Source organism: Camelus dromedarius, chromosome 27, assembly GCF_036321535.1.
Source record: "Camelus dromedarius isolate mCamDro1 chromosome 27, mCamDro1.pat, whole genome shotgun sequence".
Taxonomy (NCBI): Eukaryota; Metazoa; Chordata; class Mammalia; order Artiodactyla; family Camelidae; genus Camelus; species Camelus dromedarius.
The window spans coordinates 5,272,285-5,553,912 of record NC_087462.1 but is presented as its reverse complement, the minus strand read 5'-3'; the positions used below and the strand labels follow the sequence as shown (position 1 = coordinate 5,553,912).

Genomic DNA, 281,628 nt, shown 5'->3' with positions numbered 1-281,628 from the left:
GGCCTGAGGCCAGTGACTCCAAAAAAAAAAAAAAAAAGCCCCCCTTGAGTCCACGATGGGGGTTTTCTTTGGCCTGGATGTTTTTACATGTTTATGTTTGAGTTTTGCATCCATGATATAGGTGTACTCAGAGTGTAATCTATGTATTGAAAAAGTCTGTGTTCAGGAGTTCTGTGTCGTGGAGAAAGGGTTTATGAATTTGGGAGTTCGAGTCAGAATCTTAAACTGCATCTGCCTGAGAGCTTCCTCACTGTGAGAATGTGAGTTTGTTCCATGACTGTTTAGGGTCTACCCCCTTCACCAGGGACGGGCCCGCCTTAGGGGTTATATCTCAGCCTGGGGTATCCAGACCCCAGGCCTGGAATTGTTTTTAACTTTCTAAATGTGGGTTTTCCTTGTTAACTGTGGGCAAGCGGGCTGAGCTGATTTGAATATTTGTGTTTCTCTTCTTTAGGTACCTTTATCTATTGAATATTTCAGTCCTTTAAGTCTAGTTTCCCTTAGCAGTTTGCAATTTTATTTGCTTGGTAAGTGTATAAGATTTTTGATTTCTTAGGCTTTGAAAAGTAAGTTGATTGAAAAATGTGTGTAAGGCAAGGAAATCCTGGAACCACACAGAATTTTTGTTCCTTTTAGGCATCAGAATCTCAAGCTGTGAGATGGGTGTGCTTAAGTTCTCAGGCACATTTTGCATTTTTAGATCAGTTTTTGTGTGTGACCATAGAGAACTTTGATATTTAAAAGGCTGTACAATTCTTAAGGCAAATGAATTTCTACTTGGATTGATGAGTAGAAAAAACTATTGAATTTCTGTTTTAATTGATATGCAAAAAACTACTCAAACTTGGGGAAATCTTTGAAAATCCTAGCAGGTTTCTTCGTGGATTAAATCCAACCCCCTAAGGCATTATAATATGCTATTCATTCCTGACAATATCCCCAGTGTGAAATATAGTAGAGGGACACACTCTGATGTCACTTGTCCTTTTAGCTAGACATTTGAAATTTTTCCCTTATTATAGTTTGCAGTTTTATACCCATTAGTGTTTAAAGAATTAAATCTTAGAATGATTTCCTCTGTAGAAAAGTTTAAATTAAATTTAAAGTAGCAAAAGTTAATTAAAACAGACTTTTAAAAAATTGTATCATTTAATTATTTTATTTTGGCAGAGGGGGAGGTAATTAGGTTTATTTATTTTTGGAGGAGGTACTGGGGATCGAACCCAGGACCTTGTGCATGCTAAGCATGCACTCTTATCACTTGAGCTATACCCTCCCCCCAAAACATACTATTAAACAGTAAAGTATGTATATAAATTTCTCTGTTAGTTTTAAATAATGCTTGTAAAGGATTTAAAAAGTCATAAGAAACTACTAGACTTCCAAAAAGTTGTAAGATATGAAATGATGAGATTTCAGGTTTTTTAGAATATTTTAGGTTTACAGAAAAAGAAAGTACAGAGAGTTCCCACTTGACCGCTCTGCATCCACATAGTTTGTGTTATTTTTTTACATCTCATATTATGGTGGCATATTTGTTACAATTGATGGATCAATACTGATGCATAAAAGTCCATTGTTTTATATTAGCATTGACTCCTTGTGTTACACAATCTATGGTTTTTGCCAGGTGTATAATGACATGTGTCCATCATATCTATATCATATAGAATAGTTTCACTTCCCTAAAAATACCTTGTGCTCCACGTATCCATTCATCCCATCCTCAAACCCCCAAATCCTTCACAAGCAAAGATCTTTTTACTGGCTCATAGTTTTGTCTCTTCCAGAATGTCATATACTTGGAATCATGAAGTGTAGCCTTGTTAGAGCGTCTTCTTTCGCTTAACAATATGCTGTTAAGTTTCCTGTTTTGTTTGCTCAAATCATGCTCAGAGACTGAGGTTGCCTTTGCCAGTAATTTATTTAACACAGATTCACTACAGGAATTATGATTTCTAATATTTCATAAGCCAATAGCAAACAGGGAAATGTCTCTTTATAAGCCAGTAAAGAAATAACATACCTCAAACCAGTGATAGATTAATTACATTATTGTTCCAGTTAAAGGGAAGATGAAAGAAATAAAGTCCAAATGTAGTTGAATTGTACCTTTATATGAATTCTTGGTAGAGTCAGTCCTTCCAACTAAAAGCTGGGTATCAGATGCCAGTTTAGGTCCGTCCCTGGTGGGAGATGTAGCTACTGGGTGAAGGCACTAGTGTTGGCAGGCTGCTCCTAATGAGGTTATTCCAGGGACTGTTACATGGCTTGCCCCACTGCCTATGAGGAGTAGGCCCACCAAGGCAGGAACAAATGCCCCTTCTCTTCCTGAGAGTGCCTCGCTGGAAGGTTTAACACCAGTGCTGTCCAAGAGTAGCCTGGCCACAGCCAGAGCAAGTGTCTCATGATCGTCCTAGAGCTGTTTAGATCAACAGAGAGTGGCCTTGCCCAGACCAAATGCTCTCAGTAAGTTCTCACAGATTCTTGGTATTTAAAGTTTAAATGTCCATCACATGAGTGTTGCTCCTCCATATGTTCGTATTAATGATAAGCACAATTTCATCATCATCAAGATGTCATCATCTTGACATGGCCTCCCCAGTGTAAACAAATTCACATTAAAAAAAAATTGAAGTATGTTAGTTACAATGTGTCGATTTCTGGTGTACAGCACAGTGTCCCAGTAATGTATATACATACATATATTTGTTTTCATATTCTTTTTTATTAACGGTTATTACAAGATATTGAATGTAGTTCCCTGTGCTATACAGAAGAAAAGTTTTAAATCTATTTTTTAACATCTGCAAATCTCAAACTCCCAAATTTATCCCTTCCCATCCCCTTTCCCCTGGTGACCATAAGTTTGTCTACTGTGCCTGTGAGTCTGTTTCTGTTTTGTAGATGAGTTCATTAGTGTCCTCTTTTTTTCTTTTTTTAGATTCTGTATATGTGTGATATATGGCATTTTTCTTTCTCTTTTGGCTTACTTAGAATGATGATCTCTAGGTCCATCCATGTTGCTGCAAATGGCATTACTCTATTCTTTTTATTTTTACGGCTGAGTAATATTCCATTGTATAAATATACCACAACTTCTTTATCCAGTCATCTGTTGATGGACATTTAGGTTGCTTCCATGTCTTGGCATTGTAATTAATGCTGCTACGTACATTGGGGTGCATGTGCAAATTCACTCTTAGACCAAAACATTTTTACTTGAAACATAAACAAGTAGATCAAAACAACTTCACTTAAGCCATAAATAGTAAATTTGCAATAGTAAGAACCAATACACAACAGTTACCTCCTTGTCTGTTCATGGCCTGCCTGATAGCTCATCTCGTTTTATCACTGAACAGTATTTCATCACATAGATAAACCACAGGTTGTTCATTCTACCACTGAAGGATATCTTGCTTAATGCTGGTAAGTCTTGGCAATTATACATAAAATACCTATAGACATTCATTTGCATGTTCCTGTCTGAAGACAAGTTTTCAGCTCATTTGAGTAAATAGCAAGGAGTATAATCTAGGAGGTAGATTTTATGGTAGGGGTATGTTTAGTTTTATAAGAAACTGCCTGTCTTCCAAAGCAGGTGTACCATCTTTCATTCCCAGCAATAAATAAGGATTCCTGTAGATTCACATCTTTATCAATATTTGGTGTTGAGTGTTTTGAATTTTACCCATTCTGATAAGTGTCTAGTGATAATCTATTTGTTTTCTTGGCAATTTCCTCATGACATTTAATGTTGAGCTTCTTTTCATATGCTTCTTTAACATCCATATATGTTCTTTGGCTTAGGAAAATGTGGTACGTATATACAACAGAATATTACTCAGCCATGCAAAGAAATGAAATAGTGCCATTTGCAGCAACATGATGGACCTAGAGAATATTATACTTAGTGAAGTAAATCAGACAAAGAAAAACAAATACTATATGATATCACTTATATGTGGAACCTAAAAAATACAGGTGAATCTATATATACATAATGGAAACAGACTCACAGACATAGAAAACTAACTTAGGGTTACCAAAGGGGAGAGGGAAGAGGGAGGGACAAATTAGGAGTGGGATTAACAGGTATAGACTACTGGATATAAAATAGATAAGCAACAGGCATTTACTGTATAGCACAGGGAATTATATTCAATATCTTATAGTAACCTATAACAGACTATAATCTGAATCACTATGCTGTATACCTGAAACTAACACACTATTGTAAATCAACCATAATTTCAATTTAAAAAATTGAAATATGCAAGAATTACCAAAGTGTGACACAGACATGAAGTGAGCAAATGCTGTAGGGAAGGTGGCACTGACAGACTTGCTCGGTGCTGTGTTACTACAAAAACCTTCAATTTATTTAAAAAAAAAAACAGTATCTGCAAAGCACAATAAAGTGGAGCACAATAAAATGAGATTGCGCACGTAGGTCTTTGCTTTGTGATACCAAAGGCTTACATAGAATATCTTATAACAGTCTGTTTTAAGTTGATAACAGTTTAAGTTTGAAAACATTCTAAAACTCTATACTATTGCTGCCCCCTCCCATGTTTCTGATGTCACAATTTATATCTTTTTATCTTATATACCCATTTACAAATTACTGTAGCTATAATTATTTTTCCTATTTTTTGTCTTTCAACCTTCATACTTGATTTGTAAGTGATTTACCCACCAAATTTACATTAGATTGTTCCAAATTTTTCCTACAGATTTACCATTAATAGATTTATCCTTTAATACGTTTTTCTGTTACCTTTTGTTTTGCTGAAAGTCCCTTCAGTGTTTTTTGCAAGGCAGGTCTAGTAGTGATGAACTTCTTTAGCTTTTGCATGTCTGGAAAACTCTTTTTCTCCAATTTTGATGGATAGCTTTGCTGTATAGACTATTCTTGGTTGGCAGGGTTTTTTGTTTGTTTGTTTTTATTCAGCACTTTGGATAAATCATGCTACTCCCTCTAGCCTGCAGAGTTTCTGCTGAGAGTCTTATCAGGGTTCCCTTGTATGGAACAGGTTGTTTTCTCTTCCTTTCTTTAAGATTCTCTCCTTGTCTTTAACTTTTAACACTTTATAATGTGCCTTGGTGTGGGGACTTGTTGGGTTTATCTCTTTTGGTACTCTCTGGGCTTCCTAAATCTAGATTTTGGTGGTGTTCCCCCACGTTAGGGAAGTTTGTAGCCATTATTCCTTCAGATAAGTTTTCTGCCATTTTCTCTCCCTCTTCTTCTTTTGGGACTCCTATAATACAAATGTTGTTGGTCTCCTTGATGTCATCCTGTAAGTTTCTTAAGCTGTCTTCATGCTTTTTTTTCTTTCTTTTTGTTTCTCTGATTGGATGAGTTCTACTGCGCTGTCCTTATGTTCACTAATCTTTTTTTCTCTTCATCTAGTCTGCTTTTGAGCCCCTCTTTTGTATTGTCCAGTGCAGTTACTGCACTGTTCAGCTCTGTGACTTCTGTTTGTTATTTCATTATGTTTCCTCTCTCTTTGTTGAAATTCTCACTTTGTTCATCCATTTTTCTCCAGAGCTAGGTAAGCATCTTTATGATCAGTGTTCCCTGTCATCTCCTTTTTGATTGATTTCTTCTTTTTCTGAGGTTTTTATCTTGTTCGTTTGGAACATATTGCTCTGTTTCTTTGTTTTGTGTGACTCTCCTGTGTTGGGTCCTATGCATTAGATGGAACAGCCACCTCTCCCAGTTTTGAAGGATTGACTCATGTAACCTTATCATTCAACCCTGCCCTAGCTCTTGGTTGTCTCAGACTCTTGCAATTATCCAAGATTATTTTATTTTTAGTGATTTCCAGTATTTGAGGGTGTGCCAGGACCTGTTAGTGCCCCAAAGGGGAGGATCTCAGCCAGCACCTAGATTCAGGCTGATTGGAGGCCAGACCCTCAGGCAGCAGCTTTTGAAGTATTCAGTACACCTTTTTAAGAAAGACCGGGAAATAGGTGTTTCTGTCTGCTCCTTTGTGCTGAGCCCTGGGGTGATAGCCAGTTAAGAACTGTTTCATTCTTTGCTATTGTCCCTTTGAACCTGTGAACACAACCCTGCTGGCCACCATAGCCAGGCTGTCAAGGAACGTGTCCTTTGGGCAGCAGAGACAAAGCCGGGGCACCAGACATAAATACACTCCTTTCTCAGAAACGCCAGTGTCCTGAAGTGGGGCAAAGGGGGGGGGTGTGAAGATAGCGCCCATCATCCTCCCCAGTTTCCGGAGAGGATGCAGTTGGGCCCTAGATGTGAGCTTGATCAGAAGCCTACCTCTCAGGCACAACTGTGAGGATAAGCTAGTAGGCCTCTTTCACAGATACTGGTGACCTGGAACAAAGCCAAGGGAGGGCACAGAGATGGTGCTCTCCAGCTTTCATTCCTGGAGAGTGTCTCAGTAGGCCTCTAGGTGTGTGTCAAACAGACGCCTGCCCCTCGGGCTGAAGCTTCCGGACAAGCAAATAGGCCTCTTTCACAGAAAGATTAGGGGTGCGTTTCAGTCTCATGACTGTTCTGTGCCTTGGGGGTGGTAGCCAGCCAAGACCTGTCTCTCAATTTGTTACAGCCCCTTGGGACCCATGAACAAAGGCCCCGCTGGTCACCAGAACCAGGTGATTCGGGTGGTGTCCCCTGGGCAGCAGCCACCAAAATTGGGGTCTGGACTGGTGTAGATTAATGCCACTGTGGTCTAAGAGCATATTTTGTATGATTTCTGTTCTTTCAAACTTGTCAAGATGTGTTTTATGTCCCGGAAGGTAGTTTGTCTTGTTGAGAGTCCCATGTGAACTTCAGAATGTTTACTCTGCTATTGGTGGATGCAGTGGTCTGTGGCTTTCAGTAGGGCCAATTGTTTGATGGTTCTATTCAGTTCAGTTCTGTCCTTCCTGATATTTTGCCTCCTAGAACTCTTGTACTACTGACATTCACCGGACGGGAGATGCTGATGAGCAGAAATGGATTGATCTATTTCTCATTGTATTTTTATCAGTTTTTGCCTCATGTATTTTGTCACTCTGTTATTAATGCACATATGAAGAATTGCTGTATTTTGGAGATTAGACTCCTATGTATAATTTCCTCTTTATCTCTGATCTTTCTTTGGTCTGAAGTCAGCTTTGTCTGAAATAAACATGCTCTTCCAGCTTTCTTTTGATTACTGTTGGAATGGTATGTCTTTCTCCATCCTTTTACTTTAAATTTGTGTCTTTATATTTACATCTTGTATTTTATGTCTTGTAGACAGCATATAATTAGGTTTTTAAAAAAATCTGTTGTTCTTCATCTATTTTATATATAGTAGTTAGTATCTGCAAATCTTGAACTCCCAGTTTATCCCTTCCCACCCCCTTTATCCCCTGGTAACCATAAGTTTGTTTTCTATGTCTGAGTCTGTTTCTGTTTTGTAGATAAGTTTGTTTGTGTCTTTTTTTTTTTTTTTTCAAGATTCCACGTTAGTGATATATGGTATTTTTCTTTCTCTTTCGGGCTTACTTCCTTAGAATGACAATCTCTGGGTCCATCCCTGTTGCTGCAAATAGCATTATTTCATTCTTTTTTTTATGGCTGAGTACTGTTCTACTGTATGAATATACCACATCTTTTTTATCCAATCATCCATTGATGGACATTTAGGGTGTTTCTATGTCTTGGCTATTGTACATAGTGCTGCTGTGAATATTGGGGTGCCTGTATCTTTTCAAATTAGAGTTCCCTCTGGATATACGCCCAGGAGTGGGATTGCTGGATTTTATGGTAAAATAGTCCTGTAAAGCTTGTGCAGCATTTATTGCAGACTCGGTTTCTCCATTCTCTGTGACCCATTTCATGGGGCTTGGAAGTTATTCAGAAGTTAGAGGTCAGACAACTTGGCCTTATGTGACAGGCTAAAGACACAACAACTTCAACCTCCACAAAAACCCTATACACAGTGAGCCTCAGGGCTGCTTCTCACCGGTTTTTAGCACATATAGGCAGACATGCTGAAATGATAAATGATGAAAGATCTCTTCAGTCAAACCCTGAGCGTGTACCCTGGCCCTTGCTAACCTTGAGGAACAGGTTGAGAGCTGCATATCTACTATATATAAAATAGATAAACAGATTTCTTCTGTACAGCACAGGGAACTATATTCAATATCTTGTAGTAACCTATAATGGAAAAATAGGAAAATGAAAAAAAATACATAAAGGTAAAAAAACTTACCAGAAAAAAAAGAGTATTTTAATGTAGCCAGGTGCATCTGGCTACTCCTGATCACCTGAGTACCTCAGGCCAGTATGGTGAGGTGACCCTTGTTACAAGGTGGATTTCCACAGGCCTCCTGGACTCTCATGTTTGGTGATGGGCATAGAAGAAAAAGCTTCCAGTTCTTCACTGTGCTTTATTTATTAAAAACTCAGGCAGACTTGACCCCATACATCATGGTGTGCTGCGTTAAATGGTAGGTAATAGGGAAGGAGATGAGTTTTTCTCACGAGAAATTGATGTGCTTAAAATGACATTTGTTTCATTTGTGTAGCATTTCTCTCATTTCTCCAAGGCGCTCTAGACCCTGCCATTAGAGAGCAATGACATTTCAAGTGACAGTAAAGATGCATAAATAATTTGCATGTGTTCATTTTGCTGTTAAATTTATGAGTAAGTTTCTGATGACCAAGACATTAATATAAATGTTTGAAGATGACAGAATCATACATGACCTTCCTGTAAATTGAGTATAAATCCCCTGTGCTGTCAGAATCACACATCTTACTTAAATCACAATTGGGATGTTTTAGGACTCAGTGACCTTTGAGGATGTGGCTGTGAACTTCTCCCTGGAGGAGTGGGCTTTACTGGATCTTTCGCAGAAGAAGCTTTACAGAGATGTGATGCAGGAAACCTTTAGGAACCTGGCCTCAGTAGGTAAGGATGACAGCATTCCTTCACTTCTTCAATTAGGGAACAAGTATTTCTTGCCCATCAACATTGTTCCATGATGTGGAATGTAGGAAAAGAGTCCCACAGTCCTCTCTTATCCATGGGGGATACGTTCCCAGACCACCAGTGGATGCTTGAAACTGCAGATAGTACTGATTTTTCCTATATCCACATAGCTACGATAAAATTTAATTTAGAAATTAGGTGCACAGTCAGAGATTAATAACAACTGAGAATAGAACAATTATAATACACATGCACTTAACTTGTATGATGTAACTTTTGCAGTTTGAGATGAGACAGCAAACTAAGATCAGTTTCTTTTTTTTCACCATTTCACAGAAGATTCATTGTTTACTGTAGATCTTAGCAACGTCAGCATATGAATTTTTTTTCTTCCCTTAAGCTGAGAACTTTGATCTTTTCACTTAAAGGAAGCATTTTTACAGATTCTCTTTAGTGTATCTTAGTTGCCAGCATCGCTGTTCTTGCACTTTGGGCCATTATTAAGTAAAACGAGGATTACCTGAACACAAGCACTGCGATACCACCACAGTGATCTGATTATCAAGATGGCTGCTAAGTGACTAACAGGCAGGTGGCATATACAGCACGGATACATTGGATGAAGGGATGATTCATATGCTGGGCAGGACATCGCAGGATTTCATCATGCTACTGAGAAGGGCACACAGTTTAAAACTATGAATTGTTCATTTCTGGAATTTTCCATTTAGTATTTCAGACTCCAGCTGAGCACAAGTAACTGAAACCATAGAAAATGAAACTGGATAAAGGGGGGCTGTTGTACGTTGTTAAATAAACTATGCGTGGTCACACCTCATCATGGACCTAGAATCGAATCATTTTTCTATAATTTCTAATAATTTGCATTATTTTTCTGGGCTTGTATTTTAGGAGAAAAATGGGACAGTCATAACATAGAAGATTGGAACAAAACCCAGGGGAGAAAACTAAGGTGAGTCACACTCACAGTAGATAGCAGTGTCCCACACGAGAATCCTAGATGTCATAAATTTTTAAAAACCAGCAAATAAAACAAATCTAACGCCAGCTTCAAATTTATTTATCCTTAAATTCCTTTCACCAAAAACATTTACTTAAATGTGACATAGACGTTCAGTGTTTACAACTTTATTCACTTTTGGAAACAATATTGAGAAATCCCATATGTTAATAACACTGTTTTCATTAAAGCTACGGGTCAAATTTTCTTAAGAGCTTTCAGTTTATTCACCCTCAAATAATTCAAAAAGGGCAGAAAACCTTCACTTTTGCTGTAAAATATAAAAATGCATTATACTATAATATTCTAGTAATGTGAAATTGTTAGAGAAATCGTTAACAATTTCTCATTTTTTACAGAAGTCATATGGTAGAAAAACTCTCTGAAAGCAAAGAAGGTGGTCAACACGGAGAAACCGTCAGCCAGATCCCAAATCTTAATCTGAACAAGAAAACTCCTTCTGAAGTAAAACCATGTGAATGTAATGTGTGTGGGAAAGTCTTCACGCGTCCTTCATTCCTTAATAGGCACATCAGATCTCACACTGGACACAAACCATATGAGTATCACGAATATGAGGAGAAGCCATATAAATGTAAGGAGTGTGGGAAAGCGTTCAGTCACCACAAATCTGTTCACAGACATGAAAGGACTCACACTGGAGAGAAACCGTATGAATGTAAGGAATGTGGGAAAGCCTTCACATGGCTCACAACCTTTCGAAGACACATGATAATGCACACCGGAGATGGACCCTATAAGTGTAAGGAATGTGGGAAAGCCTTTAGTTGTTCCACTTCGTTTCGAGCACATGAAAGAACTCACACTGGGGAGAAACCATATGTGTGTAAACAGTGTGGCAAATCCCTCAGGTCTCCTCTAGGTTTGCGAATACACGAAAGAAATCACACTGGAGAAAAGCCCTATGAATGTAAGCAGTGCGGTAAAGCCCTCAGTTGCCCCAGTTCCTTTCGAAGACACGAAAGGACTCATAGTGCAGAGAAACAATATGAATGTAAACAGTGTGAGAAAACCTTCAGTTCTCCTCTAGGTTTGCGAATACATGAAAGAATTCACACTGGAGAGAAACCCTATGAATGTAAGGAATGTGGGAAAGCCTTCATTTCTCATTCAAGCATTCGAACACACATGATAACTCACACTGGAGATGGACCTTATAAATGCAAGGAATGTGGGAAAGCATTCATCTGTCCCAGTTCATTTCGATCACATGAAAGGACTCACACTGGAGAGAAGCCATACGAATGTAAACAATGTGGCAAAACTTTCAGTTGGCCCAGTTCCTTTCGAATACATGAAAGAACTCATACTGGAGAGAAGCCCTATGAATGTACAGAATGTGGGAAGACATTCATTTATCGCACAACCTTTCAAGGACACATGCGAAAGCACACTGGAGAGAAACCCTATAAATGCAAAGAATGTGGGAAAGCTTTCATTTCTCCCTCAAGTGTTCGAACACACATGATAACGCACACTGGAGATGGACCCTATAAGTGTAAAGAGTGTGGGAAAGCCTTCAGCTTCCCCAGTTCGTTTCGGATACACGAAAGGACCCACACTGGAGAGAAGCCCTATGCGTGTAAACAGTGTGGTAGGGCCTTTAGTTGTTACACATCCTTTCGAACACATGAAAAAACTCACACTGGAGAGAAACCCTATGAGTGTAAGGAATGCGGGAAAGCCTTCATTTATCGCACTACCTTTCGAGGACACGTGAGAATGCACACTGGCGAGAAACCATACAAATGTAAAGAATGTGGGAAAGCCTTCAGTCGTCCCAATTCCTTTCGAAGGCATGTACGGTCTCATACTGAATAGAAACCTCTTGAACGTAAGCAGTGTGGGGAAACCAGTTGGCCTTCATTTTCACATATGGAAACTCCTACTGGAAAGAAATCTTATATAAGATATACGAGAACACTGTATAATGTTCTAGAAAACAATGGCGTGAAAGAATAATTGTAAAAGTTATAAACCTATTGTCATAAACTCAAAGAATAATTTTGAGTTATATTGTCTCATTATGAGTGCCTCATTCTTAAAGCAGATCTGTCAACTGTGGATATTTACTACTTACCTTCAAAAATGAACCTTGAGGTGAGATAATTCTGTAAGCACTCTAGGCAACACTGTGTAAGATTACAGGTATTGTTTTGTTCTTAAATCAGTTAACTTTTTTTTTTTTCCTGTTTAGGAGCTTGTTTGATCCAGGGTTGAATTGACATGTATTTCTAATATGCAAGTTGTTTAATTTTTACATTTTGATTGTCCTGTAAGTGTGGGGCTGTTGATACATGACGTTTTGGTATCTGTTGGGGTTTTCCTGTTGGCCTCCTGTAGTGCTGGGTACTGGCTATCCCTCACCCGTTGTATCTTCCATCTTTCTTATGAAAAAACCTACCATTGGCCAGAAGAGCCTCATTCTGTTTTCCTTGCTAGTAAAAGATGGCATAAAGTTGTAAATATGCAAAGTTTGTCATAGAGTATAGTCTCATGTGAATTATTACCATCTTTTGCCCTTTGCTCTTTGTCATTTCTTCTGGCTGGGATTTGAATGAGACTTTGCATTAAGACAGACCTGTCACTGGACAATAAAATGTAGAAGATGAAGATGGCTCTCCTAAATTGTTTTGTCACCTGGGTAGTGTGACATTTTCTAGAGTCTGTTTCTTTTATGGTTGCATGTGAGAATTCACCTGTAGCCTCACTCACATGAGATCTGGAATGCAGAGGTACAAGTGGCATTAGGCAGGTTTCGGAGTTTAGAGGATACTTGCTTGGTGATGGGCAGGGTGATGGGCAGGCGTAGGAGTTTAGAGGATACTTGCTTCCAGCCTGTTTTCCTGATACCTTGCCCTGCCAATCAAGAGCATCCTTGAAACCACAATCAACTGGTTGACATCCCATTTTCTCAGAGGCTTAGGTTTCCACACATATCTTCACAAGCTCCACATCAAAGATACATCATGTTTTAGATTTTCCTGCAGGCTTACATGTGAACACCAGGCAACTAATTCAAACTTTCACAGTTTGGAGTATCTCTGATGCTTGGACTGCAGTCTTCTCTAGATTGTATTCATGTAAGGTCTAATTTGTGCGGTAAACACCTCATTCTGGTAATGCTAGTAGCGACCACGTGTCCCAATTCCACTATGACAGCTACAGTTGAACAGTCCAAACAGTTGGAGTTCGTGCCTCTACTGCACCGTGCAGTGACTGCCCTGACCCGGTCCTTCCACGTGGGAATTGGCACCTTCCTCACATCAGGCCAGTTGTTGGATGTTTCCCATTGCTCACAGCTGCACAGAATTCCTCAGTACATTTTCAGTTATGTTTATGATGAAAAATTATATTTTTGTTGAGCAAAATCTGTGGTTGTTGCAGAAAATTTTCATTAACTGTTTCCATACAGTCTGCATACTAGCAAATACTGTTTCTAATTTCCCGAGCACATGTAGTAAAAAATGTCCTGCTGTAACTGTGGATTTTTCAGATCAGCTTTGTAATTTGGTCAAGTTAATCGTTATACATTCTCACTCAATATTAACTTTGTACATACATGACCAGGTATTTTTTTCTTGGGTAAATTTTATTTTTTTAATTCCTTTATAGTTAACAGTTTCTGTCTTGAAACGAATTTCTCATTTGTTTTGTCAGTGTCATGTTGCCAGAACCCACCAGGATCACACCAGCAGTCAGTGAGAGTGGTGCCATGCAAGGCAGTACTAAGAATGACCGCAAACCCTAAATGACTGGATTTATCAGCAAGAGGCTGCTCGAAAGGACTTGTATGATTTGGGCTTTTGCTGGATGAGCTGATTGCTATTCAGGGAAGCAAGATGTACTGATGCTGTGAGAAGGTGAAGTTAATTCTATCATAGGTAATCATAATTGTTGTTTTCTGAAAGACAAAATGCAGTGGAGGCTAAATCTGATTCATAAGAAGCTTCAGTCTGTGGCTATCAAGAGACGAGGAATCTTGGTCATTTTTACGATTTGGAATTATCTCTTTTACCGTTTTTAGAGATTATGGTTTCAAAACACCCTTATTTTTGTCTTGATCCATTATGATCACTGAATAGCTCTGTCTGATGATGGAAGTGTTTGATGTTTTCCTCTTCAGCATGATAAAAAAAAAAAACAACAACCAAAAACCCAAGGCCAGCACCCAGTGCCCTGGGATATCTTTTGCCTTTCCTACTCATTATCTAAACACTGATCTATTTCCTGTGGTGTACTGGATGGATGCTGCTTACACAGTGTCGCACGGAAAATATACAATTCACTTCTTATTAACATACATGGTACCTTTAATATCTCCTTTATGACTCAGCTGAGGGCTATAACTTTAGGTAAATTGTGAGAGAACACTAACCTAGCAGGAGAGAAAAATAGGACCACTGTTCTAATTAAGCATTTCTTGCTCAGTGACTATACTCTTGATGCCATTTCAATGTGCCAGGCACCGTAGATTCAGCACACACCCAACAAATAAGGTGCTCTAGGATTTGGACACAGAGGCATGAAACAAAGAAGTTGCTGCAGTCCTGGTGCTCATATTGTTGTGGGAAGAGAGAGATGGTTAACACATGTTAAAGCTTTGGTTTATAAGATGGAAATTAGAGCTTTGAGGGAAAGTAAGTAGTGACATGGGAGAGAAAGGGCTGGGAGTTGTGTGTATATCTTCCATGAGGGTAGGAGCCTCAGGGAGTGATGTCATTACTGATCCCTTGAATTTCCACCGCCTTGACACCATTACAGGAACTGTGTGGGTGTGGAAGTAAACAGAGGACAGCAATGTAGGCGCTCCTGCTTTCCCTGAGTCACAGTGTAGATTCCCCACAAAGGTAAAGACACAGACACGTATGGTGCATCTTCAGTTTTGCAGGTTTCTGTGTGCAGTATGTGATCATGAGTTTGGACGTGGGGTTTTGGGAATTCAGACTTCCCACTGATTTGGATCATGGATATTTGTGGCATCTTTTTGTGTTTAACCTGATTTAAAAGGATTTTCATTTTCCTTTAATTATTTCAACTTTTACAGTATTTGGCATTTTCATTTTGCTTGTATACTGACTGACACACTATATACCCCACTGAGCCCTGGCGTTCCCTCCAGTCTGAGAAGAGGTTGTGTGCCCCTGCACTGTTGTAGTCCATCCTGAGTTTATGAGTACAGTGATATTTATGCAGGTCTCCCGTGATTTCCTGGTGGAAACACCAAAAAGAGCTAGATGTGTAAAAGGCAATTATCCAAGGAATAATTGAGGTGAGCGTCAGAGAGTGACTATCATTTTGAGTAATATCCTAATTTAATGTAAAAGGAGATATGGGGACATTTTAATGCCTTTCTCTAAGAGGAGTAATTAGAAGCTTTTTTTTTTTAATGACACACAAAGCCACAGCCCACCTTATTGTTCACAGGTATCATTTCCATATGCTGAGTGGACTTCCAGCACATATTCCAGCCCAGGAGGATACAAAAGTATCTGAGTTTTATTAAAGAGCAAGAGAAAGCCAAATTCTGTCCATTTTTAGTGCTAACTTACATTTTCTTAGCGCTGTCAGCATTGTCATTTCATAATGATTAGTCTCCCCATGGATGCCCCGGCTGATCATTCCTTCCACCTTACAAACGAGAAGGTGAGCTGCGGTAGAACAGGCTGCTACCCAGACTCAGAGCTCACAGTAAAGGAATCTTTCAGATTTGAAGGCCTAACGTATGCCACCTACTTAACTGAGCACTGTCAAAATTTTAAATGCAGAAGAACACTGCAAGAAATGAGGCACTCTGAAACAAAATCATGGCATCAAATTTCATAAGTGACTCAAACGGCAATAAGTTCTATTTACAGTGCATTCTGGAAAGGCATGCGTAGCGACCTAGAACAGCTCGGCCGGTGGTGAAGGCGTTGGCAGGAAAGGGCATCACAGGAGTGTTCTTTTGAGGTGATGGACTGTCACCATCTTTTGGTGGTTAGAATAGTATGAATAGATACTCAAACTAATTGATAGAAAACAAACAACAAAAATGCTTTCTCGTCACTAAGAGAATGGTGAACTCTGCCGAACCTTGATTTTACACGTGCAGCGGTTACTTCCACCGCCCCGTGGCGCTGTTTAGGAAGAACTTAAGGACCAGGAAGAAGGACTCAGTCCTCACCAAGCCTTTCTTGAAATCCCGTCTTAATTTGGGAAATGCCCTCTAGGGCTGCACCTGCCCTCACCTCACAGCAGGAGTGGGGAGAGAGGGCTCCCAGGTCTGTCTTTTGAGTTTAAGTTAGGCTGCTGGGTCAGATCTCTGGAAGTAACATGGTTCTGAACCATAAAGGTATATCCCCCAGTCTCTCCAAGGGGGTCTGCCCGGGAACACCCTGATTCATGAGCATCGGCATCCTGTCTTTTCCAGGGTCACCTGGAGGCCATTTCCAGCTCTGCATTTCCTCTGCATTGCCTGCCTCCTGGCAAACGTCTTCAGCAATCCACATCTGTGCCCCTCTGGAAAAGTCCTCTGTGGCAACACCAGGGGGCCATGAGCTGAGAGGGTGGAAGAAGCAGTGGTCGAACCCATGCCGTGGGTACGTGGCCCTCAGCTGCAGCAATCCCAGCTGTCCCATACTCATCTCTACTTGCTTACTTACAAAATACATAAAAATCTACCAACTTCGGGGAATCAAAAAGATCTAGACTCTGACCAGTAACAGGCACTCCGTTAGTGTCACCCTCCCCACACGCCTACACCACAGGGGCTCTAGCAGCTGCCTCATGCCTTCAGTCTCTAAACCTCTCATGATGGCCATAAGCCAGGGCATTCTGGTGCAAGAAACTTCCTCAGCCTGGTGCCAAACACAGTGAGAGCAGCCACTGCTGGCAACAGATACTGTCTTTCTGGAAACCGAGGTTCTCACAGACCCTGGGCTGAGCCAATGTAGCCTTGGCTCCTCCTTTCCATTTTGCCTTGGATCATGATGTCCAGACCCTTCAGGCTTTTTTTTTTCTTTCATCACACAGGCCCCCTTATTGAAAGATAATGGTACCTACAGAATAGAGCCAAAAATGGGACCTCTGGCATATCCCAGCTAGGGGGAAGTGTGTTCCCCTGCCTTCTGAGTAATACAATTGTTCTGGAGGAGGTCACCCTTTTCTAGACTTGCTGTCCTTTTGGGGGAGTCCCTTGGGAGCACACGAAGGGAGAGTCCATATACTTTATAGACCATGTGCTGCTGCCACCACAGCTGATGCGAATCTGTTGGAGAGATGCCAAGTTCTGTCCCCAGATCAAACAGGACATCCCTGTCCCTGATCAAAGGCTGCACCCAAGCATCAGCTCAGTCAGTCAAATTCCAGCAAGCGTGCCAGCACTACAGGATGCCCTGGCCAAGAGTCAGAGTCACCTGTGCACCTTCACGGGTCCCCTGGCCATTGCCAGTGATCTTGCTGTCCAGTCCCACCAACAGAGACAAGAACTCTTTATCTAGCACCTTAGCACCCCCTTTGGAATAAGGAGCTCTGCGGATATCTTGCCTCACAATTACCCAGTCAAGTTCAACTCTGCACGTGTGAAACCTCAAACTGCAGAGGCATATTTCAGTATGCTCAAGGTGATTAATAAACTCATTTCTGAGACAACGCAGACCTGATGGTAATAACCTTGGCCCTGTCGGCCCATGAAATATGAAACCCTTGAGAGACCTCTACCCTAAAACTCTAGGCAGAATGCAGGGGATGCCGCTCCTCTGCCATGGCTAACTTAGTGACCGACTAGTTTACCTGGTAAGGGAAAAAGTGCCACCGGCAGTACAACCGATGGACAGAATTCCCAGGCTGAGTAAGGGGTCCCTGCAGCTGATGGCAAACAGTCCTACAGGGTCCCTTGGCCCCTCGGCAGGGCTACTTGCTATGCTCTGACCAGGGTGTATACTCACATAGACTTGTTACTCACTTGTATTAGACACGCCGCTGATGGCCAAAACCCGAGGGCTCACCAAGACACTGATGTGACCTATACTCAATTTCTCAAAAAACCCCTCGACACTGGGCTCTAGAAAAAGAGGACCCAGTGGGACTTCTACCCTTTATGACCCCAGGCTATACCCTTCATGGAGGCCAACTCTGGCTTCCTTAGACAAACTGTGCTAACTTCTAAATAAGTCTTCCTGCTGTTTGAGGCAGTCATTAGACCCTCAGCCTCAGTGTATGGGACCCCTTACGTTGTCCTGGTCCTCAGGCTTCCTGGCACCTTATAAATAAATACTTTTCTATACCAGACATTTCTGTCGAATGGTCATTCTCATGGGCCGTCTGTTTATTGTAAGAGTGTCCAGGGAGCAAACACTCTAATAGCCCACCCCGAGGCATTCCTCCTGCCACCACCTAGACTGTACCCTGGATGTCAGTATGTCATCCTGGGCACTGTCCTTCCAAACACCCCCTGGCCCTTCCCAACACAAATGGGCTGGTTCCCTCCAGCTGGACTCCTTGTCATGGGAGTCACTGGCACTGCCCAGGGCACACGTGATGCCATTCAACAAACTCACACCACCGATTCCAATCAAGAAATGGCCGAAACATTCTGAATACACGCAGCAGGCAGGTAACGTTTTAGTGGCTTTCCAGGAAGGGGAACTCCCCGGCAGCCATGGCGGCTGATGATGGCTTGGCTTTAGACTATTTACTGGCCAGCCCGGGAGAATTCTGTTCCCTTAAAGGATTGCTTGGTACACGTGGGGGTAGACAGAATGGCAAAGTGCCACCAGTAACACAACAAATGAGACAACAGATGAAAATAACCAATAACATTACTAAAGTAACTGAACTGAGTTCTGGAACTCCACTGACGTATCTTCCCCGATCACTCCAACAGCCTAGGATGACTAGATCTGAATGCTTTTTCGCGGCTTCCTCATCTTAATTACAACATGTTGCTTGTGCTTTTCACATGGCTACTCAAATTCTTGTAAGATGTGGCATAATTCAGTCAACAATTATCAGGAGTGAATTTCAATGAAGACACTGACTCCATTTTTGATGTCTGACTGTTAACCTGGCTTTAGGCACCCATTCACTCTGCCCGGTCTGCAACTAAGTTATAAACATAGGCACAGGCCCCTTTTCCTTTTGTGCTAGTGGGTAGGAAGGGCAAACTTTGAAAACCTGAACTCTCAACCCCTTGACACATTTAAGGCCCAAACTGCTCGCTCTCCTCTTTGCTCCGGCCACCTGAACCCGCTTGCACTTACTCGCCTAAAACCTGCCTTTGTGTAACGAACCTGGAACAGAAGCCACTCGAACCAGTAAAATGTAAGAACACATAAGTTTTATAAATAAGTTGCTTGAGAATAAATAATCGTAATAGAAAGATGGCTGGAAAAAACCCCAAATCTTAAAGATTTAACCAAACACTTCTACATAAAAAATGCATCAAAGGATAAGTCTGAAGAGAAATTAAAAATACTTCAACAAAGATGAAATGATGACATCAAAATGTGTGGGATGCAGTGACAGCAGTGCTGAGGTAGAAGTGTGTAGTTATGAAGCTGCTGTACATCGAAGACTTAATAAAATAATTCTAAGGGAAAAACAGTTGTCCTCTTCCACTGACAACTTGTGGCACTTTTATTTTTTAATTTTGAAGTAAAGATTTTTCTAGTTTTATGAGATTATCAAGGTTTGAAGTGTGTATATTAATGATATGACTTAAATGTTATGAAATTTTGACCGCATTAACATTATTTAACATCCATCTCATATAGTTAGCAAGAAAAAAAGTGGTTTTTTTTTTCTTGTGATGAGAATTCTTAGGATTTATTCCCTTAACATCTTTCATTTATATCATCCAGCAGTGTTAATTATGGTCATCTGGTTTATATAATATCCAGTTTACAGAATAAACTATTCAAACACTAAAACTACTTTCTGAAAGTTTTAAAATCCATCTGCTAGCTACACTTATGCAAAATGTCATCTTTTGAGTGATCTCCTGTAATAAATTAGCAGTTACAGCTTAGGATTCCAAATCCTTTCTCCACATCATTCAATGACACGGTTTTAGTCACAATGATCCATTTCATACATAAATCTCGTAAGTTCGCCAGAACTTTTCATATATATCTGGAAGTTTATTATAGGTATTGGTTTATAGGGTTATGAGATGGAGAAATCCCGGTAACTGCCATCTCCAAGCTGGAGAACCAGAAAACCTGGTGGTGTAACTGAGTCCAATCTGATGGCCTGAAAACCAAGAGATCTGTTGTCCAAGAGCAGGAAAAGATAGATTTCCCAGCTCAGGAAGGAAGAGTGGATTCACCCTTCCTGACATAAAAGTTGTGAAACCATACAGGGTTGTTTTATATAGCCAGTATCCATTATACTTACTTACGATCTGTTTCTTGCTGATGATCATTCCTCAAGTTGTGTCTCACATGGAATCATTTTTCTTCAGCCTGACACTCGTTAGTGTTGCCTGAAGTATAGTTCTGCCACCGATTCATTCTTTCAGCTTTCATCTTATTAACCTACTGTTGGAACACATCTTTCATTTGTCTTCAGTTTCAAAGAATATTTTTCTTAGGTCACAGATTTTAGATTGGTGGGTTCCCTGCCCTCCATTCAACCCTTTAGATGTCAAATGTCATTCATGGCCTTCTCGCTTCCATAGTTTCTTCTGAGATATTATCAGTCTTACTGATGCTCTTTTGAAAGCAGTGTTCTTTTTGTTTGGTTGCCTTGAAGATCTGCAACTTTTCTTTCATTTTCTACAATTTGTCCATGTTTCCTCCATTTTCTTTAACCTATGATTCCTAGTTATTTTGGGTCCTTGTCTAGGCAACTCCCAATATCTGGATTGTCTCTGGGTCGGCTTCTATTGATTTATATACTTATAGTTGAGATTTTTTTCCTGCTGCTTTGCATGGCTGGTACTCGTTTCTTGTGTGCTGGGTCTTGTGAATAATCCTTTGTAGCAGCTCTTAATTACCTTCCTGTAGAGATTAGGTTTTTAAACAGTAATATTCACTCTTTGTGGAGGTTCTATTCTATAGGTTTGGCAAATGCTAGAGTTGTGTATCCATCAACACAGTCACGACTGGACGTGACACACACACGGACATCAACACAGTCAGGACAGAACAACATCATCACTCTCAGACTCCTTTGTTCTGCCCCTTTGCACTCATCGCCCTCTCTCACTCCCTGCCCCTGGGAACTACTGCTTTGTTGTCCTTCCCTAGAGTTTTGCCTTTTCCAGGACGCCATACAATAGAATTATACAATAAATGGCTTCTTGTCTCTGGCTTCTTTCACTTGGCAAAGCGAATCTGACTTAAATTTAGGTATGTTACACACAGTGCAACGTACAGATCTCGGGGTACAGTTCAGCACACTTCGAAAAAGGCAGATACCTATGTAACCTATACTCCTACCAGGATACAGAACATTCTCCTCACCCCATGAAGTTTCCTCCTGTCCCTTCAGTCAACCCCTGCTCTTCCCGCACCTCCTCCCTCACAGCCTGATGCTTAGATGCAACCACTGGTCTGATTATTTTCCTATCAGATTATTTTTGCTTGTTCTTGAAATTCATACAAATGCAATTGTACAGTATTTACTCTTTTGAGTGTGGCTTATTTTGCTCAGTATAATCCTATTATGAATTTCAATTAATTCATAATAAAAGATGAAACAAGTATACAATGCTTCCTGAATACCTGGGAGCTTCATAAGTGCTTTACATATGTTAATGAATTGAATCCTTAATACAGTTCTACAAAGTCGGCACTCTTATTGTTCCCATTTTACAGATGAAGAAACTCTGGCATGAAAAGTTTGTCACTTGCCTGAGATAACTAACTCTAAAGGAGAGAACCAAGATTAAGCACAATAAGAGACTGAGCTGTGGTAAGTTAAAAATGAAGACTACCCCTGATCCCAGCGGGAGTTCTGGAGCTGGGGTGGCCTTTCATGGGCGTCTCACGTTGAGGCCAAATAACTTCCATCCCCAACTCGTTCTACTCCATTCACACTGCGCTCTGTGCTGCAGACCTCTGCACGCCAAGACTGCTCCTGCCACACAGATTCACTTGACTCACTGTCCCAACCCACTAAGAGCTCTATTCAAGTGCGCCTTAACTAAGCGGCTTTTCCTTCCTATTCTGCACAAGACAGCAAGACCCCAGTCCCCTGTAACTATCTTATGCTGCTTTAGTGTTCTGCATTATGCTTGTAACAACACATTTTCTTGATTTTTCTATAGAAAAAGTCATAAGGATGTTAAGTGTGGCAAAACTTGAGTTTCACTCATTGCTATAGATGAGTATAGTGTCTCAAACAGAGCCTGACATACAGAATATACTCAATAAATAGGCTAGTAGTTAAGAGCATCGACTGTCTGGATTCAAATCCGGGCTCTACCATTTACTAGCCAGTGAACTCAGGCAAGTAATATACGTGTACCACACCAGTTTTCTCATCTGCAAAATGGGATAATAATAGTACACTTTTCTTAAATTTATATCAAGTACTCAATAAGTTAATATCCATAAGGCATTTAAGAGTGCCTGGTCTTTGGGAAGGGCTGTATAAATGTTTGACCATTTATTATTGTATTGAAATACTTTGCTATGAGAAAATACGGTCCCTAATTTAAAAAAAAAAAGAACAATTCACAAGATAATACCTAACCATGTGTGTATTTACATTATATCAAAACACATAAAGTATGACTGAAGCATTGTGCTGTACACCAGAAACTGACACAACACTGTAAACTGACTGTACTTCAATAAAAAAAGGTTAAAAAAAAACCCACAAAAAAAAACACATAAAGAAAAAATGACAGAATTACAAAAAAGAATTGGTTAATCCATAACCACGGTGGAAGACTTTAATACACATCTAAATTCAGTTTGAGAGGAAAAAGCCCTTAACGTACACACTGTATCTGAAAACACAATTAGCTTGAGTTAATGGGAATATACTCTATAACCAAAAATTAGAAAATACACATTGTTTTAAAAAAAAAACCTGGAGCATTCATAAAATCTGACCAACTAATAATATTACATTCAGCTGGACATTAACAGAACACCACCTCAAAAACAACCTCACTCCCCACAAAAAAGTCACTGGTGTTTCCACCAATTAAGAGGTTGCTTCTAATCATGGAAGAAGTCTAGGAATCAGCAGTCCACAGCTGACAGAGCCCATCTCTTAGAGAGCCCAGACCACTGTCATTTTTGCCACACTGGGGTTTTTGTCATCATGATCGAAATAAAGCTCTTCCAACTCTAGGCCTCGAGTTTATGTTCAAGAGAAGGAATAGGGAAGATGAACAGGAACTGGGTGAGGCTAACAAGCCAGACGATGTCTCCCCCAGTTACTTCTACCTGCTTCTCCTGCCAACAGAGTTGGACAAGGCCTCTCTGGGCTTCAGGGATGCCTCCAAGGCTGAGTATTTTCAATACTGCTCATCCACAACTTGGAAAAACTGTTTTTCTTTTTTAAGAAAATAAATAGGGGCGAATGGACATTGAGAAAGAAGCTAAAAGTAACCACCATACTAGGACAGAAAGATTAAAAAAAAAATTAGGTCCACTTACTTGATAGATATGCCATTAAATCAGAAAAAGGCAAATAGCAAATATAGTCTAATTTATACTATGATTAACTAAATCAGTCAGGAGATATTCAGAAATACCTTAATGAATATGCAATGTATCAGTATTTTTAGAGTAAATGATAATAAACATCTTACATACAAAACTATGGAACATAATTTAAGGTTTATTTTAGTGTAGGGCTATAGACACAAATCTTTATATGTAAGCAAAAGACTGAAAATTAATAAGCTAGTCCCCCACTCTAAGAATGAGATACTGATAAAGGTAACCCCACACTTGTAACATTTACACTTTTCATTCCCAGTTCAAATTACTCTGCGGCCACTCAGAGAAGAGCTGAGACCTCCTCCCCATGTTAAGGACAGTCCCAAGGTTCCCCTTCCATGGGACTTCTCACAGGTTAACCAAGACAGGACTCACCGAAAGCTTTTCCAAAATTAATCCCCTCACAGGTTTCACATCCAGGAATTTCATACTGTTCCTAAGGTAAGAGGTACAATGAAAGGCCTTCTCTCGTTCTTTATTCTGCAGTGAGTTCTCACAGTTTAAGGATTGTGGGGGAAATGGAAGGTGTGCCAATGCTGACGACATTCAGTGGGACTTTCTCACCAGAATAAATCCTCATTGTCTCTTACCAACTGAGAGAACACTGAAGGCTTTCCCAGCAACTGCACTCGGAGTCTCTTCACCTTCTGCTCAGTAATGTAAGTGCCGGTGCTACAGGGTTTTCCACGGTCCTCATATACGTGTTCCTCTGCAGAGATTCCTCATGTGTGTTCTAAGGGGTGAGTGCCCTGAAGGCGTTTACATTCTGATGATACTCACAGGATTTCCCCCTTAGTGTGAGCTGTCACACAGCTCCCTAGATATCATCACTGCTATTCCCCAATACGTAATCCTCTGTGCACATTATGGTGAGTCTGAGCTGAAAGCTTATCACCAAGATTGGACTCAAGAGATTTCTCTCAAGAGTGAATTAACACAGGAGTTACTGAATATTACTCCATATTCAAGAGACTGAAAGAATGGGGGGTCTCCTGAAGGCCTTTCTTCAGTGCTTTCATGGCAACCTTCTCAGACGGTTCCCAACAATCTGTCTCCTGGTACTCACACTATGCATGGCCTCATCCCGCAAGGTCTCAGGACTGGTCTGCGTGACCAACACCATAAGGAAGAAGTGACAGCATGTGCTTCTGAGGCTGGGTCATAAAAGACAATGTGGCTTCTGCATTAGCTCTTCTTTAAATCAGATGCTTTGGGAGGCGCCTGCTTCTACATCATGAAGATACTCAGCCCGGTGGAGAGTCCTAGACAGCGAGAAAATGAAGGTTCCCTGCCCACAACCAGCACTGACTTGCCAGGCATGTGCACGAGCCATCTTGGAAGTGGACCCTTCAGCAGTAAAGACACAGATGACTGTAGCTTCTTTTGACATCCTGACTACAACGTCATGAGATCCTGAGCCAGAAATGCACAGCTAAGCTGCTTCCGAATTCCTGACCTACAGCTAAGAAACGTTCGTTGTTTAAAGCCACTATGTTTTGAATGGAAATGTGCCACGCAGCCACACGTAACTCAGATAACAAGTTGTCTGAGAGCTAAGCGATCAGTGAACGCTTTCCAGTTACTGCAATCATATCCACCTATTGTGGATTCTCTTGTGCACAGAGAGGTACGAGTTAGTGGTGAAAGATTTTCCACAATGATTACACTCATAGGGCTTTTCTCCAGTGTGAGTTCTCACGTGTTTCTTAACAGCTGACAGATTATTAAATGCTTTCCCACAGTTACTGCATTCGTAGGGTTTCTCCCCGGTGTGAATTCGCTTGTGCACAGTAAGAGAAAAGCTACTGCTGAAGGATTTCCCACACTGGTTACACTCATAAGGTTTTTCTCCAGTATGAGTTCTCATGTGCTGCGTCAGATAGGAGCTCTTCCGAAAGGTTTTCCCACAATCGTTGCACTCGTAAGGTTTCTCCCCTGTATGGATACTATTGTGCCCAGTAAGGGAGGACCTCGTGCTGAAGGCCTTGCCACACTGATTACATTCATGGTGATTCTCCCTCGTATGAATTCTCTTGTGGCTTTTGAGGTTACAACTGGTGCGGAAAACATGAAAACATTGGTTACATTCATAGGGCTTTTCTCCAGTGTGAATTCTCACATGCAGTCTAAGGGATGAGGGGTCGTTGAAGGCCTTCCCACAGTCATTGCATTCATAGGGTTTCTCTCCATTATGTATTCTCTTATGAATAGTAAGGTAAGATCTACTGCTGAAGGATTTTCCACACTGATTACAGTCGTAGGGTTTTTCTCCAGTATGAATCCTTTTGTGCTGAGTAAGGTTAGATTTTGTGCTGAAGACTTTAAAACACTGATTACATTCATTGAGTTTCACTCCAAGATGACTTCTTTCCTGTTAAGAGATGAATGAAAGCTAAAATTTATAATATTTTAAAAATACACAATGCTGCTACACAAATTCTCTCTCCCAAGAGTTCTGTTATAATATTATAACTGATGTTTTGGCTGTCTATTTTAAATGCTTGTTATATGGCTTCTGCCCTCCTTGAGCTCTTAAAAGTTAAAGAAGATAGATGCACTGCCACAAGTCCTGATCACATTCACAGAACATTTTCTGATAAGTTTAAGAACATTTCATGTTTTGACAGTCACACTTTAAGAAATAATTACTTGTGGACACTCTCAGCAAAGAAACAAGTCTGGAGCTAACTTACAGTTTTCACCAAATGTACAACTGGTTTAGTTATCTCTCCTGAGACACCATTATCTCATGTGTATATGACATTTCCCTTTAATTACTTTCCTATTTATTTTGTGGCTTTTCTAACATACGGAATTCTCCTACTGTGAAAAACCAGAAATCACCCATGTTAGTCTTACCACTTTCACACCATTAGAATGTCCTTTTCTAAAAGCATGCTTCTTAGGAGTTAACCATTTGGCTTTAAGTACAGTCTCCAAATCTGAAACAAATTGAAAAGAAATTTAAGTTGATGGAGAAAATAAATACTCAAATGCACACACGAGGGATTAGGGTTTTTGAGGAGGTTTGCAATGAAAGAGGCATGCTTGGGCAATTATAGGTATTAAAAAAGGATTCTAAAAGGATTGAGATTGATCAGAAATTTACAAAAGGAAGAAGTATCAGGAAGGCAAAGTAGGAAGGAACTGGATAAATAACTTGTATGAGACTTATATTTAAAAAGGAAAAGAGACATGTCACTTTTTTTCTCCGAGTCCAAACGAAAGTATGAGATGTTAAACATAAACTTTAAAAGGAAAGAAAGAAGGTGCACGAGGAAGCTCACACCAAATGTTCTTGACTGTCTCTGTCAGAAAAAAGGACATTTTACAAAGTTCCCCGACTGGCATTTCCTGATGTAATACTCCCATGCCCTGAATCACTGGCCGGAGCTCTTCCTCAAAGACTACTCCCCATATCCACCTAGTGCTCACCTGGACTGGTGCCTGGGAGAATTCCTCTCTCCTCTGCCATCACCTTGTCTTCTTGCTCCAACTGGGAGATCAGACTGGGTTTATCAACATGATACCCTATTTATGGAGAAAAGACACGTAGTAGGGGACCGTGCAAGTAACAAGCAACTTCATGAAACTGAAGCCAACAATCCTGAAAATGTGCAAGTGTGGCTACTGAATTTAGTAAGTCTCAGGAAACAAAAATACAAGCAACCTGATTCAATACCAGGGAGATAGGTCAAATATAGTACCAGAGTCCATGGCCAAGTTTAAATACACACTTCAAAGCTATAAAGCTTTTAAAAGTCAGGGTAAGAAATAAATACGCAGTTCATTAGGGAAGGCATTAAAGAGAAAGCTCTATGGTGCTGGGACAATTGAATGCATGTAAAGGAATGAAGTTGATACCTTCTCTAAACCATATAAAAAATTAACTCAAAATAGATACAAGATTAAACTGAAGAGCTAAAACTAGAAAATTCCTGGAGGAAAACAGACGTAAATTTTCAAGACCTTGAATTTGGCAATAATTAGGTATGATACCAAAAGAACAAGAAAGAAAAGAAAGAAGTACATACATTGGACTTCATCAAAATTAAGACTTTGTGTATCAAAGTACAGTATCAAAAAAACAAAAATATACCATAGAATGGGAGACATCATTTGCAAATAGGGTCTAGTATTCAGAATATAATAAACCTCTACAATCCAAGAACACAAAAGATAAACTAATTAAAAAATGGGCAAAGAACCTGAAAAGACATTTCTCCAAAAACAATACACAAATAGCCAACAATTACATGAAAAAATGCTCAATGATTAGTAGTTAGGGAAATGCAAACCAAAACAGCAGTGAGAACAGGGAGATACCACTTCATACCCAAGGGGACGGCTATAATCAGAAAAACAAGTGTTGGAGAAGATACAGAGAAATTGGGACCGTTGTAAACTGAGGCTGCTGCTGAAAAAAGTTTGGCAGTTCCTCAAAAAGCTAAATATAGTAATATAAAACCCAGCATTCCATTCCTAGATATACACCCAAGAGAACTGAAAACAAGTGTGTAAAGAAAGACTTGTACCCAAATATTCAGAGCAGCATTATTTACAACAGCCAGTAAGTGGAAACCACCCAAATGTTTACCAACCAATGAATGGATAAACAAAATGTGGCATATCCATAAAATGGAATATTATTCAGTAATAAAAAGGAATGAACAATTTGCTATAACATAACTAAACCTTTAAACATTGAGTCGATGAAAGAAACATATAAAAGATCACACATTTTTTAACTCCAATGATACGAAATGTTTTGAATAGACAAATCCATAGAGATAGAAAGCAAATTAGTGGTTGCCCACAGTGGGGAGTGGGGAGGGTAATGGGTACTGACTATTTAATGGATACAAGTTTCTTTTAGAGGTGATGAGAATGTTTGAAATTAGACAGTGTTGATGGTTGCAAAAACCTGAATATATCAAAAGCCACTGAAATGTGTACTTTAAAATGATGAAAATGGTGGATTTCATGTTATATGAATGAGAGATACCTCAAATTTTAAAAAAGGCTTGTAACCTGAATCATTAAATAAATGTAGGAATGATGTCAGGCTTACCAAGCGACGCCAGGTTCCTGCAGTTCTCCAGCATCACATCCCTGTACAGTGTTCGTTGAGAAGGGTCCAGCAGGGCCCATTCCTCCTGGGTGAACTCCACAGTCACATCCTCGAAAGTCACCAAGTCCTGAACCATCACAAACATCGTGGTTTAGCCAAGGACCACCCCCAGCACAGCTGACAGGAAGAGAGCCAAGGATGACAGGCGAAGGAACGGTGAATCCAAAGCAGAAGATGTACTGGTAGGGTTTGAGCTCTGCTCTCAACTGCTCCTAGGCTCAGCCCCGAATGCCCATCTCCTGTCTACTTATGCTCACTCCCAAGGTACAGTGGCCTCTAACACACAGGTGATTTTCTTTTCCAGTGAGTTTGTGAAATTCTGCAATCGAATTCGCCTCAATCTCAAAGGTTGGGTACATGCCTAGGACACTGCAGAAATTAGAGAAATACTTGGTAAATGTATGAATGATGCCCCAATGGCCATCATCAACTGTTTAAGTTTAGGACACAGTCATGTCTTTCCTTAATTTCCCCTTAAAACTCCCAGAAGAACATGATGTAGACAGTGACCCTGGAGGAAGCCCTGCGTTGTAGGAAATGCTGATGTATGCTGACACTGTTTGGGCTGCCCTGAACTCTCCCTTGGATGCCTGAAGACATGATTTGGCTCTGAGACTCCAGGTCACTGAAGGATAACAAGTCCAACTTCCGGTCAAAGGAATAATGATTTGGAAAAAGGAGTATCTGGCTCACCTGTAACCAGCTTGTCAGGAAACCGTTAGCCAACCCATCCTGCTCCAGGTATCCTTTTGGAGGAGAAGCTGGGTACAGGGAAGACTGAGCTGGAGAAGAAGAAATGTCACAAGAATCCAGGCTCACCCCCTGTTCTCACACTCACAGATCTGGAGGGTTCCCCACCTACTTGTGATTGACTGTATCCCAACACACACACACACACACACAAACACACACGCCCCACCTACTTGTGATTGACTGTATCCCAACACACACACTCACATACACACGGCACGCCCAGCTTCCATAGGAAACCAGAATAGAGCACAGTCTCATGCAGGGCCAGAAAACAGGGCCAAGGATCTTACTGCACTGGAGGAAAAGATAACTATTTCCATTTTGCAGATGAAGAAACTGAAGTCCCAAAGGACACCACTGTTATTTTTGTGTATAGAAAGTGTATAGAAAGAATTCAAAGTATAATTCAAAAGCTCTCACACATTCAGCACACAGGTGACATCTCCTCAGATACTCAAACCAGCTAAGTCCCAAATCCCAAGAACCACAGAGCCAGGCACAGTGACCTTGGGGCTCCTGGGGTAACATGCCTGCCTCACCTGCTCAGCCCCTTCCCTCTACCCGCTCTGTGGTGCAGGGGCCTTTAATATCTGGACTCTGAGGGCTGGTCCCCAAACTCACCACAAGTAGAGGACAGAACCATGGCTGCCATCTTGTGACTCAGACAGTACGTTCCTCCTCTTATCCCCACAGTGCACTCAGGACAGGGCTCTGGAATACATGGGAAAGCACAAAGCATCTGCAATCAATCTCCCTCTCTAGGCTACTGAGGACGAATCTTTCTTAGCTTGCCCACCACGTCCTCCTTCAAAATGTAATGTATTTTAATAGTGGGCCTTTATTTTGCTTAGCAGGTGGTGAACTCAGGACCACATGATCATAAAACTTGTCCTCCTCTGCCCACAATGGTGGCTACTACTCCACCCGCCTTAAAACCTCCGCTTGGCTGAGCCTCAGGGCATATTCTTCCCATCCACGTGGTTGTCACAAGCACATTCCCAGTGACAATCCCTTATTCACTGCAGACTCTGGCCCCTGACTCCCATTATTCTTTCAACCTCCCGTCCCACCTCACTCGGATGGCGTTAGGGCGTATGGGGTGACCCTCACGAGTATTACACACCTGTCCCCACTACACCTTGGCCACACACTTCCCTGGGCACCACCCTAGACGTTGTCATCACCCAACGCAATTCTGCCATCCAGAACAACAGGTCAGAAATCCCCCTCTCTGGAGCCAACCTCCTAAACTTCGACCTTGTTCATTCATGGTTTTCTTTCACTGTATGTATTCTTCTCCCACACACAGGACTCAGCCCACCCAGTCCCCTACTCTCCTGCTAGAGCCACCTCCCCTCATTCCATACTTACCCCGCTTGGATCTCACTGTCCCTCATTTCAACAAATGTCCTTATCCCCACCTCCCCCTTTCTTCTGGCCCAGCAGAACTCCAACCAGGCATGACTCCAATCATCTGTCTGCTCCAGCAGCCTCACAGATAAATTTTACCAAACAGTCAAAGAAGAACTAATATCAATTCTTCTCAAACTCATGCAAAAAATAGAAGAGGGAATTCTTCCAAACACAGTTTACAAGGAAAGTATTATCCTGATATTGAAAACCAGGCAAGGATGCCACACACACACAAATTACGGGTTCACATCCCTAATGAACACAGATGTAAAAATCCTCAACAAAATTTTAGCAAACCAAATTCAATAAATTGAATAATAACAATATTATTAATTCAATAAATTAAATTAAATTTAATAAATTTAAAGGATCATATACCCTGATCAAGTGGGATTTAGTCCAGGGATGCAAGGATGGCTCACCATCTGCAAATCAGACAACATAATACACCACATAAACAAAATGAAGAATAAAAATCATATGATCATTTCAACAGATGTAGAAAAAGCACTTGACAAAATTCAACATCCATTTATGATAAAAACTCTCCACAAAGCAGGTATAGAGGAAACATACCTCAACATAATAAAGGGCATATACGACAAGCCCATAGCTAACATCACACTCAATGGTGACAAGCTCAAAGCTTTCCCCCTAAGATCAGGAACAAGACGAGGATGCCTACACTTTTGCCACTTTTATTCAATATAGTACTGGAAGTCTTAGCCAGAGCAACTAGGCAAGAAAAAGAAATGAAAGCCATTCAAATTGGAAAGCAAAAAATAAAGCCTTTTCCCTATTTACAGATGGCATGATTTAATATATAAAAAACTCTGAAGACTTCATTAAAAAAATTTTGAATTAATAAACAAATTTAGTAAAGTTGCAGGATACAAAATCATTACACAAAAATCTGTTGTTTCTTTACACTAATAATGACCTATCAGAAAGCAAAATTAAGAAAACAATCCCACTTGTAACTGCATCAAAAAGAATAAAATACCTAGGAGTAAATTTAACCAAGGGTGTGAAAGATTTATATATTGAAAACCATAAGACATTAATGGAAGAAACTGAAGAAGACACAAATAATAGAAAGATATTCTGTGCTCATGGCTTGGGAGAATTAATGTTATAATGTCCATACTACTCTAAGCAATATACACATTCAGGGTAATTCCTATCAAAATTCCAATGATATTTTTCACAGAAATAGAACAAACAATCCTAAAATTTCTATGAAACCATAAAAGCAATCTTGAGAAAGAACAAAGCTAGAGGCATCACACTTCCTGATTTCAAACTATATTACAAAGCTACAGTAATTAAAATAGCATGGTATTAGCATAAAAACAGACACATAGATCAAGGAAACAGAATAGAGAGCACTGAAATAAACCCACTCACATGTGGCCAATTAATTTATGACAGAGGAGCCAAGAATATACAATGAGGAAAGGACAGTCTCTTTAAAGAACACTGCTGGGAAAACAGGACAGCCGAATGCAAAAGAATGAAACTGTACCACTATCTCACACCACACACAAAAATTAACTCAAAATGGGTTAATTAAAGACTTGAACATAAATCCTGTAACCACAAAACTCCTAGAGGAAAATGTAAGCTCCTTCACATGGGCAATGATTTTTTGAATCTGACACCAAAAGCAAAAGTAACAAAAGCAAGAACAAACAAGTGAGACTACATAAAACTAAAAAGCTTCTGCACAGCACAGGAAACCATTAACAAAATGAAAAGGCAATCTACTACGTGGAAGCAAATAATTGCAAATCAGATATCTGATAAGGAGCTAATGATAAAAGTATACAAAAAAATCACACAACTCAATAGCAAAAAAAGAAAAAGTTAGATTAAAAAATGGGCAAAAGATCCCAATAGACATTTTCCAAAGATGACATACAGATGACATGAAAACACGCTCAGCAACAGATACAGGAAAAAATGCTCAACATCATTAATCATCAGGAAAATGTCAATCAAAACTATAAGATATCATCTCACACCTGTTAGAATGGCTACTATCAAAAAGACAAGAAATAGCAAGTATTGGTGAGGATGTGGAGAAAAGAGAACCACAGAGCACTGTTAGTAGGAATGCAAACTGGTGCAACCACTCTGGAAAGCAGTTTGGAGGTTCCTCAAAAAATTAAAATAGAACTACCATGTGATCCACCAGTTCTACTTCTGGGTATTTATCAGAAGAAAACAAAAAACACTATTTAAAAAGATACAGATAGGGAGGGTATAGCTCAATGGTAGAGTGCATGCCTAGCATGCATGGGGCCCTGGGTTCAATCCCCAGTATCTCCATTAAAAATAAATAAATAAGCCTAATTATTCCACCCCAAAAAAAGCTATAGATATATCTCCATGTTTATTGCAGCATTATTCACAATACCAAGATACAGAAACAACCTAAGGATTCATCAATGAATTAATGGATAAAGCAACTGTGGTATACATACAATGGAATATTATCCAGCCATAAAAAGAATGAAATCTTGTCATTTGCCACAACATGGATGGACCCCGAAGGCATTTTGCTAAGTGAGATAAGTCAGACAGAGAAAGACAAAAATAGAGTGATCTCTCTTATACACAAAATCTAAACAATAACAACCACAACAAAATCAAGCTCAGAGATATAAAGAACAGACTGGTGGTTGCAAGAGGTGGCGGATGGGTAGGTGGGAGAAATGGGTGAACTGTGGGTTTTTTAAAATTTTCAATTGAATTAAAAAAATTTTTTTAAAGAAAGAAATGTTCTATATGTCTCTGTCCAACATGGCAGGTACTAGTCACATGTGGCTCCTTGAAATGTGGCTAGAAGGACTGAGAAAATCAATTTTTTAATTGCGTTTTTCATTGGTTTAATTGAAATAGCTACATGTGGCTAATGGCTAATGCAGTAGACAGTCCAGCCCCAGACACACTCAGGTCTGACTTCTTCTGGCTTGTGGAGAAGGGGCCCTGTGAGAGGCAAAGTGGGGTGAAATGGGGCCCGGGTGCGGGGAAGGCTGCGGGTTCGCACAGACAGCAGCTGGGAGCACAGTTTAAGTGTCCTGTGCCATCTGACAAATGCACATGTGAATGGAAACGCCATTACACTCTCTCAGTTCTAAACTCCCAGGTATCTTCTTTCTACTTCTTTCCAACTCCACAGCCATCACGTAGGCTTAGGGAACAATCATCGTACTCCTAAACTTCTCCCTAACATTGCCCATCTTGCCTCTCAAGTCTTCATTCTTAATCCTGAAGTCCATTTTAACCCACGTGCATAGGTCAGTCAGCCTTCTGCTCACACCTCTTCGGTGTCTTCCCACTGGTCTCAGAACAGAGTTCAAAGTGATGCCTGATCTGGTCCTGCCTGCCCACCTCTTCAGTCTGGCTCACACCCCTTTCCCTTGGTTGGCTTGGCTCAGCCACCCCTGTCTTATCAGGTCAGGGAGCACACCAGGCTCTCTGCTGCAGAGGCTGTCCGCATACAGTTCCCTCTGCCTGAAATGCTCGGTTGAGCCCTACAACTAGTGAAATCCAGTCCCGACTTTAGCTCTTTCACACAAGCATCAGTTCTTCTCAGGAGGGCTTCCCTGTTCCCTCAGGTTGAGTCCTCTGTGCCAAGCTCTCCCATCACTCTCATCTTTAATTGTTTGAAATCCAAATTCCCTATTAGAATATAAGTTCCACAGAGGCAGGACAAAGTCTTTTTGGATCTCCAGGGTCCCTATGCATCTGGCCCAGGGCCTGGCTCATGGAGATGATGAACCATCCTGGTTTGCCTAGAGTCCTAGTCCTAGTTTTGTTAGAACAGGCAGATAGCTAGATATGAGCAGAGAAAGGGGGGCACGGCCCAAATGGCAGGAAACCATACATCTTGTAAACAACAGGGATCCTTGGGCAGACAAAGAAAAGCAGGAACTTCTGGACTGACAGGAAACCACATATTTTGGGGTGACAAGGATCCTAGAGACAGACAAAGAAAGGTGGGAAAGGGTAGAAATCTCTGGCATCTGAATGTAACCTTTTGCTCATTATGCCCTCGTTACAATAAAATTAACCTTGTAAATAAGAAGTACCCATTATGCATCAATGTCATGACACTTTCGATCAAGACTAAATGACAAAAAATCCCTCTTCCCCTGGGTAAGGTGGAGCTGGAATGAAAATCAGGAAATGTGACCCCAAAGCCCTTCCTCCCAATGAATATTTTGCCCATTCATTTTCACACTTCAAATAACCAACTTGCCAAAGAAACTCAGTGCCACTTCTCACCTGAGTCTGCCCGTTCTCCCCTTGAGAGTGTTCTATCTCTTAATAAATCCTTGCTGGGACCACTCTGTCTTGTCTCTGAATTCCTTCTGTGATGAGCCAAGAATCTGCTCTCTGGTAACAGTTTGGACCCTAAATGTCCTATGTCCTGGCAAACCCCTCAGTCCTAAATAAAAGAGGAAGGTTGGTTGTGCACTCAGAGAATATCTACTGCATGACAAGCAAACATTCCCCTTAAGAATGTTACAGGAAAGATAGAGTGAAAAAAGGCACACACATAAGCATATGCAATTAGTAAAACCCAACAATTAAATATAAAATTATTCAATATGATCCTCCACAAGATCAATCACCAGACTGTTATTTCAGAAAAGTTTACAGAAACAAAGTTAATTGTTATTAGAAGCCAAGGTGTAGAGCACAATCTTTGGAAACTACCGCCCTAGCCTTCAATCTGTTAGTTGTTGCTTAGTATTCCTCCAAGTGATTTTAAATCTCATTAAAGAGGAGAGGGTATAGCTCAGTAGTAGAGCACATGCCACGAGGTCATGGGTTCAATTTCCAGTACGTCCGTTAAATTTAAAAAAACAATAATAAAGAAACAAACAAACAAACCTAATCCCGCCCCCAAAGGAACACAAAAAATAAAAATTGAAAAAATCTCATTGAGAAAAAACAAGACCAAACAGAAAACACTTGCTCAAAATACATCTGGTTGCTGGTCAAGTCATTTTTAAACTTCTGCTACTAATATAAATAAGTTCAAATTATTTTTCGCCCATGTGCCCCTGTATTTTGAATCTTTGTGGAGGATTCACAGGGCTTTCAAAGTCAAACTGAGCGGGATCTGAGGAACGCTGCTGAGTGTTCCTGCTAGTCTTTAGTGGGGTGACTTATGATACCACATATACACGTAAAAAATTTATATATTTATACTTATATATAAAATCCTGAATTTTTTAGTAGTATGGAATACAAATAAATCTGTATTTCTGTTTTACTTATTTATATTTACATGTCTGTTTAATGTGTACTTATTGTACATAACTGTATTTACTTAATTATTTACACACGCATAACCACACACCTTACTATCTTTCCCTTGAATATAATCCATCAAACATAAATAATTTTTCTGAAGATATCCTCACTCTTAGCGACAAGCTGTGTTTACAATCCGAGCACAGGGAAGGCCTATTAAGCAGTTCTGCGCAGCAGAGGCTGCTGGAACCTGTTGTTTCACAGTACTCACCTGGTCACACAAACCCACGGATCAGTGAAGACAGGGGAACCTGGAGGCTTGTTTCAACTCAAACTTGAGCTCCAGAGATGATTTACTTGCCTGGGGTTAGGGGAGAAAAAGAAAAAGGGTATAAAGATTTCTTTTGAGGCCTTTTATAGGGCATACATAATACAGTTGCTGGATGGAAAAGCCACACTACTCCCTTTTTTGTATTAACTGTATTGATTTAACGTAATCGTTGGCCATGACTGGATTTTCCTGATTCCTGTCCAGCCATCTGCTCCCCAAGCGGGAGAAAGCAGCTTCATGCGGTGTGCGTTTGCCTTGCTCAACTTACTTGGCTGGACAGAGATTTGTTTGCTGACTCCCGACACTTTTAACACGACTTGTCACTCAGGGGCGCTAAAAGTGACTCCTCTAACCTTTAAGCTCCTTCAGGGCTTTGAAGATTTTAAGACCCTAGAGCAAGATTTCCAAACCTCGGCACTATTGATAATGCTTTGTCACGGGGACCCTTTAGTGCACAGGAGGATGTCCAGCAGGATCCCTGGCCTCCGCCCACTAGAAGCCACTAGCAGCCCCTCCCATTTGTAACAACCAAAACAATGCCTCCAGAAGTGACTAAAAGTCCACTAGGAAGCAAAATCACACCAGGGAAAGGTGATGGGGAGGGGCTTTCTGAGGAGTGAACGGCGGCGCCCAGAGCCAGGAGGAAACGGAGGCTATGGGCCGACCGCGGGAACAGCCTGAGGCCCCCAGGAGTGAAAACGGGGCTCACGGGGAAGGGGGAGGGACGCCGGAGCCCGTGACTGGGGTGCCCCAGGCCCATGCCCCTCCCTGGACTCCTACGGGAGCCCCGGGACTGCCCGCCGCTCACAGAGTCCTGTCCCTCGCTTTGAGGCCGAACGTACCACGTGAATCCCGACCCCCGCGGAGAAGACACCACACAGCGTAGGCAGCCACCTCGCAACTCCTTCCTCAGCACCACCCCGCACTTCCGCTTCCGGTCTCGGGCAGACAGCCCTGGGCTTCAATTTCCGGCGCCTGGCCGACGGGGACAGCAGGACGCCGTGGGGCTCCGGGTTGAGGCGGCTGTGGAGTCGGGCGGGACGGGAGGGCGGGTACCTTGCGCCCAAGTCTCGGACCAGGTGTTCTAGTTTGCTGAGTGCAAGGCTGGGCCGTCAGCTGCGTCAGCACCAAGGACTGAGACCACTTATAGGAGCGGGGCTGTGGGCAGGTACCAGCTTCTGGGCGGAACCATGCCTGGAGGGCAGGGCTGTGGGCGGACACCCGTTCCGGGACGCGGCTGAGGGCGGAGCTATGGCTGGGTGCTGGACCTGGGGGGCCGTGCTAGGGCCTGACGGTGGGCGGAGACCAATTCCGGGGCGGGGGGTAAGGCGGGGATGGGGCTGGAGTAGGCAGGGCGGGCAGGACGTTGATAAGAGAGTCAACTCCAGGGACAGGGGTGAAGGCGGGGCTTTCCATGGATTTCCCGGACTGTACAGGTAGAAGGATGCTAAACAAACAACTTTTTCCATGTTCGCAGGAACCCAATAAAACGACATACTCATATTTAGGAGTGTGCGTGTGTGTGTGTGTGTGTGTGTGTGTGTGTGTGCGCGTGCGCGCACAATTGCTGTTCTTAATTTTTTTTAATTGGATGATATATTCACATTTCTCGTTAACTTGCTGTCCCAAGCCAGTAGATAGGGATCTAAAGCTATTTCATTTTAACTTGGGGGGGGGGGTGCTAAGTCATAGATACACACATAGAAAATCTTCAAACAGTGGTGCAGTCAGTAGAATATTCTCACTCCCATAACCTTCCCCAGTCCTTTTGCCCAGAGATAAATATCGTTTTCTCTTCTAACCTTCCATATACAGCCCCTCCATATACAGTGTATATATGTATGTACAAGCCCAAGAGGGGTGTCCCCAAGCAAAAACTGAAGCTGATAAATTGTCTTATGCATCTGAATCTACTGAAAAGAGATTTAAATTTATGCTGGAGAGAGATGAACCAATGATTAACTACTGATAGGAATAAAACAAAGAAACCAGGGAATTTTACCATTTAAAAGATCCAAAGGAAAAAGTGAGAAAGAAAATATATTCATAATATCCTACCTGATCTGCCTCTGAATCAGATTCATGTCATGAAATGGTGAACATTTATGTAGTAAAACAGTAGACACTGACTTTTGATTTATCCTTATTTATTATATAATTATATTGGGCAATGGGAATTACGTTTTAAGATAGCACGAGAACTACATGCTAATTTTTTCAGAGACGAAAGTAATTAGAAAAAGAATCAAAAGCGGAAAAGTGAAAAATCTGTATAGGTAGCTAATTTAGAAATATAGAATTACAACCAGAAAAACAAAGAACTTGTTTGTGGGAGTCAGAGGAAAGACTGGGGGATGTAGTTTTTCATAAGGCTTGAAGTATTTACTTGAGATATATGTGTATAGACACACACAAACACCAAACACATTCCAAAGGGATCATCAAATTCTAGGAAGAATTTATTTTAAAAGGTTCACTTTGTGTCCATCAAGAGACAACTGGATAGAGAAGTTGTGGTATATTTATACAATGGAATACTACTCAGCCATAAAAAATAATAAAACCATTTGCAGCAACATGGATGGACCTAGAGATTGTCATTCTAAGTGATGTAAGGAGGAAAGAGAAAGAAAAATACCATATGGTATCACTCATATGTGGAATCTAAAAAAAAAAAAAAAACCCACAAACAAACTTACTTATAAAACAGAGACAGACTCATAGACATAGAAGGCAAACATATGATTACCAGGGGGGTGGGGGTGGGAAGGGACAGATTGGAAGTTTGAGATATGCAGATACTACTGTATATAAAATAGATAAACATGTTTATAGCACAGGGAACTATATTCAATATCTTGCAGTAACCTATAATGAAAAAGAATATGAAAAGGATTATATGTATGTATATGTATGACTGAAACATTACACTGTACACCAGAAATTGACACAACATTGTAAACTGACTATACACTCTAATTTAAAGAAAGTTTAATTATGGGAAAAAAGTATAAAAAAGAGAAATGTCTGAAATTAATATTCAAATCTCCCACCTCAACATAGTAAAAAAAAGTAGGAAAATAAACTTAGAGCAAACAAAAAGAAGATAATAATAAACATAATAAAAAATCAATGAATTTTAAAGAAGTGCAATGGAAAAAGTGATACAAAACATAAAGCAATATGAGAGGAAATAAAATCCTTAAATAAATATGTACCATGTTTATTAATGCTTATACTCTTGTAAAGAGTTCATTTTCACCCAAAGTACTTGAATCAAAGTAATAAAGTTACAAGCAGAATCTAATTTTAGACAGTAAAGACACTGATTCTCAAATTCACAGGGAAGGGAATGTTTCAAGAAAAAAGTACGAACTTTTCTGGAGGAAAAAAAGAACTATGAGGGAAAAAGTGAAAAGAGGAATATATCAGATACTCTCTAAACTTTGTTATTGAGGGGAAAAACCCAACAAACTGAAGAGGAAAAAAGGTAATCCAGGTTGTGTCAACCTCATGTATATATGAAAGTTTAGAATTTAATGAAGCTGCCATTTCATGTAAGTTGGAAAATGATGATTTAAAATGACTTAAGGAGAATGCATTACAACTTTTAAAAGTTGGCTAACTACTGCTTTCAGAAAAAAACTAAGCCAAAATAAAAAATTTTAACTCTAAAATATCTAAACTAAAACATGGGGAAATGAGATGTAACTTAGATATTTTACCCAATTAAGTTTTTGCACTCACTGCTAAGTTAATAAAACAAAACAGAGAAGATACAATAAAGAATAATTTGAAAAGTTCTTAGTTATAAGAAGTGGTGGGATAGAGGAGTGGCTGAAGCAATAAGGATGTGCTTACTGTATACTTAATGATGGAAGAAATGGCTAGATTCAAGTGTAAAAGCTTTGAGGACAGCCATTAAAATGAGACAGAATGCCTACCTGTAAGTCTTGATGACTGAGGGTAGTTGTACACAGAGACTCCTAAAACAAGAGGTGAGAATTTCTTGATAAATAGAGGTAAAGCAGTTTTAGAATGAATAAACATATACTATTATGTATCTGACTGGTTTATTGTTTAAAAGCCAAAAATGTGATAGAGACTTACGATATAAAACCTCAATGCCTATTTCTCTTAGAAACCATTTGCTTCCTTAAACCTTTCATAGAGTTCTTATCAGGTCTTATCAGAATAATGTAGCACTTTGGGGCAAAGATGCAGCCTAATAGCCCTTCACTGGAAGCCACGATGGAGGAGGGCCCCACGGCCACCATGACCGTGCCCTGGGTGCTGTGGGAGACGGGCAGGAAGGCGACCCAGACACTGCAGAACACCAGCATGCTGAAGGTCAGGAGCTTGGCTTCACTGAAGGTGTCAGGCAGGTTCCGGGCCAGGAAAGCCAAGGAGAATCTCCCCAGGGCTGAGGAGCCAAGGTATCCCAGGACACAGTAGAAGGCGGTGACCGAGCCCTTGTTGCACACGGTGATGAGGTTCTTGGGCTCAGAATGTGTGTCCATCTCAATGGAAGGGGGAGAGGTTTCCAACAGACCCCACAGATCATCACTTGGATCAGGGAGCAGATGGGAATGACATAGTTAGACGGCACCTGTCACCAGCAGTCGCCTCCTGGTTCTGCCTGGTTTCATGGACTTGAATGCCAGAATCACATTGAGGGTTTTGGCCAACACAGTGGCAACAGCCACAGTGAACACAGCTCCAAATGTGACTTGTTGGAGGATGCAGGTGGCTGTGTTGGGACGGCCAATGAAGAGTAAGGAGCAGAGGAAGCACAAGAGGGAGATGAGCAGGACGTAGCCGAGAGCCTGGGATGGAGTCGGCCGCACACCAAAGCTGTGGGCTCTGGTAGGCACTTGTCACTCAATTAAACCCAGAGTCTGTTGTCAGGGTGCCCAAAGCACAGCTGAGGACTCAACTCACGTTCTGCCCTTCTGTTTTCAGTCACTCTTTGGCCCTCTGTAATCACCCTTCCTTCTCCTCCGCTTATAAAACTGCTCCATCAAAAGTGTTCCAGAAAGTCCAGAAAATGCCAGATTTTTCCTAACCTACATCATTCCCTTTCCTTCCTGATCTAGTGAAACAGTCTTTCCCTCTGGCTTCTGTAACATGACACCTTTATTCCACCATTTATGTGTTTGGTACAAACAATTATGACATTATTGAACAAATGGTTTACAAATCAAATGAACTTTATTAACAAGCAATGTTGTGTTTATTGAATAATTACAAATTACGATGTACCCCACGTTGTGAGGTGGACAAGTTTTGGTGACTCAGGACCTATTTCAGGGCAAAGGCAGTAAGATTGCTGGCAAGTCATTTTCAGCACAAAACATTTCCAAAGAATATGTTCCTTCTTAAGAATCAAAGGTTAAATCTGTTTTTAAAAATCAAACAGGAAATTTTTAGGTAACAGATAAGGATGTAACACGTAGCATAAGTGCTAATTGAATTACATAAAAATGTCTTATGTCTGATTTAGAATTTGGCACAACAATGACCAAAAAAGGGGGGGGGGCTGTAACTCATGTCAGAATGAGAAGCAAAAGCAAGCTTAATAAAATAAGATTTTTCTTGAATTAATTTAATATTAAAAAATTATCTATTTAGAGTAGGTATCATTTCCTCCTTGAGTGTAATTAATGGACTTATATTATATTATAGCTGAAAACACTAAATAACCCCTCAGACTAGGTTACCTCCATAGGCTTCAATAAAGAAGTCATGATAAACAGAAACTGAGGTGCACAAGGACAGCAAAAATCTTTTTTCTTGTCTCATGAAACCCAATCTCTTAACACAAAACCCTTTACTCTTCCCATATTTGTCAAACAAAAGGGTTCAATAGAGTACAATTTAATATCACAGAGCATCTTGGTCCAGAGCAGGAAGCAGGGGTGACATCCAAAGAGGCAAGTAGGAGGGAGGGCTGTCCCACAGTGAACCCCTTCCCAGAGGCCACACCACTCGGCTTCTTCAGGACAACCTTCTACTTTTCACCTAGTTCTCAAGACATTCTTTTGGGCTCCTGGCTATCTCCATCTCCCTGGAAGCCTGTCTGCCCTCAGGGCCACAGCCAGTCTCTCCCTTGCTTTCTTCACTTTCCGAGACTGTTGGTGAATATCTGCATATGTGACTGGTTGTCTGCAGAGGGGATGCGGGAGGAAGAGATCCAATTCTGGGGCCGTCTCTGCCCCCGTCTGAAGACTGGACAGTGATGGGCTCAGGGCTGGTGTGCAGAGACCCTGCGCCAGCATCGCCCATGGATTCACCTGCCACACCTGCTGCGATTATTTCTAAGATACTTGAGGAGCTTTCCAAAGTGCTGAAAGGTTCTCCTTCAGGGCTGCAGGCCTGGAGTCCCTGCAGTCTCCTGTATGCACAGACTTGCTGGGGTTTCTCCAAGGTCTCCTCCCACTTCCTGCACTTGACCACATTGCCAGGATGGGAGGTAACCCTTGTGACCGGGCTCTTGAAAATGCAGCTGGTCAGCCTCATAGGAAATGCAGTTCTGTCCCGTTGTCTCTGCTTGGCCCTGGCTAAATGGACTTTTCTTTTCTTCTCCAACATCTGGGGCATCAGACTTCTTCTGAGCTTCCCCTTTGAAAACAAAGTGTAATGTAAAATTTGAATAAAATTGGGGGTGGAATGACTGCCAGTCAAGGAGAATGTTCTCAGCTCACTTGGATAACCACCCTTCTCTCTCCCTGGAGAATTGGGTCTTGAACTGATCTGTGCATCACAGTCATTTGGAGGGCTCTTAAAACTCAGATTTCTGGATCTCGACCCAAGTGAGTCCAGCGTGGGGACAACAATTTGCATTTCTGTGTTCCCAGCTGATGGTGACACTGCTGGTACAGGCATCACACGTTGAGAACTGGGGCATCGAGCAGATATGCGTCAAGGACAGAAAGCTCAAGGTCACTCCCCAGCACCAATTCCAGACTCTTGCCCCTCCACCAGCCTCCTCTAAGGATGTTCTCCTCTTCCCATCTCTGTCACTGTCAACCACACACATGCTGGTATCCCTTACCCACCATCATTTGGACAGAGGGATCACAGTATCATTTGTATCCCAAGATACTAAACTTTTCAGTATCTCCCTTTCACTTTGCTTTAAGACACACAATTACTTAGTTTTCATCATCCTTTAGTGCCTCATCTCCAGCAAAATCATGTACCTCTCAGCCCTTAGACTCACTTTCACACCTAAGTCCCACCTTCACTCAAATATTCTCCTGCTCCTAAAGCAACTTAGAAAATCCATATTCCCATTACACAGATCCATTTAAGCACAAAGAAATCCTCTGTAAACAGTCATTTTTACTCCTCTGACTCCCTTCCTTCCCTGCTCCTCCTCCTCCGTCAGTCTGGGCTCTACCATCTCGCTTAACACAACAACCAATGCTCCTTAGAAGTCGGTCCTGCTCACACATCTGTTCCAGATCTACACCTTCTTCTAGGCAATCCCATCCATCTCCCTGGTTCCAAATATCATCAGTGAACTAGAAACGCACACAAAATTGGCACCGACCTGGCTTAAACCCTAAGACCCTTAAGTATCCCTCTGCACACTCACCACATCAGTGATAAAACCAGTGGCTCAACTCACCAGTCAGCGACCAAGTCCCACGCTGAGCTGGGTGGTTCCCCAAAATCACACCTCAGTGTCCCCTAAACTCACTTGTTCGTACAATATCCCATCTGCCCCTGAATGGCATTCTGGACACCCTACCGCCCCACATTCTTTGCCAAGTAATCATCCATTTGCCTTCCTGAATCCACCTAAAGTTTCTCAAATTTTGAATAATTCTCGCACAACTTTCATCTGACCTAAAAAATACCATTTCCACAGAATGACCTTTCCTGATCCAGTATCAAAATTAACATTACATTTTCCCTGTGTTAACTTTTTTCAATATTTAATTTGATTTGTAATATTATCTATTTATTTTCTACGTCTTCCTCACTAAGTTGGGCACTCAAGCAGAGAGCACTAATGAGAACTTGAATGTTTACACGGATACAGTCACATCGCTTTCACAGTCGAAGGAGCTCAGATATCTTTTCTGAGAGAAGTTATTCAAACTCCAAAAAAAAAATACTTTCCAAATTTTTCAAATAAGTGCACACAACTGCAATTATTAAATGATTTCATTTATTTTCTGGTAGATGGCAAGAAATTATTCCTAAGATTTCAAATCCTTCCTCTCTGAAATCTACTCTAAGACTCTTCACAATAATCTATTTAAAATGTAAACCTAATCAGTGCGCCTTCCTTTTAAATCTCACATTTCTGTCTACAGAAGATATTTTATAAAATAGAAGAGCATAAATCTCATTTTATTCCTGTTGTCCTGCTGTTATTAATACTATCCCTTTTCTTACTCAAGATATTCTAGTTTGGAGGGAAAATTACTTGATCCTCCCATTTATAGATCACCTATTACTTGCCAAGTAGTGCACTAAAACTCCCCACTCAGAATTTAACTTAACAAAGTCATTGCCCCAGACTATTTTAACCTTCGTGAGAGAAAAGTGTTACAGACTAAGGAATGTCTAATAGTGTTGGGTATAGTTAAGTGCTATGATAAACAGTAAGGTCAACACAGAGACAGTGGCAGAGGGAGATACGGAGGAAGAGAAGGAAGAAGGGAGAATGAAATTAGCTACAATTATTGGTGATGAAGAGATTGGGGAAAGCTTAACTGATGACATATTTGAAGCAGAGAACAGAATTTTTATAAAAGAAGAAAAAAAAAGACCAAACACATTGTGGGTAAAGATTTACCATGAAAGAAAATAATTTTTTAAAATCTTTTTTTTGGGGGGAGCAGGTAATCAGGTTTGTTTGTTTGGTCGTTTATCTTTAATGGAGGTACTAGGGATTGAACCCAGGACCTCATGCATGCTAACCATGTTCTCTACTACTTGAGCTATACCACCCCCCCACTATGAAGGAAAATAATTTAAACACCCTAGACCAAATGCTACTTCCACCACCTAGTAATTTTGGTTTAAAAAATTTATCCACTATCCCAAGATAGCATCATATATAAAAATATACTAAATCTTGAATACTTCTTAACAAACATTAGCACCTAGGAAATAACTTTCAAGATAACTTCTTGTTTCAAGAGCCAAAGTCTGCTAACTTAGAGATTTTATGGAAGAGAAACAGGATACAAATGGACGCTGCTGTCATCAGTTTGGATTCCACACTCACCAGAAGAGGCCGGCTTGGAAAGGTTGATGCAGGTTCCCCCATCTTCCAAGAGTTGTCTTCTGACCCACTCCTGAGATGCAGTCTGTAGTTTGCTGGAAAGTGCATTGACTTCTGCCTCTGATTCCCCTTTTATAGAGGAAGAAGTTAGATAATCCAACTGGTGGATAATCTAGAGGAGACACCCTATCTCAGATCAAAGAGATTGGAGAGGTTCCTAAATCTTTATCCACAAACACAAATAGAAGGGACTGTTGACACTGGCATGCCGTCTGAGATGAAAAATTGTAATCCATTTGTGAATGGGGGTGCTATTTGCACTTTCTATCAACACTTTACTGTTTCCTTTTGTTTTGTTTTTTTTTGAAGTATAGTCAGTTACAATGTGTCAGTTTCTGGTGTACAGCACAATGTCCCAGTCATGCATATATTAATGTTTCCTTTTTCACTCAGTATAGATGCCATCCACAAAAGGTTATGAGAGTTTCTCTATACTAACACCAAAATACAACTTATATTTTAATAGAAACTGCCCCAGGCAGTGTCCATATCAGGCATAGATGAGTCCAGGAATGGGCCTGGGTCTCTCACAGCCGCTCTGCAGGAGATGCGTAACTTCTGGAGATATGAGGAGTCAGATGTGGGAAGTGAAGAGAGTGTGGGAGAGACTGACTTTGGCCTTGAGGGCAGATGGAATTTCCAGAAAGAATGAGGAGTTAAGAAAGACCCCCTGAAAACACAGGGAGAAAGGCTACATCAGCGCTGAAGAAGAGGAGAGTGGTGTGGTCCTTGAGAAATTTGCCAGGAGGTGGACTTGACTTTTACCAGCATCTCCTTGCAACGTCCATCAAGACCTTCACTTTTCATAGGAAACCTCAATTTGTATTTACCATGATTTTTCTTCTTTTTATATTAAGATCTATATGATAATTGGGCTCAAGAATTATGTAGTGTTTTGAACTTACATTTCTTCTAGTACTTACACTCAAGGAGTGTGACACCTATTTATCCCTTTTTCTCTCTATAACTTCATTGATCTATTGTTTATCTTTATGAAAATAGCATACTCTCTTTATTGCTCAAATTTTTCAGGTGGCTTGAAATCACTTAGGAATACTCCTCCAAATTTGTTCTTTTTCAGCAGTTTCCAATTCTAGGCCCTTTACATTCCTAAGTGAATTTTAGAATAGGTTGATCAATTTGCACCAAAAAAAAAAAAAAAAAGAAAAAGCCTCACCACTGTGATTATGATTATAATTGCATTGAATTAATAAATCTTCTTTGTGAAGAATTGGCATCTTAAAAATGTTGAATCTGCAAACACATGAACAAAATATATGCCTACATTTTTCAAGTCTTCTTTAATTGTGCTAGCATTATTTTGGACCCTTCCATGTGCCAGCCTTACCCATCTTTTATCAGTTTACCTGTAAGTAGATCACACTTTATTTCAATTTCAGAGAGAATAATTTATTTTCATTTAATAATTTAATAGATTAAATAATGAAGACCTAATATTGCAGTTGAATAATTGTGTGACTGAATAAATTAAATATATAATTAAATTATGATTCTAATAATGATTTCATAATTTAACTTTATTTTATTTTTCATTTATTTCACTACACTGATTATTTGCCAATATATAGAAATACAAGTGGTCACTTTATGTTGCCCATGGATCATACAACTTTGCTAAACTCACGTATTAGTTTAGCTGTGTGTGTGTGTGTGTGTGTTTTCCATCGGATTTTCCACATAGGTAATCTTGTCATCTGTAAATAAGCACAGTTTGCTTCTTTTATTCCAACCTGGATTATATTCAGTTATGTTTCCTATTTTATTCCAATTCATAAAACTTACAGCAAATGAGGAAGCAAAGTGCTGAGAACAGACACCCTTGTTTCGTTTGATCTTAGGGGGAAAGCATTCACTCCTTGCTGATGAAGTCTGGTGTAAACAGTAGGATTTTGTAGATGCTCTTTATCAAGTTGAGGAAATTCCCTTCTATCTTACTGTGCTAAGAGTTTTGATCAGTAAAGTATTTGGGGATTTCTGAAAAGCTTTTTAATACATTGAGATGAACATATGATTTTTCTTAGTTTGCTAATATGGTGAATTACACTGATTGTTATTCAAAGGTTACATGAAATTTCAGTTCCGGGGATTAAACTCCCACGGGGTGATAAGGTATGATCTTTCTTATACATCATGGGCTCTAACTTGCTAAAATGCCATTAAGAATTATTGTGTGTATGTTTATTAGGGATTTTGATGTGTGGTTTTCTTTTCTTACAGCATCTTTATTGGGTTTAGTGTCAGGTAATCATGCTAGCTTCACAGAATGAGATGAAAAGTGAGAGTTTTTTTAGAACTGATATGACCTCTAACTTAAATATTGGGGGAATTTACCCAAGAAGCAATCACTGAATTTCCACTCTTCTTCCAGCCTTTGGACCCAGGAATAAAATTTAACATTATTCTTAAAAAGTTCTTCTTTTTAATACCCAATTGGATTCCATCAGCTACCATGATACAAAGAATGATTGCGTCTAGATACGTAAGAGAAATGGACAAAAATCATCTCCCCATTGCTCCTATCCAAATTATCACTCAAGGTTATTCCAGCCTTGAGGAAATTGGTTAGAGTCCTCCATTTTGGGGGGTACGAATGTTATAAATTACCTTTGCACATATTATATATCTTTATTAAAGACCTTTTGAAAAGCAATCTATTTCTGGGGCTTGGAGTGGTATGTGGAAAAATCTAATTTCTTTGATGTTTATGATCACTTTAGGTTTTCTACTAAACCTCTGCTGGGTCAGGTAATTATCACCCAATGGGACTGAATTTGTGATAAAAAGAATTGAACAACTTTTGACATGTCACAAAGTGTTGTAAGTCTCAGAGGCAAATAAAAATTCCTCTTTGTAAAAGAAAACTAGTAAGAAACAAGGCAAATTTTAAAAGTAAATAAAGCTTTAATTCACTTTTCCCAGACTATACCAGTTCAAGTAGGTATGGTTGCCCCAAATGTCATTATTTGTGGTAATGGATCTATTTGACACATATTAAATATAACTTCTGTGTATACTGCATACATATTTTAGAGTTCATGACCTGTAACAAAATCCCATATATTTAGATACTGGAAGAAACACTGAAGTCCTATGAATAGAAATAATTCAAACAAAAATACCTGAGGACAATTAAATAATGTAAATTTTAATTAAGGATAAATCACCTCATATGGGAAACTTTAAAAATACCTCTTAGGACCTGAATAGACATTTCTCCAAATACATACAGATCTCCAACAGGTACATGAAAAAATGCTCAACATCGCTCATCAGGCAAATGCCAATCAAAACTACAATGAGCTATCACCTCACCCCTGTCAGAATGGCTAACATCAAAAAGACAACAAATAACATGCACTGGCAAGGATGTAAAGAAAAGGGAACCCTCGTGCACTGTGATGGGAATGTAAATTGGTGCAGCCACTATGGGAAACAAAATGGAAGTTCCTCAAAAACTTAATAATAGAACTGCCATACGATCCAGCAATTCCACCTTTGTGTATTTACCCAAAGAAAACAAAAACACTAATTCAAAAAGCTATATGTACCCCTATGTTTATTGCATTATTATATACAATACCTCAAGATATGGAAGCAATTTGAATATCCATCAATAGATGAACGAATAAAGAAGATGTGGTATGTACGTACAATGCAATAGTCATAAAAAAAGAAAAATCCTGACATTTGCAGCAACATGGATGGAGCTAGAAGGCATTATGCTAAGCAAAATAAGTCATAGAAAAACAAATACTGTATGATCTCACTTACATGTGGAATCTAAAAAGCAAAACAAATTAACAAACAAAACAAGACAGAAACAAACTTATAGGTACAGAGAGCCAACTGGTGGTTGCCAGAGGGAGGGGGTTGGAGTTGGGAAAAATAGGTAAAGGGGATTAAGAGATAAAAACTTCCACTTATAAAATACATAAATCATGGGGATGTAATATACAGCATAGTCAATAGCACTGTAATAATATTGCATGATGGCAGATGGTTACTGAACTTCTCATGATGATCACTTTGTAATGTATTTGATTGTTGGATCACTATGCTGTACACCTGAAACTAACATAATGTTGTACATCAACTATAATGGAAAAAACATTAATACAAGGGACCAATTTTCACATTAACATTTTTAATGCCTCTCAAATACTTTGTAAAAAAAATGGCCCAAAGAATACACAGAATTATCATATTGGAAACACTGAAAAATACATAATACACTGATTGAGTAGAAATATTTCATCTAAAATATTTTTAATTAATAAAAAGTATTTAACTTAACCTTGAGATTGGGTAAATTAGAAAAAGAACAGAAGAATCACAAGGAAAGCAGGAGAGAATAAAGAGAAAAGGAAATATTATATCTTTAGGAAATATATAGTTTAAAATCTCTTTTTTAAAGCCAAGCACTTATTTTTAGCTACCAAATCAGGTACAAAATAAAGAAAGTTCAAATATCTAATGAATATGGTGCAGACAAATAAATTATTTATGTTCAATGTTTATACGTTGGCTTTTTTTTTTGTTTTGATGCTCTTGTTTTAAACTGTTTTCAAGGCTGAGCAAACACAGAGAGTTTCTTTTTAACCTTCTAAATGAAGAATTCCATATTTGGTTAAAGAAAAAATGTGCAATGTTTTCCATCTTTATACACATACACACACACACACACACACACACACACACACACACACACACACACACCTATGACAGTTAACAGATCAGTGCTTAGCAAACAGCACAGTGGATTGGCATCAGAGCATCGTGGGTTTAAGTGCCAGCTCTCCCACTTTCTAGAGTGTGACCATTGGTGTGTTATTTTCCCTTTTTGAGTCTCCTTCTTTTCTTAAACAGAAAACATGATAGTCCCTACATCTCAAAAGCTGTCGTGAGGATGAAATAACATTCAATTAGCAGATCAATTGGTCAAAAATTTTCATTACTACTACTTTAATTATCAATTCAGTAACAAGGAGATCTCAGCTTAACAAAGTAAGGCCTCCCTTAGTGTAAATAGTACTAAAGAATAGGGAAAGAATACAGTGGAAGCATATTTCCTTTTAATATGGAACTGCTGCTGTTGCGTTCCACAAGTCCATGGGAGAAAACATGAGCCCAGCTAGTCAGAGAGTGGGAAGAAGCTGGGTAGACCCTTAGCCTTGGACATAAGGCCTGCGCAGCTGCACCGCGGATGGGTGCTTTGGAGAGATGGGTGGGATGGAGGACCACTGGGATCACGCCCGCAGCTCCCTCTGTGGTCATCACTTTGACCTGAGCCCAGCTCTGCTGAGCACTTTGACCAAAGCCATCCGCACTTCCCGGTTCCTCAGACTGTAAATGAGGGGGTTGAGCGTGGGAGAGACGAGGCTGTAAAACAGGGAAACCACGTTGTCATGGTAGGGGCTGTGGTAGGCGCCCGGAACCATGTACATGAACACGGCTGCTCCATAGAAGAGTCCCACTACTGTGATGTGTGAGCAGCAGGTGGTGAAAGTCTTGTTTCGGGCCTCCTCTGAGCTCATGCGTAGAACGGCCCCCAACACGTGGCCGTAGGAGCTGGCAATGAGGGAAAGCGGAAGGACCAGGATCAGCACTCCCGAGGTGGACAGCGCCTGCTCGTAGGCGGAGGTGTCCGCACAGGAAATCTTCAGCAGGGCTGGCACCTCGCAGAAGAAGTGGTCCACGGTGCGGGAGGCACAGTAGGGGAAATGCAGAGTGATGGAGGTCTGGACAGAGGCGTTCAGCACACCTGCCAGCCAGGAGGAACCCACCATGACCAGGCACACCTGGCGCCTCATGAGCACAGGATACTGCAGGGGGTGACACACAGCAACGTAACGGTCATAGGACATGAGGGCCAAGAGGATGCCCTCAGCCACACCCATCAGAGTCAGGAAGAATATTTGAGCCGCACAACCCCCAAAGGAGATGGAACCTTCTCCCTGCAGGAAGTCTGATGCCATCTTGGGGATGGTAACCAGGGGGAGGCCAACGTCAAACAAGGACAGCTGGCTGAGCAGAAAGTACATGGGTGTGTGCAGTCGGGAGTCCATGCGGATCACGAAGAGCAGGACAGTGTTGCCCAGAAGTCCCATGATAAACATGGCAGCCACCAGGGAGAAGAGTAGCTGATGTGAACCTGAATGACTGAAGAGGCCCACCAGAATGAAGTCAGAGGCCACTGATTGGTTCACATCCCCCATGTTTTACATAACATACCTTTGCTGCAGGAAGAACAGGAGACCTATGGCAAGAAGTCTTAATGGGGATGGCAAATAAGTTTCATCCCAGTTGCCAGTGGGCATGGGTTGGTAGTGGCTGTCTGGAGGACCATCTTGAGTTATGAGATCACAGCTAAAATTAGATGGGAAAGCCATAATCTTTTAGTGGTGTCTGACACAGGCATGGGATGGGAGAGCAGTCACTTGCATCACTGAATGAGATACCTGGCCACACCCCAGTCAAGAGATACCCACTGACTCTTGTAGCCCCAATTTCAGGGTCCAAGTCCAAATGCAGTAACATAGCCCCAGAATAACATTTCAATACTTGTTATCCCAAAGGTTCTGAGGCCAGAGTATAAGTGAGAGTCTAAAAAGACTTGGAGGTGAAATAGAGGATGATGGAGCTCAAGCCACAAACCAAGCAAGAAAAGAAAGAGAAGGGCCTGGGTCCAAATACCTGAATGAGAATCTGGAACAAAGAGAAATCTGTGATGGGCCAGCACTGTGGTCAATTTGAGGATCAGAATCGAGAGATTGTGAGCCAGAGAGACACTTGGATGACAGGAGGTTGGGAGTCAAACGGCCTGGGGGTTAGATTGGGGGAACAGCTATCAATGAGCTCAGCTATTACTGGTGGCTTCACTGCATTGGATGGAAGAGAAGTGACCTACAGGTAGTCTGACTCAATTTCAAGGACTGAGGTTAGACACCAGGCCTAGAAGAATGTGAATATCTAATAAATATTGCCTGAGTGAATGAGGTAGACAAGAAAGATGACCCCAGACCAGCAGGAGCTGCATACTTACATTAGGAATACTTAATTCCCTTGGCAATCTCCAAGTCCCCAGGCAAACCCAGATTTCCCTGGCTAAACATACATCACCCAAGACTCCAACCCTGAACAATTCAGGACCAAAAGAATGTGCATTCCCAACTGTAGCTAGTTAGAGAAGCAACAAGACTAGCCATTTAAGGGCAAATGGATTGTATTGAGGGTCTCACTGAAGTTCTTTGTCCTAAAGCTGCTATTCTTGCTCAGATGGCCTTCAAGATTGTCTTTAATTATCTACCATTCTGATTTTCCTATCATTCACCCCAAGCTACCATTCAGCCATATATTCAACAAAATTAGTCACACACTGAGTTGGGCATAAGGCATTCAATAGAGATAAATCACCCAAGCAGTCCTTGCTTCCCTGAACTTCACAGTCTCCTCAGGATATCAGTGGCAAACAAGGAGATAAACGGGCAAGATCTATGGGATAGGGGAAGTACATAGGACATTCTGTAGGAAATGGCTGGGATACCACTGGGCATGATTAGGGAAGCCTCTTGCAATAAGTGACCTAATATTTGAAGAGCTTCTATGAGAGGGATGCAGTAGAACCAATTGCTTCCCACTACCAGGAGGTAGATGTTAGTGAGGCTAGCTGTGGTTCACCCTAAGTAAGAGCTTTCTAACAGTGAAATCCAACACAAAATGGAATGGTCTACCTCCCTGGCAACGTTTTTCAAAGTCAGTCAGTGATGTAAGAAAGTAAGATAACTGAGTCCTACAGTTATGGAATTTAGAGTTTGAGCGGGAAAGCAAACATTTCAGAGTAGTCTGATTATCAGTGTAATAGACACACATGCATGATGCTTTGGGTACCCAAGGGATGAAACTCTGCCTGGGGTGGGCTCAGCGAAGGCTTCACAGAGGAGGCACTGGAGCTGAGTTTTGAAGATCAGGTAGGGGCTTTCCTGGCAGCTAGGCAAGGGAGTTTTTCCAGGCAGAAGGAATAGAGCACATCCATCCCTCTACTAATGTCTAATTTTTAAATCATGCCTGGATCCCCAAGACCACCACAAGGCTGGGTTCCAAGTTCACACCCCCTCTTACCAGGGTCCACATGTAGAGTGAGGGACCTTTCTCAACACCTCATTAGCATGTCAACATCTCTCGTTCCAGGATAGTCCCTGATAAAACCTCCCTGGGTTTCAGCATAATGGGCTTAACCAGGGCTTCCTCTGTTTATGCAGAGACAGAAGTCATCATCTAGAAATGGAGGCCCCAGGGAGAGCTGTTGCATCAGACACCCCTCGGGGTCTCCCTTTCCACTAGAGAGAAAATTAGTTGCAGTGGAAGCCGAGAGCCCTTGATATTTGGATTGTCCCTGAAGGATTATGGGAAAACGTTTACTCATCTCTTAACCACAGGAAGGATGGGCAGGAGTGATGTGGATAATTGGATAGAGACAGTCAAGTCTTTCTGTTTGGATCTAATTAGGAGGAGGAGATATGGGAATTCATTACTACAAACGCTCAAAAAAAAAATCAAATATCCTAGATATTTCTTCTGCATTAAATAGTGAGGCAGTGATGATAGTGGAACAGCTAGGAGGCAGCTTCCCTGGGTCAGGATACTTCTTCTAAACTCCATTTATGAAGGGCCTCAAAGACTCAGGAGATACAATGGTCTAGACACAGATGGTTCTAGTGTCATGAGTTTATTGCATGTTCATGGACAGAGCTAGGGTTAAAGGCGGAGATCAGAGAGCCAGCCTACTCTGAACAGGGATGCCCACTGCAAGAAGTCAAAGGCAAGGGCAAGGCAGAACTACCAAGACTGTTGTTCAAACCAAAGCTAAAAGGGGTCAAAAGGTACAATCTTCCTGTAATAAAATTAATGTCAGGTGACTGGAGTTAATAATACTGCATTGCATATTTGAAACTTGCTAAGAGAGTAAACCTTAAAAGTTCTCTCATTACAAGAAAAAAATTTTGTAAATATGAATGGTAACAGATGTGAACTAGATTTATTGTGGTGAGCATTTTGCAACACATACAAACATAGAACCATTATATTGAACACCTGAAACTAATATAATGATAGATGTCAATTATACCTCAATATAAATAAATAATTTTTTAAAAAATGAGTCAGACAGGTGGCAACAAGATGGAACCAGGGTAGATGCAGGAATAAGTGACCTATTTTAAGTGCTTGATATATAGTAGATTAACTATCACAAATTCCTTGTGCCGTGCCACCACTCTATTCCACGGCAGACATTAGTAATCGATCTCAGTGCTTTCTACCTGAGTCTGATAAAGTTTCTCCACTCAGCACACTGTACATCCAGACCTTACAAATTGGAGTTCACATTTATCATGAAATCATCTTCCCAGTATATATGTGTGTATGTGTATAATTGAATCGTTTTGCTGTACACCTGACATTAACATTGTAAATCAAATACACTTCAATAAAAAAATAAAATTTTAAAAATTGACACATTGTACATCTTAGACTTAGACACTGTTACATGTGGATTACATCTCAATAAACCTAGGAGGAAGTGCCCAAACTCTCAATAAACAAATAAGTAAATGGACATTTCCAAAAACATGTATTAGACCACAAACAAAATAATTAATTTAATGAAAACTCAACCTTGCTCTTTGGCCAGGATAGTAAATCAAGACACAATTAGGAAATGAAGCCTTTCTAGTCCCGGTAATTTCTAGCACTCCCCACAAAGACACACACACACATACACACAAACAAATTTTAATTCATTCATTCGTTTTAACTAAAAGGTCATACCTACCAGCACCAAAAACAGGTTTTGAAGCAACTCCCAATGTGTTCTGGAGCCCAAGGTCCTTGGTTGAGGCAATTTCTTCCTCTCAAATGCTCCTCCTTTTATCTACAATTACAGCCCCTTTTTGTATCCAATGGATACCCGCTTCCATCAAGAAGAAGTAGATGAAGTCCCTGGAGTGAAAGTAGACACCTCCTACCACCACCGTGTAGTGGAGAGAGGGAGGGGAAACCAGGGAAGACTTGCAGGAGGAGGTGGTATCCTGCTGAGATTTGAAGGGCAAAAGGAATGGGATGGGGAGACTGTTCCAGGAAGCAGGAAGAGCAGAAGAGTTTAAGGGTCAGTGCCTCTCCTTGCCCCATCCCCCACTGGGGCTGGCTTCTGTTTCCTCTTGGAAACCAGACAGCCACCCTAAAGCCAACTCCTTTCTGGTTAATATTCTAAGGAAGAATATTTTAATATTCTAAGGAGGCCTGTGACCACCTCTCAGGTACTACACTATAAATAGCTTCAAGACAAAGCACCAAGAGGATACCTGGGTCTCACTGAGTTCTGGATCAGGGAGCTGGATCAGAGGTTCCTCCTCAGAAACCCTCTACCCCCTCCTCCTCCAAAGCCGGCGGCACTGGGAGGGTCAGGGAGGGGAACCCACAAAAGTAAATACCCTGGGAGCTTTCTGGAGCAGGGAGGGGTCCACCTCTACCCCTCACCCTCACTCTGCATTGTGAGGTCTTCTGAAGTGGGCAGCGGGCAGAGTGATGTCATAGACCACCCGCCGGGCCCCCTCTCCCTCTCTCTGTTTATGCTGCCCCAGGCCCAGCCTCAACCTTTTCTCTCCGGGCCCCGCCCCACCCCCCACACCCCAGAGGAAAGCTGCCAGCCTTGCCAAGCGGCCCATCCAACCACTTGCAACCATGGATACAAATCAGCGCGACCCCCCGGAGCCCCAGCCCTCTCCAGAGGACCCCAAGCCTGGCCTGAACCCCAGCTCAATCCTGGTGAACAAGACCCTGCCGCTGGATCCCCCCACCATGGTGGGCGACAGGTTGCCCCCAAAGACCGGGGCGGTGGTCATCGACATGGGCACGGGCACCTGTAAGGTGGGCTTCGCAGGGCAGGCCCGGCCCACCTACACCGTGGCCACCATCGTGGGCTGCCAGCCCAAGAAGCCGGCCACCACGGGGCGGCCGGTGCTGGAGACATTCATCGGGGAGGCAGCCCGCACGCGCCCGGAACTGACGCTGATGCGGCCGGTGCGCAACGGCATCGTGGTGGACTGGGACGCGGCCGAGCTCATCTGGCGCCACATGCTGGAGCACGACCTCCGCGTGGCCACCCGGGACCACCCGCTGCTGTTCTCCGACCCACCCTTCAGCCCCATCACCAACCGCGAGAAGCTGGTGGAGGTGGCCTTCGAGTCGCTGAACTCCCCCGCCATGTACGTGGCTTCCCAGTCAGTGCTGTCGGTCTACGCGCACGGGCGGGTCAGCGGGCTGGTGGTGGACACGGGCCATGGGGTCACCTACACAGTGCCCGTCTTCCAGGGCTACAACCTGCCCCACGCCACAGAGCGCCTGGACCTGGCGGGCGCCCACCTGACCGCCTTCCTGGCGGAGATGCTGCTTGGTTCTGGCTTGCCGCTGGGGCAGCAGGACCTGGACACGGTGGAAAACATCAAGCACCGTTACTGCTACGTGGCCCCCGACTTGTTAAAGGAACAGACCCGGCCGGAACTGGAATGCCGCCAGACCCTGAAGCTGCCCGACGGGCGGACGGTCACGCTGGGCAAGGAGCTGTTCCAATGCCCGGAGCTGCTGTTCAGCCCCCCGGAGATCCCAGGCCTGTCGCCCGTGGGCATCCCCACCATGGCCAAGCTGAGTCTTCACAAGGTGCCCCTGGAGGTGCGGACCGACGTGGCCCAGAACGTGCTGCTCTGCGGCGGCTCCTCACTCTTCTCCGGGTTCGAGGGCCGCTTCCGCGCTGAGCTGCTGCGCAGTGTGCCCCCGGAGGCCCACGTGGTGGTGGCGGCCCAGCCCAGCAGGAACTTCTCCGTGTGGATCGGGGGCTCCATCCTGGCCTCGCTGCGTGCCTTCCAGTCCTGCTGGGTCCTGCGGGAGCAGTACGAGGAGCAGGGGCCCCACATCGTGTACCGCAAGTGCTACTGACGCGGGGCAGGGGTGGGTGTGGGTGGGAGTTACGCGCAGTAAAGCTTCTGCTGCCTAGCCGGCTCCGATGTCCTGCCTTTCCCCCCAACCCCCACCCCGACCTACCCCACCCCCACCCCCACGCCGGGCCAGGTCCACTCCTGGACCCACCCCGCCCACCTCCCTGATGGCTGGTTACCTTCCAAGACATCCCTCTTTCTGCCCTGCCTCAGCTCACTTCCCATGATCCACCCCCTGAGACACCTCAGTTGTGACTCCCTAACCCACCTCCCCCATGGCAAGTCCCCCCAGACACCTCCGTATCCTAACCCTGTCTCACCCTTCTCCCATGACCGCAAGGCACTCAGGTTGAGATTCCCCTCCCCAAGCCCACACCAAAGACATTCGTGATTCTGAGCACCCCAAATCCATCCCCTCACTGGTATCCCTGGTCCATTACCCAAAGTTCTCTGACACCCTGATATTCTGGACATCGCCCCATGAGTGCTGAATCTGTACACCCACCACCAAGATCCACCCTCTAAGCTCTGCCCTCCCCAGTGATTGCTTCCCCAGACTGCTTCCGTCCAGATACTCCCACAAACCATCCCCCTGTACCCCCACAGAACACCATGTTCTGATACCCAACCCCCAGGATGGCCCCTCTGCTCTCAGCCCACTCCCTTGCTCTGTATCTCCCCCAGAAATACTCCACATGGTCTCTTATTGCATCTCCTGACCCTGTTCCTCAGCCCCTGTAATCCTCCCAGGAAGGTTCTGGCCCCCAGGACCAACGTGTGATGACCCCACTAATGCCCTAGGCCAGCCCCTGTGTTCTGAACCCACCAACTCCCTCCCCAAAGACACTTTCCCCGGGCTGCCCCATGGTGAGCCCCAGGACACCCCACCCTGGGGTTTTCAGATTTCCCGGATGAAACCCATCCCCCAGGACCAATCCCCAGGTCCCATCTCATTAGTTGAGACACCCATAGCCAGTGACATTCACAAGGGCTGCCCAGCACAACGTGACCCAGAGGCAGATAGATACCCATGGTGGGGGTTCCACCTGGACACTGGCTCCCTCCTGATGCCCCCACACAAGTCCCCAGGAGCCAATTGTCCTGGGCTGTCCATCCCCATCTCCCTCCATTCTGCTAGTAGTTTGTTCTAAGTTCACTCCATCTCCCCAAACCTCTGTCAGCCTATTCCAATACACCATGCCCAGGGTTTTCTAACTGAGACCTGCCCTGAGGATGCCCTATGAGGCCTCTCTCAGAATTGAGGGCTGGGCATTCTTCCCACAGGGTGCCCTGGGTCCTCTCTCCTCCCTCTGCCTTCATCCTTGGCCACCCTGGCCCCTGCTGGAGGCAGGATGTTCTGCCTTTATGCCACCCACCCCAGCTCAATGAACATCAGGACCTCTGGCCAGCAGCCTGGAGACATCCTCCCAGTGTCTCAACAAAATAAGCTTGAACCACCCAAGCTTATCCATGTTCACTCTGGGCCCTCTTCTCCCCAAGTCCAAGGGATCATTCATGCATCCCTTCCGCCAGTCAGTATGTACTGAGCATCGCTCACAGGCTGCCTGTCTTTGTCTTTCCCTGAGCCTTTCTATGTGTCTCTGACTTTGTTTTGGGGTTTTATTTGCTCATTTGATGTTTTTCTCTCTCTGACTCACCTGCCAGCACTGGTTCTTATGCAGGAATTTCCAGAATGGAAAGTAGTATATTCCTGGAGCATTGAACCCACCCCATGCATCCCCAGTAACTGCCATTACACAATGGAGGGGAGTGGGGAGCAGTGAAGGCCCTGGCTATGCCCACCCACCCTGTCCCACTGCATCCTGGCAGTGGTTCTAGCCCCATCCCAGGGCCAATGGGTGATCCTTAGCTGAGGACAGTCTCAGATTTCCAGATCACAAACATGCAGTGTTGGACACCCCTCCCCCCCCCCACCCTTGCCTCCCCTCCTGCCTGCTGCAGGCATCCTCAACCTGTAGAATCAGCAAGAACTCCCAGGAGGTTCCAAGGTAGTGAAGGGAACTGCTCCTTCTTCCCACCAGGGGGCAGTACCTCCGAGCGCAAGGCCCCTGGCGGCAGGGCCAAATTTAGAACTACCGAGGCTACAGCAAACCAGGCATCCCAGACCTCCAGGGAGACTCGCCCTGCACCAGCGCGTCAGAGCCCTGCCAGCCACACACACAGAAGGAGTGCGGGACAGGCTGAGTCTCAGATGCTACCGGAAGCAAGGAGGATGCAGAAAGTCCCGCCACCCTTGGGCTGCTGGGAAACCCAAAGGACTCTCATTTAGACCAGACTAAATTTTCCCCAGCGCCAAACCTCCCTTGGGACAGAAATTTTCTCTACAACCCTCTGGAAACGTGCCCTTCCCATTTGCACACTCCCAGGGATGGGGAGCTCACTACCTCAAGTCTGTTGTTAGAAACCTCATCTCCTCCCAGGAGTCGTAGGTAAACCTTCTCACTCTGCTTGCCACCCCCATCTGAGCACTGAGAGCACGGGAGACCCTGAGCCCCACCCCCACCCGGGCCCACATACACACCTAGAGCCTGCTATCTCTCAAGTCCAATATCCCCAACTTCTTCCATCTCTGGCTTTAAAGTTATTCACACATCCCTCACACAAACATTCAATGGCCAGTCACTACATGCCTGGCACTGCACTGAAATCTAAGGAACCCAGTGAACAAGAAATTCTTGGGCACGAGGTTGTGGGTTCAATCCCCAGGGCCTCCACCAGAAAAAAGTTAAATCAAAAAGGGTTAAGATAATAAATTTTGTGTTATGTGCTTTACCACAATAAATCAAAATTAAATTTTTTAAATTAAAAAAAAATGGAGTCTCTGCCTACCAGACCCTCCTTGGAAGGTCTGACCAGGAAGAGTGGGCTGGTCACTTCTCTTTTCCAGACACACTATTTCCAACAACTTCCACCTGTTCCGCATACTGACCCACAAGTTTTTTCGTTCTTATGCCCCCAAATCCACCCACTCCCCTCCCTCCCACCTCAGCCCAGTTCCTTCGTTGCTCACCTGGAAGATCGTGGGAGCCTCGTCTCTGGTGTCCCAGTCACCCCTCTCACCCTCCGGAAGACCCTTGCAGAGAGATTTTTGCAAAATGTAGCCAGGGCACTCTGGCGGAAAACCAAACCCAAGTTCTTAGGCAACTCTGAACCCTCTACCGATCTCCCCATGCCTCTCTTTGGCTTTCCCTCCGTCCACCCTCACCCCCGTCTCACCTGTCACCTTTCTGTCCCTCCAACACACTGTTATGGATTGTACTGTGCCCCCCCCCCAAATTCATATGTTGGTATGGTGGTGCCCTAGACGCCAGTAGCCCAGAATGTGACTTTATTTGGAGACAGGCTCTTCGAAGTGGTGGTTAAGTTACAATGAAGACATTAGGGTGGGCCCCAAAGCAACTAGTCCTTATTGAAAAGGTGAAAGTATCACAGACAACACAGAGGGATGGCCCTGTGAGGACACAGGGAGAAGACGGCCATCCACAGAACAAGGAGAGAGGCCTCAGGAGAACCCAGCCCTGCCGACACCTGGATCTTGTACTTCTAGCCTCCAGAAATGTGAGAAAATGAACTTCTGTTGTTTAAGCCACATCGTCTGTTACAGATTTTGTGATGACAGCCCTAGCAAGCCAAGAGATATATGGGCACCCCAAGTGGGTTGAGAGGTAGTTATCAATACCAGCCACGACCACGTGACCAGTGAGGACTGTGATTTTCATGAGTATTTCTTTCTTGTTTTGTTATAAATATGTGTGTCTAGTACATAAATATACACATATATATATTACGTACGTATTAAGGAAATATATTTGCTTTCTTCCTCTCTTCCCTCCATATCATGTTAACATAAGATGTACTGACTTTATAGCAAAGTATTTAAGTATTAGTAACATTATGTCATAGTATTTCAATTACAGAATGGCAAAGAGAAGGGTAGATATCACTTAAGGACTTTATCTCCCTTTCTGGGGAAAGCGTTAGTGCATTTTCGGTTGTAGGATGTCAGGTGGAAGCACAATCTTCTTATTGCCTTTATTTGCAGATTAAGTATGGTTTAAGGAGATGTGTGTGGCAAGTTGACAACGTGTGGATTTGTGATGGTTAATTTTGTGTGTCAACTTGGTGAGACTATGGTGCCAAGATGTTTGTCAGAAACCAGTCCAGATGTTGCTAAGAAGATACATTTTAGATAAGATTAACATTTAAATCAGTGGACTTTGAGGAAAACAGATTACTCCTTGATAGTGTGGGTGGACCTCATCTAATCAGTTGAAGGTCTACAGGAAAAAAGATTGGCTTCCCCCAAGAAAGGAGGAATTCTTCCAGCAGACTCCCTTCAGACTCTTTTCCTGGGTCTCTAGCCTGCCGGTACACCCTTGAGATTTTGGATTTGTCAGCCTCCACAGTTATATGGGTCAATTCCTTAAAATAAATCTCTCTCTCTACATATCCATCCTATCAATTCTGTTTCTCTGAAGAACCCTGACTAATATACCTCAGGAATTTGCACCTGCTATTCCCTCTATTCAGAATGCTCCTTCCAACCTCCTGTCTTACCAAAGGTACCCCTCCTTGTCAGTATGACACAAAGCTCTGAGGCCATAAAAGGAAAAATAAAAACAGCTGATTTCATGTAAACATTGAAAAAAATCTACAAGGTAAAAGTCACCAAACAATATCAAGAGAAATGAAATAAAATTTTTAAAATAAATTTTTTAAAAATTTAATAAATTAAATAAAATTTAAGAGACAAATGACAAGTGGCATAAACTATAGCTCACAACACAAAGGGACAATGTCCATAATATATAAAGAGCTCAGAAACAATCAAGAAGGAAAATATTACAATTCAGTCCATGGAAAATTTAACAAAGGATATGAATCTTGAACTCACAGAGAAAGAAAAGCAAACAGTTATTAGTCACAGGAGATTTGCAACCTCATAAGAGAAATGAACATTATAACTATACTGTAATACTATTTTGAACCCATCAGATTGACAAAGATCGAAAGGTTTGATAACACCCCACGTTGGTGAGGCTCCGGGGAAACTGGCACTCTCTTACTCTGATGATAAGAAAGGAAACTGGTCCAACCGCTATGCAGAATAAGTAGTAATATCTACCTAAATGAGAAACATATACACTTTCTGACCCAGCTATCACACTTCTAGGAATTTCTCCTTCTGATACAATCACTCCTATGTGAATGACAGTAAATGCAGTTATCCATTGTACACTGCAGCACTTTATGGTGGCAAAATGTCCATGAGAACTGGTTACATTTCATGGAAACATAGGGAAATAGTATGCAGCTCTGAAAAAGGACCCAGAAAGGTGTGTTCACTGACATGGAGTGATCATGAGCCAAGATACACTTTAAGTGAAAAAAAGAAAAGAAAAGAAAGTCCCCCAGTAGTACGTTACCATTTATGTAAAAACAAGAAAAATGGAAATGTAGATATTTGCCTGAAAATGCCTAGAATATTTCTAGAAGATCTCACAAGAAATCTGAGTGGTGGCTGCTTCTAGGCCAGAGTTTCTCAAGCTGTACTTTATTATTATTCCCTAAGGTGCCATCATTTTTAGACATTTTTTACTTAATTAACAAAAGTTTAATACCACAGATCTACTGTGTATCTGTTTATAGACTCTTTTTTTATTTTATTTTTTATTGAAGTGTAGTTGATTGACAATTTTAGTTTCAGGTGTACAGCAAAGTGATTCAGCTATACATATACATACATATGTACACATACGTTTTCAGATTCTTTTCCATTATAGTTTATTATAAGAAGTTGAATATAGTTCCCTGTGCTATACAGTGGGTCCTTGTTGTTCATCTATTTTATATATAGTAGTGTGTATCTGTTAATCCCCAACTCCTAGTTTTGTTTATATATTCTATGTACATCTCTATACCTAAAAATAGATTTTTTTTTGCACACATTCCCCAAACCAATTTTCACTCCTTTGGGGATGCTATCACCTTCATGGAGGATTGATGATGCCTTTGGGGAGGTGACCAAGATGCCTGGGCATCAGGGGGAGAAGGAAACTTCTCACTGCTTGCCCTTATGAACTAGTAGAATTCTGAATCATGTGAATGTATATTTTTTTAATATGAGTATTTACTTTAGGTCCATCCAGGTAACTCTGTTTTCTTTTTTCTCTCCCTAGCTGTGATCATCTGATTTGTTTGATTCCTTGTCAATGGATGGTGTTCCCCACATCAGCCTTGAGTTTGGGGAGGGCGGAGACCCCATGGGTATCATTGACACAGTGTTCCAGCCAATAAATGTTTGTTAGATGACTGAATGATGGGTGAGCTAAGAGGAATCCTTCCACAGAGAGGCCCTCTCTCTCTCTTCCTCCTAGCATTAGAATCACAGAGATCTGGGTCCTAGTCACATCTCTTCACATGCTGTGTGACCTTGGACAAATGACCTGACCTCTCTGAGCCTCAGTCAACACACTTGTAAGATGAGGGTATATCAGTGCTCACTGCATGAAGAGGCTTTATAAGGATTAAGTTAGATCACACGTGTGCTCCAGGAGGTACAGAGAACACATCTCAAACTGCCGTTGTCTTTGGGGCTGGAGGGTGGGGCTGGGGTCCATTTGGCATTTACTCTGTATATTAATGCATTGTTTGAATGTTTTACAAGTTCTCTAGCCAGCCCACTAGCCACAGAATCTGGAGACCCTCCTCCACGGTTTTGAGCAGAGAGAGAATCCATCAGTCCGATTCCCTATTCTCAGGGGACCCACAAGAGAAAGAATTCAGAGAAGGTGGGGTCATCCCACCAGGCAAGTCACAGACCAGGTAGGGTCAAGGTGAGGCATGTGTTCCAGGGCCAAAAAGTGCAGCATCACTGGAAAGGGTGTGGAGAACATGGAACCCTCTTCCACTGTTGGAAGGAATGTAATTTGGTGCAGCCACTATGGAAAATAGTATGGACATTCTTTTAAAAACTGAAAATAGACTTACCAGATGATCCAGCAATCCCACTCCTGGGCACATATCCAGAGAAAACACTAATCCAAAAAGATATATGCACCCCAATGTTCACAGCAGCACTATTTACAATAGCCGAGACATGGAAACAAATTATGTCCATCAACAGATGACTGAATAACGAAGATGTGGTCTATATACACAATGGAATACTACTCAGCCATAAAAAGGAACAAAATAATGCTATTTGCAGCAACATGGATGGACATAGAGATGATCATACTAAATGAAGTAAGTCAGACAAAGATAAATATCATGTTATGTCACTTTTAAGCAGAATGTAAAAAAAATGACACAAATCAACTTATTTACAAAACAGAAACAGACTCACAGATGACAGAAAACAAGTTGATGGTTAGCAAATGGAAGAGTGGGGGAGGGATAAATTAGGAGTTTGGGATTTGAAGATACAAACTACTATATATAAAATAGATAAACAACAAGGTCCTACTGTATAGCACAGGGAACTACATTCAATATCTTACAATAACCTACAATAGAAAAATAATATAAAAAAGAATATATATATATGTATAACTGAATCACTATGCTGTACACCAGCAACTAACACAACATTGTAAATCAACTATATGTCAGTTTGTTAAAAAATTATAACATGGGACATGATAGAGGTGTTAAATATCACTACAGTGGCAATCACATAATATATAAATGTATCAAATTAGCATGTTGTACATCTTGAATTGACACAGTGTTACGTGAGAAATACATCTGAATTTTTTTTGAAAAGAAGTGTTATTTACTTTGATTGCTGAGATTCAGGGCGTCTCCTTAAATTTGCTCAGGGGAATGCTTTACTTACCTCATCCTACTCCTAGCCGAGTGGACAAAGACATCGGGAGGCTGGAAGATGCTGAGACAGTTTGCATGGCTGGCCCAGGAAGAAGAGACCAGAAGATCTCTCGAGACCTTGGCCACAGAGCCCGCTTCCCATGGAAACCAGGAAATCACCAACACCCCCATCGCCACCCACAGTGGGGCACCTATATTTGCTGCCCACTCTGCGCCCAGGTCATTGCCTCTGGGGTCACACACACACACAAACACACACTCCTATACCCTCATCCCCAGTTGTCACCTGGGGTCTCCTGAAACTTTGCGCTTATAGATGTGGCTGCCAGATTTGGGGAAAAAAGGCAGGGTGAGGGCTGCTGAACCAGGTGATAGGTTGATGATTAGGAGCTGATCAATTTTCCCAGAACCCCACTCACAGCTAACCAAGCCACTGGGTAGTGAGTGGAAAAGCTGCACCCAGCCCCCCTGGTTGGCGGTTGCCCCTCAGGTGGCAAGTCTTACCTCCTGCTCCTCAGTCCCCTTGTATCCCCTTCTCCCCAGTCCACACCTCCCCCAACCCAGCTTGCCACCCCCTTCCCCACCACGGGCACCCAGCATCCCCTCCCCTTTCCAGTCTGCGCCCACCACCACCACCTTGGAAACCCATAAGTCTCTTCTGCAAGAAGCAAATCTAATCACACTCCTCTCCTGCTCTATATCCTTCTATGGCTCCCCATGGCCCTGGGGCTAAACAGTTTTCCCAGAATCCCACTGAAGGCTGGACCAAAGCCCTGCTAACCCCCCATTCACAGTTCCCCTTTGTGATCAGCATTTCATTCCCACATACCTCTTTTGTTCCCTGGAACTCAACACTTTCCCTCCACCTCAGGATCTTTGTACCAGCTGTGCCCTCCACCCAGAACACTTTCTCCCTCCTGCTTTTCCCTAGTTAATGCCTATCCCTGCTTCAGATCTCGCCTCTGGGAAGCACTTTGTGATCGCCCAGGGAGGTCAGGCCCACGAGCACCAGGCTTCAGTTCAGCCTAACACGTATCAGGACTGAACCTTCTAGCATGGGCCGCTCGACCAACGTCAGCCTTCAGGAAGTATCTGGCCACTGTATCCAGGAACTAGCATGTCGTAGGTCCTCAACCAACACTTACAGGACAATTTGAGAACTTTCTACTCAGTGGAAGGAACAGACAGAAGAACTGAGATCAGAATGTCATGGAAAAAATAATTTCTGATAGTGAAAAATGCCCTGAAGAAAATTAAACAGGGCAATGTGATGGGTGATGGGAGGTGAGCTGAGAAGACGAGGGGAGCACATTCCAGGCAGAGGGAACCTCAAGGGTAAAGGCCTGGAGGCAGGACCAGCTTGACATGTTTAGAGGACACAGTCAAGTGAGTGAGGGAGAGAAAGGGAGGGGGTGGAGGTGGGTCGTGCAGGTGCTGCAGGGCAACGACAATATTCAACTTTACCCAAACTCTGTGATCCGGGAAAATAGTGAAGGGTAAGCATCCCCGCTGCCTCTTCACGTTCCTCTAAGGAACCGCCCTCCCACATGACTCTGATGCATCTCACAGATGCCTGCTGTGATGGTTAAACTGTCTGTGTCAACTTTACTGGGCCATAGGGTGCCCAGATATTTGGTCAAATGTTCTTCTGGGTATGTCTGTGAGGCTGTTGGTGGGTGCGTTAACATTTACTTCTGTAGACTGAGGGAAGCCAATGGTCTGCCGAGTGTGGGTGGGCCTCGTCCAATCAGTTGAAGGCAGGCTAGACCGAAAGACTGACGTTCCTCCTAGTAAAAGAGAATGCCCTCCGCCTGACAGCCCTTTGATGAGTTCATCTTTTGGCGGTGGGGGGAGCCCTTTGCACTTGAACTGAGACATCAGCTCTTCCTGGGTCTTCAGCCTGCTTGATTTATCCACTAGACCTTGTATCTTGTTGGCCTCCGTAATCACATAAGAAAACCCCTTATAATAAATATCTATGCCGAGCTTTAGATATGTATCTAGGTAAATAGATCTACAGTAGATATCTAGATCTATATCTAGATAGATAAATATAGACAGATATAGAAATGTAATATACACATACTATAGATATATGTAACATAGAGATCGCTATATATTAAGCTGTCTCTACATTAAGATATAGATGATTTATATAAGATATAGACATCTGTTTTAAGACATAGAAATTTCTATATATGTAGATCTATAGATACCTATATTATATAGATATTGTCTATATACCGATAACTATATAGATGGGTAAATATCTCTCTCCATAAAGAGCGCAGATACAGAGAGAGAGAGGACAGTAGATAGATATATAGATCCATCTTACTGGTTCTGTCCCTCTGAATAATCCTAATACAGATTTCCTTGTGTACCTATGACAAGACCAAGACACAGAACCAGCCCCCTCACAAATTCCCACTCATTGCCTCCTAAGCGATTAGCTAAACTGCCCATCCCCACTGATCGATTGGAACAAATACTTGCTAACCAAACTTTGGTGAAGTTTCTCTCCCTCCTTCAGTCCCCTGAACTTAGACTCTCGTCCTCTGATCCAGCAGACGGCTCCTCCCGAGAGCAGGCTGGTCCCAGGGTAAAGGGTGTCCCATCATGTGGCCCTTGCATCCACACCCCTACGCCTGGTCCTTTCTGGCCTGTTCATTCCTCTTTATAAAAAGAAAGCCCTCTCACCTCCCTCTTGGGTTCTCAGTCAGAGTGTCTCCCTGTGGAACAGTCCCTTCCCTCCTCCCTTACAATAATCCTTTAGAATAAAGGTTCTCCTTACTAAGTCCAGATTTATTTTTTATTGACAGCTGCAGGGAGGACTTTGGGTTTGTTTTTTTTTTCTCTAGGAGCAATAGGGAGCTATGGGGTGCTGAGAGCAAGGATGTGACAGGTGCGGGGCCACCCCATGGATCTGGAGAATCCATGAAGAGGCTCAAGCCACAGGCAGAGTTAGGAAGCAGGTGGATTTAAGCTGCATTTTGGAGGGCGAGTGGGCAGAAGCGTGAGAAACAGAGGCAAGGTCTCTGGAAGTCCCCAAATCTCTGGCATAATAAATTCCAAGAGTTTCACCATTTGTAGCAAGAATCGTGCAGGAAGGCGGCCCAGGATCAGGAGGGGAGAGTCAGCTTGGAGCAGGGGTAAAGGGTAACAGTCCCTGTGAGTGTCGTTCATCAGGAGGCTGAGAGCCACAGAGCATCAGAGCCTGACAGAGGAAACTGAGGCACAGAGCTGCCCTGTGACCTGAGTGCAGCCGTCCCACGTGCCCCTGGCAGAGCCAGGATCCGAACCCTGACTCCCTGCCTCCCCGATTCAGCTGGTCCCACTGCTCTCCCCTATTCCCTGAGGAACTGAAACGTGATTGATTACTGAGTTTAACCAGGGGGACAGGAGTGAGGGCATTCTGGGTAGGGGAACATCAAGTGGAGAGGTGTGGAGGCTGAGAGAGGGAAAGCCAGGTGCAGGACACGGATTATAATAGTTACTAGCAGGTGTCAGCCCTTCCTACTTGCGAAGTGCTGCGCTAACCACCCAGAGGCTGTTACCTCCTCTGCGTCTCCCCCTGAGGTCAGAACTATCATTATCTCCATTCTACACAAGGGGAAACTGAGGCCCAGGGGGGCCAGGTTAAGGACTCAGCAGTGCAGAGCCCTCTCCCCTCTGACTGGGGACATGGACTAGGAGGGGGTGGCTCCAAGTCTTTCTCCGCTGCTTCGCGCCCCCAACCCAGGCCCCAAGACAGGAAGACAGTGGCCAGGACAGCCCTGCTAGAGGGAGGGGGAGGGACCGGGCCAAACCGCGGACAGCATTTCTCAGAATTTACAGTATGGTGGGAGGAGGGGAGGCTGGGGCTGCCTCCACGTCCCCACAGCAGCAGGGAGAGATGGGGTGATGGGGGCAACCCCAGGCTCATGCCTTATGGGAGGGGACTCCACTCGCCTCCATCCTCCCCACCTCTTTGAGTTTCAAGGTGTGGGGGGCCGCACTTGGGGAGACTTGAGGGGGACCCCCTATACCCAGGCTCTAGGACACGGGTGCATGAGTGTTTCATGTCCCTACAGTTTCCAGCACAGGCTTGTACATGCATGTGTCATGGCACACATGCACACCCGGGCCAGAGTGTGTGTGTGTGTGTGTGTGCACGTGAGTCAACTCAGGCCAACCAGGCATTTCACCCCCAGTCACCAGGGCACACCACAGAGCCGGGGCTGGTGGGGCTCCCCTACTCCCATCCCCCCCTCAGGCAGTGTGTCCAGGCGGGGACCTGACAGGGGGCCAGGTCCTTCCACATCCCCTCAGCATTCTGTGCCCAGGTCCCTGATCAATCTCTTCCCTTCCATCTCTCAGATGCCCCTCTGTCCTCTGTGCCTGGCAGACTCAATGGCACTTAAAAATATTTAGGTGAAATTCACAAAACAGAAAATTAACATTTTAAAGCGAACAATTCAGAGGCATTTAGTGCGTTCACAAGGCTGTGCAATACCACCACTGCTATCTAGTTCCAAAATACTGTCATTCCCCCCAAAAGGAAACCCAGGGCCCATCAAGCAGTCACTCTGACTTCCCCTCCCCCCAGCCCCTGGCAACCACCAAACTGCTTTCTGTCTCTGTGGATTTGTCTGTTTTGAATATTTTGTATAAACGGAATCATACAACATGTGGCCTTTGGTGACTGGCTTCTTTCACTCATGTTTTCCAGGTTCAAATGTCACCTCCTCCAAGGGACCTTCCCTGACCTCCCCCGCTTCCCAATGCCCGAGCCCTCTTCATTTCATGTCACAGTCTTAAGCAGCATCTGACAGAGTCCTGATTGCCTATTTGTTCACTCAAAGGCTGCCCACCTTCTTCTCAAAGACACGGGCTCCAAAGGGCAAGGAAATGGTTTCATCCTCTCTGGAAAGTTGTCAGTGACTGAATATGTGACTCTCTCTTCCTTGTCTCTTGACATGTCTCCCTCCCTCCACCCCATAACATGGCCTTGGCTTCCTTGTCAAATTTCAGGTTCAATTTGACAGTATGTTTCACACAACTGCTGTTTGACAGGTCCCATCCCAGATACCAGGGTTCCTGCTGAGAACACATCAAACGGACTTTCCCCCACAGCACCTTCGTACTTCATCCAAGTTGGAGATACGCTGCCAAACCTGGTGACACGGGATTTAATGCCAGTTGAATTTGTTACCAGGAGGATTGTTCTGCCCACCCTCCCACACTTGTCCAAAATGGATTTTAGTGGAAGGCAGTTTTATAAAAAAGAAGAGAAAAACATGTGCATTTCCCTTCCATGAATCCACCTGAGGAAGCAGCTTTACCTGCTCTGCCCCTCGTATCTCAGAAAAGGTCAGGAATAGGGATGGGACGAGCACCTTGGCTGTGAGAGCAGGGGGTGCGTGGCTGCCCGTGGGAAGATGAGTCACAGCAACACTGTGGCCAGTCCCCCCCACCCCTCAGACAGTGAGCCAGCTCTCCTGTGCTTCAGTGGTGGCTTTATTTATTTTCACTCAGCCTCATACACCACAGGATGGAGTGGGGTGGGGAGAGAGGGACAGTTACAGCAGAAATATGCTCAGAAACTCCCTGGCAGCCCCGTCTCACTCGGAGAGGAAGCCAGAATCCTCACCTCAACCCACAGGCCCTACGTGACCTGTCCCTATCACCTCCCTCTCCCCACCTCCTCCCACTGTCCCCCTTGATCACTCAGCCTCAGCCACATGCACTTCCTTCATGTGTCTCCATCTCACCAGGCATGGTCCTGCCTCAGGATCTTTGCACAGACTGTTCTCATTGCCTATATCTCATTGCTCTTCCTCCTCTCCCCCATACATGCATAGCTCCCCCAAGTCTCTGCTCAGATGTCATCTTCTCAGCAAGGTCCTTCCTGATTTCTTTATTTCAATTCTTATAACCCACCCACCACTACCTCTCCCAAGCCCCCACCTCTTTTCCCCCTATGATACTTATCGTCATTGATCCTACTGAACATTTTCCTTGTTTATTTTTTATCTATCTCCCCCACTAGGCTGCCAGCACCACAGAGGCAGGAACCACATCGGTTTTGTTCATTGCTCTTTCCCCAGAGCCTGGACGTGGTGTATAATCAATAAATAGCTGCTAAATGAGCAAGGGAATTTTTAAATGAAGGAATGTATGAACAGTTATTATAACTGAGCCGTAAGTGTAGCCTCAACCTCCCTGGTGGCCAAAGCAAAAAGGGAAATAGAGTTAGTTACATTCTCCATGAGGATAAAACAATCCAGTTCCCAGGAAAAGGCCCTGTGCCAAACCATTTATGTACTTCTTCTCAATTAATCTTCCCAAGAAGTCTCTGCAGGATGTGCATGTTTGGAATCCCTATTTACAGTTGAGCAAGGGAGACTCAGTGATGTGAGCAAGACCGCCCAGCTGGGATGAGATGCTGGTCTTGCCCAGCTCCCAAATCCATCAGCTAACCACTAACCACTAAGCCAGAATTTCCCAGTAGCCTGATTATAAGAATTACCTGGGTGCTAGGAAAAATTTCCAAGGCCTGTCTCCTGAAAAGCTTGGATTCAGGAGGTCTTAAATAAACAAGCACTTGTAAGTGATTCTTTTGATCAAAGAAGTTTGAGTGATTGTACTTCATGACACAGGGTGAGAGAGACAGAAAGACATGTGCTAAGCAAAACTCGAAAACATTTATAGGAACATTTAGGAGACTACCTTTATGACCTTGAGACATGAAAGAATTCTTGAACAGGACCAAAATTTGCAAACCATAAAAGAAAAGATTAATAGATTTGGCAATATCTGATTTTAAAACTGTTGTTCAGGTATGGAAATTCCTTTAAAAAAAAACCATAGAGTTACCTTATAACCCAGAAATCCCAATCCTGGGCATAAATATCTGGAGAAAGCTCTAATTCAAAAAGATATACACACCCTAATGTTCATAGCAGCACTAGTTACAATAGCCAGGACGTGGAAGCAACTGAAATGTTCATCAACAGATGACTGGATAAAGAAGATGTGGCATACACACACACACACACACACACACACACACACACACACACACACACACACACACACACACACACACAATGGAATACTACTCAGCCATAAAGAAGAATGAAATAATGCCATTTGCAGCAACATGGATGGACCCAGAGATTATCACACAAAGTGAAGTAAGCCAGACAAAGACAAATAGCACATGATTTCACTTATACGTGGAATCTAAAAAAATGACACAAATGAACTTATTTACAGAACAGAAAGAGACTCACAGACATAGAAAACAAACTTGTGGTTGCCAAAGGGGAAGGGGAAGGGATAAATTAGGAGTTTGGGATTAGCAGGTTCAAACTATTATATATAAACTACTATATATAAAATAGATAAACAACAAGGTCCTACTGTAGAGCACAGGGAACTACATTCAATATTTTGTAATAACCTATAATGAAAAAGAATATGAAAAAGAATATATGTATAACTGAGTCACTATACCATACACCAGAAACTAACAAAACATTATAAGCCAACTAAACTTCAGTTTAAAAAATAGATAAAAATGATCATTTCACAAAACACACCAGAAATAAAATGAAAAGACAAAATCAGAATCTCACAAATTCTGTGAAATGTTTGTATGCTTGTTTTAAGAAAACCTGAGTGAGAGACTGAGGAGAGAGGGGGCTTTGATTAGCTCTGGGGGTTCCAAGGTCCCTGGGAGACCCTCCCTGCAGAGTGGTCTTTTCTTCTGTCCAGCTGGGAGTGCGTGTGCTGTGGCTGAGAGGTCCTCAGGGGCACAAGCAGACAGGGAGAAAGAGAAAACTGAACCCCCTCCAGATATTGCTGACCTGTTCCACTGGCTCAAAGCTCTGACCCTACACACAGAGGAAGCCATCTGAACTGGGTTAAATCTGACCCCCAAACTGAGTGGTAAGCAGGGCCCCAAGGGGACCCTAAGAAATGAGGAGTCAGACGTCCTGAGACGTTGCCTCCTCCTTCAGAATGGCCCTCAGTGTGTCTGTTCCTAACCCTCTATTACCATCATCAGAACAGGAACCCCAAAGACCAGAAAGTGTCCTCATACTCGTTACCAAGCTGGGCACTGAGGGAGGGGCATGAAATTCATGAGTAGGTGGATGAGGGGACAAAAAATTATAAATAAATGAGTGAGAGAATGAATGAATGAACAAATGATGAGCAAATGAGCACATGAATGTATGAGTAAATAAAGGAATGAATAAAAGAATGGACCAATGGATGGACGTTTGGGAAGACAGATGAATGGATGGGTAGATAGGTGTATTGATGGGTGGGCAGGTATGCGGGTACATAGATAAGTGTTTGCGTGGATGGATCAATATATGGAAGGATGGATGGAAGAAAGGAAAGAGGGAAAGGACAGACAGAGGGGTGGATGAATGGGTGGGTGGGTGAGTTGATAGGCAGGTGAGTGTGTGGATAGATGGCTGAGTGGTTAGATGGATAAACAGATGGAAGGATGAATGGATGGATGGGTGGATAAATGGATGGGTGGATAGATGGATGGATAGATGGACGGATGGACAAATGAGTAGATGAGTGGATGGATAAAGGATTGGGTGGGTTAATGAGTGGATGGATGGATGGAAAAAGAAAGAAAAAGTGATTATCCAAAACAAATATTTTTGTCAGGATGGGGGCCATGGTATGATCCAAGGTACCCCAGCCTTTCTTCCTAAAGTTCTGGCCTGGACACTAAGACGTGGACCCAACCCTCAGCCAGGCCACCCCCTGCTTCCCATAAGCCTCACCCAGTCTTGGGAGCTGGGTCAAGGCCAAGTCACTCACATCTCCAGACAAACCCACGATCAATCCCAACTACACCCTTGCAGGCCTGGCTTTGCCCAGGGGAAGCCCTCAGATGAGGCCCTGGCCACCCTCCCAGCCTCGAGGTACTCTGCCAGAGGCTTGGGACTTGATACGCAATTTGTGGGGCAGAGAGGGCTGAGCCAGATCCTCTAGATGGTTCCCTGGGACAGGGCAGGCCACCCCAGGAGACAGCCCCATGGGATCAGCACTGGGTGTCAGCAACATATCTGAGGGCCCTGAGACCCGGCAGCCAGTGGGAATGGTGGACCACAGCCCCCAGCAGGGTCTCAGCTCTGGTCTGGGTCCCCCACGCTTATCCAGGAGATGACAGCTGAAGAAGGTGGCAGGGAGAGCAGCCTGCAAGGCCATGTCCATTCTCTTGGGGGTAGGGGGTGCAGGGTCCTGGAGGGACCTGGGGGAAGTGGCCAGGCCAGTCCACCTGTGGGCCACCAGGCAGCCCCAACATCCTGGAACCCCAGGGTCCAAGGAACACGATCTCAAGAAGCAGTCATGGGAGCTAGGTAGAGAGGGGAGTGGTTCAGCCCTAGGGCGGGGGTCTCCAGTCCAGGGGGACTCCCACAGCAGAGCGGGCAGGGTCCGGGTACCACCGATGGGGGGCAGGAGGCCAAAGCGATGCTTGAGCGCACGCAGCTCAGCCCTAAGCAGTGCGTTTTCCTCAAGCAGCGTGGCCAGCCTGCCCTCAAGGGCAGCATCATTGAGACGCCGCTTCTCGCGGGATCTCTTGGCTGCTTCGTTGTTCTTCCTCCGCTTCTCCCAGTAAACCATGTCCTTCTTCTCTTCCGGCATGAACTCCCGCTGCCGACGCACGGCCGAGCCCCTGCTCTGCCCTCCCCGCAGGGTCTTTCTGCAACCCTGAGGGACATCTGGCAGGGCCAAGAGACCCAGGTCCATGGCTGCCTGGTGGACCTGGGGAAGAGAAAATGGGTCTAGGACTGGGGCGGGAGGCTGAGCTGGAGGACTCCTCCCTCTAATTTATCCTGTGTGTCCACCATCCCCAATGGGACTGGGGGGCTGGTGGAGTGGGAATTGGGCTGAGGACCAGGGTAGAGGCAGAAAGCGGTGTAGCAGAGAGAATGGGGAGCGGGTGGGATGGTTAGACATGGGTGAGGCTGCCTGAGAGAGGCCGCTCAGCTGGGAGAAGGCTTAAGAGTAGACCACAGACATGATGGAGAGCTGGTTGTGCGCCACATCCTCACGTGGATGCGGGCTCCTTCCCGGGGATTCTTACCGCAGAGACGGTCAATGGAGAAGCCAAGGGCTTAGTTCAATCTGAGCTCCAGGGTAAGATTCTTAGAGACCCAGAGAGACAGAGGAGGAAAGCTGAACCTAGAAAGAGAATGTGTGTCCATGGAGTAAAACTGAACCAAGTTGGGGTCAGAGAATAAGCCACTCCTCATATGAAAATTGCCAGGATTGTACACTAAGATCTCCACTATCCGCAGCTAGAGTCTTGCACCTGCCCATCCATCCTACCTCTGTATTCATAAGGTCATCTATTCACCCATCCACTCACTCAACTATCCATCTGTCCACCCCTCTACCCACCTGACCAAACAGCTCACATTCCATCCATTCATCCATTCATCCACCCAATCATTTATCCATCCACTCATCTACTCATTTGTCCATCCATTCATCCGTCCACCCATCCATCCATCCACCCATCCATCCATCCACCCATCTATCCATCCATCCACCTATCCATCCATCCATCCATCCATCTATCAATCCATCCACCATCCATCCATTTATCCATCCACTCCTTCAAAAACCCATCCATCCCCATCCAATTGTACAGCCCTCTGTCCATCTACCACTCACTCATCCATCTAACTATCCATCTAACTAACTCACTGATAGCTTCATTTTAAAAATAATGGAGTGCCTACAGGTAAAAGAAAAAATAGAAAATTGGACTTCATGAAAATGTTTAAATTCTGTACCTCAAAAGACACTATTCACAGAGTAAAAAGACAACCCACAGAATGGGAGAAAATACTTGCAAATTATATATCTGATATAATATCCAGATTATATAGGGATTAACATTCAGAATATCTAGAAAACTCCCAAAACCCAACAATGACAAAACCAAACAACCTAATTTAAAAATAGACAAAGGACTTGAGACATTTCTCCAAAGAAGCTCTATAAATGGCCAAAAAGCCCATGAAAAGATGTTCAGTATCACTAATCATTAAGAAAATGCAAATCAAAACCACAATGAGATACCACCTCACATCTTCAGGTGGCTACTATCAAAACAACAGAAAGTAGCAAGGGTTGGCCAGGATGTGGAGAAACTGGAACCCTCATGAACGGCTGGTGAGAAGGTAAAGTGGTGTTGCCGAGTTGGAAGATAATACAATGCTTCCTCAACAAATTAAAAATAAAATGACCATATGATCCAGCAATTCCACTTCTGGGAACAGTCAAAAGAACTGAAAGCAGGGTCTCAAAGAAATATTTGTACAACCACGTTCATAGCAGCATTATTCACAATAGCCAAAGGGTAGAAGCAGCCCAAGGGCCCACTGACAGACGAACAGATGGGCAAATTATGGTCCAGCCATACAATAGAATACTATTCAGCATTAAAAAGGAAGGAAATGCTGGCACACGCTATGACGTGGATAAACCTTAAGGACATGATGCTCTATATAAGCCAGACACAGAAGGACAAATACTGTATGTTTCCACTTACAGGAGGTCCTTAGAGCAGTCAAAACCATAAAAACAGAAGGTATAATGGTGGGGCCAGGGGCTGAGGAGAGGGAATAATGGGGAGTTAGTGCTTAATGGATATAGAGCATTTCCGTTTGGGAAGATGAGAAGAGTTGTGAAGACGGATGGTGGTGATGGCTGCACAATACACGTTGTACGAATGTATTTAATATCACTGAAATGGACTTAAAATGCCCAAGCGGGTAAATTTTATGTTATGTGCATTTTATCACACTAAAATATTTTAACAGTAATAATAAAAATATTGTGCCTTTACTAAGTGGCAGGCATCTTTCCATCCATATATTCATTCACTGGTCCCACTCATCCATCTTTCATTCTTCCGTTCTCTCATTCATCCAACAAATCCCTCCTGCATGCCAGTCATCCTTCCACAAATCCATCCATTCTTCTATACATTCCTCCATCAATCCATCCATCCATTCCACAGGAAAACAACTGGCAAGAACTTCCCATGTGCCTGGTGTTCAACAACCAAAAATGCTAAGAATGGGGGCAGACAGAAGAATCAAAGTCACGCGAGTCTCAGCTCCTGGGGTGGGGCTCAGAAAAGATGCCCAGGGCCCCTAGCGATAACCCAAGGATGGGAGACCACCTCCTTTGCCCCAGCCCAGTTTTTCACATTGGTTTTCCTGAAAATTCTAACACAAAAGTCTGGGTTCTACCAACCACCTGGGTTCCCGGCACCTAGGAGGTCCTCATCTTCTGTGATTCTGATCCAAAACAGGTTAGCATTGTGCATAGGTAATAGTAAATAAATACTTGTTGAGGGAGCGAATAGACACTTAGATGAATGAAAACAGAACCTTACTGACACATAGAGAATGCTTCGCCCTTCCGCTGAACCTGTGCTAACAGCTCTTGGCCTTAGTGTCGGTGTCTGCGTAAGCTAATGAAGGTCATGTCTGAAAAAGGGCAGAGGCATCAGCGGTCAAATAACAACACTCTTAGGAATTCAGCCCATGATCCCAAGTCCACATTTCCCACTGTATGTTCTCAAGAAACCCGGTGGCAACAGTGGTCTGAGAAAAAAGTAAAAATAAAAATACATTTGAGAACTATTGCATACCTTATTCCTTATGTGACGATCACAGAGATATGAGAATCATTAAAGGCTCTGAGAAGTCCTGCAAAAAAAGTTTAACTTTGGTTTGACTTGGAAGTTCTCAAAAGCACTTGACCATGAAATACTGACTTCACCAAATACTGTGGGACCCATATTTATTTATTCATTCACTCATACAACCCTTGCCAGGTCCTAAGGTGGTTGGTTGCCACATCAACAGAAGAGAACCAGCCCCTCCGCCTTCACAAAGCCCCCAGTCTCATGGGAAAGGTGAGAGTGAGCAGAAGGAAATCAGCCCAGAGAGGGTCTGTTATCTGCCCAAGTCACACAGTAAGCCAGTTACAGGACTAGGATTCGAACACAATCTGTCTAATGTGTGGGTTTGTTCATACCATGTGGCCCGCTCACAGCTTGGAGGGGCTGCTGTGTCTGGCAATCTTAGCTGGGCGTGGAGAAGAAAAGCCTTGTGGGGTTCTCAATCTCTAAAGTCAGCAAGAATTCCTAGTCACCAGAGGGAATCTGGCACCTTGCCTGGGACCCCCTTTGAGAACTCCTAGTCACCGGGAGGACTCTGGCACTGAGGCCCAAGACCCCCCACTGAGGCCCACTGGGCATCTGGTACCTGCAGCCGCACATCCCACAGGCTGGAGAAGCATCTACAGTTGATGCAGCCCAGTCCCCAGGAGCCAGGTGAGGAGCCGTGGGTTTGCACCTGCCTGCTGCTCACATCCAGGCTCTGTTCCCAGCAGCTACACCAAGCTACATAGCTTTGCCCAGGTATCCAAGTTCACTGACCCCTTTCAGGCACCTGAGGCCACCACGCCCTCTGTCGGGAGAGTATTGTCCCAACTTGAGGGAAAGGAAACTGAGGCACAGGGGGAGAAGTGGCTGGCCCAAAGATACTCGGGGGTTCCAAAAGTAAACCGCCATTCCCTTCCCATCCTTTCCCACCACCTGGCCCCAGCCTAGACATCTCCTGTCCTACCTGGGCCCCTACCAGCCTCCATCCTGGTCCCCACAAATCCACAAGCACCTCAGAAGGGTCTTTATAAAACTCCATCCTCAGCTTTACAATCTCTGGGATGAGCTTATGAAAATATGAGAGTCTTAGATTCCTAGGAACAGTGCTCATGTGTGCCTCAATTCACCCTCGTCTCCACCCAGGGTCAGGGGATAAACCAGGGAGGAAGACACTGCATGAATACATTTTGGAATAAACCAATGAGTGCATGAACGGTTTATAGAATGAACCAAAGCGTGCACGAATGGTTTTTGGAGTGAACCAATGAATGTATGAGCATTTGAATAAATTAATGAATGAGTGAAATGTGAGTGAATGAAGGAATAAGCAGATGAAGTAATGCTCAAGGGACCGGGGCCCTGAGGGTGGGTCCTCTCTCCCCCGTAAAAGGCTGGGCTTGGGTCTCCCATCACACAGAGAGCTCATCGGAGCCTCAGCCAAGACAAACCCCAAGATGGGGTGTCAATCAGGGTCCCTTGTCCCACTAGCCACAGCATCCTCCTGCCGCCCACCTTGTCCTGTCCAGGAGGCCCTCAAATGGGGTCCTGACCACATCCCAACTACAAGGATGCTGACAAATGCCCAGGAGTTGATGTGCACCAGCGTGGGGTCAAAGTCACATCCCAGGGCCCTGGGGCCAGCATCCAGTAGGCACTACCCAGGCTCTGGGAGGATGGATGGGGGTGGAGGCAAACCCAGAGATAACTGAACTAGGGGCTAGCTGGGCTGGAAAGGGAGAGGTCACAGTCCAGGGGCCCTTTAAGGCCAAGTCAAAACCAGCAGATGCCTAGAGAAGAAGGCTGAGCGTGGGCTGGCGGTCAGTTAGAGGAGGGACAGACGACTCTCACGCCAAGCCAGTGAGGCAGACGAGAGCCTGCCTGAAGTCCCTCCTCTCTGTGGCTTGCCCTGAGCCCCCGCTAACCACCACCCCGACACCTCCACAGGAACCCAGAGGGAGATGGGGCAGTAGATAGCGCAGCTGCCCCGAGTTTATTTAGAGAAGACCCAGCGAGGGCTGGGCTGGGCCTTCCTGTGGTCATCAAGGAGGTGCTCATGGAGGGCGGGCGAGACAGGGGACACTCCTTGTGAAGCAGCCAGCAGGGGAAGAGGAAACAGGAAGAGGGTCTCCCTCAGAGATGGCCCAGCACAACTCCTCCCCAGCCCCATCAGCCTCCAAAGCCTCCATGACCAGCAGCCATCAAAATTCTGCTTGATTCCCTTGAGTGATGGGGAACTCACTCACATTCATGAAAGCCAGCTGCTGTGAGGCTGGGTGACCTGTCGTGGTCAAGAAGGTTTTCCTGGAATGGAGCTAAAAATCCACATTCATGGGACTTTTCCCTGTTGGAATGTGAAAGTTCTTTCTGTGTGTCCATGGAAAACTCCTCTCTCTGGCCCCTAAGATGCTCTGAGGATTTGACAGATTGATGCTTACATTCCTTCATTCCTATGCCTCTAAGGAAAGCAGTCATGTTTCTTGAGCCCCTACTGTGCACCAGGCCCTTGCAGCGTCTCACTTCACACTCATCACCACTCTGAGAGAAACATTCAGTCATTATCCTCATTTGACACATGGAAAAATAGACAAGAAGTCAGGTGACCTGGCTGCGTCGGCACAAACAGAATCCGGATGCAGCAGATGCTAGAGCCCATACCTTATCTGCCACATCACAGGGTAAACCTGGCTTTTCCCACTTCTTCCACTGAGGACCCAGTTTTGAGTTCATTGAGCACCTCTGAAGACTAGGGAGCAGTGTCTGCAGAGGATAAGGGGTCCAGAAACCAAACAGCTAGCCACACGGCAGGGCTGGGATCAACACAGGAGCCGCTAGTATGAGGCACTGGATGGGCAGGCTGGAGAGCTAAGGTCTGCTTTAAGTGGGCTCAAATCCTCCTTCCCAGCTGAATGTGTTTGGGCAAATCACTTCTGCCCTATGAGCTTCCAATGCCTCACCTAAAATGACAGCAATAGTAGTACCCACTTTGTTCATTTTATAAAGAATAAATGAGATCCTCTGTGTTAAGAGCTGGTATAACATAATGGTACAAAATGATCTACATGGCTTTTTATTTGGTGGTGGTGGGTTAGAGGGTTAGGACCCTCTCTCACTAGATTTCAGCTGCCAGACCCCAGTGGTTACCTGTGTTGTAAATACCTGTGAGAACCCTGGGGGACCACCCAACACAACAGTATTAGGTTACAGATGATGAACTTGGATTTCTGCTCAAGACGGTGGACTAAGCATACACCAAGACCATCCCATTCCTCCCCCAAAGACTTGGAAATGACAGGGAAGTGCCAACTTGAACTAGGGGCCAAAGCAGAGGTGCCAAGTATGTGACAAGGTTGATCCCTCCTGTGGAAGTGTAGGACCCCCTCCTATAGGAGGTCAAGGGCCCCTATTCTCAGAAGACTCGAAAGACAGGGGAAAATATCCTGAAGAGATGAGGGATTCACAACCACTTCATGAAGTTGCCACCAACTCCCCCAGTGGAAGAATTTACACCTGCAAAAGTAGAGATGATCAGTGTGATCTCCAGAGAGTTTGACAATGAAGAGATCAAATGATGCAAAAAGATAAAAGAGGGAATACTAGCCATAAAACAAGAACAGGAGATGATGAAACAAAAACAGATAGATAATTAAAAAAAGAACTAAGGGTTCAGATATGAAAAATATAGTTACTTACACTATATATAAAAATCAAATTTCTTCTGTATAGCACAGAAAACTATATTCAATATCTTGTAATAACTTTTAATGAAAAAGAATATGAATACGAATGTATATATATATATAGAGAGAGAGAGAGAGAAAGAGAGAGAGAGAGAGAGAGGGTGGTTTACTAAGCCCCAGGAAAGTGTTTCATGTTAATTCTCAAAACACCTGCATGTGATGGGGACTATAAATACACACACACACACACACACACACACACACACACACACACACACATACACATACACATGACTGGGACATTATGCTGTACACCAGAAATTGACACATTGTAACTGACTATACTTCAGCTAAATGAATGAGTGAATGAATGAGTAAGTAAGTAAGTAAGTAAATAAATAAATAAATAAAATATAGTTACTAAGAATAAACTCAAGAGATAGGTTGACTAGTAGAAGTCGAAACCAAAACCCAGGTTTGGGAAGAGAATTACCAAGGTCACAGGGAATTTTAGTGGCAGACATGGAATTAGTACTCTAAGCCCAGTTTTTTAAAGTCCAGGACTGAGGTCTCGCGCAGGACCTGAGACTTGAGGCCGTCTGCAGCTCCCCAAGGGTGTTCTGAGGCTTCCCCTTCTCACTTTCCTGTTTTCTTTCCTTTATTATAAGGTTGATGTTGAGCTGGACTCCAGCATCTCTCCCTAATAAGGAACAGGACTTCCATCCCCTGACTGCGCAGGGTGGGACAAAGGGTGTCAAGCAAATGGACAGCCCTCTCCCCCCAAGTTATAATTTAATTAAACAGAATCTTAAAGTCCGAAGAGGAACTGATTGAGTGTAACCTAGAGGAATAGCTAATAGTGGCCACGGGATGCTGGACTGGTGACATAATGTCACTGAGCTTTGGACTTCTCATCTGTAAAATGGGTTCAAGAGTCCCCATCACAAGCAGGTGTTTTGAGAATTAACATGAAACACCTTCCTGGGGCTTAGTAAACCTCTTCTTTGAGCCCAAGGATACCCCAGATGAGGACAAAGCTATAATTACTTGGAGTCTCAACCACCAACACAAGAGAGAAAAATTTTAAACCTTGAAAGGACAAAAAAAAAAAAAAAGAAAAAGGTTAGAACAAAATATGAATCAAAGAAGAGAGGGTGGGCGGCCTCACAAATTCCCCACCCTTGTGGCCAGAGGGCACCCACAAGCTTTCCCTTTGCTCCGTGTTAAGACCACAGATAGAAATAATCATAAATTCTCTGGTGGGTGTAAGACTTTGAACATCCCCAGGCAAGATATAGCATTTGAGTGGGCCATGCACACTTGGAAAAATTGTTCACCCCTATCCCTCATAAGAGAAAGGCTGATTTGTTTTCATTTACACAATGAGATACTGGGTTTTGCCAGCTAAAATGGACAAAGATTTTTAAAATGATAAAACCCAGTGCTAGCAAGGATGCGGTGAGATGGGCACTTCTGTAGCTAGAAGGTGGAGGTGTAAATTACTTCCTGGCAAAACAATTAGGCAATGTGAAACAAAGTTGGACTCACACCCTGTTTGAAGAATAAAGATGGCACTTCCCTCCCACCTAGATCACTGCTTCAGGCATCTCTCTATTCTGGTCACCAGCCCTGATATCCCTCCTCAAATACAGCACTTAGAACCTCCTTCACTTACTGACTTCTTACTGACACTTCACTCACCTCCACGTGCTGTTCCTTCTGCCTGATACACTCTTCCTCCTCCCTCACCGCTTAACTGGCCAAATCTTACTCATCCTTCAGAACTTAGCCTAGATGTTACCTCTTACAGGAAGCCTACAAGATTGACACCTCTTTGCTAGGCCAGGAGACCCTTTTGGGCTCCCAGTGCCCTGTGTCTTTTCACCATCACCACCACAGTGATCACTCTGGGTCTGCATCTCCCTGTCCACAGATCTCCAGAATAGGCACTCAGTGAATACAAGAGGAGTGAAATATTTCGAGAAGGGATGGGTTCTGTGTAGTCCCAGAGGGCAGAGCAAGGACCACGGAGAGGGGGTTGGAGGTGCAGTTGGGGGCCAGCATCTGACAGAATTTTCTATAAATTCCAGCTCATAAACCCAGCAGAGGCTGCCTTGAAAGGTGATGAGCTGCCAATCACAGGAGGTATGCAAGTAGGGGGATGGGAAATCACTAGTCTTAGTCCCTCTCTCTGACCTCTCCTGCTCAGACTTAGGGGGCCTGGGTTGAAGCAGATGCCTTCCTCCCCAAGCTGTTCCATGTGGCTCTCCACTGACTCAAAAGGTGGCGCAGGGAAGACAGGGGACCCACAGGGGCTGTTCCCATGGCCCTGGGGCAGCCCAGCCCATTCCACGGAAGGGCTTCGGAGTCCCAAGGGGCAACACTCTCACAGAGTTCAAGGCGCCCAATAGAGCCTCGGGGCCCTGCACTCTCACTCTGAGCGAACCCCCGCCTCATAAAAGCCCCAGCGAAACCGACCTCTAAAACCGAGAACCCTGTGTGGGAACTCAGATTTCAGGGGAGAAAATACAAGGCACTCTGGGGCTGCGGCCGGCCCTCCCCTTCCTGGGGCACGGGTAGAGGCCGGAAGCCGTTGATAACCTCTGTGCCCAGCCCACAAGCCCAGCTGGAGTCCCCCAAGCCAGGAACAGGCCTTGATAGACAGGAAGGAGGCAAGGGGGTGGGAGCGGGGGAGGGGTGCCGGGAGCCAGGCCAGGCATCCAATCCCAGCTGTACCAATGATGCACTACACGACCTTAGGCAAGTGTCTGGTATTCTCTGAGCCTCAATCTTTTCACCTGTCAAATGGGTACAAGGTTGGTGCCTAGACTGGTAAATAACACAAGTACATGCCTAGTCGCAAAATGTACGAGATGTCCTATTCTTCAACTCTGTGAACTTCAGGGAGGCCCCCAGGGCTCACAGGACCTGATCCAATGGCAGGCCCCTGTCCCTTCTCAGAGTATCAGCTCAATGGAAGCTCACGTAAAACTCACATGGGAAAAAATTCATCTTGGGGACCTTAAGTCCTCCATCCTTGGCCAGGCAAGTCCCTCAGACTCTACCTCCCCCTCTCTCCAGCCCAAACCAGAACAACCCTGCCAAATGAGAGGAGCCTCAGATTTTTGGTGCTGGCAGGCTGGGGTCCAGCTGCCTGGCAGAAACTTGAGGCTCCCTCCCCAACCCAGAGGTGGCGTCACCAGGGAGGGCTGACGGCACCTGGCACCAGTCACCACACAGACCCACTTGAAGGAAGCTCAGAGGTGTTTCATGTCCAGCCAAGGCCAGGACCCAGCCAGGAGGGTCTCTCTTCCATGTACCTGGGTCCCCAAACACCCCTACAGGTGGCCAGACCCCATCCAGGCCCAGCAGGCCCTACAGACACTTTAATCTTGCATGAAGCCAAGCAGCTGTGCCTCCTCTGGCTCCTGGAGATAGGCCTCCTCACTGTTCTTCCTCCACACCAGGCATGGTCCCACCTCAGGGCCTTTGCACAGGCTGTTCCTTCTGCCTGGAATGCTGTTCCCCCAGATACTCACATGGCCCCTTCCTCACCTCCTTTAGGCCTCACCTGCCTGCCTGACCCCTAGGCTAAATCATCACCCACAACCATAGGCCCATTGATTTTCTCTCCTTACCCTGCTTTGTGTTTATTCTGGGCACTTATCATTCCCTTACTTTTTAATTACTGGCTGACTATTTGGCTTAGTGTCTGTCTCTGTCACTAGAATGACAGTCCCTGAGGACAAGCACGGCAGCCCTCTGTGTCTCCAGGACCTACAACAGCACCTGGCACATGGTAGGTGCTTAGTAATTATTTGTATAGCGATTTGTCAAGTGAAAAATGAATGTGAACATTGTTTAATTCCCACAACTTCTCTGGAAGTCAGGTTTCCCCCTCTTGGCCAGAGAGGTTCAGAGAGGTTCCATGTCTTGCCCAGGGTCACACAGCAGATCCCAGGTGGGTTTGGAATCTGGACAGCTGGACCCCAGAGCTCACTCTCTCCAGCCATGAGATATGGCCAGAGGCGTGGCAAGTGCTGAAGGCCAGGATGCAGCTCTTGGCTCAGGACTCAGTACCAATGGAGCCTCTGGGCCTCAGTCTCCCTTCTGTGAGATGGGCCCAGGTGCACTGAGAAGCAGCTTCTGGCCCTGGAAGCTCTGCCCTCCACCGCAGAGGTGCTGCCCCTCCCCCATCTCAGCAACTGCGCTCAACTTGGGGGCATCCCACTTTCCCAGCCCCCACCCCGAGCCTGGGATATACTCTGGTTCCCAGAAACAGGCTGGAGCTATCCCTCAGCGGACCTCAGGGGACAGGGACATGGAGACTTCTCTGGGTCCCAAAACACCCACTGGCATCATCCGGGCCCTGTCTGGGTGCCCAGCTCTGCCTGCACTAAGCACTTTACAGACACTATCTGCTGGAAGATCTCTTCACCACACAAATCAGATTATGCCACTTTCCAGCTTAATACCCTCAACAGATCAAGACCACACTTCCTTGCCCCACCCATGGGACCATGCCCTGTCCACACAGAGCTGATCTGCTCCAAGCTCCAACCACTCTGGCCTTCTGACCACTTGGACTAACCACAGGGCCTTTGCACATGCAGTTCCTGCTGCCTGGAACACTCTTCCTTGGCTCCCCTAGTTTCCTCATTCTCATCCTTTGATAGTAACTTCTCCGAGAAGCCCTTCCTGATCCCCCAGGATGGATCAAGTGCCCCTACTCTGCACCTACTGAACAAAGGTGTTTCTGCTTCTCAACATTTATTATTGAAGTCATTTTACACTCATTCATATAATTAATTGACTAACATCTCTCTTTCTCCCAAGAGGCCAAGGCCTGTGTTTCTTCTCCCCAAGGTATCCCCAGAGCCTGGGGATAGTAGGTGCTTGATAAATACTTGAATGGATGAATGAGTGCCCTGAATCCTAGCATCTCCCCCAGGTTCCCATTTTACAGGTGAGGAGACTGAGATTTGCTCACCAGAGGGGACACCAGGGCTCCTGACTCCTCCTCTGCAAAGCCTGACCCCACCACTATCCCAGCCTGACTTATAAAGACCAGATCGACCTGGACCCAGGGGCTGCTTGCTCAGAAGAGATAATGGTTATAACCCTGGATCTCCAGAATAGAGCTCCCTGGACCTAGCTGCCACTGTTCAGCAGTAGGGGGAGAAATGGGTCCGGGGGAGGGACCATCAAAAGATACTACTATCCACAGAGTAAAAAGGCAACTCACAGGATAGGAGAAAATATGCAAATTTGCAAAATATATGCAAATCATATAGCTGATAAGATCCAGAACATACAGAGAATTCCTATGATTCGACCACCGCCACCACCATCACCACAACAGAAAGCCAAATGGCTCGATTCAGAAATGAGCAAAGGGCTTGAACAGACATTTCTCCAAAGAAGATCTGCAAATGGCCAATAAGCACAGGAAAAGATGCCCAACACCACTAATCACTGGGGAAAATGCAAATCAAAACCACCATGATGGGGATGGGGGTACAGCTCAGTGGTAGAGTGTGTGCTTAGCATGTATAGGGTCCTGGGTTCGATCCCTGGTAACTCCACAAAAAAAATAAATAAAGTAAATAAAGTGGACTTCTTAAAAAAAGAAAAAAAAAGAAAAGAAATGAAAAAGAAAAAAAACATGATATAATGAAAAAGAATTTGAAAACAAATATGTGTACATGTATGTCTACGTCTGACTGAAACATTATGCCATACGCCAGAAATTGACACAACGTTGTAAACTGATTATACTTCAACTTAAAAAATTTTTTTAATAATTAAAAAAAAAACCACGATGAAATACAATGTCACACTCATTAAGACGGCTACTCTCAAAAAACAGGAAACGACAAGCGTTGGCAAGGATGTGGAGACACTGGAAGTATCGGACACTGTTGGTGGGAAGGTATAAGGTACAGCCATAGTGGAAAACAATCTGGCAGTTCTGGAAAAATTGCAGTCTAGAATTACCATATGATCCAACAGTTCCACTGCCAGGTGTGTAACCAACAGAATTGAAAGAAGGATTTTGAAGAGATAGACTGTGTTTATAGGAACATTATTCATAAGAGCTAAAATGTGGAAGTAAGCCAAGTGTCTATCGTCAGGGGAATGAATAAATGAAATGCGGTCCAGCCATACAATGGACTATTACTCAGCCTTAAAAAGGGAGGAAATTCCAGCACCCGTGCCGAGGTGGATGAACCCTGAGGACGTGACGCTCAGTGAAAGAAACCAGTCAGAAGAGAACGAATGCTGTCTGACTCCACTTCTTGGAGGTCCCTAGAGGAGTCAGAGTCATAGACAGAAAGTAGAATGGTGGGGGCTGGGGGCTGGGGGAGGAGGTGTTTTTACAAGATGAAAAGAGTTCTGAAGACGGATGAAATGTAGGGAACAAGGCTTGACTGGGGCATGGGAAGGTCTCTGGGACACAAACCTCCTGCCCCCTTGGCTCCAAGTGAAGGAGCGACTCCCACCCTCAGTGCCAGCCATGGGTGGGGTGGGAGGCGTCCAACCTCTTCCTTCCAGCCGAGCAGGACCCAGAGCCCCCGGGCACCTGCTGCAGCCAGATGGTGGCCAAAGCGTCACTGCTCAATAAGAATGTGGATGATCGTGGACTAGGGAGGGAGAGAAGGAGAGAAGGACAGAGGAAGCAGGAAGGGCAGAGAGGGAAGGAGAGAGGCAGGCAGAGTGAGAGAGCGCACGCAGGGCCACCAACCCACCAACTACCACCCCGAGCTCGACAGACTCTAGCAAACAGCAGCGGGAAGTCTGTAACCATCCGTTGTCTGCAACCAGGCCCACTCCCATCCTCCAGGGCCGCTGGTCTCTCACCACCTTCACACTGGACCCTAGCGACCCCCAAATCCTTCCAATAACTGTGGATCCCCACAGTTATGATTGAGTCAGACTTCACAACAGACCGACCCTGAGCGCGGACACATGCAGATCTACACAGCAGCTGGAAGCTCCTCCCCACCAGTTGCCAGAACACGGCTGGACTCCAGAGAAATAAACCCGACCCTCCCCGACAGCCAGACTCCTGGAAAACCACCCGACAGCAGACCCTCCCGGGCCCCTTCCCTGAAGCAGCATCTTCTAAGACCTCAGCCCACCACCCTGACCCTCCCGCGCCCCACCCCCACATCCACAGAGGGCTGCAGCCTCCCAGAAGGACCGACACTCAGGGTGCATGGAACCTATTCTTTTTCATCCCATTAGTGACGACCAGGTGACAGCTAGCCAGACATCAGCCATCAACAGCTGCACCATGTATGGGGCCAGGGGCCAGGTGTGGGGGGTGACACCCGCAGAAGGAGCAGAGACACACAACAGGCGGTCTGGATCACAGAGATGGGAGGAAGGGCGAAGATGGAGGTGAGAGGAGAGGTGGGCTGCAGGGAGAAGGGGGCTGCAGGAGGGACCCCAAAACAGATGTCAGTACGGGGAACTGAAGCCTGATGCTCTCACACACGGCTCCATGGGGCCTGCTCCTGGATGCCTTCTCCGCTAGGCAGCCCTCCTTGCCCCTTCCCCAGGGCAATGCCCTCCTCCTTGCTCCCCCTCAGGGCCACATTATTGGGGGAGACTGAGATGAGGTGGAGGGGGCCCTCCAATGAGGGGAGAAGCCCGTTCTCCCTCGCCCCCACCAGCCAGAGAGCTGGGGCTTTGGATGGGGAGACAGAGTGGCAGAAGGAGACAGGCTCAGGTCATGGTCACACCCAGAGAAACGCCAAGAGCCACAGACCCCCAGAGCCAGGGACCCAGAGAGAGAGCAGAGACAGGGAGAGGGGCACAGAAAGAGCTGGAGCTGGGGCGGGGGAGTGGGGAAAGCTGGAAGAGCGGGCAAAGGCTCGGAGACAGTGCAGGAGAGGGAGACTGTCCAGAGAGATAGGGGCTGCGATGGGCAGGGGGAGGTGGTCCGGGTGCGGGGTTCCCAAGCCCCCTCCCCCTTCCCTGGACATCAGGCAGCCTAGCTGGGCCTCTCCCTGCCTGCGAGGCTCACCTCAGGGTGGCTGTCTCCCCGGCGAGTCCAGCGTGAGCCACATCAGCCGCGTGGGGCCTCACACTCCTCCGCGGTGGAGTCACCGGCGCTTCCGTAGAGGCGACACCCCGGCCCCCCCTGCAGTTCGTGGCTTTCCCCGCAGGACTGCGCCCCCCGCCCCCAACCTGGTGTCGGTCCAGGGAGCAGGTGCTGTGGGCTGGCTGGGGCCCAGGGTGGGCCACCAGGGAGCAAAGAGCCCCACCAGGAGGGCACACACAGAGAGGGACCGGCTACTCTAGCCACTAGGGGCCCAGGAAGGGACCAAAGCTACAGCCTCTCATTCCAACCCTTTAAAACCCTTCTGCATAGATCCAGAGTGCTTGCTTAGCATGCGTGAGGTCCTGGGTTCCATCTCCTGTACCTCCATTAAACAAACAAACAAACAAACCTAATTACATCCCCCTCCAAAAAATAAATAGATAGATAATAATTAAAAAAAAAAAAAAAAACAACTTCTGGATAGATCAACGGGGCAAAGGGAAGAGGATCCTTTCTCTCCTTACATGGGGGACACTCTCCTGCTCAAACACCTTCTGTGGCCCCCATTGCCTTTCAGATCTTCTAATTCCTTGCTCTGGACACACCCCTCTCTGTCCAGCCTACCCATTAGAGGAAACTGTGGCACAGAACACGTAAGTAAAGGGCCCTCAGGAGAAAGTGATCTAAATCTTTAACTACAGTATAAGTTACCTGAGTGCACATCAGTAAACCGGGATGGAAGGCATCCCAGGCAGATGGAACAGTCCATGCAAAGGCTCAGAGGAAAGGATCAACATTTATATGTTTGGGGAACTCTAGAAAGAGGTGGAGGGACTTGATCAGAGGTGCTTGTAGGAAAGGTCCCATACGTGGCCCCTGGGGCTGCTGAACAGACTGCAGGGGGCCTGGAGGTGGGGAAGAGCCTGAGGCACACTCCTGCAGGCTGTGGTGGGTCCCAGAGCCCGGCGGATTTCAGGAAGAATCACCACGCGGTGGGTTCCAGCGGGTCTTGACTTGGGAACAGCGGCACCTGGTGGTCCCGGCGTGGGACTGCACCCTCCTTCCTTTAATACATTTTTTGCGAGCCCCGCGGAGTTCCCGGTGTATTCAAATATTTTAAAACTCCTTCATCTATAAAATAAGTTCACTTCAAGCAATAGTCATGTAATGAACCAAATCATAATAATGGCTGTAAGAGAAATGCAGACGGTGAATATTTGACTAATATTTGATGTAAATAACTGTCCAGTAACTACATGAACTTTAATAAAACTGAACTAGCTGCAAACAGTACAGTTCGGGAAGCCACGAAGTCGGGGCACTCGTGTACCACTAAATTTTCCTTCTTTACTCTTTAGTGTTAAAACAAGGGACAACATAAGGTTTCATAGGCTTTAAATCTTACAATTTTATTTTTCGACTATTTCTCAATAAAGCTGGAAAAATCAGATGAAGTAAATAAAAAATAAGTTTCCATCTTAAAGACATTATTCAGGTTCAGCACTACAGTCCATGTATGAGCTACTATTTACACTTGCCAACAAAAAAAGATTATAACTCATAATTTGCAATGTTTTGCTGTTTTAATAAACACAATAAAATCTCCAAGCAGTCATAGAGAACACAGAAGAAGAATATAAAATAATAAAATTATTGTTATTATTTGCTACCTGAGTGACTACTAAGTGTCCAACTTTGTTCTAATCACTTTACACATAATAACCTCCTTTCATCCTCACCCCAACCTGTGAAGCAGACACCATTATTACCCCATTTTACAGATGAGGAAACTAAGACACAAGGATCAAGGTCATGGCTCAAGATTACACAGCAAGGAAGTGATAGAATTGGATTTGAACCCAGGCCAACTCCCTGTAGGGTGTGTGTTCTGGACATACTGACCTAGAATTGGTGTCAGGAGAAGGGTGATCAGGGACCACTTCCTTGAGAACATGGAAGTTTAAAAAGTAGAGGAAGGGCATTTTAGTCAGAGGGAACAGCAGCACAACTTCTATGTCCAGTCACAGACATAGAAAACTTATGGTTAGCAGAGGGGAAGGGGGTGGGAAAGGATAAATCAGGAGTTCGAGATTTGCAGATACTAACTACTATATATAAAACAAACAACAAGTTTATACTGATAGCACAGAGAACTATATTCAATATCTTGTAGTAACTTATAATGAAAAAGAATATGAAAACCAATATATGTATGTACATGTATGACTGAAACATTATTGTTATTATACCAGAAATTGACACATTGTAAACAGACTATGTGGCAATTTTAAAAATTATAATAATCCATCCTTTCAAAAAGCAGCAACATAGTGTCCAGCATAGGGTCATAAATTACTAGAAAAAAAATAAGTACATGGTAGGTGCTCAATAAATACTTCCTGAATTTAAAAAAATAAACATTGTATAATATCCTCCTGAAGGCCTCTTCCAGGAGTCAAGTTTCTATTCAAGCTGACCTTAAATGCTGCAGTTATGCAGAAACCAAGCCAGACTTACAGAGAGCAGTCTCAGGTACAATTCAGTGCATATCACGGTAGCACTGAACTGTGATCAAAGTTAAGCATGCCTGTGGTCTTAATTCCAGGCTCGGGTGGAACGCCTCTTTCTAACACACCCTGCACCCTTGTCTTGGAACTGGACCAGTTCTGGTTTGTCCCACGTGTCAACACCTGCCCAGGGTGGGTTGCTCTCACCCTGCCCGACTCGAGGTTCTATTGCTACAGCTTTGAACTATGAACCCTAAGTATCCACATCCAGAGAGAGCAGTTAGTGATTATTACAGGAATCACCAAAAGAGTCTACCGCCTTATGCTGTCTGAAGCAGCCCTTGTCTAATTTTCCAGGAGTCTGGCTCATTGGAAGTGTTTCTGGTCTCTTGATGTTTCCCCATAATGGGATGTTACCTCTTCCTCTCGGTCTATGCCAGCTCCTAGCTGCCCCTGCCAACGTTCCCTCCAGTCTTCATGCCAGCTTGACATCAGAAGTACCTAGAGCTGATCACAGCCACTGGCTTTGGGTGTCCTAAGGGAGATTCCTCTTTGCATGACAGGCCAGTTCACACTCTAAGCCAGTCACACATTTTGCTATGTGGTGCAAGAAGGGTGCAAACTTTTCCTCTGGGTTGTGGAATTTTTGTCAAACCGCGTCTTCAGGGAGCTCATCACAGAAGCTCCAACAATGTGAGAGCCATCTTTGGGATGGCAGAATCTCAGGGAAGGCATTGCATCTTGTGCAGGACCTGCAAGCAATCAGGTAAGGATGCAGAGATCACACACGGGTGGTCTGGGGGAAATTAAGAAAACTGAACTGCTTCCCAGCCAAGGGTTGGCCCCTGGGAAGGTGGGTAAAAGCGAGGGTTCAGCGGGCAGGAACTCGGGCCAAGAAGCAAGCATGAGAACGCAGGCCCTGGGAATTTGCAGGCATCTCAGGGAGGGCGCTGGGCTTCCCGCAGGTCGTGGGAGAGAGGCAAGCGCCAAATCTCCGAGGCCTGAGTAACCCTGGCTGACATCTGGATAACATCTCATACAAAAGAGCCTGTCCCTGCCAGAGAGCAGTAACCCCGGCAGGGCTTTCAAACACCCAGCAGGGTTTTTTAAAAGAGCTTTAGAGAGATTCTTTCACAACAACAAACTCACCAACAGCCACCCAGCTGGACACACCCCAAGACACACAGGTCCAGCATCCATAATAATAACCTGTTTCATGTGTGTGCAGTATGCACCAGGCACTGTTACCATCACTTTACACATAGTAATTCCTATAATTCTTATAAGTCCTTGGAGTCAATACTATTATCATCCCCAAGGCAGGTAGGGGGAACTGCTCCAACCCCTCCAACTCCCCTCACAGAGCGCCCCACGACCTGCCCGCATGCCCTCCCTGTGCTCCCCTCCGCCACTCTCTTGTGACACGCCCCCTCCTCACTGTTCTGCGAACTCACCAAGAAAATTACTGCCTCAGGGCCTTTGCACATGCTCTTCCAGAGAGGCTCTCCCGGCTGAAGCACTGGTCACCTCCTTCCATTCTTTATCCAAATGTCACCTTCAACGGGAGGCCTCTCAATCTAAAACAGCAACCCCTTCCCCGCGCACACATACCAAGCACTTGCCACCATTGCGCATACTGTATACTTTTATTTCTTCATCCATATTGTTGGCCTGCCCCACCAGAGCAGGGATTTGGGTCTGTTTTGTCCCCTGCTATGCCCCGAAGTGGCTGGAATTGTGCATAGCACACCGTGGGTACTCAGTGTCTGTGGAATGCATGAAACCACAATGCAAGAGGACATGCAGGCAGGAAGAAATTGGGCGACTCACCCAAAGCCCACAATCCTTAGGTGGCAGAAGCCAGATTCAAGAGCAGACAGTTGAACTCCCAGACGTCCCAGTCACTGTGCTCCTTTCCCCTGAACACATCCCTGTGCACAGCCACACACACACATAACGGCTGACACGGACATATTCATAAATGCACGCAACAGCTTCCAGCCAAGGGCATCTGCATGGCCTTGCCCACAGGCACATCCCATTACTCGGGCCCACCCTCGGGCCCACCCTCAGCCCCACCCTCAGCCCCCAGGCTTCTGGTCCCCAGTTCTCACCTCCTCAAGACCCCAGACTAGCCCTTGGTCTACACCCTGGAGAATGTGCGCTCAGCCTCCTAGTGCCCCAGACTGCTGTGGTACCAGAGCGTCCGCACGAGGACCGGCACTGGCCACCCACCTGGGATCCGAGCTGGTAGTGGCCAGGTCCGACGCCTCGCGCTGGGGAGGGAAGCCATGGGAGAGTTACTCGGGTGGCCAAGGACGCAGCCATATAAATCCCCTTCCCATCTCCTGGGCCTTCTTAATCGGCTGTGTCCCCATAGCACCCGCACCCCGGCGCAGTTAGGGTGCGTGATGCACCACTGTCTTTATGTCCCTTCCCCCATGAACTTAGGGCCTCATCCCAGCCCGGCTCCCCCTGATTCTCCAGCCTCCAGGACTGATGCAGGTAGCCACGCACCGTGGCACAGCCTCCTTTTACCCCCTGCTCCCTCGTTGCTTCCCATCCTGCCTTGGAGCCCGGATCCCTTCAGGCTCCACCCTCAACCCGAGACCCGCGCCCTCCCAGGTGCACCTTCACCTTCCAGGACGGGTGCACAGGGTTAGCACCATCACTGAAGCTTTAAAGGAAGAGCCCCGGACCTTGAGGACCGCGCCTCCTAGCCCTCCTCCCAGCCCTCCTCCCAGCCCCCCCCCAGAGCCCCGCCCTCCGGCCCCGCCCAGTCGTCTCCAGCTTTCTAGTGCGATGCACGTGGTCGAGCACCACCGCTTGGCGTCCTTCAGCCTCCAGGGCCTCTCCTGTTCTTCAGCCGCTCTCGGACCCTCCCAGGCCCCACTCCCGCCCGCCCCGCGTTCTGCCCCACAACTTCCACCCGTGGCACACGGATCGCACCCCACTTCCTGCACAGAGCGCAGGCATCCGTCCCTGTGGCGCAGGTAGAACTCCGCGGGTGCCGCTGCGCTGGTGCTGGACCGGGAAGGGGTTGGGAGCGCACGTGATGCGGCCTGAGAGCGCCTTGCCACCCCGCGAACGCAGGGCCTGGCGCAGCCGCAAGGGTCTTGCCCGCCGGGTGAAGTGCTCCCGGGCCTCTGCGCGCGATGCTGCCGAGGACCAGGGGCAGGTGCGGATCCCGCATCGCCGCCGCCTCCCCGCGCACGGTATGCACCCCTGAGCCTCGCTGGATCCTGCAGGGTCAGAGGGGACTTTGAAGCATGTCAAGACCTCGACACCCCCTTCCTGAACCCCATCCCTCTGGGCCGCAGTGGCGGCGTGCCTCGGAGCTGATTCAACGGCAGAGAACCTGATTTTAGCCAGAAGAGCCCCGGTCTGCTGGGCTCAGATCAGGGACCCCCCTCCTCTCCAAACCTACCTCTGACTTTTTAGAGACCTTATATGGAACTCCCAGAGGACTCCCACTGGTCCCCATGTCCCAGTCCGTGGAACCATACATGCCCTGAATAAACATGTGCTGATTTCTTACTGTGTTTTAGACCCGATGTTGGAGTTAACAGGATGAAGCAATCATAGTCTCTGCCCTCCTAAATCTAATACTCTAGGGGAGAGAGGGGAGTGCGATGGACAAGGAAGAGACGAAAATAATAATGACAGACTGAGGTAAGTGCCACCAAAGAAATGAACAGGCAATAGTAAAAGGCTGGTAGTTGTAGCAGAGGTGTCATCTTCTCTGAAAAGGTAGCATTTGAACTCAGCTCTGAAGGATGATGGACCTCACCGTTCAGAAAGCCAAGGGAGAACATAGCAGGGGAGGGGGGGGCCTGCATATCCAACGGTCCTGAGGCTGAAGCACATTTTGCCCCGTCCAGGGCCTTGCACCTCAGCCTTCCTTCCTTCCCCTCCACTGACTCTTCCTCCTCAGCCTTAGAGATTCTGCATCGTCCTGACAATCCCTTTCTTGCCCTGCCTCTTCCTCACCCCCTCCCCTCCATCATGGATAAATTTCTACAAAGCATGAGCTAATCTCCATCAACAGGAGATTGGAATGAGATGTGGGATTGAGCATTGGGAGGGAAGCAGGCCTCTATTTGTAGGAGGAAAACAGGAAGTTTGTAGGATCCTATCTGAGGGGTCAGTGACTAAAGGTACTTGAATATCAAAATAGGTATCTAGCAAGAAAGATAACTTAAAATTGTCTGCCTTCCAGTTTCTGGGGATGAGAGTGATGCTTTAGGTTTGATTACACAGATGTCTGCATTTCTTAAAATTCAAGGAATGTACACAAAAGACTTGTCTGTTTCTTGCACGGCAAGGTCACTCTCCTCCCCAGCAACAAAGAAACAAAATATTGAGCTCTAGGTACTGATGTCCATGCTGAAGTGTTTTGAGGGGACAGGTACTGATTGCTGCATCCAAAAAGTAACACAGGTTGATGGAGGGGTAGAGGGTGGGAGGGAGGGAGTGATATGTGATAAAGTAAATAGAACAACACGTTAATTGTCAAATCTAAGGCTGGGCAGATCGCCAGTGTACCATTCTCTCCATTTTTCTGTATGTTTTAAAGTTGGTAAAATGTTGAGAAAATGTGTCTTCCCACAGCAGCTGCCAGTCATTTTTCTGTTCAAGTGGGACCAGCAAGGCTTCCCTTAGTTGGGGAAGGGTTCTTAAGGGTCTTTCTTAGTCCTTCAAGTGTGAAGAGAGTATTAGGAAGCTTTAGTAGATTGAGATGGGCTGTTGGTCCCCTGGGTGCTGGAGGAAAGGTGGGAGGGAGGGAGGGAGTTGGGGCCACGGGGAAGATACAGGACTGGGAGTTAGATGAGGTCTGGGTCAGAGTGGCTAAAGGCAGAAGCAGCATCTTCTTTCTAACCACATCTGCCACTTAAAAAGTGGGCAAAGGATGCTGTACACCTGAAACTAACACAGCATTGTAAATCAACCGTACTTCAATTTTTTTTAAATTGGGTAAAAGCTCTGAATAGACATTTCTCCAAAGAACATATACAAACAGCCAACATGAAAAGATGTTCAACATTCCTAATCATTAAGGAAATGCAAATTAAAACCACAGTGATAAATCACTTCACACCCACTGGGGTGGCTAAAATCAAAAAGGTGGATAATTACAAGTGTCGGCAAGAAAGCAGAGAAATCATAACCCTCTTACACTGCCGCTGGAAATGTAAAATGGTGCAGCCACCTGAGAGGGAGTTTGGCAGTTCCTCAAAATGTTAAGCATAGAGTTTCCATATCTCCTGGAAATTCCACTCCTAGGTATATAACAAAAAGAATTGAACTTGGGTAGTAAAGATCATACTTGTACAGAAATGTTCATAGCAGCATTATTAACAAGAGCCAAAGGTAGAAATAACACAATGCCCATCAGTGGATGAATAGATAAAATGTGCTATATATCCAATGGAATATCAGCCACAAAAATAAATACAATACTAATAAATACCACACGTGGGTGACATCAAAAACATTATACTAAGTCAAAGAAGCCAGTCACAAAAGCTCATATATTGTATGATTCCATTTATAGGAAATATCTAGAATAGGCAGCTCTAAAGAGATGGAAAGTGTAGGGCTAGAGGATGGAGGGAAACAGGGAGTGATTACTAACCGGTACAGGCATTCTTATAAGGGTGATGAAAATGTTCAAAAATCAGAGAGTGGTGATGGTTGCCCGACTCCATGAATTGTACACTTTAAATGGGTGGATTGCATGGTATGTGAACTATATCCCAAAGCTGTTAAAAGAAAAAAAAAAAAAAAGAGAGAGAGAGATGTGAATGGCAAGACTCCTAGATAAACAACAAGGTCCTACTGTATAGCATGGGAAACTAGATTCAATATCTTAAAATAACCTATAATGAAAAAGTATGTATATGTATAACTGAATCACTATGCTGTACACCAGAAACGAACACATTGTAAATCAAATATACTTCCATTTAAAATAAATAATTTTTAATGGAGAATGTTTATACAATTAAGAAAGCAAAAAGGCAACCTATAGAATGTCAGAAAATATTGGTAAATCATAAATCTGATAAGAGATTAATACTTAGAATAATGAACTTCAACAATCCAACAACAACAGCAAAAAGCAATTTAACTGGTCAAAGAACTTGAACAAGTATTTCTCCAAAGAAGATCTGCAAATGACCAGTAAGCACACAAAAAGATGTATCACATCATTAGTGGTTAGGGAAATGCAAATCAAAACCACAGTGAGATACACTTCACACCTACTCAGATGGCTATTTGAAAAAAAGAAGAAGAAAATAACAAGCATTGGCAAGAATGTGGAGAAACTGGAACCCTCGTGTGTTGCTGGTGAGACTATAAAACACAGCAGCCGCTGTGAAAAATAGTTTAACGGTTCTTAAAAAAATTAAACTGAGAGTTACTATATGACCCAGCAATTCTACTCTTGGTAATATACCCAGAAGAATAGAAAGCAAGGACTTAAACAGATATTTGTACATGACTGTTCATAGCAGCATGATTCACAATAACCAAAAGGTGGAAATGACCCAAGTGTCCAACGATGGATAAGTGGGTAAATAAAGTGTGGTCCATCCATACAATGGATTACTAGTCAGCCTCTAACAAGAATGAACTTCTGACACACACTGCATCAAGTATAAAACTTGAAAACATGGAAAACAGATGTAAAAGGACACATATGGTATGATTCCACTTATATGAGGTCCCTAGAAGAGTCAGATTCACAAAAACAGAAAGTAGGACAGTGGGGGCCGGGGCGGGGGAGGGGTGGGGAGTGAGTGTTTCGTGGGGACAGAGTTCCTGCTTAGGATGATGAACAAGTTCTGGAGCTGGACGGTGGCGATGGTGGCATGACCTTGAGGATTTACATAACATCACCGAATTGTAAGCTGAAAAATGGTTCAAATGGTCAATTTTATGTTACGTAATTTTACAATTAAAAAAAAAATTTTAAGAGCCTACCGCCTACCATAGCTCCCTCCAGTCTACTTCATGGAATCTAAACTCCTCCAGCCCTCTGCTCCGGCCAGCCTGGGCTCCTTGCCTCTCACTGTCTCCCATCCTCCTCATATTCCCAAATCTGTCAGCCCTGCCTTGCAGACTCACAGACCTGCTTCCCCTTGAAAAGCTGGGGCAAGGTGGCGTGGTGGGGCTGTCCTGGGACCGGGGACAAGGCGGGCGTTGCTAAGCAAGCTGGTCTTGGGGCAGGAAACTGAGGCAGGAAACTATCCTTAGCAGTTAGACGCTCTTCCCAGAGGCAGCCACAGATGCAGCTGGAGAAGCCAGAGGTGGGGGAGGCAGAAGCGGAGGCGGGAGCAGGGGGCTGACCTTTGGAGTCTAGTCCAGGACCTGAGGTCAAGGTGTCCCAGAGGCGACGCATTTCCTCTGCGTTCTCAACTTCCGCTCAGCTTCCCGGTCACACTGGCAGTAACAATGACAGCAGCAGTAATTAAACAGCCCGGGGGCAGCCAGCCCTGCCTCTGCCTCTGCTCCCTTGTGCCTTTCTAGACTGCGCCCATGAGGACACACAGGGATGAGGCCTGCAGTGACTGAATCCCTGGGGCGCCCACAGCCGGATGCCAGAAGAGGCCAGAGCAGGTGCGCAGAATGTCGAAGGTGAAAGGCCAAAGGGCGGCCACGCTGGAGCGGCTGCAGGAGAGGGCTGGGCAGAGGCCTGGCAGCCGGACTGAGGGGCCAGGCCAGCAGTGCGTGTTTACGTTCGGAAGAGCAGGGCCAATCTGCTGCCTCCCACTGCGACCCTGGACTGGGGGAGGGGGGCCTCCACGTGGGGGATCAGATGTTTCTCTCCTGAGCTAATCTCTGGGCTTCATCCCAGGGGTACTCCGCAGCCTTCCCAGAAGACACGCCCACCTCTGAGAACCCCCCCACCCCCCCCACAAGACATCAAGAGACATTATTCAGGTCAAGAATCCTGCCTCTCCGCCCATCCCCCAGGAGCCCTGAGCATCCCCACAAGCCCCGCCCCCAGCCCTGCCTGGGCTGCCCCCATCCAGCCTCGCACTGAACTTCTAATTTGGCTGCCCAGAGTTTGCAACCCCACTGGGCCACCCCAGAGAGAGCCGTGGGACGCCAGCCTTGTTCTCAGTGCCCAGGTCCTGGGAAGAAGAGGAGGAGGAGGAAGAGGAGAAAAGCTTTGATGATTGGCCAGGAGTCTCTGCCTGAAATTCCACCATTCAAGTTTCCCCTTTGGGTGATGGCAGTGCATCCTTTATCTGTTCCAGAAACCTCCTTGGTCCCCCAAAAATGCTTCAGAGGGAAAAAAAATGCCAAGGGGGCACACAGGTTCCAGAGAGCTGTGCAAAGCACGTGAGCATAAAAGGCTCTGAGAAGATCTGCACCGAATGGCCCCACTCAGCTCCGCTTAATCCCCACGCTTGGCCCCAGTTCCATGCAAGTACTCTGGGCATCCAAGGCCCCAATTAAATGCCCACTGTGACAGCCCAGAGGCGCAAGGGGGGCCATCAGGCTGCAGAGGGAGTAAATCAATTAGGGTGGACCCGGAGGGAGGGTATGTGGGGGACACAAGTCTACACGTCACCCTCAGTCAGAGACCAGAAATGTCCCCAGAGCACTGGTAGAGGGCTCAGCCCTCTCTGCCACAGCTTTACTCCTCATTCTGGCTCCCAGCTGTCTGATCAAACCCCGAGTCTTCCATCCAAGACTTCAAATGCCCCCAGAGCTGTGTTTCCTGCTCCCCACCCCCAGCCATGGTGGGGGCCACCGTGCCCATCAACAGAGCTCTAACAGAGACACCACGGGCATTGTCACCAAATGACCACGTGCTTACATTATAAAGATCAGTGACCACAGTTAGACTTTCACAAACACGATGCTTCCCTGACAGTGATGGACACTTTCGTGTATTATTCCTGACACCAGGAGGACAGCGGGTGGGGATTGGAATCATGGATCCAACGTGATCCATCATGGGACAGTTAGCAGCTGTGTGATGCCAGAGCGGTGAATTAAACTAGCCAGATCTCATCTGGAAAATGCGACCAGTTCATCACTGCTGAGCATGGGAATTCTATGAGATACAGAACTCAGCGCCTAGCCTGGTCCTGGGCTATTCCAACCTTCCTTGGAGTCTTTTGTCCCACCCCTGCCCACAGCCCTACAGGGCTCCCACCTCCCTTAAGGTAAAGGCCCAAGTCCTTCCCAAGGCCCATAGGGCCCTGCACAGCCTGTCCCCTCCCTCCCCTCCCCTTCTCCCTCTCCCCCTCTCCCCCTCTCTCACTCAGCTCCAGCCACATGAGCCTCTTTATGATACTAAAACAAGTCAGGCACAGTCCAACCTCAGGGCCTTTGCACAGGAACACTCTTCCCCCAGATCTCCCGCACTTCCATCAGGTCCCGTTCAAATGTCATCTCCTCCAAAAAGCCACCCATGATAAAACAGACCCCCTGGACTGGGTTGCACAGGGTCCACCCAGAATTCACTTCCACCCAGAACTTGTGAATGTGACTTTGTTTGGAAATAAATTCTTTACAGATGTCATCAAGTTAACATGGGGACAGGCGGAGGGTGTGTATAGCTCAGTGGCAGAGCATGTGCTTAGCATGCACAAGGTCTTGGGTTCAATCCTCAGTATCTCCATTTTTAAAAAAAAGTTAACATGAGGCCATACGGGGCGCTAAATCCAATATGGCCAGCATCCTCATAAAAAGAAGGAAATTGGATACAGACACACAAGGAAGAAGGCCACGTGATGATGGAGGCAGCGATTGGAGCAATGTATCTATAAATCAAGGAACCGGCAGGATTGCAGGCAACCCCAGAAGCTAGGGAGAGGCAAGGGAAGGGTTTTTCCCTGGACCCTTCAGGAAGAGCATGGCCCTGCTGACACCTCGACTTTGGACTTCTGGCTCCCTGAGCTGTGAGAAAATAAATTTCCTTCAGCTAGGGCCGCCACAGGAAACTAACATATCCCCACCTTGTCTCTTCATTCCTCAACCCAGCACTTCCTTTTCTTCTCAGCACTCGTGTCCACCTGAAATAGCACACCGTCAGTCCTCACCACCCACGATCGCGTAACTACGAATTCACCTCCTCGCTAAAACGTACATGTAACCCCTGCGTTGTCACCAGTGGGACTCTCTCTCGGACACGCATGGACGGAATTGTGGCACCCAAGGGTGCATGGTCCCAGTGAAGGTCAAAGACAGGCAACCCTCTGTCTCTTTCTTCCAGATCCTGCACCGTGAACCAGGGTCCCTTTTGAGGTCTGTATTGCCACGCTTTTCATGCTTTTGTGCTTTTGGTTGGCGATTTTGCTGTTGAAAAGGACCCCCGAGTGTAGCGCTGAAGTCACCTGGCACTCCTAAGTCAAGGATGGGACTGAGGGAGAAAACACATGTTAGGTGAGCTTAGTTTAGATGGGAGTCACGGAGCTGCCAGCTGAGAGTTCGATGAGGAGTGAATCCACAGTGTACATGAATGAAGGGGTCTTTCAACGGAAATACACATCACGCAAGGTTATGTACTGATCAGTGGATGAAAATGCTGTGGCTTCTAATTCAGGCTTGGAGGAGACCAGACTCCCAGCAATGGCCAAGCCATGGGGTTTTCAAGGAGAAAAGGAGGTGGCAGGTGGCCAGCTTGGCTGGATGGGGGACACACAGGCCAGGGGACAGTCAAATACTTGGTTCTGGGAGGGGTCTGTCCAGCTCAAGCAAGAAGGCCAGCTGAGCCACTCAGGTCACACTGTTACATGCTATGTGTGAACTCTAGCAATATACTAGCCTGAGTCTCCGGGTCCCCGCCTGCCAATGGCTGGTGCTGGGAGAGCCCGTGGGGCAGGATTTAAAATGTGCATTGATGCTTGGCTGATGACGAGGTGTTTCGAATTATCAAGCCTCTTCTTTCATTCAAGCAACAGCCAATGTGTCAGCTTCCACTGTCTTAGAGAGAAGCTGTCTCAGTGAAAGATGAAAGAAAGAGAAAAGAAAGAAAGAAAGAAAGAAAGAAAGAAAGAAAGAAAGAAAGAAAGAAAGAAAGAAAGAAAGAAAGAAAGAAAGAAGGAAGGAAGGAAGGAAGGAAGGAAGGAAGGAAGGAAGGAAGGAAGGAAAGAAAGAAAGAAAGAAAGAAAGAAAGAAAGAAAGAAAGAAAGAAAGAAAGAAAGAAAGAAAGAAAGAAAGAAAGGAAGGAAGGAAGGAAGGAAGGAAGGAAGGAAGGAAGGAGGGAAGGAAGGAGGGAAGGAAGGAAGGAAGGAAGGAAGGAGAAAGAAAAAGGTTTTTGTGTGTCTAAAGTCAGGATACCAAAAGAATTAACAACCCCAGGCTGGGAGAGACACGGCTCCCCGTGGATGCAGTGTGGATAGAAGCCAGCTCAGGCTTGGACCAGTGGTTCTCACCCATCCAACTCTACCTCCCACCCCAGGGGACACTGGGCAGTGTCTGGAGATGATTTTGGTTGTCAGAATTGGGGGTGCTACCAGCATCTGGTGGGCAGAGGCCAGAGATGCCGTTAAATATGCTATGATGCATATGACACCCCCCCTGCCCTCACCAACCAAGAACTCTCCAGTTCAAAATGTCAGTAGTGCTAAGGGTGAGAAAGGCTAGATGCCAGCAGCACCTCCCCCAGGTGTGACAATAAAAATGTCCCCAGAGGTCACCTGGGAAGCAGAACTGCCCCTGCTTGAGGACCCCTGCCTTAAGCCTACACTTTAGGATGCAACCGGAAGTCATCAGCTTGGAGACGTCAGGCTGCTGCAGCCTCAGAATAATCTGAGCCTGAAATGTTGAATTAGTAATAATAATCAGTGTTATGACAACATGGCTCTGTAGCACCTACTATATGCCAGGCACCCTAGGTCTATTCCTTCACTTAATCCTCGCAAGGACCTTGTGATTAAACCCACTTGTAAATGCAGAATTAGAAGCACACGGAGGTGGCATGACTTGCCCAAGGTCACACAGTGGGCAAGTGGTAGAGCTAGGATATTAATCCCGATTGCCCAGCTCCAGAGTCTCCACTTTCTAAGCATCGTGTTTGCCTGATTGCGCAGTGGTGCTGCCAGGGTTGCAGGGGTGAGGCTGGGAGACAGGTAAGAAAAGGATAAAAGCTCTAGATATACAGGTGGCACCTAAGGACCCTCCATCCCAGGAGTCTCAGAGCCTAATGGCTCAGCAAGGTTTTATTAGGCACTTACTGTGTGCTCCATGCCCTGGCCATGAAGAGAGTAACAAAGCTGGTCTTGAGTTGTCAGAGACATCTTTCTCAGCCTCTCATCCAACAGCCAGGAGCTGAGCACCTATTAAGTGTCAATATTTGCATTTGCACTTAACAGATGCACAAACTAGGCTCAGAGAGGTCAAACAACTTACCAGGAACACAAGGCAGTTAAGCAGGATTTGGGAGGGTCCTCCCTCCACCTCCAGAGCCCCCCACACCACAGGCCCCTCCTGGGGATCATCAGTATTTTTTTTTTTCCCAATTCACAGCCCTGTTGAACCATCCTTGCCTTCCCAGGGTCTCAGGACCAGTGCATACACATACTTTCTGTAGAGGTTTCTCTGCTCCTGGGGCCAAGGACGCAGCCTCTGGGGCTGGCCATGGTGGCAGGAGGAGCAGAAGGCAGGAGGACGGCCACTCATCTGGATGAGCCAGGGGTAGCATGGAGGTCCAGACAGGGCAGGATAAGAAAGGCAGCCTCATTTGAATTTTAGGTCAAAGTCCCAAAATGCTGGGCTCGGGGAAAATTGGCAGCCACAGGCTCTGGGAGTGGCAAAGGGGGAAAGCTGAGACTTGCCTGTTTCAGCAGCAGAGGGGAAACTGAGGCCAGCCTTCAGAGTATCTCTTTGAGATCAGGAGTGATATTCCCAACAGGAGGACCTAAACCAGGGAAAGGAGGAGGGGACCTGTGTGTGCTGGGATGAGGGGGTTGGGGGAGGGGAGACTCTCCAGAGCTCATTGGAAACTGAGGGGGAAGGAGGGAAGATTGGGTTGCATTTGTCTGGCAGACTTTGGGGGTGTTGGGTTGCTAGGTTTCCCCCCCCCAGCTCTATTGAGATATAACTGACATATCACATTGTGTATGTTTTAGGCATACAACTGTAATAACATGATACAATTATGCATCATTAGTTAACACTTCCTCCATCACATCACATAATTACCATTTCTTTCTTGAGAACACTGAAGATCTACTCTTTCTTAGCAACTTTCAAGAACACAATACAGTATTGTTAACTATACTCACCATGCTGTACGTTGTTAGATCCCCAGAACGTATTCATCTTTTAACTGGAAGTTTGTCCCCTTTGAACAACATCACCACCTTTCCCCCAGCCCTTGGAAACCACCATTCTACTTCAGGTCCATATAGAAGTGAGATCATGCAGTATCTGCCTTTCTCTATCTGACTTGCAAGGAGGAGTCAGAATAAATACTTGCTCTAGACGCAGGAACGATCCCAGAGGAAACTGACCGAATGGTCTCCCCTCTCCAATCTCCAGGTCTCTGTCTCTGCTGTGTCCTCAGCCTGAAACTCTCTTCCTCACCTCTTCAACGGCCCAACTCACACTCATCCTGCAGATCCCCTAGTAAGTGTGGCTTCCTCCAGGAAGCCCTCCCTGATCCCCAACTAGGAGAGAAGGGCTTTTTTGTCAGTTTCACCTAACCATAAGCAGGTGAGATTTGTCTCAACATTTAAGGGGATAACAACCCCATGGCTGGGAAAAACATCTGGCAGGGGGGCTAGAGTTGGGGGCTCCAGCCCCTGAGAAAGGGGTCACTTGGCACAATGATCCCCGCACCCTTTGGGGATTCCCCCCCACTCTGGGAGGTCTTCTGCCTCAAATCTCACCTGCTTTCCGCCTGAGTGTTCAGATAACTGGTGACTTTTATCTTGGTTGTTCTATTCTGGTTCCACCATTCCTAGCTGAGCAAACTTGAGCAAGTTACACAGCCTGTTTTCTCACATGGAAAATAGACACGATAATGGTGCCCACTTCATAGGGCTGCTGTGAAGTTAGAACAGACCTCAAAGCAGGTGCTGCACCATTGTCTTCATCATCATTATCATCATCTCTTTTCCCAGTTCCTACAGTCCAAGGGCAACAATGAAATTCCATTGCACCCTCCCGTGGCAGCGCTGGGGTACTGCACCCCTCCAGGCACAACTCATTACATCACTCTGGATTCTAAAGGTTACAAATTTAAAAAAAACAAAACAAAAAACAAAAAAACTCTTTTAAATCAGTCCAAGCTGGTTTAAGTCAAAAGATAATGTACTGGCCATAACAGGCTTTGAACTTGCTGTGTCCTCCTCCTAGAATGCCCTCACTCCCCCACCCTTCCTCCTTCTTAACATTCAAACCAAATGTCAATGCCACCTCCACAGGGATCCTTTGGCTGGGTCCCTATTTTTTCAATATTGAGCACAACTGTGTGCCAGACCCTGTTCTAGGCACTTGGGATAGCGCTGTGGGCCACACAAATGAAGACCTTTCCCTCAAAGCTGTCATTCTGATGCGGGAGACAGAGAACCAGCAAATATAAGTACTCCACAGAGCATGTCGTCATGCGGTGACTCTTGCCAAGAGTAAAATAAGTCAGGAAATGGGAGAGGTGTGTGGGGGTGTAACCTCGAAGTGGTGGGGGGGAGGGTGGGCTAGGCAGGCCTCACTTAGGGGGCAATGTTTGAGACCAGACTTAAAGACCAAGATGCAGTTGGCCATGGGACTATCAGGAGGAAGAGCTTTTCAGGCATAAGGAACAGCAAGTGCAAAGGCCCTGAGGCAGCCCAGTGACTTCCAGGGGATGGAGATTGTTATTGTTCCTGGCTATGTCCCCAGGGCCCAGACCAGCACTCGGCACAAAATAGGGCTTAATAAAGATTGCATGAATGAAAGCCCAGCCACGGGCTTCAGGAATAGCTTGCTCAGGGTTGAAATGATGGCTGTGGGGCCATTACCCTCCTCCACCTGGTAGCTTCATTCTTATAAGAGGTCTCTCCCTGTTATCGAAGATGGTGATTCAGCTTCAAATGCTACTCAAGACCCAAAAGTCTGTTTCCCAGGATTCCCTGCGAAAGCCCTGACACAGCTCACTGACTGAGGGTTGGTGACGTGTCCATCCTCCAACCAGTCCATGAGGCCAGGAGATGGGATGTGGGTGTGGCTTGAGGCCAAGTCACATGCCCTACCCAGACCACACCTAGCGCAGAGACAGAGCTCCCAACGGACATCTGGGATTGTGGCATGCTGGGAAGGGGGAATGGACACAGAACCAGTTCCCCAAATAATAAGAGGTTTTACAGCTAGTAAGTGGTGGAGCCTGGTAGCTCCTGGTTCAAAGCAGCCCTGAAATTCTCAGTGCTGTCTGGTGGCCCCTTAACACCAGACTAAGGACCAGTGGTGGGACCAGCCACTGGGTTGAAAGGAGAGCTTTTAGCATTAGGGCAAGCCACCCCTTCCACCCCTGGGATTGGAAAAGAGGTAAACAGAAGGCAGGCTCCCAACCGGACCACGCAGGGAACAGAGGGACCACAGACCACAGGCAGAGAGTGCTTACTTAGATTTGTTCTTCCCTGGCAGGAATGGATAGCAAACCAGAGGATGGCTGCCCCTCTGGTCTGGCCTGGGATGAGGATGGGGTGGAGGTGGAACTGCAACCCAGTGGGAGCTCCACGAGGACCCTGATATTTATGAAGCACCCATTGTATGCCAGAGCCCAGAGGCTTCATTCCAAGTTCAAGGCAAAGAAAACAAATGTTTTTTGTTGAGTGAACCCCTCCTTCACCACTGCCCTGTAAAGGTTCCTACCCCCTCAACAAGGGATGAGGAAGCTGAGAAGGCCAAGGGCAAGGCCAGGACAGCCTCTGCCTAGCTCCCTGGGGGCCAGGCCAGGAAAATGCCTGGAATTGTGAGGTCTGAGGGTCATCTTCCTGCCCCTCCCAGGCTGCTGACCCCTGGACGGGCACCCAGAGGCCTGTGAAGCATCCCGCCACCTGGGGTTCGAACCCATCCCTTCCTGACTGTCCAGGTCACCAGTATTCATCACATCTACGGAGTCATGGCCCAGGGGTGACAAAAACCCACAGCACGCCCCCCTCCCCATTGAGCTTTCAGTCTCCTCCTCTCTGGCCTCAGTTTCCTCTTCAGCGAAATGGGATCAGCCAGGTCACACCCAGGCCCAGGGACTGGTCAAACTCCCAGAAGGGAGCGCTGGGAGGGCGGGGGCGGGTTGGGATTTATTCAGCAGCCCCGGGCACCGCGCCAGGCACACGGGGGGCGCCTAATAAATGCTTGTTCAAGTGAAGACTAGCCCTCAATAAATAACAGCTGTTGTCGACGCTGTGGATGCTGGCGAGGGAGTGGGCCCTCCCTTCCCCCATTCTGTTCCACCATCCCTCACCACCCCCCACCGCGGCCCCATTCCTTCCTCTCACCCCCCACCTGACAACCTCCTCGTCGCCCTCAGCTCCGCCTCTTTCAAATCAGTCTTCCCCCTTCCCCAGCCGCCTCCCCGTCTCCTCTTCCCCCCATTTCCCTTACCCCTACCCAATTCTTCCTCCCTCCCCACCCCCCCAAACTCGCCTTTCTCCCTTCCCCCACCGTTCCCCCTCCGTCTCCCCCCAGCCCCCGCCCATTGTCCCCGCCCCTGCCGTATTTCCCCCTCCCCCATCCTCTCCCCCATCCCGTCCCTCCCCCGCCCCCACGGCGGGGCGCCGACCCGGGCGGGGCCGCCCGGGCTCCCGGGTCCCTGGCTCGGGTCCAGCCCGCGGCCCAGGCCGGGCGGCGGCGGCGGCGGCGGCGGCGGCGGCGGGCGGGGTCTTGGCGGCGCGCGGTTCGGGGCTTTTTTATAACCCTGGCAGGCGGCTCAGGAAGTGCGGTCCCCGCGCCCCCTCCCCCGGCCACGCCGCCGCGCTCGCTCCCTCCCTCCCTCCCTTCCTGCGCGCGGGCCGGCGAGACGGCGGCGGGGACGGCAGGCGGAGGCCCGGGCGGGCGGCCGCGGGTAACGGCGCGGGGCGGGCGCGGGCGCGGGCGGCGGCCGGGGCCGGGGGCGGGGGTGCGGGCCTCCGGATGACTTTGTGTGTCCGCGTCGGACGGCGATGGCCGCGGGCCGCCGGACGGTGGTGCCGATGCGTGTGTCCCTAAGCGTGTGCGACACGCAGCGCGCCCCTGAGTCCCTGGGAGCGCCTGTCTGAGTTGGTTTGCTCCGTGTGTGTGTGTGTGTGTGTGTGTGTGTGTGTGTGTGGACATCCACGTCTGTATAAAGGCTGTGTGTCTGCGCCTGTGTCTCTCTGAAAATGTGAGTGTCTGACTGTTTGAATCTGTATGTGATGACACGGGGGTGTTGTGTGTCTGAGGAAGTGTCAGGGTAAACCAGTGTGGGCACGGAGTTAAGTGTCTGCTCTGTGTGAATGTCTAGATGAGTGTGTAACTCCAGACATCTGCCTGTTTGTCTCCGTATGTCTGAGGGTAACTAGTATGCACATTCCTGTGTGTACGTGCATCTGCTGGTTCTCAAGGTTTGTAGGACCTTGGCAAGTTTGTTCATGGTCTGGTGTGTGTGGAAAGGAGTGTGTACGTGTCTGTGCATGTAGGCCCGGGTGTGTGTTTGTGTGTCTGTCTCTGGGTTGTGTGTGTGTGTCAGTGAGTGTGTAAGTGTAGTTGTGTGTCTCGGGTGTTTGTCTCTGGGTGTGTGAGCGTGTACTGACTGTGAGGGAGGTCCTTTGTGGGCCTGCGGTGCCTGACTGTTGGTCCCCAACTGCGCAGCTGTGGTCACCCTCAAGTGTGAGTGTGCATCGCTGCCAGTGTGTGTTTGTGTGTCTGGGTGTGGGAGTGGCGCCGCCCACTTCCCCTGAGTTGGTCACCGAGGCCACAGCTGTCTGTCTCAGGGTGTCTCCAGCCCTGCGGCTCAGGGCCTTTAATTAGCGGCCGGGTTGTGTAGGGGAACCGCCGAGTGCCTGCCCCCTCCTCCTCCTGCCGCCGGCCGAGCCTTTGTCTGCGCTCCTGCCCTTCGGTCAGGGGCTGCCTCCCGCCTGCCCCGCCAGATGTGCAGTGCCTGGAGGAGGCCGGAGGCCCAGGCTGGTGGGGCCTCTGCCTGGGCAGCCTAGGCCTTGACCTCCGCAGGGAGGCTCCGCCGCCCTGTCCCCCAAGCCGGGCCCTGGAAGTCTGGGTGTAGAGCATCGGGTCCCTCCAGGATCCCTGGGATGGGATGGAGCCTTCGTTTCCAGAGGCCGTTTCCGCCGGCATTTCCTCCTCCAGCCTCCAGCAGGCTGGCACCCTCCCCCATGCTGGGCCACCTCCCTCCTGCCTTCTGGGAGGAGGCGCTAGGGGGAACGGCCAGGCCTGGGTACACACACACACACAGCCACACGCAGGGTCACATGGCCAGACACACAGTCACACACCATACACAGAGTTACATATACCCAGTTATATAGCCATCCACAGTCATGCACATGGAGTCACCCCCTGCACATCACAGTGTAGGTCGCCTGCTGACATCCTGTGAACCCCAGCCAGGCTCAGACCCTGGGATCCCCTACCTGCCCCCAAGCCCCCACAGCCACCAATTGGCTCGTGGTCCCCCTAGTGCCCTGGGCAGGTCACACCTCCCAGCCACCCCAGGAGCTGGACCACAGTTCCAGAGACTCTTCCTGGCCTCACCCTGCCAGACCCCTTGTGCCCTCCTCCTCCAGACTCCTCCCCTCCCATCCCTCACTTTGGTGACTCCCCACCCCCGGCCCCTCCCACCTATGCTGGGTCCTTCTGCCCTGCTCCCCCTTCCCCTCTGCCCCATATCTGCAAGCGCGGAGGGAATGGAAGGTTGTTGGGAGGAGGGGCCTGAGGAAGTTGGAGAGAGGGGCATGGGAGGAGAGGCCAGGACCAGGGCCACAGAGCCACTGGGAGCCACTGCAGGAGGCAGCTTGGCAGTGTAGTGAAGGGGACAGGGAGCTCCAGCCTCACTGGCGAGGAGAATACTGCTGCCTGGGCATGGGGGGTGGGGGTTAAGGCAGGAGGGGGCTTGAGGGACCCCACACAGGAAGGGCTTTGATCCTTGAGCTAGTCAAGGATGGGATAGGGAGGAGGGCCAAGAGACAGAGGTCAGGAGGAGGGAGCTTTGCGGGGTGGGGAAACAGGGAGGATGAAAGCCAAGAGGAGGTTTCCCCAGGGCCAGGGAGAAGGGCAGGGGGTCCTCAGTGACCCCTGAACTCCAGACCCAGCCAGCTCCTCCTCACTGCACTCTCCCGTCCTGTCCAGGCTCCGAAGAAGAGGCACTGAGGCCCAGAGAGGCTCCCGCACAGGGGTTCGACACTGCACCACCGATCAACGCCCCCAAAAGGTAAAAATAAAAGAGAGACAGAGAGAGAGAAACCCAAAGGATAAACATCGTCCCAGCTGAAAGGAGCAGCAGGGTCCCAGAGTGGGAGTGAGTTCCCCATCATTGGAGGGGTCCAATTACAAGCAGGGGATGTCAGCTTCTAAGTCTTGGAGAAACCTGGCTCTATCCCTCAGTTGCCGAACTGCCCTGTTTGGGGATCAACTCTCAGACTTGGCCAGGCTGCAAAGAAAACAAGACGCTGTGTGATTAAGGGGGAAATTGCACAGAGGAGGAGGGTAGAGACGGGAGGGAGGAGGAGGGTTTGGCACTGGGTGGTGGCCCAGGGGTGGTGTCTGCAGCAGGCTGGCCTGGGGCAGATGCTGGAGAAACTTAGACCTGCTGGGCAGGCCTGGAGCTTCAAGAAAGACTCTGAAATGAGAGAAAGCAGGACTGGCAGTGGAGGGTGGAGGAGAGGTCACAGGAACAGAGACTGTGAAGTAGGGGTTCACAGCCCCGCCAGCGGGGTAAGTGGTCCTGCTTGGACAGGGGTAGGGTAGGGTCCAGGTGAGGGATGGCTGGGGTTGGGGGAAGGCTAAGCACTGGCCTCAGGTTTAACCTGGGTTGAAAATTCGTGCTGACCAGCCTTCAAGTGTGTCCCATGCCAGCCTCCCCTAGCTGCCCTCCTGCTCTGGTCCTCGGGGTCCTAGGTCCTCACTAAGCTTCTCCCTCTGCCTCCGGGCCTTTGCCCCTGCTGTTCCTCTGCCTGGAGCACCATCTCCTGTCTCTTCACGTGATGGGTTTCTTCCCTTATGTCCTTCCCACCTCTGATTTGGTGCCTCCCTGTTTTTGTTTGTTGTTATTTTGTTTTGTTTTGTTTTGTTTAATGGAGGTACCGGGGATTGAACCCAGGACCTTGCACAGGCTAAGTACAAGCTCTACTACTGAACTATATCCCACTCCCTCCCTGTTATTTCTTATAAAAAAAAAAAACTTATCACAATCTGAGTTTCTCACGTTCGTTTGTCTCTTTACATGTCTCTTGTCTGCCACTCTCAGGAGACTAGCCCCACGGGGGTGGGGGGCACGGGGACTGTATTCTATACACAGTCGTTACCCTATGAAGGAATCCTCAGGGTTGCTGTGGAAATGAAATGAAATGAAATAATGTGAAGATGTTTGGCCATTAGCTGTCACATAGTAGGTGCTTGTGGAGTCAAGTTCCTAAGAACGTAGGGAGGAGGATTCAGGGGTTGGGGGGTCGCGTCAGACAGGTAGGCAATAGGTAAAGAAGTGTGTTCAGAGTCTTCAAACCGGGGGAGATGTGGCGAGCATCCCCAGTGCTGGCTGCAGGTGCCCTTGTCCGCCTGGCGAGGGGCCTTGGCACTGGCTCTGCTGGGCAGCAGGACCAGAGCCCCCTGACCCAGCTTCCCCCTCCCAGGAGCCCAGTGATGCTGCGCAGGCTGTGAACAGGGAAGGCGGTGCTGTGGGGGCTGCCGGCAGCCGGGGCTGGGGAGAGACATGTGGACACGTGGCCTCTATGGCTCCCGCCTGCCAAATCCTCCGCTGGGCCCTCGCCCTGGGGCTGGGCCTCGCGTTCGAGGTCACGCATGCCTTCCGGTCTCAAGGTAGGGGTGATTCAAGGCTGGTGGTGGTGATGGAGCAAGGAAGGGGAGGCAGAGGGGTCACTAGGGCTGGGATGGCAGTCATGGTAGGGGGGGCCCTGGGGCAGCCAGGCCAGGATCTTGTAGCAGGTCGCCTGGATTCAGGGGCCCCTGAGGACAGCATCACCTGCCCTGCAGCCAAGCAGCCGGGACCCGGGGATCCTTCCCAGGGCCCACCCCAGGCCTTTGACCCTCACCCGCAGATGAGTTCCTGTCCAGTCTGGAGAGCTATGAGATCGCCTTCCCCACCCGAGTGGACCACAACGGGGCTCTGCTGGCCTTCTCGCCCCCAACCCCCCGGAGGCAGCGTCGGGGCACGGGGCCCCTAACAGAGTCCCGCCTCTTCTACAAGGTGGCCGCCCCCAGCACCCACTTCCTGCTGAACCTGACCCGCAACCCCCGCCTCGTGGCAGGGCACGTCTCCGTGGAATACTGGACTCGAGAGGGCCTGGCCTGGCAGAGGGCTGCCCGGCCCCACTGCCTCTATGCCGGCCACCTGCAGGGCCAGCCCAGCACCTCCCACGTGGCCATCAGCACGTGTGGGGGCCTGGTGAGTGGAGCGTTCTGAGAGGCGGGGGGCATACCCACAAGTCTAGGAGTTAAGAAAACCACTTACAGTGAAGTAAGTCAGCCAAAGAAAGACAAATACCATATGATATAACTTATATGTGGAATTTTTTTTAAATGATACAAATGAACTTATTTACAAAACAGAAATAGACTCACAGGCATAGAAAACAAACTATGGTTACCAAAAGGGAAAGGGCAAGGTAGGGATAAATTAGGAGCTTGGGATTAACATATACACACTCCCATAAATAAAAGAGATAAATAACAGAGTCCTACTGTAGAGCACAGGGAACTATATTCAGTATCTTATAATAACCTATAATGGAAAAGAATCTGGAAAAGAATGAATGTGTGTGTGTGTGTGTGTGTGTGTGTGTGTGTGTGTGTGTAAAACTGAATCACTTTGTTGTACACCTGAAACTAACACAACATTGTAAATCAACTATACTTCAATTAGAAGAAAAAAGAAAAAAAACATATAGGTCAGAGAAGAAATCACAGTGGACAATTTTTGAACATTTTGAGCTAATCAAAAGGATTAGCTATTTTAGGATGCAGCTAAAATAGTTGGTGGAGGAAAATGTATAGCCTTACGGCAGGCTGAAAATTAATGAGCTGAGCATCCATCTCAAGAAATTGAAAAAGGCATTGCAGTGTAAACCCAGTAAGACAGGGGGATGAAATCATAAAGACAGAGGGACCCAGGGGTCCTGGGAACCAGAACCTGACCCAAGCCCTCTGTCCCTCTTCCCAACCCCCAGCATGGCCTGATTGTGGCAGATGAGGAAGAATACTTGATCGAGCCCCTGCAAGGTGGACCCAAGGGGCACCGTGCCCCAGAGGAGAGTGGCCCCCACGTGGTGTACAAGCGTTCCTCCCTGCGTCACCCCCACCTGGACACAGCCTGTGGAGTGAGAGGTACGTCTGTCTTTCTGGGGATGGGCCAAGGGACCACATAGCATCTTTGCCTTGAGGCAAAGGGAGGCAGCACCTCTCTCCATTCGGACGGCCAGCAGGCAGCTACGTGCAGGGAGCAGTGCAGACAGTCAGCAGAGTCGTAGGCAGTGGAACAGCCCATCCATCACTGCCGTAGTCCAGTGGCCCAGCAGTGAGTGAGACAGGCAGCTGGACAGCCAGATAGGTGCTCTGGTATAAAATGTCTTATCACCAGGATTACTGTCGGATCAGACAGTTAAGCAGCGGAGTGGGGCGGTGGTAGTAGACACTGGAGCAGTGACAAAGCAAAAATACCAGAAGCACTTAGCTACCATTGGGCAGATCAGATTAACAAGCAGACCTGCAGGAGGACAGTTGTAATGACAGACAGTTAGAGGATGGGAAGGAAGAAAAAGAGGCAGCAAAATATTTACCGGGGTAATCATACAACTAGAAGAATGATCTCTGTCCAGGGGAAATTCACAGCCACTGACACATTCAATTCATTGCATCATCTGAGAGTCCAGGAGGAGGACACCATGGCAGACACACAACCACACTGTTGTGCAAACAGAAAAGTGGATGGTGTCATAGTTGGCTGGGCAGTGGGACAGACAGGCCGGACTACGCTTAGGGTTTGGATTGTTCTGCAGCCAGACTGGCAGCCCTTTGAGTCAAAAGTTGAACACGGAGAAGGCCAAGGAGTTACAAGTACACTGTTCTAGCAGTGATTCCGGCTGCTACACACACAGCGTCAGGTGGTGGAATTGTTGGGGACTCGTACAGCCATGCTGATTGGGACAGATGCTGGGCAGCTGTTCAGCCAACCAGTTAGGCAGTGGGGCAGCCACATCATTGTAGAACCAGGCCTTCATTGTACAGCTCAAAGTAAAATAGCAAGGTTTTGACAGCCAGACAGCCCATCAGACAGGGAGGTAGATGGTAAAACAAACAGAATGACCAGAAATTGTCCATCCAGATGAGAAACCATGGAAGGGGCGGCCGTGGTGGTTGCGCACTCTGAAACCACCCCCTGCCCGGCCCCTCGGGAATGAAACGGAGCGTGGCCAGCCCGGCCTGAAGCGCTCGGTCAGCCGGGAGCGCTATGTGGAGACCCTGGTGGTGGCCGACAAGATGATGGTGGCCTACCACGGGCGCCGAGATGTGGAACAGTACGTGCTGGCCATCATGAACATTGTAAGTGCCTCCCCCTCCCTGGGCATGGAGCCCCAAGAAGCCCTCTGAAGCCAGAGGTCAGAGAAAGGGGTGTCCATCCCCCTACGGCCTCAGTCTCTAACCTGAGGCCTGAGAAACAAAATGGAGAGGGGACAGGATGAAAAAGGAGGGCTGTTTGTGGCAAGAAGTGAGAAGTAGCCTAGCACAGTGGCTGAGAGCACGGGCCTTAGAGCTAGCCAGCCTGGCCTGGAATCTCAGCTCTGCCACTTTTTAGCTGTGTGCCCTTGGACAAGTTACTGCCCCCTGTTTGCCTTGGTTTGCCTGTCTGTGAAATGGGTATAATAGTAGTACCTCCTTCGTAAGGCAAAAGTGGATGCAGTGCACTGATAAAGCACTTAAAGCAGCAGTTAGCACAGGGTAAGTGCCCTATCGTTACTTGCGCGATAGAAACAACTTGCGGGTACTTGTTAAGGTTAGCGCTACACACGTGGGTGTTCATCTGTCTGCAGTGCAGCACTCGCTCGAGCGCCTCTGTAAATTTGTACAGGCTGACCTCACTGACCCACGCTCAGTTAATGCCCATCCTAGATCTCCATCAAGACTCTGGACCTCTCTGAGCCTCAGTTTCTGCCTTTGTAAAATGGGAGTTGTCATAGTACCTATCACAGGCGGTAAGAGTTGGTGGGAAAGAAGCCAGCTAGAACACTTGGCACCTAGTAAGGGCTTGATGAGAGATGCTGTTGTTTTGCTGAAGTGAAAAGGAAAGAGAAAAAGTTCAGCACAGACAGATGGCCCAGTAGGTTGCCATAATGTCGTATCTGATGCCACTGCTTTCTGCCGCCCTCCCTGGGGCTTCCCAAGTTTCCTCAAACCTACCAGGGTTTCTGGGGGTTTCACACGGAACAGCGATGGTTCAGGGCTCCAAGATCGTTGCACAGAGTAACCTGGATCACCTGTGACCCCACACCCCTCAGCCACTTCCTCCTCCCCTCTGACCACTGTCTGCAGAGTTTCCTGCCCCTACACATCCAGCTTCCAGTGGTGATGCTCAAATTGATACCTTCAGGCAGCATGGAATGAGGCCAGATGTGCACACCCTTCTGGCCACCTCTGGACAGAGACAGCCAGTGGGTGGGCAGGGAAGGATGGAGGACAAGTAGACAGACTACCTGAGCGGAGCTGAGTCAGAAAGAAACAGCCTGGCAGGCAGGCTTAGCCAGACTTGAATCCCAGTTACGGTGCCGACCAGCTGTGCGTCCTAACCTGTCTGAGCATCAGTGTACTCGTCTATAAAATGGGCATGCTAATGATACCTCCTTGTGTGACAGCATATGCAATGGGCTTAGCCTGAGGCCCGACTGACACACAGTAGGCACTTGATTGAAGCAAGCTGTTGTCACCAGTTCACCTTTTGTTTTCTACTCTGGGCCCCTCTTAAGACTCGGTCTCTCTTGTTTCTTGGAGGTCAGGTTGCCAAACTTTTCCAGGACTCAAGTCTGGGAAACATCGTTAATATCCTGGTAACACGCCTCATCCTGCTCACGGAGGACCAGGTGCGGGGGCTCCACCGCCTTCCCCTCCACGCCAGTGCCGCCCGCCCCTCCCCACGTGGCCGGCACCCATATACCTCACTCTGTCCATTCTCAGCCCACCCTGGAGATCACCCACCACGCCGGGAAGTCCCTGGACAGCTTCTGTAAGTGGCAGAAATCCATCGTGAACCACAGTGGCCATGGCAACGCCATTCCTGAAAACGGCGTGGCCAACCATGACACAGCGGTGCTCATCACGCGGTGAGGGGAGGGGACAGCTCCAGGAGGACTTGGGCCAGGGGACCAGTGGTCCAGGTCCAAGCAGGGGTCACTTCTGCTGGGAGATGGAAGAGGCTGGGACCGTTCAGCTGCCCCCTTGGGGATCCAGGGATGGGGAGGGGCCGCTTGGAGCCTGAGAAAGTGGGGAGGTGGGTGTTGGGCCATTTAGGCCCTGATGCGTCCTTCACTCACTCTGTCATTCATTCAGTCGATCACCCATGCACCCCAGCCTCCCCAAGGCCAGCTGGGGGAAAAGCGTGACGCTTCGGGTCAGAGGCTGGTAGCACCTCCCAGACAGAACTCAACCCCCAGAGACGGGCAGGGTGGCATTAGCAGGTCTGAAGCAGCCCGGCCCCCTCATGGCCCCCCTCTCCTTCCACAGCTATGACATCTGCATCTACAAGAACAAACCCTGCGGCACACTAGGTACCCGGGCCCCCTAGGTTTCAGGCACCTGTGGAGGCAGTGGGCTGGGTGACACTGGCCCTGGTGGGGGTGGGGACCGGGACCTGGCAGAGCTGACCGGGCCAACAGACACAGCCCTGAGCCCCCAGCCCCACCCCACATGCCCGTTTCCCAGGCCTGGCTCCCGTGGGCGGGATGTGCGAGCGAGAGCGAAGTTGCAGCATCAACGAGGACATCGGCCTGGCCACGGCGTTCACCATTGCCCACGAGATCGGACACACGTGAGGCCAGGGCACAGAGAGGGGCTGGCGGGAGGAACTAGACAGGTCCCTTGGCACCCGGCAGAGCTGATGCTCCTCTCCCCAGGTTTGGCATGAACCATGATGGCGTGGGGAACAGCTGCGGGGCCCGTGGCCAGGACCCGGCGAAGCTCATGGCTGCTCACATCACCATGAAGACCAACCCGTTTGTGTGGTCCTCCTGCAGCCGTGACTACATCACCAGTTTTCTGGAGTGAGGACATACCCGCCCGTCCCGCCCAGAGGCTCACGCTCCTGTTGCAGGGCAGGGGGTTGCAGGGGGTGGGTGGTCACTGGAAATCGGGGTCATGTCACTCACAGGGCTGCTCCCCGGGACCCCCACCCAGCCTGGGTCCCTGAGCTCTTGGCCTGCAGTGCCCCCTATCCCTGCAGCATGACAGCTGCTTTCATCTCACCACAGCTCAGGCCTGGGGCTCTGCCTGAACAATCGGCCCCCCAGACAGGACTTCGTGTACCCAACGGTGGCCCCTGGCCAGGCCTACGACGCAGACGAACAGTGCCGCTTCCAGCATGGAGTCAAATCGCGTCAGTGTAAATACGGGGTAGAGAGAGCCTTCCTGCTTTCCTTCCTGGGAGGGGAGGGGGCTGCCGCCACCAGGGTTGGTGGGGGCACAGGGGTTGGGAAACTCCACGTGGGAACCCCCACACACAGGCAGTGGGCGAGCTGGGAGGGGAGTGAGCCCTGGTCGGGGATGGGAGGGACAGAGGGGAATGGGGTCATGACAATGTCACACGCAATCACAATTATGGGAGTAAGAATGGGATCTTCTGGTCCTCCAGACCCCTGTTTGGGGAGCTGAGCTGAGGAGACCCTGGGGGGTCCACCTTCTGCTGCAGCAGGACTGAAGTCCCAGGATCTCAAACTGGTCCATTTTTAACCAAACATCCAGACTTGGTGGAAATAGTTTCCCTAGGGATGAACCATCTTTCCCACTTGGCAAAGAAGTGGACAGAGCCTTCCAGGGACACCCTGTCTTCATTCCCTACATCCCCCACCGACTGGTTCACAAGATCTCTTGGCCTCAGTCCTTGGCTGAACACGCTCTGAGCCTCCTGACCATTCCCCGCTCTTTCCTGAGGTTTAGACTCAGCTCCCAAAGTCCTATCCACGTATCCATGCCTAAAAAGTGAGCTGGGGTGGAAGGCTCCTGGGAGGAGCTGGAGATTGCTAGCTTCCCTCTTCAGGCTCCTCTGGGGTCTGCCCCTCCACTGCCCACCTGCCCCAGTTCCCTGAACACACTCCCCAACTCCTCACAGCCTGAGCCCTAGAAGCCCAGCCCCAGCCCCAGTCCTCCATGGCCTTGAGACCCAAAAGATCAGTTTGAATGACTGTGTCCAAGCAAAGGCCATATTAACTGAAAACAAGGAGCAGGCAGCTGTTAGAATGTCCTCCCTTTATTTCAGTGCAAGACAAGGAGACAGACCCTGGATCAATTTATATTTAATCCATTCTCGCCACCCCACCCCCACCCCCAACTTGGCTGGTAACTGCAGCATCCTCTAATGAATTCAGAAACTACTCTTGAGCATCTGCTGTGTCCCGGGTATCCTAACAACAACGGTTGACATTTATTGACCACTCACTATATGCCAAGCGTGTGATATGTATCATCTCATTTAAACTCCTGACAATCCTATCCTCCCCACATTACAGGTGAAGGAACCGAGGCATAGAGGGGATGCCTTGCGCAAAGTCACAATTTGAGAATATAGGCAGAGCTGGGATTTGAATCCAGTTTCTCAGTGACTCCAAATTTTATAAAGGAGTGGGGGAGGGGAGCAAGTGCTAGCATATCAGGCACAGACCAGTGCTGGCTGTATGTTGAATTGATTCTTCTTTTATTTTTCCGAGGAACATCTTCCTGGCCCTCCTGGCAAAGGGAGAGATTATTGGCTACATGTAAATTGCTTAATCTGTATAAAGAGCTGGGCCTTTTGTCTGGTCCAGGGATAGTTGTGGTCATTATTACTCAATAACAGGGCATTTATGCAAGCCCTTGCATATCTAGTCTGTCACATGCCTCTCAGCCATATGTAGGCAAGGCCTATCTTATAGAAGAGGAAACAGGCCCGGAGAGGGGAAGTGTGTTGCAACTCAGTGGTGGAATTGAAGTCTGCCGAGAGTGGCCCAGGACCCATTCATACATACCGTGGCACCATGTGGAGAGGAGGGAAAGCAGGGCTGGAATAAGCAGTTCTCTTTAAGAGGTGTCAGAAGTGGGATCAGGCCAGTGATATTTTTACAAATGGCCAGGTGAACACAAGCCAAGCAAAGCCAGGAAACCAGACTGAGTTCTTAGCTGAGAAGCATCCTCTGAAGGGGCAGAAGGCAGGGACTCTGGAGGATGTTGGAGGGAGCAGGTTTGAGGACAACCCTCCAAACTTCTCATGTGTGTGCGAGTGTCTCTCAGAGACTGACACAGGTAAGGTCCCTTCCTACAGCAGTTGATTGGTCCACTCCCAAATCTTAAAAGCTTGGAAGGATCAGGTTCAAAGAAGAGATTACATGTGATTATAGAAAGGGGACAGGAGGATCTCCACTTCTCAGAGGAAATACTCTGGGAGGTAGGGCAGGGCGTAGGCTAGAGGGTCAGATATGGCCACACCTGAACCCAGTGGGATTTGTCCAGGGATATTAACCTGGACCTAAAGGGTCAGAGTGACTCCCTGGGACTGGGCCATCCCAAGCAGAATTCAGACAGGAAGAAGATGGGCTGATTTTTCACTGGGTGGAGTAGAGGACCGTCCCACACAGACCCAGCCTGGCCTTATCCCCTCTCAACCCTCCATAGATTAAAAGCTTTGGTAACTTCCCCAGTTTGGGGGGAGGCGAGGGGATGAGAATTACCAGCTGGGGGGGGAGGGGTGTTAATTAAGGATGCGGCCCTTGAACCATCATCCTGGCCTGATTTTTCAGAACCACTGCTCTTCCATGGGCCGCTTTGTCCATTCTAGAAAGGGAAGCCAGAATCCTTCCTCTTCACTCCTTGGCAGGTCCTAAGATTCCATCTGGAAATTCAGGAGGTGCCAGGGGCTGAACTGTAGAGGGATTAATTAGATCATAGACCGACCCCGCAATTAAAGTTCTGGGTTAGAATTCAGACTACCCGCTTAGTAGCTGTATCATCTCTAGCAAGTGACCTCACCTATCTGAGCCTTAGTTTTCTCACAATAATAGTACCTATGGGAGTTTGTGGCACTCCTGGGTGTTTGATAAATGCGGCTTATAAACAGAAGAGGTCCCAGCCCATGCCCCACAGGGGGATCCGAAAAGACTAGTTGAGACCCAGGAAAGGAACGCTGGGGCCGCACTGTCAGCAGGCAGTGAGCGGGTCACCGGGGTCCTCCCAAGGAAAGAGGGAGGGGGCGAGCCTGAGCGGGCGCCTTGGCCCGCAGGAGGTCTGCAGCGAGTTGTGGTGTCTGAGCAAGAGCAACCGGTGCATCACCAACAGCATCCCGGCCGCGGAGGGCACGCTGTGTCAGACACACACCATCGACAAGGGGGTGAGCGCCGGCCAAGGGCCTCTACACCACCTGCCGCCGGGCCCCACCATCGGCTCTGGCCACGCCTACTGCCCGCAGGTCCCACCCCTGGCCTGGGGCCACGCCCCGCACGCTTGTCCCAATGTTAGCTTCGCCCTGTTCTGGACCCAATGTTTAGGCCACGCCCCTTCCTTAACCAGCATCTCCCTGGTTATGCCATGCCCTCGTATTACCTGACTGTATCCTGGTCTTCAGACCCCACCTTTGTCCTCCTCCTTCCACCTCACCCCAGGGGGGCTGAGACCTTCGGCTGGGGGGCTGGGGAGGGGGTAGGAATGAGCGCCAAGCCCGCGAGTTTGCAGAGCCCACTCACCCCTCCCAACCCCATCCGCAGTGGTGCTACAAGCGTGTCTGCGTCCCCTTCGGATCGCGGCCGGAGGGCGTGGACGGGGCCTGGGGCCCGTGGACTCCGTGGGGCGACTGCAGCCGGACGTGCGGCGGCGGCGTGTCCTCCTCCAGCCGTCACTGCGACAGCCCCAGGTCAGCCCTCGGGCGCCGCATGGCAGGAGAGTGGGAACGGTCCCCGCCCCCTACCCCATTTCTTTCCTGTCCCCCTTCCCCACTTTCAGGCCGACGATCGGGGGCAAGTACTGCCTGGGCGAGAGACGGCGGCACCGCTCCTGCAACACCGACGTGAGTTCCCCCAGCACCCCAAGCCGGGGACCCTCGGTCCCTCTTACACGGGGAAATTAAAGGCATAGATCAGCTTCCAACGATCCGCCGCCGGCTGGCTACCGTCTCCCCAGGGACTTACAGCGGCCACGGGGCCCTCCTTTCCCTGCCCTCCCTGCACCTGCCCTGGGCCCTGGCTCCTTAAAAGTCTTCAAACTCTTGCAGTAGATGCGTCTCCCACCTAGAAATAGTTGCTTGGCCCTCAACCCCCTCGGGCTACAGCGCGCCCCTCCCTCCGCAGCCCAGCTTCCGCCCAAAGCCCCGCCCCTGCCCCAAAACTGTGGCCGAGCCCCCGTCACCAAATCCAGTGTCCTTGTTTTCCTCCTGAGCTCCTTTCTGACCAGGGACCATGGTCTCCTGTCCAAACCCCCTTCCATATGCCTTCACACTCGAGAAGAGCTTGCTTTGCTCTTTTCCGGGCCAGCTCTCAAGAAAAGTCCCTCGGTCTGAAATCTGAAACCCAGGTGTCATCCTCAGCTTGCCCACAAACTAATGAGTCACCTACTCCCATCTCAGATGCACCTGTTTCTCCAGCCTCTTCCCTGGCCTCCCTTCCTCCAGCCTCACTCCTTCCAACCCATCCCTGCTCTGAGCATTAGTTCTCCAATCCCAGGCATCTGCCCTAACTCCATTCCCCCAACACCTGGCCTCCCTCCCTCTGTCCCCAGGACTGTCCCCCAGGCTCCCAGGACTTCAGGGAAATGCAGTGCTCTGAATTTGACAGCGTTCCCTTCCGTGGGAAATTCTACACGTGGAAGACGTACCGAGGAGGTGTGTGGGGCACTCCCAAGTCCTTGGGGCAGTGGAGGGAGGCAGCAGGTGGAGACAGCATCACGGGGTCTGTCCTGAGCCCTTGCCTCACCCATGGAGTCAGAGTGCCCTGGATAAGCCTCAGCAGAGCCTGGACTGAACGCTTGGGGCTCCCCCACTCTCTCTGCCCAATCTGCCCCTCCTTGTTGGGTCTGGGGTCTGGCCCTCTTGGCCTCACCTCCCCCAGGGAGCCACCAGGGAGTCGCAGGATTACGGCATGGGATCTGATGGGGCCGTGCCCCCCCAGGGGGCGTGAAGGCCTGCTCGCTCACGTGCCTAGCCGAAGGCTTCAACTTCTACACGGAGAGGGCGGCGGCTGTGGTAGACGGAACGCCCTGCCGCCCAGACACAGTGGACATTTGTGTCAGCGGCGAGTGCAAGGTGGGAGGGACTCCCAGAGAGAGGGGAGGGGAGGGGCGACCGGAGGAAGTGGGAGGTTCCCTGACAACGCCCCACCACTGTCCTCCCCAGCACGTGGGCTGTGACCGCGTCCTGGGCTCTGATCTCCGGGAGGACAAGTGCCGAGTGTGCGGGGGTGACGGCAGCGCCTGTGAAACCATCGAGGGGGTCTTCAGCTCAGCCTTGCTTGGGGCTGGTGAGAGATTCCTGCTTCCCTCTCAGACTCCTCATTTAGTGGCTGAAAGCCAGGCTCACCCCAAGTAGCCAAGGGGCCTAGGGTTCGGGGACCCCAAAAGGTCCTCGGGGTACAGCAATGCCCCAGGTCAGGGTCAGGAACTGGCTTGGGCTCTGGTGCCTGAACCTTGGTGATCAATGTGTCCAAGGAGGTGGGGGTCTAAATCTCTCCCCTCCCGCATCCTGAGGGCCTCATGCCGGGCCTTGCAGGTAGAGGGGCGGGGGATCACTCTCCAAGGGGGCTGAGGGTCTATGCTCAAGCCAAAGCTTACTAGGGGTGAGTATATCTACAGGGTGTGGTGAATTTGAGTGCTTCCCAGCCTTGGGCTTTAGGCAAGAGACCCTAGGGAGTGGTGGCTGGGAAGGTGGGCTTAGGGGACCAAACACACCCTAGAGGCCAAGTGTGGAGTTCAGGGGACAGTGTGGGTGTCCAGACAGATAAACCAGTAGTCGTGGGGGGCACAGGTGGAAAGGGATAGAGAGTTCACAGGGGCCCAAGATCATACAGGTAGTAAGTGATGGAACCTACTGTATCCTTGACTCAGACTGCTAAACCACCACACCCATGTCAGTGCCCCATGGTACCCCCTTCTCTGCCCAAGCCCAGCCCAGTTGCTGGTTGGGGGCGTGGGGGTGGAATAGACCATTCTGGTGGTTATAGAGGTACAAAAATTTGGATTCAAATCCCAGCCTGGCTACTTCCTAGCCATAAAAGCTAGGTAAATTTCTTTGCCTCTCAGAGCCTCCATTTTGTCATCAGTAAAATGGGCACACTGACACATGTACCTCACAGCGCCAGCGCTCAGGATGCAGGGGGCTGTCCCTGTAAGTGCTTAGCATAGAAATGGTTAGCTACTATCATCAGGGACCAGGAATAAGGGAGGCAGGCAGGTGCAGGGGACAGACGGAGTGGGTGACATCTGAGCTCTGCTGTCCAGGATACGAGGAAGTCGTCTGGATCCCCAAAGGCTCTGTCCACATTTTCATCCAGGACCTGAACCTCTCCGTCAGTCACGTGGGTGAGCCAGAAGTGGGAGGGTGAGGACTGCGAGTTGGCAAGGGGGTCAGTGTGGCTGCGGTTCTGACCCCTGTGCTGTCCTCCAGCCCTGAAGGGGGACCAGGAGTCCTTGCTGCTGGAGGGGATGCCTGGGACCCCCCAGCCCCACCGCCTGCCTCTGGCTGGGACCACCTTTCAGCTGCGACAAGGGCCAGATCAGACACAGAGCCTCGAAGCCCTGGGACCCATTAACACATCTCTCATCATCATGGTAACAGCAGGGCTGGGAACAAGGTGCAGAAGGATATTAGCATCCTCGTGGGGACTCAAGCTTGACTTCCATTTGATGCCCACCCTCTACTCCAGGTGTTGGCCCGAACAGAGCTGCCTGCCCTCCGCTACCGTTTCAACGCGCCCATTGCCCGAGATGCCCTGCCCCCCTACTCCTGGCACTACGTGCCCTGGACGAAGTGCTCAGCCCAGTGTGCTGGCGGTGAGGCTGGCATGGGATGGTGGGGGGACGGGCACTGGTCGCCGGGCTGACCTTCTGGGCCAGGCAGGGCTGAGCGGGCCTCTCGCCCGCCCCCAGGCAGCCAGGTGCAGGCCGTGGAGTGCCGCAATCAGCTGGACAGCTCAGCCGTGGCCCCCCACCACTGCAGTGCCCACAGCAAGCTGCCCAAGAGGCAACGCGCCTGCAACACGGAGCCTTGCCCACCAGAGTGAGTGCCTGTCGGGGTGCGGGGTCGGGGTGACAAGCGCTGGGGTGATATGCTCCCTAAGGTAAGATCAGGGTTCTCCCAGATTCAGAACTACGGTCCTCCCTAGTCAAGTCTGGGTAATCATCTCCCCTTGGGGTGATGCACCTCCCCGCCCCCAATGTGGGTGCAAAATATTGCTGTTCAAGTTCTGGATGCGGAAGCAACAGGCATCCCGCTGCCAGTTTCCATAATGATGCTGGTTGTAAGGCAGGAGGACCTGCTAGTGCTCCAGGTTCAGCAGTCCCTGCCCTGCGTACTCTCAGACCCCCATCCCCCTCCCCACAGCTGGGTTGTAGGGAACTGGTCGCGCTGCAGCCGCAGCTGTGATGCGGGCGTGCGCAGTCGCTCTGTCGTGTGCCAGCGCCGCGTGTCGGCCGCCGAGGAGAAGGCGCTGGACGACAGCGCGTGTCCGCAGCCGCGCCCGCCGGTGCTGGAGGCCTGCCACGGCCCCGCCTGCCCGCCGGAGTGGGCCGCCCTCGACTGGTCGGAGGTCAGCCGCCCCTTCCCGCCGGCGCCCGACCCACTCCCCGCGCAGAGCCGGGCGGGGCCTGGGTGGCTCCCGTCGGGTGCCCACCAAGGCACCTCCCCACTCCCGCTAGCCCAAATGAGCCCCCCTTGACTGGTCCAAAGTCAGCTGCACCGTCTTCACCTCCCACTGTACCAGCATCCTCCCTACTCCTTGGGCGAGCGGGGACAGGGACGCCCACTGAGCCTGAACCCCACCCTCCGACTGCAGTGCACCCCCAGCTGCGGCCCAGGCCTCCGCCACCGTGTTGTCCTTTGTAAGAGCGCAGACCACCGCGCCACGCTGCCCCCCGCGCACTGCCCGCCCGCAGCCAAGCCGCCGGCCACCATGCGCTGCAACCTGCGCCGCTGCCCACCGGCCCGCTGGGTGGCTGGCGAGTGGGGCGAGGTAAGCGCGCGTGCCCCGAGGGCCTGGGAACCAGGGTGAGGACGGTGGGGCGTCCAGGTGGCAGCTCATCGCCCACTCCCCGCAGTGCTCTGCTCAGTGCGGCTTTGGGCAGCAACAGCGCCCCGTGCGCTGCTCCAGCCACACGGGCCAGCCATCACGCGAGTGCGCTGAGGCTCTGCGGCCACCCGCCACGCAGCAGTGCGAGGCCAAGTGCGACAGCGCGCCTCCTGGGGACGGCCTGGAAGGTATGTGGGGGCGGGAAGCCCAGAGGCACCAGCAGGGCCCTGTTCTAAGGCAGCCGTAGGAGAGAGTGGGGGTCCTGACCGGTCCTAGAACTTTTCCAGTCCCTGAAATGCCTTTCTCTGTCTTCTCCAGACCATCTTTCACCCTCCCCTGCCTGCAAACGTGTATTAGGTGCCGCCATGTGCCAAGCGTTTTAGGCACCTGATTTTTCTGGGGACCCAACCTCAGGTCCTTTCTCCAACCACTTCCATGACCTTCACCCTATTCTTTTCCATCTAGAACATTATTTGCCTAAGTTTTTTTTTTTTTTAATCTTTTCTTTAAACCAAAGTGTCTCAGCCTCAGGCACCATTGATGTTGTAGACCAGGTGTCCTTTGTTGTGGGAATGCCCTGTGCATTGTAGGCTGTTCAGCAGGCTTGATCTCTACCTGTTAGGTGCCATTAGTACCCCTCCTCCCAGTGGTGAAAACTGAAAATGTCTCCAGACATTGCCAAATATCCCCAGGGAGACAAAATTCATCCCCTTGACAACCACTGCTTTAAATATACCCCTCTTTTTTTTTTTTTTTCTTCCTAAGCAAATTTATTTTTCATAAAGAGCAATAGACTACTTACTCCAGGCATCGGAACCAAACTGCCTGTATTCACTTTCTACCTCTGTGCCTTCATTTTCTTATGGGGGGGGGGTAATATATTCACTCGGAGGAAGGGGGGTGCCACACTAGAGAGAGAGACTTAATCCACGTGAAGCCCTTTGTTAGCACCAGGCCCTGTCCTACTTCACTAACTGGTGGGTGGGTGGAAGCCTGCATCCATTGTCATGAACAGCCTGCCAATGATCCTGAACACGAAATACACAAATATTCTGAAAGGGGTGAGCGCACTGGAGCTCGAGGTCCTGTCTGTTACAAAGGGTAACGAACAAGAATTACAGCCCCAAAAGGATACTTGGAAAAGGAACACTTCTCTTATGATTTAATACGGTATCCAAATCCCAGACCTGCACTCTCTCTGAAAATCCTCTGAACAACCTAATGACGTAGTTACTATTGAAGCCCTCTTTGAGAGGTGAGGAAACCGAGGCCCGGAGAAGCTGGGAAGCGCGGTGAGGGCGGCGGTCGCTCCCTTGCGGAAGGGATACTCTGAGACATTTCCCTCCTACCCTTCTCCAGAGTGCAAGGATGTGAACAAGGTCGCCTACTGCCCCCTGGTGCTGAAATTTCAGTTCTGCAGCCGAGCCTACTTCCGCCAGATGTGCTGCAAAACCTGCCAGGGCCGCTAGGGGGCGCGCGGCCTTCGGAGCTACAGTTGAGCGCCAGCTGGGAGTAGGGGGACCAGGCCTGCAGCTGGCCAGCCCGAAGGAGCCCGAGGGGGCGGGAGCTGGGAGTGAAGGGTGAGATAGAGCCGGAGGTTATTTATTGGGAACCCCTGCAGGGCCCCCGGTGGGGGTTGGAGAGGGGCTGGCCATGCCCAGGGCCACTCCTCTGTCCCTCTCCCAGTTCATAGTGAGACCTCCCTCCTGGGTGGGTTTGAGGTGGGAACAACTGTTCGCCCTAGCGCCCTTTCCACCCACCCTTAGCGAGTCCCCAACACTACCCCCGCCTTTGATCGGAATACGTACTGTGAAGAGTGGGGGTGGGAAGGGGGTCAGCCATTGCCCTGGCCCCACCAGCACTGCCCTACCCCTCCACTTTGAGCGCGGGGGGGGGGGGGTCTCTGTCCGCTATGGGGGAGGGGATTAGCACCACCTCCCTGACTCCCTCCCCCTGACCAGACCAGCTACAGGGGTGACGAAGAGCTGGTTAGATCTGCCCCAGGGGGACCCCATCTTCCAGGCCCACCCCCATCATGGTGCTACAGGCCCTGCCCTGGGGCCCACACACCCCTCGCCCTACATCAATAAAGTTCTGTCTTGTGTAGATTTCCGTGCGAGGTTGTGTGCGTGTGCGTGTGTGTCTGTGGTCACATTCAGCTGTCCCTCAACCCTCACCCTATCCTGGAAGCGGCCACAGCCGCTCACAGGTGGCCCCCAGCAGCCCAAAGGGGGATTTTACCAACACAGGCCGGAGCCCGGTGATTTTAAGTCAAAAATACAGCTTCTCACGGAGGCTCTCAAAGCAGCCCAGTCTGTCGCCTGTCATCCCAGTGACCACACTCCTCGTCACTGTGCGTATTCCAGCCGCACTAGACTCCTGGAAGTTCCTCAATCTCCCACCACCGTCCCATCTTGAGGCCTCTGCTAGAGCTGTTTCCTCTGCCAGGGGTATCCTCCCCTTCCCTCTTCACCTGGTGAACCCCCACTCACCCTGCTGTCTCAGCACAAACGGTGCCTCCACCCAGAAGCCTACCCTGATGCCCCCAACAAGGTGAGGGTCTTCACTCCTAGTGCCTAGAGGCGGTGCTGAGTTTTGCGAGCGCCAAGCCAGTCGGTTCAGCAAACTAGCGCGGGCGATCCGGGGAGAAACATGCTCCTCCCCATGTGTGGCCACTACGGGGCGCCGCGGAGCGCCAACCTCCAGGCCGGATGCTGTGTGCCGCCGGGGGCTCAGGGATATCCCTAGCCGCCAGCTCTCCCCGGTAGGACTTCTGTCTCTGCCACCTCCTCGCTGGGTGGCACAAGGAGGTGACAGCCTCTCGGAACTGCCATTTCCTCAAATGCCTAGAGACCCGTACGTGGCCTGCTGGTCTCCCAAAGATCAGGAGATGGGCCAACGTTGGATGGATCCCTTGTGTGCCGGGCGCTGCTGGGAGGGCCCCCGCCTCCGTTTTATGATGAGGAAATGGGGGAGATCCCGGAACTAGCAGAGCTGGGAGGCTTGGAATTCCAGTTGACATCCAAATTCTGGGACCTTCAGGGTGTCCCTGGGTCTTGGCACCCTCCACTCCCGCTGCCCTCCCCCTGACACCAACACAGGTGGCTCCTGGGTCCCTTCTGGAAGAAGGACCAGCAGAGGTGGCTCTGGAAGTGGGAGCTGGCTCAGGGATGCCCAGAACGGACACACATCCAAAGTGATTTCCAAGAGATCTCAGCAGCTCAAATGCCTCCTGGGGGTGCCCCTGGAGAGAGCAGTCAGTCCTGCAGCTAGCTGATCTGCATGCTGTTTGCTGCAGCCGTGACCTGGCAAAGTTGGAGATGCAGCTTTCTGGGGTCTGACAGCCGCTGCCATCGATTCTGACCTCTCCCTTCAGGCTCAGAGCCCCAGACAACCAGCTCCCTCGGCCCCATCTAGGTTCTCTCCCCGCCCCCAGGGCCAAGCTTCCCTCCTCTGTAGCCGCGGGCCCCTCCCGTCAAAGGAAGTGAGAAGGGGGCTGTTGTAAGAGGAACCAGGGCTGGGAGCCCGCTGAAAGAGAGGAGCAGGGCCATGCCCAAGCCACCCCCAGGAGCCCCCTGAACCTGTACCCCCGCCACCGCCATTCAGGCTCCCCCCAGGGGCCCAGACACCGACCCCCACCATGGTAAGTCCCTCAGGGTGCGCCCTGAAATGCAGGGGTGGGGGGGCACCAACCAGGTGGAGGTACCTGGAGGCCACCATCAGAAAGTGGGGCAATGGGAAGGGATGCAGCAGAACTTGAGGGTCCCCCAGTGCAGCTCACATGCTCCCAGCATCCCCCACCAGGGACCAAACTCCCCTCTGACGGTGCACGGGATGCCAGGATGCAGACGGGGCACCAAGGATGGACTGGAGAACAGAAGGTGGCCTGGAGGGATCACCCGGCGTCCACCAGGACAGTGATAGACCACTTTCCTGGGGTTAGGGAAGCCAGTTCCCAGCTGAGTTTGGTGCCTCTTTTCCCTGTGTGGCCTTGGGCAAGTCACCTCCCCTCCGTGAGCCTCGGTTCCCATGCATGTCATATTTAGAAACCTGTCAAGATATGGGAGGCATGTGGAGGACCTCACCATTCAACCCTTCAGAGGGTCTTGGGTTCAGCCACTCTGAGTCTATGGCTGTGTCCTTTGGGTGGTGGGTAGCAGTGATGGTGTGGTGACAGTGCACCTGCATGGGTGACTGGGTGATCTGGCTATAGCGATCACAGAAACAGGAGGCGGTGAGACACAGCATGGCCACAATGGGAGGGCAGCAGGGAAGACACTGAAGCCAGGGGCGTCGCCTCCTGGTGAGGCTGAGTTCTGATGATGACGGTGGTGACAGGGCTGGGGAGACTGTCACTGTCATGGGTCTAGACCCAGTAGCATCATGTCACACACATTAAGAGGGAGTCCAGGCAGGCTATAAACTTCGCCCCCACAGCTCTATGCATCTGCAAGCCACTTCAGCTTTCATTTTTTGTCATTCTGTCAATGAGGGCGTGTGGCTGGCTAGTCACAGAGCCAGTGGTGTCAACGGCAGAGTGACTGCCAGTTGCACGCAGCAGGCGACTGACCAAGGTGGAGGCAGGGCTTGCGTTAGCCTGGGAAAGAACATCTTAGTGGAGAAAGCCAGTGATAAACTGGGCATCACTGGCTAAGGACCCCTCTGGTTAGCTCACGAACAAACCATCAACTAGAGCTCTGGGCTTCGGATGGAAATTCTTCCAATACAGAGACAAGCTGGGAAGACTCAGAAGCTCAGGTGGGCAGGCTTTGATCAAAGGAACACAGGGAACAATCTTCTGCTTGAGAGAAAAGCAACCCGTCCCAAGGAAGCTATGTGACATGCTTAGTCAAAGATTTGCTTGGCCACCCGGGTCTGGGAAGGGAGATACTCACCCAAGAGGACCACGGAGGAGAAACAAGAGTGGAACCCATCCATGAGGCCAATACCTCTGTCTAGGGGTGCTGACATCTTTCTGGAGGGGTGATGGACACCAAAGAGTCAATGAAGGGGAAGGGTGATGGCTCCGTGGTAGAGCTCATGCGTAGCACACATGAGGTCCTGTTCTATTCCCAGTACCTCCACAAAAAAAAACAAACAATGAAAGAGTCAATGAAACAATGTTCGTAACATGCTTTACAGAGCACATAATATGCGCTCTATACACAGAAACTGCCACAGTGGGTGACTCTACGGTGAGAGTCAGCCATGGTAACTCATTCTTGGTCGTTGTAGAGGGATTGCTGTTGCATACTGGTGGTGGGTTTGTTGGTGTTATTGGTCGTGATGGTAGTCGTTGCTGTTGGTTGTTGCAAGTTGGTGGTGACCATGGTTCTTATGGATGGGCTGGTGGTTGTGGTGATGATTGCTTCTGGTGCCAGCTGGCATTGGACGCTGGGGGTTGGGGGTGGGTTGGTTTCAGTGGGAAGGCTGATCTGTGCCAGGAAGGCAGTCATCACGCAAAGCCGGGTGGTGATGGTACTGTTCCATCACTGTTGGTCGCTCATTGCTGATTCGAGGTGAGGGCCCTGGGAATAGCGGTGGTGCCTTGTTGGCTGTAGAAAGGGGGGGGCAGTTTCCTGCTGCTTCAATGGCAGTGGGCCTGGTATGGCTGTTGGTGGCTAATGTTTTGATCGTGGTTGTTGTTGTTGAAGGTGGTTGGTTATTATGGGTTGCTGGTGCCAGTGCTGTTGAGTGTGGATGGTGGCAAGTGATGGTAGGGAAACTAGTTGTGGGATCCAACCCTCTTTTTCTGTTTGATGTTGGCTGGTGGTGCTGGCATTGACGTTATCAGCAGTTTCTGTTTGACTTTGGTTGGGGAGGGTGAAGGCAATAATTGGTTGTCCTTGGTTGATCATAATGTTTGATCATAATTGTGGTGACATGAGAGTCATGGTGGGGTTTTTTAAATTTGTTTTAATTTTATTTTTATTTTTCCCTGGAGATTGTACCCAGGACCTCATGCATGCCAAGCATGTGCTCTACCACTGAGCTATACCCCTACCCGCGATGGTCATTTTTGAAGTCCAGACATATAAAGCGAGGAGACCAGTGATGTGGCTGCTTGGTCCAGGGGTGGCAGCCACAGAGATGGACAGAAAAGGCCAGGGGCCAAGAGAGAGTTAGGAGGAAGGACTCTAGAAGGACAAGGGTCCCCACATGTTGGAAAATGAGCTCTGGTTATACCAAAAGAAAAGCAAGGGGAGACCTGGGAGCCTTTAGTGATGAGAAGATTGTTTGTATGGTGTAGGGACACAGGGTGTGGCCCCAGAACCCCACTGGGCAGGACCGAGGCTCCAGGGGCAAGCAAGGGGGGCCAGGGCGGGGCCGGGGATGGAGGGCACAGCTGCTTCACCTCGCCCCCCGCTGGCAACCACAGCTCGCAGGACCCCAGCGAGGAAGGAAGTGACTGTTTCGTTGTTCTCTCCAGGCTGGGGCTCTGCTCATCACCGCCCAGGAGCAGGGAGGCCCAAGCAGTTGGGGCAAATTGCAAAAGCTCCCTCATCCAGCCCTTCCTCCTGGCCCTGTGCCCCTCGCCTGTGGGATCAGCCAGCTTAAGGCTGCTGCCTGTGATGGCCAGGGAGGCTAGTGTCCCCTTTTGACGAGTTTTGCCTTGTTGAATCTGCACAGCTGCCCCTTGAGGTCTGGGGCCAAGATTCCTATTTGCCCGACAAGGAAACAGAGGCAGGGAGATTAGGCAAAAGGCCATACAATCTACAAGTGGCAAAGGATTTCAACTCAGTGCCCCTTGATCTCATGCTTTTAACAGCCACCTTGACCAGCAACCTCCTCCTCCTCCAAGGAGAGAGGCTACCTGGGGGGTTTGCTGACCCCCACACTCCCTCACTGCCCACTCCTGCCTCACTGGAACTGAACTCTCTGTCCCAGAGAACCTAGAATCCTGGAGTCCCACACACACCCAAGGCCTTCCTGGCCCATGGCTCCTGCTGCCACCACTCACACTGCCAGGGACATTCATGTTGCGAGGCCTGCCTCCTACAGGAAGGCCTCTTGGATTGCCTAACCTCTCCTTAGTGCTGTCTGATGAAGATCACTGTCTCCCTTAGGCAAGTTGCTTCTGAGCTTCTCAAGAGAAGAGTTCCCACCTTCCTACATGCACTGTAGGGGCTCAGAAAGTGTGTTCACCATCGAGCTCCAATGCCCCAGTCCTAACTTGACTTGCCCTCCTGTGGCATCAGAGAAGCCCCACCCCCCCCGTAGCCTCCACTGTGGGCTGTGGGGAGCCTCTCTGAAGAGCTGAAGGTAGAAGCTGCATTTCCCCCTCCCATCCCAGCCACCTCGCACCCCTGACTATCTTTCGCAAGAGCCCCAGAAGGTTGAGTCATACTTGGCTTGTGGTCAACTGTGACCACAACCTCTTTGTTGCACCCTAACCCCCAAGGAAGGGGCTTAGGAACAAACAGCTTCAACTTGACCCCTGGAGACTTGGGGGCCACAGAGAGGTGGATACCCCAGGACATAGGGCAGGGGGAAGTCTCATTGCAGTGAGACCTCATTCATTCATTCATTCATTTAACAAGTATATATTGATCAACTGCTGTATCCTCTGTCAAACACTGATCACTTCCACTAAATGCTCTTGGGGCCACTAGCTGCCATTTCCTGAGGCACCCAGTACATCTTCTTCTGCACTAGCTCAAGCAAGCCCACAGAGGAGATTTATTACAGAATCCATTTTACAGATGGGACAACTGAGGCTTTGAGAAATTAAGGAGACTCCCTGGGGTCACATCATCCACTCACAAGCCAGACCTCACACCCAAGCCGTCCCGTACCAGAATTCTGGACCATCTTCCCAAACACTCTACTCGCTCCAGCAAAACCTTCTCTCCCTCCACCTCAAACAACCATGGTTTCTGTGATCACGTGATGCTGAAAGTGGATCTGGGGGTTCCAGGTGCCGGGGGCGGGATTCAGAGGGAGAGACAGCAGGGGCTGCTAGAGGCAGAGGCCCCCTCAGCTGGGTGGGGGGAAGGAGGGAGGGGCAGGAAGAGGAACTGAGGCCTCACGGCTAGCAGAGTCAGCCAGACACGGCCGGCCTTGAGGCCTCTGACCTCAGAGAAAGGAAGTGGCCTTGAGTCCCAGCTGAGCCTGAGGGGTCCCAAGAGCATGGAGACCAGGATGACTCCCAAGGGGAAGCCCTGGACAGCACCAATCTTATCTCATCCTGGTCCTCATCTGAACTGAAACACCAATGCCGCTACCTCCAACCCAAACCTGCCTTCCCCTCCTGCTGTGTGACCTTGGGGAAGGCACCTAACCTCTCTGTGCCATAGTTTTCGCCTCCCCACAATGGACCTAATCGAAGTACTGACTCAGCGTGTCAAGAGGATGCAATGAGGTCATTCACGGAAAAACCTTCAACCAGAGTCTGGCACAGAAAAAATGCCAGTGGGGTGTTAACTCTGGTTAAGTCTTGCTGTTCTCAGCTTCCAGAGTTACCACCCAAGGCCCCACCCCTGGAGGTCTTCAGAGACAGAATCCACTTCCTGTTCCCCCGATACACACCCTCCACCCACCGTCCCCACCCTGACTGCAGCTCAGGGACTCAGGGAAAGAGCAGCCCCACCACTGCCACTCCTGCCCCATCGGACCCACAAAGGACACCAAATTTCATCGTCTCTTCTCAACAACACATGGGTCTCCCCATCTTGAAAACAGGAAACACACTCCCCTGTCCCCTCCCCCTCACAGCCTCTTTCCCTCTTCCCCTTCTCAGCCAGACTGTCTCTCCCTGCCTACAACTCCTGACCTCCCAACCTGACTTCTGACCCCGAAGTCGTCAACGCTCTCTGTGGGATCCCTCTGAGTCTCCACTGAGCATGAAAGCTCTTCAGCTGCTGGGAGTCCGATCAGCAGCCCCCTGCTTCTCCCAACTGGCCCTCGTCACCTCCAGGCCACCCCCGCTTCCCAGCAGCCTCCAACCTCAGCCTCGGTGGTGGGCGCAACCCCTCCATGCTGCTGCCCCCACAACCTTGTCCTCCGTCATCCTGCTCTTCCCGCTGCGTCCAGTGCACCATCTTAGTGCCTCACACCTAGCACCCCCCTCTTGTAACAAACCCCGTGAAGTACTGACATGAAATCCACAGACAGTGAAACACACTGACTTCTATCTTTCCAAATATTTAACGTGATCCCCTGCAGTGCAAGGAGAAAGTCATTTAGAATAAAACGTGCACAGAAAGATGAAAAGTGCTCAGACACCCACTGGAGCAGCCAGATGTGAGCACCTGGACACAGGTGTGTCTCACTGAGCGTGATTGCCCCCCAACTGCCCCCTCGCAAGACATATTAATGCCAGGAGTAGGCTGAGCGTCTGAATGCTGAACAATTCTTAGTGAAATCTGAACCAAACTAAAACCTCCCTTGATACAGGATAGTCACATCCCTGTACATGCCATGGGTATCAACCAAGCAAAAAAAAAAAAAAAAAAAAAAAAAAAAAAAAACACCATAGATCTTCTATTTACATATAAAATAGGATTGGTTCCAATGATTATAAACAGGTTTGTTGCTTACAGGAACATCTGCTGGGACAGGCTGGGGGCTGCGGGCAGGACAACTATGTATTTGTAAAATATGTAATTATGTACAAATTGGGCACCTGTGGGGCTGCCTTAAAATGCCAACCATGTCCCCATCCCTGGAACCAAAAATGCCCCCATGATTCTTCAAGCACCCCCAGGAGCAGTGCAACCCAGCTGAGAACTCCCCAAGCCCACGACAATCAAGCCCAAATCCATTTGCTTGGCATTTCAAGGCCCTTTGGGACTCCATCCCTGGCTGATCTCGCCTCCAATTATTTATTTATTATTATTTTTAGTGGTGGTACTGGGGATTTAACGCAGGACCTCGTACACGCTAAGCATGCACTCTACCACTGAGCTATTCATTCAAATGAGCCCTGGTGCCTCGGGAGCTCACCCACCAGAAGATGCAGCTAATGCACGTGATGTCCAGAACATGGGCAGGGCCATGGCGAGGGAAGCCCAGGTGATCGTAGGGGTCCAGAGGGAGCACGAGGCCTGGCCTGGAGTCAGAGAGGTCTTCTCGGAGGAGGTGTCATCTGCGCTCGGTCTTAAGGCTTGGATTGGTGATAGCCAGGCAGGAAGGGCGTTCTGGGCAGAGGGTTCATCGTCTGCAAAGGCTGAGCGGCAACACAGTAAGGCATTGAAAGAGCTCTTCCCAGAGTCCTAAGTTACCGGCACACAGTAGGTGCTCAAGAATTCTTCGTGGAATGGATGCATAAGGCTGGAAGCACTGGGGAGCCACAGACAGGCTTTCAGCCACAGAGAGATGAGATCATCTTTGCCCCATGAAAAACTCTGACTACTCAGGCTGGGAGCAGTGTGAGGGGTCCGAGCCCTGATCCACCCCCAACGCTCCCTCCTCTGCCTTCTATTCCTGCTTCAGTCACACTGCTGCCCCTTTGCCCAGGCCGTTCACCCTGTCTGGTGCACCCTGTCTCCCTGTCCTTGATCAAAATCGTCCTCAGTTTTCACATCCCACTCCAAACACCCCTGGGTCCCAGCCACTCCTGGGTGTGGTTGCAAGAACCTGGCCTCTGCTGTCAAACGGACCCAGATTCGAATCCCACATCCTTGGAAACAGTTTAACTGCATCCTTAGTCAAGGGTCAAACACTTCTCAAGCCTCGGTTTCCCTCCGTGCCTCCACCACGCTGAGCTGCGGTGAGGGTTCCTGAGAACAGTGGTGGTACCCGTACCTGGTGAATGTTAATTCTGTCGAGTGCCCCTCTGCCCGGAGCCCATGCTCACACCTGCTCAGGCTGGGAAGGGGCACCGGCCCCTGCCACCCTGCCACTTCTTTTCCCAAAGCAGTTAATCCCTCCCAACCACCCTGGGAAGCAAGGCTGTTTCTCCCATCACAGATGAGGTCACTGAGGCTCAGAGCAGTGTGAGGTCAAGCAGCCAGAATTAGAATCCAGATCTACCTCCTACCAAAAACTAGACTCATTTAATATCTGTGGGTATTCTCCTTCGAATGCCTCCAAGGGCTGTCAGCTTGTCCAGAATCTGAGCAAGCACCTTCTCTGCTCTGGAACTTTCCGTGGCTCCCCAGTGCCCCCAGGAGGGACTGGCTTCACATCCATCCCTCCCTCCAGTTGCCCACACTGACACTCCAGCTTGGTCATTGCCTGAATCCCTTCCTGGGGGCCCAGCATGCCTATTTGCATTCCCTGGAATCTGCCTGGCAAACCCTGGTCATCTTTGAAGACTTGACTTTGGTCCTCAGCATCTTTGATCTTGTGGGTTTTCTCGGTAGCTGGGTTTTTTTCTTTGCCCTTGTCCTTTGTTCATTTGCTAGGTCCTCCCTGCTGGTGCTGAGAAAGGACACAATCCCAACCCTTGCCCTCCAGGAGCTCCAGGTCTAGGGTGGGTAAGGGGCTTCCCAGAGCAGGGACATTTTAACTGAACATGAGTTAATCCGATGGGAGAGCTCCAGGCCGCCGTCACTCCGAGCACTGGCCTCCTCTGTGACAGGAGTATATGGCCTGAGAGAGTCAGTGTGCTTAAGTGTTTAAGGCACTGGATGAGTTCAGTTGGGCTAAAAGGAGAACGTATTCCCAGCAGACTTCCTGGAGGAGGGGCTTTGCTGGGAGCCTGTGTCTGAGTCTCTTCTGTGGGGCCTAAGGAAGGTGGCATCTGCTGAAAACCTGAAGGAGGAAATGAGATGGGAAAGTGGGAGCCTGGGAAGGTGCTGGAGCTGGCAAGGGGCAGGGTGAGGTTCTCAGAGGATGGAGAAGACCAGGGCAGTGCCAGTAGGAAGGCTGTGGGGCCGAGGAGCAGGGTCACAGCCACATGGTGGCCAAGAGGATCTCAAGGGGACAGGCTAGGATGACCAGGAGTGCGAGGGAGGTGGGGGGGAAGGTGGCAGCGAGTCAGTGCCACAGAGAAGTCAAGGGCTTAGTCTGGGCTGAGGCAGGGAGAGTGGGGCTAGGGACATGAGAAGCATGGCAGATGGACCCCCGCATCAAGTCTTCCCTGGTGCCCTCCTCTCCTTCCACCGTGGGCCAGAGCCCCAAGCACGCTGTTCCCCACTGGGCCAGGCATCACTGTCTCCTCCGTGGTAGCAGGACACTAAGTGGAGGGACTACGGACAGAGGGACCAAAAGAGAGGGCTGAGGGCAGCATCAGAGCCATCACTCTGTCTGGCCTCCTCCTTTGGGGGCAGGGAGCCTGGGCTGGGAAGGGGGAAGGGAGGGAGCGGGGCAGCACCTGACTTTGGTGCTGGAGGTCACTCAGGCAGGGGCGCTGAGGCACCAGCTCCCCCACTGCCAGGACCCACCCTGCAGGGGCTCACCCTCACCCCGCCACCCCCAACCCCATGCCCAGGGCAGCAAGGAGCGCTTCCACTGGCAGAGCCACAACGTGAAGCAGAGCGGCGTGGACGACATGGTGCTGCTGCCCCAGATCACCGAGGATGCCATCGTGGGCAACCTCCGGAAGCGCTTCATGGACGACTACATCTTCGTACCCTGGGCCGCCGGCCGCGGTGGGGGTGGGGCGGACGAAGGACGGAGGGATGGAGGATGACTGGCCAAAGGATGCGGGGGTGATGGCAGAGGGACTGTAACACAGCAGGAGGGACACACAGTATCTGAGCACAGGAACAGAGCGAGGGATGGACAGTAAGAGCACTGGGTGGTAGGGCAGGGGACAGTGGGGTGACAGCAGGGCTCTGGGTGGACTTTTCCCCTATTCCAGATCCAGCTCAGTTTTTTCCTAAGGGACCCCAGGTGCGTCTGAGTATCTCCCTCTCTTCCTCTAAGCCATGGGCTGTAGGAGGCCACAAGGGAGCAGGATGAGGGAACAGGAACCCTTGGGGGTCAAAGTCTACCAGAAACTGCATGGCCCTTAACGGTCCCCAGACCTACATCGGCTCCGTGCTCATCTCCGTAAACCCCTTCAAGCAGATGCCCTACTTTACCGACCGCGAGGTTGACCTGTACCAGGGCGCGGTGAGGCTGGGCCCGGGGAGGGGGAGGCACAGCCCCAGGACCCCCGGCCGCCAGCCCCAGGCTGAGCCCTGCCCTCCGCCGCCAGGCCCAGTACGAGAACCCCCCGCACATCTATGCCCTCACGGACAACATGTACCGCAACATGCTCATCGACTGTGAGAACCAGTGTGTCATCATCAGGTTCGGAGTGGGGGGCCCCAGCCCTCCTGCCTGGGCCCCACCCAAAGAGCATCACCACCCCCAGGGAAGTTTACTTGGAATTCCTGATCCAAACAGAGCCTGCCATCCCTCTCTGCCCCGGCCCTGCTTCGCTTTCTTTGTCACCATCTAACCCATGATATATTTTTATTCATTCTGTTATTATCCCTCTGTCCCTTCTAAATGTTAGCTCCAGGAGGACAGAGATTTGGATCTGTCTTGTTCACTACTGTATCCTTTGTGCCTGGAATATTGCCTGGCACACAGTAGGTGTTCAATGAATGAATGAATGAATGAATGAATGATCAAGCTCTAGAAAGGAGACTTCCCCCCAACACCTGGTCACCCCAATTCCTTCCCTCACCCCCCCCCCCCAGTGGAGAGAGTGGAGCCGGGAAGACAGTGGCAGCCAAATACATCATGAGCTACATCTCCAAGGTGTCGGGTGGGGGCGAGAAAGTCCAGGTAAGACAAAATCAGCAAAAAGGCCTGGGTCTCCCCACACTGCTCGGTATTTCATCCGCCCGAACCCCCACGCCCCGCCTCAGTCTGACCTCTTCCCACCCCACTTGCCTCTTTCCCTAGCATGTGAAGGACATCATCCTGCAATCAAACCCACTGCTGGAAGCCTTCGGCAACGCCAAGACTGTGCGCAACAACAATTCCAGCCGCTTTGTGAGTCTTTGCAGTCCAGCTGCTCCCTCCGCACTGGGCCTCTCCCGTCTCTCTTTCCATCCCTCCCTCCCTCCCTCCCTTCCTCTCTCTCTCTCTCTCTCTCTCTCTCTCACACACACACACACACACACACCCCTTTATTCCCAAGACTACAGGAAGTACCTGCTCCTGGATGGGAGATTCACTTCCTGCTCACGGTCCTTCTGATAAAGAGTCCCCTGGCAGCAGAATTGTGGAAGCCATGACATGTCTGTACAGCATTCTTAAATACTCCTCCCCTGGCTGCAACCAGGCTACGTCTGTTCCGATTGACATTTCAGGTCTCATTCATTCCCTCATTCATTCTCTCTTTCAGCAAATAATTATTGGAGTCCTTCTTATACTTGCTTAATCGTACTTCTATCCATCCATTTTTTTGATACACCGCAAAGTAAGCTGCAGGCAGCATACCTTTTCCACCAAACACTTCGTCATGCAGATCATTCATTATAGCCCAATATAATTTTGCAGTTGTCTTATTTCTTTTAAAGTAAAATTTGCATACAGCAAAATACATAAATCTAAAGTGGACCATTTTCTGAGTTTGGACAAATGCACACACGTGTGCAACGCAACACAAGCCCCATCAACATACAGAACATCACTCTCTCTCCAGAAAATTCCCTCTTGTCTCTCTCTAGTTGATCTCTACGCCTACCTTACCCCAGACGCAACCACTCTGATTTTTTTTTTACCATGGATTATTTTTGGCTGTTCTAGAATTTCGTAGAAATGGGACCACACAGTCTGTGTTTTCAAACAACTAATACACACAAAAACGTGGATGAATCTCAAAAATATGTATTTCTATTTTATCTTAGATAGTTTTATTGCATGAGAGGATAAGGATTTGTCACATAAGTGTCAAAATGTGTAGTATGATGATGTCATTTGTATTGTCATGGGGGGGAGGGGGCAGGAAGGAGTAATAAGGGGGCTTGTCGGTCTTCCAGGCTCTGGCCAGAGTAGAACCCAGATGTTGCCAGAAACCAAAGAAGGGGCCTGTGGGGCCCTTTCTCGGGGCCCAAGGACAACATGTGGGAGACACCCAGGGTCATTGGAATCAGTCGCATCCCAAATAGACACGGAAGCTTCTGTGTTGTGGTGGAGGGAGTGGTGAGCTGTCAATAAAATGCGATACTTCTCTGTAGCCAGGCACAGGGCTAGATGCCCTGAGCGAGGACTTCAATCATCAGGGAGGGAGGAAAAGTCATTCGTGAGCTGATGTGTCTCTCTTGGGTTCAGGGCAAGTATTTTGAGATCCAGTTCAGCCGCGGCGGGGAGCCTGATGGGGGCAAGATCTCCAACTTCCTGCTGGAGAAATCCCGCGTGGTCATGCAGAATGAAAATGAGAGGAACTTCCACATCTACTACCAGGTGCAAGGAAAGGGGCCATGGGGCTAGGCCGAGGGAGCCCCACCTGGAGCCCAGGGGAAGACCATGGGAGGGTCAGTGTTCGGGAGCCCGTGATGGAGAGGACCAGGGGATGACGCGGGCTCTGCCAGTCCAGCACCACATCCATGAGTATCCTTCGCCCTCCAGCTGCTGGAAGGGGCCTCTCAGGAGCAGCGGCAAAACCTGGGGCTCATGACCCCCGACTACTATTACTACCTCAACCAATCAGACACCTACAAGGTGGACGGCACCGATGACCGGAGTGACTTCAGTGAGACCCTGGTGAGCACCCACTGCCCCTCCAGACTCCTGTGTTACAAATCAAGAAACCAGGACCAGAGAGGGGCAGGGACTTGCCCAAGGTCACACAGCGAGCCGAATGGATGAAAGAGACAGGATAGGGGCCCAGGGGCCCTGACTCCCTGGGTCTATGCTGGAGCCCCAGGAATCTAACCCAGAGGCGAGGGCGGTGGTTGGGACGGGGGGTACAGGCTCTGTCCCTGTTGTGCCCGCAGAGTGCCATGCAGGTCATCGGGATCCCACCCAATGTCCAGCAGCTGGTTCTGCAGCTTGTGGCAGGGATCTTGCACTTGGGGAACATCAGCTTCTGCGAAGATGGGAATTACGCCCGGGTGGAGAGTACAGACCGTGAGTGTGGGTGCTGCGGGGGGCAGGGTGGAGGCGTGTGTGTGAACAGCATCCTCCTAGGGTGGCTCCTGGAGGGTGAGGACCCATGAGGACAATATTGGTGTCACTGGGCAAGATCGGGAGAGACAGGAGTGCCCACACAGGGCCCAGGAACCCCACTGGCTAACCCTTTCCTCCCTCCCCGCCTCCCCCTGCCAGTCCTGGCCTTCCCTGCCTACCTCCTGGGCATCGACAGTGCGCGGCTGCAGGAGAAGCTGATCAGCCGCAAGATGGACAGCCGCTGGGGCGGGCGCAGCGAGTCCATTGATGTGACCCTAAACGTGGAGCAGGCAGCCTACACGAGGGATGCCCTGGCCAAGGGGCTCTATGCCCGTCTCTTTGACTTCCTCGTGGAGGCAAGTGGGGCTGGGGAGTGGGAGGGGGCTCTGGGGCAGTCTTGATTATCATGACCTCACCAATGCCCAGCGTGGGGGGCTTCAAGCAGGGCAGGAGGTGATCCGATGGGAGGTTTAGGGGCCTTCTGGGGCCCAGGAAGCAGGGGGCTGCTGGAGGCTCCAGGCCTGGACTGAGATGGGGGCTGTAGGGGTGGATATGTGTGGGAGCATCTGAGAGCCACGTGGGGAGGCTGTCAAGAGGACAAAGTGATGGACTAGGTGGGGGTGGAGGAGAACAGGACGTGTCAAGGTCGAGAAAGAAGCCGACAGTAACCAACATGCCACAGCACTTAGCGCATGCTGGCTATGGTTCTGTTTTACCTGTATCGATTTATATAATTCTTAGGGGAAAAAAAAAAGCTCTATAAGAGAGTTACTATTATGAACCTATTTTAAAGATGAGAAAAATAGAGGTGCAGCGTGGTTAAGGGGAAGAGACAGCTCCCAAAGCAGGAAGCCCGATGTCCTAACCCCTCAAATGATACACCAACTGACGGGGTTGGGGGACTGCATAGAGGCGCAGAAGGCAGGAGAGACACTGGTGGGAGGGGTCACAGCCTTAGAACGTGGCCAAGAGCATTTCAAGAGAGTGGCAGGCCACGCAGACCTGACCCAGTGCCCACTCACCTAGTGTCCTCACCGCATCGCAGGCCATCAACCGAGCCATGCAGAAGCCCCAGGAGGAGTACAGTATTGGCGTGCTTGACATCTACGGCTTTGAGATCTTCCAGGTACGACCCTGTGGCCGGCCCACACTCACACTGGGGTAGCCCGGTGGCCCCAGAGCCTCCAGCATCAGCCCCCTGAAGGCAGCCCTCTCTTTTCCTCCTTTGGCAGAAAAACGGCTTTGAGCAGTTCTGCATCAACTTCGTCAACGAGAAACTGCAGCAGATCTTTATTGAACTCACCCTGAAGGCTGAACAGGTGGGCAAGGGGCAGCCAAGTGGCCAGGGGCAGGGGACACGGGGGATGGGGCAGGACCATGAAGGTTGCCAAGCAACCAGGGGACACCCCAGCCCCACACGGGCGCCTCTCTGCTGACATGTCCAAGCTCCACCGTGAGATTTTCTTCAGAAGAGGTTTTCTGCCTCTAAAGCTTTGATGAGGGCTGGGAACTAGCCTCTTTGTTCACACTTTCAACGATTATTTATTGAGCACCTGCTGTGTACCGGGCACTGTTTGCAGTGCTGGGGAGACAAAAATCCCTGCTGTTTTCATTTGACCCATCCCTGCAGAAGCAGAGCCTGAGGCAAGGATTCAGGGCAAATACCAAGAGATGATTGAGGACATGAGAGAGTGATTCAAAAAAATATTTTTAAAAAGTACGATGTGTTCATGAGAAGGTTACACTTCAGGCAACCAGAGTTCAATTCTGAGGCCCCTGGGGGAAGCTTCCCACCTGCCCCAGGCAGGGCAGTGGGCCTTGTTACTGGAGGCAGTCCCAAGTGATGAGATGGGGGCGGAGGTACATGGGAGGACTCCTGTCGCATCTCCTTCACCCATCCTTGTGAAGCTCACATTCTAGAGACGCAGGCACCTTGGCCCAGACACCCACCCCCATCTCTGTCCCCTTTGCCACCCCCAGGAGGAGTATGTACAGGAGGGCATCCGCTGGACCCCTATCCAGTACTTCAACAATAAGATCGTCTGTGACCTCATCGAAAACAAGCTGGTGAGGGTCGGCCAGATTCGAGGGTTTTCTTTGGGCCCCCAGGTTGGGCCTGGGAGAGCTGGGAGAGCCAGGGGCAGTTCCGACGCCCACAGGCCCTGCTCACCCACCCTCCCCCTTGAACAGATGGGGCACGACTGACTCATCCCATCAGCCATCTCACCTCTTCTCTCTGCCCACCTGCTCACTTTCACTTTTCACTCAACAAACATTGATCCAGACAGGCTGCTAAGGGATGGAGGCGTCAAAGTTGCCAGGTCCCCCACCAGGCCATCCCAGTTTGGGGAGGGGAAGAGGCATGGATCCCTTATGGGGTCCCCACCCCATCCTGCACCAGCGAGCTCCCACAGCACCCTGCACACACCTGGTGACCCCCGCCAACACCTTTAGCCCTTCTATTTGGAAGCCCTGTCTCCTCCACGCCCGCCCACCCCGCTCAGTGAGCGGGACGGGGGCAGGGCCAGGCCAGGCTGAGCCCCGCCCCTCCTGCGCCCGCAGAACCCCCCGGGCATCATGAGCGTCCTGGACGACGTGTGCGCCACCATGCACGCCACGGGCGGCGGCGCCGACCAGACGCTGCTGCAGAAGCTGCAGGCGGCCGTGGGCACCCACGAGCACTTCAACGGCTGGAGCGGCGGCTTCGTCATCCACCACTACGCGGGCAAGGTGCGCCGCCGCGCTGGGGGCCCCCCCACCCCCGCCCGCGACGCCTCCTCCCAGACACTGGGGGAGGGGGGTCTCCAGCTGCAGCCTCCCAACCTCCCAATGGAGGGAGTTCGTGAGACCCCCAGCCAGGGCTACAGCCCTTCCCTGGCTGGCCAGAAACATGGATCCCCCCACAATGACCCCCAGGAGCTGGCCTCCCTCCTACCCGACACCGCGGTCCTTCAGCCAGGGCTGCAAAACCCACTGGACCCTGACCCTGTCCTGTTAGCAGGGACAGCGCCCCCTTTCAGAACACAAACTCCCTCCCTCGGATCCCCCAAACCCCGATGTGAGCTGGAAGCCCCACTATCCTCCTGATCCAGGACACAGCCCCATGCCTTCTGACCGCAGCTTGGGGCCCTGTGGCCCATGCTGTAAGCCGCTTGCTCCATAGTGGGCCAGGGCCCCCTACAGACAGACCCCTACCCAAGGCTTTAGAAATCCATGGGCCTCTGGCCATGGTCCTCCTCCCCAGTTTAGGACTGCAGACTCTCCCACTGACCTTCACGTGGGCAGCAAACAGCCCCAGGGGTCCCCTGGCTCTGCTGCAGCCCACCAGTCCCTCAAAGGGGCTGGCATTCCCATGCCCCCTGAGCCAGGGGGTAGCGCCGACCTAGACCATGCAGAGCCCCCACCTTGGATGACAGACGTGGCTGAAACCCCACCCCCCCACCGGTCCCCAAGCAGGGCTAGAACCCTCTAGACACAGCCCCACAATCCACCACAACACACAGATACTCAATGTGACCCTTGCTTCCAAATTAAGTAGCAGACCCCCGGGCCCCCCAATCTGGACTGTTACCCACCCCCCTTCCTTCACCTCCAACAGACTCCAACCTCAACTTGGATCCCCAGGCCCCTGCTGGACCCGACCCCCTTTTCTGAACCATAGACACCCGCAGCCCTCTCACCTCAGAGCAGGCCCCCACAGGCCACTCACCCCCAGCCTTAGCACCTCACACCCCCACGCCACCTTCCTCCAGGTCTCTTACGACGTCAGCGGCTTCTGCGAGAGGAACCGGGATGTTCTGTTCTCTGACCTCATTGAGCTGATGCAGACCAGTGAGCAGTGAGTGGTCCCGGGCCTGAGGGCCTCCGGGCAACACCCCATGGGGAGGGGGGAGGCCCAGGGACCACCCCCATCTTCCCCAGAGCTCCCATCACACCATGGACTTTGTGGGGACAGTGACTAGTTCTGATTAAACAGTAGCTGGACTTTGTAGGGGAGGTTTCTGGCCAGGACAGTGCTTCTAGTGACTCATTCTGATCCCGAGGTCCAAGGGGAGAAGCAAGAAAACCCCTCGGAACAGTTCCTGATGGCCCTTCCTGCGTCCCTCTCTGCAAATCCAAGCATCCATGTGGGCGTGGATAGCTGCCATTTTTGCTCAGTGAAAACACATCACACTGTGGATTATTCTGTATTAACATTCTTGACAGCCTACTTTGAAAAAAAATGGGACTTTGTTCTGCAGTCAATTCCCATTCCTACAAGCTGTTCAATTATAAATTTTCTCATAAGCACATTTAAAAAGTAAAAAGTTGTGGGGAGGGGAGAGGGTACAGCTCAGTGGTAGCATGCACATGCTTAGCATGCACAGTGGTCCTGGGTTCCACCCCCAGTACCTCCATTAAATAAAAAATAAATAAACCTAATTACTACCCCACTGCACACACACACAAACAAAGTGTGAAAAAAAAGTAAAGAGTTGAACAGGTGAAATTTTTCAAATATTTTCTTTAATTCCATATACCCGAAGTATCATTTCAACATGCAATCAGTATTTTAAAATTATTAATGAAATGCTTACATTCTTTTTTTCCATACTGCATCCTCTTTAAAATCCAGTGCATTTTAATGAGTGTATTTTAATGCTCACAGCACATCTCCATTCGGACAGGTCATGTGTCAAGGGCCTGGGGAACCATCCGTGACCCATGGCCACCATATCGGAAAGCACAGCCCTAGAGCTGTGTTTCTCAAAGTGGGGTCCCTGGACCAGCAGCAGCAGCATCACCTGGGGTTTTGTTAGAAATTATTGGGCCCCAGTCCAGACCTGTGAATGAGATCTCAAGGGGTGGGGCCCAGTCATCTGTGTTTCAACAAGCTCTCCTGGTGATTTTGGTTCCCACTAAAGGCTAAGAACCAGTTGGACAAGTATGAAGATAAACTAAGTTGGTAAGGGCTGGACAGTGGGGAAGGGCTCATTCATTCTTTCTCTTTTTTTTTTTTTTTTTTTTTTTTGCTTTCTTTTAATTGTGATAAAATACACATTAAAATTCTCCCTTTTTAACTACTTTAAAGTGTACAACTCAGTAGCATTAAGCACGTTCACAATGCTGTACAACAATCACCACGACCTGGTTTCAGCCCTTTTTCATCACCCCAAATGGATACTTCACACCTCTGAAGCAGTCCACTCATTCTGTGTTATGGGGGTCAGGGAAGATCTTGTTGAGGAGATGAGGCAGGGAGTCATCAAGGTACCAATGTTACCAAACTGAACTCAGGCCCACTCAACTGACACATAGCAAAGCCAATCCCCTGCCACTGGGTTTTGGTGAAGGCAAGTACAGCGTTTATTGCAGGTGCTAAGCAAGGAGAACAGACAGCTCGTGCTCAAAAGACCCAGACTCCCCAGTGGCTTTCAGGGAAGAGTTTTTAAAGACAGTGTGAGGGAGAGGGTCACAGGGTGTGTGATCAACTTGTGCACAAGTTTCTGATTGATTGACGGTGAGGTAACAGGGTGATGTTGCAGGAATCTCAGTGATCAACCTTCTGGTTCCAGCTAGTCTGGGGTCCACGTGCTGGTGCAAAGCACACAGTTAACTTGTTCTACCTGGTGGGGGTTTTAGTATCTGCAAAACACCTCAAGGATACGGCTCAGGATATTATCTGTAGCTCTTGAGGAGGAACTAAAGGTCCTTAACTTTGTTTTATGGCTGAACTATTATTATGTCTTTGCCTGACATATCAGTTTCACCAAAGTGTATTTAACCAGTTCCCTGTTGATGGACACTTGTGGACGCTTGGCATGTCCCCAGCTATGCTTATCACAGACAGGGCTGCAGCTAGCATCCTCCTCTGTATTTCTTTGAACCCACATGTGAGCCTGTGCATGAAGGCTCATCCCTTCAAGGGGACCTGCCCATATTGTCCAAGATGCTGCATCACTTAGTTTAAGTTCATTCTATTTTACTTGCTACCCAAGTCATGCAGGGCCATGGAGGAAGAAGTAACAACAGTATATGTAAATCAAGGAACCCAAAGGACAAGACCAACCCTCTGATTCTCAGCATCACACCCCCCAACATTCAGGGAGACCCATACTGTACAGCATGTCCTTTGGGCCCCAAGCACCTAGGCAGCCAACCTCTGAGAGAGGATACCCCAGACCCAGCTACATCTCTGACCCATCCTACCCCCTGCCCAGGGCTTTCCTCCGGATGCTCTTTCCTGAGAAGCTGGATGCAGACAAGAAAGGCCGCCCCAGTACCGCTGGCTCCAAGATCAAGGTGAACATGAGGCGGGGGGACCTGGGTCTGTTTCTCTCATTTTAAAGTCTGTCTCTCCCCAACCCCGGGTCCTCAGCCCCTCTCTCTGGTACCCTCTATCCAGCAGGGGGCTTCCTCCAGCTCTAGGGTGAGGGGGTTTGGACCAGCTTCCTTTTTTTTTTTCTTTTTTACTTTATGTATAGTCATTTTACAATGTTGTGTTAATTTCTGGTGTACAGCATAATAGTTCAGTCATACATGTACATACATAGATTCATTTTCATATTTGGACCAAATTCCTTGATGTCCTCCTAACGCTCGAAATCCAGAAGTGAACTATCATCCTAATTTTTTTTTTTTTTGGCCTTTTAGTCATTTGCCACTTCAAAAACAAGCTGTGGTAAAATATACATAATATAAAATTTACCACCTTATTCAGTTTTAAGTGGCATTAAGTTCAGTGGCATTAAGTACATTCAAATTTGTACAACCATCCGCACCCTCCATCTCCAGAACTTCCTCAACTTCCCAAACAGAAATTTTGTCCCCAAGAAACACTCACTCCCCATCCCCTCCCCCAGCCCCTGGTCCCTACCATCCTACTTTCTGTCTCTAGGAATCTGACTCCTTTAGGGACCTCAGAGGCATGGAATCAGACAGATTTGTCCTTTTGTGACTGGTTTATTTCTCTGAGCATCATGTCTTCAAAGTTCAAGCACATGTCAGAATTGCCTTCCTTTTTAAGGCTGAATCACATTCCATTGTGTGGATGGACCACATTTTGTTCATCCATCATGTTGATGGACCCTTGGGCTGCTTCCACCTTTTGGCTATTGTGAATAGTGCCACTATGAACATGAGTGTCCCATCTTAACAATATTTTAATAACCATCTATTGGGCACTCATCCATGCTGGCAACAAACATGAGACACTTGACGTATGTGGGACAAGGCCCACCTGGCAAATGGGAGGCCAAGGCTCAGAGAGGCGGTCATGGCCCAGATCACACAGCAGAGCCGCAATCCATGCCGGAGTCTCTCCTGCCGCTAAGACCAGCCCTCCCACCTGGGGTGATTTTCTTTCTAGTCTCCCCTGAGGGACTAAAATGCTCAACCCAAGGCTGGCCTCTCAGGCATACACACTTGACTCTCTATTTCCAAAGTCCGTGTGCCCCAGAGGACAGACAGAAATGCTCCTGGCTATGTGCACTCCTGTGTGCTCAGTTACTCCATCAACAAACGTTTGCTGAGCATTTACTATCTGCTCACTGCAGACCTGTGAGCTCCTGGTCTGGGGCTTGAGGGCCAGGCAGAAGCACAGCATCAACGCCATGTGTCTGTTATGTGCCAGCAGAGTCACATGTAGACCAGGACCACCTAAGCCAGTGGTCTAGCCGGTGCCGCCCCACCCCCACCCACCCAGTGTGTCTCTGTCTCTTGGGTCTGTATTCAGGGTGGGAGGAGGGCAGGGCCAGAGGGTCCCATCTGTGACCCCCAACCCCTGCCTTTTTCTGCCCTTCAGAAACAAGCTAATGATCTGGTGTCCACGCTTAAGAGGTGCACGCCCCACTACATCCGATGCATCAAACCCAACGAGACCAAGAGGCCCCGTGACTGGGAGGAGAGCAGGTGACCCCTCAACCCGGTCTCGCTACCCATGGGGCCAGTCCACACCATCCATCCTCCAGACTGACCCTCCCTCTGCAACCCTCCCAGGGCCATGTGACCCATGGAAAGGCTCACACAGGCTGACCCCACGACCAGTGTGAAGCCCCTCAGGGCCCCAGGGCTACACCTAGCACTGACCAAGACCTCCAGGGAGGACCCCAGACTCACTGTAGGATGCCCCAGGGACTATCACAGTCCCCCTCATTCCCCAGACCCCAGGAAACACCCATAGAAGCGACCCTGGAACTGACCATGGAACAAACACAGATGCCTCCCCCGAACCCAGGCCCCCACCACACAGAACTAACTCCCAAGTGGACTCCTGAGACCAGGACTGAACCCCCCTCCTTAGATCCCAGAACTTACCCCTAAACTGCTCCCAGCATGAATCCAGACCCCGCCCCCTAACTCTTGGGACCGGTGAGCCGCCCCCCACCGTGGGACTCAGGCTGCCCTCCCTCCAGGGTCAAGCACCAGGTGGAGTACCTGGGCCTGAAAGAGAACATCAGGGTGCGCCGGGCCGGCTTCGCCTACCGCCGCCAGTTCTCCAAGTTCCTGCAGAGGTGAGGCGCCCCCGCCGCACACCCCCCCACCCCAGCCACCCACCACCCCGGGAGCCGCGCAAACCCTCCCTCACCCTCCGCCTCCAGGTACGCCATTCTGACCCCGGAGACGTGGCCGCACTGGCGTGGGGACGAGCGCCAGGGGGTCCAGCACTTGCTGCGGGCGGTCAACATGGAGCCAGACCAGTACCAGATGGGGAGCACCAAGGTCTTCATCAAGAACCCTGAGTCGGTAAGTGTGTGGCAGAGAGAGACAGACACCCGCTGCATTCCCCTGCATGGTCCTGCCTTTCAGCCCCCTGTGCAATCATGGGCACATTTCCTCGCCCCTCCAAGCCTCAGTCTTCCCATCTGGAAAGTGGGGAGAGTCATGGCCACCCTGCAGGATCGAAGGGTGGATTAGACAAAACAGGAAGTCCGCAGCACAGTGCCTGGCGTGTAGTAGGTGCTCCAAAAAAACTAAATTAGAGGGGAGAGTAATAGCTCAGTAGTAGAGTGCATAGTTAGCATGCACAAGGTCCTGGGTTCAATCCCCAGTGCCACCATTAAAAAAAAAAAGAAACAAAGAAAAGAAAAAATAACTAAATTAGCTGGGCGGTCCTTGGTGGCCAGCAAGCAGGTGGAGAACCACCTGGCCACCTGCAGTGATGCCCAATGTCTTTTTGTTCCTTCCTGTCTTCTTTCTTTCCTCCATCCCTTTCATCTTTTTACCGTCTTCATTTCGTCCTTCGCCTTCCTCCTATCCTGTTTTCTCTCTCCCCTTTTCTTCTTTCAACCCTTCATTCATGAACACACTCAGTCCCTGAGCCCAAGACTCAGGTCAAAGTGGCAGTTTTCTTATTCCAAGACCTGCCTGGGGCCCTACATCAAAGACAAATCTCATTACACATCTTCCCAACACAGGGATAATCTCTCCGGCACTGTCATCAGCTCTCAGCCTTGTATCAAAAGGCTGGAGGTACCACCAACTTCATGCTGCCTCTGTGTTTAGAGGGAAAAGCAAACAAACAAAGAAACAATGACAAACAGGCTCTGGGGATCTAGCGTACAGCGGTGATTACAGTTAACAATACTGGGTTACGTACCTAACAGGTGCCAAGAGAGTAGATCTTCAGTGTTCGCAGCACGAGAAAGAAATGGTAATTATGTGATGGGATAGAGGGGTTAGCTAACCTACGGTGGTAATCATTTTGCAACATATATGTGGCAAAGTATAAGTGTATCCTGTACACTTGAAAGTTACACAATATAATATGTCAGTGATGTCAATAAAGCTGGGAGGTGGGGGACTTTTTTTAAAAGTAACAATGACAATAACAAAAAAAATAATAGTAAGGCAAGGAAATCCCCCCGCGGGACTGTCTGGCCACCTGCCTCTCTATGAGGACTGGAAAACAGACAGGACGTGGCCATTTCCACTAGCTGTGCTGCTTCAAGGGGATCTTAGGTTCCCCAGCCAGGACCAAGCTGGAGCACCGGGGAAAGGTGTGCTGGGGATGTGGGCCAGGCCCAGCCAGGTTCCCCACCACCTGCATAATCACAGCACCTGCTCTACAGCACCCCAGGGACTTTATGAAGACAACCAGGAGATTGTCACGATTCCCTTGATGTTACTGTAACTTACAGGTAATCGTCCTCTCGCCAAACAAACACGTAACACAGGTGGGTAGAGACTAGCAATTTCATAGCTATAGAAATAGTCTCTGTCTTGGGAGATCTGGATACTTCATCCCTCGAACTCACCTGCGTCTTTCTCCCAGAACTTTTCCCTACAGATGTGCTTTGCTCCAAGAAATCGAGACAGACTAGAATTGCCTTCAAAGTAGATACTGTTAGTGACAGAAACTCAGCACAAACCGAAATTGTCCCTGGCAAAAACTGCCCTGGAACAATTTAAGTGGCAACAGATTAAGAAAGAAAGGAGAAAGGGAGGGGAAGATGAAAATAAAAAAAGGAGAATGGGAGAGAGGGAGAGAAAGAAAGGGAATCCATCTTGCTGGTTACAGATTACAATATCTGACTCTGAAAGAAAGAGATAAAAGTTGACGTTAAAGAGAGGGGAAGGTATAGCTCAGTGGTAGAGTGCATGCTTAGCATGCACGAGGCCCTTAGCATGTATGAGGTCCTGGGTTCAATCCCCAGTATGTCCATTTAAAATAAATAAACCTAATTACCTCCCCCTGCAAAACAACAACAACAAATTTTTAAGTTGATGCTGAAAAAAAAAAAGACCAAAAAAAGCTATCAATGGCTAAGACTATCGAAGATAAAAGCAAATTTTGACCAAAATGGGAGTCTGCACATTTTGGGGTAGGGAAGGTGGGCGAGCTGGCAGTAATGAAATTCACAATGGTAAAAGCTTGGTGGGAAATTTTTGTAAGTGGGGGGAAAAAAAAAAAAGACTGAAAACTTGCACAGGAAAAAAAAAAGAATGCTGAGAATAGTTTTAGCAAAATGAATACAGGAAAAACATGGAGACAGTTTAACTGTGCACTATCAAAAATGAATCAAAAGAATGAAACCACCCTAAGGAGTTGGAGCCTCTCTCCATGAAAAATGCACTTATGTTAGCTGTGGATTGTGTTCCTTGTGGACTCAAAATACCTTGACGGTTTTACACACCAATTGGCCTTCACTGCCCACTGTCCCAGGTGTGTTAGATTCCCAGGGCTGCTGTGACAAAGTACCACAAGGTGGACGGCTTAACCCAACAGAAATTTATCTTCTCACATTTCTGGAGGCTGGAAATCCAAAGGTGTCAGCAGAGCTGTGCTCCCTCTGAAGATTCCAGGGAAGAATTCTTTGCCTCTCCCTAATTTCTGGTGGTTGCCAGCCATCCTTGGTGTTGCTTAGTGTAGAGATGTTACCACCTCTACACCCTTGGTGGATAGTCTCTGCCTTGTCATCACATGGCTTTCTCCTCTGTGTGTCTAGATCCAACTTTCCCTCTTCTTATCAGGACATCAGTCATATTGGATTTAGGGCTCACCCTACTCCGGTATAACCTCATGGACACCAGATCACATCTGCAAAGACTCTCTTTCCAGATAAGGTCACATTCCCAGGTTCCTGCTGTGTGGACATGACTTTTGAAAGAACAGTATTCAACCCAGCATACCAGGCCAGTCTCAAGATTTGGGGCAGGTGTCATCCACCGTGAGCACACCCAGCACCTGCCCTCTGAAGCAGGAGATGCATTTAAAACTCTGGAGACAGGAAGATTCACCTCCCAAATGGAAAAGAAATCCTTTTTACTGGGCAGAAGAAATAACAAGGTTGGCGGACACCTGCCTTGGTGGACTGGCTCACCCCCAGTTCTGCACGGCTGCTCTCCCTTGATCCACACCCGCTGTACCCTCAGCAAACCACATCAAGCACTTCCGTGCCCTCCAGACACCCTATTAGGCATTACTGGAACATACTCTGCACACAGACCCACCAACCCACAGAGTCTGAGAAACGGTCTGAGAAACAAAAGAATATGTAAATACCACTCAGTTCCCTGAAACCTGTGAACACTGCAATGTTGTTTTTTCTTCCTGGTGAGAAGACTCCCTACTTTTTATGAACAGTTATAAACACTGACAACTTTAAAAATCCTCCAACATATATATTTTTTAAAGTATGTTTGTACCAAGTGTCTGCAGGATTCCTCTAGTCCTTGCAAGGAAGCCTGGGGTTTCTGGGAGAAATCAGTCACCTCGGTGGGCAAAGCGGCAGCCAAGCTTTCAGCAGTGATGTGATATCTGGGTATTTGAGAAATCCCTCTGGGAGAAGTACTAATTATTTTTCTAAATAGAACCTGATTTTATTTGCAATAATTTTCCCATCTTCACTGATTGACAATGCTGTCCCTTTCATCACTAAACTTCTGCTTGAATTATGCTGTTTCCCTGCCATCTACCCTGGTCCAGCTGGTCGTTCTATTTTTTGACCATCACTCTATTGATTTTATTACAGTAGATTTGTAATATCTTCATACACCAATGAGTTCCTTTCCCTGATGTCATCACTTGTTATTATTCCAAATGACTTGCTCTAATATAGTTTATTCTCTAAGTCCCCTGTGGGTGGAGACTCTTAAATCTCAAAAGCCTTTACTCTGCTTTCTGCAAAAGCTTCCCTCCCTGAGCTGCCATGTATGGTTGTGCAGGTTGTGGACTGCACAACTGCACGATAGCTGGTCACATCACAGTCCTATACAAGAGATTTTCATATTACAGTCCCATGTTGGTTTTCCAAAAGGCACATTGGTTCCCATTTCTAACATCTGAAACTGAAGGGTACCCCACATGGATGGTAATGGCATTGCTTAATCAGTGGGAGAAACTGTGATGTTATACCATTTCTGACAAGACAACACAGCTAGTAAGTGGCAGAGTTGGGATCTGAACCCAGCAGGACAAACCCACAGTTATAATTTAATCCAGAAGCTTGTGCCCTGTATGGGGAGGGACCCCTGGGTCGAGTCATTTGGAGGAAGAAAAAGAAATTTTGACCATCGTGTAAGAGCACGTGTGCAGGCATCTGTCAGCAAGAGCACATGGGAGGGGTGGGCTCCGGAAAGACTGGAGACTGTGGCCCCTGGGGAAACACCTGGACCCACTGCCCCTCCTTCTCGCCCAGCTCTTCCTTCTGGAGGAGATGCGAGAGCGCAAGTTTGACGGCTTTGCCCGCACCATCCAGAAGGCCTGGCGGCGCCACGTGGCGGTCCGGAAGTACCAGGAGATGCGGGAGGAAGGTGAGAGGCTGCAGGTGGGAGGCTCGGGGTGAGGGTGGGTGGGCCTGGAGGAACCAGGCCATGACCTCTGGCCAACCCTCCCCACCACTGCCCTGTGTCCCCACAGCTTCCAACATCCTGCTGAACAAGAAGGAGCGGAGACGGAACAGCATCAATAGGAATTTCGTTGGCGACTACCTGGGGCTGGAGGAGCGGCCAGAGCTGCGTCAGTTCCTGGGCAAGAGGGAGCGCGTGGACTTTGCTGACTCGGTCAACAAGTACGACCGCCGCTTCAAGGTGAGGCGCTAGCAGGTGGCCACATCCGGGACCCTGGCCCCAGCCTGACACCCCCACCAGAGGTACACCCTCACCTGGCCCAGACACACCTGCCTATGGGTATACTCTCAACTAATGTAGATACAGCTGTCCATCACATAGGTCCTTACGTAGCCCAGATACACCTGTCCATCAGATACAGCATCACCTGGCTAGACACCTCTGTCCACAATTACATACTCAGCTTGTTCAGGAGCTCTGACCTCAGGGCCACCCTTATTTATCTGAGACACACCTATCCATTAAGGACATCCTCACCAAGTCTAGATAGACCTGTCCATTAGACACATAGTCAGCTGGCTCAGATACACCTGTGCACAGGTACACTCTCACCTGGCCTGAGTCCAGCAGGTATACCTTCGCCTATCCTGTATCTGTTCACTGCCCAAACACCCCCTTCTAGCCAGTATACCCTCATTTAACCTCCTGTTTCTTATATCAAGTAACCACTCATCTACCTTCACATGAAGGGACCCTCACCTGACCTGTCCTTCACCTGGCCTGCCAGCATCACCCCTCTGCCTGGGGTTGCTCTCCTGCAGACAGGCTGCCTATGCCCAGGGCTCCTGCCACCAGCCTCTCTGGTCTTGCATCCTCATAGCCCATCAAGAGGGACTTGATCCTGACGCCCAAGTGTGTGTATGTGATCGGGCGGGAGAAGGTGAAGAAGGGACCCGAGAAGGGCCAGGTGCGTGAGGTCCTGAAGAAGAAGCTGGAGATCCAGGCCCTGCGGGGAGTTTCCCTCAGGTGAGGGCCTCACTTGCCCCGCAGTCACCCCTCGGCAGCCCCCTTCATCCTCAGCTGCCCTCCTGTTCCCCCACCTATAACCCTGAACGTCCTACCTGCTGGTACGCCTGTAACCTTCTCTTGGCCCTAAGTGCCGCTTTCACCTGCCCCTGCACTCCTGATCCCTATTTGCCAACAGCACCTGTCCCCTCACCTGGCCCTTCTCTATTACCACCTTCCCCAGCTCCTTGCCATCTCTCCCGTTTTCCCCCACCTGTCACCCTTCACTTGCCCCTTACCTGACCCTCCCCTGTGGCATCTCACATGTCAGCCTTTCCGCCAGCCTCACCTGTCCCTCTCACCCACCTTTCCTCCGCCCCTCTCCCAGCACGCGGCAGGACGACTTCTTCATCCTCCAAGAAGACGCGGCCGATAGCTTCCTAGAAAGTGTCTTCAAGACCGAGTTCGTCAGCCTCCTGTGCAAGCGCTTTGAGGAGGTGGTGCGGAGGCCCCTGCCCCTCACCTTCAGCGACACGTAAGACCCCCAGCTCTCTTCCCATCCTCGGGCTGGGCATGGCACAGCACACCCTCTCCCACCTCACGGACCAGACGAAATACGCCTGTGCCCCGCCCCCTCCCATCCCTGCTCGGCAAGGATGGGATCCAGAGGTGACCCCCGATTGGGGGAGTGGGGACCCCCTCAGCCTCCTCCTCTCCTCACAGACTACAGTTCCGGGTGAAGAAGGAGGGCTGGGGCGGAGGTAGCACGCGCAGCGTCACTTTCTCCCGTGGCTCCGGCGACGCAGCGGTGCTCAAGGCTAGTGGCCGGGCCCTCGTGGTCAGCGTAGGTGATGGACTGCCCAAAAGCTCCAGTGAGTCTGCGCAGAACCGGGGGGGCAGAGCCAAACAGGCGGTGGGGAAAAGGCGGGCCCCGTAGAGGGCGGGGCCAGCGGTGGGGGCCAATCAAGGTTGTGGGGGCGGAGCCAGTGAGGCTGGCCTAGAGAGGGTGAGGGCCATGGAGGGGTGAATCTAGAGAGACAAAGTGCGGACGCACGATGAAGAGGGCTGGGCTAGCGAGGTGACCAATGAGGGGGCGAGAAATATCGAGGGGGTGGCCAGGGAGCCAACCTGTGAGCCTGTTAATGAATAGGGAGAGCTCTGGAGTGGGTGGGCCTAGGGAGCCACTGAGAGGTGGGTCCTGGGGGGGCGGGGCCAATCACTGGGCGGAACCAGTGTTCCAGTAACTAAGCGGGCGGTCTTGATGGGAGAGCCAGTGAGCCTGGGGGCGGCACCCGTGGTGGAGCCGCAGAGTGGACTGGACTTGTGAGCGGGGCGAAGAACCTAGTCTGGTCACCACTCAAATCCCTATATCCTTTCCCCCTTCCCTTTCAGAGCCTACACGGAAGGGAATGGCCCAGGGAAAACCTCGAAGGTCGACCCCTACGCGGGCAGCTCCCGGGCCTCCCCGAGGTGAAGAGACTCTCCCCACTAAATGTCTTCCTTGCCTCTTGTGGACTCCAAGGCCTAAGCCAGATCCTGTCATCGAGATCTAATAAGCAGAGCTGACCACTCTCTTATGTCCAGAATTCTCCATAGCTCCCCTTCTGCCACAGAATAAAGGCTAAGTTTAGTTGGTATTCAAAGCCCTCCAGAATCTGACCCCAGCTAACCACTGACCTCTTCTCTCCTCCCATCTTCCACTCCTGTCATGCAAGCTACATCTTCCTTTGCCAACTTAGCAAATCTGTTTTTATCTCCAGGGCTTTGCTTGGGCTGTTTGCTCTGCCTATCTCCCAAATTTCTACTCCACTTGAGCTCCTATTCATCCTCCAAGACCCACTCACAAAAGCCCACCTACGGAAGAGGGTGGGGGAAAATCTTACCCCTGCAGAGCTTCCCTCTAGGCCTCCTAACCCCGGGGTCTCTCCCTCCAGGCCAGTGCTTGCCATCCTGGGTTGAGAGTAGCTGCCTCTCAGACAGGGAACTTGGAGCCAAGTCTTCCCCAAATCCTCCTAACATCACCCTGACAAATGCCCCTATTCTTGCTCTCATCGCAGGCCTGGACCGCAACGGGGTGCCTCCCTCTGCCAGAGGGGGCCACCTGCCTCTAGAGATCACATCTGGAGGGGGCTCCCAGCGGCCACCACGGGGCCCTCCATCCTCAGCCCTGGGGGCCAGCAGACGCCCACGGGCACGGCCCCCCTCGGAGCACAACACAGAATTCCTCAATGTGCCTGACCAGGGCGTGGCTGGGTAGGTGGTGTGAGAGGACAGCCCCAGGAGCTGGGGGAGTGTCTGGGGCTGTGACGAGTGCCCCCTTGTGCCCACAGCATGCAGAGGAAGCGCAGCGTGGGGCAGCGACCTGTTCCCGGCGTGGGCCGACCCAAGCCCCAGCCACGGACACATGGCCCGAGGTGCCGGGCACTGTACCAGTACGTGGGGCAAGATGTGGACGAGCTGAGCTTCAACGTGAATGAGGTCATCGAGATCCTCATGGAAGGTATGTGTGCCAGGGCAGAAATGGGAAGAGTCAGAACCCTGACACAGCCAGGGAGCCCTCCATTACCACACGCCCTTCCCAAGAAGAGGGGTGACCGGCTAGCTCCCAGCCACTGCCAGAGATATCCTCTTCTGGGCCAGTAGCTGCACAGGCAAAAGGCCTTGGGTCTGGAGGTCACCTCCTAAGCCGCTCTGGGAGCCGGGCCTCACTGCCTCACCCAGTACCCCAGCCTCCTTTTTCTCATCTGTCAAGCACAGGACTGAGAGCAGAACATACCTTGTGAGTAGGAAGTGGGCCGTGTCTGGATGGCCCAGTTTACTTCCTGTCTTAGCCCCTGGGTGGCCCGGAGAGGGGCCTGGGACTCAACAGTGCCCTCTGCAGGTGGGCGGGGGAGCCCCGTAGGGGTCATTCCTGGGCCCACCACAGGCATTATGGGAAGGGACCTCTAGGAAGAGATGGATGAGGGAGGAGCATCAGTGAATAGTCTAGAAAATGACAGAGAGTGAGCCAGGAGCAATGCAAACCCACATGTTGCTCCCTCCCTTCCTGCCATCTCTCTTCAGCCTCTGCTTTAGGCCAGGCCAGTGGAGACACAGAGCCAGCATGAAAGCTTTCTCCAGGGCAGGCTGGGTGCTGTCTCACTCTGTTTTCTCTCCCGCAGATTCCTCGGGCTGGTGGAAAGGCCGGCTGCACGGCCAGGAGGGCCTCTTCCCAGGAAACTATGTGGAGAAGATCTGAGCTGGATGGGGCTCAGATCTGCCTGCCCTCCCGCTATCTGCCAGGCCCTGCAATGGGGTCTCGCTTGCCTTGGCTATGCTGGCCAGAGGTCCAGTCCTGGGGCCTCCAGCGCAGCCTAGCCCACACCCTGGGTCTAGGGGTCACCACTGTAGCCACCCCCAGGGCCCTGGCCACCCAATCCTCTGTCATACCCATCTCCTCCTGTGCCAAACAGGGCTAAGAGCAGAACCTACCTCCCAGCTGCCTTGTGAACACAAAATGAGTTGTGTCCAGTAGGCAAATTACCGGGCACAGTCAGGGGGACCTTGACAAGTGTGACTTCCCTCCTTCTCTCATCACGGAGGCAATAAATATTTGCCGGGTGAAAACATGAATTAACTGAGTGCCAACAAGGACTACCTCCTCACAGCCCTGTGAGGTAGGAGCCATGAATGTCCCATTTTACAGATGAAAAAATGGACCCGGAGAGCTTTAGTCACTCACCTGAGATTCTACAGAGCCAAGCCTTAAGCTCATTTATCCTCCTGTCCCTCACAAAGCTTGAGTTTGTCTCACCTGCCAGGTTCCAGAAGCTGCATGCCAGCTTTCCTGCAGAAAATGTTCCAGTGGGTCCCATCAGCTTTGAATCTATACCCCCAAAACCCATCTGGGAACCAACTGGACCCCATGGAAGGAGGCAGGTCCCACATGGCCTCCCACAATCCATTTGGGCCACCCCTGGACCCTGTCCCTCACCCTCTGTTTGTATGGAGCCAGATTGGTGGGGTCAGAGAAGGGACAGGGGCTGGACCAGGGGAGGGGGAGGCAGAGAGATTGTGGGGTTTTCTGGAGGAGCCAAGAAGGATGCAAAGGGTCAGTCCCACCAGATCTTGATGGCAAATACCACCCACTGTGATGGGAGGACTTCAGGCAGGGGACTGGAGGATGGGAGATGCTGTATCAAAGAAAGACTGGTCTGCAGAATCTTCTGCAGGATCTACACCTTGTCTCTTCTGCACCTACTTTGGGAAGCTGAGTGTGGCTGGAAAAAAAATAAAATCCCGATTTTGCAACTGGGTCTCAGCAGCCTTTTAATTAGCCAGTCATTCTACAAAAGCATTTAACCAGTCCCTTGAATGTCCTTGGTTCCCTCCATCTCTGATTTTTGTCCCTCCACTGCCCAACCACCACTGAGCATTGCTCTCTGCAAGACTTAAGGTTCGAGGACAGACTGGGCAAGGACTGTGGGAGCCACAACCTCATCAGCTGGGCATTTCCTGGTGCTACAGGGGGATGAGGGCCTCTGTTTCCCTTCTCTACCCTAGAACTCACCATGCAGGCTGCCCCCCACTCCTGGTACTTTGGGGTACAGCTCTGTGGCCCCACCGGCATGGCTGCACCCTATTTGCAAGAAATAGGGCCTTCCCGGCAGGACAAATGGCTGAGGTTCGGGCGGGGCACTGGGGATGAAGAAGGGAGTGGGTTTGACATATTCTAACAGCATCTTCAGACTGCAAACCTCAGTCACCTTGGCCCCACCCACTAGGCAACATCCTGTTGACTCTTTTACAAAATTTCTTAAGTCCAGGCCCTCCTCTCCCTTTCTCAGTTCCCTGTCCTTTCTGAGACCTCACCCCACCCTTCCCCAGGTTGCACCAGCCTCCCCTGTGCGCGCACACACACACACACACACATGCGCGCGCGCCTCCACCTTGCATCAAAATGATATGGTTTTTTTAATTAATGAGTTCTTAACCATATTAATGATAATCAAAAGAGAACAGTTTTTCAATTCCAGCAGCCCTTAAGTGTGAAAAATCTGCCTTCCCCTCACTCAACAATTCCTGTCCCCCTCCCCAGTATGTTAATGTCTCCTTCTAACGGTAAACTTTGCATATAAAAGCAGGCTGGTACACAGATAGAAATACATTGCATATAAAGTCTATCCTTGCTGAGAACTCAACACCTCTTGAATGGTTAAATAATCTTTTATAGAGATCTGAGGTCAAAGATCCACTTTACAGTCCCCACAATAATCCGCCCTCCAAACAAACACCGGTGATCAGATGGTGTACCTCCTCCTGCCAAAAATTCAGTGGCTAGAATAGAAACCACGCTCCTCTCTTTCCACGGTTCCCAAGGCTCCTGCATAAGCTTCCTTGCACCATGTTCACTTTCTGACCTCCACACCCTGCCTCCACTCTGCTCCAGTAATGTGCTGATCATCTCACTGTTTCTTGAAAAAGACAAGCTGTCCCTCTCCAACTCAGGCCACTTGCACCAGCTATCCACTCTTCCCAGAGCACTCTGGCCCCTTGAACTTCCATTGGCTCACTCCTTCCTGACCATCAGACCACAGCTCAGAAGTCACTCACAGACTCACAGAGAAACTTCCCTGACCAATCACCACCACATCCTTCTGTTTGTCTGTTTGTTTTCCTTTGTAACACTTAATATAACATAAGATCGTTTTCTGCATTTGTCGATTCACTGTTCGCTTCCCCATTTTAAAACTGAGCGGCTCCTCAGGGAGTGGATGTCTGTCCTGTTCATCGCGAGGTCCCCAGCGCCTAGCACACAGTAAGCATTCAAGGATCGTAGGCAGAATAGGTGACTCATTGCATGCTGGTACACCCAGTGTTCTCCATCCATCCTCCTGGAAACACACACACACACCTTTCCATCCTGTTCTGTTTGTCCAGAGGACGGACAGGTAGCTTGCTTCCTGCCCTTGGCTATCTCAACTGACCCATTCCAATTTCAGAACTAATCGCATTGGAAATTTTGACAATTCCCAATTTCGCTTCAAAGAGGCGGCTCACTCAGTAAGGCCTCTTTAAAAAACAAAACTGTTACCCCCTTTCCAGGTAGGGTGACAGGACGGGAGGGAATGAAGATGCTCACTTTGCAGACGAGGACACAGAGGCCCAGGAAGATTTTAATCGCAGACTTCTGCGCATAGACTCTGTTAAAAGTGCGCCCCGAACACTGCCTTTGGCTTGCAAGTCCGCACCTGCGAAGGCACTGCAGTCCAGGAGCATCCCGGCTCTCACGCCCCGCCCCTTCGAGGAGCACCGTACGCAGGCCCCGCCCCAGTTCTCGCGAGATCTGGAAGGCGAAAAATGGCGCCGACGTGAGCGCGAGCCCCCGGCCGTCAAAGGAATTGCCGCAGCCTTAGCTGGAGCCGCTGGAACCGCGGGAACAAGAGGCCGAACGGGCCCGAGGATGGTGAGCGCGGCGCCGGGGGCGCGGACGCGGCGAACCAGCGGGGACTGGCGGGAAGCGGCCCTGTAGCGCACACAGCCTCTGGCCGACCCCGCCCCCACATCCGGGCCCTCGCTCGCCGCTGGCTGTCACTCGAGGAGCACCCTACCCCCTACTTCCGGTCCTGGCTTCGACGGCCACGCCCACAGGGCTTGGGCACCGCCCACCTGATCTTTATACAGCCGGGCCCCCAGCACCTCCAGTTCGGCTGCCCAGCTCGAGCCCGGCGGGTAGATAATCTCCGGCCTCCAACAACCCACTTGGCCCCTTCTGGCCCCTCCAGCATTTTCTAGCTGCACCCCTGCTCAAAGCCCCGCCTTTACCCCGCCTACTCCTGAGCCACGCCCTTGCCTGGTAGGGGGCCTCCCACCTTTCCAAGTTAGGATCGAAGGCGCGCTTCTTTCATATGGGTAATTCCTGGAAAAGTACCTCCTATATTTGCGACACCTCCCAGCTCCCTCCCAGCTCCCTCCCAGAGGATGGGGACACTGGAGGTGGGAGTTCAATCCATCCTCACTCCCTTCTTTCCATTGATGGTGACTCCTTAGGATGGGGGCTGACTGGGTGATATCTCTGGGTCATTTGCTGCTTCAGGAATGTCCAATGGTCTTGGTGGGGTGGAGGCGTTCCCATGGCTGGCCCCGGCAGACCCTGGGCCCAAAGGGTTTCTCCCTACTCTTCCTTCCACCAGGAGGAGAAACCCTCGGGGCCCAGCCCGAACATGCCGGCCACTGCAGAGCCCAGCTCCAGTGAGACCGACAAGGAGGTGGTATCCCCAGTTGTGGCTGCTGTAGCCACCTCCTCTTCCATGGGGGAGGAGCCAGGCTCAGACCGGGCAGCCACACCCCCACTGTGGGAACGTGGAGGGCCTGGAGGGACCCAGCAGGGTGCCTCCCCAGCCCCAGACAGTGGCCATCCTGGCTCTGGACCCAGCCTTGGCCTGACCAGCACAGTCTCCGGGACCAGCGAAGACCTGCGGCTTCCCAGACGACGCCCACCACCAGGTGACCTGTGATGGGGCCTTCTGGGGGAGCACAGGCCCTGGAACAATAGAAGTGAAGAATATAGAGTATCTCCAAACTTGGGGCCCATCTAGAGGGAATCACCACTTACTGAGCACCAAATATATGCCAGGCTGTGGCTACAGTGAAGAACCAGGCCAACTCTGCCCCTACCCTCTGGTGGGGGAGGCAGAGGGTAAAGGCCCCAGTAGGAAACCATAGGGTAATTCCAGCCCCATATATGTCTCTCTGGGGCAGAGCCCTGGACAGTATGGATGGAGAAGGGACGGTGACCGCCCCCCTTCTGTGCATCCTGCAGGGAAGCAGATACCCTGTTCCAGCCCTGGCTGCTGCCTCAGTTTCCCCAGCGTTCGAGACCTGGCACAGCATCTGCGTACCCACTGCCCACCTACACAGTCCCTGGAAGGTAGGGCCAGGGTAGGTGGTCAGGGTGGGAGGCAGGTTAGAGTGGGAGGCAGGCAGAGCCTCCAGGCCAGTCTTGGCCACCCCCTCCACTCCTCTGTCCTTCATCCCTGCCCTGCCAGGCAAACTCTTCCGCTGTTCGGCCCTGAGCTGCACCGAGACTTTCCCCAGCATGCAGGAACTGGTGGCACACGGCAAGCTGCACTACAAACCCAATCGCTACTTCAAGTGAGACCCCGTCCACCCCGCCCTCTGCTGGTGCTTGGTAACCAGACTCCAGGCAGCTCCCCCCACCACTGATTTGACAGTCACTACCTGGGGTCCGGGCTTTTCTCCCTACTCAAGGGGGTTGGGTCTGGGAGTGGGCGTGACCTAGGGCAAGCCTTGCCCTTAGCTGCCCGGAAGAGAGACTGGTTGCTAGAGCAAGTTCCGGGGACCCGGAGGGCAGGGCTTGGAAAGGGGAGGGGCATACATGGCGTGGCTCCGCTAAGTCCCTCTTTCTTGCAAGATTAAAAACTGACCACCTAAATCAGAATTAAGGCTTCCTTCCTCATCTTCCCTGGTTTGCGACCAGGAGGGGTCCGGAATGGTTGCGACCACAGTAGGGGGGCGTTTAGGGCAAGCTCCTCCCCCGCATGTGGGGAATCTGTTATTTGGACCCAGGCTCCCTTACCACCCTCGAGCAGCGGCTACCCAGGTTACAATGGATAGGCCCCTTCCTTGCACCCTAGGAGACCCAGCCTAGCCCTGTGCTGCCCCCAGGTGCGAGAACTGCCTCCTGCGCTTCCGCACGCACCGCTCGCTCTTCAAACATCTGCATGTTTGCGCTGAGCATGCGCAGAGCCCAGCCCCACCGCCACCCCCCGCCCTCGACAAGGAGCCACCGGCGCCCGATCGCCCACCGGAGTCCGACCCTGCGTCGGCGCCGGGCCTGTCGTTTCCGCTGCTCGAGCCATTCATGACTCCTGCTCCTGCCCCCACCGGGCCCTTCCTGCCCTACTTGAACCCCGCGTCCTTTGGCCTAAGCACCCCACGCCTGCGCCCCTTCCTGGCCGCCGCTCCCGTGCCGCCCGCCTCCAGCGCTGCGGTCTGGAAAAAGAGCCACGGTGAGTGTGGGGGCAGGGCCGCCTGAAGGGTGGGCGGGGCTCAGTCTGACTTATGACCTTGACCCGCCTATTTACTGCAGGTGCAGGCGGCAGCCCGCGAAGACCCCAGGGCGGCTCCGACGCGCCTTCAGGTGCGTTCAGGTGACCACCAGGGAGGGTGGAGGGGATTTCTTTCCTGAGCCCTGCGGGGCCCAGAGGATGCAGGGAGGCAGCAGTGCCCACTCCCTTCCCGGGTGGCCAGAAATGTCACCCCCGAAATACAGGATTTTGCCTTAAAAGTTACTGGCCCCTGCTCCTTCATCTGCGCCGGCGTTTCCGTGGAAAACTCGCGCCCGGTTCCCGAGTCCCTCCCCTACGGTGGTTCAGGGGATGGGAAAGGGGAACGCGGATAAGTCATGTTTAGTGCCCTCCAATACAGGGGAAAATCAGCCAGGCCAGACCCTCCGCGTCCAGGAGCTGATGGGGAGGCGGGGAAAGATCTGACCGCCCTCGCGCACGTCCATCGTCCTCGGGGGTGGATGGGTCCTCAGGGCTGAGGTCCGGGACTGACGGGATCCCGCCTGCCCGCAGGGCACGCGGCCCCAAGCCGCATCGTGTGGGAGCACACGCGCGGCCGCTACTCGTGCATGCAGTGCGCCTTCTCCACGGCCTCGCGGCCCGCCATGACACTACACCTGGAGGACCACCGCCCCATCGCCCCCGCGACCCCGGCGCCCGGGCAGCCGCGCCCCGACGCGCCGGCGGGTAAGGCCCGGGATCGCGCCGGCGGGGAGGGCAGGGGCCCAGAGGCGAGGGGCGGGGCCGAGGCTCAGGCGCCCCCTCCTCTGCCCCACCCAGACCTCGTCCCGCTGGCACCCCAGATGTCGCAGCTGCTGTCAGAGGGGGAGTGTCCGGTTTTCTCGCCGCTCTGAACCCAGCCGCGTTGGTGGGGGTGGGCTGTGGGATGTGGGTAGTTTTGTAATTTTAGGGGGGGTCTCAGATGGTCGGAGTGGGGTACACAATAAAGGAGGCAGATGAGCCAGCCGGTGCTGTGTCTGCGTCCCTCGCCCCTCCAGTGCACAGTGAGAAGGCCAATCTGGCACTCCTGGGGCGCTCCCACCGGGGGAGGGGGCAGGCCTCCCTCACAGCCCACCAGTGTCCCACGCACATCCCCTGTCACCTGAATGCTAGAACAGCTGTAGGTGGCCCTTTGTCCTGTCCCACCACTTTCAGAAGCCAGATAAGATGGAAGTTTCCTGGTTTATTTAAAAAGCCCCAGGAGTTGGGAGCTGGCCCCGTTGGAGCACACTGCTCCCCCATCCTGAGGCCAGTGCTGACCCTCAAGGAGGTGACAGGGTGGGAGGCAGTCCTAGCAGTGGAAGGGCAGTGCCAGGGCCCCCAGGGCTGCGCACTCCGTGGCAGGCTGGTGTTCAGGCTGCATCGTCATCCTCCTCTCTGACCTCTGGACTCTGTCTTCGGCTGCCCACTTCCCCTTCTCCCCCTGCCCCAGCTCTGAGGAGGAGGGTGGGTCAAGGCCAGCCCTGGAGAGCCTGGGCTCCCTCCCGCCTCACCCTTCCCCCATATACATCCTCTTCCTTTCCTTTGTGGGAAGTCACACTTGGGCCAGGGTTCAAAATCTGGTGCCACACTGCTGTCACCACAACCCGTGGGTCAGCCCAGCTGGGTATGAAAATTATTGGCAGCCACACTTCAGAGCTGGGTTTTACCTCCTGCATCTTGCTCCTCTCCAGCCCTGTGGTCCCCTAGCCCAGGCCTCTAACTCTCCCCTGCCCAGAGCACCAGAGGCAACCCCTCCTGCCTTTCCTCCCAGTCTGAACACCCCTGGAAACAGGGGTCTCTTCTGATCGTGCCCCTCCCCTGCCCAGTACCCTTCAATAGCTCCCCATAGCTCTCTGGATGAAGATCCTATTGTCCTAGTAGCCCGCAAGGCCCCATCTTAAACCTCTGTACCTCCTCCTAGGGCCATACTCACCACTTCCCTCTCTCCATCCGGTGAGCAAAAACCCCAGGACCAGGTCCCCAGCCCCACAGAGCCCTGTTTCACTCCTTACCTCCAGTCCAGCTTCTGAGTCCTCATCAGAGTTGTCCTCTGTCACCTCTTCCTCAGTATCTGCAGCCAACAAGACATGCGTCACCCCTTGGGTGGAGTCCCCAGGCAGCTCCCTCAATCACCACCCTCCCATCTTCTTCCTGCCCCCCTCACCACCCCAACCAGTCCTCCTTGGAATCTTTGTTCCCCAACGTGTTGGGCTCAGAGCTGGGCAGTCCCCCGCATCGAAGCCATCCAGGTAGCCGAGCTGGGGTAATGGCTCAAACACCTGCTCCCACTAGTGCAGCTGCTGTGTCTCCTTGAAGTTGAACAGTTCCAGGTTCCAAAGGCCCTTCAGTTTCTCCTGGGAAGGGCAGTAGGGGAGATTGGGGCACCCGTAGGACCTGGCCCACCTGGACCCCACTGCCTGCAGCCTCACAAGGGGCCTCAGGGCTTCAGTGTCCTGGATGGGATCACAGCTGAGGCTCAGGTGGCCCAGGCTGGGTGTCCGCTCCTCCAGCACCTCCAGGCCCCCACTCAGGCAGCTGTCACTCAGCACCAACTGTGGGGCATTCCCAGATTGGCCATGAGGGCACCCTGGGGCTCCAGGGCCTCCTGAGCTCCCCCTTCTCAGCCAGAAGCTTTGGAACCACCACTGTGTGATTGCGGGAGAGTTGAAACCCCTCTGCATCTCATTTTCCTAGTCCTTAAAATGGGTGTCAGGATGCTTGCCCTTTGGAGTTCTTGTGAGGATTCAGAGGGAGGGAGAGAGAGGGAGGAGGCTTGGGAAATGTTTGCAAGTGGTTCACAGTCCTCCTGCCACCAAGCCTGTGGCTGCCTGGGACCCTCGCAAGAACGTGGGGAGGAGGTAGGTCCAGCGGCCCCTTTTTACAGACAGAGAAGGTGAGGCCAGGAGGTACACTATGCACCCTGACTCTAGCCAGGCCCAGTTCCAAGTTACTCTGATTCTACACCACCCAGGAAGCTGGGCAGTTACCACTGATGAGAAAAGCCAGGCAGTGAGGCCCAAAGGGCACTGTCCCCTTTTCCTGCACTCCCAAGGCCCCCAGACACCCTGGGAAATACGCCCCTAAGCCCACCCTTCCATGCATCTCCAGGTCCCCCAGCCCCCAGTTTTCCCCATCAAGCCCCCTCGTTCAGCCACCTCCACATTCAGGCAATGCCACTTCCTAGTCTGTCAGGACCTTTCCAGAGAAACCCAGAACCACCATCTTTCTTGGCCCAGATACCTCCCCCAAATCCCATCACCCATGTAGACACAACAGCCCCTTCCATGGGTCCACAGTCCCTCCCAATCCCCGCACTGCCCTCTGGAGCAAGCTGAAGTTGCCCTGAGACCTAGGGTATTGGGTCACTCCAAAAACTGCCTCCTGTCCTCACCCACTCCCAAGTCACATCCAACCTTTGCTCGCCTGGGAAGCCTTACTGCTCCCAGTGCCCTTTCTGGGCTCCTGCAGCCCCTGACTTCCCTCTGGCCAACCAAGCTGTGACCCCACATGGGTACCCCCCCTCCCACCCCCAGCTCCGGGATGCCTGAAAGCAGAGTCCTCTCTTGGCTCAGCCCAGCAGAGGGCGCACAGGAGTGTCAGTCCAAAGGGAGAGTGAACAAGGGCCCGGGCGTCCACGCAGGCACCAAGCCGGGCAGGCTGGCCAGGGAGTGCAGGTTCACGTTGCCCATGCTCCAGGACACAGACCTGCCATCCCCTCCCTGCCTCCCAGGACTCCTGTTCAGAGGGGGATTCACATTTGAGAAGGTGGCCCAGGGTGCGTGTCTGTCCATGCTGGGACTGGGACGCACAGACACAGACTCCCAAATCTCCAAGCTGTGCTGTGAAGAGGACATACAGGCAGAGTCATTTCCGACTGCTGCCTGTGGCCTTCCTGGCAGAGGCGAATGCAGGGTTCCTGCTGGGGATGCAATGCCCAGCCTCCTTCCCCATCTCATCTAGATCCTTCTGGAAACCACCTTGCTACTCGAGGGTGCTCTAGGTATGATCCTTGGACCAGTAGAACGTGCATCACCTGGAATGTTTCAGAATCTGAGGCTCCACCATAGACCTGAGGCACAACCTACACTTTAAGGGGGTCTCAGGGTGACTTATGGGCACCAGTACCTCTCAGCTAAATCAGAATCACCCTGACGGTGTGTAAGAAATCCCCAGGCTCGGGCCACACCCCAGACCAATTAAGTCAGAATCTCCAGCAGCCTCCATCTCTTTCTAAACTCATCAAGGGATTCAGACACAGAGCCAAACGGAGAATCAGGGCTCTGCACTCTCCCTTCATCTGGGAGCCCGAGGTCACTGACCTCCTGGGGACTGAGCCCTGTGGTCAGGGTCAGGGCTCGCCCTTGTCTGGCCGGGCCTCACATCTTCACAGCGCTGGTCTTGGCCACCACCTTCAGTCCCTCTTCTCTGGCCTTCCAGGTGTCCCAGTTTTCCTCCCTCCTTTGTCCTCTGGGAGCCTGGGGTGTCCTCAGACTCCCTCCCTCCCCGGGGGACAAGGCCTTGGACACTACCCACCCACCCTCCACCAAATCAGCCATCCCAGCCGGGCCCACAGCCCATGATATATCTGCCCCTGTAACAGGGAAGTCCTGCTCAGAGCTTGGAATCGAACTGCAGGGAAGTGTTGAAATGAGGAAGGTGGGTGAGCCAAGAGCCAGCAGAAGGGCCTTACCTATCACATTTACTCGACTCCTGGGTCTCCTGGCCCAGAGCCATGCTCCGTACCCACTGAAAACTCCCCCTCCTGTGGAGGCCCTGGCTAGAGTTGGCCTTGGCCTGCCTCTGTTGGCAGGAGGTCCTCAGGGGCTGGCCCGAGGCCTCCCTGGAGTCCAAGGCCAGCACACAGCAGGGCAAGGGGTGGGAGTGAGGGGGACAATAGCAGAGTCCAGAAACTAGTGCTGACCTCCGAGGCACAAAGCACAGAGGGGGCGACTGGCAGGACAGGAACTGAAGCGCCTGACAGGATCTGAGGACAGGCTGGGGCCGTCCCCACCTCCTTTCCTTCCTCCTCTGCCCTCCCCGCTGCACGGCCAGCAGACCCCACCCCGTGGAGCAGAAGCCACAGTCACTTCCTGAAGGCAGCAGCCCTGGCTCGGGTCCCACTCGGCCCTTGGCCCATCACCCGCCTGCAGCCATGGTGAGTGAGTCCCCAAGCTCTGGGAGAGGCCTCCACTGGCCCGAGGCAAGGGATGCCAGAGGTGGAAATTGGAGGGCATACTCCAAAAGTGGAGCAAGCGGAAGAGGGGCAGGAAAGCTGTCTGGCACCGACACAAAGGCCCAGAGGCACCTGGGCCAGGACACACCTCGAGGACAGCTCGGGCTCCAAGGGGCCCGTGGCAGGCTGAGGCTGTGACTATAAGGGGGACAGGTGGGAATACCCAGATGCCTCCCCTCCCCCAGGTCAGCCTGAACAGCAACCTGGTGACAGGCAGCCAGGGTGAGCAGCAGGGGCTTCCTGTGGGTGCCAAAGTAGGTCATGCACCTGCTGCCTGCCCCCAGCCCCAGTGGTTCCGAAAGGCACGACCTGCTGACCCTGAGCTGCCTGGCCCTGTGGGTCACCCCGGGGCCGCTGCCCCAACCCACCCGATGGAGGGGCTTTCACAGAAGCATTTCAGGCCCCAGGCAGGAATCGCCACCTTTCTTGTTCTCCGGATGGCGGGGAGAGTGAGGCACAGAGAGAGGCAAAGTCCATGAGGTCCTGCCCTTCCCCTCCCCCAGCCTCCTAGACCCCAGGGGAAGCCAGGCTTGGGGACCTGTGGCAGGGCCACCTCTGGGGTAATCTGTCGGTCAGAGCAGGCCTGACTTGCACGTCTCCTGTGTCTGTGACCGATGGTGGCCTGGGGCCAGTCAAGACAGTACCGGGACGGACTTTGTGTGCTACAGATGGTGCGTGTGCCTGGCCAAGGTTGTGCTTGGGAGCCTGCCTGCCTGTCCTCGTGGGCAGCCGTGAATGTCATCCGGGTGTCTGGGACTGTGAAACCCTGCACCCACATATGCCTCCAGGTCTCTGTCTTCTCCGTCTGTTTCTGTCTACATGAGACTATGACAGTCAGACTGGATGCGACTGAGTATACACCTGTCTTTGTGCCTGATATATTCTTTAGTTCAACAAATGTTTACTGAGCATCTACTGCGTGCCAGGCCCTGGGAGGACAGCAATGCATGGGGCTGGGGGAATGGGCAGTAGAGAGACCCCCAAAACCCAAAACAAAACCATCAAGACACATTTACAAAACAGTATTAAGGAAAATCATTTGTGTGATACAGGGTGGCAGGTACTGAGAGAAAAATCATGCAGGTAGGGGAGGATGGAGCATACGGGAAGAGGGGTGGGGGTTTTTTTGTTGTTTTTTTTTTTAGTAATTAGGGTGGTCTGGGAGGAAGGCTTCTCTGATAAGACTATGGGAGCAGAGACTTGGAGGAAGAGGAGAGGAGTGGGGGGAGTGTCCCAGGTAGGTCATGGGCAGAGCAAAGGTCCTTGAATTGGGGAGAGGCAGTAGGGGGGAGGGGGAGGTCAAGGAGGTGACTGAGTAGGGGAGGTCGGATCTACCCCCTCAGGGCCTTCATGACTTGAGCTTTTATTGTTGGGAAATGAAAGAACATTGCCAGATTTTGAGTGGAGGGGCACCATCCAACTCCGAGCTAACAGATCTCTGGCTGCTGTGAGGGGACAGACCAGGGATCGGGGTGCAGGATGCAGGGGCAAGAGACCCTGGAGGAGCCTTTTACAATCCAGGCAACAGGGGACGAGCCCCTCTGGCCCAGGACAGTGGTGCAGGAGGGGCTGGAGGATGTTGGAAGGCACCACTGACTGAGGGGGAGGCCAGGTCCTGAGGAGGCGGGTGAGGTTGGGTGAGTCCAGGCCTAAGTAGGGAGGTCAGAAGGGTGTAGTAGTTTACGGGAGCCTGGGACTCATGGGGAGGCTGGGAGTCTTTGGCCAACAGAGAAGAGGGCCAAGGGCAGAGGCGAGAGGGTGGGGAAGAGGAGCTCACAGAACGGGAGCCAGGAGAAGCGGGCTATGTGTCTGTGACTGTGTTCGTGTCCCGTGGCCATCTCTCCAGGACCGCTGTGTGTATATCCCTGCCTTACTGACTCTGTGTCCCCTAGGGGAGTCATCAGGACTTTCGGAGCCTTCAAGCAAAGTTCCAGGTCTCTCAGCCTGAGACCAGCGAACTCCCCAAAAAAACCCCGAAACCCGAGTTCAACAAACTCAAGAAGTTTCCGCAGCCTGGGCTAAGTGAGCACCCCAAGAAGCCCTCACAGCCTGAGGTCACCGACCTGCCCAAGAAGCCCTCCAAGCTCGAGCTCAGTGAACTCTCCAGGAAGGCCCCGCAGCTCGAGGCCACTCGGTTCCCCAGGAAGCCCTCGCAGCCTGAGGTCGGCGAGGCCCCTCCGACGGCCTCGCAGCCAGAGCCCAGCGCGCCTGACCAGAAGCCCCCACAGTCTGAGCTCGGCAACACCCCCAGGCCCTCCGTGGAGCCCAAGTTCAGTGCACACGCCAAGAAGTTCCAGCAGCCCGAGGCCAGTGTGGCCACCCCAAAGCCCTTGCAGCCCGAGTCCAGCACCTTTCCCAAGAAGCACCCCCAGCCTGAGTTCAGTTGGCTCCCCAAAAAGCCCCCGCAGCCTCAGGCCGGTGGCCTCCCTAAGAAGTCCCTGCCGCAGCCCGAGCTCAGTGAGACCCCCGGGGCGCTCCCCCCAAAGCCTGAGCCCAGTGAGCCCCACCCCTCCTCCTCACAGCCCAGCTTCAGCGCCCTTCCCAAGAAGCCCCCGCAGCCCGAGTTCAGTGCAAACCTCAGAAAGCCCCCGCAGCCTCAGGTTGGTGGCTTCCCTAAGAAGTCCCTGCCACAGTCCAATTTCAGCGAGGTCCTTCAGGCACCCAACTCGAAGGCCGAGTCTAGGGACTCCTTGCAGCCTGACCTAAGTGCATTTCCCAGAAAGATCCCACTGCTTCAGCTGAATGACCTCCCCAAGCTGCTGCAGCCTGAGTATGGTGACCTCCCCAGGACGTCCTCAGAGCCTGAAGTCAACGTGTTTCCCAAGAGGCCACAGCAGCCCGAATTCAAAGCGCTCTCCAAGAAGCCCCCGCAGCCTGAGCTGGAGCTGGGTGGCCTCCCCAGGACGTCCTCAGAGCCCGAGTTCAACCTGCTCTCCCCAAAGTTTCCACAGCCTGAGTTCCGGGGGCCTCCCCGCAAATTCTCACAGCCTGAGCCCAGTTCTCTGCCCAGGAAGCACCCGCAGGCCGAGTTCCTCAGAGACCTCCCTAGAAAGCCCCCACTCCCAGGCTCCGTTTCAGAGAGCTCACTGCCCTCCGCAGTGGCGGGCTCCGGTGCTAGGTTCCTGCTGGGCCCGGGGTTGGGAGCCAGACAGCAGAAATTAGGAGCTCTCACCCGCAGTGAAGGGTCGAGGCTGGGCCTCAAACCTGGCCACCCACCCCGGAGGAGGCCTCTGCCCCCGGTCAGCAGCCTGGGCCCCCCTCCAGCCAAGCCACCACGGCCCCCGAGCCCCAGGGACATCCAGAGCTTTTGGAGAATCTCAGCAACAGACACAGGTGGGTCAGGGCGGCCCAGGCAGAAAGGAGCGGGTAGAGGCTCCCAGGTAGTGCCTGCCTCCCTGCTTCCCCACTGCTCTCATCTCTCCCCAGCTCTGCCAAGGGCCTCCTCTTCTGCTGGGATCCACGTCCAGGCTCGACAGCTTGCAGACATCCCACAGTGAGTGTGGCAAGTCAGGGGGCATGGGCACAGGTCACAGGGCTGACAGGCCCTCATTTCAGGTATCCCCGCAGGGATGCAGATGAGGTCTACGAGCTGTATGATGACGTGGAGCCCACGGATGACTCCAGCCCCAGCCCCAGGGGCAGAGGTTTGTTGGTGATGGGGTGGGGCCCTCAGCCAGACCAGGCTGCCAAGGCACCTGGGGAACATTTGTCACCAGGGCACTTTCTGCCACGCTGCTGGTGTTAGGCCAAGTGACAGTCCGTATCCCCGATGGACTGAAAGCAGTGCCAGGACAGAAAGCGGAAAGGGGGGAGGGCCTTTCAGAAAGATCACACCGGCTCCTGGTAGGTGGAACAGTGTGAGGAAGGGCAGCCCAGAGGCCAACAGCCTGACCACAACCAGGGCAGGTGTGTGGCCCAGGGTGAGACAGAAGGCATGGTGAGCAGTGGAAGAATCAGGAAAGGCACTTGGCGGTGTACTACCAGGGGTGAGAGTGAGCGAGCACATGACGTGGTCGAAGCCTGGGTTTCGAGCTGGGCACCTGTGTGCAGAATAGGGGCATCCCTGAGTAAGGGAGAGGAGTCAGGGTCCACCTGAGACCTGTTGTGTTGGGGGTGCCTGAGGGATGTCCAGGTGGGATAATGCATTCACCAACCTGGTGTGAAAACAAAGCTGGCTCCCATGCCAGTCCCTTCCCAAACGTGCACCACACTCCACCCCCGAGGCGAGGTCATGCCCATCTTACAGACGTGGGCGCCTGAGGACCAGGAGACCTGCCCCAGCTCACACAGCCAGTACGCAGTGGCCCAGGCCCTCTGCTCCCAGGCAGCTTCCCTGCCCCATCTTGGGAGAGGTCTCCTGCAGGGGAACCTTTCATCAGGGGTGCCTTTGGGACGCTACCACTCCTTCCTCACCAGCCCACTCCTCAGTCTGCTGCCTCCACAGCTGTTGCTCCCACCTGTGCTCTGCTTCTCCCGGCCTTTCCCCAGGGGCTGCTTGCAACACCCCTGTTAGCACAGCACTTCCTGATGGGGCCCCTCCTGCTTCCGCTCCAGTGAGACTCTGTGGCTTGGGTCTGGGGGCCACTCCTGGGGATGTGAACGTGGGGAGTACTTCTGGCCACTGCACTTCCAGCAGCCTTGCAAGCAAGGCCCACCCTTTCCCTTTCCCCACACTGCCAGGAAGCCAGGCCACAGGAACACCAGGGTCTGCTCCACACTGCCGCACCCAGGGCTGTGCTCCAACGGCTGTGGCAGGTTCACAGGGACCCTGGGGTAAAGCCAAGGCTGCTCCCAGCTGAGTGACCATCTCCTGCCTGGGCAGCCTCTGGGAGAGGCAGGGGGAGCTTGAGGGAATGTTCTCGGTGGGACTGCGGTTGGCACTGTTATCCAAGCACCAGGCTGATGCTAGAGGCAAGCTTAGTGTCTGAAGGTGCAGGCAAGTGTCACCCTTCAGTGGGCAGCTTGACAGGAGGGTCTGCTAACCCAAAATGTCCAGAGTAGCACTTCAAGTCCCTCAGGGACGACTGCGAAAAGCTAGGGGTTTCAGGTTCTGGATCCTTCACTCACCTGGTGTTCATGAGGCTCTTGCTGAAAGCCAAACCCTTGGCGAGCAGGACTCAGACCTGGAAAGCTGGTCATTTACCAGGAAGTCGGCCCTCACCTGGGAGCCCCCCAGAGTCCAGAGAACCTCATCAGCAGCAAGGCCAGTCCAAGCACTCCATTCCAACAGCCCTTCTCAGAGGCGGACTTTGTTTGCCTTGGAAATGCTTTTCTTTGCCTTATTTTTTGACTGAAATCTCCTTTCAGTTCCCAGAACCTAACCTCTCTCTGAGGCCGGGGTGAAATGGCCTCAAAAGCTTAACAGATAAATCCTGCCTCTTTAACAGCGGAGTGACCTTGGGCAGGTTGCCTTACCTCTCTGAACCTTTATTTCCTACTCAGCGAGGTGGGATGACAGTCATCGATAAAGCTGTTGTGAGTGTTGAAATGAGTGATACACAGTTTCCGCCATGCCGAGTACGTGGCAGGAGTTGAGAAATGAAAGGGAATCCACTATTACTCACAACCCACGAGAAAGGCCCAGGGAGAGGGTGGGGAGGGGACCGACGTGCTGAGAACTGACACAGGGAAGATCAAGCCACCAGGTCCAGAGGCCGAACCAACAGTCCCTGCCCTAACATGCCATTCTGACCGCCCCAGATGAAGTGCCATCTCCCCAGCAACCCCCCAGGAGGCCACCACAAGACCCAGAGCTCAGGTACCACAGGGCAAAGGGCATGGGACAGGGTGGGGCTGAGCTCCGGGAGGACAAGAAAAGGGGATCCCCAAGAAGCATGCCTTGCTCATGAGCACCCAATTCCTTGGGGGGGCTCAGGAAGGAGAAGGCCCTCCAGCCACAGCAGTTGATGCCCACAGACCTGAAGACCCTGAAGCAGATCCGGAAGGCAGAGAAAGCTGAGAGGGAGTTCCGGAAGAAGTTCAAGGTATGAACACCAAGCAGAGCAAGAGTCCCTGGGAGGGTTGGGCTTGACCAAGGCCCCCCAAATTCCATCCTCAGAGAGAAGCCAGGGGTTCTTGGGGTGGCAGCAGAGGCAAAAACTCTAACCAATGTCTCCCTCCCCAGTTTGAGGGGGAGATCGTGATTCAGACAAGGATGATGATCGACCCCAATGCCAAGACTCGTCGTGGGGGCGGCAAGCATCTGGGGATTCGGCGTGGGGAGATCCTGGAGGTGATTGAGTTCACCAACAAGGAGGAGATGCTATGCCGGGACACCAAGGGCAAGTGTGAGTGAGCCCGGCCCGGGCAGCCCTGGGGAGATGGGCCACCACCAAGGAGGGCGGAGAACTCACCCACCCCTGCTCTCTTCACAGATGGCTACGTGCCCAGAACAGCTCTCCTGCCCCTGTGAGTAATGGCCCTGACTGGGATGGAGGATTGAGGTGGAGGGGTCATAGACCAGGATAACCCTCACTGACCCACCTGTTCTCTCTACCAGGGAAACAGAGGTGTACGATGACGTCAGTTTCTGGGGTATGTAGACACTCCGGGTGGACTGGAACAGATGACAGTGCCTTGGGAGGGGGCAGGACCCAGCCCCACTCCCCCAGGGGCTGCTGTCTATCTGTTTATGGGAAAAGGGGTCAGTGCAGTCACTTCCTCAGCAGATCCTCAGGAGAGCCAAGCATTCCCCCGGGGACAATAAGGCTTGCAGGTGTAGGGATCCAGGACAACCCACCAGCCCGGCCACCTGCTAACCCAAAGAACCATGGATCCCAGGTTGACCACCACAGAACTGCCCAGGCTCCTGTCTGACCATGTACACAGACCACATAAAGCCCCTCTTTTAAAGTGATGCCTGCTTCTTGTCTTTTCTTTCCCTCCGGATGGGCACACACAGTGGAGCCATGATCAAACACTTAAGGTAAATCTGTGGAGCCAAACCCCTCTTCCAAGGTCTCACCCCTCAAGGATAAAGGCTCGGAAGGAGAAAGTAGGGCAGTGGAAGGTGGCAAGGTAGCTGGCACCTTGCTAGACTTGGAGGTGGGAGTCCTTGTGATGGTACCCTGTCAGCTGCCGGCCAGGGTGGAGAAGAGACGCTCTGACCCTCCACATCCAACATGACAAGCAGCAGCTACAGCTCTTCACAGGCTACCAATAGCTGTCAAACCTAAGTGGACTTACATATCAGGTCACATCTTTGGGGGAAGAGGGAATGTGACCCAGTTCTGACAGAGTTCAGGTATCAAGTTCGGCCTAAACCTTTGACACGACTAAATATGCTCAGAAACGCACACCCTGCTTGGTCTGTTTTAGCAAAGAAAAGCTGATAGACTCAATGTTTGTGTCCCCACTGCAAAAAAAAAACAAAAACAAAACAAAACAAAAAAAAAAAAAACAAAACATTCCTGTGTTGAAAACCTAATGCTCAATGACAGTACGAGATGGAATGTTTTGGGAGGGATCAGATCATGGGGGCAGAGCCCTGACGAATAGGATTTGTGCCCTTATGAAAAAAGCCTGAGAAGTTCCCTGGCCCCTTCTGCCATGTGAGGTTACACTAGAAGGTGCCATCAGGAAGCAGGATCGGGCCCTCACCAGGGACCAAATCTGGCAGTGCTTTGATCTTGTACTTCCCAGATTCCAGAACTGTTGAGAAATAAATGTTTCATATCAGCTGGAGCTGGCTGAGACAAAAGCCAAACTAGAAATTAGCCTAAAACGCAGCCTCTGTGCCCCCACAGAATGACTGCACTGGAGGGAGACAGGATGGCTCTAACAGCCAAGAGCTCCATTTAGTTTCCATGGAGAGATTTTCCACAGCGGCCGGGGCCAGTGGCCTCCCACCCCAAGGGTCCACAGCTCCAAGGGTAGAAAGGAGTAGCTCCAGCTCCCCAAACCTCAGGTGGTTGCCCCACAACACACACGCAAAAGCAAGCAGCTTTCAGGAACTGGTATTTATTATCAAAGTCATATTCGATGTCAACAAGATGCCACAACTACAAAAAAAATTGCGCACATTGCAATCCCAATGCAAACAGTCAAATGGATCCCCAGTCATTAAAAAAGTAATTCAAATTACCCCAAAAAGCAACTGAATTTTTTAAACATCTTTATACATCCAGCCAACAAATTAAAATGGTTAACAAGAAAAAATACAAATTCAGAGGTCTGGTATCGATGTTTAAAAAAGGCAACTGCTTAAGCATTTCTATCGATTCGAACATCAATCTCTCGGCCACTCAGCTTCATCCCATTCATCATCCGGCAGGCTCTCTCAGCCACCTCTGGCGACTCAAACTTAACCACACCGCACCCCTTGGACTTCCCATTCTCCATCTTGATGTCAGCATACAGCACGTGGCCTGGGCACAGGGAGGGAAGAAGAGACCACAACTCATCAGGCAAACCCAGAGCTCAGCCTCAGTCTGGGCTCCACTCAGTCCAGATCACCTGTTGGATTTCGGTTGATAGAGTCAAAAGGGAGAGTGGCCCTCGCGCCTGGCGCATGAATGTTCAGAACACAGCAGCCAGAACCCAGCTACTATGGCCCTCAGCTATGCTGCCATTCTTCTGCCAAAAGGACAACAATCTGAGCCACGAAGAGCAGTCCTGGTAGCTGCAAATGCACGCCTTTACACTCGAGAAAGTTATAAAGAAGCCCTGGGAAGCCAACTTCATAGGCAAATTTTAGAGAGGCTTCACTTTTAATACACTGTTCCGTTTTTACTAGGCCATTGCCAATACAGTGGACACTTCTGTACCGTCCAAATATAAGCCGTGTAATAATTAGCAGGCAGATTACACACATTCATTCAAGCTCCGGTTAAGGATCCAGGTATGTGTCAAGCACTGTGGAAACAATCTGCAAGGGAAGAGCCACAGAAACACAGAGCCAAGAACACACAGTGTAGCTGGTGCTGGTACCCTCAATTCTAGGGCCATCAACTCTGCCTGAGGGAAGGTCAACATCCCAGAAGGCTTCTCCCAGGAAAGTTCTAAAACAGCTTAAGGAAAGTCCACCAGGAAGAAGACCCTTGCTGGTAACAGCTCACAACAGAGGCACTTGTGGACAATAGCACTGGCAAACTCCGGATTCAAGGACAGGAGGGAGAAGAAATTGGATGAGACTAAAGTTGTACAGAGGCTGGTGAGTTTCGGCTCTTTCTTGTCAGCAGAGGGGCATCTCCGGGCATCGGAGGCAGGGGCAGTGGCATGATCTAATTTGACTTTTCAGAATATCTACTACAATGTGGAAATGAAAGAGTAGGGAAAGAGGGCAATAAGGCCGGCTATGGCTCAATGGCTGACCCGAGAGAAGAACCAGGAGAAGCAGCAGTGGTGAAATCTGAGACACTTTAAAGCAAAAGGAAATGAGAAAACACTGAGGACGCCTTGATCCAGCAAGCCATCCAGACCTCTGGCTTAGGGCTGGTTAAAAGGACAGAAGTGGCAGGGGTGAGGGGCAGGGCCTCAGCTGGAGACAATTTCACTTCCTTTTGGCCACAAAGTAAGCCTTCCAGAATGGCTGCCCAGTGTGCTAGGAAACCATAGAGACCCAGAGACCCTACCCTCATCCACACTGAAGCTGTGGGTTTGCCCAGAGCCTATGAAATCTCACCTGTGGGCCTGCTGGGTGAGTGCTCTTTGAGGCAGAGACCAGTGGTGCTACTGTGGACAGTGACCCTGACTGAAATACATTTATTTGGCTCTGTCATCCAGAAGCCATGTGATCTTGGGAATGTGACTTTGCCTGATTCTAAAATAGGGACAACACTAGCTCCTTTCACAAACCAGAAAAGGAGAAAGAAAAAGGGAGGGAGGGAAGGAAGGATGAGAGAAAAAATGAGAACACAGCTGACAAGTGTATGACACATAACGGGAAACTCAACGACCTGCTTGAGTATTTGCACAGGCAGAAAAATGGCAAGTCCCACCAGTCCTCCAGTCATGGAAAGTGTCTATGAAGACAAGGATGGAAGCTTGGCTGCATGACTCAAATGCATCACCAACAAGCTAAGATTTCTGAAGCCACAACACAAGGAAGCACCTAGAAAGTCTTTCTCAAACACTTACCACATTCGTTGAATTTGTCTTTTAGCATCTTCCATGTAAAATCAAATGGGAGCTGAGGGTAAAAAAAAAAAAAAGAGAGACTGGTGAGTGGTTCAACCAAATACTAATGCATAAACATTCCAACTGTCTCTGACTGTGACTTCAAGATTTCTTATTACAGAGAAACTGGCTGATCTTCAAACTAAGAAGGTCAGCAAGATACAAAACAAGTCTGTCTGGATGAGGCTCTAAACTGGCACAGCAAGTTCCCTCCCTCCCTGGTGGCTCTGTCTATGGGAGAATCGCGCAGACAGCAGAACGCAGTTGCCCATGGTGAGCAGCCCACAGAACCACTGAATAGTAGGTAAACTAAACGTGGTCAATCTGGTGAAGATAAGTCAGATACACCCATTCTTCCCCTACTGAAATGTCAAGCCAAAGGGATTAAGAAATCAAATTACTGATCAAGTCCTTCAGACCACCGTCTGTTCTATCTAGTAGTCAGAGAAGCCCAGGATTTCGCAAAACACACTTTTTGCTGCTTGACTGTTACTAAGCCCTCACATTCCCTCCTCATCCTAACAACACCAAACTTTAGGGCCAGTGGCAAGGTGGCCTTGCATCCTACTCAGCTCTCCTTCTGAGGGCATCACCTCTGACTCTGACCTGCCACCTTTCAGTCCTGTTGACTTTAGGTCTCCCTCCTCCCTCTGAGTGTTAACAGCACTGAGAAGTTCCTGAAGAGCCACTTACATTTCTCACAAATATCTGGCAGGCCTTTCTGGCCACCCCAGGAGCATGGCCTCCGGCTCCACCAAAGGAACCTGCGAAGCTTCCTCCAAAGTTGCCACGCTCCATCTCGATGGCGCGGTCAAAGCTGGCACCGCCACCGCCACCCATGGCCAGGCCCATGCGCTCAATGCCAGCGCCCAGGGCAGGGCCCATGGCGGGACCCATGCGCTCCAGGCTGTTGGCGCCCATGCGCTCCAGGCCCATGCGCTCCAGGCTGTTGGCGCCCATTCGCTCCAGGCCCATGCGCTCCAGGTTGTTGGCGCCCATGCGCTCCAGGCCGGTGGCCATGCGATCCATTACGGGGCCCATGCGCTCCAGGCCTGCCCCCATGCCTGCGGGCACCATGCGCTCCATGCTCAGGCCCATGCGCTCGATGGCAGGGCCCATACGCTCCACACCAGAGCCCATGCGCTCGATGGTCTGGCCCACGCGGTCAATGGGTGCGGCCATACGCTCGAGGCCAAAGCCCATGCCGGCACCCATGCGCTCCACGCCAGAGCCGATGCGCTCCATGGTCTGGCCCATGCGCTCGATGCTGGAGGCCATGTGGTCAAGGCCCAGTGGGCCCATGCGCTCGATGCCAGAGCCCATGCGCTCGACTGAGCCCATGCGGTCCATGACCAGGCCCATGCGCTCAATCTCGGAGCCCACACGATCCATTCCGTGGCCCAGGCCTGCGCCCATGCGCTCCATGCCGGCACCCCCAATGCGGTCAATGCCAGGGCCCATCCTCTCGATTCCAGGGACACTGCCCCCGCCTCCACCTAAAACAGACACAAAACAGGCCGATGTCAGGGACTTGAGGATCTGTGTGCACACCATGCCAGGAGGGTGACCTGGGTGCAGCGGCCTGAGCACTTCACACGCTCAACCACAGTTGATAACCACAATAATTTATCATTAGACATGCCTCAAATGTTGACAACTGTTAAAGAATGAGTATATCATTCTTCCTACTTCTGTGCCACAGTTAAAATTTCCAAAACAAAACATAAAAAGGAAAAAACCCACCCTGGAGAAAGTTTGTCAATAACATTCTCCATGTTACTTTGTAAGTGCTCATACTTATGACAAGCTTTGTGAGCCAGGGGCATCAATTCCTGAAAACTCTGCTTCCCGACCACCAGACATCGATAAAGGCTCAGAAACCCCACACTGAAGCGGTCACCTGATGTAATGGATTATATGGTGACAATTAAGATTGCTCACAACCTCTAGCCTCTCTCAATCTGTCTCTCTACGATGCCTTACTGGTAACCTTCTGGCTGCATTTCCTTAGCACCTCCACAGCATAGAGAAGTTAGTACATAGCCATGGAATCAGAAAGAGATACAGAAACAAACACCAACACCAATATCTTGGGTATAAATGAGCAGACAGCCACTTCCAAGGAACCTTACTCTGTTAGGGAAACTGCCCACCCACCGCCTTTGCTATGTATTACTTTGCTGGCTTTGGAGGAAAAAAAGTCAATGGCACTGTAGAGTGGATTCTGGAAGAGGCCTGAGATCAGTTTCTTACTGCCATGGTTCAGCGGGACACATGTTGGCAGGTCAGCAGTGCACAGTGATCCTGTGATGCTTGCAATTTTGAAGAAGGAGGGTCTGGCTCCACCACCAAGGCCACCACCCACCAGGTTTTTCCACATGCAGAGCAGCTCAAGGGTCCCTCTCACGGTTCAATTCACCACCACCACCTGCCTCTGAAAAAATGGGCAGTTGAGCCCTCAGCCAGCCCATTATTGAATCAAGCAGCCCAGGCCAAGATGCAAATTTAAGAAGAGGAAATCCAGCAGTTTCTTTAACCGATTTAACTAACTAGGTAAGATCTTAGACAAGTCACGCCACTTCTCTGTGCCTGCTTTTTAGCTGAATAACAGCACACCAAATGGCGAAGTATGAACACAATTTTAAGAATATTAAACTTTCAGAGCAGAAATTTCTCAGAAACTATAAAAAAGGTAAGAGACCTAGAGAGAGTAGGTAGCATACCCAAGAGCATCAAAAATGAGGGTGATGGATGGATTCCTAGATGCCAAAAGCAGCAGAGAACTAGAAAGAAACGGTACCCCTGTGGCGTTCTAGAATCAGCCCACCATAAAAACAACTCCAGCCAGTGAAGTTACCAAGGAAATGCCATGATGCTCAGAGACATGAGGGGAAAAAAAATCGAACTAAAAGAAGTATATTTAAACTACCCATTACCAAAAAAAAAAAAAAAAAAAAAAAAGTGTATTAATTGAAGACTATATTCCAAAATATTTATAGCAGTCATCACTGGGCAATGAGATTTCAGGTTATTTATTTTCTTTGTAATTTTCTGAATTATTGTGAAAACACGTTTATATTCTAGTAAACATTTGTTACGATTAAATGTGTACTTTTATAATCAGGTAAAATAATTCACTTTTAGGAATTTACAATTTTATAGTATTAGAAAGAAGCAAGTCCCGAAATTACATGGACATTATAATTACAATGGCTAGTGCGTACATAGTACATACGTAGGTCCTCTTTTATGTTATTAACTCATTTACTCTGCACAACAACCCTGTGAGGTAGGTACTATTATATCCCCATTTTACAGTGTGAAAAACAGAGGGGTTCAGTAACTTGCCAAATGTCACACAGCTAGAAGAGGCAGAGCTGGGTCCCCACCCCAGGCAGTCTATTTTAGAGCCCATGCTTTTCACCACTACACTCTACTATCCCCAGCAATACAAGCCTATTCTAAAGATCAAAACATCAAAACTAAGCGTTTCCTACCTCCTCCCTGCTTTGCAATGATCTCTCCTCTCTTCAGTGCATTACTTAGGATTTCTAAGGAAATCAGGAAGAAAAAAAAATTAGCCAAATTCCTCTATGGTAACAGAAATTTTTATTACAGATTCCAGAGCAGGAGTACTACTAATTAAAAAATAAAAGAGGAAAGGGGAAGGGGTTGAGAAATACACACACAGACAAGTCATTTCACTGGAAAACTGCAAGAGTCCTTGATGATGGGGTCATGATGCTACGGTCTCGTGTCGCTCCACAGTCTGAGGCCCAGTTGGTAGGGCCTCTGGAAATGCACCCATGAGCTGAACTTGGAAAGTCAAAGCAAGAATGGGGCCAGTAGCAGTTTCCTAAAGCTGGTACAGACCCCCAGTACTCACATGAAGCGTGCACTCACCCATCCAGATCCAATCAACATCTCATGGTTATCTGTCAGCAACCTACTTCTGTAGCTACACTTAGAGCCCAAATCCTAAAACCCAGCAACTGCATTTAGTGTTGGAAATGTGACCTAATCCACAAGCTGTGCGAGGGAAGACCACAGCAAGCTGAGCCCACCCACCCACCAGCCCTGCCTGGAAGGAGCAAGTATGATGGTGACCAAGTTCTAAGCCTCAGGAAAACAAAACCCTAACGCTCTCAGCTATCCAGAACGGTAACACTGCTGCTTGCTTGGCTGTTCATACAAACCTCTTTTAAGTTTGTCTAATGCTATCATTAGCATTAGCTTTTAAAGGTTTCTTCTGGGTCTTTAATTATGTAGAAGAAACTTGTACCCACACCCTCTCTGGTCGTGAAATGTGCTCAGCAATGTGGACAACAGACAGAGTACATCTGATATTAAGACCATGACCACAGAGATTAAACCGTACCCCGAGGCTGTTTCTACTAGTACTACACCTACCTGCTAAAGGACGGACGTGGGAAAGTACACCAAGAAACAGACGCCAGCCTGCAACCAAGTACAGGGCTTATTCTTCCATAACACCTGGGATCCAACTCAGCACACCCAAGCCTAGGTTCTCGTTCTGAAAACAACACTTGGCTCAAACCATTCCCTGCAAAAGCCTTCACAATCAACCTACAACTGATTTGAATAGAAAGTCAAATTTTTTTCATGAGAGTTCACAGACCTGCTCTGACTCAGAATTTTAACCTGTTTTTCCTGTCCCTGGTACACCCTCCTCTCCAAGCCTCTGCACCTGACACTGTCAGCCCTGTGTGCCAGCACACTCTCTGCCTATGCTGAAGCCCACCCAGCCCCTCCAGCTTACACTGCATCTCCTGCATGATCTTCTTGCATCCCTGCCTAGATCCAGGGCTGAGCAGAACATTTCTATCAGCCATCTAGAGCAGTGTTTTTCAAATCTTAACACAGAGAAAATGATCGATCACCTTTGTGTGGTTCTCACATGACTGCCAAGGGCCCAGGAATCAACATCTCTACTGGCTCCCTCAACTAGGCCACTTCTCCGTGCTGAACTCTGGGGCTGCCCTGAGCCACTCTCAGCATCGTCTCCTCAGCTGCACCACGTCCTTCAAGGTCAAGGACCACATACCCACCTACATCCCTGCAGCACCAAGTATAGTTGTTTGCACAAAGAAGTGCCTTGATAGAAAAGAACGGGCATTGAACAGGGAGGCAGCAGAGAAAGCACCAAAATGATTCAACTGTCAAGTTAACAACACAAAAAATAGAATCAAGAACTGAATCTGAAAAACCAATCTAGGCAACTACTCTGAAAACCTGACTTCAAGATTTTATTTGGTACAAAGACCTTTTTACTAACATGGGTCTGATCACAAGTAGCAGCAAAACAAAAGCCCTTTGCTGTTGCCCATGGTCACTTTGAGAAGTCTCAGGACAAACAGACAGTACAGTCTCAATCAGAGAGAAGGTGCCAAAGCAGTAGGAGACAGCAAGGCCTGCAGATGCTGTTCCTACATTCAGGGCGGGATAAGATAGGTTTCCTGTTACCACAGGAAGTAACCTCACCAGTCCACCTCTTGTGCCACCACAGGAACTGGGACAAGGCTGACAATCTCCTCACAGGGGTTAGAGGCATCCCAGGGCAAAGTATTCAAGGCTCAAAAGCACGACAAAGTGCCTATGGGAGCAAAGCCACATGCCATTTTGTTCTTCTCACCACAGGTATCCAAAATTAGTATTTGCAGCCAAATGACAAAAAAAAAAAAAAAAACCTATTTTTTTTTTTTAAATACCCTACCATTCCAAGATACAAAGCAAAGCCAGTCATGGCAACAAGAAACTTATCTGGCCTAGTCACAAATGGATTATGGACTTATCTCCAAATTCTAAAGTTCTGGAACAATCTGGAGTAAAGCTACAGTCATATCAAGCGAGCAAAGAAAAAGTAAATCTTCACGACCAGCCTAGTTTAGATGCAAGAAAAATCACTCAACTTTCCTAACCATGATCGGGGGGAAGAAAATGAAATCAGTCTACCAAACAACAGAGTCTACTCAGAGAAAGTTTCTGATTAATTCCAGATTTTCATGAAGGAAACAACGTAGGATTCCTGGAGACAGTTTGGAGATTTAAGAACCCTGTCTCACTGATGAGCTTAATGACAAATTTTTCTTAATGACAAATTTTTCTAGGGCCTTCATAAACTCTAAGAATACAGCATAGCTCATACAAGACAGACATAAAAAGCTTAAAATCCTCACACCTGGCCCAAGGGGTTTTATTAAGACAGGGGCTGAGCACTCTTTGAGGCTACCACCTCGTAGCCCCGGATCTGCACAGGATGAGAAGCGGCTGAAGGGGAGCGGAATTACCCATGCTCTAAATCTCCTAAAAGAAAAAAGCTTCAGAGCCCAGGAATAGACAATCTCCTTGCTTCACACTAATGGAAAATTAGCTGACAGATTCTCAGAAACAGCTGAACTTAAAATAGGGGAAGACATCCATGGAAAAGTAGAGAAACTGCTTTGCAAACTAACCAAAACTGAAGAATTTCTGTACATCAGACAGGCCCAATCCTCCAGGTCTTCCAGCATTAGAAAGCTCCCCTAGTTCACTGAGGTCTCCTTCACACGCATCAACGAGCACACCACGCCGCCCGTTACCTGGACCACCACAGGGCCCTGGACTAAGGAGACTCGCATGCCCACTTAGCAGGGCTTGAAAATCTCTACAACTAGAGAGCCACAACATCACCTAAGTGCTGCAGTTTTAACTCCCACAGCAAGCAAACACCTTATACCAGTGTGAAAGAAGCAGCCACCTGAAAAATCTGAAAGAAAAATGGTGCTATTGATATCAATAAAAAAAATCAAGGACCAAAGGTTCTTATCTAGGTCTAGAAACACACAAGTTTTTAAAAGCTTAAGGAAAAACAGCTGACTTAGCCTAAGAAAGAACCTCCTAACATCAGAGTGAGCCTGCACCCCCGGGGGCGGACCCCACCAACGTGGGGCCCGTGGGGCCTTCTTACCCATTCCTCTGCCAAGGGGCTCTCCAAAGCTTCGAGACATTCCCATCTCTTTTCTGGCAAAGTCTCTCTCAAAGCCTCCACCCATGCCACGCTCCATCTCTGTGGAAAAAAGTATTACCCAAGGCCTTTCCAGGAATACCATTGTTTCAGACATTAAAAAAACAAAACAAAAAACTACAGACATACTACAGCCACCAGCAAGTCAGCATGTTTGGTTTTTCTATAGAAAACCATCATTCACCCTTTATTCCTTAAAAAAGAAAGTCATCTCAAATAAATCCCTGAAACCTACCTTTAGTCCATTAAGAAGGACTCATTTACAGCTTACACCATAGTCACACAACAGGTTCACCAAGCACCCACTACCGCAGTCCCTGGCGTGGGAGCTGCAGTGCACGCAGAGGCAAAGGCCGGCTGCAGGAGAGCCTGCTCATGTCACACCTACCGCCTAGGAGGCACTTCCCACATACCCTGCCCTGCTCGGGACCTTACATGTGCTATCATTTCATGGAATCCTCACAAGCAGCCTGCACAGCTAGATTACCCTCCACCACTACTGCCCCTTTACAAAGAAACTGAGGTTCAAATGACTTAGGAACTTGACCAAGGTCACATGCCGGATAAGGCACGATACAAAGGCTGGAACCTAAACACAACGCAAAAGCCCATGTGCTAATACACAAGCACAGCCATCAGAATATAGAAAGACGCTTGCATACGAACATGATTTCTCCACTGACAACTGGAGTGGTTTCATCTACATAATGGGGTTCCGCAACCTATTTTTTTCTATGCTGACTGCAGGAGTATGTTATTTTTCACAATGTCTTTTAAAAACAAAGGTCTTAACTTCTGTGGGGGAAAAGCCCTGCCCCAGCTGAGAAACCCTTTTATGACTTAGCACTGGCTACTTGTTTCCTTGTATATTCATTCATGTAAGCAAGACCTAAAATGTGCTACACACACTGTCTCCCTCCCATACTGAGCTCCTTGGAAAATCTAGTTTATTTATCTTGTTCCTTAGAAATACCAGGTATGCAGGTGCTATATAATGGACACCTGCTATTGCACAACTACAAAAAATGCAGCTGGAGTCCCTACATTCTCAATGAACTAAAAACAAGTCTATTAGAAACATGAACATGGAATTAGGCTAGCATTATGAATTAACAAGAGAACACCAGGTTTTGGTGATGGTGGACTTTATAGTCATAGTTTGAATCAACCCAACTGGATCTCATAGGCTATCTGCTGGAAATGTATCTAATTAGCATGAGCCTGTGTACGGCAGGCAGAACAGAAATCCCAGAGTGGCACCATAATGAATGGAGGCTCTACTGAGCTCCTTTAATCCTTATCGTAAGCCTGTGAAGAAGGCACCCTCCCCATAAGGAAGTCATATGCAGGCATTAATGTGTTGGCAAAGGCCTCAGAATTTTATCTTCCCAACTGTCAGCAGATCCAAGAGTAGAGGGAACCCTGTGTGGACTCCAATGTACTCCCCCCAACACAAAAAAGAAAGAGAATTTTCATTGTCAAATATTGCATCAAACCAGTCATCATTTGATACTTGATGATCTTTCAATTAAAAATTTTTTGTATCCATTCTATCAAGATTTGATCTCTACTGGCCTGAGAATTTGGTTTCTATTCAGGCTAATGTCATTGGCACCTGTGACCATGTGACACACAGTGATCACTGACTAAACATTAAGTTAAGTCTGAAACATCTTCATCAATTTTTTTTCCCAGTGATTGAAACTTTCCTTGAACCCAGGGCATCCAAGGCTCTAGAGCTGATTCCACTCAAACCTCAAAACACAGCTCCAGTGTAAGAAAGTCCCTGTTCTCTGCTACAGAGGATGGACAAGGATTCTGAGTATCTGTACCTGAAAACATCTTTAAGAATACAGCGTAAGAACATATCCTCCACTGTGGCTCTCCACGAGCATCAGCACTTTGAACCTTTAACCACCAGGCTCAGAAGCGTACCAGGTGCATCCTGTTCACGAGATTATCGGAGACTTTGTCCACGTGGCTCAGCACAACCCCTGCCCTCGCTTCCATCTGCTTCGAAATCACACCACCTGAACTCCTGGAACTCCTCAGAGCAACAACCCAAACCTCCTTTCTAATGACTCACCTCTCTTGAGCAAACATTTTATCAAACCAGACTTCTTCAACTCGCACTTTTCATTTAAAACCCCATGCACAAGTGAGCTACAGGCAAGCCTGAGAACACACTGGAAACACAGACTTTTGCCCCTTCATTCCTTACTAACAGTGAGAACTTTCCTGCATCTTATCATCTAGAACAAGGAGTTTTTTCATCAGGAATAGCTACTTTCCATTTTGATAGTTAGTATCTATCTTAGTAGGGTTCTCGCTTGCCCTATACCACCTTCACATTACACACTACTATAGACCAGCAAACAGTTAAACCTAAACCTTAAAAATGCCCCATTCCAGAAAAGCTTATGTGTATAAATGAAGTAGCATTTCCATAGGTGGGGGTCAAAGAGTCCACCACCAACACCCAGAGGATTTCAGAAATACAAGTTTCTCATGGCACTCTACAGCCCTGCCGATAAAGAGGGGGCTGACGCCCATGCTGTAGACAATTCTAAAAGGCCGGATCAGGGGGAGGGTATAGCTCAGTGGTAGCGTGTGCACCTAGCATATATGAGGTCCTGGGTTCAATCCTCAGCATTTCCACTAAAAATAAATATATAAAGGGGGAAAAAAGAAAAAAGAGGCAGGATCTCAGCATGATTAAGAGCCAAGCTCTGGAGCCAGAAAGCCTGGGTCCATATCCCACCACTACGAGCCACGTGACCTTAGGCAAGTCACTCCGGGCCTCAGTTTTCAATGATATGGGGATAACAGCACCTACATGTCACGTGGTTCTTGCAAGGACTAAATGAAATAATACATTATAATTGATACTACTATATTTCTGTTAAGAGGCTGGAGGGCTGTAAGATTTAAATTAACAGTACACCAAATTCTGCAATGTATAAATGCTAAATTAAATGAATGCCTCGGCCCACAACGTGGAGACATCCGAGCAGATGATCAAGAACTCACCCCATGCTGGGCATTGGTGGTTCAGTGGTAGAATTCTTGCCTGCCAAGAACTCACCCAGTCCAGCACTCCAGGGGAGGTAAGTGCTGGAGGCAATAGGAAAGCTTTAAAATTATACTGGACAATTATTGGGGAGATTCAAAACACAAGAAACCTCAGGAGTTTAGTAACTAAGAGAAGTAACACTTTCCTACTATTAAATCTAGCTTCTAAAACACAAACTTTCTCTAAGGTAATTCAGAGACATCGAATTCAGTAAAAAGTGGAAGGGAGAAATCATTTATTAAAAATGAATCTGTTTCCTAAAGGTCACCTGAGAGCCAACAGCCAGCAAAGGGTAGGTATAAGCAGGAAGGAAACATGAATCTTACCATTTATTCTGCCCATGTTCATCCCAGATCCAAATCGACCCATGTTTTCCATACCACCACCAAAGGGTCCCTCCATGCCTGAAAGAGACATTCACATTTAGCACCAGTCTAACAAGACAGACTGAACAGGAAAAGAAAAAACGTTTTTACAAGTTTCACTGAGGGCATTTTCTGCCAGGAACTTACCAGTCTTAAGGGCTTTGGGGGAAAATATGCTAGTGCCCTTGTATAAAAATCACTATCTTTAAACAGCTGATCTAATCCAACCCCCTCAATGAAGAAACAAGCAGAGAGAGGCCCAGAGAGATGGAATGATTTGCCCAAGGTCACAGAGCTAGTTAGTGAGAAAGCCAGAACCAAAAGCCAACACCCACTGGAAGGATCAACGGGTAAAAGTAATTTCTAGACTCAAACTTTTTGGAAACCAAAGTGAAAATTTCATGCAGGGTTTAAGAGAAAAGAAAGGAAAAAAGAGAGAAAACCATACCTAAAGTAATTACATTTGTACTTCATTTTAAATTTCTTACCTCCCATTTTATTTATTCCAAATCCTATGCCTTCCATTCCCATTCCTTAAAAAGAAAAAGTCAACGCAAACTAAAATTATGTCAAAGCAGTAACGTTTGAACTTAAAAAGCACATGAAATTCTAAACCAGCAAATAAACAAAAATATCCCTGATTACAACTGCATTTCAATTGTCACAGAAAAAAAGGATGAGGGCTCTTCCATTTCAACCATCAAACCATTACATTTCAAGAAAACTATCTAAGCCTTCAACAAAATAATCACGTGACTCAAAATTTTATAGCATCCAGTTTCATTAAATGACCAAGTTGGACAGTTTTAAACATAAAATATAATTATCAGGTACAGACTAGGAAACATGCAACTTTTAGAAGCTTATTTTAGGGAACATAAGTGGATTTTAAAATCCCTTTTAAATGTAAAAATCTCCAAATAAAAAGCAATTCCTAAAAACCCCATGTCTTCCCTCCCCTCAACCCCAGACTTCCCTCTGAGGTGTCAAGTCAGAGGGTGTGGTGGTCAGATTGGTAGAGCCATCTGAGGTTATGGGCCACGTTCTGGTCAGCCCCAGAGTTTAAACTGGGCGGGAGACAAGGGATATGCAGAAGTGACAGTAGTAGGGTAGAGAGCATCCATCTTGCAATTCAAAGAATTTCAAGGAAGAAAGACCAAAGTCTGAAGTCATGAAAATGAAATCTTTCTTAATGGTATATGAATGCCTCACTGCACAGAAACGAAAATGCTAAAAAGTGAAACCTAAAGTTTATTCTAAGGGGGAGGGTATAGCTCAAGTGGTATATAGCACATGCTTAGCATGCACGAGGTCCTGGGTTCAATCCCCAGTACCCCCACTGAAAAAAACAAACAAACAAATAAACCTAATTACCTCCCCACCCAAAAAAAGTATTCTACACATCATAAGCTTTTATTTATTAGCTATTTCTCATCTTCTTAAGCAAAGACAACACTGTGCATCATGTGTCCCTGTGGCCTACGGCAGCTGTGCTGTCATGCAATGTGGCTCCCCATGCCTGCCTGCACCCACCAACACCCCAACCTCTAGAAGCCGTGTCAACACCAGGCAAGAGCCCAAGAGGCTCTGGGTAAGACTGGCAGTGCTGTGGTTCCACGGTCAGGAGACCTCCAGTTTCTGTCACTAACTGAAAGTGTGACCTTGAGCAAGACCAACTCTCTAGCTTGCCTCCTTTTATTCAAAGGCTTAACTGAGTATCTCAGCTCAGAAGGTCTTGTGAAGATAAAATGCAAAGCATAAATGGCTTTAGAAAAAAGGATTCAACTCAGTGAAAACACAAAATACTGCCTTTATCAAAATGAGTCAGAGATAAAGAGGGAATTTTGTCCCAATTAAACGGTCATTCCATTTGAACTACTTAATGTCCAATTATTCCAATAATTAACTTTAATGACTTTAACTGCCCCAGAAATGCCCAGTCAAGGCACACCGTACTTCTCACCTGCGGGCCCTATGTTTCCCATTCCAATGCCTTTATTCAAATGATTGGCATCAATAGGCTGCCCTCCTGGTCCTAACCCCATGCCAATACCACCAAGTCCATCTGAAAGGAAAAGAGAAAGTCAACAGTATAGATTCCACTTACTTAGGAAACCATGACCCTCAAAGGCAAAAAGAGTCTGTTTTACTATGCTGTGGCTGTCACACCTATTCCTCCACCAGCAAACAAACCCAGGGCCTAAACCATAATTCAACACTGGTGCATTTGGGAGCGTTCCTTAAGGCATGACAATACAGATTAGAGTTTGTGATATATCTAAAACAAGCACAGCTAAAGCTCAGTTCATGTGAAAACTACAGAGAAGAACTATGAACAACCTTCACAATAGAATGTGAACACCTATGTTTCCCTAAATCGTGAACTGAGAAAAGTTTAATCAAAAAAAGCAACTGAAGACATCAAGTGGCAAGCAGCACAAATATGCACAATCCCCACCTCCCAACCTGGTGACCCAGAGGACTTTTCTCACAAAAAACAAGATTATAAACCAGCCAATTAACACAATGGGGCGCACACTAGTCTCTGACTCTACTGCAGGCAGTTTTAGTAACAATGAAGCTAGTGTATTCAAAGAACTTATCTTCTACTCAGAAAGCTTCCTAACCCGTGGATCATATCCAACCCACCCTCAACTCCACGCTCCACTAACAGGAGAGCAAGAATACAGCCTGGTCTCGAAACAGCCAAGGCCTGATAGCTTAACAAACTTGTAATGCTCTGGGTGACCATGAGTCTGAGATTTAAAGCAAGACCAGGTTTTTTAAATGGGAACAAAATGTTAAAAAAAAACCTGACACCAGTTCTCAAATATTTAATCTGATTAAAATCCTTGTTCTTAAATTGCACAGAAACAGCAGCAAGGGAACACCAAGGTTACCTACTCCCCAAGGCATTAAAGGCTTTGAAGTCAACCCACCGAAATGTGCTGGGGAGACCAAAAGTCACAGATAATGGGCTCCCTGGAGCCCAGTGCTAGCCAGCCAAGGCTGCCAAGCAGCCCTCACCTCTTCCCACTCTAAACACAAAGTCAACAAGGGCAACCACCCTGATTCTGGGCAATCACTGCAAGTGATCACACTGATTATGACAAGGAAATGTGGTCCTTCTCTTAACTGTTAACTTTCAACAGATAAGCCACGTCCAACTCTTGAAGCCACCTACCTTCCCTCAAAAGCTGTCTCTATTATACTTCTATAACACTAAACTGCCAAGGCACTAGTGTTAGCCTTCTAGTCTAGGCTCTCATTCAATTCAATCTCTGATGACTGAGCCCGAGGCTCCAGTCACTGCTCCAGACAGGAGACACTGGCTGGCCCTCCTAACAGCCCCGCCCCAATGGCCTCATCAGGAGGTAAGTCCTCCCTAGCACAGCACAAGCAGCACCCCCCACATCTTCCTTCTATAGGTCAGCTCTGCCTGCACTGCTGATTTTCCAACCCTCATGCTGCAACAGGCCCTCATTCCCACTACTGTCTGCGCTCAGGCTTAGCTGCCCTCTGCAGGCCTGCCAGATCGAGTGCCCAGGACTTCACTAATACGTGCCATTTCCATCTATGTGCTAACCAATCAACTAGCCTCCCCTGTCACAGTATAGATTTTCACCTGGATACTGCAAAAAACCCTATATAAAAATTCTGATCACTGTACCTCATATACCATAAATTCACCCGTTTAAAGTGCACATACAGTTCAATGATTTTTAGTACATTCAGAGTCATACAACCACTATCACTATCTAATTTCAGAACATTTTCATCACTGCAAAAAGAAATCCCATCCCTATAAGCAGTCACTCTGCACTTACTCCTCTCTCCAGCCCCTGGCAACCACCAATCTATTTTCTGTCTATAGATTCGCCTATTCTAGACATGTCCTACAGATGGAATCAAGGTTTATCCATGCAGTAGCATGTATCAGTACTTCATTCCTTTTTATGGCTGAATAATATTCCATTGTATGGATTAACCACATTTTATTTACCTATTCATCAGCTGAAATCATACTTCCATGAACACTGTGTAAAAGTTTCTGTGCGGATTAAGTTTTTAGCTCTCTTATATACCTAGGAGTGGAATTGCTGAGCCATGTGGTAATAATTGATCTCTTTTGAACCCAAGTGCAGCCTGCCTTTAATTCCCTTCAGTTTCTGCTTCTTCCTTCCCCGCACTTTGAAAAATGCCCAAATACATCCTCTACGTCCTGGGCAGCCTGCCTCACCACATGGTAATGCTAACAGTCCTTCCTAAGTTGTAAATCTCTGCTTATTTTTCACCAAGAAAAATCTATAGAAAAAAAAAGAAGAAAAAAAAATTTTTTTTGAATGTTTTACTCAAGAATAGTCAAGGTAAGTGCAGAATGACATGGCACAAGTTCAAAGGTAACTGTAGTTTTCTGGTTAATATAAATCAAATTCAGAATCTCAGCTATAATAATTGAGATACTTACGGGGAAGTTGCTGTGGACGCTCAGGAGGGAAAAAATCTCCTTTTGGTAAGGCCCTCTCATCCTGAAAGAGAAAGTAAATAAATCTGTCTTCCCTGCAGCACTGTTAACAACAGCAAAAGATGGAAACAATTCTCATCAACAGAGGACTGCTTAGATAAATTATGATACACCCATGCCGCGGAATAACATCCAAGTATAAAAAGAAATATGGGAGAGTTGCTACCTTTCGTGTAAAGAGGGAAAGATAAAAGACCTGAGCACAAAGTAAAAGCAAGACTCTCACACTCAATTTTTCATGCTTTTTGACTTTTGAATCAAGTGAATCAAGTATCTATTCAAAAAACTAAACTGAATGTTTAAAGAAACTAAAGAATTCCTTTACAGTTCTATTTTTTTTTTCCTGATTTTGAGTCCTAACTTGATTGCCCTCAGCATGTTCCAGTCATGCTTGTATTAACTATCATCTCTGGAACAGTCACAGCAGGCCTAATGTTTACACTGAAGTGCCTCAACAGAACTTGAAAGGCTTTCTGGGGTGGGAGGGTAGTGCATGCTTAGCACGAGGTCCTAGATTCAACCCCCAGTATCTCCTCTAAAAATAAATAAACCTAACTATCTCCCCCCTAAAAAAATTAAAAAAGGCTTTCTGAATCAGACTTAATTACATTCACAACAGATACGATGCTAACTAAACATACTGTTATACTTTGAAAATTGGAAACCTATGTATATAACCATTCTCTGAAACTGATCACTTGCTCAACCAGGCTAAAGTTACCTCCTGACTATGTCAATAACAGATCTCCTGAACACGCCAACAACTGTGCAAAGGAAAAAATATCTAAAGAGCTGCATAAGCAAAAACTTATTTCTGTCAAATTTGCTCAACATACTGCCCTCTTTAACTTGAACTGATCCACAAATACAGTATAGTGGCTATGTATACACTCTTAATAACTCCATGTTTTTGTTAGACTTAAGTATGTTATAAAGAGATCCTATTAACTTACCATTTTCACATGCATTGGTCTGTCAAATAGCAGTTGTCCATTAAACATAGCTGATATTAGAATTAAGGCAATTTTTTGCAATTCTAAAAACACACACAGCAGGAAATACCTAAGAAATCCAACTGCTACCACAGTCCCTCCAAGTGCTGAATTTGAGTAATTTTGATTCTTCTTTATACTTTCAAGTATTTATTTCTACAGTTTAAACATAAAAGGAACAATAATGTTCAAAGGGGGAAAGAAGTAAACCTCAGCTTACTCCTTAAGTGTGGAGCTTCTTCATTCATCAAAGCTTACGCCTCTCACCAAACCATGTTCCTCTAAAAGCACTGACATCAGTTTTTTGTATGTGTCCAATAAGCCAGGTATTCCATCATTTTTTGAAATGCCATGTTTTCTGGGAAAGATACTCAGTGACAATCTTGTCTGAGTTTAGTGACAATGTTCATGAGTGGTATTCCCAATGTAACTACAAAGATGTAACTTGAGGATCAGACAGAAATGTTTCTTCCAGATTACCAATCCACTGGAAAGATAAGGCACTGTAAGGACTTACATTTAAAAAAACAACTAAATTTCTCTCCAGTGGCACATTTTTTGGACTTCCCCCTTCAAACTAGACTCCTCTAAAAAGTTAACACTGGAAAAGACCACTCATGGACACGTGCCTGTTTTCTAATCATCCCTCTATCTATATAGTATTTTATTCCCTTAGTAAGTTTCACAGAAATGCATCCTCTCCAGTCACACAGGAACTACAGAACTACTAGTACACAAAATAACCACTTCCCCCCAACAAACCTGTATTACTGATACAATATTTAGATCAAACTAAATTCACCAGAGTTGAATTCCCACAAAAGGATACATATAGCTTGTACAGCTTCAATGGACTGTTCAAAAGTAACAGTGCCTATTCCACGACTTTTTCCATCTTTATCCTCAAGAATGTCTGCTCGGACCACCACACCAGCCATACTAAAAACTTCCTTCAGTTTCTTCCAGCCAACTTTATAATCCAGCTAATTAAGAGAAAGTGGAAGAAAATCTCATTGTAGGTATCTTATGAAAAACATTTTTACCACATTAACATGACATGATCTGATTGGAAAACAAGCACTAGAAAATAGTATGTCATCAAAATACATTGAGTGCAGCATAATTTTTCAAATAGGAATATGAAATCTGGCCTTAAGTACTATTTACTGTCTCTTCTCTGAAAGAACAATTTACATCACCTCAGACTTCTCAAATTTATGCTTATTTCATAAACACTAAAATTTCATTCCCCAGCTAAGATTTACCATTATCCTTCCCAACCCACTTTCTTTTAAATAAGTATTTCCCTTTGCAAATGACAAAGGTACTACCATTCACCCAAACACAATGAAAAGAAGGTAATGACAGTATACAGTTCTCTGCTCACACACTTTACCCTGCACCTACTTTTGTAAATACCAGGGAAACTCAGTAAACATGGCCCCAGTAAGACCATAGTCAAGCCTGTGACTTAGGACTGCAGTGCTCATTAGGGGACAAAGCTCAACCCCAAGGCTGAATTTTTCTTAAACAGATCAAGAAGATAACATAACCCTCTTCTAAGTTTTTCTTCTCAAATGTCAGAACTACTTTAACACATTGAAAAGATCACCTAAAGAAGAAAAATCAAACTTTATGAAACAAGGTTTCCATTTACTTACATTTGCTACAAATACTGTGCTTCCAAGTCTTCCAGCCTGTAATGCATGGATAATCTCATTTGGGATGTTAGGATTATTTAGGATACTGGGTGGGATATTAATCATTCCTGGGCCACCTGGTCCCATACCCATCCCACCAGTCGTAGCCATCACCTTTTGCATTGCTCTCCTGGCATGTTCACCATCAGGATCCTAAAATAAGCACAGAAGGATTATATTTAACTGACCCAGTGACAACTAAAACCATGCCTGCACAGTAAGTGATATTCCCAAAACTTCAGAGATTGAGAGACTGTTTGGAAAGCATTTCTCAAAATCTGTAACAAGAAATTCAAATGAACTAAACCACCAAGCTAGGAACAATTCCAGCAAAAGAACAACAAATCAAGGGTCTAAAATTTAGTCCTCAGCTAAACTAAGTAAAAAACAAACAAAAAAGATGGGTCAGCGGGTGACATGATTCATTGACATAATATAGAACTTCCAGATTGAAATAACATCTTCAGAGGCTTGGTATAGTTGAATCTTACTAATTCAATGAGGTTTTACAACTTCTGTAAACCATATCAGTGATTTTCCCAAAAGTATGAAAACACAGCTCTAGACCACCAAGGTACTGCAGCCTTCAAGTATTCAGGCATTTGACTCGTGTAAAGTCTGGAAAGGTCTGTGATCTCTGGTATTGACATTATTCTTGAACTCTGCCATTCTGCATGTCACCTTCAACATACAAGAGACCTTAAGCCCTATCACGCTTTCCTCTCTGAGCTCTGCCTACACTGACCTACCTCCAAGAAGAAGTAATAAGACAAGGATTGAACTTAAAAACCTCCCTCTTCCCTCAAGGGAGAAAAGATATCTGATTTGGATTCAATAAGAGGATTTAAACTCACTTTAAAACAGAAAACACATGGGCTAAGAATAGGGTTCAGACTGAGTAAAACTGCAGATGTAGAATATTAAAAAAAAAAAAAGGAGTGGGGGGTGCTCAGGTGGAATGCCCCTGAGAAAACCAAAGCAGGCTGGCCTACGACAAATCACAGATTCAGGAAGACAGTCAGCAGTGGCTCAGGATGTGCTCAGCTACCATCCCAAAGGACTAACAGGAATAATGACCCTCCTTGTTAATGACCAGATTGTTCTGCTCCACAAAATGTCATCAAGGACTATTTCCATCTTTCCCTAATTCCGAACAGGGACAACTCGACAATTACAAATGGTATCCACAGTGTTTCATGAGCTTACTTCTTTGACTTTCAGTGGTCTTCCACTCAGACTATGCTTGTTTAGAACTTCAGCAGCTTTTTTCATGCTCTCTTCCATCTTGAATTCAACAACACTATGAAGATTCAAAAGGAAATGAGTGAAACCAGTCCTACAACTCAAAAGGCTCAATTGCCAATAAGTAACTAGACAATACTTACGCACATCCCTTTGGAAGAAGCCACAGACCAGTCAGAAGAGCAAGGAAATGGGGGAAAAAAAGAAAAGAAAAAAAAAAGTGAATTTCGATGGCAGTTATAAATTAAAAATATGATTTATGTAACAGTATTTAAATTAACCCTTCTAAGGGGAAGCTGACAGAAGTGTCTTGCCTAGCCATCCTCATTAAAAGCTCAGCTCCTTATTATCTCCTTTTCCTTCACATTACCAGCATTGCACTATAGCTGAAGTTATAATGAGCAGACCTAAATTCAGGTTCTCCAAGAAATCACACAAACTTTAGATCTGCTTCCCTCTGTACTCAATCAATTCCTTATCATACTCCTCCTAAATCCATCCCTTCCATAAATTAACCTCATCCTTTTGATTATTCTAAGCCATCTATTGCACGACAGAAAATAGTTAATTTTCTCTTTAAACTAGGCCAATTTTAAACGTTCAAGTTTTAGTATTTGTTTTACAATTTACTGGCACAAAGGCAACTTTTCAGAATCTTTGGTTCACACAACTTTCAAATTCAGCAAACAACCAAAAGTAACATTTTCTAGACAAGAACACACGTTTTACATTAATATACCACCGCTAAAATTCCATGCATAATTCACACACAGCCAATTCCTCTGTTAACAAAGAGACAATGCTGCTATTGGTCCCCAGTTATCCAAATTGGGCATCCAAACAGAATACCAAAAAGCTCTTTGGCCAGCCATTTGGAAAAGCGGGACTCCTGTTTGCAAATCCCCTCCCACCCAACTCGAATGTTTGGCAAAGTCAAACATAGCTACTATAACATGAGCACTCACTGCCTTCCTGATTTCATTCGATTCCACGCCACCATACAATTACATTTTTCATGTAGTAAATCCACAGAAGAAATTCTCTCAGACACTTACCCTTGACTTTCCTTCAGCGTCCATTAAGAGCTCCACGTATGTTACCTCACCAACTACAAATCAGTTTCCAGACGACACATAAACCAAGGGAGAAAAGCCAAGAAAACAATGGGAATTTAGAACAATCATCAGCAACCTTGTATGGAGCCTCTGCCTTATAAGAAAGCCCAGAAACACTCCATATTCTCTAAACCACCAAACTAGGCATTACAGGTGTGCAGTAAAAGTAGGTGAAACTCGTTAACAATATGTCCTTGATTTTCCTCCCGCCACAAACAAGCTATTTCCACAGATTTCCATATCAATTTCCCTGTCTGAAATACTCATTCATGACTAGAGGCAATCCAAATCTACAGGAAAGAAGTCTGCGTTATTCACTTTTTTGGGGAAGGAAGGAAAACAGTTTTACACATACACTCTCACCACTGAAAGCAGGTAAACAGCACACAAATTGCAACGCCACTGAACTGAGCTCAAGTGCTAAATACAAAGCTGTGTATATGTATATGCTCAAAGGCGCGCGCACACACTGCATGGCCAGCTACATGGGTGTGCAACCCATCCAATCGCATGGGGCCCTGCACTGACAGTCATGCACTTGGTTTAATGCTCTGTTGCTCTCTTGAAATTCTTAGTAATTTTTAAATAAGGGGCCCCATGTTTTCATCTTGCACTGTGCCCCACAAATTCTGTAGCTGGTCCTGCACACAGAGCTAGGCTCACAATTGTCAGAAGTAGGATGTTTGAATATCCAATCACAAAACCAGAGCAGCATCTGGATTCTCTTCAGTGAATTAAGCCAGGCTTTATTTTTGCTGCTCTCTCAGCCTCCCCATTAAAGGACAAAGATAAATGCAAATTTCGAGCTCAGTTTGCATCTAAACAGCTAAATAGACTCACAAGATTCTAATCTACACAAAGGGAAAAAAAAAAAAAAAACCAAAGCATTTCAAAAGATTTCACAGATTTTCCTTAAGGTTTGGATTGCCAATTCATGACCACCATGACCAGATGTTAGAACCCATCAAGACAACCACCAAAATGGCTGCTGAACTTGAAGATGGCAAACACACACACACAAAAAAACCCCAGAAATTTAAAAGTATTAGCTTGGAGAAAACAGTATCTAAGCAGACTCTCCAAAGTCAAGAAAGGGCTTTTGTTCTAATACCTCAAAAAAAGGGGAAAAAAAAAAAAAAGATTTTTATGATTGTGAAGCCTTCTATTCAGTTTTCAATTTGGTTTAGCAGTAGAAGGGTAAAAATAACCCTCTTAATGGCCTCCAATCCTGCCTAGTCTAACTCTTTTGTTCAAAAGATATTAAAATTATGCTGAGGATTTTAAAATTAACATACCAAGGAGAGAATGAAATGTAAAATAAGTTTTTTTTAATTTGAAGGGTTTATTTATTAGTAATATATTTGCACAGCAAGAAGGCCAAGTGTTTTGTTCAAAGTTTAAGTCTATAGCCTCACCTCCCTCATCCTTTCCTGAAATATTACAGAACCAAACCAGCACTTTGCACAAAACAGAAAGGAGAAAGAATCAAGTGCAAAGAAATGAAGAAAGGAAATAGGAGGGACTCAAATACTTTAACTTTTGGAGTATGAACAACTGAAAAACGACCACAGCCGAGGGGCAGTCACACAAAGCTTTGCACATCCTTACAAAAGGAAAGCAATTCCCAAAACGTTGTGGTCATCCCCGAGGCCACGTTAAAAGCCATTTATTTCAACAGCAGCAGCCATTTGAGGATCAAGAGCCCTGGTCTCCAAGTTGAAGAAAATGCCAAATAGTGTCAACAAAGTGAAAAGACTCCAGGTTTATTTCCTGTGAGCTGTGACTACCACCTGATAACATTAAAAATAAGAGTCACAATATCTAACTCGGACAGCTGTAACTATAGTCAGATTTCAAATATTGTTGCATTTGAGAAGTTTCCAGTTTGTGCCCATAAAGACACAGATTATCAAAAAGCAGTCACTGCAACCTAGAAACCAAGCAAGTCCAAACCAAACTTTTCTTCTTTTCCATGGTCATAATCATTTTAACAAAAAGCAAGGTTTAGAAATTAGGACTTACTCCACATTAAAAAAAAAACACCTCCTTCCTATCAGTTAAGCCACAAGTTAGGCAGGCATGTGGCTCCACCATGAGTAGTGCTGGCCCTTATCTATTATCAATAACAACCATGCTCCTCATACATTTCTCATCTCTACCCTGAGAGACCGCATCAATTCCGAAATGTAAGCAAATCACTGTTACAGGATCCACAACAGTTGCCAATCCCTACTTCCCTACAGGCAGATTAATAATAATAAACCTTTAAATGACCATTTCTCTTTTAGTTCTACGTTATTAAAACAAAGACTTGTTTAGTATAGTCAGTACAACTATCAATAAAACTTTGAAGGCAAAATTTGCCAACTATGCACAGTCTGGTCACATTCAGTGAAATAGAAGTTTAAAAGAGCAAATCACCAGAGTAGATCAATCAGGACTGAGAGGCCATTAATAATCGGCAACAGTGATAGTCTCCCAGACATGGAATTTGCAGGTACTAACGAAAAATAATGCTGCACCCCTCCCTTCCTGAACATGGATGGAATCCATGGAATCTCAAGAGAAGGCTGCTAAGACAAATTCTACTGCAGCTTCAAACAGCAAAATATCTAAATAAAAAAAGAAGACTTTGAAAAATCTAACACCAAATGTTATCACCTACCTTTATTTTAAAATGCTCCAAGAGATCATTATTAACTAACATTTTAGGTGGATTATTAAAAATGTTATTTCAAGAATAAAACACATCATGAGCATAAGATGATGAGCAACCCGAAAAGAATTCAGGTAGTCCCTTGCAACTGCTAACTGAACACTCCTGCACATACGTTTATCACAAGGAGTATTTATTTCTGTGTTGTCATTTACTGCTCCAGTCTGAAATGAACTACAAGAAAATAAAGTACAGGAGCCAATGCTTCACTGTAGAGAATTCATATTTGAAAATGCCTATAATTTAAAATTGGGAGGGGGGCACTCAAAAGCAGGGTATGTTATCAAACATTTTCACTTCCTAAGAGTCAATTCTCAGGTAGCCACTTTAAATGGAGGGGTGCATAGAATATGCATACTTAATTAAAGTAATTTAGAAAGTTTCTTTAATATATGGATAACTTGAAATACCACAAAATATGAAGAAGTTAGAAAATTATTAAGCACTTCCTTGCTCCTAATTCTATGACAACAGCAAAAGAACACTCCCTCCCTAACTCAGCCAAAAACCAACAAGCCAGGCAGGCTGTGCTGTTAAGGTTCAACCCAGGTACCCACAGGTATGAATGCTTTAGCATTAACAGGCCTTTCCAAAATGCAGGCTGGATATCCAACAAAGGATAATATGAAGGAACCAAACAGACTGGGTAGTTTTACTTAAACTGAAATAAAGTTCTGTTTCACAGGCTAACAATACAGATTATCTCCAAGAGCCAATGCAGACTTTCTACTGGACTATACTTGCCCTCTGGGCCTCAGTTTTCTGTCAGCTGTAATTAGAAATGTACTTAAAGTGATGCATTCAATAAAAACAAAAGGATTAAGTGCTTAAGAAATCTTTGCTTACACAAGTTAAACTGACTGCCGCTAACTAAACTTGGGATTGACAGCATAAACTACAGCACTGACTTCCTTTCTTCCTCAAACTGTGCTCCATGTTTACTCACTGCTCCTGCAGCTCAGTCCTACCTTGGCTGCAGTTGCCCCACCTCGATGCTGCTGGCTCCCTGGTTAGGCCAGGAGAACAAACAGCCCAGCAATGAGCTTTCTTCATCCACGAAGGACTTCTCGGTAACGTGGCACAACACTAAGTTTAGAAGTCCCAAGATCACATCTTTTGCTCAAAGAAGTCTTAATTTTTCATCCAGACCTCATGGTCAAACGCTTTGAGATGTGTATCTCAGTATCTGTTCAAGTGATGAAAATCAGGTAGCTGTGAGATTGTAAATCACTTTCTAACTTGGTTTGGCAATCTCCAATTCAAATTTCCTATTATACTGGCTCCCATTTTTTTCCCCCAAATCTGGCAACTCTTCAGTGTTCACATCAGTCATTTGTTTCATGTAATAGCTCCGTTAAAAATAAGCATGGTCAAAAGGAAGGACAATAGAAATCTTTCCTTTATTCCATCATGGAACTTGGCAGGAAGCTGAAAGCTCAGGGAAAGAAAACTCAATTCTATGGGCTGTTTAATCCATGTCCCTAAATAATACGATGGGAGTTGTGGGGAGCAACCTGGCTAAAAACAAAACAAAGCTCTCAGTACCTTTTCTTTTCAAAATCAGCAATGCTGATTTCCTGACAGTGCCACCAAACAAGTTTTGTGATCCCATCCAGGGGAAAAGGCGTAAGTGGGCCTGTTCATATCAATATATGCATTATTATTAGGATCTCCTAGAACGCAGTTAAAATCAAAGCTGGAGAATATACACTTGGTGTTCAAGGAGGGGAAAAAGATCGGGAATTACAGAGGCCATCTCAGGCATGACTGTCCTTAGAAAAAAGCTCTTGTCTTGCCATCTCAAAGCTACTACTTGAGGTCTGAGAGGCAGTAATTATAGGCAGTGCTGCAATGACAGAGCATTTTTCAGATCTTTAAGCCAAGGACAACTAATTCTAGCTCTTGTTCCACTAGTTTCCTGAAACAGCAGGAAATGATTTCATCAGGGATAGACTCTTAAAACGCAAACTGATACAGAGCAGTTGGCTTATGATAGCCCAAATCTCTGTGGTTTGCCCACTTGAGAGATTATTTTGAGACTAGTACTTCTAGAGTGTAAGTGCCTCTACCTGCAACTTTTTTTTTTCCTGTGCAATAACAAGTCTTCAAAAACCTTAAAACTTATTTGCAACAGATTTCAAGTAAATATTTCAGATAACGAATAACCATTTAAACATATTTTTGGTATACCAAGCCACAAATTAAATGTTTTTAAAAACCTCATAATGAAAATAAGAACATTTTAAAGAAAGCATACGTATGTAAACAAATTTCTTTAGACTTCGCATACTGAATATAACCATTACCATAAAACGATTACCTTTCTCTTATGAATCCTTTTATCCACAATCCAATACTGCTAATAATTTAATTAAAAAGAAAAGTAATTTAACCTGTACAGGGGAGCTCTAAACAAGAACATTTTACGGTTTGTTAAAAATAACAGATTTACTGCACACCTGTAATTCTAAATTACACCACCAAAAATACACTGAAAGGGCTGAGCCAGGGCATTCATAGCAGTATGCCAGGGGAATATGAGAACCAGTTTGGAAGTATCCGAATAAACCACCAGGCTGGCTCCACACTTAATACAGTGCAAAGTAGGAAATTGAGGTGAACTGCTTCTACATCCAGAACCGTCATGGCTGCTGCTACCAGCTTTAAGGCTTCCAAAACTGAATTACTGAATGGTAAAGCAGTAAAAATGTCACCTACTTTATCCATCATGCCCCAAAACTGGTTCACACACTCCTAAAAATGAAAAAATAATTTGGCCTGCAATCTCTTACAAAATTCTAACAATTGCATTTTCAAAGCCACATTCCTGGTTCTTGGAACTACTATACCTTATTATCAATGGAAGTATCAATTCAGCGGTTCAACTAAATCACGAGAACACAAATTTGGGGGTTATTCCAAAAACTAATTCGAATGAGACCCAACTGGACTGTACAGAAATTCTAAGCTTTATTGAAGCAGCAGTCCCAAAAACCAAGAACACTGCATCTGGGATGCCACATGACACGCCCTTCAGACAAAAAGAAGAAACTTCACTCTTGCCCTAGGAGCATTGGCAGGAATGATTTGGCTGATCAAGGCAGGAAAACAAATCTCACACCAAAACGTTTTTCCATCCATTTTATCTGGAGAATTACTGCATGGGAGCGGCCTACTTGACTGTACAGAGAGGTTCACGGTGCCTAGTGCTTCCGGCATGGCATGGCAATATTAAGTGATGGGACAATGATGGCAGTGGGCCACTCATTATTTCAAACCCCAATGCTGAGAATACCAATACACATACCAAAATGGCCTATCCAAGTGACATCTGTCACTGAAATGTCAATCATTTGACAAATGAAGCTCGAACCTCTTTTCGTTATGAATGCTCCAGAAAACCAATACCTTTTAGTCCTTCAAAAAGACTCCATTTAAGGATAATTTGATTCTAGGTTTCCCTTTGGGGCAGGATTGAGGGGAGACCTCTAAGCATTAGACAAAGTGTCCTCTCTATCAATAGTTTTGTCTAAACCAGGGCTGAGCAATCTCTTTAGCCCTCAGTGCCACCAGCAGGGCCAAGAATCAGAAAAGAAAGGAAGACAAAAGAAGCAGAACAAGAGTATGGGAAGAAGACATATGTGGTGTGTACAGGGGAGTGAGGAAGAGGACCCATGGGGGCAACCAATCTCCTAGGACCTCCTGGTGGCAGCAGAGCTTCAGTTGCTTCCTCTGCCCTAGGCCAGAAATCAGACACCTAGCCTGTGACTGATGTGCACCTGAAGGCACTGAACTACAGAGCAGATGCCTTTTTTGAGCTATCCAATTGCCAATCTACTCTGTTTCTCCCCAAGGTGAGGGATGGGGAAGCCTAACAGTTTAAATACAAGAAAAGGCTTTATAATTTAGAATCTGAACAGCACTTTGCAGCTACCAAATTTTGATCCCAGGAAGACATTCACAATTTAAACTACCTTCCCGCCAGAATTTTTTTTTTTAAAAAAAAGGAAAAACTTCTCCCACCTAATATGAAGAATTCAAAAATTTCCTTAACACCAAGAGGATCCCCTCAAGGTTAATCAAAGCCCTATTCGCCATGTTAAGCCAGTAAAATCATTCGTAGACCAAGGGACCATACAAACCACCCTATTTGACACACAAGTGCATGATCACAAAAAAAAAAAAAAAAAAAAAAGGTGGGGAAGGAGTGGGCACTTAACTCTCAAGCCTGGAGAGAACACATGCTCTACCCAGAACAGCTTCCACAGACAAAAAATAACCAAGGAATTCGCCACAGAGAAGATGACACACCAACCTTCTGACCCTGCTCAACCACTAGTACCATTACCTTTTTCTTTAACCAGGTCTTTAAGTGACTGCCATTTCACATCAAAAGGTATGTTTGTAATGAAGGCTCTGTATCTTTTAGTTGGATTGGCATATGGCTCAAAGCGATTGCCTCCTCTTTTTATGTTTTTCTCCTTCCTCTTCTCATTCTGAGCAGGTCGTTCTCCTTCACTGAATTCAAAAGAAAGAGAGAAAAAATGTCCATGTTAGCACAGTATCAAAGACAGTATTTGATCTGCCACGTTTACAATCCTACAAAGTTCCATACAACACTAGACTAATACCGATTTTGATTTGAGACACTCAAATTAATGTGGTCTGTAGAGTAGAAAATTGCAGCAGTGCACTCCTTAATACTCAACTATCAAAAAAACCACTCCCAAGACAAGTGCGCTCTCCTAGGCCTTCGCACACTTCTGTGGGGCTGCAACAGAGGTGGGAGAGACCAACTCCCGGCCCAAGGTGCTTTCTAAGACAGAAACAGGAAAAAAGAAGGGAAGATTTACAAGATTTCATGGAACAGAAATGAGGTGGTTCACATAGGTCCAATGAATTTTAGCTTTACAAATAAAAGTGTTTTTTGTGGTGGGGCAAAAAAAAAGTTTTAAGTGGGAATGTAAAATAGTGCAGGTGCTATAGAAAACAGTTTGGGAACTGTCCAAAAAGTTAAAAACATTTAGTTAGCATAGGACCCAGCATTTCCACTCTTAGAGTACAGAACTGAAAGGGAGGACTCAGGTACTTGTACATCATTAGCAGCATTATTCACAATAGCAGAAGGTGAAAACATCCCACGTATCCACCAACAGATGAATGGGATAAATAAAATGTGATCCATAAAATGGGTTACAGCCATAAAGAGGAATGAAGTGCTGATACATGCTGCAACACAGATGAACTTCGAAAACATTATGCTAAGTGAAATAAACCAAACAGAGAAAAAAAAGAAGTTACCAGGGACTAGGGAGAGGTAGGAATGGGGCGTTACTATTTTAATGGCTACAGAGTTTGGGATGATAAAAAAAAGTTCTGCAAATGAAGAGCAGCTACTGGTATAGTCTACAACATTGTACCAACTGACACAAAACTGTACACTTAAAATGATTAAGATGGCAAACTTGACATATTTTTTACCACAATTAAAAAAGATTTTTAAGGGAAAGAAACCATTCTCTACTCAACCCTCTTACTTTGAGGCTAGGAAACCCCACGTCTAAGCAACCTGGTAGATGAAAGACAGCACGCAAACAATTTCACCATTGGCAAAGGTTGGATGCTTTTTTGGCATGGTGCTTCCTGAAATACTCTTTTACCTTTGTGTGTTAGGTGCTTCCACGGAGTAACATTTCATTTCTAAGCTCTACATGTTTACATCTGGTTTAAAGTGGGACATGAAAAAAGCTTCACAAGAAATGCAGACTTTCAAAGCACAGAACCACACATCAAAACAGGAACAGGCCACTGTGCCCGCAGCCAGGGCAAGGCCCTGTGCTGGCTGAGTGAAGCTGTTCCCTGAGCCACCTACTCAAGTTCAGCCCCATTTGACCACAGGCAGACACCTGTGAGAGCTGACCAGGAACAAATGGGGAGCCAGCAGCCACAGGAAGTTCCTCTCAGGGCACTGAGTCCAGCACTTTCTGCTTCCTGAGTCCTCTGTTTTCTACCAGTGAGAATCCAGGGACTCCCAAACCACAGATTCTAACAGAGATTTTGTGATCCAGAGAAAAATGGAAAAAACAAAAAACCAAAAGCCAAGACTACCATGTTAATGATTTATAAAACCACTTCTTCTAAAATAAAGGGCTGATCGTTATTCTAGGTATGTCTTCCTTGTGTGGGGGAGGGGTAGCATTCAAACACCAATGGTAGCTGGGGGACTTTCTTTTAATGTACTTGGAAAAATTAAAATTAGCAGCTTTTTGTAGTCCCCAAAGTTTTTTCTCACCGGTCCCTCATATTCAAACACAAGCATGCCAAGTGGTAACCAGTGAAGGTATCACCCTAGACAAAACTAAGGAAAGCAGCTTCTTCCAGGATCTGTACTATACCAACATGCAGCGGGTGGGGGTGGGGGGGTGATAAACACACCAACTCCCAGATTCCTAGAACTTTTTACTCTGTCTACCCAGGTTCACAACACATCCTCCTCATGCTGACTGCACACAAGCAGATCTCAAAGGGAACCCTCAACTGTTGCACAGTCTACCTGTCTATGCCATATGAAACTCCTACACCAGTCTGCCAAACAGAGCATACACACTTGAGTCTCTTACTCTTGGAAGATGAGGAGGAAACGTATTAGCAACAATTCATAAAATGTAGATCAATCTACATTTCATGGGCTTACAAAAGGTCTGACTAGGAATGGATTATCATGTAACTGGTTTCTTTTGAAACCCAAATACTGCATATGATTTACATTAAAAAAACATTATTCTGACACAGGGTCAATGACATAGTAATAGTTTCAGCCTGTGTTTTCACACTGCTTAGCTCTCTCATTAGTTACAAAATGTATAAATAACTAATTACAAGCCAAAGCAGGTAACAAAGTGTCTAGGCCATATTCTGCCATGCATTATTACTGCTAAGAATAAACTATCCAATCTAACCACAGAAGCTGGGGATTTGGTTTGGGGTTAATCCATATCACATGAGAAAGCAGCTCATACGGGTTATGCCCAAGGTGTGAGCACAGCACTACTGCACCCAAATCCTTCCCTGGCTAATCATTTCCTGAGAGGTTTCCTCATAAGTAAATGGGGTAAAAAAAACTATCTCATCACTTCCAGCTTCTTAAAAAAATGACCTTTTTTGTAAATCTAATGATCACTATCAACTCTATTCTTGACAGACTTGTAGAGAACCACCCTCAAAGAAATCTCACAAGACACATATTCCAGTACAGATGATGTGATAGTTTAAGAAAAGCCCCCTTTTTTCATGTTCAATTCAATTTTCTCATTTATCTTCCAGGTAAAATCAGGAAAATATTCTTCTCTAGCCCTAAAATATATGTAACACTTAACTGTGAATCTTTTAGAAATATTTTTATAGATAGATTATAATTTGGCTACATTGATAAAATAAACTGCCTTACCCTAAATACTTCTAATTTAGAGTATAGACACTAAAAACATTAAACACACATCTACCATACATTATTCACAACTACTTACCCAAAAGAAAATTAAAGCATATATCCATGTAAAAATACACACCTGAATGTTCACAGCAACATTATCTGTAATATCCCCAAACTGGAAATCTAAATGTCTACTAATAGGTAAGTGAATAAACTGTAGTATATCCATACACTGCAAAACTGCTCAACAACAAATAATGAACCTATACACAATATGGATGAATCTAAAAACAACTGCACTCAAAGAAACCAGACCAAAAAAGGAGAACATACAGTATGATTTCATCATATAAAACTCTAATTGAAATCTAATCTGGCAAACTAATCTATAACAGGTTTTCTTTTCTTAACCTCAATACTATTGGTATTTTGGGCCAGATAATCCTTTTGTCGTGCGAGGCTACCCCGTGCACTGTAGGATGTTTAAGAGCATCCCTAACCTCTACCCACAAGATGCCAGTAGCAGCCCCATTCCTCAGACTTGAAGAGTAAGATCAAAAATATCTCTAAGACACTTCCAAATGTCCCCTGGAGGGAAAAAAAGAAATCATCAGGTTGAGAAGCACTGGTGCATAATAATGGAAAGCAGATCAACAGGTACCTGAAGTGGGGAAAAGGAGTACTCAGGATTACAAAGGGGCAAGCAAGAAGTTCTGGGGGCTATGGATATTTTTATTATCTTGATTCTGTGAGGGTTCCATAAATTGACATTTATCAAATTGTACACTTACAACACATGCAGTTTATTGTACCAATTATACAATGCTGTTTAAGTTTCTACTCACGTTCATTAAATTTCATACCTAACCCCAATATAACTTAACTTGTAACTCTAGTATAAAGTAACAAATTTGTAATCTTTCAAAGAAACTGAAGCTACCTAGGCCAGCTAAATGCCTTTACCAATACGCTCCTTGCTAACAGGCTCCCAATTCTCAAGGAAAACTGTGAACATCTGATTCTGGCAACCAATCATCTACCTGACGTTCTAAATAGACCCAATATATTAAAAACTTTCTGACATTCTATCCACCTAGTTCATAATACATCGATAAAGACAAACCTAAACTATCTGTAAAGACTTCCAAAGTCATTAAAATAAGATTAGTTGTGTTTGACATGGCTTTGGAACTGTTTCACTGACTGTATTCTCTAAAAACTGATCATTTACCATGTCACTGCTACACCATACTAGAATTATACTATATGTAAAGATCACAACTTAAGAAAAAAAAAAAAAGATTGAGTGCCTACTCCATAAAGGACTGCTACATTTACCATATCAAAAATATCTCTAAGACACTTCCATATGTCCCCTGGAGGGAAAAAAAGAAACCACCAGGTTGAGAACCACTGGTGCATACTAACGGAAAGCAGATCAACAGGTACCTGAAGTGGGGAAAAGGAGTACTCAGGATTACAAAGGGGCAAGCAAACCAGTAAATCCTTACTCTCTCTTAAGTCTCTATGGCCTTCCCATCTATAACACTCACTACTTTGAGTTTTTCAATCAAGAGTGTAGTTTGAAATGGCAACCCCAATACCTTGAAATCCTGATCATATCTTCTGAAGGAAAAGACTTCCCCTACCCACAAATTCCCTGGAGAACCATCCCTTATGTAAAATGATTCTTCACAGAAATGCTTTCAATCCTGAGCTCCTCTAATGCATTTAAGATGTGGAGAGCACTATTCATAGTACTACTCCAGCTCCAGGTCCACCACTTAACTACCCACATGACTCAAGCTCTTTACCTCTCCGATTCTTTACTAGCAAAACCAGCATAACCTGTATCCATGGTAGTTTGCCGGGATGTTGTGAGAATCAACAAACAGCCTGACAGTAAGTAGCTTAGTAAATGTTAAGTGAGAATATCTAAGGGAGCAGTACTACAGGTGACTAAGAGGTAGGGTCATCCACCTAGGCCTGAACCACAACGCCATCTGCTAGTTGCCAAGACTCAGTTCCTTCATCGGTGAAAGGTTACTACCCATACTTACAGGTTTAAAGAAGAAACTCGGCACACTAACTGTGGCAATGATATATTCTTGTACCAGTAATTTTCTGAAGGGAGACTGATACACTCCTAGCCGTCTAAACAGTACACATGCCGATTAGGCTTTAAAACAAGCCCACCGGGGCAGTGGCTGAGAAAATTCAGACATTGTATTCATCAGACTACCGAAGGAGCAACTCAGCTTTCACCTCTGACTGCAAAACATGGTAATAGGAGAGCCCATCTGAGAACCCCTAGAAGAAGCAAGCAACCTAGCCTCTCAGACTAGTATCTCTTTGCCTAGTTACGAATAAAATCAAAGAGCAAAATGAAAGCAAAGAGCTGGTAGCATGCAATCCAGAGCCCCCATTCTAATCCTGAGTTCACAATCTAATGTGCCTCAAAATTATTTTTATCAGGTGTACAACCATTTTTTAAAGTACAGCGAACACTGAAATCATTGCAAAGCATAAAGAACTTGGTTTTAAAAAATTCAGATGACTGTGGGGAAGGTATAGCTCACTGGTGGAATATGTGCTTAACATACACGAGGTCCTGTGTTCAATCCCCAGTACCTCCATTAATATGTAAGAATAAATAAACCTAATTACCCCCCCCACCCCTCCCTTCCCAAAAGACTGTTTAGTGAGAGGTTACCAGGGTTGTATTGTGGACACAGCAAGGGCCATGGAGTCAAGACGGCCTCCCCTAGACTCTGGCTCAACTTCCTTAACTTGTTTTCTCAATAGTCAAAAAAAAAAAAAGAAAGAAAAAAAAGTTTTTCTCAACTGTAAAACAGGATTATCATTAACATTACTTCCCCAGGAATCTAAAATAAGTATACATTTTTATTTTTTAAACAGCCAACCTCTCTCTGTTTTCTAATTCAGCCACAAGACTGATGTGGAAGTGGAGTAGGTTGTCACTGATTTTAAATATATGGTACAAACTTTATGGTTAAAAAATAAATAAATCAAACCCAACCCTATGTTAATTCTCCAAAATAAATCCTTTCCCCCGCTGACTACATACAAGTACTCAATCTCTAACTGTTGACTGACTTCAGATGAAATAAATTTGGGGGGGGGGTCAGGTTTATTTACTTATTCATTTGTTTTTTAATGGAGGTACTGGGGATTGAACCCAGGACCTCGTGCATGCTAAGCATGCGCTCTACCACTGAGCTATAACCTCCCCCCTGGAATAGATTCTCATCAAAATAAAACAAATCACCCTCTCACATCCAGGAGAAAAAGAACTGCAAAACAAGCTGTCCTATCTGGGGTCCTCATCAAGCTTGCTGTCTCATTGCCTTTTTGGTTTACAGCACATTCTACTCCTGGTGGAGACAAAGGTAAGGAAAGCCACGTTTCCCATCCCTCAAAGGCTTTCAAGATAAAAATCTAAATTCCTTAACCTGGGATGCCCACCAGCTGGCCCCCAAAGTTCCAGCAGTTTCAGTTCTTTATATTTAAAGCATATATCAAAATGCCTAGTCTTTGGACACTCTCCACTCTGCCTCTCCCCAGCCATCACCTTTCACCCTCTTCCAGAAGGAATATCTCCTTGACCCCTAGAGGGTTAGGCGGAGGGCGGGGGGGTAACCCCTTCATTAATCCCTACCTGGTAACTCCTTTTATTTTCTATCACAGCACAATTACCTTACCACAAAAGTATTAGTTGGCCTCCCTCTGTGAGCATGGGCTTTGTTTTGTAAAGAGCTCCACTTCAGAAGTTCTGTAATGCAAAAAAACCCCACAAAAACAAAAAGCCCACACACAGAGTTTTCCGATGGCCAGCCCTATTAAGTGTTGCTAGCTCCCTAAAATATTCTCTATTAAGCAGACCCAGACTCTGAGGTTCTTTCCAACCAGGGCTATTTTATCTCTAAAACCTTCAAGATTCTATTAGCGCATGTGTTATGTCTGTCAATGAATCAGTCACAAAATGACTATCTGGAAATGGACAGTGGAAAATGGGAAATTTGGAAAATGTACCCCAGATGCTATAATCTGTAACTAATAACTTCTCACCTAGCACGATTCTAGCAGCACTCCATCCTGGGATAACTGCTTTGAAAGAAAACAAGAAAATACAGGAAATAAATGTATCTTAAAGGCCTCCAAATATGGCTCTCAAAAATTCTACTAGGCTCCCCTAGACCGATAATGAAAAAAGTCTAAGTGAACATGTCCCTTTCCAGAGTTTTCAATAATAAAGTGTTGGGAATACTTTCAGGATGCCTTTCTCCTGATTTCCAAGGACAAGTAACCATACTTAGTATTTCGTTCCTCCCTACCTAAGGAGAGAAAGTTTAACAACACAGCTAACATTTAGTGAATGCTCATTAACAAAGTGCTTTAACTACATTGGCTTTTAATCCCCACAAACCGTAATTATGCACATTAAAAGTTGTGGGAAGGCAAATTCATAGGAGACAAAAGTACAACACAGGTAACCAGGAGAGGGGGAGAATGTTCAATGGCTACAGTTTCTGTTTGGGATGGTAAAAAAGCTGACATGGATACAGGCGTTACTTGCACAATACCGCAAATGCACTTGATGCCACTGAATCGTACACTTAAAAATGGTTAAAATTGTAAATTTCACCTTATGTGTAAGTTACCACCATTTTTTTTTTTAAATGTGTGTGGGAAATCAAGTATGTACCCAGGCTTCCCCTCTCCTCCCTCCACTGCTGCTGGTCGGAGCCAAAATGTCTCTCCGCGTCTTTTAGGTGACTGTAATCAGAATGAGCGGGGTTCACGGGAACCCAAGATAATGCTTTAAGCAAACCTTAAAAACCAAAGGCCCGAAACAAAGCAGAACTCGACAAAGTGACGGAGTTTGGAAATGGGTGAGCCCGCCTAACGATGGAAAAATTTTCCCCTGGAACACGGAAGAGGATGTTTCCCTTTCCTTTGTTTTTTTTTTTCCTATACTTTGTTTCTACGGCTGAACACTCCGCAGCTGGTGCGATCTCTCCACAAATACCTACTGCGCACCTGGGGAGGAGGTGAGGGACTTGAACCCGGGCCAGAGGCGGTTCCGACCGAAGCACTTCCCGCGGGGCTCGGGGGGAGGGGACGGGCGGGTGGCGCGCGCCCGGGGGGGAGGGGTGGATGGAGAGGCGTCGCGATCCCGCCTCGAGGTCCTTCCCGATACCTACCCGCCTCTGCTACCGTTTACCAGGACTGACAGCGCGCGAAGCCCTGCGTACGCACTCCCTCCCCTCCCCCCACTTTACGGATAGGGAAACTGAGGCCCTGGGCGACCAGAGAGACGTGAAACCACGTGCTCAAGGTCACCTGACCGGCGAGCCGGTCGCGGACTCAGAGACCTGTCGGCTCCCCGGCCCGCGCGCCATTATCCCCACGCGCAGAGGCCGGGACTAAGGCCTCGGCGTCGGGGTCGGACCCGGCCTGGAGGGACCGGAGGAGTTGAGGCCCGAGGCCGGGGAGGAGGAAGCAATCCTTGGGGCCGCAGGGCTTCACCTCTCATGGCCTAGACAGCCCCCACCCTCGGCAGACCCTGCGGGAAAGGCCCGGACGAGCCCGCGCCGAGGGGAGGCCGGCAACAGAACTAACGAAGCCGCCGCCGGCCGCCGCTGAAGTGCCCAGCCTGGGACAAGGAGCCGTGGAATACTCACCCCTTTGGGCCCGGAGCTCCGTTGCCGCTCGGCACGCCGGGCGCGCCACTCTCCTCCTCCATTTTGGGCTCAGTCGCCGCCACCTCGGCCGCCGCTTCGACCCCTGCCGCCATTTTCTCCGCGTCTGGGCTTTGTGTGAGGGAGCGGGCTGTGCAGAGCTGCGCCTGCGCGCTCACGTGACCCGGCGCGACCAGTAACGCCTGCGCGCGCCGCCGCCGGCTCCCGCCTCGTTCCCTCCCGCCCTAGGCCACGCCCCTGCTCCTGGCCACACCCCCACCGCGCGCAGACGCGGACCGGCAGCTGTTATTCATTCTCGCAACAAACTTGCGTTTGGCACCTACAGGATAGTCCATCCCCTCTCTCGCGGTCTGGTAGGGGAAGCATTTCTCTACCCCTCTACCCGGACCTAGTCACTTCCAGCTTTCTATAATCGGAGCTGGGACAGAAGGGCAGCGAAAGTTCTGTTTACTTGGCAATAAAGGATTTAGCCAAGCAAGAGTAGGACATCGAAGGGCCAGACAATGGGATAGGTGTGCAGAAGGCTCTCTCTCTAAACAGGACAGGTGTGCAGAATGCTATCTCTCTAAGCAAGTATCATGCTGCACCAAGAATATCTAGGCTCTATCCAGCCTGTCTCCCCACCCCACTGAGCACTCCTGGGTGCGAGCCCATGGCCTACCTAAGTCTCTCTGTGAACCCATCAACCAACAGCCAAACGCATAGTTGGAGACTTCGTACGCACTTACGGATGTTTCTTGAGTGAATGAACAAGCAAGAACACAAAGGTGATGGAAGAAATGATAAGGCTCCTTCCTGCCTGACCCTGGGTCCCTCTGCCCTGAAAGTTTGGCCCTGTTCCCAAATGGGTGTGCAGGGTTGTTACAGGACTGTGGTCTGGGGCAGCCACAATGGCCTGGGAAGAGACCAGAGCCCAGGGGAGCATTCAGAGGCCTCAGGCCCCCTTCCCAGCAGCTGCCTGTCTCTCTGGTGTCTGGTACTTTTAAATGCTTCACTGGATCTTGGAGAAGTTCCCATCTAGCCACCAAGTTCACAAAAAAAAAAGTGTTTTTCCCCCCTCTCTCACAGAATGACTATATTTCATCAGGCTCTGGGGGAACTATCTCACCTGCCACACCTCCCTCAAAGTTAAATGTTTAATTCAGCCTGGTGATTCCACCCAGGTTAAGAACTCCAGTCCCAGAGAATAAATCCAGTTACCCAGCCTGACACAGAGTCTAGGCCCCACTCTCTTTTCAGTTCCCATTCCCACATACTTCCCAAACTCCCTGTCTCACAGAATTTCTTTCTCTGGTCCATCTGAAAGCCCTACACCCTCTTACTACCCACCTCCCTGCCCCCCGAAATCTCTGATCTACTAAACTCCCCTGTGCACACCAACCCTTCTCCCATGGCCTCACTGGAATCTATCTCAGTTTATCTTCTTCTCTCTTAGACCTCTCTAGACCAGAGGGGCCCCTGGGCCATGAACCTCTCAATCCTCTGAATTCCCTTGTCCAGCAGGGCTCAGAAATGGTGGAAAAGGCCACAGTAGTCTGTCAGAATCAGGGAGAGGAGTCCGAATGCAAAGTAGCAGGGACAAGAAGCCACCTCTTCTCTGATCCCTCCTCCCGCAGTGGGTATGACTGGAGATCAGGGACAAGCCAGGCCCAAGCCAAGGAGACAAACTCTCTTCCAGGCTCTGGGCTGGTTGACTTAACTCAACGCTGCCCAGAATCCTGGGTTTTACCATCACCTGAAACATTATTTCTTTCATTCTTTCCTGTAATTGACACTTTATTTCCTTTTGGAAGAAGCATGTTTTTAAATTTTGCTTTACATCACCACCCATGTTTCAAACTTTCTATAAGTACTTCATTGTAAAAAAATAAGAGGATGATAGCTATTAAAGTATAAATTCAGTCATACACTCTGCTGAAGTCTCTGAGCCTGGGACATTCTCTCTTCTTCCTAAGGTTAAGGGTCATTAAAGACAGTCTAGCACCAAACTCCAACTTTCTCCTCAATGTATTGGAAACTATGAAGAGATTTGCAAAGGAAGCAGCTTTCTTTTTTCATGACAGCTTATCCTGGGGCCTCTACAACATCTGTAGGAGCACCATGCTCCAAAGTTGGCCTGCGGAGGTGAGAAGCTATAGGGGCAAGAACAGTTTATGCGTTTGGGTGTGACCCTGTGTTTCTGCAGACATGGCCAGATGCCTACAAGGCCCTGCTTCTCTTTCTAACTGACTCTCTCCCTCAATCACACAACTGCACACATGGCCCGTCTGCCATGCTTTTCCTCCTACACGCCACACAGGTTCCAGCCTCCCGACCTTGGCCCTTTGCTGTTCCCTCCACTCCCACACCCCTGCTGGATTTTCTCGCTCTTCCCGAATGAGGCAGAAAGGGATTTATTTCCTATATGGGTGAGCCACATACCAGACAGGGATCCATGCACAAAACAACAGAACAACCAGACATAGTACTAGACTCACTGGGGAGGTATAACCTGGGGGTGAGTGACCCCACGGTTCTGAGCCTGTTTGCCCATCTGCAAATGAAATTAGTGAGAATGCCAGAACCACGTTTCAGGGCTGCTCTGAGTATGAAATGTGGCCCGATGCAAAGGACCCTCAAGTGTGAAAAACCTCCAAAGGTGCTCAGGAGGTAGGTGCTGTTATTAGCATAACCGTAATTCTGCTGTTTTCTCGAGTCCTCTGGGAAGGGGAAGCAGAAAGCTCGGCACTAGGGCCATGCAGACCTGGGATCTACCCCAACTCCACTTCCTAGGGCAGTGGGACCTTCAACAAAGTCTTCCCTGCTCTGGGCCTCAGTCTTCTCATCTGTAAAATGGAGGTAAGAGCCATTCCTCCTGCTGAGGATGGTAGCAAGAGTCAGAGCAAAGATGCCTGTTAAGGCTCAGAGCTGAGCCCCACTGTGGGTGACCCTTGGTAAGTGTGGACATTAGTTATTAGTGAGCATAAAGCACCCAACATAGTATCTGGCCCTTGGTAGATGTACAGTAAGTGGAAACTATTCTTCTTATGTACATTTTTCTATGGGGGGGGTAACTAGGTTGGTTTGTTTGTTTGTTTAAAACAGAGGTATTGGGGATTGAACCCAGGACCTCCTGCAGGGACTCTACCACTGAGCTACACCGTCCCCACTGTACCTTTCCTTTAAATCATTTATTTCATAGTCTGGTACCTGCTCTTCCCTTGAATACTCAGACTTTGCTTCTTGCCCTGTGTTTCATAACAGATCCCTCAAACCAGCTCATGGGTTGCTGTTGGCACCTCTGTGCGGTCCCTGACTCCCCTCAGTGCAGGACCCTCACTTTGAGGCCTCCATCCAGAAACGGGACAGACAAGTCCATTTTGTCCAGCAAAGGCTCCTTTTATTCATTGGGGGTGGGGGTGGAGGTGGGGTGGGGTGGGGGTTTGAAACTGTGGTGCAACTTTATAAAGTCGAGGGGGCCGGGCAAGCAGGCCAGCCAGGTGCAGAGAAATGCCAGAAGCTTGTGGGACCTCCCGGCCAGATCGGTGCCCTCGACTGGCCTCGCCTGCCGGCCCTGGTGGACCTCGGAATGAGATCAGGGCGCCTGCTCCATCCGAAGCTCAGGACTACATCTGCCTGTTCTCCTCCTCGTGTACAAGAGTGTGCAAAACAATCTGACAATAACTTCACACGGGATCCCTGATTCAACTCCCAGAATCAGGTCTCTGCCTAAGAAGTGTTTCCGGCCATGTGGGCAGGAAGGGTTGCTCAGTTTCTGTCCTTCCAAACACCAGGGCATCGCCAGCTGCCTCTGGCCCGGCCGGCCCGGCCTTCACACGGGCGTCTCGTCTGCCGCCTTCTTCAGCAGTCCTGCCGCCAGCGGGGAGGGCTGGGAGCCCTCGGAGCCGTCGGCGGCCCGGATCTTCAGGCGCACTTTCTGGTTGGTCCTCCTCCACTGGGAGTACAGCTGGCAATGGTAACGGAAGGAGACCTGCGGGGGGCAACGCGGGGATGGGTGGGGGTTCAGCCTGCCAGCCAGCCTCCCTCCAGCCCCAGGAGAGGAAGACTGGACCCCTGAGGCACCTGCCTTGACCCAGACCAGGGCCAGCCTTGTGCTTCCAAAAGCAGAGACTGCGCCCGGGCATCTGCCACACAGGCGGTGCACACACACTCATTTGCTCTCCGGGGTAAACTCCTGCCAGCACTCAGGGCCCTGCCAAGGTGCGAGGGTCTGCAGCAGGATGGACTGGGGGGCGGGGGGTGTCCAAGAATCTCCCTTCCTGACTCTCAGAGGGTGCCGGTGAAGTGATACAGCCTCTAGGAATGGGCCAAATGTCCGTGGGTCACATAATTGTTAAAATTTAGAAGCAGTCAAGATGTCCTTCAGTAGGTGAGTGGATAAGCCGAACATGGGACATCCAGACAATGGAATATTATTTGGCACTAAAAAGAAATGAGTTATAGGGGAAGAGGGTAATAGCTCAGTGGTTAAGAGTGCATGCTTGGTATGCATGAGGTCCTGAGTTCAATTCCCAGGACCCCTTTAAGGAATAAAAATTAAAAATGATAATTAAAAAAAATACATGGACAGATGACTGGATAAAGAAGATGCGGTATATATATATATATATATATATATATATATATATATATATACAATGGAATACTACTCAGCCATACAAAAGAATAAAATAATGTCATTTGCAGCCACATGGATGGACCTGGAGATCATCATTCTAGGTGAAGTAAGAAAGAGAAAGAAAAATGCCATATGATATCATATGTGGAATCTAAAAAAGGACACAAATGAACTTATCTACAAAACAGAAACAGACTTAAAGACAGAGAACAAACTTATGGTAACCAGGAGTTAAAGGAGGTGGGAAGGGATAAATTGGGAATTTGAAAATTGTACCTCTTGGGGAGTGATGGAAATCTTAGGTATCTTGATTGTGGCAGTGGTTTCATGGCTGTAGACACCTATCAAAATTCATCGAACTGTACATCTGAAATATGTGCAGTTTACTGTACAGGAACCATACCACAATAAAGGTGTTAAAAAGCATAAAATAAAAATTAAAAAATAATAATAAATGAACTCCAAACCATGAAAGACATGGAGGAAACTTAAATGCATATTATGAAGTGAAAGAAGTCAATCTGAATAGGCCACATACTGCATGATTTCAACTCTAGGACAGTCTGGAAAAGGCAAAACTATGGCAACAGTAAAAGGATCAGTGGTTGCCAAGGGCTGGGGGAGGGAAAGATGAAGAGGCAGAGGACAAAGGATTTTTAGGGCCATGAAACTATTCTATTCGCTCCTCTAATGGTGGATACCTGCCATTACACATTTGTCCAAATCCACAAATTGTTCAACACCAAAAGTGGACCCTAATGTAAACCATGGACTTGGGGTGATCAGGATGTCAATATTGGCTCATCAGTCATAACGAATGTACTGCTCTGGTGTCACATTCCTAGCAGGGGAAGCTGTGCAGCTGTGCAGCTGTGGAAGAGGATTTTTCAGGACTGTGTACCTGCTTCCCAATTTTGCTGTAAAGCTTAAAACTGCAGTAATAAAGTATATTTTAAAAACCTCACTTTTTCAATTAAATGTCAAAAATCCATCTTCTTTGACCAAGTAAGTTCCAAGAAACGTGTGCATGGGTGGCACCCAAAGCACTGTTTATAATGGCAAAAAAAAAGAAAAGAAAAACACTGGAAAGAATCCCAGTGTCCATCAAAAGGGATTAGTTAGATAAATACAGCAAATACAGCACACTCGTATGATGAACGATTGTTGGGTGGCTGTCTTTTTTTGTAAAGGACATCAGCAAAGTGAAAACAAGCAGACTGCAGAGCAGTGCATATGATTTCATCCCGTTTGTATTAAGAAATACGCTGGTGTATACTTCAATTTAAAAAAGCTTTTAAAAAAATATGCTGGTGGAAGCACTGGGAAGGAATTATCGAGGAGGCAACACCCCCACAGCCGGGCAACAGTGGTTTTATCTGAGGGGCTGGACTTTGGGAACCTTTCCTCTCTGAGCAAGGGTTCTAACGCTTGCGGGAAGCCGGAAGCTGGAAGCCAGGATGACACCCCCACCGCAGTCACTTTCTCTCCATCCCAGTCCCTTTGCTCTCAGTCTCTTGATCGTCCCCTCTCTCTGTGTGTCTCTTATCCTCCTACTCTTTCTCTCCCAGGCTTTTGGTGGCTCTCTCCCTCTCCCCACCTCTCCCGGCCAGTCCAGTCCTGGTGGTCTCGAGGATGAGGGGTCTACACTCAGCAGAGATGATCAGGTACCCTTGTATCCTTGGGGCAGGAGGCTCATGCCTGGCTCAGGGCTTCCCTGGACCTTGGTCAGGCTTGGAATGTGGAGCTCCGTGAGATGTTGGGAATCGCTTCCATCCAAGGGCCATAAGCAGAGGCAGGCAGAGCAGTGCTCCCCAAAGCCACAGACCAAACCCCTGGCCTGATCCCCTATGACCAGCCACTCACCAGCGTCCAGAGGACGTAGATGGTGAAGAGGGCGATGGTGAGGGCGATGAGCCCCACGGCCTCAAGCCGGCTGTGCAGCCGGAGGTGGTCCTGGGCCCCGCGCAGGCACAGCCAGCCCGAGATGGCAGCCAGCGGCGTGATGAACAGGAAGCACACCATGTCGCAGCACAGCGTGCGCTTCTCTGTCCGAGGCCCCGGGTCCCTCAGCCACTGTGGAGAAGAATGAGGCAGGAAGAGATGGTGAGGGGGACCTTGCACTGCCCTCCCTAGAGCATCCACGGGGGGAATGGGGTGCGGGACCCCCATACCCTGCTCTCCCCTCCGCTGATGCTCAGTTTCATCCCTGATCCCTGTAGGACCAGCCTCCTGCCTGGCGCTACACCCCCTCCCCATATCCTTTCCTTCTTTCAAATACTTCCTGAGACTAGGACAGGACAGGCCCTGACAGGTGCTAGGCATTCTGCCCCCATTTTACAAATGGGGGAAACTGAGGGCGCAGAGCGGCTGACTAATTTGTGCCAATGCACGTGGGCGAGTCATCCACAAAGCCAGGCCTGGAGCCTAGGAAGTCTGGCCCCAGGGACTGTGCGCCCTTGGCCGCTATGCTACACCGCGTGCCATGGATGTTGGGGCAAGAGAAATGCGCTTCATCACAAAATTTTGATGAGTAGAATGGAAAAGGTCCCTGCCCTCCCAGAGCCCCAGCACTAGTCAGGGGAGGCATGAAACGGGTTGGGTGGTCAGGGCAGGGAAGGCCTTGCCAAGGATGTGACACAGGAGAACCAAAGGAGCTGCACAAAGAGTAGGGGAGACGGTGCTCCTGGCTGTAAGAACAACATGTGCAAAGACACTGGGGTGAGAGTGTGTGGTCCAGACCAAGTGTAGGCAGGAGGAGGTGGGAGCACGACGGAGAAGGGGGAGGGGATGCAGACAGGCTGGCTCTCCCTCCCACTGTCCTCTTATAGCCCAAGTCCTGGGTGGGCCAGGGGCCCTCCCAGGAGCCTCTACCTCAGCCCTGTGACATCATCCTGCAGTTCACAGGGAGGGCAGGGCAGGGAGGAATCTGGAGGGTGCCCAGGAGGCCCACAGTGCTCTGGGAAGCCAAGCGGCTCCGGCCACACCTGGGAATACCCTGACCCATCACACTCAGACAACAGTCTAAGCTTCCCAGCTCAGCTGGGCCCACAAAATCCAGTGAGGCCACCACCCCTGCTTCCAGGCCCCTCTCCTCCCCCTTTAACTCTCTCCACTCCAGCCACATGGGCTTCATCAAGAACACCAAACTCCTCCTGGCCTCAGGGCCCTTGCACTTGCTGTGCCCTTTCTGGCAGGACTGCCCTTCCCCAGGTTGGGGCCCCTTCTTAGTCCTCAGGTCTCAGCTTCAGGGTCACCTGAAGTGACCAAAACAGGGAAGGGGGGCACAGGGTCCATCAGGTCTGCCACCCCCATCAGCAGAGGTTCTCCTCTAGAGACAAGCTGCTTCCCCAGCCCACCAGGACCCTCCAGGCAGTTCCCTCCTCTGGCCCCAGGCCTGCCTTCCTCCCCTCTGCCTGCTCCAACCTCAGGCTCCCAAGCGTACCTCTGTGAGGGGCCGGGGTCGCTTCTCCACTGCAAACTCTGTATGGCACAGCTCACAGTAGCTGGTGTTGGATGAGGAAAGCCACCTCTCCAGACAGCTCTTGTGCACGGCACCCAGAGTGCCAGTGCAACCACATGGAGACAGCAAGCTCTCCCCGTTCGCTCCCTCATGGCAGATCCGGCAGAAGGGACCATCGCTAGACACAGAGACAGGACACATGAGTAATGATCAAGCTTCCTGCCTGTGCCTGCTTCACTACACACTGGATCACAAGGGCAGCATTGCCCCTCTGCTGCCACATGGAAAACTCCTACTCATCCTTCAATGCCCAGCTCCAAATGCCCTTTCCTTTGGAAAGCCTTCCCAGACTCCCATAGGTAGAGGGATGTGCTTCTCCCTGTAGTTCCTGTGGCACCTTTTTAGGCCCACAGTGAGCATCACTTGTACCTGCCTGCCCAGCGCCTGCTCTTTCTTTTGGTACAATACCACCCTGTTGGTGCTGGGCAACCACCCACTCTCAACTCCTGATCCTTAAGGACTGGGGCAGCACGGACAACACCCCTGATGTCCTTAGGCCTGACCAATCAAAACACCATACACCCCTGGTCACACGGACCTACTGGGGGAAGGGTATATGTGATGCAATCAGAGCCACTGGGAATTAATTCCTGAAATTCTTTTTTTTTTTTTCCCCCTAAACTCCAGATCTACGGGCAGCATGGCTGATGTAAGTCTGGCACCAGCCTGGTCTCCACGTGGAGTCTGTGAATAATGCCAAAACAGAGGAAAGCAGAGCCAAGAGACAGGGAGAGGCAGTTCTCAAGGACATCCTTAGAGCCTCTGGATCTAGCCACACCTGAAGGCCATGCTACCTGAGAAACCTGCACATCCAGGGAGAAGAGCTTCCCGGCTCCTCTGCTCTAGTGAGGCTCAGAAAACAGACATAAATAGCATCCACAGGAAGATGCTTCGGGGAAGTCTCGGCTCCAGTCCAGTCTCAGGGGATGCCGGGTCCTTCCTGGGGCAGCTCAGGAGGCCAGGGGCGTGGCCGTGGTGGGATCAGAGGCAGTCCAGTACATGAGTCATTGTTTTCCAGACATTTCTGCCCAGAGAGCGGACTGCGGGGAACACACGAAGGAGGCGGAGCAGGAGAGCTGTTTTCCAGATAATGCTGATTTCACCTTGGAAACTTTTTATCCGTTTCTCTGTGTCTTCTGCTGGGGGGCAGGGCCTGGATGCTTTGAAACCCAAGAACTGAGCTGACCCCTAAGGTCTGCTTTCTGGTCATCAGTCCTATGCCAGGACTGCTTTGTCCTACAATGTCAAAAGGGCAGGCCAGGCTCCACTCTGCTCCCACAACCTGATCCCATGCTCCCCCTACACGAAGTTAACGGGAAAGAGATCCCTGCTCCGGAAACCAAGCCGGGGAAGTGGAAGTGACGGGGACCTTGAGGGAGAGCCACATCAATCTGGGGTTTGTCCTGGGGAACCCTACTTCGGAGGAGCAAGTTCACAGGAAACAAAACCAAAGAAAATAAAATGCAAACTGATTTATTATTGAGAGCTCATGCCATTCAAAGAGTGACATCTGGGCTAATTTGTCTCGTTATCACAGGCAGCCTATGAAGAAGGTGCTATTTCTGCCCCCCTTTTTATAGATGGGGAAACTGAGGCATCGAGGCATGACTTGATCGAGGTCTCCAATGTAACTTGTTTTGTACAAACTCACACAGCTAGTCGTGAGCAAAGCGGGGATTCGAGCCCAAGGAAGTCGCTCCAGTGCCCCTGTTAGACTCTGCTACATAAGATGCCTGCCACCAGGTGGGAAAGCAAGGGAAATGGGCTTCACTCTCAAGAAATTTTGGCAGGAAAATAATGCAAATGATACAAGTAAGAAGGAAATGGGCCGGCGGAGTGGGTGAGACATCCATGGACCCTGGTGGAGCAGCCCATAGCATCCCCCATGAGCGGAAGGGAGTGTGAGTGAGGAAGCCATGGGAGGCAGGCAGTAGGAGGAGGGCAGGTGGAGGGCTGGGGATGCAGAAATGCCCAGAGCAGCTTCCAGGAGGGCCTGGGCCAGCTCACAGACTGGGAGGGGCGGGGGGACAGGGAGGACTGAGGCTCAGAGAGGCTGGAGGGGCCCCAGATGCTGGCCCCAAGCCTGAGCCTTTGCAGGATGCCTCTTGGGTTTCAGGTTCAGGGCCCAGGAACTTTCTGCCCCACTTGGGGTGTCACGTGCCCCCAGGAATCAGGGTCTCCTTTGAGGCGAAATGTAAGACTTGATCTTCCAGTTGTGGGACCAGCCAGGCGCTGGGTTTGCTATCTTTGAGCCCCACCCTCCCTGCTCACAGAGGGCAGAGGCTGGTAAGGAAGACAAGTTACAGGGCAAGGGGAAGGAGGTACATGGTGGCCTCGGCCAAACCCAGCACCTCTGCCAGCCTGTGGTGGTGGGTGGATCCTCATTTACTTGAAAAACAGCCACCTTCTCTCTGGGAAGGGCTGTTCTGCCCAGGCCTTCAGCCCAGGCAAGCTGGGGTTGAGCTGCATCAAAAGACGGAGGGGAGAAGCCAGCGGTGAAGAGGCCAAGGGGGGCAGATCAAGAGGGTCTTGTGGTCTCAGTGGGCAGGGCTGCCCTGACCACCAGCTGGACCACGGAGAGGCTGCTGGGCTGGGCTGCCGCTGCCTGCCTGGGTCTCTGAGGGCTGCAGGGGAGGCTGATGGGACCGAATAAGCTTCTCCCCGCCCTGCCCCCAGCACCCAAGGGGGAGCCCTGGCTAGGCTCAGTGACTCTGCTCTGGCGGGCATCCAGCTCCCTCTGGGCCTCAGTTTCCCCAGGTGTAAAAAGGGAGGGTGGCGCAAGGTGATGTCAACTCATCACTCACTCAGGGGCCCTCAGGAACCCCAGAGAGGGAGGCCTCCTCCCCCGCTCCCCATCCTGGCAGCTCTGGCTATGCGACCCCTGAGCCTGCGAAGGGTCGCCTTGCTCCTAGCCTTGCTCAAGCAGCACAGACCCAGTCCCGACCTCAAGGGGTCTGATGGAGACGCAGACATAAAAACCGACATCCTGGAGGAAGCCCAGAAGGAGAACTCCCAATCTCATCTGGGCTTAGGAAGGCTTCCTGGAGGAAGTAATGCCAGGTAGAGGCTTAGAGGGTGACCAGCAGTGAGCCCCCTCCAAAGCACAGCAAGGCTTCCACTGGCTTCTTTTTATGGGTGAATGAAAAGCTTATGAGTTCATTCTGACATTTGCTACATGGATGAACCTTAAGGACAGGATGCTCAGTGAAAGAAGCCAGTCCCTGAAGGGCACATAGTGTCTGATTCCACTCATAGGAGGTCCCTAGAGGGGTCAGATCCGTAGAGACAGAAAGCAGGATGGTGGGTACCAGGGGCTGGGGGGAGGGGTCAGTGTTTAGTGGGGCCAGAGTTTCAGTTTTGCAAGACCAAAAGTTATGGGGTTGGTGGGGAAGGTATAGCTCAGTGGTCGAGCACATGCTAGCATACATGAGGTCCTGGGTTCAATCCCCAGTACCTGCATTTAAAAAAAAAAAAAAAAGCTAGGTGGTTGAATGGTGATGATAGTTGCACAACACCTTGCATCCACTTAAAGCCATTGAACTGTACACTTTAAAATGGTTAAGAAGCTTAATTGTATATGATAGCTTAACAATAAAAAAATTGGAAAGAAAAGCATATGAATTTAATCATATTGCATAAACATAACAACCACACATTGCAATCGGAAAACTGGTGGCTATTTTAAATCTTAATGAGTTCACGTGGACTTCAGTTGGTGTAGGATTTCCTTAAATCTCTTTTCCTTGGAATTGATGACAAATGGGTGAGCCAGGCAGATTCCACTCACGTGTGACGTGAGCCTGGCAGGCTGTACCGAGGTTTCAAGACATTTCTCAGAGGCTTACAAGGTGGCAAAGCCCCTTGCAGGAGCTTTCTGTGGACTACAGCAACGGACTCTCAGAACTACCCAAAGAAGAAGATGTCCCCAGTCTAGAGATATGGGATTGAAGCAACTTGTTCTGGGTCATTCAAGGAGAGAGGCTTCCACTTAGGACTGGAGCCGAGGCACCAGGGGTCCACAGCCTGCATGGCCAACCACTCCCTCACGCTGCCTCCCCTAGATGTGAGCTACCCACCAACGTCTGATCTTCAGATTTCACAGAATAATCTGGAGTCTCTGCCTTTCTTGCAGAATCAGACCTAGCTAGCCTGGGCCTCTTGTTTCTGCGGGCTCATTATTGACTGGGCCCCTTTCTCTGGTCTCTTTACCCACCAGGCCCCTTAAGGCGGTTAGATTTCTGACCCCGGGGCTGGGAGGAAATCCCTTGGGCCAGAGAGCAAAGTAAGTAGAGGTGAAGACCCTGGCTTGGTCACCACTTACCTCGGTGTGTCCAAGGCCCTGATGACAGTCGAGAGGAGCCGGCCGTCCCTTGAAGTCACTTGTGCCACATACTGGGGTGGCCCAAGGCCCGTGGCCTCCACGACCTTGGAGAAGGCGGGGCTGCCGGAGCAGTCGCACAGGGAGCCGGGGAGGTGACAGCAGTCACCCGTCGTCATGGCCACAGGGAGCCCCGTGTCCTCAGGGCCTGAGGCCCATGGTCCCAGGAGCCTGGCGAGAGGCCAGCAGGAAGATTAAGGGCAAGGTTAGCAAACCACACACAGACCAAATCCAGCTGTCTGAGCCTCAGTTACCCAGTCTGTAAGATGGGGTTTTGGAGTGGGCTGTGAGGATTTAATGAGATCACACGTGCAGCTCAACCCGGGCCTGGCCCTCTTCGGGAGCTCAGTTATATTCTCTCTGACTCTCCTAAAAAAAGCCAGCCCAGCCCTCACAGCATGCAGGTCACCCCCACCATCACCTTTCCAGACACGGTAACTGCGCTCAACAGCGACTAAGCACGTGCTGTGTGGAAGGACCTGTCAGGACCAGAACCATGGCGGCCAGCCACGTAGGGACTGTTCTCTGTGAATCGATTTCCAGGGCCGGGCTCAGACATCATAAGCCTGCCTTGGAGGGGGATGGACCTGACCTAAAAACTTGGCCCAAAAGACCACGCTGGTGAGTCACCTTAACCCTTCTGGTTCACAGCCTCTTGCAGGGCTCTGAGCTCCTTGATAACTCATGTTATAAAGGAAGTAGCCCAGGCTGGGGAGGACCATGGTAGTCTCTGTCCCCACCCACCAGAGCAGCTGCTCTAGGCCGTGCCTCTGTCCCCAAGGAGAGGCCACGGGAGGCAGCAGGAGTCTCCGGCAGCAATATGGAGTCTGCTCTGGGTGGGTGACTTCAGCAGGGTTCCTCTCCCCAGTGCAAGGTCTGACCTGCCAAAAAGGAACCCTTGGCAAGCTTCTCTTTCATCCAAGAAGCGGCTGGTGAGGCTTGTGTGTTTCTCTCTGAGAACACCATGAAACTAACAAAATCCCCTTGAAGCCAATACAGGTGCTCTGAAGCTGAGGACCCCTGTCCCCAGATTGGCTTGTATGCCACCATTTGTCCCCAGAAGCTATGGTTCGAGACCTCAGAAACACTCCCTGAGGCACCGCTACAGTTGATTTTTACCAACCTTTGCCAGCCAAACTCTGAAACCCAAACAAAGAGGTGGGAAGAAAAGCAGTGTGAGTTACTGGCTAACTTTTTGCACCAGGGCGGTCTGCTGCCTGATCAACGCTCTCTGAACAGCTCAGCCAGAAGCCCTTGTGGCCCAACAGGCCCTTCTGAGCCTCCATAGTTGGGCTGCTGTCAGCCAGATAAGCAAGTGTTAGCCCAGAGGCAGAAGGAACCCGGGAGGAAGGCTGTGTGACCGAGATAACATCCGCAGGGCAGTGGCCAGGCCTGGCATGTTGTGGACACTGCTGTGCCTCCTGAGTGCCTGTGGCCAGAGCTTCCAACTGAGAGGTCAGGAGGGATGCAACTAGACTACCCAAGGGAATGCATGCAGCAGGGAGGCCGTGTCTCCTGCCCCTGCAAGGATAGCCACTGGTCAATCTGCTAATGTCAGGCCTACAAATCACCCGAATAACAATAGCACCTACTGTTTACTAAGTACCTACTGCCAGCTGGGTACTGTGCTAAGCTTACTGAACTCAAACTGCTGTTAGAAGTGTCCCCTTTAAAAATGACTATAACTCAATTAAAAAAAATTTAAAAAAAAAAAAAGAAGTATCCCCTTTAAAGTTCACCTCCCCAGCGAGGCCTCCCCTGACCACCCTGGCCAAAGCGCCACTGGTATCCACATCATGGCCCTTGCAGAATGTGCCCTTCTCTGAAATGCTCTCACTTCTTCATCTACCGGCTTAACCACATCAGTCATTTGCAGTGCCTGGCCCTGCATCTGGTTCAGAGTTGCCCCATTCATCCTGTGGAAGAGCAAGGTGGGAGAGCCAGGTCTCTTGACCCCCAGACCCTGGTCTACCAGCATCCATGATGGGAATAGAAAATGTTTAGAGGCTAAAGGTCTGGGCAAACTCCAGAGGCCTGGGCTTGACAGAGGCCAAACTCAAGGCTGGATGCAAGGCTGGGGTGGCTGCAGGGTGGACTCAGCTCTGGGGCTGCTGGGATGGGAGAGGGAGCCAATGCCTCCAGCAAACTTGGCCCAGTGCCCAGGAGATGGATTTCAATGAGTCTTCACAACAAACCTATGACGAAAGTCCAATAGTTATCCCCATTTGACAGATGAGGTGACTGAGGCTCAGAGAGAAGAAGCTACTTGCTCCAAGTCACACAGCTAAGACAGGACAGTGCCAGGATTTGAACTTAGTCCAGTGAGTGGTTCTGGGACTCAAGAAACCTGGGTTCTTTAAAGTCCTGACTCTGTTACTGATGCTATGTGTCCTGGAATAAGTCATTTTGCTTTTCTGGGCCTCATCCTTCTTTGTCAAATAAGTTGACAGAGCTAGTGGACTGTGTCTGCTGAGTGGCTTCCTGAGGAGCACCCAGGCTCAACTCCTCCGATGAAGCTCTCCCTTGGCTAGGCTTATCTGGGGTGGCACCAGGGCATCACAACCTTTCCACACCTACTCAGCCTCCTTTTTCTGAGGGCAGGAAATTGAGAGAAGAGTCAGAGGGCCCTAATCCCTACAGTGTCCTCTTGGTTCAAATGTTTCACTCTCTGGGCCTTGGATTTCTCTTCTGTAAAATGGGGGTCACAATGATACCCAGCTCATACTTACATAAATATGAATAAATCAGTAAATATTAGCTCTTGTAATTAATTACCATCATCAGCTTACTGAGCTGTTGGGAGGGTTTGATGAAACAAGGTACAGCCAGTGCCTGGCACATAGTAAGCACTCAACAAACGCTCATTTTTAGGATAAAGGTGGAATCTGTGGAATACATTCATTCCTCTTCGCTTACCACAGAGAGGTTCCTGTGGGCCCTCCAGTACTTGCATGGCCCTGCATTGGAGGCCAAGTTCTAATCCCAGCTCTGACCTTAACCTGCTGTGTAGGCCTGAACAAAAGACTTGACTTCTCTGAGCCTTGATTTCCTCATCCCTATAGCAAGGAACATTTCTAGCATTTCCTCCTAATATTGTCCCTAGGTGACTAAATGAGCTAATCCTATAAATTTCGGCTACCCTGTTTTGAGCACCCACTAACTGGCAGGCACTCTGCTAAGCAAGTGTCCGGGTCATTATACTTACTGTTTTCCTGGCAGAGCCTCTCTGAGAAGGAGGTTGCGGAAGGTGACTGGTCACTTATCGACCACCTACTATGTGCAGGGCGCTTTCTTCATCTGCCACCTCCTGAATCCTCCTAACAGCCCCATTAGGTTGGTGCTGGCATGACCCGCTTTCACAGATGAAGAAACCGAGGCTGAGATAGGCACCTACTGTGTGCCAGGCCCCAGGGGTACTCCTGCCGTCTTCACGACGGGAACTGCGATCCCCTAGTCCCTGGGAAGGCTGAGGCCGAGGGTCCGAACTCGGCCGTCCTGCCTGGGGGCTGGGCTCCGGCCTCGAACCCGGTGCCGGCCCGCGGATCGGCGCCCCCCAACCCATTCTGCCGCCCGTGCCTACCTGATCCGCGGCCGGGCCGGGCGGCCGCGCAGACCCCTCCACTTGTCCCGGCCCTGGTCCCGGCCCGGCCGGTCCCTTCAGCGCCGCTCGCTCCGCTCCGGCCGGCACCTGCGTCCAGACACCGCCCGCCGAGCAGACAGTGCCGCGGGCCAATGGCAACCGCCTCTCGCCCATACTGACCAATCGCCGTGCACGTCCCGCCCTGGGAGGCGGGGCCAGAGGCGACGGGGACGTCCTGGGCCGCACAGGCCCCGCGGCGCCGCAGCTGCTGGCTCCGCCCCTGCCGCGTCCTGGCTCCGCCCCAGCACTGGCCCCGCCCCCACCCCTGGCCCCGCCCCATCGCGACTTGGGGCACGAGCGGCGCTCGTGGCTCCACCTGACGACGACCAGTGCTTGTTAATAAATAAACCGTTACAGAATTCAGCGTGCCACTGGCAAAGGGATTTTTAAGTATTCATCACCTTCATCATACTTCTCATCAATCCTGGGGGAGGGATGGACCGTCCTATCACATTTTACAGAGAGGGAACAGAAGCCTAGAGAGATTAGGGGGCTGTGGAAGAGCCTGAAGCCAGCTTCATTTATTCGTCTTTCACATTTATATATTCATGCAATAGATTAATTCACTAGATGTAATAAGAATCACTAAGAGAGCTTATTACGAGCCAGTCATGTGCAAGACATTGGGGGGACAATGCTGAGTAAGGCCTATCTTGCTGCCCTCCTGGACTTCAATCTAGGGAGTGAGGCAGACATTAATTATTAATTACATAAGTGCTAAATAAATTGGAGCAAGTGAGGGAGGCAAATTATGGAATATTTGGAAAGTCCAGAAATATCTCCCTAAAGAAGCAACTGAACTGACAACTAATGTGTGAGTAGTGGTTCATTAGGAGAGAAGAGGATAAAAGACTCCCGGGCAGATTTCGGCACATGCAAAAGCCTGAGGTAAGATGGAGAATTGCCTCAATACTTCTTTCTCCCCTGCCCCTGCCTTTATTGAATATATAGATCGGCTCAGTTACCTAGTTATATATTAATGTTGTACAAGCTTATATTTTTCAAAATCGGAACAATGAATCATGACATTTTAAAAATGTTTACCTATAGAGGGAGATAGTAGGATGTGGGTGACAAAGATACAAGTTAGACTTTAAAAAACAGACCTTGCTTTATATATTTGACTTTACAACCATGTAAATATTGTGTATCATTTTAAAGCAAACATTTAAATGTAAGATATCCCTAAAAGCAAAATTAAAATGAATTAACCTGTGTGTCCAGTTGCCGATGAAACAACACAGAGATGAACTCCATGTGACTTTAAAACACAACATTTTGACTGTACACACCACTATATTGGTGGTAGTGTTAAAATTGTTATTCTGAGCTTCTTGCACATTTAGCGTGGGATAAAGCAAAGGAGTGATTCTGTCGGTGTAAAGAACTGGGATTTTCAGAGGTAGTGAAGGAGACACAGATGTAAGCTTGATCACAAATAAAAACTCTGTGGTCTTGAATTTAAATTGGGAGTATCAGGATACATTTTAGCCTCATACAAAGCAAATATTTCCTAGCTCTGTCCACCAAAAAAGATCTGAAACAAAGAACCCAACTTCATTGTGATGAGCACCACTTCAACCCAGATCATTGTCTCTAAATACCATTTCTAACTGAAAGAAGCCAGGAACATTGGGGAAACATCTGACTCTGGATTGGGGTGGGAAATGTACAGGTGAACCTGGCACATCCTGATATACCAGAAAGCTCAGAAGTCATCAAAGACATTATCTAGTAATGTATTGTCAGTGGGAGCCAACTAGAAGCTTCCACCGGCCACAAATTGGACAATTTAACCTTCAGTAAGGATAGTGATTGCAGGTCAAAACACATCAACTGTTTAAATTCATGTAGTTGAGTTTTTAAATTTTTTTACCTTAAAATAATGCCAAATTTACATAAATGTTGCAGAAATAATGCACAGAGCTCTTATAAACCCTTGGCCCAGATTCCCTAATTAAATATCCTGCTCCTCAACAAACTTTCACCCATTTAATATTCATTGATGACTCTCGCCTGAATCAATTTTGTTGTTGTTGTTGTTAGCAAAGAGGGTTTTGTTTTTATTTACCGGAATTCTGAAGGAGAATGGTTTCTGGCATTGATTTGATCAAATGATGATAGGGTTAATGACTGAGATTCTCTTGACCTTTTTTTCACGGTGGCAAGATGGCTGCTGTGGCTCCAGGCATCACTCTCAATGAAGGCAGGAAAAAGAGAATGACAAGGAGGTGCCAGCCATGCCTGTCTATTTTATCAGATAATGGTTGCCAAATGATGGTTTTTTCTAATTCCATCCTTAAGCACTTCCTCCCTTACTGGCTCAACATGAGGTTCCAGGGTGTCTACCTGCCCCAGCTTTGGAATCAACCATTTCTCCAAGGAGACTTAATTCTTTTTAGTGGGGAGTGATATTTAGAAACTAAGATGGGTGCCAGATGTGCTCGTTGCTACCACAGTATCATTAATTCTTGCTTCTCTCATCATAATACATATATGTGTACCTATATTATCTCTTTAAATCCATGAGTGCACACCAGTATCTCTAATTCTAACCCAAAACCAAGGTTTATCTGAGCCCCTTCACGTGTTTCTAACTTCTTTCTGTGGCTGTGAAAAACCTGGTTCCGTGATCCTCAGTGCATTTACTCATTTTTCCATCCCTCTCCCCCAACCCCTGCCCAGTATGTAACCAAACTCCTAGATACACTGGCCAAGACTCGGTCCCAGATATAAGATGCCTGTTTAATTCCACTCCCAGTGGGCACCCTGATGGAAAGCTTCGCCTCCCCAAAGGAGCTAAATCCATGCATTCTAACCAAAAAGTAACTAACAGGTACCTTTTGAAAACTACTTGAGAAACAACTCAAAAAATCTTGAAAATTATGAAATTTGAAAATCGACAAGCAAAAGAGAATGAAATATTGATGCTGACTTATACCATCTGTACCTCAGGATAATCACACAGGTGAGGGGAAATTTCTCTTTATAGACATAGCCCCAAAATAAATGAAGGGGTAGAATTTGCTTATCACCATTTTGAAACTCTTAATGGATTATGATAGGTGATGCTTACCTACAGGAAATGTGGGGGCAAAGGGACATGTTTTTTTTTTTAATTGAAGTACCATCAATTACAATGTGTCCATTTCTGGTGCACAGTACAATGTCTCAGTCATGCATATACATACATATATTTGTTTTCATATTTTTTATTAAATTGATTACAAGACATAGTTCCCTGTGCTATACAGAAGAAATTTTTTAAAAATCTATTTTTATATACAGTGGCTAACATTTGTAAATCTCAAACTCCCAAATTGATCCCTTACCACTCCTTTTCCCCACAAAAAGACATATTAAATGCCACCAAAGAGACAGAAAGCAGATTAATGGTTGCCAGGGGCTCGGGGAGGGGAGAAGAGGGAGTAATTTTTTTTGTTCCTTTTAGTTTTGTAGTGGAGGTACTGGGGATTGAACCCAGAACTTCGTGCATGCTAAGCATGTGCTCTGCTACTGAGTTCTACCCTCCCCCCAGCTCATTTCTTTAGGCGTGATGATAGTATTGAGATTATGCTAAAAAACATTCTGTATCTTAGAGATGCCTACTGAAATGTTTATAGCTAGAGTTATGTCTGGGATTTGTGAACAAGAGGGAAAGAGGGTGAAATCAGATTGGTTGAAATTGGGTAATGGGCATACAGGTCTTCTTTAGACTGCTCTGTCCACTTTTGTGTGTCTGCATTTTTCCCTAAAATTTTTCTAATTAAAAAAATGTTTTGGGAATTTTGGTCTGCTTCCCATTGTTTTCTCTGGGCATCTTCTCCATTTGTGAGGACTTTCTGGCTTGTATTAGACACTCAGTAAACATTGGGTAAGACCTCATAGCCTAGTGGCTACAAACACAGCTCTGGGGTTGAAACCTGCTTGCTTCTTACTAATCGTGGGACCCCCAGGGCAAGTCACTTACTTCTATTCCCCATCTATAAATCAGGGCTAGTAAATTATGCTCACCTCTTAAGGTTGTTGTATAAACTAAATAAATTATGACACATAAAAGACTTTTTTTTTTTGGTGGAACCAAGTTCTCATCTTTAACATGTCGTAATTTATTTAGGTTAACATGGTTCCTCAAAAAAATTAAACATAGAATTACCATGTGATTCAGCAATTCCACTTCTGGCAATATACCCCGAAAGAATAGAAAGCAAGGACTTGAATAGATATTTGTACACTCATGTTCACAGTAGCATGATTCACGGTAGCCAAAAGGTGGAAGCAACTCAAGTGCCCATCAATAGATGAATGCAGGGGGAGTGTATAGCTCAGTGGTAGAGCGCATGCCTAGTATGCACAAGGTTCTGGGTTCCATCTCCAGTACCTCCATTAAATAAAAAGGAAAATGGATGAGTGGGTAAACAAGAAATGAAATATCCATACAATTGAATATTATTCAGCCTTAAAAAAGAAAGGCATTTCTGACACCTGCTACAACATGAATGAGGACATGATGCTCAGTGAAAGAAGCCAGTCACAAAAGGACAATGACAATGACTGTCTGACTGATTCCACTTAGAGGAGGTCCCTTGAGGAGTCAATTTCATAGAGACAGAAAGTAGAATGATTTCCAACAGGGGCTGGAGGAGGGAGAATGGGGAGTTAGTGTTTAATAGGGACAGTTTCTGTTTTGCAAGATGAAGACTTCTGGAGATGGATGCTGGTGATGGTTGCAAAATATATGTGTATGTAATGCCACTGAACTGTACGTTTAAATGGTTAAGATGGTAAATTTTACATTATGTGTAGGTCTATTCTATCATGGAAAAAAAAACAAACAGTGCCTGACACAGAGCATGCTATGCTTATTAAACCACTGAAATTAGTCACTGAAGTACCATCACTGGACTGTGACCCCCCCAGGGGGAGAGGGTCACATCATTCTTGTACTCAGGTATGTGCCCCAGGCCTGGCCAATCAGCAGCTCCAGAAGGATTTGATCTCTGATTGCTTGAAACCCTGCAGGCTGCCTCACTGCTTTCCTCCTTCCGGAGGCCTCCTTTCCCCCTCCACCCTCTCCATGCCCTGCCCTGTCCAAACCCAGGGGAATCAGCAGCCCCAGGGGCTGTGTGAATAGCACTGGAGTATGCAGTCCCACCAGACCCCCAGCTCTCCCGCCGCTGTCCTTGGCCCAGGATGCGCTCTTGGTTGGGAGCAAACACTCTGACTTACTCCAACTCCCCTGACAGTCCAGCCCCCTGTGGCTCACAGATCTTCCTGAAGGGTGTCTCTGGGGTTGCCCATCATTCACATCTGGCGAGGTGACCAGAGTCTGGAGGGAGTAGATCTCCCTCTCTGGCGGCTCTCCTGGGGTCAAGGGCACAAGTGGCTTCAGCCAGAGGCTGGAGCTTCTCCAACAGCTGCTGGCACTCACGTGGGGACACACACTGGGTCATGTGGTCAGCGCAGGGTGGGGTGGGGGGTATGGCCACACCTCCTCCACAGTGGGGCCTGGCCCTCAGGCCAGCCTGCCCACATGGACCAGGGGAAGAGCTGGATCCTGAGAAGACACAGACGAATGCTAGGCCCCTCGCCTCTTCTGTGTTACCAGTGTCTTCCCCACTGGGTCCTCCTCAAAGGTCAGAGAGAGCTGGGGTGGGGCTGGCATCGTCCACCACCCTTGGCAAGCCCCTCTTGCATTCCTTGCCAGGGACCCAGGTGAGGAGGAGGCCAGGTGGGCAGTAGATGAGCTCCAACCCCGGAGCTAAGAACCAGGAGCAGTGGGCCCAGCCCACCCCTTCCTCAGGTCCTAGGGCTGGGTGTCCCCGCAGGGAGTGTAACTGCCCATGCCCAACAGGGCAGCAGGGAGAGGGTCCACTCAACCCTACCCTCACCCACCTAGGACCCCCGTAGTCAGTTCAGGGGGCCTCCGTGTTGCCCTGGGCTTAGGAGGGTAAGGAGCAGTGGGCCGAGAGCCTCCCAGCTCCCAGTGGGGCTAAGCCGGGGCAGTGGGCGTGCGCAGTGAGGGACTTTGGCTCAGGAGCGCCGCCTGGCGGAGAGAAAGAAGACAAAGGCTCAGCGGCAGGTTTCTGTACAGGAAGTCGGATTATACATTTTAGTAACGGGCGAGAAAGGAGGCATCGGGGCAACAGCGCAGGGGCAACAGGAAGAATAAGAGATCGAGAGCTAGGGTTTGGCGTAAATCTTACAAAGTGTATAAAGAATCTGTGTTTCTCTACAATAACAAAAAAACCAAAGGCTACAAGAGCGGTTGTATATACAAAACACGGAGATATTGCTTCACTTGCAAACAGGTTCCTGACCAGATGGGGAGACAAGACAGAGAGGGGCATGGGTGGGGGCAGGGTGGGGAGCGCGCTGCGTGCAAAGAGGAGGGTGGGGGGGGGAGGGTCTTCTTCCCAGCATAAATCTACAGGCAGGAGCTGAAGTCGAGCACACACAGGAGAGGTCGAAGGCGTGTGCGGTGCTGGCTGTGCGTGGAGGGGGCGGGATGCTGAGAGCCAGGAGTGTCCGCCTGCCCGGGCCCCTGGCACCTTGCTCTTCGGGCTTCAGCCTGGAGTGGGGTACTGGGAGGCGACTGGGGGCGGCAACCGCTCCCTGGAGTCCGCTGTGGAAAACTGGAGAAGGCTGCTCGTTGTGCCCATCCTTCTCGCCTCTGACTGGCCCTGTCCCCTCTCCCCCGTCTCCCCGCCCCGCCGAGATGCCCACTGGGACCCAAGGAGAGCAGGTGCAGCAGCCGGGGCTTCTAGCTTTCCTTGGGCGGTACAGGAGATGACTCTCGACTCCTGTTCTTCGCGCGGAGCATGATGGGAGGGCGGGAGCCAGTCACAGAGGGACGGAGAGTTTGGGGGCAGGGAGGACGGAGAGGTGAGGACTGGGCGGAGGACGAGGACGTGCACGCACGCTCCAACGAGGCGCCGGGCGGTCACAGGTTCTGGCAGCACTGCAGCTTGTTGGGTTTCTGTCCGTCGGTGGTGGGCGGCACGCTGATGTCCACCACGTTGTTTCCAGGGGACTCGTCGTGTGCTGCGCGGTCCGCGATCTGCTTCTGTGACACGATGCGGTAGATCTCTGCAGTGGGGGTGGGGGACATGGGGTGAGAGTGCTGTGTGCCCCAGCCCAAGGTTACCTCCCCGAACTGCAAGCCTCACCCGGACGTCACCTCCTCAGAGGAGCGCCCTGGACGCTGAGTTGAAGCCCCTCCCAAGGCTGCCACTGTGCCCTGTGCATCCTCATCGCATCTAGGGGGACACGCCAGGGGCTGGACTCCTGGAGGCTCCCCCTATCACCCCCAGTGCTGGCTGTGTGCTCAGCAAGGGAGAGACCCATATCTGTTTGCAGATGTACCTCCCTGCCAAGGCCTCTTGTTCTCTAAGATCAGAGGCCCCTCCTGCCTCAGAAGAAACTCCCAGAAGCCCAGGGGCTCTGGGCCCCCGAGACCACCTGCCTCCCCAGCTGACCCTGCTGGCTGTTCTCTGGTGGAGCCATTAACAGCCCACTTCCAGGAGCTGGGCTGAGGGGGTCTCTGTGCCCCAAGTGTCAGCAAAGGTGGAAACTGGCCTGACACTGTGGGTCTGCCACATCTGTTCTCGTGTCCAGACTGAACAGCAAGTTTAATGAAGGAAGGTTCAGGGGCTGCATTCAGGAGCATGTGACCAGTGTGGCCGGTGCCCTTCCCCTGCCCACTCTCTGTGATCCCAGCCCAGCCTGTGACTACCTGTGAGGATGTTCTTGAAAGCTTCCTCCACATTGGTGGAATCCAAGGCTGAGGTCTCAATGAAGGATAAGTTGTTCTTTTCTGGAAGAGAGAATATTGCTCAGGGTGAGCTGGGGGGGGGGGGGCACCTCCCCTACACCCTCTCGGGGACCCTGCCTGCTTGCCCCTTCACCTGGCCCTGAAAATGAAGGGCCGAGGCCAAAGGGTAGGACTGAGGTGCCACTCCTTGGGCAGAGGACGGCTCTGCGGCCACCGGCATAGCCAGGGAAGATTGGAAGGACCTGGTTGGGATGGGGTGGGGAGCGCTGCCTGCCTTCCAGATGCTTCTCCGATGCCTCAGTCACCGCCCCGCTCTCAGGAGCCTGGCTGGTAGAGATCTAGCCAGAGTAGGTGGTCGCGAGTAAAACCCAGCGGCCCTGTGACCACGCCCACAGGTCTGCGCGCATGCTCACCTGCGAAGGCGCGGGCCTCGTCAGTGGGCACCGCCCGCAGGTGGCGCAAGTCGCTCTTGTTGCCCACCAGCATGATGACGATGTTGCTGTCGGCGTGGTCCCGCAGCTCCTTCAGCCAGCGCTCCACGTTCTCGTAGGTCAGGTGCTTGGCAATGTCATACACCAGAAGCGCGCCCACTGCGCCACGGTAGTACCTGCGAGGACAGGGGCAGGGCGTGGGTGTGAGGAGTGGGGGGGGGCTCCCAGGCTCTGCGGGCCGCAGCTCCTTGGCCCGAGAGGCGGCCATCGTGGCCTCCAGGGAGGGGTACATGTCCTGAGGCCCCAGCTCTGCTCCCCAGATTTGGCTCAGGAATGTGGGGGCCTGAGGAGGGAGTTTGGGGTCTGGGGTCCAAAGACACCCAGGGGGTCAGCCACCAAAGAGGGAAAGGAAATGGTGACTGGGCTGGGAAAGGGCCACTGCTGGGCAGAATGTCCAGTGCTCACCTGGGCCCTGCCCCTCCAGACCACCAAGGAGACAGGTGGACACACATCCACCCTGAAGGATTAAGGATCTGGGGAGGTGACCTGAGGTCGGTGGACTGAGTCCAGACGACAGCAAGTGACTGATGGGGAGTCGCCTGGGGTTGGGAGGATCTGGAAAGAGGTGGCTCAGTGGGGGTTCTGATGGCTGGGTATGGGTAAAGAGGAGGCCAGGGGTATGGGGGAGGCCAGGAAGTGTGCGAGACAAGGTGCGGGCACCCAGGGGAGCTGATGGAAGAGAAAGGCTGGGAACTTGGCTGGGCAGGGCAGGCTGGGCAGGCAGGAGAGACAGAGTGGAGTGGCCCAGGCCAACCTGGATAACAGCCCTGACTGTGCAGCCAGCACCCAGTGACACTGCAGTGCCTCAATGGAACTCCAGGGACATGCCTACTTCAGGGTCACAGTGTGGGCAGGACTGGGCGTTGGCCTCCCTGAGGGTCCTACAGCTTCTGGGACAATTGTCCCTCCACCCTGGGCCCCCTACCCAACTCCTCCCATCTTTGGGGGCCCACCGGCCCCACACTTCTGGCCTCCCAAGCCCTGCCACTCACGCAGAGGTGATGGCACGGTAGCGCTCCTGGCCAGCGGTGTCCCAGATCTGCGCCTTGATGGTCTTGCCGTCCACCTGGATGCTGCGTGTGGCAAACTCCACGCCGATGGTGCTCTTGCTCTCCAGGTTGAACTCGTTGCGGGTGAAGCGGGACAGCAGGTTGCTCTTCCCCACGCCCGAGTCCCCGATGAGCACCACTTCGGGGGCAGGGAGAGACATAGGTGAGGTTCCAACAGGTTGGTGGGGAGCAGCGCCCCTGAGCTAAGATCCCACATGCCACCCACATCCACCTGCAGAACCTTCACAGCAGGGCCCTGGGTGCTGCAGAAACAGGACAGCCAGCAGAAACAGAGCAAAGTTGGAGCTGCCGCGGAGTCCCTCGCCCCAGGCATCACCTTTCCTGGTGTGCAAGCGAATAGGGTCCTTCAGGGCACGGCTGCCCCCATTGGGACATAGGGACCCAGGCATCCTGGCAGGCAGGCAGCTTGGGGATCCATCAACCCCCAAACCTCTACGGCAGCCTGGTGGCTGGCACCAGGCAGTCAGGCACACCTGAGACATCTCCGGGGCTGGGAGACTTTGGGTAAGTCACTTAACCTCTCTGGGCTGCCTTTTCCACATGAGTGAAAAGGAAGACGGTAACTGGAGCTACTGCGGGGAGGGGGACATGAGAACGTGTGGGATTAGAGCTCAGTCAGCATCACACACAGACAGGCGGGGAGCAGTTATTATTACAGTTCTGCCAGATTCTTCCTCTGAGGCTCTGTCTCTGGAGCTTTAAGTGACAGGAAGTAAGGAACCTCAAGTCCCACGCCCACCCTGCTGCTTCCCTGAAGACAGATGCTGCAAGCAAATGCACATTAGGCCCCACCCAGGCAACTTGCTCAGGAGGAAGAGGAATGTGCCCTTTGGACGAAGCCAGAAGTGACAGAGGCGGCCACCCCGTCTCCCAGGGTCGGGCTGTCCTGCAGGGACGTGAGAACAAGAGCCCTCCCCAGGCAGAGCAGGGCAGGCATGGGCGGTCTCTCCCTCTGTCCCCTGCTTTGTCGTGCTTCCTGTCCCAGCTGTCGAAGCCCTGCCTCTAGGGGCCCAGCTGCCCCGGGCACTGGGGTGGGATTGTGTGAGAGGGTCCAGGAGGGGCCTTGGCCCAGGAGGGCTGCGCTCAGATCCAGGATGTACTGGTGACTTGTGCTGGTGTGTGCACAGGTGTATGTGCGGCGCAGAAGAAACAGCCTTTTTGTTTCCAGACACCCCAGCTGGAAACCACACAGATCCCCAAGTGTGGGTGCCAAGGCTCTGGCATGCCAGGGTGGGTCTGCCTAGTGGGGAACCATGGGGACTGCAGGCTTGGTCACCCAAGGCCCCAATGAGAAGTTTTTCCTTGATGAAAAATTTTACATGTGTGTGTCCAGATTGCCACCACTTCTTACCACCTTCACTTCCCCCACCGTAGACCAGTCTCATTCCAAGTCGCTGTGACAGCCTTCTCCCTGGTGCCCCTACATTTCCTCAGCCTCGATCAACAGGCTGTTCTCTCAGCCACCAGAGGGCGCCTGTGAACACCCGAGTGGGTCCCACCTCTCCTCTACCCTCAGCCCTGCAGGACTCCCACCTCCAAGTCCTCCCTGGGGCCCATAAGGCCTACCTCACCTGCCCTTGTCACCTCCCTGCCCTCAACTCCTCCCTCTCCTCCTTGCTCTGCTCCAGCCACATGGGCCCCTTCACTGAGACTCAGAGATATGCAGGTACCTGCTACCGTTCTCCTGGAATGTTCTTCCCCAGGTACCTACAGGGTTCCTGTCCTCGTCTCCTCTGTGTGGCCCCTCAGATGGCGGGTGACCAAGGAGGCCCTCCCTGCCACCTTAAAGCCCCACTACCCTGACACTCCTCACCCTCCTCCCCTGCCTTTCCTCCAGCACTTCCCCAGCCATCTCACACTTGCCAGGTTTTACTTATTTGTTGGCATCCTGCCTGGAGGGTGGGCATCTCGGACAGTCTGGTTCCCTGCTGTCTCCCCAGGACCTGGCCCAGGGCCCAGCACATGGAATGCACCAGATCGATGCCTGTCGGATGAACGAACAAATGCCAAAGTGGCTGGCAGGGATTCCCTGACCCGTCTCCCCTCACAACTGGAAGATGCCCAGGTCACCATCCTCAGGCCACAGGTAAGGAGTGGGCAGGCCAGGCAGCCCCTATGACCTAGCATCCTCTCCGAACTGGCTGCTTTAGAGCCAAGAATAAGGAGAGCAAGAAGGGTGTTCAGTAAGTCCATGCACAGAAAGCCCTTGATGTTCCATATGTCTCACGTGACCCATTTTATTTCACTATTAGTTTTTTTAAAGGAAGTACTAGGGATCAAACCCAGGACCTCATGTATGCTAAGCACACGCTCTACCACTGAGCTATACTCTATCCCCTCACATGACCCATTTTATAGATGACAAACTGAGGTACAGACAGCAGAATGACCAGCCCAAGGTACATGGTGAACAGGGATCTGGGCCCATAAGTATCTGCAAGCTCACTCCCACCTCCCAGCCAAGCTCACCAAGCAGTGAAGTCCAGGGCTACCTGGCTGGAAGGTGGCCTGGCAGGATTTCAATCCAAGTTTTCTAGGTCCAGGACTGAGCTAGGGGTCTTGGCTCAGCTTCCTCCTCTCCTAACACCCGAGGCATCCTGACCTCCTAGAGTAGCTGGCAAATTCCTGTTCATCCTTTAAAACCCCTGGGTTCAGGCCTCAAACCACTATATGGCCTAGCTCACAAGACCTGTAACCACCATGCCAGTGTCCGGTCCTGACACCATGGGCACCCAACAGAAGAATGTCACGTTGACTTTAGAGAAAGGTAGAAAGAGGTGGATGGACATGGGCTGGTGGGGCCATGAATCAGCTCCTGGAGCAGGCTGGACTGACTGTGGGGCCCGCCACCCACACCCCTAACCCCTCACCTTCCCTCGGCAGCTATGGGAACCTGGACAAAGCCAGGGAGGTATATGCACAGTTCTCATGTTCTCAGGAACAGAACAGGAAACGTGGAGAGTCCCTTTGGCCCTGCTTGGTATCCCCTCACCCTCTCACTCCCTTCCCAGCCTTATCTAGCTGTCCAGCCTCAGGGTCCCGTTAGCCCCATCGGTTCTTCCCAGGCCCAGCCAACTATGTCTTCAGCCCTTTAGGCCTGGCTTGACCCCAAAGGCTTTGTTATTGAGTTCCCAGGACCATCCTAGGGACAGGTGTTTACGTAATCTTTCCCTTTATACAGCTGGGGATACCCAACCCAGAGTGACCACATCCCCCGGCCCAAGATCACCCGGTGAGAACAGTGTAGGCCAGAGTAGAACAGGGGCCACCACCACAGCCCAGACAAACGGCGGCAGGAAGGCGGGGCCACCCTGGCAGTCCCTGGCACTTGGTGCCCACTGCAGAGGTGGCCGGTCCCGTGTGCAGGCTGGGAATGAGAATGGCATTGTCCCAGGCACAAGTCATCTGTTGTCTCCAGGAAAGAAAGGGCCCTTGAGGACATAGCCCCCAGCATTTCCACAGAAGTTGGTGGAATCACTGGCCGGGAAACAGTCCCCCTGGGCACACCACTTGGCTGGCAGTACAGGCTAGCCCAGTTGGTAAAAACAAAGAGCTGGCACCTCTTGGAAGCCCTCAGTCCCCTTGCCTGCCCCATGACAGCGTGGCCCCCGTGGGGCCCACACTTGACACTCAGTGACTGAGTGGCCCTTGGGGGGTGCTGGTTCTCCTACTCCAGGCAAAGCAGGGCCCTGCCCCTCCTCCAGGAAGCAGGCCCCGCAGAGCCCAGGCCCCGGGACTGGCAGGGAGAGGCAACCAGGCCACAGCTATTCCCTGAGGGGAATCAGAGAGCAGGGGACAGGTGCCCCAAAGTTGGGTACAGGCAGGACCATCATTCACCATGGGGGAAGCCGGTGTGCTTGGGTTCCAGACCAGCAGGCCTCGTGGGGGGTCCCGCCCAGGCAGAGAGGGATGAGCCCTGGGGTGGGCCTGTCCCTGGGAGCCAGCTGCCCTGGGCCACTGCGGCTGCTTCCCACAAACCATGTCCTCCCAGGGCAGGTGAGTGGCGGGAGCTCTGGGAAGGCCTCAGTGGCCCTTGGGGACATAGCCGCTCCCACTGAGGACCCCACAGTCAGGTCCACCAGAGAGGTCAAGGGCGCCTCCAGGGACTGGTGGGCAGGCTGGGAAAACGGCCCTCAGCTGAGAGGATAAGATGTTAGCAGGATAAATGTGAAAATCTATAATTAGGTACAAATAAACAATCTCACTCAAGGGAGAGGGGATAAGCAGGGAGAAAAACAAACAGAGCAGCAGTGGGGGAAACACCCCAGGGGGTCTGCTGGCCTTGGTGGGGAGGCCAGGGGAGCCAACATGCGATGTGGCTGCCAAGAAAAGCAAGTCAGTTGTCGGGGGGCCCTGGAGAGATGGCAGCCAGTGTCCCAAGTGAGAGATGTTACCCCCACTTCCCCGTGCCCAGGGCAGGGCCAGGGGAAGGGGATTGAAGCCTGGGGGAGACTGGGGACAGAGTGGGGTGTGGGAGGATGGCTGCCCGCTCCATTCCTGAAGGGCTCCCTCAACCAGGAAGCCAGGCTGGGGAGCTGTGAGGTGAGAAAGTTGGTCCTTGTCAACCCTCTGGCACACCTATGTCCCGGATACGTCTCTAACACCTAGGCCCAACCCTCTGCAGGCCACGGGGGGTCTCAGGAGGGTCTGCGGGGTGCAGAATTTCATGTTTCTGTCTTGTTGTCGTATTCATGGTCGGTGATCTGATGGTCAGTGGCATGCCTGCCTGCTGGCTTCCTTCTTTCCTTCCTTATTTGCCAGAGTCAGAGTTTCCTCCTCCTACTGAAGTGAGTGAAGAACTGAGTGTATTTAAAGACAAATATTAAAAGATAGAGGGGACGGTAGAGCTCAGTGGTAGAGCACATGCTTAGCATGCACAAGGTCCCGGGTTCAATCCCCAGTATCTTCACTAAAAAAAAAAAAAAAAAAAAAGGCAGCAACTGGGTGGACCTGGAGATCATCATACTAAGTGAAGAAAGTCAGAAAGAGAAAGAAAAATACTATGTATCACTTATATGTGAAATCTAAAAAAAAGATATAAATGAACTTAGTTACAAAACAGAAACAGACTCACATAGAAAACAAACTTAAGGTTACCAGGGGAGAAGAGGGGATGGAGGGATAAATTGGGAGTTTGGGATTTGCAGATATTAAGTACTATATATAAAAGAGGTAAACAACAAGGTCCTACAGTATAGCAAGGGAACTATATTCAATACTTTATAATACCCTATAATGAAAAAGAATATGAAAAGGAATTTATATATATATATATATATGTATATAAAACTGAATCACTATGCTGTACATCAGAAGCTAAGAAAACATTGTATATCGACTATACTTCAATTTAATAAAAAGGTAGCAGGGGATCCTCCGACAAGGTTTAAAGTGTGAAGATGAGGTCTCAGATGACTCGTTTGGGAAATGCTGACCTTGTGGGTTCGACTTTCACTTCCAACCCAGCTTGGGAAAGGTCAGCAGAGCACCTGCTCAACACAGAAAAGGAGGCCAGTGGGGGAGGGCAGCGGGGCAGGCGGGCATCGCCCCTGTGCCAGTGTCACAAAGTGTTTCCAGGAAGAGGACTCTGGAGATAACTCCTGGGACGTGCACAGCCGGCTCCGTTGCCCCTGACCCAGTAACTGTACTACTGGGAACAGATTTCAAGGAAATAACCCAAAGGGGAAAAGATGACTTGTACGAACACTTGGAGCTGGGTTATTTATAACAGCAAACGGTGGAAAGTAAGAAGTGGAAGGACCACAGAAACCTGGAGGCTGCCGCCGGGAGAAACGCCACCTGCCCTAGCAGTAACATATCCAGGTCGGTGCAGCTGTCTCTGACTGGGGCTGGGTAGAGACAGGCATTAGCCCCAGTAGTTCTGGAATACAGTCTACTGTCACCAGTGCCCAAAGACCTGACAGAGCTTCCTCTGAGACCTTGAGGCCCGGGGCCTGGTGTCTGCTGACCACGCAGCATCACCTGCCAACAACATATCAACCTGCATGTAGCTCCCCAAGTCCACGGTGCTGTGTGACAACTCTGGGCCACTGCGTGGGGACTCCCTCTGCCCAGAAGCCTCTTACCATGTGGATATCCCAGGTAGGGAGTGCTCTGTCCCACTCTCCACATTCCCAAGGTTCCCGGAACCCCAATCTCGACCTTCTGGATGATACCAGTCAGCGACAGACACAGACCACACTCCTGGGGATGGCCAGGTTCCCCCAACAAGCGAATGATGCCAACAGCTGTTATGAGAGGCAGACCCTCATGCAGCAAGCAGCAAGGCAAGGGTGTGCTGTGTGGGCACAGGGGTTGGGTCTCAAAGGGGGCTACTGTCGGCCCAGGGAGCCCAGCACAGCAGCACAGAACCTGGCCAAAGCCCAGGTAGGCAGAGAAGGCACTGGAAAGCCAGTGACCCCTACACCAGCCCAGCAATGGCTGCCTGACCTGCCTAGGCCTTACTTGAGGCTCCTGGAGCCCCTCTGCTCCTCCAGCAGGTTGGAGGTGACAGTCTGGCAACCCCAGTCTCAGATCCCGGCCACAAGCTCCCCCAGATACATGCCCTAAGTGGTAAAGCCCACAGCTGGCCTGGATTGAAATCCTGCTCCAACACTTATCAGCTGTGCCTCAGTTTCCAGGTCGGTAGAGAGACTAGGTAATATCCACCTCACAGGGTTGTGGGGAGAATTCCAATGAACTCATGTGCGTAAAGTGCTTAGAAAAAGTGCAGGTACTTGGATAGTGCTATCAAGAGTTCTAAGAGTTAAGAGGTAATTGCTGCTGGGAACCACTAAGAGTGGGTCCAGCACGGACAGTCCCCCACCCCCACCTCAGGTACCCCTCTACGCAATTCACGATCCGCACCCCAACCCAGGGTCCACCCGGCTAGACCCCCTCAACCCCCATTGTCCGCCCCTCCCTTCCCGGGCTCCGCCCCCCAGAGAAGCGATGCCACCAATCAAGACTGGCCCCTCCCACTTCGTGAGGGCCCCGCCCCCACTCACTTATAGGACACGCCCATCACATCCTAAACCCGCCTCCATCGGCCCCGCCCCCACCATGAAGGGAGACTTCCACCCCGGCCGGCCCGCCAAATGCCGGGGCGGCCCCGCCCCCAGAAGGCCCCGCCCCTAACGGCCTCTCCCACTGCTCCAGGCCCCACCCCTTCTGGGCCCTGGCCCCGCCTCGGTGCATCCAGGGCCCCCAAGCCTCCCTGGGCCGATTGACTCGCATGGCCGCGTACCCAGCCCGAAGTTGACGAAGTCTGGTCTGCACTGGCCTTGCCTACTGCTCAGCTTGCCGGGCTCCAAGCCTCGAGCTCTGGCCTGCGCCCAGAACCCTGGAGCGCAGCCTCGGCTCCTGCTCGCCACCTCGTCACCGCTCGCTAGCCCGTCTGTGCCCTACCGACCTCACCTTTGAATAGGTAGTCGTACTCGTCGTCCCGGGTCCCCATTGTCCTGGCGCTTCCGGCGGGATCAGCGACTCCGCAGCCCCACCACAAACACCCTACGGGGGCGGGGCCGGCACCGCGCAGAGCGGCGGCTGGATGGCCAATCAGCGGTGGATGGCGTAGCGACCGGCACCCAGAGCAGCCAATAAGAGGCGGAAGCAGAGCCTCCGAGGCGGGCGCCGCCGCAGATCCACCTTCTTCACCCTCGGTCTCCTGGAGAAAGGCGGAAGGAATGCGGACCTTTCTGAAGTGACGGCCGCTCCAGCCTATCAGAGGCAGGATCAGGAAGGCGGGGCGGAAGACTGGAAGAATGAAACGGATTGACGGAGCGGGTAGCCAATGAGAGGCTTGACTCAGACAGTACCGGACGATTAGAGGACCTGTCCGGGAAGGGAAATGGGGCTACATCCAGGTAATGTTACGCTATTTAACGTCCCGGTGACGTTATAGGTCAATGCGCGCTGCTCTGCGGGACGCTGCCCCCACCCCCGCTGCCCCTATAAATGACCGTTTCCGGGGGGCATCTGCGTGGGGACACTTTTTCCGCTTAGAGGTTTTCTCTCCTCTCTCTGTTGCAGATTCCATCCCTACACTGGTGACATTACCATACCCTTCTGCCTCAGTTTCCTTCCTCTGTATAATAAGGAAGAAACTCACCTTGCAGAATCTTTGGGGTATAACTAGATCGTTTACCTAAACACATATTAACTCAACCATCCACCGCCTGTCATTAAGCCTTTAACAAATATTTATAAATCCTTACTGGGTGTCAGGCTGTCTCCAACAGGATCTTCCTTTCTCTGTCCCATTATTCTGTTTTATTCCACCCCCTCCCAGGATTTATCACTATTTGACATTAAAGTATGTATTTCATTTTCCATCCTGTTGAAAAACAAAATTCAGCTGAGTAAATCTGAAGAGCTAATTGCCTTTATTAAAAGATTCATGAATCAAGCAGCATCTCATCTGTCAAGCAGAGATACTCCCCAGAGGTTGTACAAAATGGAAGGCTTTTCTAGAAAGGAGAGTGGGACAAGGAAGTCATCAATAATTGAAAAATGAAAGCTTATTTGGAGGAAAGTAAGAGTTCAGATGAGGCCAACTTCTTATTGGCTGAGCTGCCATGTTTCCATTGGCTGAGCTTGTTCCTGGGCAGGAAGAAAATCTCTTCTGCTATAGTAAAGCAGTTGCAGTTTCTGCTTGGTAGTGCAGGGTACATCTCTTTTGGTTGGCGTGTGTAATTGACATCCTCCTATTTGGAGAATTGAGCACGGTAGGGCATGAGAGCTCCCTCTGTTAAGTTTTCCTGACTCCCAATTTTAGTTGAGGTTCCTTTTATTAATATTTACAATTCATTAATCTATTTAGTTTCTGTCCCCCACCAACAGAACATCAGCTGGGTGAGGACAGGGGCTGTGTCTGTGGCAGTCACTGCTATGTCCCCAGTGCTCAATAAATGTTTCATTAGTGATTAATATAAATGTAGACCTGTACTAATTCTAATTGTAATGATTGTTATCCCCTGGACCTCAACCCTGGGATGTCCACCAGGCATCCCAGACACCAATTTGGCCTCTTTCGCCATAGCCACTCCTCCTGTGACTCCATCCCCCACTCCCATCATCAGAGCCAGAGGTCATGGACTCCTCTCTCCTCCTTATCCTTTACTTCCTTGCCCCTCTCTCCCACCCCTCCCTCAATTGTCTTATTCTGTCCCTTCTCCCTTCTAAATTTCTGAGCACTTGTCACTCCCCTCACTGGCCACTCGCTAGACTTGTACAATTGCCTGCTCCCAGAGCTCCCTGCTCTGCTCTCACCCCACAGTCAGTTCTTCCCACAGCAGTCAGAGGGAGTCTTTTAAAACATAAGTCTGATTGTTTCACTCCCCTCTTTAAAAATCTTTCACTCCTTCCTTTAATGAGAGTTTACTGAGCTCTTATCATGGGCCAGGCAGGGCTCTCGGCTGGGGAGGCAGAGTTGAACAAGACAGAGTCCCAGCCCTCATGGAGCTGACAGTCTAGTGGGGAAAGGCAGGTGAGAAGCAGGTAAACAACAACACATTGAGGAGGATAACCTGGGCTGTGTGATGGTGGATCTACTTAGCTAGCGTCAGCTGAAAGAAAAAAAGCACGACCTAAACATTGAGAATAAAAATTCGGTGGACATCTCTGAGGACTTAAGTCCAGGATACAGCCTCTCAGATCGCTGAGGGACTGCTCCGAAGAGGCAGGGGAGGAACCAGGATGTATAGGAGTTTTTGCAACAAAGACCAGGTAGTTGGAACATCAAATGATTACTGTTAATTAGACATCTCAGTTTAAGGAATTTAGTGCTTTTCTATGCATGGAAAGATGCAAGAGTCTGTGCTCATTGAAATCATTCCTTTGAAATGCACCTTAGCTATCCAGGGCCAGTATCCTGTTCTTTCCAATCCTGAGTCCCCTCGGTGCAGCATTGGGGGGAGGGGTGGCAGAGGCTGTGCTGCCTGCTCCTGCCATCCTGAGTTCCCTCTGGCTTGCTGTCACTGTTGGGGCAGAGTGGTAGTAGCTGATGGCTTGGTGACCGCAGCATCCTTTGCTTACTGATACTTATTTTTCATGCACATTAGGGAGGCAGGGAAGGCATCCTGGAGGAGGGAGCATTTGGACTGAGTCTGCAGAAGTGGGAGGAAGTAGTGGGAACAGCATGTCAGGCAGACAGAACAGCAAGTGACAGAGAGCGTCCAATGTCTCTGAACATCCAGGAGGCCATGCGGCCGGAGAGTTGAGTCCAAGGGGCCAGAGATGAGATTAGGTGAAAAGGTGAGGCAGGATGGAAGCCAGACCTGGGAGGATCCTATTCCCTTTGTCCACACATTCCTGGGCCATTGGCTGGAAGGTCTGCAGTTTCTGACCCAAGCTCTCTCCCCACCCCCAGCTTTGTTCACCACCCCAGCTTCTTGCTGCCCACTCCCCTCCCCCCGCCCCGCCCCCAGCTGCAGCCAGGTGTGGCTGTGCACTGGTTCCCCAGCTGCACTTCCGGCCAAGGCCACTAGGCATTTGTTCTCACAATGCCCTCCTCCTTCAATGCCACCCGCCCCCTCCCCCGCCGCCTCCATCTTTGTAGAATTTTCATCCTTTGAAAACTGACTCAAAAGTGACCTCCACTGCTGAAGGTTTCTCTCCTGTCTGGGTCATGTTCCTCGCCCCGCCCACCCGGCACAGCTCATAGTAATGACAGTGTTAGTAATCATGGCCCCTGTTTATATTATGTGCTCACTGTGACCCAGACATTGCTCAGAGTAATTTTCACAGAATCCTATGTGAAATCCCCACAGCACTGGGAGGACAGGAAGGGGTGGAGTGTGTGGGAGGGTGCAGTACCAGAACCATCCCTGTGTTTCAGATGCGGGAACTGACACCACAGAGCTTGAGTGTCCTGTCCTGGTCCCCCAGGAGAGTGGTGTGGTTAAGAGAACCAGCTCTGCAGTCAGACGGGTCTGGATAGCCACATCCCAGCTCTTGTTTGGTTCCCAACCACACTGGTTCTTCCTGTCACTCCCAGGGATGGAGGGGGCAGGAAGTACTGTTTTGGAGGAGTGTGATGGCAGGATAAGGAACAAGGTTGGAGATGGGAGCCCTCTTTGGCACAGCCTGAGAATGAAGAGGACATAACTGGGGGGCTCCATCCCCACCTCCACAGGCTGGACTCCCCACCAGTTCCACCCACCGTGGGCTCAAGGGAGACTCTCCAAGCCCACTTGGTACAGGACACCCCCCCAAAAAAGGAGCCTGGAGAGGGTCTGGCCTCCAGTGTTGAGGAGCTCATCACCCACACTAAGCCAGGGTTTCAGCGTCTGTGTCTCCGGCATCTTCCAGCAAGTCACAGGACAGGAAGATCACGGAGGATTTTCCTCTAGTGAAAGAGGCCCCCACTGCCTCCCTAGCGAACACCTAGGGGTATTGGGAAGATAGGTCCTCCTATTAAAACAGCAGCTGGGGCTCGGGGTAGGGTGGATGCTGTTTTTCCCAAACAAGTTCCTTGGAGACAAGGCATCACGTTATTCCAGGCCGTATGATGTGGGTGATAATCTTAGGCAGGGCATTAAATAACACTGAACCACACACTAAGAAATTCCTACCTTTTTTAAATTCTTGAAATCCTTTATTATCCATCAAGGAGAGAGGCTCAGTCTGTCCCAAATGATTTCCGTTTTTTGTTTTTTTTTTTTAAATTGGAGGCACTGAGGAGCGAACCCAGGACCTCGCGCATGCGCTCTACCGCGGAGCTATACCCCGCCCCCCTCTTGAACAAGTTTCTAATCCCCATCACCCTTTTTAGAGCTCAGATGAAAGGCCAAGAGCCTTTAGAAGGCAACAGGATCTCGTTAGCATTTTCTTCCCTATGTTTTACTGTGAAAAAATTTTAAACGTTTAGAAAAATGAAAAGAATTTTTCAAGTACTCACATCCCAGCACCTAGATTTCACTATTAACAACTTGCTTTATCACACGTCCATTTCTCTGTCTACCCATTCATCATCTTATTTTTTAATGCATTTCAAAGGAAGTTGAAGATTATAGAGGATCTAATGTACAGCACAGGATTATAGTTAATACTCAGTTGTATACTTGAAAGTTACTAAGAAAGTTGATCTTAAATGTTCTCACCACAAAAAGGAAAAGGTAATTATGAGATGTGATGGAGGTGTTGGCTAATGCTAATGTGAAAGGTTATCCTTTCACAATATAAAAGTGTATCAAGTCGACGTGTTGTACATCTTAAACTTACAATGTTACATGTCAATTATATCTCAATAAAGCTGGAAAAAATTTAAATAAAAACAAAGAAAGTTGAAGATAATCAGTTCATTCCCCCTCTAGAACACCACAAGCATACCATTAACTAGAGTTCAGTATTTGTCTATGACCGTTTTTGTAGCTTTTTTAAGGTAAAATTTGCATACAGTGAAATGCACAAATCTTAAGTGTACACTCACTGAGGCAGAGTAACCCAGCTCTCTACAGGTTCAGAACATCACCGACAAAGTTCCCTTCCCACCAGTCAGTCTCTATCCCACTCTTCTAAAGGCAACCACTATTCGTTTTTTTGTGGTTTTTTTTTTTTTTTCACCATAGATCAGTTTTCTAGCTGGAATTTTAAAGCACTGGCAGTTTTGCTTTCATCGAGTTTAGTTTTACCTAACATATTCATGGCAGGTGATAGTGGTTTTCCATATGCTCTGAAGATATGTTTCTATTCTTAAAAACTGGGTCAGTACGTCCCCAGATGCCTGGGAATGAGCTACTTGATGTTTGTTGTCAGGCTTAATTATTAACAGCACACCCCAGACACTCTCAACAGTGTCTCGGTTTGGAGCATCAATTGTTGGTCACCTTATCTGTAATGGGAGGGGCTCTGAAGGTAAGCTTAGTGCAGGGAAGGGTCTTTCTGTTCCCTAGAGTATCCCAAGCACTTCGTACAGGGCTTGGTCTGTAATAGGTGCTCAAGAAATATTAGTTGAATGTATATACACATATATATGTGTATGTGTGTGTATATATATACTATATATATATAGTAAAAAACCAATTTAAAGGAAAACTTATGCGGACTTAGCCCAAAATGGGAAGAATTTACCCAAAACACTGCATGAATGTAACACACTAGAGCTCCATTGTCCAATATGGTGGCCATTGGCCACTGTGGCTACTGAGCCCTTAAACACAGCCGATCCAAACTGAGATGCGTCATAAGTGAAATCTACACTGGATTCCCAAGACTCAGAATAATAAGACTTTTGTAAAAGCTGTGTCAAATCTATTATTGATAACTTACATTGATCACATTTTGAAATGGTAATATTTTGGATATATTGTATTCATTTGAATATATTTTTAACTCACTTCACCTGTTTTTTTAATTTTTTGTTTCTTTTTAAACTTTTTTTGTTTTTCTTTTTCTTGCTATTCTTTTTTTTTAATGGTGGTATTGGGGGTTAAACCTAGGGCCCCCTTGTATGCTAAGCATGCACTCTACCGCTAAGCTATTACCCTACCCACCTTTTGCTTTTTATTTTTTTTATTTTTAAAAAGTTCCACGTGCATTTGTTTGTTTGTTTGTTTTTTGGAGGGGAGGTAATCAGGTTTGCTTATTTATTTTTTAATGGAGATACTGGGGAGTGAAACCAGGACCTTGTGCGTGCTAAGCACATGCTCTACCACTGAGCTATACTCTCCCCGTCTTTTTGCTTTTTTAAAAAATGTGACTCCTACATAAAATTAAATATGCAATTCACATCATGTTTCTATCAAATGGAGGGATGGTAAAAAGTTCATCGTGATTCATATGTGTAACTAGGCACAGGAAGGGCTTCTCATTTTCTCTAGTACATGCTTCCAGAAAGACTGAGTGGGAGTTTTGTTTTGTAACTTTGAAAATAAAAATGAGATCCATGGACTAATAAGTGAAGGAAATTGAAATCAGGTGTCGGAGGTGGTGGGGAGAACCGGCGTTGTCCTCAAAGAGACCTGGGGGTGTTCCCCCTCCACCCTGGGAATGTATTTATATGGACTTTGAAAACTGTCCACTTTCTAAAACACACGGAAGGACAAAACAGAACAAAATGTTCTGAGGTTGCTTTTATTCCAAGAATTCTGCGGGCTCCGCCCAGACACTGTTGGCACCGACTCGCCCACAGCACCCACACGCCACAGCACCGTGAGGGCACTCAGCACTTAGGGGAGCCCTGGTCCCCCAGCCAGTCAATGTGACTGAATCCGCCATCGAGGGCCGGCCTGGCTGCCCCTGGGTGGTCCCTTTGCATCCCCTACTCCTCAGGCGGGCAAAGAATCAGGCCTCCACGCCCCTCAATCCCCCAGTTTCAGGGCCCTGTGCTCCGTAGCCCTGCAGCTCTGTCCTTCCCAGGGGGTACTTCCTGCAGTCCCCCAACTCAGAAAGGGGGCCTCTCCAGTCTTGGGCATCTTCTCTGTCCACGAGGCTCCAGATGGCCCCAGCCGGGAGCCCCTGCCTGGGCAGGGAGTGACTAGAGTCAGAGTAACTGTCCTCTAGGAACCTGGGACCAGGCCCCAGGGAGGAGGCTAGGAGGCTGCTTCAGCTGCTGTGGGCTGGATCAGCATGGTGGTGGCCTGCAGCGGATAGTAGCGGCCCCGCCAGGTCTTCCAGAAGATTCCCTTCTTACGCTGCTGCCGCTGCCGTGGGATGGAGTGGAAGTACTGGCCGTTAAGGTTGGAGTGGCTGCAGGTGCCGAACCACCAGCCACCTGCCGGGGTCGGAAGAAAAGGAACAGTCAGGCCTGGGTCCTCAGGCCTCCACTGGGGCTGGGATGGGGATGAGGCCGGGCGCTGGACTTCATGCGCTTGAGATGGGAGGACTTTGGCAATGGTTGTCAAACTGTGTTCTGAGGAACCGCATGTGACAAAGAAAACTTAAGGGCTGTGAGCATCCCCCCCTTCCTGGTAACCACAGCTTTTACATGAGTGGCCCTGGCAAGTGACTTCTCTGCACTCGGCACGTGGCAAACGTTCATTAAAACCTTCCTAGGATTGTCATCTGTTTCACAACCATGTGAAATTAACCAGTATCCCATCCTTCTCTGACCCCTAGAAAGGCAGTTTCATATGCCTCCAATTTCATTAGAACAAGATGGGCTTTGTCTTGGCGGCTCTGCCACAGGCTGGCCACCAGCCCACAAACATCGTCTCATTGAATTTCATAACAATCCCATGGAGTGGGCACTCTGGTTACACCCATTTTAAAGATGGAGAAACTGAGGAGGGGAGACATGAAGTCAGCTACCCAAGGACACAGAGCAAGTAAGACAGCGAGGAGGGAGCAGATGGAATTGGGCTTGAAGGCAGGGCAAGGATACAGACGGGAAGGGAGGGGATGCCTTGGCCGTGTGGCGAAGGGCAGGCCAGGGAGGGACAGAGCCTGCTCACCAGAGAGGCTCTTTGCGCAGTTCTTGTCCTGGCGGAGGTCGTGGTCCTGGTCCCAAGTAGAGAAGGGCAGGGAGAGGCCGCTGGGCATGATGGTGGTGGCCCCCAATTTGCTGGCAACAGGCTCCGTGAGCTGCAGGCTGTAGGCTGTGTCCTCGCCACCCAGGTGGACAGGGAACTGCAGTGACTGAGCATTACCTTCCCAGTCCTGCAGCTGCACAGACAGGCGGCTGCCCCGGTCCCCCATGATGCGGTGCACCTTCTCCAGGCCCAGCCAGAATTCACCTGCAGCAGGAGGGGCCAATGGGTGAGACGGGCCCACCTCCAGGGCTCCTCCTCCCCCTGTGTCTGGCCTGCTGGAAACACCCACCTTGGGGGTCTCCAAAGCCATCCTTGTAGGCTGCCCAGGGCTGGTTAAAGTCCACGGAGCCATCCTGGCGCCTCTGAATTACGGTCCAACCTCCATCTGCCCAGAAAGATGCAAAGTCACCCCGAGAATTCTTCTTACCAGGGACCCCAACTCCCCTATCTGGATCCCAAACTCCAAACTGCCTCCAAACCAAGAGAGGGCAATGTCCTTCTCATCGGTCCCAGCAGGATTGGAGGAGGGTGGTCAGAGGGAAAAACTGTGGGCTGGACAGCAGTCAGGGACCTGCCTAGATCTTTGTCTCAAAGACCCAGCAGGGGAGGAGGGGGTGGGGTGGGGTGCATCTGACAGAAAGACAATGGGGTCCAGGATAGTTGAAAACTTTAGGGGGCCAGCACATCCCTACCTGAGGTCATATTGCAGTTAACCAGGAATGGTGGAGACCCCTGGGGCTGGATCTGGAACAGTCCACTTTGCCTCTCTCCCTCTTCGAACAGCTCCTGACAGTCCCTGGGCAGTCCTGTGAGGTAGACAAAGGCAGGGGGATTGAAGCAGAGAGCAGAGAGGGTCTTAGGAAATGGGCGTGTCTGGAGGCTGGGCAGTGGATAACAGGGACAGGAGGGGGCAATCCTGAGCTCGTGAGCCCCCCACCACTTGCCTAAAGTCTTCCATGGCTCCCCACAGCCTTCCTCAACATGGTCTATAAGGCACCCCAGGAGCAGCCATCACACGCATCCTCCCTCCCCCCTGCACTGCAGGCCCACCTGGCCACACACCCTCCTGCCACAGGGACTTTGCACATGCTAGCATTCTGTCTGGGACCCTCTTCCCTTCTTCCTTTCTCTGCCTCTCACTAAAGTTTCCAGCTTATGGAAGGGATGATGTCCCTGACCCCCAGACCTGGCTAGGGGCACTGAGATCTTCCCACTCTCCAAAAGTAGGGTCATCTGGTGGTCTCTCTCCAACTCCCCACACTGAATGAAGTCCATGAGGTCTGAGAACATGGAATGGCTCTTCACCTACCATCTGGTAGCCATGCCCAGGCTGATCCTAGCCCACAGCAGGTATTTAATAAAGATGAATGAATGACTGAAGGAGCTGGACCAGAAGGGGCAGGGGGACAGAGCTAAGCTCTGCTTTGTTCAGGGGTGGTGTAGATCAGGCCTGGATGGGAATGCGGGTACCCCAGAGACCCTGCCCTGGGGTCGCAGGTATCAGAAGGAGAGGAGGAAGGTTGGAGGAGTGAAGGAGGGAAGGAAGGAATAGAGAAAGAGGGACAGATACGTCTGGAGACTCAGGAAGTCTCAGCCCACTCGCTAGCCGGGAAAGTAGGGAAAAGGTTGCCAGAGGGAGGGGAAGCCTCTGGTCGCGGGGTGAGTGTGTCCGCGCTGTGGGGGTGGGGAGACATTTTCCGGCCCGGGGCAGCTCCCCTTTCCCCTACTTTCCTCTCTTCCAAGCACAGCAGGCAGCCCGCCAAACCACCAGTGTGGCTTCTATTAGCACCAGCTGTTTGTCTCCTCGGCTCTGAACTTTTCCCTATTTGGCAGGGCTGAGCCTGGAGTCCCCAAACCTCCACGGGGCCATCCCCTCCCCCACCACATTCCCCAGCCTGGCCTAGGCCCACTGGCCCTGCCCAGAAGCCCTCCCTCCATCCCAGAACTCTGGTGTGGGAGTGTGTACAGGACCCCTACCTGGGTGGGAGGTGAGGGAGAAGGGTGGCAGGGGGAGGTCGAGGAGCCCTCAAGACAAGAGGGCCAGAAGCCAGCAACCAGCCTGAAGGTGTGAAGAGGGGGTCTGAACTTTCATCTGTGGTGGTCTGCAGACCACCACAGATGCCAGGCCGGGTGATGGGGTAGGAGGACCATATGCAAGCCAGCCAGGTCTGGAGCAGTGAACTTGGTGTGGGACACAGCCATTAGAAGCTGGGAGCCTGTGTCAGACACACACAGACATGCTAGGTTGGAGATCTGGGGTGCTATACACAGTAAAGGGGGGGAGGGATGGGGTGAACCTGGACTTTGGGGCCAAAAGAAAGGTGAGGGACCAGGTGTGTGTGTCAGGAGCCCTGGATTTGTAAGAGAGCTGTATCTGGCCAGGGAGATGGGGGTTCCCTGCCCTATCCGCCCCCAAGATCCACACTCTAAGACCATGGAGAACCCAAACATCAGAACCTCCCTTCTCATCAGAGAGCTATTCTCCCTTCACTCAATTTCCAGCTTCACTAGCTGGGACCCTCTTGTCCACCATCCCACTTTCCTGGAAGGTTCCAACCTCCAGAAAGATGTCCCTGAAATGTACCACCCCCTTCTCCACACCCCTAGAGCAGCTTAAGTCCCTCTTGGACATTCTTTCCCACCCCCTGCTCCAGTTAGTGGCCAGCAAAGCTTTGGGGAAAGCCCACTGGCTTGCTGGGAAGATGAGTGAAGTGGCCCAGCAGGGGAGGGTCAGGGCTGAAGAGGGAGGTGCCACAGTCATCCCTTCACCAGAGACCTGTGAGACCACAGGGACCCAGGGCCAGGGCCTCTCTGCTTCTCAGTAAGGTGGATCTGACAAGGAGGAGGGAAAGAATGCTAAGTGTGTGTGTTGGGTTTATTTGGGGGTGAGGGGGTGGGATTGTCAGAGAACAGCAAAGGGCTGGATACTCACTGTGCAGGCGGCTGATATTACGGGCTGGTCCAACAAGCTGGGCCATCTTGGGTAGCCTCTTCCTCCTGGAAGGCTTGGCCACCCCGTGGCCCAGGTGCATAGGGGCCAGGTGGCCCACCTGAGACAGGACGGGAGGAGAGTGTCAGGTCTGGCTGGTTCAAGCTGCTCGACCTGCCTGGCTCCGCGTCTGGACCCACAGGTCCAACTTCAACTTCCCTCCCGACTTGGGGCAATCATTGGGCACCTGACTCTGCAGATTCTGAATTTTCAGGTGTTGCTTCTCAAGGTGCCGCTGCTGCTGGGCTACCTTCTGAAAGAGTTGCTGGATTCTGCTGTTCTGGGTCTTGAGCTGAGTCTGAGGAGAGCGTGAAAACCCTGGTAAGAATTCAGCCTTTTGCCACCAAGTTCTCCATCCCGTCTGTCTTTACAACTCCCCATCCTTTGAGCGAGACAAGAGAGCCCAGGAAGCCCGGGATGAGCCCCCAACCCCGCCCCAACCATTTCCACTCCCTTCCGGAGCAGTAGGAGCGTTAAGTACCTGCAAGCTGCGGAGGGTCTCTGGGGCGACGTCGCCGCTGGGAGGGGCCCGACTCGCCCGGACGAGCGGAGGCGCGGGGGCCCCCTCGGGCTCCTTGCAGGAGGCCCCGCACGCGCTCAGACGCCGCTCCAGCGCTCCCAGCTGCCCACGGGTGTGCTCCACGTGCTCGCGCAGCCCGTGGCCGAGCTGTAGGAGTCCGTGCGCCAGCACATTCACCTCGTCCCAGGACGCGAAGCGCGGCTGCTCGGGCGGCTCCGGGCGGCCCTGAGCGCTCAGCAGGCCGGCGGTGGCGGCGCACAGCACCAGGGCTGCTCCGGCCGTCGGCGCACCGCGCATCCTTCCGGGTGGTCTGGGCCCCGGGACGCGGGGATTCGGGGACCCCGGGCGAGGGGGCGCAAGGGGGACTCGGGGTTCCAGATGCGAAGGCTGGAGACGGGGGTCCCTGGCTCAGGCTCGCTTGGGTGCAGAAGCCACAGGACAGACTAGAATCACAGCCGCTATCCCTGGGCTTGGCTATCCCCTGCGACGCTCTATTATAAATAAGCCCATGCGGGAGTGGGAGGAGCAGCCAGGGAGGCGGGGCGTGGTGAGTTGCGGGGGCGGGGTTCTGTGCGCTGGAGGCCGGGTAATTATGGTAGTAGGGGGCGCCCTGGGTTGCAAAACTCTGGCTCCTCGCACCAGGTCTTGACGTGCCTTCTCCGTGCCTTTTCTGAGGACCAAGGGAGACGTGATTCTCCCCATCCCGTGGTGCCCTTCCAAGCGCCGGAATCCCAAGAACCCAGCCGCCCCCGCTGGTCTCAGTGGGGAAAGGGCGGGCTGCATTCTTGACCCCCTTCCCAAGTCAAAAGCTGGGTAAGAGAGACGAAAAAGAAAGGGCCCTGGTGCGCTGAGTCCAGCAGACCGGGGCGGGAAATCTAGGATGCCTCAAACACCCCGCCTCTGAGAGGCTTTCCGGAGAGCCTCTCAAGACCAGGCCTGACCCCCGGGGAGACATCTCCCGGCTCCCACGCTTCCCTGCTTATGGCTTCGTCACTGAAGATTTTTTAACGTCCTTCATCCCACTCCCAACAACTTAGTGCCCTGGTTGGCAGGGCCCGGGTCTGTTTTTTTCAGTCTCCAGCTTCGGCCTCTCTCACCACTGCCCACTCTCTACCCTCAGGGTCCTCACTGTCTGAGTCTGCCTGAATCAAAGCAAGAACCTCAGAACAGAAAGAAGGGATGCACGGAAGGAAGGTCTGCCCCTCCTCCTCCATTCAGTCATTCAACAAACAGTCCTTTGCTCCTATATGGAGTTCCCAGGCTGGTGGAGAGACCCCAAGACTTTGAGCCCTGGGTAGGAACCGAGTTGGGACAGAAGAGGAAATGAGTGAGGCTATGATGTGGACCACGTTCATTCCAAGGCTAAGCATTTATTAAACCGACGGTCACTAAAGTCCTCCCCCTCCGTCCTAAAGTCCTCCCCCTCCGTCCCCACCAACTTCCCTATACCTCGTCAGAAAATTGGGGCTGGCATAGAAAACTGGCCTGCCAGGGAGAACCTGGGAGATGTTGACTCAGAGCACAGACAGAAGAACAGAGTTGACTTGGCAGGGCTCCGAGCCAGCTTAGCCTCTGGAATCTGAAACTGGGAGCCCCAGGGCTGACGTGCAGGTCACCACTCATACCCTTGGCTGGGCCGGGTGCCAGAATGGCAGATCCCAGCAGCAGTGACAGGCAGATGAGAAGGGCAGGGAAAAAACCTTGGCAAGGGGTGGATCCAGATAGCCACCATCTGCCCTGGCAGCCAGCCTGTTCAGCCCCCAGCCCCTGGCTTCCTACTGAGTGGGGGACACAGCTGTTCCAGAGCACTGTGTCCCTCTCCCTGGCTTCTTGCGCTAAGAAAAATGATCACTTTCCCAACTTCATGGTCTTTTCATGATTCACTGTTCAGGGGCTTCTACCTCCATGCCATGTTTCAGAGGGCATAAAACACACCAAACGCAGGTGTCTTAGAGGCACCTGTAGTGAACAAGTCACAAAACAGTTTGTCCAGGGGCCTGGTGGTGGCCCTGCATTACATCCTAAAAACTGTTCTGTGCAATGTACCTTCTCACCCGGCAATGACATATCACCCTGATCAATTGTTTCTTGAGTACCTGCTGTGTACTGATTACTGTGTTGTATTCATATTTCATAATAGTGGGCAAGACACTTCCCCCTCTCCAAATGTAGGCTATTCTGGTCAAAGCAAATGGCATTAGAAAGGTGACACCTGGGCTGGAATCTCATCAGAAAGGGAAGCAGTGAAACTGACTTTTTTTTTTTTTTTTTTAATTTTTAACCTGTCTGTGGGCAATTGAATAAACTCCCTGCCTTTGGGAGATTTCAGTCTGGAGCAGGACATAGTCTCATGAACAGTGTTTTTCCATCTGTATCTCTATGACCTAGGTTACTGGAGGCCCTAGACTTCTCTACCAGTCTTCAAGCACTGGGCTTCTGATGGGTTGTACAGGAGGAATTCATAATAAAAATAGCAGTGAACACCTCCTCTGCACTTAACATATGCCAGGGATTGTTCTAAAGGGATTACATATTCACTTAATCCCAGTAACAACCCCAAATGAAGTAGGTACTGTTATTCTATTTTATAGATGAGAACACAGTGAAAGAGAGGTTAAGTCCTTGTCCAAGTTCTCACAGTTATCTAGAGAGAGCTAGGGTTTGAGGCCAGGCTGCCCTGACTCAGAGCTGCGTTCTTAGCAGCCATGCTATACCTCCTTTTCCCATCATGGCCCTGCGATCCTGCCTCCTGATCGTCATGCCTTTGTATAGCTCCTCTCCATCATGTAACTGAGAGGATGTTGTTGAAATGGTGGTGGGTGTGACTTCTGAGGTTAGACCATAAAAAAAATGTGGCTTCTGCCTTTTTCTTGATTAGCTCACTTTGAGTGAGAAGCCAGCTTCCATGCTGTGAGGACACTCAAGCAGCCCTTTGGAGAGATCCACCCAGCAACCAACATCAGCTTGTCAGCCACACAAGGGAGCGATTGTAGAAGCAGATCCTCCAGGCCCAGTCAAGCTTTCAGATGATGTAACCCCAGCTGGCGTCTGTTCGCAGCCTCATGAGACTCCGAGCTCACCCAGCTAAGCCGCTCCCAAGCTCCTGATCCATAGAAACTATGAAATAATAAATGTGTATTGTTGTTTTAAGCCACTTGTTATACAGCTAATACAATAGCTAACACTTAAATAATGCCCACCCTGTGCCTGGCATTATTTTAAGTATTTCACACGTGTACATTCACTTATTATATCCTATGAGGTCGGCACACTACTGTTTTTTGGTTTTGTTTTTTAATTAAGTATAGTTGATTTACAATGTTGTGTTAGTCTGATGTATAGCATGGTGATTCAGTTACACACACACACACACACACACACACACTACACACACATATATATTCTTTTTCACTATAGGTTACCGCAAGTTATTGAATATAGTTCCCCATGCTATACAGTAGGACCTTGTTAGTTATCTGTTTTATATATAGTAGTTTGTATCTGCAAATCTGAAACTCCTAATTTGTCCCTCCCTCCCTTTCCCCATGGTAACCATAAATTTGTTTTCTATGTCTGTGAGTCTGTTTCTGTTTTGTAAATAAGTTCATTGGTGTCATTTTTAAAGATTCCACATATAAGTGATATCATAGGGTATTTGTCTTTCTCTTTCCAGCTTACATCACTTAGTATGATAATCTCTAGGTCCATCCATGTTGCAGCAAATGGCATTATTTCATTCTTCTTTATGGCTGAGTAGTATTCCATTGACAATACATATACCACATCTTCTTTATCCATCTGTTGATGGACATTTAGGTTGTTTCCATGTCTTGGCCATTGTGAATACTACTGCTATGAACATTGAGGTGCATATATCTTTTCAAATTAGAGTTCCCTCTGGATATATGCGCAGGAGTGGGATTGCTGGATCATATGATGTCTGTTTGTTTTGTTTTGTTTTGTTTTGTTTTTTGAGTGAAGGTAGATTTATTCAGAGAGATACATTGAAAGGCAAGAGAGAGGCCATGAGGTGTGGGGGTTGGGTACTCAGATTAGAAGTAGGTACACACTCCATAGACAGAGTGCAGGCCGTCTCAGAAGAGGAAGAGGGGCGACCACGAGGTGCCCTATTGCTGGTTTTTATGGGCTTGGTGGCTTCATATGCTAATAATAAGAAGGACCAGTCTAAGGGGAAGGGGCTGGGATTCCCAGGAAGTTGGCCATTTCCCACTCTTTGACCTTTTGTGGCTAGCCTTGGGACTGCCATGGTGCCTGTGGGCATGTTATTCACCGTGTTAATATATTACAATGGGAGAATAATGAAGCTCAAGGTCTACTAGAAGTTAAATCTCTCATCATCCTGAGACTCAAGACCTACTGGGGGTTGAGTCTTTCACCATTTTGATATTAATTGCTGTGGCATTCCTTGAATGGCTGTGCCCTGCCCTCTTCCATCCTGTCTCATTCCCCTCTCAGAGATTTTACTCCCATAATCTTATGGGGTTGCAGAGGGGCGAAGGTCCGTCTTCTGAAACTGCTACCAGGCTGAGTAGAGGCGTTGACCCTGCCTATCAGGCAGTAAAAATCTCTGAATGCCTAATCTAGGGGCCTCAGAGGCAGGACAGCCTTTTGTTTTTGCATCCAAGGGCTGAGGGTGTGGGCTGGATATGATGTCTATTTGTAATTTTTTGAGGAATCTCTATACTGTTTTCCATAGTGGCTGCACCAAATTACATTCCCACCAACAGTGTAGGAAGGTTCCCTTTTCTCCACACCCACTTCAACATTTATCATTTGTGGACTTTTAAATGATGGCCATTCTGACTGGTGTGAGGTGATACCTCATTGTAGTTTTGATTTGCATTTTCTGATAATTAGCGTTTTGACCATCTTTTCACGTGCCTATTGGCCATCTGTATATCTTCATTGGAGAAATGTCTGTTTAGGTCTTCTGCCCATTTTTTCAATTGGGTTGTTTGGGTTTTTTTTTGTTATTGAGTTGTGTGAGCTGTTTGTATATTCTGGAAATTAAGCTTTTCCATCACATTGTTTGCAAATATTTTCTCCCATTCTGTATGTTGTCTTTTGGTTTTATTTATAGTTTGCTTTGCTGGCACAATACTATTTTAATCTCTACTTTAAAGAAGGGGAAACTGAGGCACAGGGAGGTCACATGGTCTGAGAGAGGAGGTGTGGGAGAATAAAGTTTCCCGGGAAGACTAGGACTACTGTTAAGCGTAAACCTGCCCAACAATGTTCTATTTTGAATTCTGGCAGGATTTGACGTTGAGTGCAGCTAATGCTCCCATGAGTCACATTCCTGTCCTCAAATTTGCATAGAAGCCAAGCCGCCTCTGCCAGCTGTCTTCTCCCACCCACCCCTTCCCTCACCCATGTTTTAGGCACAGACCTGCACGATCCTACACTGGCCCCACCTGAAGATATGCTTGGTTTGGTCTGCCCGGAAATTTGAATATCAGGAGGTTTCTAATGAAAATCTAGAATTTTGGCTTCTATTGCAAAATTAGAAGGTCCAGCAGGAGTGGTCTACGGTCCTGTTTGTTTGCGATAGGCTAGAGCTGAGGGGAACTGCTCCCCCCTTTTGGCCAAGGCAAGCCCTCCCATCCCATCACTGTTGTGTGACACAGTCCCTTCCATGCTCTGTCTTGTGCAGATCCCTGAAGCCTCTGGTCACTGCCTTTGGGCTGGTGTTTTTCTGTTGCCAGTCTCAGATCAGGTTAAGTGGGGCCTCTGTTTTGGCACTGCACCCTATAGGGCGAACCCCTCCACCAGGCAAGGGGTTGTAAGAGCAATGGATGTATTTACTGGAGCCCACAGACTCCCTTCTAGATCACTGAGTTTCCACTTGGGGTGGTGAAAAAGTTCTGGAACTAGGTAGAAATTGTGTAACATTGTGTGTGCACTTGATGGCACTGAACTGTATACTTTAACATCGTTATAATTGTCCATTTTCTGTTATGTGTATTTTACCACAATTTAAAAAAATCTAATCTAAAAAACAAATCTTGGTAAAACAAAAAAGAAATAGTAAATTTGAACCTGGTCTTCCATATTGTTTTGAAGGTCTATTTAGGGAAGTGGGAGGTTAGAACATATTTTATTATTTAACAGGGGTTAGTGTATCAGTTTTTCCATTGCTGTGTAACAGACATTCCCCAAACTTAGTGGCTCAAAACCATATCCAGTGGACTCAGGTGAGCAGTTCTTTTCCCTCATGACCCTCCCTCACATACGGAAAGAAAAATATATATTCATATATATTTCTATGTATCATGTATATCCATATATAGTTCTATGTATGTATGTATGTACCTATGTATCTATCTATCTATCTATTCATTCTCTCTATATATGAAGAAAGCCACATTTATATACAGGGAGACACATATATACATATAATATGTATATGTATCTATTACATGCATGCATGTATATAATGCACACATATGTGTGTATATGTACATATATATAAAACTCACATAGAAAAAAGATAATACACACACACACTTTTTTTTTTGAACCATTTGAGGGTATGTTGCAGACATGATTAGTGCCTTTGACTACGAACAAGGACACTCACTTACATAACTGTAGCACAGTTAGCAACTTACAGGAGTTTGACCCTGACAAGGTGCTTTATCTAATCAGCAGTCCAAATTCCGATTTCATCAATCATGCCCCTTGTGACCTTTGCAGCTCTGTTTTCCCTCTGAGGTCCCATCCAGGGTCACACAGTGCCTTTCGTTTTGTGTCTCTTTAGTCTGCTTTGTCCTTTGCAACATTGACATTTTTGAAGTGCACACTTTAGAGAGAATATTTGAAGTGCACACATTAGGGAGAACATTCGGCACTTTGCCTTTGTCTGATGCTCCTTTCTGATGATGCAGTTTTTGGCAGTGATATTGTATCCTCCCTTCAGTGTATTGGGAGGCATGTGATGGGTGTTTGCCCCATATTATTACTGTTAATTGTGATTTTTGATATTTATTCTTTCCCTGAGATACATTTGACATATAACATGATATTAGTTTCAGGGGTACATTGTAATGATTCACCATATATATATAGCCAAGTGATAACCACAATAAGTTGAGTTAACATCCATCATGATACAGAATTACAGAATTTTTTTGCTTATGATGAGAGCTTTTAAGATTTACTTTCTTTTTGGAGGGGAAGAGAGATTAGATTTATTTATTTACTTAATGTTTTAAATAGAGATGCTGGGGATTGAACCTAGGACCTCATGCATGCTAAGCATACCGTCTACCACTGAGCTATACCCTCCCTCAAGATTTATTCTCTGAGCAACTTTCAAATATGTAATACCATATTATTAACTGTGGTCGCCGTTCTCTACGTTACATTCCTAGGACTTAGTTATTTTTTTTTAACCGGAAGTTTGTACCTTTTGACCTAATTGTGATTATTTTCACTGCTTGCCTTTAATACTGGATGGTCACTGCTATAATGGGGGAAGCACAGGAACCTAAAAAGGCCAGAGAAGGGACCAGTTCCAGTAAGCAAGGCTTTCTGGGCAGAGCCCCCGAGGCTGAGGGATAATAAGACTATCCAGACAAACAGGGTAGGGAACTGGTGACCCAGATTGAGGAAGAGCATGAAAAACTCACCATCGCCTGGGACCTGTGCCCGATTCTTCCCAGACGATCCCAGAGGGATTTGGGGGCTATGAATGTGGACACCCCAAGAGAGGCTGCTGGGCCTCTGGTCAGGGAACGGCCCCCACCACCCCCGGCCACTACCCAAGCTTTTTCCTGTCAGCCTCTAGTCACTTCCAGGTCTCCAGGAAAGGTCAGCTTTAGGGCAGGAGCCTCAGAGGCTCAGGGCCGAAAGGATGACTCAGATTCTGGGCTGGGGCTCCAGAAGGGAATGGAGTGGCCTCTGCCCAAGATGATCTCCCCAGCTCCACCTAGCCTGGGATCCTGCGTGTGTGTGAACCTGCAGCCTTTGTTCCCCAGGACAAACAGCCCTGAATTCACTCAGGAGAGAATAATAACCAGAAAAGTGCACCTTAATTTAGCACTCACCTGTACCCCATCGGGCACTTGCAGAGTCCATCTTCTGTCCCCCTCAAATCAGCCCTGCAAAGGAAAGCACTCCTTTCTCTTTTGGACTGATGGGCAAACAGAGGTTCTGAGATGTTCAGACATTTGGCCATAGTCACACAGCTTGGAAAAGCCAAGATTTGAACCTAATTCTCTCTAGTTGCAAACCACTGAATTTTTAAAAAATTTTCTTTTTTGGGTAAGTTACAGGTTTGTTTGTTTTTTTTCCCCATGGGGGTTATAATCAGGTTTATTTAGTATTTATTTATTCTTACAGGAGGTACTAGGGATTGAACTCAGAACCTCGTACATGCTAAGCATGTGGTCTACCACTTGAGCTATACCCTCCCACCCCTTTTTTTAAATTGAAGTATAGTTAGTTACAAGGTGTCAATTTTGGCTGTACAGCATAATGTCCCAGTCATACATATACACATATATTCGTTTTCATATTCTTTTTCATTAAGTTATTACAAGATATTGAATATAGTTCCCTGTGTTATACAGAAGTTCATTTTTAAAAATCTATTTTTACATATAGTAGTTAATATTTGCAAATCTCAAACTCCCAAATTTATCCCTTCCTACCCACTTTTCCCCCAGTAACCATAAGATTGTTTACTGTGTCTGCTAGTCTGTTTCTGTTTTGTAGATGAGATCATTAGTGTCTTCTTTTTCATTTTTTTAGATTCCACACATGAATGATATGTTTTTTTTTTTATTTCTCTTTCTGGCTTACTTCACTGAGAATGACGATCTCCAGGTCCATCCATGTTACTGCAAATGGCACTATTTTATTCTTTTTATGGCTGAGTACTATTCCATTGTGTATATATACTGCAACTTACTTATCCAGTCATCTTTTGATGGACATTTTGGTTGCTTCTGTGTCTTGGTTGTTGTAAATACTGCTGCTGTGAACATTGGGGTGCATGTATCTTTTCAAATTAAGAGTCCGCTCTGGATATATGCCCAGGGATGGAATTGCTGGATCATATGGTAACTCTATGTTTAGTTTTTTGAAGAATCTCCATACTGTTCTCCACAATGGCTGCACCAAACTACATTCCCATCAGCAGTGTAGAAGGGTTTCCTTTCCTCCACACCCCCTCCTGCATTTATTGTTTGTAGACTTTTAAATGATGGTCATTCTGACTGGTGTGAGGTGATACCTCATTGTAGTTTTGATTGGGCAGTGCATTTGCACTGTGCCAAAACCATAAGTCAAAAAACCTCAAGAAGTCTCCCTTCCCTAATAGTGTGTCCACATAAAACTTTGTGTAAGAATGTTTATCCAGGTTTACTCATAATCACTTTTGAGGTTTTTCTGGTATGTCTGAACATTTTCCTTTTTTTTTCTTCGTGGGACTATGAGTGATTTCTTTTTCATTTAATTTTTTAAATTGAAGAATAATTGATTTACAATGTTGCATTAATTTCTGGTGTATAGCATAGTGACTCATTTATACATATATATTTGTTTTCATCTTTTTCATTATAGGTCATTACAAGGTATTGAATATAGCTCAATATACTGTTGCAGTAGAACATTTTTTTTTTATCTTAAACATTTTCCTTTTAAAAATTGTTATGGACTGAATGTGTTTGCCTAAAATTCACATATTGAAGCCCTACCCCCTAATATGATGGTATTTGGGGACGGGGCTTTTGGGAGGTGATTAGGTCATGAGGGTGGGGCCCCCATGATGGGATTGGTGCCCCTATAAAAAGAGACAGGGGAGAGGACTTTCTCTCTCACAGCACCGTGTGAGGACACGGCAACAAGGTGGCCACGTGCAAACCAGGAAGAGAGTTCACCCTGGGAATTGAATCTACGAGTACTTTGGTCTTGGACTTCCCAGAACCATGAGAAATGTATTTCCGTGGTTTAAGCCACTCCGGCTATGGTATTTCATTATAGCAGCCCAGGATGACTCATCAAAAAATGGTGGGGAAAAAAAATTTAGCAGCCTATTGGAGTATAACTGAAGTACCATAATCTGCACAAAGTTCAGGTACACAATCTAATCAACTTTGACATATGTATACACCTGTGAAACTTTCACCATAATCAAGGTAATGGAACTGTCTATCACACCCCAAAGCTCCCTGTGCCTCTTAGGAACCTCTCCCACTGGCTCCTCCCACCTTTCCCATGTGAGCGTGCCCTGCTTTCTGTCACTGCAGATGAGTTTGCAGTTTCTAGAATCTTATGTAAATGGAATCACATAGAATGTACTCCTTTTCTTTTTGTCTGCTTTTTTCACTCAGCATAATTATTTTGAGATTCATCTCTGTTGGAGTGTGTATCAATAGTCTATTTATTTATTTAGGTTTTTTTTAGTGTTTTTTGCTAGGGGAGGTAATTAAGTTTATTTATTAAAAAAAATTTTTTTTTTTAATGGAGGTACTGGGGATTGAACCCAGGACTTAACTGCATGCTAAGCATGCACTTTACCACTTGAGCTATACCCTCCCCACTTAATTCTTATTTTTTATTGAAGTGTAGTTGATTTACAATGTTAGTTTCAGGTGTACAGCAAAACAATTCAGTTATACACATACATACATTTTTTTCATTTTCTTTTCCGTTTACAGCACATTACAAGAAACTGAAGACAGTTTCCTGTGCTATACAGTAGGCCCTTGTTGTTTACCTGTTTTATATATTGCAGTGTGTATCTGTTAATCCCAAACTCCTAATCCATCCTTCCCCCCATTTCCCTCTGGTAACCACAGTTTGTTTTCTATGTTCGTGAGTCTATTTTCGGTTTGTAAATAAAACTTGTATCTCTTTATTTAGATTCCACATATAAGTGATATCATATGATATTTGTCTTTCTCTGTCTGGCTTACTTCACTTAGTATGATGGTCTCTAGGTCCATCCATGTTGCTGCAAATGGCATTATTTCATTCTTTGTTTATGGCTGAGTAATATTCCATTGTGTATATATGCCACATCTTTATCCAGTCATCTGTCGATGGACATTTAGGTTGTTTCCGTGTTTTGGCTATTGTAAATAGTGCTGCTGTGAGCATTGGTGTGAATGTGTTTTTTCAAATTAGAGTTTTCTCCAGACATACCCATTTCTGTATCCATTCATCTGTTGAAAGACATTTAGGTTGTTTCCAGTCTTTGTTTGTTGCAAATAAAGCTACTGTGGCCATTCACATACAAGGTTTTGATGGAATAATGCTTTCATTTCTCTGGGGGAAATTTATTTTAACTTAAAAATTTAATTTCAGTCTCCCTAGTGTGCCTGTCCCCCATCTGCCCAGATACACACCCACAATCACTGTCAATTTTTTATGATCAGTCATTCTTGCATTTATTTATGTAAATATAAGCAATATTCCCTGCTATCTTTACACAGAAGATAGTGTATCGCATGCACTGTTTTGCAACTTTTTTCACTTGACACAGATCTCAGAGCTTTTTTTTTTTTTAAGTCTTTTTTTTTTTTTTCGGTGAGGGAGATAATTTGGTTATTTATTTATTTATTCTTAGAGGAGGTACTGGGGATTGAACCCAGGACCTCATGCACGCTTCTACCACTTGAGCTATACCCTCCTCCCCAGAGCTTTTTTTTTAAAGTAGATTTTCTTTTTTTAAAAATTTTTATTTTTTATACATGATCGTTTTAAGCTGCTGATCTCTTAATTTCAAATGCATCTTAGATACCTTGCATTTGTACTCTCCTCCCGTCAGGGTTTTGATATCACATTTTACATCTAATTGTTTTGTGTATCCTTGTCGTCATTTTCTTGTCTTTTGCCTTTTCTTTCCTACCTAGAGAAGTTCCTTTAGCATTTGTTGTAAAGCTGATTTAGTGGTGCTGAATCCTTATAGCTTTTGCTTCTCTGTGAAGCTTTTTTAAAAAAATAATTAATGAAATGATCTTTAATTTTTTTATTGGAGGGGGAGGCAACTAGGTTAGTTTGTTTGATGGAGGTCCTGGGGATTGAACCCAGGACCCCATGCATGCCAAGCAAGCCCTCTACCGCGGAGCTCTACCCTCCCCCCGGTCAAGTATTTTTGGTTGTGGGTTTTTCCATTTCATCACTAAGTATATTGTGCCACTCCCTTCTGGCCTGCAGAGTTTCTGCTGAAAACTCCACTGATAATCTATGGGAGTTCCCTTGTATTTTTTTTTTAATTGAAGTATAGTCAGTTTACAATGTTGCATCAATTTCTGGTGTAGCGCGTAATGTTTCAGTCATACATATACAGACATATATTCGTTTTCATATTCTTTTTTCATCATAGGTTACTACAAGATATTAAATATAGTTCCCTGTGCTCTACAGTAGGACCTTGCTGTATACCTTATATGTTATTTGTTGCTTTTCTCTTGCTGCTTTTAATATTTTCTCCTTATCTTTAGATCTCAGAGCTCTTATCAGCCTATAGAAGCATCCTCATTTTTTATTAAGCTGCACAGTATTCCATTCATGTTTGTACTATAATTTGTTTAACCAGATGCCTATTAGGGGGCTGAGTTGGCCCTAATCTTTTGCTATTACAAACCATACAGCAATGAATAACCTTGCAGGCTGTCGTTTTGTACCTGCACAATTATACCCGTAGAATGAATTTCCCCAAGTGGAATTACTGGCTCAAAGTGGGTATATATTTGCAATTTTGATGGATTTTACCAAATTTCTCTCCATGGAGTTGAGCCAATAGACACTGGCACCCACAATGTATGAGAACACATTACCCCTCAGCATTGCCAATAAATTATCTTATTAAATTTCTGGATTTTTGCCAATCCAATCAGTGGAAAATGGCACCCCCACAGTTTACATTTTCACCTGTCCTAGTAACAGATTATCTTTTCAGATGCTTAATAGTCATTTGTATTTCCTTTGCCCTATTTTAAACTTTTTTATTGAAGTGTAGTTGACTTACAATGTTAGTTTCAGGTGTACAGCAAAATTATTCAGTTAAATACATACATACATATATATTTTTTTCTCTTTTCAGATTCTTTTCCATTCTATGTTATTATATGATACTGAGTATAGTTCCCTGTGCTATACAGTAGGTCCTTGTTGTTTAGCTATTTTATGTATAGTAATGTGTGTCTGTTAATCCCCAACCCCTAATTTATCCCTCCCCACCCTTTCCCCTTTGGTACCCATAGTTTGTTTTCTATGTCTGTGGGTCTGTTTTTGGTTTATAAATAGAATTTGTATCATTTTTTTAGATTCCACATATAAATGATATCATATGGCATTTGTCTTTTTCTGTCTGATTTACTTCACTCAATACGATCATCGGTAGGTCCATCCATGTTGCTGCAAATGGCATATTTCATTCTTTTTTATGGCTGAGTAATAGTCCATTGTGTGTGTGTGTGTGTGTGTGTGTGTGTGTGTCTTCTCTTTGGCCCTATTTTTTGGAAATTCTTTTGTTGTTCTGTTATTGATTTCTAGAAGCACTTTATTAGGCAGATTGAGTCTTTGAGATATGAATTGCAAACTTTTTTTTTTGCCTTGTCCTTTGTCTCTGACTTGGCTTTAAATATTTTTACTGTTCAGAAATTTTATGAGTGCATGAGAAAAAGCAATCTTATCAATTTTTAAAAATGTCTTCCTGGGGCAATGGGTGAGCTCAGTGGTACAGTGCACTATTAGCATGCACGAGGTCCTGGATTCAACCCCCAGTATCTCCATTAAAAAATAAATAAATAAATAAAAATAAAATATTTTAAAAAATGTCTTCAAGGTTTTAAGGCACCAAAAATCCTTCCACATTAAAAGCTAAGATTCTCCTTTTTTTCCCTTGCAGAACATTTATGTTTTATGTTCATGCTTGGTTATTTGATTCAACTTTTAACATCTTAATGGACCAGTTGCATCATTTCCCTAACTAATGATTTATTGTAACAGTGACTGACGTTCTGGAAACAACCTAAATGTTCCAACATTAGGGAACAGCCATCGAGTGCAACACACTTTCAAGTTGCAAACTATTTCAAGGAAGTACTTAGTGACCTGGGGAAAGTATCAGGGTGTGTTAAATGACAAACTTGAACTGTCTCCAGTAGCATTCCAATGTTTCTTTTTAAACTTGTTTATGAGAAAACAAGCTGGCGAGAAACACAGAAATGGGCTCATAATCCCAGGCAGGGCTTCTGTGGACACATTCGTCTGTTCATTAAGATACTGGTTGATGCTCATATCACAAAAGAGAGACAGCCATGTCTCTTTTACCGGCAGTGCCTGTCACCACCGGTGACATTACCTTCCCGAAAAATCACACTTGAATCTGCAAAAATCTCTAGAATATACAAAATCCAAAATAGTACTAATGAGTCACCTGTGGCTGTCAAGCATTTGAAAACTGGCCACTCCAAGTTGACATGTCCCTAAATGTAAACAACACACCAGATTTGGAAGACTTGGTTAAAAAAAAAAAGAGTGTAAAATAGCTAAGTTTTTAATATTCATTGCATGTTGAAATATGTAAATTTTGGATATGTTGGGTTAAATTTAAACGATTCAAATATTTTATTTTATTTTTTGAAATGGAAGTACTGGGGATCGAACCCAGGACCTCATGCATGCTAAGCATGCGCTCTACCACTGAGCTGTGCCCTCCCTCCAAACGATTAAAATAAATGTCATCTCCTTTGTTTTAGTTTTTAAAGTGGCTAGTAGAAAAATTTAAATTACAGATGTGATTTGTATTTGTGGCTCACATTATATTTTTATTAGATAGCATGGGTCTAGATCTAGGCAGTAATTTTTACAAAATTCAGATGACAGGGGAGCATCTTCAATGACATCACAGGGGTACAGTCAGCTAGATCCAAACTGTGAGAGATGCTAGAGGACAAATTTTTTTTTTTAATAAATAAATTACAACAACAACAACAAAAAGATGGTGAGAGAATTTTTAAATAAAAGAGATTTTAAAATATTTCAACCAAATGCAGCCAAATGGATATTTGGGGCTCCTGATTCAAACCATCTCTAAAATAATAAAACAAAAGATAACAAAACAAATAATAATGTTTATGAGACAATTACAGATTTGAACACGTATTGGACATTTGATGATATTAAGTTTTTAAAGTGCTATTATGACTTTTTTTAAAATTTGCAGATGAGTTTATTCAGGAGCCCATGGGAAAAATTTTTGAGAGAAATTAAAGACTGAGATAAATGAAGTGATATCCTATGTTCATGGATTAGAAGGCCTGACATTGTAAAAATGACAGTTCTTTCTAAAGTTATTTGTAGATTTAGTGCAATCCCAATAAAAATTTTCATACTTTTCTATAAATTAAAAAACTGATACTAACATTTATATGGAAATGCAGAGTTAAGCAAAGCCAAGGCACTCTTCTTTTTTCAATTAAAGTATAGTTGATGTACAATATTATATAGGTTACAGATGTACAATTTAGTGATTCACAGTTTTTAAAGGTTATATTTCATTTATAGTTATTATAAAATATTGGCTATATTCCCTGTGTTGTGCAGTATATCCTTGTAACTTATTTCATCATAATGGTTTGTATCTCTTAATCTCCAATTCCCTGTATTGCCCCTCCCTCCGTCCCTCTCCCAAATGAAAACACTAGTTTGTTCTTTATATCTGTGAGTTGTTATATTCACTAGTTTGTTGCGTTCTTTAGGTTCCCCATGTAAGTGGTATCATATGGTATTTGTCTTTCTCTGTCTGACTTATTTCACTTAGCATTAATACCCTCCAAGCCCATCCATTATTGTTGCAAATGGCAAAATTTCGTTCTTTTTTTATGGCTGAGATATTATGAGCATTTTTTTTTAAAGAAATGGTCCTTATCTCTTAGAATGCATACTCAAATATTTATAGATGATGGAGCATCTGGGATTTGCTTCAGAATAATCCAGCTGGGGAGGAAGTGGGAGCCCAGGAGGAGGTGAAACAAGGTTGAGACGATAATTGGTGTTCAGGTTATACAAACTGCTTTTTTTTTTCACTGTGGGAAAACATACATCATATAAAATTCACCATCTTTACTACTTTTAAGTCTATAGTTTAGTAGCATTAAGTACACTTCTCTACTTTTTTGGTTTAAAATTCTCCAAAATGAAAGGTTAAAACACAATCTTTGAAGAAGCAAATGGAGATCCAAGTAAACTATGTTGGTAGATTTCGCTTTTCTTTAAACTGAAGTATCGTTGATTTACGGTGTTGTGTTAGGTTCTTGTGCACAGTACAGCGGGAGATCCAGTACTGATGGTCTGCCGCAGCGATTTCTAGTTCTCTCTTAGTTTCTTAATTTTCTGTGATGAATATGTTAATTTTTAAACATGATTTTTGCAACAGTAAGAAAAAGCTAGAAATGGCTTTCTTTTCTTTCTTTTTTTGTCGCAGAAGGAAAATTCCTTCTCAAGTAATACGCTGACAAGCGCCATACCCCGGGATTTGGCCGGAGAGGCGCGCCTCCTGGTGGCGAATCGGAGAGCGGCTCGTGCGCGTCCCTTGCCGCTGTCCCGGGCTCCACGGAGGGAAGGGAAGAGCTTCTGGCTGCTGAGAGTTCCCTGTGCGCTACTCCTGAGGCCAGAGGGGCACTGGAGGTGGCCTTGAGGTCCCATCCTATAGGCTGAGGGATTCAAAGGAGGAGCCAAAGATGAGTAGCAACTTTCCTCCTCCTCCCCCCACTTCCTCCTCCTTTTAAGCCATCACATTTATTTGACAGCAATTCAGTCATTTGTCAATGAATTGAGGACCGATTGTGTGCCAGGTCCCGTTCAAAGCACTGGACAAAGGCCCTTGCCCTAATGGAGGTCGCATAGTGACTGTGTGAGAGAAATCCAGTAAACAAATAAAGAAAATACATAGCATGTTACATGGTGATCAGTACTAAGCAGAAAAATAAATCCAAGAAGGGGAGACAGGAGATAGGAGGAGTCCTGGCAGTTTGTAAATAGAGTGGTCAGGAACCGTCTCATTGAGAAGAGGATGTATGAGTAGTGATATGAAGGAGGTGAAGAGGTAAGTCTGGTAGGTATCTGGAAAAAGAACATTCTCGGAAAAGGGAATAGTCAGTACAAAGGTCCTGAGGTTCCCAAGGCAGGACTATTCCTGATGTGTTTGAGGAAGAAGGCCGGCGTGGGGGCAGGGAAGAGAGAGAAAGGGGAAAAGAAAAGAGAATAGTACCCAAATGTGTTAATAGGTTAGCATTTGGTGGATTTGGGTAAGGAAGACACACACACACAAATATAGGTGTGTGTATATATATATATATATATATATATATATATACACACTTTTTTTCTGAATCTTTTGAGAATCAGTCATAGACCTGAATCCTTTTTATTTCTAAATACTTCAATTTGTGTTTCAAAAAAAAAAAAAAAAGATGTTCTCTTACAGAGAGACATCTCTACTTTGTTAACTCAGAGGCTGAATAGCTCTTTGCTGCAGAGGGCTAGCCTGTGTACTGTAGGATTTTTAGCATCCCTGACCTCCAACCACTAAATGTCAGTAGCACACACACCCTTGGTTGTGATCACCAAAAATGTCTTCAGCCATTACTTAAGGTCCCCTGGATGACAGAATTGCGCCCCTCCCCACCCCACTCCCACCCCAAACTGAGAACCATTGGTTATATAACTCCAATACAATGATCACAAACAGGAAGTTTAATATTGATATAATATTGCTACCTGAACTACAGACGTTCAAATGTTATCAGTGGTCCAATAATGTCTTTCTTAGAAATTACTATTATTCTTTTAATTTTATTTTTAGGGGGACGGTAATTAGGTTTATTTATTTATTTGTTTGTTTACTTATAATGGAGGTACTGAGGATTGAACCCAGGACCTTGTGCATGTTAAGCAGGCACTCTACCCTGCCCCTTCTTAGGAATTTTTATTTTCTGGTCTCCAGTCCAATCCAGGATCATGCATTGCAGACAGGTGTCATGCCTGGAACGTCCTTTCTCTTTCCTTGTCTTTTATGTCATTGACATTTTTGAAGGTCATAGGCCAGTCATTTTGTAGAATGTCCTTGTCTGGGATATTGCATTTGTCTGGTTTTCCTCTTGATTAGATTCAGGTTCAGCATCTTAAGAAGACATTCCACAGAAGGGATGATGTGTCCTTCTCCATGCATTATATCAGGAGACACACAATGTCCATTTGCCCCATTGCTGGTCATTTAAATATAATCACTTGATAAAGGCATTATTTGTTTCTCCTCTGGGAAGTTACATTTTTTTCATAAAATACATTCCTAATAAATATGTATTTTATGGACAGATACATCGAAGCTACACAAATACCCTGTTTCTCATGAAATTTTAACCATTGATGATGCTTGCCTGAATCAATTGTCCTGTTTGGTTGCTTTTAATAATTGTTTTAGATTAAAAACTGAATAAACTCAAAAGTCTGCTTTTCACGTATGTGTGAGGTGTAAAGAATAACAATGAAACATACATTCATGTAACTTTCAACCAGGCTAACAAAGAGGTAATATCAGGACAGGTGAAAACCCAGTTCCTGCCTGGGGATGGATATAAATTGTTCAAAGCTGGGGATGGTGGGGTCTTTGAATAACTAGGTGGGGAGACAGGGATGAATTCCAGAACTACTCAAGTGGTGAAACTCACAGGATATGGAACAGCTGGGTTTTGAGCCGGGGGAGGACAGTGGAAGGTGGAGGGTGAGGGTGGGGACTGGACAGAGAGAGGCTGCCCTTGGGGCCGATGAGCCCTCAAATCTGGGGGTGTGGGTGGTGAGGGGCGGGCACAGCCTCTCCAGGGCAGCTGGGCATTCCAGACTGGGGCAGGTGCTGCTCTGGAGTTTCCAGGAGGCCCTCAAACTGGCAAAGAGGCTGAAAGTGGCTTCCAAGAGGTTCATGTGCGTCCTGGAGTGGCAGGAAGCCTCCCTCTCTTCTCCTCGGGCTCAAGTGTCAGCCTGGGACGGGGTGGGACAGAGAAAGGTCACATGTCCTACCATAAATGTTGTTTGGAATCCAGAAGAAAAAATCCTTAAGAGGTCTAAGATAATTGCCTCTCTTTCCCTCACCCACCCAATCAAGGTGCCTTCTCCCTGTTACACACTTCCATGCTGGCTGGTGGGTCTGGGAGGCTCTTCCAATGCTCCTCGGAAATCTTTGGTCCACATGGAGTTCAAATTCACCTTCTGTTCTTTCATTCAGTGAACAAGTATTTATTGAGCACCTGCTGTGTGCCAAGCTTTCTTTGAGGCTCTGGAGGACCCGACAATGGGAAAGACAGACAAAA

At 48.4% G+C, this 281,628-nt stretch overlaps 13 protein-coding genes and 2 long non-coding RNA genes across 47 annotated transcripts; 7 read left to right on the top strand and 8 right to left on the bottom strand.

Annotated features, from left to right (window-relative positions):
* The first annotated feature begins 3,397 nt into the window (after positions 1-3,397).
* Positions 3,398-12,638, top strand: LOC105087592 (zinc finger protein 709). The gene is made up of 4 exons (XM_064480239.1): positions 3,398-3,432; positions 8,798-8,924; positions 9,858-9,918; positions 10,326-12,638. The coding sequence occupies exons 1-4, from the start codon at positions 3,427-3,429 to the stop codon at positions 11,806-11,808; spliced, it is 1,677 nt and encodes a 558-aa protein (XP_064336309.1). The 5' UTR covers positions 3,398-3,426; the 3' UTR covers positions 11,809-12,638.
* Positions 12,639-22,563: 9,925 nt separating this feature from the next.
* ZNF558 (zinc finger protein 558) lies at positions 22,564-37,470 on the bottom strand. 6 transcript variants are annotated; one of them, XM_064480264.1, is made up of 10 exons: positions 37,393-37,470; positions 36,491-36,580; positions 35,242-35,404; positions 31,327-31,373; positions 30,157-30,246; positions 29,476-29,564; positions 28,723-28,849; positions 27,087-27,182; positions 26,511-26,593; positions 22,565-26,022 (listed from the first exon to the last, which is right to left on the bottom strand). In XM_064480264.1, exons 5-10 carry the CDS (start codon positions 30,185-30,187, stop codon positions 25,240-25,242), a joined length of 1,209 nt encoding a protein of 402 aa, XP_064336334.1. In that variant the 5' UTR covers positions 30,188-30,246; positions 31,327-31,373; positions 35,242-35,404; positions 36,491-36,580; positions 37,393-37,470; the 3' UTR covers positions 22,565-25,239. The 6 variants fall into 6 exon arrangements, with proteins under 6 accessions (XP_031293040.1, XP_031293039.1, XP_064336334.1 ...); XM_031437180.2 differs by lacking the exon at positions 31,327-31,373 and having other exon boundaries at positions 22,564-26,022; positions 29,476-29,543; XM_010978277.3 differs by lacking the exon at positions 31,327-31,373.
* Positions 37,471-51,148: 13,678 nt separating this feature from the next.
* Positions 51,149-52,090, bottom strand: LOC105087678 (olfactory receptor 2Z1). The gene has a single exon (XM_010978383.3). The coding sequence runs from the start codon at positions 52,088-52,090 to the stop codon at positions 51,149-51,151; it is 942 nt and encodes a 313-aa protein (XP_010976685.3).
* A 4,361-nt stretch (positions 52,091-56,451) lies between these two features.
* Positions 56,452-57,918, top strand: ACTL9 (actin like 9). The gene has a single exon (XM_010978276.3). It carries the CDS (start codon positions 56,613-56,615, stop codon positions 57,861-57,863), a length of 1,251 nt encoding a protein of 416 aa, XP_010976578.1. The 5' UTR covers positions 56,452-56,612; the 3' UTR covers positions 57,864-57,918.
* A 13,286-nt stretch (positions 57,919-71,204) lies between these two features.
* Positions 71,205-90,205, bottom strand: NFILZ (NFIL3 like basic leucine zipper). Of its 3 annotated transcripts, XM_064479868.1 has the most exons (4): positions 90,129-90,205; positions 78,402-78,459; positions 75,816-75,913; positions 71,205-75,493 (listed from the first exon to the last, which is right to left on the bottom strand). In XM_064479868.1, the coding sequence occupies exon 4, from the start codon at positions 75,476-75,478 to the stop codon at positions 74,615-74,617; it is 864 nt and encodes a 287-aa protein (XP_064335938.1). In that variant the 5' UTR covers positions 75,479-75,493; positions 75,816-75,913; positions 78,402-78,459; positions 90,129-90,205; the 3' UTR covers positions 71,205-74,614. The 3 variants fall into 3 exon arrangements, 2 of the variants coding, with proteins under 2 accessions (XP_064335938.1, XP_064335939.1); XM_064479869.1 differs by lacking the exon at positions 90,129-90,205 and having other exon boundaries at positions 78,402-78,527; XR_010378071.1 differs by lacking the exon at positions 71,205-75,493 and having other exon boundaries at positions 75,568-75,913.
* An 8,021-nt stretch (positions 90,206-98,226) lies between these two features.
* On the bottom strand, positions 98,227-168,695 carry LOC116148401 (uncharacterized). Its single transcript, XR_010378070.1, has 3 exons — positions 168,572-168,695; positions 100,007-100,099; positions 98,227-98,415 (listed from the first exon to the last, which is right to left on the bottom strand). It is a non-coding gene; the product is annotated as an uncharacterized LOC116148401 (long non-coding RNA).
* Positions 109,583-128,979, top strand: ADAMTS10 (ADAM metallopeptidase with thrombospondin type 1 motif 10). Of its 4 annotated transcripts, XM_031437175.2 has the most exons (26): positions 109,584-109,661; positions 111,917-111,998; positions 113,416-113,602; positions 113,842-114,188; positions 114,970-115,126; positions 116,124-116,341; positions 117,790-117,873; positions 117,968-118,113; positions 118,514-118,557; positions 118,712-118,817; positions 118,903-119,049; positions 119,257-119,398; positions 122,253-122,360; positions 122,734-122,879; positions 122,969-123,032; positions 123,740-123,842; positions 124,129-124,262; positions 124,353-124,476; positions 125,453-125,533; positions 125,619-125,782; positions 125,878-126,004; positions 126,101-126,230; positions 126,555-126,759; positions 127,006-127,182; positions 127,268-127,427; positions 128,599-128,979. In XM_031437175.2, exons 3-26 carry the CDS (start codon positions 113,515-113,517, stop codon positions 128,706-128,708), a joined length of 3,312 nt encoding a protein of 1,103 aa, XP_031293035.2. In that variant the 5' UTR covers positions 109,584-109,661; positions 111,917-111,998; positions 113,416-113,514; the 3' UTR covers positions 128,709-128,979. The 4 variants fall into 4 exon arrangements, with proteins under 4 accessions (XP_064335921.1, XP_064335922.1, XP_064335923.1 ...); XM_064479851.1 differs by lacking the exon at positions 126,555-126,759 and having other exon boundaries at positions 109,583-109,661; XM_064479852.1 differs by lacking the exons at positions 126,555-126,759; positions 127,268-127,427; positions 128,599-128,979 and having other exon boundaries at positions 109,583-109,661; positions 126,105-126,230; positions 127,006-127,176.
* MYO1F (myosin IF) lies at positions 130,722-161,799 on the top strand. 3 transcript variants are annotated; one of them, XM_031437149.2, is made up of 28 exons: positions 130,722-130,882; positions 139,616-139,753; positions 140,152-140,241; positions 140,327-140,421; positions 140,817-140,904; positions 141,025-141,114; positions 142,399-142,530; positions 142,696-142,830; positions 143,064-143,196; positions 143,395-143,591; positions 144,281-144,361; positions 144,468-144,554; positions 145,216-145,302; positions 145,798-145,965; positions 146,988-147,073; positions 149,436-149,517; positions 151,019-151,125; positions 151,629-151,727; positions 151,815-151,959; positions 156,354-156,468; positions 156,575-156,744; positions 157,385-157,530; positions 157,898-158,044; positions 158,233-158,381; positions 158,902-158,979; positions 159,567-159,762; positions 159,840-160,009; positions 160,671-161,799. In XM_031437149.2, exons 1-28 carry the CDS (start codon positions 130,880-130,882, stop codon positions 160,745-160,747), a joined length of 3,291 nt encoding a protein of 1,096 aa, XP_031293009.1. In that variant the 5' UTR covers positions 130,722-130,879; the 3' UTR covers positions 160,748-161,799. The 3 variants fall into 3 exon arrangements, with proteins under 3 accessions (XP_031293009.1, XP_064335919.1, XP_064335920.1); XM_064479849.1 differs by lacking the exon at positions 130,722-130,882 and adding an exon at positions 132,739-132,758; XM_064479850.1 differs by lacking the exons at positions 130,722-130,882; positions 139,616-139,753; positions 140,152-140,241 and adding an exon at positions 139,780-139,911.
* ZNF414 (zinc finger protein 414) lies at positions 163,808-167,544 on the top strand. Its single transcript, XM_064479867.1, has 8 exons — positions 163,808-163,954; positions 164,682-164,994; positions 165,311-165,418; positions 165,537-165,642; positions 166,177-166,520; positions 166,601-166,651; positions 167,091-167,264; positions 167,358-167,544. Exons 1-8 carry the CDS (start codon positions 163,952-163,954, stop codon positions 167,429-167,431), a joined length of 1,173 nt encoding a protein of 390 aa, XP_064335937.1. The 5' UTR covers positions 163,808-163,951; the 3' UTR covers positions 167,432-167,544.
* A 1,451-nt stretch (positions 168,696-170,146) lies between the features above and the next one.
* PRAM1 (PML-RARA regulated adaptor molecule 1) lies at positions 170,147-178,648 on the top strand. Of its 3 annotated transcripts, none has more exons than XM_031437169.2 (10): positions 170,147-171,714; positions 173,685-175,125; positions 175,219-175,285; positions 175,348-175,436; positions 177,493-177,550; positions 177,668-177,776; positions 177,917-178,079; positions 178,167-178,200; positions 178,292-178,326; positions 178,458-178,648. In XM_031437169.2, the coding sequence occupies exons 1-10, from the start codon at positions 171,712-171,714 to the stop codon at positions 178,496-178,498; spliced, it is 2,040 nt and encodes a 679-aa protein (XP_031293029.2). In that variant the 5' UTR covers positions 170,147-171,711; the 3' UTR covers positions 178,499-178,648. The 3 variants fall into 3 exon arrangements, with proteins under 3 accessions (XP_031293029.2, XP_031293031.2, XP_031293030.2); XM_031437171.2 differs by having other exon boundaries at positions 170,149-171,714; positions 175,360-175,436; XM_031437170.2 differs by having other exon boundaries at positions 170,149-171,714; positions 178,461-178,648.
* A 1,087-nt stretch (positions 178,649-179,735) lies between these two features.
* HNRNPM (heterogeneous nuclear ribonucleoprotein M) lies at positions 179,736-217,956 on the bottom strand. Of its 16 annotated transcripts, XM_031437162.2 has the most exons (17): positions 217,798-217,956; positions 209,009-209,178; positions 201,885-201,937; positions 200,973-200,980; positions 200,794-200,887; positions 199,702-199,740; positions 199,549-199,584; positions 198,717-198,870; positions 197,849-197,898; positions 196,839-196,899; positions 194,334-194,435; positions 192,859-192,903; positions 192,332-192,409; positions 185,406-185,459; positions 182,602-183,404; positions 181,870-181,921; positions 179,736-180,158 (listed from the first exon to the last, which is right to left on the bottom strand). In XM_031437162.2, exons 1-17 carry the CDS (start codon positions 217,908-217,910, stop codon positions 179,995-179,997), a joined length of 2,076 nt encoding a protein of 691 aa, XP_031293022.1. In that variant the 5' UTR covers positions 217,911-217,956; the 3' UTR covers positions 179,736-179,994. The 16 variants fall into 16 exon arrangements, with proteins under 16 accessions (XP_031293022.1, XP_031293013.1, XP_064335927.1 ...); XM_031437153.2 differs by having other exon boundaries at positions 199,549-199,740; XM_064479857.1 differs by lacking the exons at positions 200,973-200,980; positions 201,885-201,937; positions 209,009-209,178; positions 217,798-217,956 and adding an exon at positions 188,876-188,974 and having other exon boundaries at positions 200,794-200,948.
* Positions 217,957-221,182: 3,226 nt separating this feature from the next.
* MARCHF2 (membrane associated ring-CH-type finger 2) lies at positions 221,183-234,032 on the bottom strand. 2 transcript variants are annotated; one of them, XM_064479848.1, is made up of 6 exons: positions 233,912-234,032; positions 230,275-230,502; positions 225,876-226,071; positions 224,297-224,506; positions 222,710-222,800; positions 221,647-221,785 (listed from the first exon to the last, which is right to left on the bottom strand). In XM_064479848.1, exons 2-5 carry the CDS (start codon positions 230,448-230,450, stop codon positions 222,759-222,761), a joined length of 624 nt encoding a protein of 207 aa, XP_064335918.1. In that variant the 5' UTR covers positions 230,451-230,502; positions 233,912-234,032; the 3' UTR covers positions 221,647-221,785; positions 222,710-222,758. The 2 variants fall into 2 exon arrangements, with proteins under 2 accessions (XP_031293032.1, XP_064335918.1); XM_031437172.2 differs by lacking the exon at positions 222,710-222,800 and having other exon boundaries at positions 221,183-221,785.
* Positions 234,033-240,054: 6,022 nt separating this feature from the next.
* On the bottom strand, positions 240,055-250,877 carry RAB11B (RAB11B, member RAS oncogene family). Its single transcript, XM_010978269.3, has 5 exons — positions 250,723-250,877; positions 243,229-243,424; positions 242,159-242,352; positions 241,707-241,787; positions 240,055-241,060 (listed from the first exon to the last, which is right to left on the bottom strand). The coding sequence occupies exons 1-5, from the start codon at positions 250,760-250,762 to the stop codon at positions 240,915-240,917; spliced, it is 657 nt and encodes a 218-aa protein (XP_010976571.1). The 5' UTR covers positions 250,763-250,877; the 3' UTR covers positions 240,055-240,914.
* A 91-nt stretch (positions 250,878-250,968) lies between these two features.
* On the top strand, positions 250,969-279,584 carry LOC116148400 (uncharacterized). 3 transcript variants are annotated; one of them, XR_010378067.1, is made up of 3 exons: positions 250,969-251,171; positions 261,995-262,086; positions 278,748-279,584. It is a non-coding gene; the product is annotated as an uncharacterized LOC116148400 (long non-coding RNA). The 3 variants fall into 3 exon arrangements; XR_010378068.1 differs by lacking the exon at positions 278,748-279,584 and adding an exon at positions 265,164-265,435; XR_010378069.1 differs by lacking the exon at positions 278,748-279,584 and adding an exon at positions 263,406-263,625.
* On the bottom strand, positions 257,364-262,765 carry ANGPTL4 (angiopoietin like 4). The gene is made up of 7 exons (XM_010978268.3): positions 262,247-262,765; positions 261,953-262,063; positions 261,709-261,826; positions 259,469-259,582; positions 259,066-259,161; positions 258,699-258,980; positions 257,364-258,019 (listed from the first exon to the last, which is right to left on the bottom strand). The coding sequence occupies exons 1-7, from the start codon at positions 262,580-262,582 to the stop codon at positions 257,838-257,840; spliced, it is 1,239 nt and encodes a 412-aa protein (XP_010976570.1). The 5' UTR covers positions 262,583-262,765; the 3' UTR covers positions 257,364-257,837.
* Positions 279,585-281,628: the final 2,044 nt, after the last annotated feature.

Excerpts from the sequence above, each read along its gene's own strand:
- LOC105087592 (XM_064480239.1), top strand. Across the intron at positions 8,925-9,857 it reads TAGGAACCTGGCCTCAGTAG|GAGAAAAATGGGACAGTCAT; the intron begins GTAAGGATGACA and ends CTTGTATTTTAG. Across the intron at positions 9,919-10,325 it reads ACCCAGGGGAGAAAACTAAG|AAGTCATATGGTAGAAAAAC; the intron begins GTGAGTCACACT and ends CATTTTTTACAG.
- ZNF558 (XM_064480264.1), bottom strand. The coding sequence starts at position 30,187 with ATGGCAGCCATGGTTCTGTCCTCTACTTGTG. Across the intron at positions 28,850-29,475 it reads TCCTGACAAGCTGGTTACAG|GACTTGGTGACTTTCGAGGA; the intron begins GTGAGCCAGATA and ends GTGATGGTTCAG. Across the intron at positions 26,594-27,086 it reads TCTCCCAGGCACCAGTCCAG|ATTTGGAGACTGTACTTAAA; the intron begins GTGAGCACTAGG and ends AATTTGTTTCAG.
- LOC105087678 (XM_010978383.3), bottom strand. The coding sequence starts at position 52,090 with ATGGGGGATGTGAACCAATCAGTGGCCTCTGACTTCATTCTGGTGGGC.
- ACTL9 (XM_010978276.3), top strand. The coding sequence starts at position 56,613 with ATGGATACAAATCAGCGCGACCCCCCGGAGCCCCAGCCCTCTCCAGAG.
- NFILZ (XM_064479868.1), bottom strand. The coding sequence starts at position 75,478 with ATGGACCTGGGTCTCTTGGCCCTGCCAGATGTCCCTCAGGGTTGCAGA.
- ADAMTS10 (XM_031437175.2), top strand. The coding sequence starts at position 113,515 with ATGGCTCCCGCCTGCCAAATCCTCCGCTGGGCCCTCGCCCTGGGGCTG. Across the intron at positions 119,050-119,256 it reads TACATCACCAGTTTTCTGGA|CTCAGGCCTGGGGCTCTGCC; the intron begins GTGAGGACATAC and ends ATCTCACCACAG. Across the intron at positions 127,428-128,598 it reads TCCTGGGGACGGCCTGGAAG|AGTGCAAGGATGTGAACAAG; the intron begins GTATGTGGGGGC and ends ACCCTTCTCCAG.
- MYO1F (XM_031437149.2), top strand. Across the intron at positions 141,115-142,398 it reads ACAACAATTCCAGCCGCTTT|GGCAAGTATTTTGAGATCCA; the intron begins GTGAGTCTTTGC and ends TCTTGGGTTCAG. Across the intron at positions 151,960-156,353 it reads TCATCAAGAACCCTGAGTCG|CTCTTCCTTCTGGAGGAGAT; the intron begins GTAAGTGTGTGG and ends CTTCTCGCCCAG.
- ZNF414 (XM_064479867.1), top strand. Across the intron at positions 165,419-165,536 it reads ACCTACACAGTCCCTGGAAG|GCAAACTCTTCCGCTGTTCG; the intron begins GTAGGGCCAGGG and ends CTGCCCTGCCAG. Across the intron at positions 166,521-166,600 it reads GGTCTGGAAAAAGAGCCACG|GTGCAGGCGGCAGCCCGCGA; the intron begins GTGAGTGTGGGG and ends TATTTACTGCAG.
- PRAM1 (XM_031437169.2), top strand. Across the intron at positions 175,437-177,492 it reads CCCCAGCCCCAGGGGCAGAG|ATGAAGTGCCATCTCCCCAG; the intron begins GTTTGTTGGTGA and ends TGACCGCCCCAG. Across the intron at positions 178,201-178,291 it reads AGAACAGCTCTCCTGCCCCT|GGAAACAGAGGTGTACGATG; the intron begins GTGAGTAATGGC and ends TCTCTCTACCAG.
- HNRNPM (XM_031437153.2), bottom strand. The coding sequence starts at position 217,910 with ATGGCGGCAGGGGTCGAAGCGGCGGCCGAGGTGGCGGCGACTGAGCCC. Across the intron at positions 199,741-200,793 it reads GACCACTGAAAGTCAAAGAA|GATCCTGATGGTGAACATGC; the intron begins GTAAGCTCATGA and ends TGCTTATTTTAG. Across the intron at positions 183,405-185,405 it reads CATTGCAAAGCAGGGAGGAG|GTGGAGGCGGGGGCAGTGTC; the intron begins GTAGGAAACGCT and ends TGTCTGTTTTAG.
- MARCHF2 (XM_031437172.2), bottom strand. The coding sequence starts at position 230,450 with ATGACGACGGGTGACTGCTGTCACCTCCCCGGCTCCCTGTGCGACTGC. Across the intron at positions 224,507-225,875 it reads GACCCCGGCCCCTCACAGAG|TGGCTGAGGGACCCGGGGCC; the intron begins GTACGCTTGGGA and ends TCTTCTCCACAG. Across the intron at positions 221,786-224,296 it reads TCTACGTCCTCTGGACGCTG|GTCTCCTTCCGTTACCATTG; the intron begins GTGAGTGGCTGG and ends TGCCCCCCGCAG.
- RAB11B (XM_010978269.3), bottom strand. The coding sequence starts at position 250,762 with ATGGGGACCCGGGACGACGAGTACGACTACCTATTCAAAG. Across the intron at positions 243,425-250,722 it reads GTACGACTACCTATTCAAAG|TGGTGCTCATCGGGGACTCG; the intron begins GTGAGGTCGGTA and ends CTGCCCCCGAAG. Across the intron at positions 241,061-241,706 it reads TTTCAAGAACATCCTCACAG|AGATCTACCGCATCGTGTCA; the intron begins GTAGTCACAGGC and ends CCCCCACTGCAG.
- ANGPTL4 (XM_010978268.3), bottom strand. The coding sequence starts at position 262,582 with ATGCGCGGTGCGCCGACGGCCGGAGCAGCCCTGGTGCTGTGCGCCGCC. Across the intron at positions 259,583-261,708 it reads TAATATCAGCCGCCTGCACA|GACTGCCCAGGGACTGTCAG; the intron begins GTGAGTATCCAG and ends TCTACCTCACAG. Across the intron at positions 259,162-259,468 it reads TAACTGCAATATGACCTCAG|ATGGAGGTTGGACCGTAATT; the intron begins GTAGGGATGTGC and ends CTTTCTGGGCAG.